Source organism: Oryctolagus cuniculus, chromosome 1, assembly GCF_051225735.1.
Source record: "Oryctolagus cuniculus isolate XC-2025 breed Fujian yellow rabbit chromosome 1, ASM5122573v1, whole genome shotgun sequence".
NCBI classification, from domain to species: Eukaryota; Metazoa; Chordata; class Mammalia; order Lagomorpha; family Leporidae; genus Oryctolagus; species Oryctolagus cuniculus.
This window is the reverse complement of record NC_142867.1, coordinates 86,696,719-86,985,076: the sequence shown is the minus strand read 5'-3', so window position 1 is coordinate 86,985,076 and position 288,358 is coordinate 86,696,719. Positions and strand designations below refer to the sequence as shown.

The 288,358-nt window shown below is 40.9% G+C and overlaps 1 protein-coding gene and 2 long non-coding RNA genes across 13 annotated transcripts; 2 read left to right on the top strand and 1 right to left on the bottom strand.

Annotated features, from left to right (window-relative positions):
* Positions 1-73,501: 73,501 nt before the first annotated feature.
* On the bottom strand, positions 73,502-182,652 carry LOC103349689 (uncharacterized). Of its 5 annotated transcripts, XR_016233908.1 has the most exons (6): positions 181,965-182,648; positions 99,057-99,171; positions 91,367-91,811; positions 83,904-84,005; positions 78,444-78,572; positions 73,513-74,906 (listed from the first exon to the last, which is right to left on the bottom strand). It is a non-coding gene; the product is annotated as an uncharacterized LOC103349689 (long non-coding RNA). The 5 variants fall into 5 exon arrangements; XR_016233909.1 differs by lacking the exon at positions 78,444-78,572 and having other exon boundaries at positions 73,502-74,906; positions 181,965-182,631; XR_016233905.1 differs by having other exon boundaries at positions 83,904-91,811; positions 181,965-182,652.
* On the top strand, positions 80,271-165,292 carry LOC103349685 (uncharacterized). Of its 5 annotated transcripts, none has more exons than XR_016233904.1 (4): positions 80,271-80,398; positions 80,495-80,640; positions 125,876-126,011; positions 165,041-165,292. It is a non-coding gene; the product is annotated as an uncharacterized LOC103349685 (long non-coding RNA). The 5 variants fall into 5 exon arrangements; XR_517841.5 differs by lacking the exons at positions 80,271-80,398; positions 80,495-80,640 and adding exons at positions 115,531-115,664; positions 146,931-146,986; XR_016233900.1 differs by lacking the exons at positions 80,271-80,398; positions 80,495-80,640; positions 165,041-165,292 and adding exons at positions 115,531-115,664; positions 146,931-146,986; positions 148,903-149,114.
* Positions 182,653-182,905: 253 nt separating the features above from the next.
* SESN3 (sestrin 3) lies at positions 182,906-273,346 on the top strand. Of its 3 annotated transcripts, XM_008262422.5 has the most exons (11): positions 183,006-183,345; positions 186,290-186,348; positions 231,755-231,820; positions 245,658-245,855; positions 247,272-247,454; positions 252,400-252,636; positions 253,645-253,819; positions 259,878-259,996; positions 260,603-260,793; positions 263,449-263,593; positions 265,503-273,346. In XM_008262422.5, the coding sequence occupies exons 2-11, from the start codon at positions 186,331-186,333 to the stop codon at positions 265,587-265,589; spliced, it is 1,419 nt and encodes a 472-aa protein (XP_008260644.1). In that variant the 5' UTR covers positions 183,006-183,345; positions 186,290-186,330; the 3' UTR covers positions 265,590-273,346. The 3 variants fall into 3 exon arrangements, with proteins under 3 accessions (XP_002708667.1, XP_008260644.1, XP_051705963.1); XM_002708621.6 differs by lacking the exon at positions 186,290-186,348 and having other exon boundaries at positions 182,906-183,345; XM_051850003.3 differs by lacking the exons at positions 183,006-183,345; positions 186,290-186,348 and adding an exon at positions 188,303-188,325.
* The last annotated feature ends 15,012 nt before the right edge of the window (positions 273,347-288,358 follow it).

Genomic DNA, 288,358 nt, shown 5'->3' with positions numbered 1-288,358 from the left:
TCCTGCTTTTTAAACAAGTCCTTTAACCAACAGTTCCTCTACTTGTTACTATTAAGTACCTACCTCTGGGTATTTCTTTTTTCTATGATGACTTTAGCACTAGACTGCCTTCTATTCTACTACTCTACTCTCATCATCTTCTTAGACATTTCACTGTCCAAGTGTCTATGTGAATGATCCCTTCATCACTCTGGCCATGGTTTTCCTCAACTGTTTCCCTTCCAATGATCTATCCCATCGTCCTACCTCATTTATCTAACCCAGGAACCATGATTTAATCTCCAAAATCTACAAAAATTTCAACTGTTCGATGTCCCTCAGATTTAACACTTTTAGCTCATTTCTTAGAAATATTATTCCTTTAAAAAAAGTCCTTAATGCCATCAAATCATCAATCTATTGGTTCTACTGCCTGTAAACCCACTTATGCCCTTTCCTCCTTACTCATTGAAAAGGTTGTGGACCACTCTAATCATTGATTTATAAATATTCTTATAAATCACCAGCCCCCTTCCTTTTGTTGAACCTATCAGGCTAAACTCAAACCTACTTAAATGCTATCACCACTAGTTCTGGAATTGCAATTCACACAGCACAGTTGAATGTTCTACCTCTCTCTCTCTCTCTCTCTCTTTCTCTCTCTCTCTCTCTCTCTCACACACACACACACACACACAATGATCCTAAATCTCAAAAAGGCACTAAAGCAGGCGATGTACAATTTTTCACTCTTCAAGCTATTTCTTACTTTTTTATCCTCTCTCCTTGAAATTCACACATTGGTTCCCTTCCACTCTTGACTTTGTCTTATATTTCATTAAGAAAGTAGAAGCAAACCCTAAACAAAGAACTTTCTCTTCTTCCAGTTTCCTAGCTCCCAACCTACATGCTCTTGAGATGCGGTTTCCTCTCGTGTTATTTAAGATAAAATGTCCCTGATCCTGGCAAATACGGTACCTCTTCTTTTGCCCTGGATCCAACTCTCACTATCTCCTAGAATCTACTGTAATTATCCTTTCTCTCTTCTTCATTATGCATCTTTTCACCTCCATTCAGCACACAAGTATGTTCTGGTATCTCTCTAGCTTAAAACAACAACAAAAAGTTCAATCCCCATTCCTTCAAATTCCTGCCTTTTTCCTATATTTTCTGCATAGTAAACTTCTTGAAATAGTTAATTCTGGTCACTACTTCTGTTCCTCCCCTTACATTGTCTCTCCCATCCATTGCAATAGCTTCAATTCTTGCCACATTACTAAAACTGTTCTTACTATGATAAACAATGTCATCCTTGTAGTTTAACCCAAGGATTATTTATCAGTGCTCATCTGGCTTCTTGTATCAGAAATATTGGCATAGCTGGCCACTATCTTCTTGAAACATTCTCCTCTCTTCGTCCTTGACTCTACCATCCATGGATACCCCTTACCTGTATTCTCTTACTGTGCTTGATTTCTAAATATTGTGCATTAGTGCACTTCTTGGGTTATAGGTTCTTTTACATCTTTGCAGTTTCCTCTGGGTAACCATTATCTGTATGTGGCTATTGGGTACCTGAAATGTAGTTACTCCAGATTGAAGTGTGCTGTATTCACATGTATAGATTTCAAAGCCTTAGTTTAATAAAAAGTAAAGTAGCTCATAATGATTTTGTGTGGATTATATGTTGAAAGAATAATACTGTGAGTATGTAAGTGAAATATATTATATTATTAAAATTAACTTCTTTTTACTTTCTTAATGAAACTGTTGGAAAATTTGAAATTGATAAGAGGTTCACATGTGTGGCTTGCATTACATTTCTGTCGGACAGCATTGATTTACACAACCACCCTCTGTGACCCACCAGTTTCACAGCTGTACATATCCTAAATATAATCTATAGGCAGATAGATGTTCCTTGACTCTTGCTATATTTCCTTAGAATTCCACATTGCTATATCCAATTATGTATTAGATAGCTCCAGATAGATGTCTAAAGGCATCTTAAAATACTGAGGCCAAAACAAACTCTTTGCCTATCCCATTAAACTGCTTTTCCTCTGATTTTCCTTATCTAAGTAAATAGCACTATTGGTAGTTCGAGGTGAAAGTCTAGTTACTATCTTTGAATTCTTTCCACCTCTTTTAGTCCTTCCTCAAAGCCATCAGCAAATCCTATTGATTCTGCTTCCAAAACACAACCTGAAGCCATACATTTTCTCCTTCTGGAATACTATTAATATATACCACTCTTCATCTCGTCCTGGTAAGCCTGGAGTTCAGTACCTACTTCCACTTTTAAACCTTTCCATTCTGCACCCAATAGCTGTAGTGGTATTTTGTAAACATAAATCATATCATGTGTTTCCCTATGTAAAACTCATCAGCAGTTTTCTACTACACTCAGAAACTGACACCACGCTGCTCGTTCCGGCTTCCAGAACCCTGGGTGATCTGGACCCTGCCTTCCTCTGATTTCATCTCATTTCTTTTTTCCCCTCACTCACTAAGTTTCAGCCGCCTGATATTTCATTTTCTCTATCTGGCCAGGTTTGCTCCTGCCTCAAGACCTCTGCGCCAGCTGGTTCCTTTTCTAGGACTTGCCTCCTCTACTCCAACTCACGCTTATATGACTTGTTCTTCTTATCCCCAGGTAAAATGTCAATTCCTTAGACAAGTCTTCCTTGACCATTCAAACTAAAAGCTTCTGGCATTATCACTCTCCTTTTATAAATAGCACTTATTACTCTCTGATATTTTCCTTGTAAATTTCTTTATTTCTATATTGCTTGTTGCTTCCTTTTAGACTACTCCTGTAAGCATGAGAAGAGCTTATTTTGTATGTTCACTTCTGTATGACCTCCACCTAGAACTATGCTTAGCACTTAATAGGTACTCTTTGCCCTCATGAAGATTGTAATGTAAAGGGAATATAGACAAAATAATATAAAGGCCATAACAGAAAAAAAACAGGGTAGAAATTGTATTGTTTTGGGGCCAGTGCTGTGGCACAGTGGGTTAAAGCCCTGGCCTGAAGCACTGGCATCCCATATGGACATCATTTCAAGACCCGGCTTCCCATCTGGCTCTCTGCAATGGCCTGGGAAAGCAGTAGAAGATGGCCCAAGTCCTTGGGTCCCTGCACCCACCTGGGAGACCCGGAAGAAGCTCCTGGCTCTTAGCTTCAGATCAGCTCAGCTCTGGCCATTGCGGTCATTTGGGGAGAGAACCAACGGATGGAAGACCTCTCTCTCTCTCTTTCTCTCTCTGTCTCTACCTCGCTCTGTAACTCTGTCTTTCAAATAAATAAAATAAATCTTTAAAAAAATTGTATTGTTTTATTAAATGTTTTTCATTATTGAAACACACTCTTGTGAGAAGAAAAGAAAAAGGAAATATTTCCAATTCTTGCCTTGCAGATAGAATTTAGAACCCCAGATAGGAATGTAAGAAGTGAGAGCTGGCACCCTAATAATATAGAGGACTTTTAAAAAAATCAGAAGTAAAAATTAAAACAGGAAAAACAAAACAAAACACCTCAGTCTTAAGTTACTTTTAGCAAATAGTCCTATAATTGCTAGCTTCCCAGGGCAATATCAGATTGGTAGACAGTACCATATCTAAGGTCTATAATGAAGTCCTTGAGACATCTCAATAGAGTAAAATATAATCTGGATTCTGTTTGAAAAAAAAGGAGGTAATATACTTTAGAAAGACATTAATCTAAAAATTTATGAATTTTTAAAAATTGCTTTATGTGTTCTAAGAAATCCATAACTATCCCAGAGTAACAAAGACATTTTCATAGACATTTTATAGTTTTTCTTTAAGTCCATGGTATGCCTCAAATCCTTTCCTTGTGAAGGAAGTAAGGTAGGAGTTAAGCTTCATTTCAACTATCTATTTAGATGCCCAGTTGTTGCAAACTACATGCTTAAAAAAGATTTTCCCTTTTCCCCATTGCATTGTCTTGCCACTATATTGCCACATAATATTGCCATTAATATTTAATCTTGAAGGACCACAAAGTGGAGGTGAAGTTCTCCGTGTTTTGGCATGCCTTTTGAACTATAGGTTTCACTGTAGAGTGATTGGAAGCAATTCACATTTTTGTCTTTTCTTTTTGCAAAGATTATTTGAGAGAGGGAGCAGGGGAGGGGGAGGGATTGATATTTCTATTTGTTGACTCAATCCCCCAATTGGCTACAACAGCCAAGGCCAGGTCAGGCTGAAACCAGGAGCAAGGACTCCACCTGAGTTTTTCACATGGGTATCAGGGACTCAAATATTTGAATCATCATCCACAGCTTCCCAGGCACATTAGCAGGGAGCTATACTGTAAGTAGAGCAGGCAGGACTTGAACCAGCACTCCAATATGAGATGAAACCATCCCAAAAGAGGCTTATACTGCTGTACCACAACAGTGCCTCCAAGTCAGCTTTTTCATTAGTGTTTATCTTCTAATTGTCAAATCTATAGGTCTTAATTCTGAGGGCTTCTAGCTTCTCCAAAGAAAAATGAAGCATTCTCTTGCCTAATAGATTAAGCTGGTTTCTGGCATGCTGGGGTTAAGTGGAAGAAAGGATGGTGAGAATCTCACCACTCAATAGGAACTGTCTTTTCCTCTTTGATGACTCAAATCTATTTTAATTACACCAAAGACTAAGTGTCCCATCTCTCTTGAAATTGGAAGAAAGATTGGCAGCAAACTGTGAGTCAGGAAGTACTGCTCTAACTCTTCATGGACAGATTTCTAATCAATACTCTTGTTTTTAGTATATTTTATTATTCCAACATAATCTTTCATCATTTCCAGGAATTTGAAGGATCATAGGATTTGCTTATTTGGTTGTTCCATTTATAGACATGTCTTCTACTTCTACTAATATTTTAAATTATCAATCCTTGTTATCTTTGTTATTTTTGCATGATTGGAAAATGATCTTTAGTCCATCCCCAAAACACAGAAATCATTGCTTTACATGTACAGAGGTAGCTGAGCTTGGAGGGTAATGAAAAGGAAGATCCCACTGGGACTCAGATGTCTTCAGACACACCTGAACATGATGATGATTTATATAAGATGTCCAGTTTGCTTTAAGTGTGCTTTTTTTTCATGTAAAACGTCACACCGGTGACTGTCTGGGTCAATCCTGCGGATTGCCTGTGTGTGTGTCTTAAACTTTAGCCTTTCCCATCCCTTAGGTATTCTTCCCCCAACTTTTCTTTCAATCAGTATTGTGTGAACACTTTCGTATTAGTCACTGTAGTAAAAGATGAAATGTAATGATGAACATGGTAGACATGCTTCCAGCACTTAATGGCTTAGAGTCTAGTAATGAACAGAACTAGTAATCAGGCAATTACCATATGCAGAGGTAAATGCTGTAATAAAGGAGCAACAGAGCTTTATGGGAGCATCTGGGAGGCACATTTCATTCTAGATTTGAGGGCTTCAGTTTCAATGAAATCACTCTGAGAAACTGGATGAGCAACAGTTAGCCAGGTTGGGGAGCAAGGGGAGGTAGAGGACTTGTTGGAGGAAGAATGATTCAGCCTAGGACAAACTCCTGGGCAATAATCCAAAGATGGGAACAGGCTTGGCCCATAAAATCTATGGAGAGCAAAGCTGTGTGCTTCAGAGCTTCATGCCACAAATGTTCTCAATGGTCAGCTTATGACACAACGAAAGTTTATTTCCCACACATGTGAAGACCGCTAAGGTTTCAGGAGACTGGAGAGGAGCTGACTCTACATGTGGGTTCAGAATTCCAGGCTACTTTGATCTTTAGTTTCATGATTTTTTAACCTGAAGATTCCTTCAAGATCAATACAATAGAGAGAAAATGAGATACAGTCTTACACTGATAGCCAGAGGAGTCAAATAAGCTTACCCAGCAATGGGGATAGGCTGGTGTGTGGAAAAAGAAAGATATCTACCATGGCCTGGAGGTTAGAAAGACAAAATGAAAAAACATTAGGAATCTCTACTACAGAGACTTAACTGCAATGAAAACTATTTCTGGAGAGAGATTGATGTGATGGGAGGCAATGATTTTTGCTAAGATAAAAGTAAAAATATACAGAATCTATTTTTAATAATAGTTTAAAATTAATAGAATAAAAATTACAGATTTTTATTAATATCTCTCCATCTCCCCTCGATCTACTGTCTTTCTCCTTTTTTCTTTGTCACTTCATTTTTTTCTCTTTCTGGGTAATATTTCTTGATTTTTATTTTTATTGTATTTATGCAGTTGTGTTATAAAGTAACATGAATCATAAAAAGGCTTTCATAGTGCATATCCAAGATAATAATGTGCAACAGTCATTTGTCTAACAACTTATCACAAGATGCTTCTCATTACTATGTTAGGATAATGCCCAAATTCCTTGATGGGATTTACAACATCCTTCTCTCTAGCTCAGCCTATCATCTATCCTTTATTATGTTCTTGGCTATTAATAGTTCTGTTCTGGTTATGACCTTATTCCCTATAATCCCAGCTAAAATTTCATGGCACTAAATGGGAGTGAGGAGATGCTCAATTTCCGTTTATCCAATATTTCCTAATTATTTCCCAGACTTCCCCAACACATCAACACCATGCCAAGATGAGCCACTTAATTTCAGGGAATGGCTACTTAATTGTTTCAGTGTCATTTGAAAAAGAAGTATGAAGTATAAAATTGTTAGGTGATATCAAATATTAAACGTGTTTAGAAGAGAGGAAATGGAGGTGTAAATACAGACATATACAACCTGAAGTCTTAGGTGAACAGTGGCATCGTTACTGAGTCAGCTACACTGTGTTGAAGTCATCCAAAATCCCAATGCCTTTTCATTAGGATGGTGAATCCCAAATTTCACTCTGCATGAAAATTTACATTCCCAGATCCTATCCCCAGAGGATCCACTCAGTATATCTGGTGTGGGGGTAGGAATTTACATTTTAGTAAGTGGGCTCAGATGATTTTAAAGCATAGGTCTACAGAAATGTTCTCTACAAAATGTGAAGCACATAAGCATAAATATTTGCTCCTAAAGTGATTTTATGCAGCAAACCCAAATAGGCTGAATGCTTTCACAGATGTTAACTCTTAATGATCTGCAAAGCTCAGCTAAACAAAATGGCTCAGTGCTTGAGGGCTCCAGAAAGTCAGTGTCTAAGTGGAAAATGTGGTCTCAATCTTGTGTGCTACTGACATTCAGAAAAAGGAGATTAAAGCCTAGTACTGAGACTAATCTCTGAAAAATTTACCATCAAGACTCTAGGATATGAAATATCTGTGAAAACTTAGAAAAGGAAGGGGGTTTTCATCAAGAAGTGTCAAAGAATTGAGTAGCCAGAGATTTCATTTGGAAAAGCCAGTGATTTGAGCTGGCACAAGGAAAGTAATCAAAAGAAAAATGTAAAATGGCAACTACTAATGAAAAGTAATAAGTATCTGTTTCCTAATTAATTTCCTCTTCTGTACTCACAAGCTATTTCTCTGCCATCAGTGCTTTAGGTAAGGAGTGGGCTATAAACCAGGCTAATGACTTGCCAGAATATTCTAAATAAAAGGACCTTAGTCCATTGTGACTCCGTATAGATCCAGAATCAGTAGACAGAAGAGAAGGTGCTTCACTCGGAGACTGGTGGAAAAAGAATGCAAAGTGTCAGCTCATACCAGAAATTCTCTAGCATTCTGGGAGACTCAGCCTAGGAGGTACACACTCCAGGACCTTACTGGCATGCCCATTTGCTTAAAGAAACAAGGAATCAGTGGTTGCTGGTGAAGTCACTACAACAATGATCTTTGGGGTAGGGACAAAGCCCTTCTAGAAATTCTCATGTCTAAATTAGATGTTTCACTGATTATTTGACATTCTTAAACTTTTAATGGAACTTTCTCAAAACAGTACTTGTTTAGTGTGCCGGAAAAGCCAAGTACTGATTAGATTATTTCATGTCTGCAACATTAACATTGGTAAAGAATATCTTCCTTAAACATCAATTTATGGGACTGGCATTGTGGTACAGCTGGCAGCAACCCATGCAGAACTGCTAGTTTAAGTCCTGGCTGTTCCACTTCTGATCCAGTTGCCCGAAAATGCACATGGGAAAGCAGCAGAGGATGGCCCAAGTACTTGGACCCCTACCTCCCACGTGGGAGACCAAGATGGAGTTCTTGGCTCCTAGCTTAGGCCTGGTCCAGGCCCAGCCTTTGCAGCCATTCAGGAGTGAACCAGCAGATAGAAACTCTGCCTTTCAAATGAATAAAAATTTCTTAAATATAAGAAATCAACTATTAAATAAGTATTACATGTATGTGTAGATACAAAAATACACATGCATACTTTTACATATATATATAAAAGAAAAGAAAACATATTATTATAGAAGTATTAACAATAATTACAATCAATAATTAAGTTCCTTAGAGGCATTTCAACACAAAATATAAATTTAATATGACTAACTTTTTTGGACACTTCAAATCCCACAGGAGCAAAATAAAATACACAAAAATACAATTATCTTGGAATATATACCACTAATATTTAGTCTTATTCTAAAGAATTGACAGCAAAAGCTTCATTAGTGTCTTAATTATTTATATATTTATTGTTCTTATTTAGGTTGTAGTTCTATATATTTAAATGTTTTTCTACCATTTCAATCACATATTTTGATGCCTTCCCAGAGTTAAGGTAATCTTTCCAGATACAAAGTCAAAAAATCAAAACTAAAAAATCCCTTCTCAAAGTATCCAGGCTTATAAGTTCTGCCTTACCTCTTGTTTTTATTGTTTCCCTAGACATGATTCAAATCCAACTTACTGTTTGTCAGGTTGAGCTTCCTTTTTTTCTAGTTAAATTTAAGTCATTACATTAATAAGAAATTTCAAGTGCACACTTTACATCAGTTCTTATTATTTTGTAACTTATGTCTCATCATGAAATGATATGATGATATATTATTTAAATGTTGCTTGGCTAGTGTTACGAAATCTATTGTTCTATCATTGCAATATGTAGTCTTTGCTAGCATTATAAAACGTTTATACCCTTTATTAACATTTTATTATAATGTAATAGAATTCATCAAGCATTCTTATCACTAACGAGAAGAGAGATAAAGTCTGTATAACTTTTCTCCTTAGGAGATTTGGTTAATTGATCTGTTTTTTATTTGGCTATGATATGTGGCCACTGGTACTATTTACTTGTTCAATCTCCTTTCTACTGTATTAGTTAGAGGGAACACCAAAACTTATCAGTCCCTCCTGTTCTTAATACAGTTCTTACCTTTACTTGGTATAGTAACAAATAACCCTTTCTTGTTTACACAAATACAAATAGTTGTTTACCTGTACTTTAAAAAGAGCCATACATTCAGTTGGAAATTAAAGAATTATACAGTAATCATAATATATAATAAATATATTGAAAATCGCCCATGTTACCATTTCAGTACCAATACTTTAAAAAATATTCTTACATAAAATTTAGTCAATATAGATTATAACTGGGATCCAGAGAACTTGTGATGCAACTTGCTAATTGAATGTGATCTTTATAATACTTAAATATAAAAGTAGAGCTTCCCAATTAAGGTATTGTAAGAAAGAGAAGTAAACTATCCTAAGTCTGGAAGCATAAAATCAAAGAATAATGTAGAAGATAATGCCCAAGATTAAATTATTGTATTATCATCATTATTATTTTGCCTTATATCCCAAGAACTTCACCTACAGACTAGCATTCAGTTCCTACATTGGTGAATGGCCAACATGAAAATCCTTCAAAGATAGTGCACCTAAAGGTTATGTTTCCAATAAATGGAACTTAAGGTGTTCTTAGGAAGCAAAGGCTTGGGGCTGGTGCTGTGGCGCAGCGGGTTAATGCCCTGGCCTGAAGTGCTGGCATCCCACATGGGCGCCTGTTCTAATCCTGGCTGCTCCTCTTCCGATCCAGCTCTCTGCTATGGCCTGAGATAGCAGTAAAAGATGGTTCAAGTCCTTGGGCCCCTGCACCCACGTGGGAGACCCAGAGGAAGTTCCTGACTCCTGGCTTCGGATCGGCACAGCTCCGGCTGTTGTGGCCATCTGGGGAATGAACCAGTGGATATAAGATTCTCTCTCTCTCTCTCTCTCTCTACCTCTTTCTGCAACTCCGTCTTTCAAATAAATAAAAATAAATCTTAAAAAAGAAGAAGCAGCAGCAAAGGCTGTCTCTGCTTTTGGCCCCTGGACCTAGGCTGTTCTACCTGAGAGAGCTCCCTAGCCTTTCATTTCTGTTTTCTTGAGTGGAGCTCCAGAACCTATTACAATACAAGTCATCTCCAGAAAGACCATCAACAGACTTTTCCAGAGAATTGCAACACAGGGCTCAGGATCTTCCAATGCCTTCCTGTTTCATTTAGAGTAAAAGCTAGTATCTTTCTGACAGGCTGCATTGCCTGCCATGCTCTGGGTCCCCCTGTATTATTCCATTTTGCATTACTGCATAATTTTAGTAAGAAAAAAGGTTTACTTAGCTCAAAGTTTTGGAAGTTCTAGGGTCCGCATCCGGAATAGCCTTCTTGGTGGCAGAGCCCTGAGTGGCACAGGGTAACACATTACAAGATACAGGGGTGTGTGTCTCTTTGTCTCCCCTGGTCTGTCTCTTCTTAGGAAGCCATCAGTACTCAGTCCACCATGATGACTTCATCTGATCTCTATCACCTCACAAAGGTCCTATCTTTAAACACCATATTTGGACTAATTTCCTCCCTCCTAATATCTCACAATGGTGATCAAATTTCAACACATGAACTCTTGGAGGACACACCCAAACCACTTTCAGAATCACAGTGCCCAGTAGCCCTTCTGACCTCAGGTATCACTTGTCTCCATGATCACTGGTCTCTCGTCACTCTGGCCTCTTTGCTCTTCCTTCAGTGCTCCAGGCACACCCCCAGTGTAGGTCTTGGCCCTGCTCTTTGCTCTTCTTGTAATGCTCTGCTTCAGATTTTTACAGGCTTCAAGTCTTTGTATAAATATCACCTTGACTGCTCTGTTTAATAAACTATAAAAATCCCCCCACCTCTCTGCACACCGAAACCCCTTTACCCTACAGGAACAGATGCTGTGGACATCCTGCCCATAACCCCTAAGTCATCTTCAGGTCTCACCTGGGTTGTGGTGGACAGCCCTCACTGGGCACCTCACTTTTCTGTCTGTTTTCTTGAGAGTTTTCTCCACCACTGAAGCTTGTTGAGCCTGCTGGGAATAGCCCTGAAGAGTGGAGGATTTAATGCCCTCAGGGGTGTCTCTCAACTAATGAGGGAGGAAGTTGGTAGATAAATAACTCAGGTTTCCTGGTCCTCAGGAGAGCAATACTGAGACGCTCAGTGGTTCTCCAGCAGGGTTGAGTTCCCTGCTCAATACAGAAAACTGCTCATAAACCAGCAGTTAGTTGGCATTTCTCTCTTCTCTATTTCCTTCTCCCTCACTTAAGCTTTCTGGAATCATGTCCTAGTAAGCTGATACTATCAAAGCCCCTGTCTCAGGGTCTTCTTTTGGGTGTGCCCAAACATAAATATCACTCTACATTTTAATTTTTCATAAAACTTATCTTCCTCTAATATAATACGTAGTTTCCTAGTTTATCAATCTCTCTCTTCCCATGAAAAAGCAAATCCCATTGTGATTTTGTGACATAAAAAAAAAATAAATATAATTTGGGGTGGAAATATCCAAGATGGCTGAATAGAGAGGGCCTACACTCATCTCTGTCACGGAGAACCAGAGCAGCAAAGGAGGGACCATGGCTGCAGGACTTTGACTAAAGGAGAACTTCAGTAAGGAAGTGGGGGGAACTCCACACAGCTCAGAGGCTTAGAAAGCCAGCATCAAGACAAGAAAAAAGCACACAGAAACTCCTACCCTGGCTCCCCAGTGCGGGTGGGAGGACTCCATTAGGCCAGGAAAAGGTAAGCTGAAAATTCCACAACCCACACCATTACTGCAGATGGCAGTGCTAACTATAGGAGGATTCCACAGTCCTCACTGGACTTACATCCCATCTAAAAAGTGAGGGAGGTCCAAGCAACTGCTTTGCTTTTGAAAAGGAAACCACATTGCCTCCCACCCAAAGCACTAGACACAAGGTGCTGCAATACAATGACTGCTAAACTGCATTCTCCCTTAGGGTACAATAAGCAGCCCCATAACACCAAAGGCTCCCAAGCCAGAGCCATGGCACATCTGCATCTTACCAGCTGTGGGTTTGCTAAGCAAAAGTTCCAGAGTCGAGTTTACTTGCTCTGCATGATTCAGGGACATACCCCTTTGCTTCTGGGGGTTCAGGGCCAGCAGCTGCTTATACACAAACCCAAAAAATCCGACCTAAGGAAGCCCCCTTCTGTACCTATTAAGACAGGCTGTTGGTCGGGCAGGGCACGAGCCCCATCATTACCCTTCCATGCCCTGTGGGAACTGGGGTCAGTCCCTTCTTTGTCCTGCAGCTCTGGGACTATAGATGTTGATGCTACAATCCCTGGAATAACTCAAGCTGTTTGGTGGAACACGGAAGGCCCTGTCTGCATTTCTCTGCTTCAGGATGCCTGCTGTCAGTCCACAATCTCCAGAATAATCTGCTCTCACTCTGTGAGATCTGCATAAGGAACCCACAGCATATGGCAACTCTCAGATATGACTATTGGTTGTGTAAGTCCCAGAGTCACCAGCACTCCCCCGTGGGCCCTGAGGAAGGTCCTATCTGCATTTCTCTACTCCAGGCCTCTACCCGCTGATGCATAATCCTGAGTATAACCTGTGATCACTGTTGGAACTACCCTGAGGGACCTGGGTAAGGACCCCAAGGTATCCTGCAACTCTGAGTCTGTTACTGTTTGCTCTGTTATATTTATGGACAGCATGCTTGCCTGTGGGATCTGGGTCAGGCCTTAGCTGTATTCTACTGATATAAGCTTACATCTGTAGTGCACAGCCCTCAGCATAACCTTTGAAAAACCATCAGATGTGGGTAAGTTACCTCTGAGTTCTGCAGCTCTGAGACAAACTATTGGAGCTATATTCCACAGTCACCTGGATTGATCCTACGGGATCTGGACAGAACCCTATCTACATTCCATTGCTCCAAATCTGTGCCTGCCAGTGCGCAATCCCCAGCATAACCTACCTGTAAAATGTGAGACCTGGATATGGTCACCATTGCATCTTGCAGCTGTGGGACTGTGACTATTGGCTCCGTAAGTCCCAAGAACACCAGCACTTGCCCTGTGGGACTTGGGAAAGGCTCTTTCTCCATTCCACTGTCTCATTCCTATGGCTGCCAACGCACAATCCCCAGTATAACCTGTGCTTTTACCATGGGACAAGGGCAAGTTACCCTTCCCTCCCTGCACCCAGGGACTTTCACTGTTAGTACTATATCCCTCAGAGTCACTTGAACCCAGCCTTCAAAACCGGGGAAACACCTTACCTGCATTCCACTGCTCCAGGCCCACACCTGTCAAGGCAGAATCTTTAGCATAACTTGTATTCACTACATGAGACCTGGGCAAGGTCCCTTTTACTTCCACATGATTGGGACTCAGTACCACCAGTGCCTACTGACTAGGAACTGGGAAAGGTATGATTGATATCACACAGTTGCCAGGACAACAGTTGTTGGTGTCCCCAAGCCCCCGTATCACTCAGGCTTACCTGGTGGAATAAGAGGACAGCTTCCTTTGTGCTGTGCCCCACAGCACTACAAACATGGCTACTGCCATGAGAAACTCCAGTGTGATTGACACCTAACTCTCTGGGGCCTGAAGACACACAGCTTTGCAAGCCCAAAGTAACATATGTGCCTCCATATACTGTTGCAGACTAGACAACTGTGACACTCATAGACACAGCTGAATACAGCCAAAGAAATCACTCCAAGGTTACACTGCTGAAATTACCTACAACCAAAGCAAAAAGCAACTATCCAGCTGACACTCTGCATTCTATATAAACCATAGCAGCAAAAATGTCCTTTCCAATGAAAGCTCAGAAAGGAGAAAGGTGGACAAGGGATTGTGGGTAGTCAACCAATTATGCTTGCTAATGTCTCCCAAGTCATAGTGAACACATCTTCTCTATAGAAACTTGGAGAAAGAAGATAAAGTAGTTCCTTGATCATTAAATTAGTTACGTTAACTCATGACAAAGGAGAAAATGTGTCTTCTCTGGCCAAGTATAAAGTTAGTATCAGCTCTAAGTCAAAAAATAAGGACAGAGGCAGGTGTTTAGCCTAGTGGTTAACATGCCAGATAGGAATCCACATCCCACATTGGAGTCCTTGGATCTAGTTCCCATCTCTGGCTCCTGACTCTACAGTGGTGATGGCCCAAGGGCTTGGGTTCTTGCCATCCATGTGGGACATGTGAATTTAGTTCTTGGCTTTCAGTTTGGTGGCTGTGGGCTTTTAGCAACTGAACAGGAAGATAGGAAGTCTCCCATCTGTCTTCCGCTGTCCTTCTGCTTCTCAAATAGTTTTTTTTTTTTTTTTAACACGAGCACATAAAAAGTAGAATATGTCATCAGAAAATTGAATGGACAGCAGTGAGACGTAAAGGGAACTCTGAGTCCAGGTATGCCTGGAGAGGGTCTCTAAATCTGTTCTGCAGAAGCCCAGGCTTCCTATTCACAGGAATGCTCTCAAAACTGCCCGCCTCACTGTCTTTTTATTCCCATTCACCACAAAATATTCAGGTTCTTGACTCAGTTCGTGGAGTACCTCACTACTGCTATGTGCCCCTGGCATTCTGGCCACTGGAGAGTTATACAAATGAATCCCGTGTCTTACTCAGCAGTCTCTTGTGAGATCTGTAATTCTTGTCTTCACTAACAGTCATCCCTGAGTATATCAATTGCTCCAATTTTGGGTTCTGCAAGGAGAAGTGATATTGCATAGTAATTAAACGTACCAACTTTAGAGTACTTCAAAGATATTTCTGAATCCTACCTCTACCAGGCATCATCTATGAATCTTGAAGCAAATACCTGACGTTCTGAATCTCAAGTAAGGTAGAGTTACAATACCCACGTTGCAGGCTTGCTGTGTGATTTAAATAGAATTGTATGAAATTGCTTGGCCCCTCTACCATGGAGTAGGAGATGCTGAATGAGTTGTTTTTCTGTTCAAGGCTGAGACCTAGAACCTTGGTCCATTATAAAGTCACTATTTTGCTAAGCCATGGTAGTCAGACAGCCAATCAGTCTTCCCCTGGCTGTTCCTCTACCCCATCAGATGGCATTCTTTTAACTAACCTCTGCCTCCTGATGAAATAGAGTCTATTTAGGGATTATTGGCAATGGAGTATGTTATTACTCCAATACTACCTTTGTCTTGATGAAAAACTACGTATCACAGCAGCAGTTTCCATGCCTGCTTCCTTCATTTATCATGTCCACACACATGCACACTCATCCATCCACTAACACAGTGTTCCATTGTCTACACAGATAATCCCTACAGTTCCCTGCTGCACAAAGATCTACTTAGCATCAGTGTAAGGAATGGACCTTTGATAACAAACAAAAAGAATCAACTTCATTTACTTGGCTGACTCTAGCACCCTGCTGACTATGCTGATTGTAAATAAAGGGATAGTTAAGGAGCACATAGGCTGGTTCTCTCTGGCATCTGAAGAAAAAAGTATCAATTCTATAGTATACTATTAAATGATACTGACAAATGACAGTTTCCTTGAGAATTTTAGACAATGCATTGATTAAGTCTTCCACAGTCCCCACGCGTGACCACAGGTAGTACAGGAGGGAAAGGAGCAGAAGGGAATAGAAAATTCAGAGGATTTCACCCCACTGTGTTTCTTTGAGCGTAAGCTCGAGTGCCTGCTGTCCTCACCAGTTTGGAGTTGGCAAACTCACTGTTTCTGTAATGTTACAACCAAGAGATTTCATCCAAAAATCACATTTGGTGAGTTTTCTGGGTAAATAGGAAATATGATAGTACTCTCAGGGAGCAGTAAGTGTGTTCTTCCTCCTGTCTTATCACTCAGATAGTCTGAATCCTCCTCTTTTCTCTTTTCAGTTTTTCTTACATTGTGTTCTGTACCCTGAGCTCCTAAATTTATAGAATTATCTTTATCTTGAGAAGAATTATATGTTTCCTATTTGCATTTGAACATGGGATTCAGAAAACCCTAGAATCTTTGATTGGAAAGACCACCATTCTAACTGGATCCTCTGGCCTCAGCAGCTGACAGAAGACCTATAGGATGTGCCTATAGGGACAGTTGATGGAAAACAGGGTGCCAGGGTCCAGGGAAGCATGTGGTGGAGACATAGCTCAAAAGACTGTGAGGGAGTCCAGAAGCCTTGTTGAGAGGAGCCAAGTCACAGCCACAAACATTCAGGGACCAAATTTGAAGATTGAGATGAGACTAAAAAGTGAGAGAATAGCAAGTAACAAGGAGAACCAGAATAAGCAGACGCGAACAGAATCAGGAGTGGATGTAGATTAACAGAGAACTGAACCCCATTTGTGGGGTGCATTTGGCAAGAAGGCCAGGGCAGGAGCCAGGTTAAGACCGAATCATCTCTGCTAAACTTCTTGTTCAACACTGCTAGATAAAATTTATGTTTTAATAATATTTTCCTGTGTCCTCCTCCCTAGGGTAGTTAGGGCCAGTTAGCCCAGAAGAAGTGTCCCACACTGTGGGACTGTTAAAGAAGGTGTCTCCCTGAAGCTGGGGAGAGGTGGGATAAATGCCCCCTCCAAATCCTAGAGGATTTGCAAATCCTAGAAGCAAGAAGATTCTGGGCCTCATATACCCAAAAAAATGGAGTCTGGGGAGACCCCAAATCAAAGAACTAGAAGCAAATATGAGAAGCATGAGAGCAATGATCCCACAAAGGAGAAAGAGCAGAGTGTGGAACATTAATTTCATGAGCAGGTAGAAGGTAGGGTCTCCAGGAGCTGTAATATGTCTGGTGGTCTCAAAGTGCAGAAGGATCGATGGTATCAGAAGGGTCAGGGTGTAGATCATATCTCCTGGGCCTCCACAGCCTGTTTCAGAGATAAGGAACAAGGCTTAAAGAGGTTAAATCATCTCCAGGTTAGTAGGGTTGTGAGAAAAGCCAGATGATCTTTAACCAGCAGCTGCAACTTAAGGACTTCTACTGATAGAGCAAGGACTGCCACTAAAACTAATGAAATCCCTTTCTTATGCTTGAGTCTATTTGAAAAAAAAAATAGTAACCATGAAAAGTGATAATATGGGGCCTGAAGCTTTAGGAGGTAGTGTCATTCAGGTAGAAAACCTTGCTATGAGTAGTTTCCACAGAGGAGTATGGGGTGTGGAATTGGCTGTGTTTCTCTTTCCACAGCTCTGAGCACTCAGCTTTGTTATTTGAGATTACTGAGAGGAACAATTGTGCTGATTATCACTAACAAAGAGCAGCAATATCAAGTGCTGAAAACACTGGGCCTGCTCACAGCCCGCAGTGAGTTCTCTAAGCAAATCATCCTTTCATCAACAAGCATTTACTAAGAACATATTATGTCCTGGAGAGGGATTGAATACTGATGTAAAATTCTCTGCAGTCACGGTGTTGACACACACACACATAGGTGAAACAATGAGCAGACCCCAATTCTACCCTTGGGAATGAAGGAATGACTAGAAATGCAATAGTTTAAAGAGGCAGAGGTAGAGTGAGCTCGTTCCCTTCCCTTCCCTTCCCTTCCCTCCCCTCCCCTCCCCTCTCCTCCCCTCTCCTCCTCCCCCTCCTTCTTTCCATACTATCTTTGGAGATCCCATGCCAGGTGCTAGAATATTCAATAATATGAATATTCTAAAGATGACATGGTGTTCTGCCCTCTGGAGCTTACAGTCTAGTCTAGAAAGTTTGTAGTCTTTGAAAGCAGGTAGCATTTAGAATTTCTAGAGGGAGGAATATGACAGGGTCAACTACAAGAAAAACAGGAGACCAGGGATGGAGAAAGATAAGGGAGTAGTTGCCACATTGCTTGACAGTAACATTGTAGAACATAGGAACTCTTTTATAAGCCAGGTGAGTCAGAGGAACAATTTACTTGTCCACTTATCTGTATTCCCCCTCATTTCTACCTTCCTCAAGAGAATGGTTTCTTACAGATTCAGATTTCCACCTTGGTTTTTACCTTCCTTACTCTATCTGCTTTATGTTAATTGTGTACGGTAAACCATGGTAGCTCAGGATGCAGTCAGTCATGGTGGAAAGTACTGTTTGACCCAGATAGATGTCAGTGAGTGTGGGAATATGGAAATTCAGGGAAGGTGAGTAGCCCAGGCATTATAATTCAAACCAGATGGTTCAGCAGCCACCTACCTCTTCATTCACAGACAACAAAGGCCATGATGACTCAGCCCCACCAAGGTGCATTAATTAACCTGCCCAATTTACCAAATGCATTGCTGGATAGGTTAGGAGGAAATGGCTAAGTCAGATCCCAGTCTCCATCTTTGCACACCATGAACACCATCAAGGAGACAATTGGAATAACAGTATTCTAGAATCTGAAGTTTCTTAGTGGACAGAGAAAGGGAAAGCTGATAATTGTATTCAACATAAAGAAGTTAGGATATAGGCCAGGCTGGTATCTGCACTAAACTGCTGCTATTCTTTGAACAAAATGTGCCTTGAAGCAGCACTTAAAATATATCACCTACTAGGTATAGCTGATATGCTTCCATGCAGGTTGCCTTGCCTGTATAACCCAAATATTAGTTGATGGCATCTATGCACATAAGACCTAGGGGAAATCAGTTGCAATTACTATCTATGTGTTATGGAAATTCAAACCCTTCTATTACAAAAAAGTTTTGGCTGATTTTTGGAGAGAGTATGTGACTTGCAATGTGCATTCTTTATTTAAGATTAGAATAATCTATTGGGGCTGATATTGTGACACATTGGGTTCTGCTGCCACCTGTGATGTTGGCATCCCATATGAATCCCAGTTCAAGTCTTTGCTGCTCCTCTTCTGATCCAGTTCCCTGCTGATTTGCCTGGAAAGCAGTGGAGAATGGCCCAAATGCTTGGGCCCCTGCACCCACATGGAAGACCTGGATGCAGTTTCTGGCTCCTGGTTTCAGCTTGACCCAGCCCCAGCCATTGCAGTCATTGGAGAGTGAACCAGTGGATAGAAGATTTTCTCTCTCTCTCTCTCTCTCTCTAACTGCCTTTCAAGTAAATAAATAAAGCTTTAAAAATGATTAGAATAAACAGATATAAGCCTCATACCATTCCTTTATTTAGAAAACAAAAAAATAACTCCTTTAAAAATCAAAATGCTTTTGAACATAATAATTATGATTCTAATATCCCAACTAAAGAACCAGCATAAACAAATTTCGAACTAAAGAACCAACAAAAACAAATCTAAGCAGAACATTAGTCATCTTCCCTTTAAAGTTGTTCTTCAGCCTTCCAACTCGGAGGAATTTTCACTGGCCATTTACCCATGGTGTTCCCCATAATCCCTGTCTCTCTCTCTCTCTTTCTCTCTCCCCCTCCCGTCTCCCCTCCTCTTTCTCTTGGTTTTTTTTTCCCTCCTCTCTCTTTTTCTTCTAGTTCATTTGCCTCACCTCCACATCTTTTGATTCCCCAAGGAATTCCAAATCCTTCTTCTTCCTCTCTTCCTCCTTGTCCTCCCTCTGTTCTTTTTCTCCTTCACCCTTTACCTCTCTGTCTCCCTCTCATTCCTCTCACTTTCTCTTCTCTTTTTTTTTCGTCATTCAGAGAAGTTCAACATTGAAAACCTTAGCTATCCATAGGTAGATTATAAAAGGGGATCCTAGGCTCAGGCTGAGTTTAGCTCATAAATAACTTCCAAAATGTTGACTTCTAATTGCTGTAATCTGGCCTTTGGTGCATTTACCAGGCTTAGAAGAGAGATTTTAAATAAAGAGGTTATCATTGAACATTTATTCAAGGAACCTCCATGCTTTACCTCTGTCCTCTAAATCAAAATTCCTTCATCCTGTACCCTCTGCTCTCTTTTCCTTGATGAGCAAATAGACTTGCAAGTCACACATATGATTAATCATGGAACATAAAGCAGGAAGAAGGCAGGAGGAGCAAAGATTAACTGACCCTCATCATGTATCTACTGTGTGCCAGGAGGTACTTCATTAAGTAATCCATAAACTATATTATATACGCTCATCCAAGCCCCAGGTGTTATAGTTGGGAAAATGAAGAGAGTTGTCCAACATTTTGTTGCAGTTAGTTGGTGTCAAAGCCAACAGCAGTTACATTTTCTTGACTCATTGTAGAGTTCTAAATGGGCTTCATCCTAAAGAAAATATCTAAAGAAGACAATCAAGATATGCCTTGCAGACAGTGTGGTGGGTACATTGGACAATTTAGTGAAGAAAGATGATTTTCTTTTTAACTTTTGAAGTAATGCTATGGAGATAACTGCCCACTCCAGATACCTATGGGGCCACCCATGGTAGCATGAAAGTGGTGAATGTCCATGGACAAAGATTTGGAGTAGTGAGAAAAAGGGCAGCTAAGACCTAGCCCAGACTTGTAAAAGTACTCTAGAAGTTTACTTGCTGATGATTCAGCGGCTTGTGCAGGAGCATGAGGAGTTTGACTTTTTACGTTTCTCTCCTATCCAGTGGTTTGGTTTTGTTTTGTTTTGTTTTGCTTTTGACAGGCAGAGTTAGACAGTGGAAGAGAGAGACAGAGAGAAAGGTCTTCCTTTTCCATTGGTTCACCCCCTCAATGGCCGCTATGGCCGGCATGCTCCGCCGATCCGAAGCCAGGAGCCAGGTGCTTCTCCTGGTCTCCCATGCGGGTGCAGGGCCCAAGCACTTGGGCCATCCTCCACTGCACTCCCTGGCCACAGCAGAGAGCTGGACTGGAAGAGGGGCAACCGGGACAGAATCTGGCACCCCGACTGAGACTAGAACCCAGGGTGCTGGCACTGCAGGCGGAGGAGTAGCCTATTGAGCCGCGGCGCCAGCCACCTATCCAGTGTTAATACTGATACATTTGACTTTTGAGTAAAGGGAATTATAGCTTGAGTGAGCTGTTAATGAATGTAGACCTCTCCAAAATCTTTGTGTAAGGTATCTGGATGCACTAATTAAGTATGGAACCTTCTCCAGAGTAGTGTCTTCATATAACAAAATATCCTTAGAGCAAATGGCCTCAGTTAAACTTGGAGCAGTGAGGTTTTATGTAACCTGCAAAAGCCAAGTTCTTCTCCATGAGCCTCAGCTCTTTTAGAGTATATAGTCCATCAGGCAGAATTGGCTCAGTGAGATTATCATTGTTTTTGCCCTTCCAGCAACAACAAAAGGAAAAACACTTGACTGGCTTCTGGCCATTTAGAGATCCACCATCCCTGTGGCTAGAGGAATTGGTTCAAGGATAGGCTCTATCTCCAAGTATAGATAATATTTGACTAAGCTGCTTCGAACTGGTTCTTGTCACTTTCAGTAAGAAATGTCTTAGCTTAAAATGTAGGTAATGGCCAAAGGTCAGCTAAGTTTTATTTCCACTTGGCCTGATCCAAATTCCTTTGCTGTCCCCATATATGCTGGGCCCAGAGGTGGTAAAGACAAATCCGTTGAAAGTTGTAGAATTCTCCCTTTTGTTGTTGATAAAGTTTTGCCACTTAGAGAAAAAACAACAACAGTGTACCAACCTTACTTCAAATAATTGGAAAAGCAAATTCAAGTTTAGGTTTAAGTGGCAAAATGTCCCATGTCACCTTCACTCAGATCTGGCATTCTTGTTTACAGCTGTTAGTAGGATCTAGTGAATATGATATATTCTTTAAAGGTGGGGATGATGGAGGCCAGTGCTGTGGCACAGCGGATTAAGGCCCTGGCCTCTCTCTGGCTCTACCTCTCTCTCTGTAACTCTGTCTTTCAAAAAAATAAAATAAATCTTTAAAAAAAGGTAGAGATTATGTCTTGCTCATTTTTGTAGTCTTCATAATGCCTAGGATAACAAGATCATCATTCATGGGTGCCTACTAAGCACTAAATTTAACAATTTCTGAATATGAATTTTACTGTTCTCTTTTCTCAGATAAGCAAGATCAGAAATAAAGGTCTGGGTCTTTCTTAAAATCATGGAATTTGTAAATAGCAGGGTCAGAATTCAAAACCAAATCTTCCTAATTCTAAGTTTATGCTTATAAAATATTACTATACTGAACAGTACTTAACATAGAATGGGTAAATAATAAAGGCTTGTTAAATTGAGTTGAAAATAAGGACAGTTTTGTGACCAGGTAAAAAACTGAAATCATAAAGCCAAATACATCCAAAACAGTGTATAAATTGTTCTAGTTACTTCTGGTGTGTTAATCTTGTTTCCTTAACTAAAGGGAAATACCAGGATACTGAATTCCTGATTTATTTCATTATTTTCAAAAGACTGTTGCAAACATAGTAGATGCTCTGGAAATTCTTATTTAGTTGAAGAGCTCTGAATGCAGTCGAACCCCCAGTGGTTAGTGATAACCATGCTGTTACGATGGCTATCCAGCAGTCACATGCTGTAATACCATCAATAGTTAAATTCAGCAAAATATAATACAAAGTATTCCCTCCGTCACTAATGAATGAGGAAGCTGCCAACTTTCTTCAAGCCATGCAAGTAATAGGGTTTTCAACACATCCCTGGGCATATAATGAACCTGCTCTGTCACATGCCTGCCAAGACCTGTATTCTCACCTGGAGGCTATTGTTTCACTTGCTGCATTTGCCATAAACTCTGCTGACTTCATCAACTATTGAGAACCTGGCTCGGGTCTCAACAAGTAGGAGGGCTTTGAACTTGCCATCTGGGTTGTATTGCAGAATCTACAATTTTCAGGCACTTTGCCTTTCTGCTGCAGGGGCTTAATTATTAATTCAAATAGTAGAGGAAGGGGATACCTGGAAAAGGCAGAAGTTGGGAGGAGGAAGGGAAAGAGCTTACCAAACTGTTGAAATGTTGGGAAATTCCAGCTCTTCTGCAGGAATCAAGCTTATCATCTTGCCAGCAACCAATACAATCAATGTCTAACTTTCCAATACCTCTTAATGCTGCCCCATATATTGAGTACGTGTAATGGCAAGAGGGTAGAAGTGGGATGGATGGGGGGCGGGAACTAGTTTTAGGATGAACTGAGTGATGATATCTCTTTAAGAAGGCAGAAAAGCTTAATCTCTTTAATAAGGTAGAAAAGCTTAGAAAGAACCTTCATCCAAGTCAGGAGAAAAAGGGAGAGGAGGAAGTAGTGGAGGAGGAGGAAAAAGAAAATAAAGCAGAAATTCCTCTTCATATTTAACTTCTAGATCAGTGATCTCTTAGTGTGTTTGTCAGTACCAAAGATGTAATACCAAAAGCAGAGATCATGTGTTCTAGCTTCATGAGAAATTACAAAGAACCTGAAGACACAGACATTTCTTAGCCACCAAGTAACCAGGTTAGGTTGTCATTTGGCCTTAGTTTTCACCTACCACATCAGAGACTAGAACCAAACTAGCCCTTTGCAAATTTAGTTTTTTATGTTGCATGATTGTGTGTTGTGATGAATACAAATAAATTAAGTAAATAAAAATTGAACTACTTTTGCAGAAGTAGAGATAGAGAGTTGATGTTGCTCTGGGTTTGCCATCCTCATATAATCCCCCAACCAGTATTGCCCAGGGACTCTGATAGTGCTCCAAAGAGGAATTTGAAAACTTCTAGCTTAATTACTTTAGAACAGGCCTCCCAAGTTTAATGTTCTATAACCAGTGATCTCTGGGTTCTCACAACTCTGTGAGGGGTGTTGTCTGACAGTGGTATTCAGAAAAACCTGTACTCCCAGCCTTGACCCGGTGTAGAAACTACCCTGGCAGAGAGGTAGGTCGGGGAATGGACTAGAATGTATTTGTCACAGATATTGACATAGGCAGTTCCAGTCCTACTCTTTAGCCCCATCACACAGATTGTATTCTGAGCAGTTTGTTTCTCTCTGAAGATGTCTAACGGCATCATCCAGAGCCTGGCCTATTAACATCTTAAAATGAATGAGTTGCAGTGAATTGGCCCTAAAGGGCATCAGCATTTGCCGAATGGGCCAGCTCTTTGAAAGTAGTGAGGAGAAGCATCAGTATGTGCAGTGACTTGGCTGTGTACATGAATGTGGGTTTGTGAGTGTTTATGTGTAGACAGAGTCTCTAGGCATCACAAAAGCACTCTTTTCAATCACTTCTCCACTTAGCAATTCTCTCCAAATAAATTTTTTTTTGACAGGCAGAGTGGACAGTTAGAGAGAGAGACAGAGAGAAAGGTCTTCCTTTGCTGTTGGTTTACCCTCCAATGGCCGCTGCGCTGCGGCCAGTGCACCATGCTGATCCGATGGCAGGAGCCAGGTACTTATCCTGGTCTCCCATGGGGTGCAGGGCCCAAGCACTTTGGGCCATCCTCCACTGCACTCCCTGGCCACAGCAGAGAGCTGGCCTGGAAGAGGGGGTCTCAACATATCCAACAAATTCTCCAAAAGACATCCTTACAGAACATCTTGAGTCTCATGTCTCCTATGAAGCCTTCTTTAGCCATTCTTCACTCTCTTGTAAACCTAGCAGTCACCAATCATTCCATACCCAATCTCTCTCTCCAACAATGTAATCTTGCACTGTGCTTTAACTTCCCACCAGAGCTTGTCTCATTTCCCTAGCAAAATTAAACCACCATGGAATCACAGAGCTATTATGTTTTTTGAGCCCCCATAGTGCTATGCACAGAGTAGATACTGCAGTATAATGGACAGAGCAATTTTCTGAGCTAGACCTAGCTCTGATTTCTTCTAGCTGCATGACTTTGTCTTAGTTTAAATTATCCTGATCTGCCCCCATCTTTAAAATTGATATTTTCAAAAGATTTATTTTCATTTGAAAGGCAGAGTTACAGAGAAAGAGAGAGAGTGATCTTCCATCTGCTAGTTCACTCACCAAATGGCCACAATGGCCAGAGCTGGGCCAGTCTGAAGCCAGGAGCTTTATCCAGGTCTCCCACATGGATGCAGGGGCCCAACCACATGGACCCTTCTGCTTCTTTCCCAGGCACATAAGCAGGGAGCTGGATGAGAAGTGGAGCAGCCAAGACTTGAATTGGCACCCATATGGGATGTTAGCACCTTCACCCACTACACCACAGCACTGGTCCCCCCAAAATTGGTATTAATAACTACTGTATAGAGGCAAACATTTGGTTCAGCAGCTAAGATGTTTCTTGGGAAGCCTACATCCCATATCAGAGTGCCTGGTTTGAGTCCCAGCTCCATTTCAGATCCAGTTTCCTCCTAATGTATCCTGGGAAGCAGCAGGTGATGGCTCAAGTATTTGGGTTCCTGCCACCCATGTAGGAGACCTGGACTAGGTTCCAGGTTCCTAACTTTGGCCTGATCTAGCCCGAACTATTGTAGACATTGAACCAGCAGATGGAAGATTTCTCTCTCTTTCTCTCCCTCCCTCCTTCCCTTCCCTCCTTCCTTCCCTCCCTCCCTCCCTCCTTCCCTTCCTCTCCCCCCATGTCCCCTCTCCTTCTCCCTCTTCCTCTCTCCTTCTCCCTTTTGCCCACCTCTGTGCCTTTCAAGTGAAGTAAAAATAAGCAGATAAGATTTTAAAACCATTCTACACAAGAATGATGGGAAAGTAAAAGATAAGGCACACAAAGTAACTAAGGCAGTTCCTGACACAGAGCAGCTGTTATTGTTCTTCTTCAGTCAATGCATTTATAGTGATATTTAAGTAATGGCATGAGGACCCATAGGGGAAAAAACGCTGAACAGAATGTTGAACTTGTAGTGTTTTTCCCTGAAAAGAATCTTTACTTTCTTCTTTGTGAAAAGAAGGCTGCCAAGCATGACTATAACATATACTATGAACATAATATGGTTAGTCAGAGGTCCCTGGAAAGATGTATCTTAGACAGGATTGGACAACGGAGCCAGACTGAAGACTTGTCTAGAGAAAACAGGTTTTGTCTGGGAGATGCCTTGAGGAGAAAGGATAGCCTTGAGCTACTGAAGTATAAATTAGCAGTTCTTGACTCTGAAGAATTTGTTACAGGTCTGGAAGGTGATGAGGGAACTGTGGTTGCTGTGGTAGCTAGTGACATAGCAAGTTATCTAATGTTGAAGTTGGAAAGGATGTCAAGAGTCATGCAACCTTCCTTCCCTGGTTTCTGGACCTCAGAACCCCCTTCTAGCCTGGTGAGAGTAGCTCTAGCTTACAAGGCTAAGTAGATGCTGACTCTAGAAATTTCATACAGACTAAAGTTATACTGCCATGGATTCATGACTGATGAAATTCACAGTTCTTTCCTTCTAATCTCTTCAACTTCTGGGCCAGAAAAACCACCAAACTTCTAATGATTTGACATTACAGGACTTGGTACTCACTGTGCTCATCATTGCTATGACCTGTATTGACTCCGAAGGTTGGAGGCCTGCTTCATTACTGATTTTTAGACATGCAAGGGACCTATCTTCTAGGACAAGCACAGAAAAGATTTGCTTCCTTACGTCCACACAAAGTTGGTAATTCCAAGGACTTATTTCATGACTGTGATCCACAGATTACTTTAGAAGGGCAGTGTCACAGGTTCTGAGTAAGGACACAAATTTAAGTTCTAGGGATCCCAACAAATTAAAAAATCTAAGGCTATTTTATGCATGTGTTTGAGGGAGATGAACCATCAGAGAGTACACTGTAGATTGTTAAAAGGGAGTCCTGTGCCTCAGCATCATTTGTCCACAACATTATTTAGGTGGAAATAGGGAAACCAGCCAACAAACATGTGAAGAGCTGTTAAGCCTCACTCATAACTAAAAAATGCAAATTAAAACAACAATGAGATACCATTTTTTAAAACTTATCAGATTGACAAAAGTACCAAGGTTAATAATACCTGTTGCTGGCAAGGATGCAGGCCAAAAGTCATTTTCATACACTTACCATGAAGTATAAGTTGATGCAATTTTATGGAAAGTAATTCAGCAGTGTAAATCACAATTAGATAGGCACATACCCATTCAGCTAGTAACTTTCTTGCTAATGATTGCCATATTTGCAAGTCTGTCAGTTTTTTGAGATAGTCTTGGTTGCAGTTTATAAGAGAACAATAATAGAAGCAACCCAAACATATAACTAACTATAGGGAACTGCTTTGATAAATTATAGTATCTCCAAAATATTAGAAACTTGAGTTTGAGAGATGAAACTGAGAGTCTAGAGAGAGCCAAGGTATCTAGAGTTCACAACACAGAGTGCCGAAGAGGAGAGAGTTTGCAGAAAAAAATAACTTAAAATCAGCATTAATTTCCCCCAAGTATTTAGGGGAATATGGATCAACACATGTGAGTGCAGAGCCTACCTGAAGCTGGGAAAAAAAAACATACAAAAGGATAAGGGAAAATGCACGGCATTCACAAAGGGCTAGAAATAGTGCCTGTTCCCATCAACTAAAGTGAAAAATCTTACAACTCATTAAGTAGGGTGTTCAGAAGAGGCTTGTATTAATTAGCCCACTGCAGGGAGTATTTTATCCTAGATTGGAATCTAGCTCTGGTGCCACATAACAGTCTTTACAGAAATATACAAATGGATCATAGGAATGTACCTATGTACCAAAACAAACCAAAAAGTGCCTATAAAAATACAAAATATGCAGTACCCAATAAGGGAAATTTTACAATACCTGAGGTTTAATCAAAGATTATCAGGCATGCAAAGATGCAGGAAAATACATCTCACAAGAAGAAGAAAAATCAATCCATTGCAGCAGATCTAGAACTACACAGATGTGAGAATTCGCAGTTAAAACTCGAAAATATGAGAGGGAAAGATTACAAAGGGGCATGAAGAAATATTTGGGGTGTGAAAGGTATGTTCATTAACTTGATTACACTGATGGCTTCACCGATATATACATATGTGGAAACTTACCAACTACACTGAAAATGTGGGTAGTTTATCACATGCCAATTGCATCTCAATATAACTGTTAAAGATGAAAGAAGATAAGGCAATATGGACTTACATGGGAAGACCTCCAAAAATATTATTAATTAAAAAAACCAAAGCATTGTTTATGCAGGGTCCCTTTGGGCCACTTGACCCACTTCTAAAATATATAATGGTGAGGCCGGTGCTGTGGCGCAGCGGGTTAAAGCCCTGGCCTGAAGCGCCAACATCCCATATGGGCATCGGTTCTAGTCCCGGCTGCTCCACTTCCAATCCAGCTCTCTGCTGTGGCCTGGGAAAGCAGTAGAAGATGGCCCAGGTCCTTGGGACCCTGCACCTACATAGGAGACCGGGAAGAAGTTCCTGACTCCTGGCTTCAGCTGTTGCGGCCATCTGGGGAGGGAACCAGTGGATTGAAGACCTCTCTCTGTCTTTACCTCTCTCTATAACTCTGTCTTTCAAGTAAATAAAATAAATCTTTAAAAAAATAAAATATATAATGGTATATGAATACATTTTTGGGAAATTTAAACAATAAATTAACAATGGTTAACATGAATAGAAGAGTTTTTTAAAAGAATAACTTTTGACTTTTCAAACCATGTGCATTTTATTTAAAGTAATGGTTAGCTGAGTTTCACAAGCCGTAGAAAAGAGAAATTTGTTTTTCTATTAAAATATTTAAAGTCCACAAGTATTTTGAAAAAATAAAAGTACAGACTCTTTGAAAATTTGAGTTTCTTAAGAAGTTAAACATATACTTAGAATAAAAGCTACGAATTCCACTCCTATGAATATATGCAAGAAAAATTAAAGCCCATGTCCACATTAAAGCATGCACTGAGTGCTCATAGAAGCAGTACTTATAATCATAAGCAAAATCCATCAACTGATGAGTGAATAAATAGAAAACCATAGCATTTATACAATGCAGTGCTGTGTCACACTTAAAAGGATAGATTACAAATACATGTTACAACATGGATGAACCTGAAAAATGTGATGTTAAAGAACACTGAAAAAAAAAAAAACACTAGATACTGAGTGAATACACTTATATGAAACTCTATAAAAGGCCAACATTAACCAAAAGACAAACTAGAAAGGCAAACTAGAAAGAATGGAGACCAGTGGTTGCTTTAGAGATGGGTTTGAAAAGGGGAATAACTATGAACGGGCACAACAGAAGCTTTGGGAGATGGTGGAAATGTTCTAAGATTGGTTACAGTCACACAGCTCTATAAATCAACTAGTATCACTGAATTACAGATTTACAATGGCTAGATTTTATGACATGCAAATTATACCTGATGAAATTGTTAATAAGAGAGGGAAGAGATGTGCAATTCGGGACATGCTCAAGCTGACTTACCTCAAACGTTAGAGTTAGAAACATACCAGGGGATTCCAATTCAACCCCATCAAGGTGCCATGTACCAATGCCATCTCACTAGTCCCAGTGATCAATTTCTGTTCACAATTGATCATAATGATAGGACTAAGAGCCAAAGGGAGCACATAAACAAGACTAGTGTCTGCAAATACTAGCTGATAGAATAAAAAAGGGAGAGAACGATCCAACATGGGAAGTGAGATACACAGCAGACGCATAGAATGGCAGATGTCCTACACAGCACTCTGGCCTCAGAATCAGCCCTTAAGGCATGCGGATCCGGCTGAAAAGCCCATGAGAGTATTTCAGGCATGGAAAGCCAAGACACTCTGGGGGAAACAAAGAAACAAACAAACAAACAACCTAAATGAAAGATCTCCACGAGTGAGATCCCAGTGGAAAGAACAGGTCATCAAAGAAGGAGGTACCTTTCTCTGAAGGGAGGAGAGAACTTCCACTTTGACCATGGCCTTGTCTAAATATGATCAGAGTTGGCAAACTCAGGGGGCTTCCATAGCCCTGGCAGCTCATGACAAGAGCCTGTGGTGATTACTGATGCCATAAACAAGAGTGTCAATTTGTTAAGTCAACAACAGGAGTCACTGTGCACTTACTCCTCATGTAGGATCTCTGTCCTTAGTGTGCTGTACATTGAGAATTAATGCTATAACTAGTACTAAAACAGTATTTTTCACTTTATGTTTCTGTGTGGGAGCAAACTGTTGAAATCTTTACTTAATGTATGCTAAACTGATCTTCTGTATATAAAGAGAATCGAAAATGACTCTTGATGTGAATGGAAGGGGAGAAGGAGTGGGAAAGGGGAGGGTTGCGGGTGGAAGGGACGTTATGGGGGGGAAGCCATTGTAATCCATAAGCTGTACTTTGGAAATTTATATTCATTAAATAAAAGTTAAAAAAAAAAAAAAACAACATCCATGATGCCAGGGATAGAAGGCAGTAACTATAGATGTTTACTTTTCCTATTAAAGTAGATGGGATGATGTTTAAATATTAAGATGCATTAGGACTTTGCTTCTCTGGAGGCTGGAGTTAGTGGTCCCAGGATTGTAACATGAACAAAAGGCTGTTCCATCTGCGAGGTGGGTACAGACAGTTGGACATTGTCTTCTTTGGGTGGATTGTTCTTTCATTTTCATTTCAAAGTTTCAAAGAAATGACTGGCAGCACTCATTATAGACACAATAGCCCAGAGAGGTGGGATAGAGCAGTTGAGAAGGTAGACTCTGGAGACAGACAGATCTGCCTGTAACGCATATCTACCTCATAAGTTTCTTATGAGGCTAAAGTGAAATGATACATGTGATGTGCATGACACATGGCAAGATCATACAGTAGGATCTTTCATTTATATGTTCTTAGAGCAGTGGGGATTGGCTTGTCCTGACTCATCCACACTCTTTTTCTGGGGTCCACTCTTTCCAGATCATTCCCAAATTGACAGGAAACAAGGAACTGAGGCAGCAAACAGATCTTCCCTGATTCAAAGCAGGTCTCTTTCCCCAAGACCTCCTCACTGCTTTTTATATGTGTTAGATCAAGTGTTCTAGCACTTCTAGTTTTTGTGAATTAATAAATGGTTAAGATCATCTGGAAGAATATTATAATTGTCAACATTTTATTTTTAATTTAAATTTTTAGTATGAGACAATTGTAGATTTGCATGCAATTATAAAAATAGAGAAATTTTCCCTAATTATAACACTCCCTGAAACTATTGTACATTTTACTTAAAATTTGTGATTCATTTTCAGTAAATTTTTGCAGAAGCTGTTAAGTTTAGTTTAAGGTTCATTTTCTCTCCTACTCATGCCCAATTGCTGTAGCATCTTTCCACCAACGCTGTACTATTGATTAAGGTAGCTACATATAAATCAGCCTTAATACTAGGTAGTGAGATTACAATCCCACTGAATTCTGGGGTGTGTACCTTTCCATATAAATTTTATAATGCTTGTCCCTATTTAAAACAACATTGGGTTTTATTTTTTTTATTTTTATTTTTTTAAGGAATTGCACCTCTACCCTGTCTAGGGAGAATGGACATCTTTAATACAATGAGCCCTGCAACCCATGAACATCCTGTCTGTCCATTTTCTTAATTTATCAGAATTTTATAATTTTTAGCATACAAGTACTATACATTTTACTATTACATTTTATATAAAATATGTCATTTTCTTAGAAAAAATAGTTTTATTTCTAATTTTATTCTCTCTATGTTCATTGTCAGTATATACAAATGTGATTTCTATATGCTACATGTTCCATTGTATTTGAAGTATATTTTTTATAGAAAGCACATTCATTTTTATTTATTTATTTATTGACAGGCAGAGTGGACAGTGAGAGAGAGAGACAGAGAGAAAGGTCTTCCTTTGCCGTTGGTTTACCCTCCAATGGCCGCCGCTGCCGGGCGCGCTGCGGCCGGCGCACCGCGCTGATCTGATGGCAGGAGCCAGGAGCCAGGTGCTTTTCCTGGTCTCCCATGGGGTGCAGGGCCCAAGCACTTGGGCCATCCTCCACTGCACTCCCTGGCCACAGCAGAGAGCTGGCCTGGAAGAGGGGCAACCGGGACAGAATCGGTGCCCCAACCGGGACTAGAACCCGGTGTGCCGGCGCCGCTAGGCGGAGGATTAGCCTAGTGAGCCGCGGCGCCGGCCAGAAAGCACATTCTTGAGTGACCTTTTGTTTCCTATGCCAAAATCTGTCTCTAGTTGGTATTCAGACCATTTACACTTACAGTAATTATTAAATTTTTGATAAACTAGGGCTTAAGTATGCTGTTTTATTATTTGTTTGCTTGCTTTTCCACAGTTTCCCTCTTAATCTCTTCCCTTTTTCTTGCCTCCCTTTGTCTTATGTGGACATTTATTAGAATTCCACAGCATTTTCTTTATGTTAATGTTGAGTATATTGCTTTGATCATTTCCTAGCAATTACCACTGACATTGCTATGTACAAAAGCAACTTACCACGACTTATTAGTATCTATATTTTACCACTTCCATTAAAATATTCAAAGTTTATTTCCATTTAAATCTTTTTACTCTCTCTACATTTTAAATATGATTTTCTCAATTGCTTCCTGAATATAAATTAAGCACCACAACAAATATAATTATTACTTGCTTCAACCATCAAGTATGATTTTTAAAATTTATGAGGATAGTCTATTGCATTTATCCCAATTTTGACCCTTTCTATTGTCCTTTTTAACTTTCTGAACTCCCAATTCTTCTACTGTTGTTATTTCTCTCCTGTTATAAGAAATTATTTTAGCCATTCTTTAAGTTGTAGAGCTGCTAGTGACAACTTCTCTTAGTTTTCCTTTGAGAATGTGTTTATTTCTCTTTTATGGGTGAAATTTCACTAGATACAGAGTTTGCAGTTGGCAGAGGTGTTTTTTTTTTTTCAGTGATTGAAAAATGTGTTTCTTTTTCTGCTTAAGAAATCAAAATTCAGGCTGATATTTCTGTATAGACATGCAACATTCTCTTAGCTGCTTAAAAAATTGTATTTTCTTAGTCCTTGGTTTTCAAATGTTTTATAATGTGTTCTGGCATGCATTTCTTTGGACTTATTTGGGGTTTCCTTAGCTTCTTTAATTTGAAGATTTATGTCTTTTGCCAAATTTGGGAAGTTTTCAGTCATTATTTCTTTGAATACTTTTTTGGTTCCATATTATTTCTCTTTCATTCTGGGACTCTGATGATCTGAATGTGAGACATTTTGTTGTCTCACAGGACGCTTAGCCTCTGCTAAAATTTTTTGGAATCCTTTTTTTCTGTTTTTCAGACAGAGTGAATTCTACTTATCTCTTCAAATTAACTGAACCTGTCATCTTTATTCTTCTGTTGATTCCTTTTAGTGCATTTTTTATTTTGGCTATCGCAATTTTTTAATAGTTCTATAATTTCTACTTAATTTATTCATAGACTTCCTACTTTTTTCATTTTTGCAAGAGAATTTGTAATTACTTGTTGAAATACTTCTGTGGTGGCCGCTTTAAATCTTTGGCAGATAGTTGCAACATCTGATTCATCTTGGTATTGACATTAGCTGATTATCTTCTCTCATTCCTATTGTGATATACCTAGTTCTCATATTACCAATGAGTTTCAGTTGCATTTTGGACATTATAAATATAGTAGTTGGATATTCTTTGTCCTATTTGTCTTTTTAAAGTTTTTATTTACTTTCATCTTATTTGAAAAGGAGAGAGAGAGATCCATCTTTCATCCATTGGTTCATTCCCCAAATAGCTACAACAGGAGAACTCGACCAGAATGAAGCCAGAAGCCAGGTACTCAATCCAGTTCTCCCATATGGATGGCAAAGACTCAAGTACTTGTGTCATTATTTGCCACCTCCCAGGGTGCACATTAACAGGAAGCTGGAATTGAAAGTGGAGATAATTCTAAAACCAGACACTTGATCTGGGATGTGAATGTCCCAAGCAGCGTTTTTGTTGCTACACCAAATGTCTGCCCCTACTGATCCTGTTAAACTTTCAATTCTAGTTAGCAGCCAGTCTATTTAGGTTTAGTGTGCAAGCTGGGATCTACTGCAGGCAATAATACCAATAACCATTTAGTCAGCTGAGCCCTTGTAGTACTATCCTGGACTGTTTGTTCTTCTGGCTGTGACACAGCTTCCACTGCATCCCTGTTGGTGTCACCTGGGGGTCCAGACGGTGCTCCCTTGGGACACTTGATAGCCTCAGGTAAAGGATAGGGGATACCAGATCCATGAGGTGAGGTATTTTCCCTGGCCTGCTTTGCAGTCACGTAGTGTTGGTGCACTGCTAGTGCTGCCAGGGTGGAAGGATTTTATCTCAATCTTCTCCAGTCGCTTGCTGGTGGACCAGGTGCCACCAGTTCTGGATGACTCTCTGTTGCTAACTGATGACTGAGAGACATGATTCATGGTAGTGCAGGCAGAGGAACTTTGTGTGGATCACAAGCTACCTCTCCCCATCCCCTGGCACTGCCACTGCTACTGGGTATGGATCTGTTTGCTGACTACCTACTGTAGTTTTCCTTTCCTAGTCCTTTGTCCCAAAAGAGTAAGTTGTTATTGATTTGTTTTGTTTTGATTTATATTTTTTTGGTCTAAGCCTATTGACTCTTTCAAGTTCAGGTTTCTCTGGTATCCAGTCTGAGTTATGTGATAAAGATAAACAGAAAACCCAGACAACTCGCCGTAGTGCCTTTCATCAAGTTCTGAGATCCCTAGAAGGTACACTTTATTTATACCTTTCAGAATTCTTTAGTGGTGTTCTATGTTGAGCTATTCCCAAGATATTTAGTTATCTTTAGAAAAGAGGAATATGGTGTTGAGCATTGGATGCCACTTGGGACACCTGCATCATGGAGTGCATGGTTTGAGTCTCGGTTACGCTGCTTCTGATCCAGCTTCCTGCTAGTGCACATCCTGGAATGTAGCAGGTACTGTTTCAAACACTCAAGTCTATGCCACCCACGTGGGACACCCAGATGGATATCTTGGATTCTGGCTTCAGCCTCGTCCAGCTCTGACTGTTGAGGGCATTTGTGGGAAGATCTCTTTCTTTCCGGCTGTCTATCTCTCTCTGCCCTTAAAGTAAAGTGAAAATAAATTAAAAATTTTTAAATTTAATATAAGAAAGAGATCAGGGAAAATTGAGCCTATGACATTGTATCTTAACATTTTATTGTTGAAAAATGAATGTGGTTTTTGAATAGGACCAAAAATCTCCTTATATTATTGTAATTTTTGTAGAAGATACATTTTTAACTCATAGAACATTAAAAGGTCATGATCTCAGAATGAAGGTGAATCTTTTAAGTGGAATAAATTTAATTTTATGGAAAGCTCACCATACTGTTTTATTTTTCTCATTTCTCCTTGAGCTTGTGAAAATTGCATTAGCTCTCTCAGCAGTCATCAGCACAGTGTATGGGAATTAATGTCACAGTTTGCAGTCTGACTTGGAAGCAGCAGTGCAGTGGAGAAGAATAAGCATAAGTGTAGAATCCAATGCCATGGGGGTCAAACTCTGAGTCCTCTACTACCAGATGGGTGACCTTGGCATAAGTTATTAGTAGCTTAGATGTCTGCAAACCTTAGTAGAAACCCCAACTCTGTCGCTTAATAACTGTGTAACTTCAAATGAATTATTAGACTTCTCTGTGACTCTTATCAGTAACATGACGCAGTATGAAAGCTAATGAAGACTGGGTGGGACAGAGTACATAAAACATTCTGTACAGTGTTTCACATGGCACATAAACACTTAAGGGTTGGGAACTCTCCCTCCATGGCTGCAGACACACATATAGGTACTAATCTTTACTTCTTTGGGTGAAAATTAGAGGTGTAAAGTGAGATGATGTATAAAAGCATTTTGCAATGGCTGGCATTCAATGAGCATCCAAATAACAGGCTCTCTTTTCTCACACCTTACCTCAGTTTACAAATCTGTAAACTCGATGCAGTAAGGAATTGACACAAGGTTGGATGTAACAATGTACATGAAAGTGTTTTGTAGTCCAAATGGCAGTTACGCTTACAGTCATGGGCCCTTTCTCAGTCTCTCAGAGTGCCTGATGTGTTATTATAATGACAAATAGTCACCTCATGGAGTAAATTAGTCCAGGACTAGGATTAAGGCTGAAAGCAGAAGCAAGTAAGTCAAAAACAAAATGAATAAATATTTAAATGCAACCCACAGAAGCTGGCCTACATCCTCTCTGCCCTAGATCTTCATGCATGGTCTCATCGTGGGAAATGCTTGTGGGAAGCCACAGATCTGTGCAGACTGATAGAGTTAAAAGAGAAACAGCATATACAAAATCAACACTCAGCAGCACTCTGCTGTCACTTGTGAGTCTCCTGTAAAATAGGCACGCCTCACCCAGAAATGTTGGGGGTTGGCCCACATGCTTCGGGCACTACGCTAACTTTTTGGAATGTGTTAGGATAGTTGTCCTGATTAAAAGGACCTGGAATGTGACTTCCCAAACACCTGATCTTGCCCTTCCCTAAAGAGCCTTTCAGAAGGCAGGCGGCAGAAGCAAGAGTGACTGCATCAAAGCTGAAAGATACTCAGTAGTGTTGGACTAGCTTGGTGGGAAGACCCTGGAGGGAGAAAGACCACCTGAATAGTTTTTGCAGCACTTCAGGAAGATACTTGTGGCTTCAAGACACAGAACTATAATATTCCATTGCCCCTGGCTTCTAACAATAGCTAGTGAGATGTTATAGCCACAATGTCTTCAAAGGTATTTCTTTTTGGTTTTAAGTAACTAACTCATTTTGATCAAGCATCTACAGTATAACTGGTTTCATGGTTGCTACACATTGGAAAAAAGGAGTTATATAGAAATTCAAGTCCCCACCTTCAAAAACTTACCGTGTCCCTGAGGAAGTAGCTTTACCTAAGACAAGACAACTAAATTTCCCTATGGCTTTTGCTCAGTGCAGATGTATAAATTCAGAGGGGCTTCCAAACAAGGTAAGAACTCTCATAATTGGTGACTAGGGGTGACTTTTGATAGGAGAGGGTGGCAGAATCCAAGGCCAGGATTCAGGAAGGCTTCGTTCTCCAAGCTCCATGAAGAAGTTACAATGTCATCGAGGATAGGTTGGATACAAGGGGAATGCAGTGGAAGAAGAAATACTGGGAGCTGCTACCCCAAGGAGAATAAGAATAATAGATTTCAGAACTGGAGGACCCAGTAGTAGCACCAAGGTGATGGCACAGAAGCGGTAACATCAATTGAGTGGATGAGGAAAAAAAACATGTGTAGGGGATTTGCAGCTCAATACTAAACCTGCCTCTTTCTAAATGTGAGATCAGGGGCAAGGTATTTATTTATTCTTCCTGGATCTCTGTTTGCTGTTACATAAAACAAAGGTCAGAATACACACCTCAAAGGGGAGTTGTGAGGATTAAGCGAGAGAATAAACACAGACTACCTGGAACAGAGTTTGGTTCATCGGAAAGCCTGATGAATAGGAGTTCCCTTTGCCCTATTTTCTCACCCAGTCCCAGGAAGGACAGGCCCATCTCCTCATCTTCTGTAATACCTCCCCACTCCTCTTAGGGCTATAGGTGGCGGAAGAGGGCGTGGTAGTTATGAATACTTGAACTTTACAGAATGAGAAGACGAAGGAAAATGTCAGTTGATCATTTCAGGTCAGAGTCTAAGTGAAATGATATTTTGTTCATCTGCCTCTTGTTATAAAATCGTCCTTGACTGAAAAAGTCAGCACGTAGATATTTTATCAGTGGAATTTAAGCCCACTGGGGGCCACAAACCAGCTTAATGGATCCCTGAGCCCTCTACTATTAGAAGCCAACAGAAAGACAATTATTCCAAAATCATTAATAAATTTATAATCATAATAAAAATGTGGCAAAATTCTAGACTTCAGGTTTTTGGGGAAGACAGGCAAATCTGGACTTGAAATCCAAAGCATTCAAAGGAGTCGTCAGGCAGTAAGGGCAAGACAAGTTTCGAACAGAGGAGAGGAAGAAAGAAGACTGGGAGGGCCACAGGCATGCAGGCCACAAGTACAGGTGAGGGTCACCTGAGCCTCACTTCCTGAGGAGAGGCTGAGCGGGTCAGTGGGAGACTGGCTGGGGTTAGGCTAGGGCAGCTTTGACATGGCTCTCAGCTTTTAACAGAGGACTGTGTGCTATGTTTGCCTGGACATCCCCTCTGTGGAAGGGACATGGTACAGCAGAGAGGCAGGACCAGTCTGGTTAGGGGGGAAAGTAGGTGGACACCTTCTGCAGCTTCCCAGTTCCAGAGTTAGGTGGAATATGTCTGTGAAATCTCTGAGGTTGTGGAGAGAAACTCTGTTGGGGAATGGAGGCTATCGAGAATTCCTAGGAAGAACAGGGGTCCCAGCATGAGGATCAGAACAGCTGTTATATCTGCAGCCCCAGCTGGGAACAGGTTGGAAGCATCATCCCTGCAATATTAAAATGGCACTGGAGGACGGGTTTCCCATGGGCATGCATTGCTGTCCTCTGACTCCTGGAAAATGAGCAGAGCTTAGCTCAACAGATCAGGTACTTCATGAATTGGTCAGTCCATGTCTCCAGCCTCAGAGCTGGCCTTCAACTCTGTAACAAGCTATGTGCTTGGGAAAGGTCTATCATCTGCTTTGCTAAGTGTCCTGGAGGGGTATTGTGGAATTTTATCACCACAAACCCACTATGAGGTACATAGAGTGTTCTCCCCACTACGTGAATTAGGAAACTGAGGAAAACAGAGGTTCTAAGCTTGCCCAAGTACACAGATCCAGAAAGTAGAGAGGTTTGGATTCAGATCCAGGCAGAGTCTTGTCTCTTTACCAACACCCTACATGGTCCCTCAGAAGTCTCTCCCTCCTGCTGCCCTCCACTGGCTAGAATCCCTGCCTCTGTGCTTCATGGAACTCATGATGGCTTACCTGTTCCCACAAGACTATATACTCCCTGAGCCAGAGACTGTGTCTCCCTTGCTCACTCCTCTACCCCCAGTGCTTACAACAGAGTTGTGATGACCACGAAAAAATGCTCCATGTACTTCTCTCCTGTGGGAGTATAATTGACAGATACCGCTGGACCCCCTACCAATTACACCACCACTATGCACACACCGTGGCCCTGCTTCTCATAGCTTAGCCTTCCACCCATGAGAGTAACAGAGATGTGAAAAGCGACCATCCCTGAAAGATAAAGGGCTTTCCTAGACCTTGACAACATTTTTTAGAACTGTACTACAGTCTAACTGCTTCCTTCCTATCCTTCCTTCTTCACACGTATCAGATCTGCGTCACAGTCTGATGGCTCTCCTAGTCTCCTCAAGATAGATCCATGTTCCTTCACAGATATGTCTTGCAACACACATCTTTAATATCTAGCCCTGCCTTGGTGTCTCCTTCTAGGTACAAGGAGTGGGAGACTTTCCTTCGGGATGTATTAAGTCATAAATTTCTGTCTAATGCTGTGTCCCCAGGAGAACGAAACCTGAGTCTGAGAGCCCAGAGATGAAAACAAGAGTGACCTTTATTATTACTCTTAGTAATTCACTTGGGGTTTTACCCTTCCTATACTTACAACTTTGGGTTCTGCATAATTGGAAGGGGTACACTCTTTCCCAGAAAAACAATAAAAGTCCCTTTGAACTATAAGCTTCAACTGCCACTGGATACTTTTGGACTTCATATATCCCTGGACCAGCAGGGAAGGGATTCCCATAATGGCAGTATTGATTGACCGTGATCCTTTGGAGGAAAGAGACTGACTTACATGACAGAGAAAGCAAGGAGTACGTGTGTGGTCCATGTCATCCTCTTGTGGCCAAAGGGATAAAGGTGGGCAGAGAGTGTGAAAAAAGAAACGGGGATGGATGGGCCATCTGTCATTCTTTTCTATCACAAGGCCAGCACCACTAACTGGATAGGATGACTGTGTGCTGGGATCAGCGATTCCTTAAGGTTGCAGTCAATCTGCTCTTGAAAGATAGTGTGTCTACACGTGGTATCTAACATACATAGGCGATTAGTACATAGTGATTGAAGGAATGGATGAATAAATGAATGCTCCTCTACTGACAATCATTTTGTGATTCATCCAACAAGACAAATTTCTTTTTCCATAGACGGTAAAGAAAAATCTTCATTTTTCCAAGCCTTATACCTCTGCACTGAATGACACTGGGTGGAGTTTTTTTGGGTATATTGTTTTTTTGTTTTTTGGGTTTGATTTATTTGTTTGCTGCTTCAAGGAAGAATGGTAGTCTTTTCTTTATAAAAGCTGCCTAACGTGTGCAGAACCAGCTGAGTTTCACAAAAGAAGAGCTGTATTGTTTGTCAACAACCAACCATCGGAGATTTGTCACTCCCTGAAAGGATAGGTTTGAGCTGATTATTGCGAGGTCCTGCAATCCCTCACTTACACTGGGAAGGAGGGGGAGCCTGGGGTGGTCAGAGGAAGTGCATCCCAGGATTCGCCTTATCATGATGCAGGTAACAGCAAGTTTTCTGTCAAAAGCGATGATAAACATCCTAGAACCTGATTTGAAGATGTGAATTGAAATCCCAGCGCCTCCAATTCCTGCTTATGTGAATCTCAAAAAGTCACTTTAACAGTATGAGCCTTGAGGGGCCGGCACTGTGGCACAGCAGGTTAATGTCCTGGCCTGAAGCGCCGGCATCCCATACAGGCACCAGTTTGAGACCCAGCTGCTCCACTTCCGATCCAGCTCTCTGCCATGGCTTGGGAAAGCAGTAGAAGCACCCGCATGGGAGACCCAGAAGAAGCTCCTGGCTCTTGGCTTCAGATTGGTGCAGCTCCTGCCATTGCAGCCATCTGGGGAGTGAACCAGTGGATGGAAGACCTCTGCCTCTCCTCTCTCTCTGTGTAACTCAGACTTTCAAATAAATAAATCTTAAAAAAAAAAGTATGAGCCTCCATATTATCATTTGTAAGATGGCAATGTTAATAATCACATCTTAGAAGATTACTATATAAATAAAACAGCATTTGTAGAGTGCTTATACTGTTCTGCACACTATTCTAAGTATTTTAAATAACTAATTTAATTCTCACAACAATTATATGAATTCAGAATTAATATAGTCCCTATTTTATGAATGAGGAAATTGAGGGTAGGTGCTATAGTGCTCCGGTTTAAGCCATTACTTGGAACACGTGCAATCCATATTAGAATGCCTAGGTTCAAAAGTTGCCTCCACTTTTATTCCAGCTTTCCGCAAATGTCCACCCTGGGAGGCAGCAGATGATGGCTCAAGTATTTGATGTGGGAGACCTGGGGGGAGTTCCTGACTGCCAACTTCAGTCTAGCTGTTGTAAACATTTAGGGAGTGAATGAGAAATTTAAAGATCTTCTCTTCTCTTCTCTTCTCTTCTCTTCTCTTCTCTTCTCTCTCTCTCTCTCTCTCTCTTTCTCTGCCTTTCAAATAAAAATAAATTTTAAAACTTAAGAAATTATGAAATTGAGGATATATAAAGTTATTTATCCAAGATCACACAGTTAATAAATAACAAAGATGGGATTCCAACCCAGGGCCTATTGTCTTAGCTAATCATCTTTGCAACCTCTCAATAAAAGTTATAAATTCAAAGTATTGGAAAAAATGGCATAAATATTTAATGTAAAACTATATACATATTAGAATCAACAAAAAGATATTCAATGGAGCATGAATTAAAAACAAATTCCAATGTAATCTTACCTAATTCCAACTGCTATTTATATTGCACCATATCACAGCCCCAAGCAGAATTCTCTGACTCTCTTCTTGGAGTTAGAAATCTGGTGAACTATTTATCATAGGCTGGGTTCGTGGGTCTTCAAAAGAATGTCCTGGCTCCAAGGAATAACTCAATGTTTCATTACAAACTATATCTTGAGCATTTTTTGTTATCTAAAGCTTTTAGTTGATTGCAATGAATGTTTTTAATAATGTTCTTGGCTTACTAGGTGTGAGGCCCCTCTCTAGGTGAAGAACAGAACCCCATCAGTTCAGGCAAATTTCTCACACACTTACGAAGACATTAGAAAATTTTTGTTGAAAGCCTGGGCAGACAACCTGATTTGGAAGGCTCACATGGACAGAAGGAAGACTCATGGCTTCCCATTTTCTGGTTCGTTTCTCTCTAGGGCCCTGCTACCCGGCTGCTCTTGGGTTCCATGTGGTATCCCTGGATGCTAAGAATTAGGAGGGTTAGACTTTTGGCAGGTGGGAATGGAGGCAAGGAACCATCCAGTAAGGACAACTGCATTAACGAAGACATAGGGATACGTAAGAAAAGATCATGCTGAGCAAATAGTGTAAATCACATGTTTTAAACAAATGGAAAATGAAAGAGTTCAGCCAAAAAAAAAAAAAAATACAGTTAAAAGCCCAGCAATAGTCTTTGTTCCCAGGCTAGAGACTTTAAACCTGCCTTCTGTAGACATTGGGAGACCAAAAATATTTCTGAGCAGTGGAGTACTGGAGTCAGATGGGCACTCTAGAAAGCTCTCTCTGAAGCAGAGGGGATGGTGGAGCAGAGGTAGGCAGAGAAGCTGCTTTTTTGCAAAAATCCAGAGAGAAAGAACATCCAACTTCAGATAGGGCAAGGAAATGGAAAGTGAAACAGTTCAAGAGATACTCATCAAGACAATACAGCAGCCTGTAGCCTGAGGTGCTGATGTCCTTGACTAAGGTATGGACCAAATGAGATATCCTGTGATACCGCTTGGTTAAATCTTCAAGTAATAGGCATGTAATAAGGTATTGTCACTTTTATCATGTGATCCTGTACTTGAGATCTTCCCAAAAACTTTCTGTAAAAGGTCGAATGGTTTCTACTCAAGATCTTTTCAGTACATTGAATAAAAAAAGTTTGAGAGAACCATCCAACTCTTTATATCAAAGAATCCATAAAAAAAAAAAAAAAAAAAAAAAAAAAAAAAAAAAAAAAAAAAAAAAAAAGCTGGAGCTGGTGCCGTGGCTCACTTGGTTAATCCTCTGCCTGCAGCGCCGGCAAACCATATGGGTGCCGAGTTCTAGTCCTGGTTGCTCCTCTTCCAGTCCAGCTCTCTGCTGTGGCCCAGGAAGGCAGTGGAGGATGGCCCAGGTCCTTGGGCCCCTGTACCCACATGGGAGACCAGCAGGAAGCACCTGACTCCTGGCTTCTGATTGGTGCAGCTCGGCCATGGCGGCCATTTGAGGGATGAACCAATGGAAGGAAGACCTTTCTCTCTGTCTCTCACTGTCTAACTCTATCTAAGAAAAAAAAAAAAAGAAAGAAATGCTGCTACCACACACTTCAAATAATTTACGTACATTTCTTTTTTTGTTAGTCTGTTTTTTCTTATTCTTTCTTTCTTTTTTTTTTTTTTTTTTTTTTGGACAGGCAGAGTTAGACAGTGAGAGAGATAGACAGAGAGAAAGGTCTTCCTTCTGTTGGTTCACCCCACAAATGGCTGTTACAGTCAGCGCTGCACCGAACCTAAGCCAGGAGCCAGGTGCTTCCTCCTGGTCTCCCATATGGGTGAAGGGACCCAAGGACTTGGGCCATCCTACACTGCCCTCTTGGGCCACAGCAGAGAGCTGGACTGGAAGAGGAGCAGCCAGGACAGAATCCAGTGCCCCAACCGGCACTAGAACCCAGGGTGCCGGCGCCACAGGAGGAGGATTAGCCAAGTGAGCCACGGCGCCGGCCACGTACATTTCTTTAAATTTTTCTATTCCTGTTCAACTTATTTTATTGGGTTAAATGAGTTATGATTGCTCCTTCTTGTTTGATATTTAGTGTGTATCTACTTTCCCCCCCACTAGCCTCTAAGACCTGAATGGAAGTTGTATTACTTAGCCTTCCCTGTACTCACTTCTCTGTCTACTACACTGCTGGCTTATGGGATAAGCTAAATAAATATCCAATTAGTTGATAATTTGACTCTGCCAAAAATCCCTGGCAGAGGCATGTTTACTCTGGTGTCCTTTTGATATTTGGAAAAATTCATCTAAACATTAGTGCTCTAAACATATAAATTGGCACTGGGTCAATAATCTCCTAGGGATATGCAAGGTGAGAAGAAAACAATAGGTAATAAATAGATTGACCTGTTCTAATGTGAGAAGGACATGTGAATGAGATTATAAAAAAGAGGAAAATTTAAAAGAGGGGGGCAATGAGTTGGAGCCATGGAATCCTTTCTCTGGAGGAGTGGGGGCAGGCAATAACTCATGGAACCATAGGACCAGGGAATATTCCAGCTGGAAGGAGCTGTGGAGATCATCTCATCCAACATCTCATTTTACAGGTACAAACTCCTGCAGTGGCACCCTAGAAAGTCTGGATCTGAGAACCAGCAAGGATAGAGGAAATAACTCAGATATCATAAAACTAAAGAAAAACCAAGTTCAAACTGATTGGGATGGAAGGAAGTGATTTTACCTATGAATACCATTCCTTTTGTCTTCACACCTAGACCTGGACTCTTCTCTTGATATTTCTCTTCCTGGCAAACTCTTCCTCCTCCTTTCAGGTTCATCTCAAATATCAGCTCTTCTGTGAAGCCCTATCTATTGCCTAGCCTTGGTCACTGTTCTTCTGGACTCCACACAGTTACACAATCCATTAGACCCTTACCATATATTATTATAATTATAGATAATGTGAGAGCACTCCTATGAGAACCTTATAGGCAGATATGGTATGATATTGATTATTTTATATATCCCCCATGTCTGACACAGTGCCTGCTGGCTTCTCATAGTGTTGAATTAATGAATGAAAGGGTGGTACATTTAAATTTGCTCTCTGGTCATGAATTTCAAGATATGAGAATAGAATAAACTCATCTCAAGGGGTCAGCCCTGTGGCATACCAGGTTAAGTCTCTGCCTGCGACACTGGCATCCCATATGGGTGCCGGTTCGAGTTCTGGATGCTCCTCTTCCAATCTAACACTCTGCTGATGTCCTGGGAAGACAGTGAATGATGGCCCATGCACCCACTTGGGAGACCTGGAAGAAGCTCCTGGGTTCGAATTGGCGTGGCTCTGGCCATTACAGCCAATTGGGGAGTGAACCAGAAGATGGAAGATTCTCTTTCTTTCTTTCTTTCTTTCTTTCTTTCTTTCTTTCTTTCTTTCTTTCTTTCTTTCTTTCTTTCTTTCTTTCTTCCTTCCTTCCTTCCTTCCTTCCTTCCTTCCTTCCTTCCTTCCTTCCTTCCTTCCTTTCTTTCTTTCTCTTTCTTTCTTTCTTTCTTTCTTTCTTTCTTTCTTTCTTTCTTTCTTTCTTTCTTTCTTTCTTTCTTTCTTTCTCGCTCCCTCTCACTCCCTCTCTCTCCTCTCCCTCTCCCTCTCCGCCTCTACTTCTCTGTAACTCTGCCTTTCAAATAATAAATAAATATTTTTTAAAAAGAGAGAAGATGCCATGGAAAACTTTGCTGAATGAATGACTGAATCCTTTGACTGGTAGAGGGATCTATCAGCCAAATCTTCCTCCAGACGCCTCCACCCCAAAATATTCTCCCTCAGTTTTTCTCTACTACTCCAGACTTTTGTAATCAGTACCACAAAGGTTATGCATAATAACCCAATATCTATACTTTTTTTTAACTTATTTGATAGGTAGAGTTAGAGAGTGAGAGAGAGAGACAGAGAGAAAGGTCTTCCTACATTGGTTCACCCCCCAAATGGCCACTACAGCTGGCGCTATTCTGATCTGAAGCCAGGAGCCAGGTGCTTCCTCCTGTTCTCCCACGCGGGTACAGGTACCCAATCAACTGAGCCACAGCAGAGAGCTGGACTGGAAGAGGAGCAACTGGGACTAGAATCCGGTGCCCATATGGGATGCTGGCGCCGCAGGTGGAGGATTAGCCAAGTGAGCCATGGCGACGGCCCCCATATACTGTTTTAATTTAAACAAATTACCTACTAAGTTCCTGGAACACTGGGAATCATCATATTGTCTTAGTTCTGTCCCTCATAGCAGTGGAATGTGGTTGGCATTAAGGTAGAAATGCAATAAGCTGCTTTATTTGCCTATACTAGTTCCAACCAGAAAACATAAACAGAATCAAAGGAAATTAAACTGGTCTAATCTAGCCATGCGGAAAAACCTGTCAGGCACCCTGGTTCTGGACCTACCACTTGGGGACTGGCAATCATTTCATGTCTGTGACCATATCTGTCAAAGCTATGAAAGGGTTGACTCCCAGCCATGGAGAACCCATAGTCTCCTCGCTAGATCTAATATGAAATATGTTCTTCTCATACTGGCAGCATCTATTGAAATACAGGTTTCTTATTTTGTTAAAATTCAGTAAGAAAGCTTTTAAATAGGGCATAGGCCTCAATTGTGCATGAAATAAATGAAGCACTGAGCATAACATTGATGTTTACAACAAAATTCATTACAATTAATAGAAATATTCATTATTTGCCTCTGAACTGGGCAATTAAATTTTGCCAGCCACCAGAAACAAGCAGTTAATAAACCTTGATTGAAGCACATGCTCAATGCAAAACTCGGGGGAGGGGCTGGGAAGAATGCCACCCAGCTGAATCAGGTGTATTTTAAAGTCTAGCTGCTTCTCGAGATACTACATTTCCAGCAGCAACCTGTTTATGCATAAGCAACCCACACGCCTCTGTGACAAGATGAACAGCTAGCTATCTTGTCACTCACTGTGTAATCATGCCACTTGGCCATTGCTTACTCATTTCTCATAATATTTTTGGATAACCTCTGGGCTTCAGATTTTTACGTTATGTGGACTGGTGTTTAAATGTTCTAACTCTTGGCAAACAGTCCAGCTTGCTAAAATCTCTGGTTAGCCTTCACTGATAATAATAATAATTGTTGTTACCATCTACCAAACACTTATTCTGTGCCAGGGATCACGTAAGGACCTTGATGTGATTGCATTCAATCCTCACTTAGTTTTTGTTTTGTTTTGTTTTTCAGATTTATTTTATTTATTTGAAAGACAGAGTTACAGAGAGAGGTAGAGTCAGAGAGAGAGAGAGGCCTTCCATCCACTGGTTCACTCCTCAAATGGCTGCAATGACCAGAGCTGAGCTGATCTGCAGCCAGGAGCCAGGAGCTTTCTCTGGGTCCCCCACATGGGTGCAAGGGCCCAAGAACTTGGGCCATCTTCCACTGCCATCCCAGGCCATAGCAGAGAGCTGGATCAGAAATGAAGCAGCCAGGACTCCATCTGGCACCCAAATGGGATGCCGGCACTGCAGGCCCAGGCTTTAACCTGCTGTATCACAGCACCAGCCCCCTCTCACTTAGTTTTGAGATCTGATTCTACTGCTTATTGGCTATATCATCATGGGCAATTTATTAAACTTTGAATCTCAACTTTCTCAACTTTAAAATGTGTGTAAAGATGCTACCTCATAATGTTGCCTTGAGAATGTAAAGAAATAATGATTGAAAGTTGTCAGTTCGGGACATGTTGTGAATTTCTTTATCCATTAACTATCAGATAAAACAGAGGGACTTGGGTTGGATTTTCCTGGACACAGAGTATAAGGCAGAGATTTGCAAGTCAGAGCTTGGGGGTCACCTTGGAGGGAGTGCGCCTGGAATGGGTAGAGGGAGAAGCTGAACTGCAGTTCAGTTGCAACAAAAGCAAGCTTCAGCTCTAACTATAGGGTGCCCCAAAGCAGAGGGTTTCTGTGAACTGAGTGCAGCAGGCAGTCCTGTGCCCCCATATCAACTGGCCACTGAAAGCAGGCTGCCCACAAGGAGGACGCGTGTGCATTCCACTAAGGGACAAGCAGGCAGCAGGCAGCACGCCTAACAGCTGAGGGAACAATGCCATCTCCAAGGAGGTATGTGGTTAAAACACACCATAGCAGCTAGACATTAGAGTTTTGTAGAAACCTGATTTGGAAAGAATATTGAATTTTAGGGCCGACGCCGTGGCTCACTAGGCTAATCCTCCGCTTTATGGCACCGGCACACCAGGTTCTAGTCCCGGTCGGGGCACCGGATTCTGTCCCGGTTGCCCCTCTTCCAGGCCAGCTCTCTGCTGTGGCCAGGGAGTGCAGTGGAGGATGGCCCAAGTACTTGGGCCCTGCACCCCATGGGAGACCAGGATAAGCACCTGGCTCCTGCCTTCGGATAGGCGTGGTGCGCCGGCCTCAGTGCACCGGCTGCGGCGGCCATTGGAGGGTGAACCAATGGCAAAGGAAGACCTTTCTCTCTGTCTCTCTCTCTCACTGTCCACTCTGCCTGTCAAAAAAAAAAAAAAAAAAAGAATATTGAATTTTATACATTAAAAAACATACATGATAAATGCTTATTAGTTATGTTTTTAAAATCTTTCTTGTAAGAGTTAAGCTCTTTATTGAATATGTCAGAATCATTTATTTTTTTTTACTATTGTTTCACGTTTTTCTAAATAAAATTCTTTTAAAGATTTATTTATTCACTTGAAAGTCAGAGTTACACAGAGAGAAGGAGAGGCAGAGAGAGAGAGAGAGAGGTCTTCCATCTGCTGGTTCACTCCCCAATTGGCAGCAACAGCCAGAGCTGTGCTGATCTGAAGCCAGGAGCCAGGAGCTTCTAGCTCTCCCATGTGGGTACAGGGGCCCAAGGATTTGGGCCATCTTCCACTACTTTTCCAGGCCATAGCAGAGAGCTGGATCGGAAGTGGAGGTGGTGGACATGAATCGGCACCTATATGGGATACCAGCACTGCAGGCAGTGCCTTTACCCACTATACCGCAGCACTGGCCCATAAATCACATTTTTCACATAAGGTCCTTGCAGGCTGGAGGGAGCTGAGCTCCCTCTTTGGACTATTCTACTTGTCCTGCTTTCTCTGAGTCTATTGCTTGGTGTCCCAGAAATTCTTCCTTGGGAAGCATTCATCCCTTTCTTCATGAACTGCCAAGCTAGGTGCCCTCCCTAATTTTAGAAATGGATGTGTGTAAGAATTTCAGAAGGCTGGACTTCAAACAGGAAGTGTACCTTGGCCCCAGTTTGAGCCCTACCACACAGTACACAGTGAATCACATTCCTGATTGGAGTAGTGACATTTAGGGGATTTTCCATTTGACACATCAAGGTAGCTGTGAAATTACCAGCTTATTCGGAGAGCAGATTTTGCAACAAGAGCTTCTTTTTCTAAATAGGACTTCAAGTGTGATTTGAGAAATAAGAGTGTAGGGGCCTTTAGCTGTACTGAAAACAGTAACTGCTTTCCACTAGCTCCAGAACTTGAATAGAGCGTGTCAGATGCCTCAAGGGAAATACAAATAGTTTGTTGACATAAAGGGAGAAATTAGTCTTCACATGTGTTGGAGGCTTAGGAAAACATTTTTAGAAATGGTAAGATTTTAAAAGGGTCTTAAAAAAGAGAGAGAATTTTATCAGGCATAGATGGAAGAGGAAAGTAATTTATCCATAATTGCATGCATGTGCACACGCGTGCTTACACACACACACACACACACACTTGTATCCTTTCATATATCTGACACAAGGAATTATTCAAATCCTGATTCTATGACATACAACCAAAGGCATAAACAGATAATAAACAAAAAAAATAGCAGTGGCAGAAGAAAAAGCAGGAGGTTGGGGAAGAAGAAAAATTGGTGATGTGTGGGTTATGACAACAAACAGGATGTAATAAGCAAAAAACTACATGGTTTTTCTCCTACTCTTTCATAGCTTTGCCTGCAGTGATAGATGACATCTCACACAGTGCAGCACCTTTGGGATACTAAGCATATCAATAATAATAATAAAACAATAATACACATTTTGAGCATCTTTTGTGTGTCAGGAACTCTAAGCACTCTTCACCCATTGTCTTACCCTGCAGATGACTCTACATGGTAAGAACTGGTGGTTTCCCAATTGTGTAAATAAGGAAACAGTGCTGCAGAAAGCTCAAGCTAGGCTTACACAGCTAACAGGCAGAACTGTTGCTCTTCTTCAGTCTTTCACTTTCTGGAACCCAAAAGCTTATCAACATTGCTGTATTACATTGCAAAAAAAGAAAGAAAAGTGGGTGGATGGATGGATGGATGGATGGGAGGAAGAAAAGAAGGCTGGCAGGCAAGCAGGCCAGAAGGGAGGGAGGGATGAAGGGAGGAGAGGAGAGAAGAGGGAGAGAAAGACTGCTTTGTTCCTGTGTAAGCACAAGAATTTGCTGATTAGGATGGAAGTCATCTGACCACCTCATTCTCCAAGCCAAGAACAAATGTCTGGGATCCTACAGAACCTCCAGGTGCCAAATTTCTGGGAAAGACCCTGGGTACCACTGATCTAGCTCATGAAGGAAAAAATTCTAGGACAAATGGTAAATTGTGGCCTGTGGGCCTCCATGTTTTTATGGGGATATTGTAGCTATCCAGTCTCTAGAGAACTTAGCCCAGGATAAGTTGGACCAAATGTCTATGGTTAATAATTTACATAATTCACTGCAGAAGCAGCAAAGAACATGGTTTTAGTGGATTGTAGTTTATTTTCATTTAAGAAAGGAAAATAACAGCACTTCTTTCTGGCCAAATAAGTCCATAAACTCTTCTTCCTTTTTAAACCAAGACACTAGAGTGGTAGGCAATCCCTAAGAGAGTCCCCAGATAGTCCTACCTTCTGATATTTGGGCCCTTGTATGATCGCCTCCCCCATGAATGTACTAATTCTGTTCTAATAAAACGACTACAGCAAGAGTAGTGAAATTATGGTAGAACAGTGACTTCCAAGACTAGTTTGTACAAATATCGTGCCTCCTGCCTTGGGAGTTACTACTCTGTCTCTCACTTTTATCATATTGCTCACTCTGAGAGAACCAGCTGCCATGTTGTAAAACAGCTCTATGGAGAGGACCATGTAAGTGAACTTGGAGCATATCTGAGGCCTGCCAACAACCAGATCAACGATCTTGGAAGCAGATGCTTCCCCAGTTGAGAATGTAGCCTAGACAACAGCGTGATGAAAAACTCATGAGAGATCTTGAGCCTCAAACACCCAGCTAAGCCACAACTGGGTTCCTATCCCACAGAAACTTAGAGACCACAATTTTTGTTGTTTTAAGCTGCTAAATTTGGGAGGTAAATTTTTTTGTCCAGCATTGATGACTAATGTGGTGCTCAACGTGGGAGAAATTTTGGGTTAAAAATGAAAACTAGGGCTGGCATTGTGGCATAGTGGGTTAAGCCACTGCCTGAAATTCTGGCATCCCATATTGGCACCAGTTCAAGTCCCAGCTGCTGCACTTCTGATGCAGTTCCCTGCTAATGAGCCTGGGAAAGCAGTGGAGGATGGCCCATGTGCTTGGGTCTCTGCATCCAAGTGGGAGACCTGGAAAAACCCTGACTCCTAGCTTTGGCTTGGCCCAGCTCTGGCCATTGCAACCAATCTGGCCATTGAACCAGCAGATGGAAGACTTTCTCTCTCTCTCTCTCTCTCTCTCTCTCTCTCTCCCTCCCTCCCTCCCTCCCTCCTTCTCTCCATTTCCCTCTCCCTCTCCCTCCCTCCCACTCTCTCTCTGTAACTCTTTCAAATAAATAAATATTTTTAAAAGGAATGAAAACTGATATTACAGTAGGTTTGCTGGTCAATAAAATTGCCCTTGCTAAGTACTTCTAAGAATTCTTGACAATAGGTTGTACATTATTAGTCATATCCTAGAAGTTGACTAGTCTCCAGAAATAGTCCTACCTCTGTGGCCAAATATTACTTCAATGAAACTTCAAATAAAATACCTAAAGTAGGCACAGATTCCTATCTCTTTGTATTCTTTTAATTAACTAGGACTCAGTCAAATGAAATAAATCACTAAGATCACAACTAATTAGCAACAATCAGTTACTAGTCAAAAGTCTCTGTTGAGAACCTATCATTTTTGTAATTTTTGGGTCTCATAATCTTTCCCATTGTTCCATATTCCTTCCAAATAAGTTGTCAATTCATCTGATCTATCTTTAGAAACCCAATTGTCCTCCATTTCAGTGACTCGTACCACCATCCCCTTAAACATGCACCCAGGAGTCATCCTTAGCTCTATCTTTAATTAATCTCCAAGGCTTACTAATTTGCTTCAAAAATATTTCTCAATCAAATACACCCACTTCTCCCTATCTTCATCAACTACCACCTATATAATCAAAAAAGGCTAGTCTATGCTTTGGTAACAAATATGTCTCCAAATTTCGGGGTCTTCACATAATCAAGGTTTGTTACTTACATCACAACTCAATTCATATCAAGCATCCCTCCTTCAACTTGAAGCTCTGTCATGTGGTACTCAGGTTTTCCAAGGTCACCAAAGAGGAGAGAGAGAGAGAGAAAGCAACTCAGCAACTCACTGTTGCTTCTGTCCACAAGTGACATACTTTAATTCTGCTCCTATGCCAGTGGCTAGAACTGGTCATATGAACAAACTGAGCTGCAATGTGCACTAGAAAGTACATTTGAATAATTGGGTATTTATCTGTATCCAAAAACCCTAAACAGAGCTACCATCCTCTCTGGTTTAGACCACTATCAGAACTTCTTTACCAGTTTCTTAGCTTCCACTCTTATCCATCCCTTCTCTTTCCTTTCTAGAGAAATCTTTTTGACAGAGATCTAAAAGGTCATTGTGGGTTCCCCATTGTTCTTAACACAATTAACAAGAACAATTCCACAACACAGCATACAAAGCCTATTTGGCGGGTATCTGCGTCTCTCTGGATTGCTCTTGTTTCACGCTCCCTCTCACACTCCATTGCTTTCCAAGTTGAAACCACATTGGCCTTCCAGTCCCTCCAAAAATTGTGCTTTCTACTGTGCCAGGCTGGTCAATAGAGGCAGGTCTGGGTTTAAAGGCTGAAATAAAGTGATAAATCAGTATTTGAGTTTTTTGTTGGCATTGGTTTAAGGTCAGTTCACTACTGGTTCAGCAAACAAGCAGAGTAAAATAACACAAGATAAAGCTAGAAGAGAATGGATGTTGCTAACCCTCTTGTCTCCCCAGTGCCACATAGGAGGCATGGAAGTTGTTTTGTCAATTTGACCACTGAAAAATACATCAGGTGAGAGGAGCTCAGAGCGAGGCTTACTACGTATTATACCATTTGTCTGGGGAAGGATCACATTAGCCCATACTCTTTTCTCTATTATTATGTAATGGTGTTTTTCATGCATACCAATGTTATACATTCCTATTCCATTTATTTCTAGGTTGTGTGGCCTCCTACATCTTTCACCATAGGAGCGCCACAATTTTTTTTTGTTCCTTTCAAGAATATCCTTCCTTCCTCTCTTCAGTCTGTTAGATTGTCACGCTCATTTCGGATCTTTCCATCCCTAGTGACATATTCTTATAGCACCAGTTACCTCCTTTCATAGCATTGTCACATTTGCAGTTTTGTAATTAACTGTGTGTTGTTTGATTATTGACAGTCTTTCCCACCAATCTATAAACCTGAAAAAAATCAATTCTGGTTTTGCTCACATTGGAGGTCTAGCTGCTATGAATGTGTCAAAACATGGCAGCTGTCAAACAAGTGGTGGGGAATACTTAGCCCAAGGGCTATATAAGGCCCTCAAAATCATTTGGTGTGGACTTGACAAGCCGACTGCAGATGGAATTCAAAATTAGGTAAACCTATAGCAGGCTAATTTTTAAGTTGATAATTTTGTGTGGCCCACAAATGATGTTAGAAATATCCAGATGGCCCTTGGAAGAAAAAAGTTTCCCCACCCTAATAGAGGATAGAGTTTTCCTTGTAACTTCTCCTTCTACAAAAAGACAATATATTTAACTTTCAAATCTTATCATGCCACTTATTTTCTGAAAGGCTGTCAATGATTCCCCATCACTGGATGAAGAAATCTTAAGTTGTGAGTCAAGGCCTATAAATAGAGTGGCCGTATGTCCAGGTTCATCTATTTGCATCTGTGGTTCTGGTGTAAAGTGTCCTCCTTTCACTCCCCAAAGTATCCAGTTTGGATGATAATTCTGTGGTAACCCTGTGTAAGTGACTCCCTTTTAAAGTCTCCTTGCCTCACAGTTGATGCACAAACATCACCAAACTGCTTATAATTTTCTGCCAACCACTGTGCTGTTTCTCACCTCTGGGCTTTGTTGGCACAGTTCCCTCCAGCCAGAATTCCCTCCACCCCTCTCACTCATGCTGTGAGATTCAGCTCATATTCCAATCCCTCAAGAAAGTCTTCTTTGACTCCCAAACCCTAAGGCCAGGACAGGAACATCTTTCTTTCAATGGTCTCAGTCCTCTAAGCCTCTAAACATTATCACATTGTTGCATTTTCACATTGAATTATAAATGCCAGCATATGTCTGTCATCAGCCTCCACCCCCATAACACCCCTGTCCTTGATCACAGGGACTGTGTGTTACTCATGTTTGCGCACCCACTGCCTGGCACAGTAATTGCCGGTGGAACAAATCAATGTTTTTGAAGATTCAATTTATCCAACAAATGAAATCTAGTGAACAGTCCATTTATTTTTCCAACTTTATTAACACAACTCATTTCTAACTTTTTATCTAAATCTCTAATCAGCATGAGTGATACCCCCACTGAGTTAATATAATTACAGCCCGAACAAAGAAGGCTGATGTTTAAGTTGTCTCTTGTTAGACTCTCATCCTTGCAGTATTATGAACTTGATCTAGTTCTCCCCCCCACCCCATTCTCTTCCTGTTCCCTGTGGAGAATACCTGGGCTGTAATCCTAACCCTTCCTTGATCCTCGCCTCTTATCTGCTTTCCCCACCCTGATATTTCCTGCATGTCTTCTACAAAACACCTGGGGAACAACATGACTCAAATGATTTCATAAATTCTTTAGCCGTTACATTAAATGTAATTCAGAGGCTACCTGTCTTACCAGGCTTGATGAATAGGTTTCTGAAATTATTTATTTAACCACTTAAGTTTAAACATCATCATCTTAAAATGAGACAAGTAACATATAATAAGTAACCCTTTCTACTAAAACTGTGAAGTCCCATTGCTAAAAGGGAGAAGTTTCTGGGAAAAAGCCCAAGAACTTGACCCAGATCCTGATTGCCTCTGACCTTGTCACTTCCTAGATCTCCTCAAATGGGCTGTCCGTACACCTGCTCATGCCTGTGTTTCTTAGTCTATCATCTGGGATGAGAATACACTTTGCAGAGGGGACCCAATGGGAAGCTGTGTATCAGTATTTCTCTCAGTAAGATACTTACAAGGAAAAATATTTTCATGGAGGTCCCAATGTTGATACAAATTGTTTTTTTTTTTTTTAAGATTTATTTATTTGAAAGTCATAGTTACAGAGAGAGAGAGGGAGAGACAGTGAGATATTGCGTCTGCCAGTTCATTCCCCAGATGGCCACAAGAGCCGGGGGTGGGCCAGATTGATACCGGGAGCTAGAAGCTTCTTCCATGTCTCCCACATGGGTAGCAGGGCCCCAGGCATTTGGGCCAACTTCTGCTGTTTTCCCCAGGCCATTAACAGGCAGCTGGATCAGAAGTCGAGCAGCTGAGATACAAACCGGTGCCTATATAGGATACTCGCATTGCAGGTGGAGGTTCTACCTGCTACACCACAGTGCTGGCCTCACAAATTGTCTTTATCATAGTATTACTTAAATAATAATAAAATGAATGCCAGCTTTAAGATCCTTAAGCTTACAGCTGTTATAAAGCTAGAAATAAAAATAAATTTATAAATTAAATACAAAGCAGAGAAATTCAATAGACAAACTTACAAAGTAATTGCAAGTCAAACTACAAACTAAAACCAGTGAAATGATGGGCCCCAATTTAACCTGGCAGCCGATGCTACTGACCGACTCCAAATCGTCACTCCTAGTGTGTAGATATTATAATCTGTACCTCTACCTTCCTCTTTAGGTATGTTTTCCTGTATTTTTAAACTGTAAAATAGAGACAATTAGAAAGCATAATAAAGGATCTGATTTTTAAAATACAATGTAACAGATTCAGCAGTCAGTTGAGTCATCGGATAAAAATGGGAACTGGAAGGCAAACATGTTTCACCACAGGAATGGTTCAGGTCCTCTGGTTCAGGACTCCATGGGGAAGTGGGTGGACTGGGCACTCAGATTAACTTCCTGTACCAGAATTCCACACATCAGCCCACAAAGATATATGAAGACTGAAGGGTTGAAACTATGGAGTAAGGCATGCATTTGGATTCCCTCACTGTCACTTACTATTAGCTGTACAACTTGCTTAGCCTTTATCATGTTCAATTTCTTTCTTCTACTTTTTTTTTAAAGATTGATTTATTTACTTCAAAGTCAGAGTTACACAGAGAGAGAAGGAGAGGCAGAGAGAGAGAGATCTGCATCTGCTGGTTCACTCCCATATTGGCCACAATGGTTGGAGCTGTGCCGATCCGAAACCAAGAGCCAGGAGCTTCTTCCAGGTTTCCCACGTGGATGCAGGGGCCCAAGGACTTGGACCATCTTATACTGCTTTTCCAGGCCATAACAGAGAGCTGGATCAGAAGTAGATCAGCTGGGTCTCGAACCAGCGCCCATATGGGATGCCAGCACTGCAGGTGGCAGCTTTATCTGCTACACCACAGCGCCAGCCCCTCTTCTACTTTCTTATATAGTACATTGTTGTGAACTACAGTAACACCACTGTATTGATGAGCACTAGAACTTACTCCTTCTATTTGGCCATTGTCCAATCTCCCTCTATCCCTCCTCCCTTGCATTCTGTTTTTTCTTCAGTAAAATGGGGAGAAATAAATCCTATTTTATAGAATTGTTCTGAGGACTGTGCTATGGCTTGTACAGGATTTGCCTCTCCAACTCATGCAGATGTTTTGTATCTAAGCCATGGATTGATGGTGCTGACAGGATGGAGGCTTGGTCTAGTTGTGTTGTATGAAGCAGAGCCTTTGGGAGGTGATTGTGTTGGGTTGGATTGCTGAGGTGAAGCCCCATGGAACCCCATAGAGTCATGAAGGCTTTCTAAGGAAGAGACCACATGCATGAGAGAGCTCCTGTTTATCTCCTGATTCATCACGTGATCATTCATCTGCACCTCTTCCACCATCAGATGCCATGTCAGTGGGCTGCCTAATCTGGAACTTAGATGAATCTTCAAAACCATGGATTGAAATAAGCTTTCTTTCCCAAGTATTTTAGTTATAGTGATGAAAAATGAATACAGACTAAATCAGATACTGTATATAAGATCTCCAATAAATTGCATGATCATCATGTGTAGTAGGAAAGGTTTTGTGGCCCCTGAACAGATAGGGAAGGTGAATGAATCTAGCCTCTACCACCTAGTTGCTATAGTTTTTGACATAAGCTGGGGAGAAACTTCCTCCTGGCAGAGACTGCTAAAAAGAGTGAAATTATACAGATCCCTGGATTTGAGCTCTTGAGAAAATTTGGATCTATGAATTCTGAAACCTTGACGGCAATGGCAGAAATAGGGGAAGAGTGCACTTTTAAAGATTCAGTTTCCATTGTTGTAATAAGTGAAACTAAACATCTCTGGGATAGTTTTCTTTCTGATGTGGGAAACCCAACCAGATATAACTTTTAGTTTTTGTATAAAGAAGCAGAAATGACTTTTCTGCTGTAGGGAGACTCTTAGAGGTCTTAATGCCCTCAAGAGTCAAAAACACAGATGTGGACAGGAAAAGTACTATAGAGAAACTATGTTACTTTAGGAAAAAATGAAGTTGAGCTTGAGTGAAGAGGAAGGAGGCAGCTGCTCTGGCTTCTACGCCTCTGTAGCCAGAAGTTTACAGAGGCCCGGGAAGAAGGACAAGGCCTAGAAGCTGAGTGGACTATGCAAGCACAGCTTTGGGGGAAGAGAGTTAAGTTGGGAAGGCAACTTGACAAACAACCTACTTGCACTATCCATAAAATCTAAACCATCCACAAATCAATTTAACAAGAGAGATACAGGGTCAATAATGAGGAAAATCATGAAGTCTTACTAAAGGATGCGGAACAAATTCTGAAAAAATGAAAACATAAACCATGTTCTTAATAGAAAAATGTATTTGTATTGAATATAGCAATCCTTCTAAAATTAATGCAAATTCAAGCAGGGTCCTGATTTTTGGCTATTGCAAAAAGTAAGTTTAAATTTCTAATAGGAGAACAAATGTATAAGACTAGCCAAAAAAAGAAGGAAAAGAAAAGAAAAGAGGATTATGGGGTAGACTTGCCTTACCAGATATTAGATATTTCATAAAGCTGTTACAATAAAAATATTATGCCTTTGGCTCAGACTAGTGAAATACAATCAAGGATTCAGAAAATAAATCCAAGTACATGTGGGAACATAATATATGACAAAGTGGACATGTTAACTCAATGGGAAAAAGAGTGCTTATTTAATTGATGCTGCTGGCATAGTTGGCCATATATTCAGGAAAATCAGAGAGTCTTAACTCTTACCATACGCAGAAAATGATGCCAAATGATTAAGGAGTTAGTGGAAAAGTTATATATTGGGAGAAAACTTATGAGAATATATATGTAATGTTAAAATATGAAAGATTCTCTATTAAGATAGAAGATACAGGGCCAGTCACTGTGGCTAAGAGGGTTAAGTCACCACTTGGAAGGCCCACATCTCATATTGGAGTGCCTGGTTTGAGCCCCACCTATTCTGTGCTTCCAGTCCAGCTTTCTGTTAGTGTTCCTGGGAGGCAACCGATATGGCCCAAGTACTTGGGTCCCTGCCACATACAAGAGAGCTCCTGGTTCCAATCTGCCTACCTCCAGTTCTTGGAAACAGTTGAGAAATAAACCAGTGAATGGAAGATTGATTGATATCTCTCTCTCTTTCTGCCTCACTCTCTATCATTTTTCCTTTCAAATAAATAAATAAATCTTTAAAAGAAAGATAAGACATCCAAAATCTATAAAGGAAAATACTACTGTGTTTGACATTTTAGAAGTGTCTATTTATTTTTACTCATTTGAAAGGCAGAGCAAGAGAGAGAGAGAGAGAGAGACAGAGACAGAGACAGAGAGGCAGGGGCTGTGGAGGGAGGGAGAGCTTTTACCCATTGATTCACTCACCAATACTCAACAACAGAGCTAGGCCAGGTTGAAACCAGGAGCCATTAGCTCTCTGCTAATGTGTACCTTGGAATGCAGCAAATGATGGCTCAAGTACCTGAGTCCTTGCCCACCCGCATGGGAGACTTGAATTGATTTCCAGACTCCTGGATTCAGCCTTGCCTAGCCCTAGCTGTTGTGACCATTTGAGGTATGAACCAACTGATAAAGATCTCTCTTCTCTCTGTCTCTGTATTTCTCTGCCTTTTAAACAAAATGAAAATTCATAAAAGTTTTTTTAAAAAGAAAAGAAAGCTGCAGAGCGATAGTATAATATGGCTCCATTTTTATAAAAATGATAACAAATATCCCCCCTCATATATGTGTATGTTATTAGCATAAACCAAGAAACATGGAAAGTATAATGTAGGGGGAAAGAAAGTGATGGAGGCAGAAATCATTAATTCCCATTGTATATTTTTAGTTAATTTAGTGGGTAGGAGGTTCATGTAGTTGTTGTTTAAAAATGAGTAATAAAGAATTTATTGTTTTCAAAGAAAAAGTGATCTCATGGGCTGATGGGCTTGTGAGTTGGGTCTTATTAAGCTGATTGGGGCAAAGTGGAGGGGAAAGAAGGGACAGAAGTGAGGGGATCACTTCTCACATGTGATAGACAAGTATAGTCCTGCATCGCTTAAAGACCAGGATGCATTCTGAGAAAGGTTTGGTGAAGCGAGGTTGTCTTGGTGGGAACATCATAGTATATGTTTACACAAACTAAGATGGCGGGGATGTCAGTAAGCAATTTAGTCTTATGTCATCGCCTTATACATGTGGCCTGCCATTGACCAAAGCTTCATTATAAAGTACATGGCTGTGCTTGCACTTCTTCCTCCCAGAAACTCTTCTAGGGGTGCTGGGCTCCATGCTGGTGGGCCAGGTTTTGCCTTTCATTATCCAATTCTTTTCTTATAATTTCTAAGTCTCACATACCGCCTACATAGGTGGTCTAATTCAGGCCATGTGTACACTCTTTGAGGATGTGTCTGTTGCTGGTATATGACATTTTCACGTTTAGATCCCTCAATAGTCTTCATTCGAATCATAGTTCATACAGATGAAAAAGCAACTATGTTTGCATTGATGTCTTTCAGCCAAACTTTACCACCCAGGAGCTTTTCAGTATCTAGGGAACTTGGCCAGGCTGGGCTCTGACAATAAGACAGCCATCTATCCTAGGCTGTAGCCAAACCTTCCCAGCCCTGAGGTAAACTTACATAGAATAAAGTTTAAATGTGGAAAACAGCATGGGGGTGATGCTTTAAATTATTTACATTTGTGCATCTCCAACAGCCAAACAAAGCCTCAGGGATGCAGCTCAAGAAGCAGTATCTTCCCACTGAAATACAAAAGAAACATCTTGATTTTATTAGTGTTCCAAAATATTCCAGAAGCCTAGCTGGGGCATTAGAGACAGTGCAGAACTATATTTTCCTTTAAAGATTGAGTTGTGTTAATTTGGTTGCTGTTGGGGTATAGATCTCTTCAGCTTTTAGGAAGGCAGGGTGGGGTGACAGGAGTCAGAAAGCCTGATCAAGAAGAAATCTGGCTTCCTCCCTCTCAAGATCTATGAAAGCAGAGAGCAGCTGGTACGGCAGTGACGATGTTGCTTGGGTCACCTACATCCCACATCAGAGTGCCTGGGTTCAAGTCTGAGTTCTAATTCTGCTTCTAGTTTCCTGCTAATGTACACCCTCAGAGGCAACAGGGGATGGCTCAAATACCTGGGTTCCTGCCACTCACTTGGAAGACATACATTGAGTTCTGGGCTCCTGGCTTCAGTGTGGCCCAGCCCTGACTGTTGGTGGCATTTGGGAAGCGATCTACCAGAGGGGAGCTCTGTCTGTCTATATCTGCCTTTCAATTACATAGCATTTTTAAAATATATATATATATTAAAGAAAGCACTTCCTTCTCAGAGTCAAGTTTCTTAGCCTCACTGACTACCTGGCCAGAGGGTTGTGTATCTCTAGGGAGTAAACTATCCCTACTCCAATTTAAGTCTGTCTCCTCCACTCTGGCAATGGGAGGTGAGGGGATTTGACTGGCCTTCTTGTGTTTGTTTCATCTCATACTTGAGCTGAGTAAGGAATCCTTGACTGTTAATGAATCTGTAGAAGTCTTTTCACAGAGAAGCGCATTTGGGAATTGAAGAAGAGAGGATCATTTTTAAAATGCAGGACTCAGGTTGCTGAGACTTGCCCCGAGGCAACAGCCAATCAATGACAAAATCAGACCCAGAATCCCCAGCCTCCTGACTTAGTCTCTGCTTCTTGCTCCTTAGAATCCTCTTACCTGACCTTGGCGGGTAAATGGGGAAGAGCATTCTGAGCAGAAAGTACATTGTTCATGTAGAAATAAGGCCTGAAGCAGCAGGAATGTCTGGGGAGCTTTTGAAATTTAATACAGCATAACAAGAACACAAGAGTGTGAGGGAGCAATTGGACAGTAGGCTGAAAATCAGCCCTGTAAGTAGGCTGTAGAGTTTGGATTTGGTATTCCTGGAGCCACTTTCAAGGTCACCAAACCCAAGACCAGACTAAGTTAAGCAATAGTAGTAATAACAACAACAATAATAATTCACGCTGAGCACCTGTTTCTCAGTGTTCTGAGTTATCTGTGCATTAGTGCATTTAAAATTAATTATAACCCTATGAGGTAGGTATTATTGTATTCATTTTAGAGATGAGAAAACTGTTATATAGAAAGGTTAAATAACTTGTCCAAAGTAACATGGACAATAAGTGGCAGCTACAGATTCTAACATGGAAAATACATTGTTGAATGGAGTGGCCTTTTGGTTCAGCAAGTTAAGTTGACCTCCCATATTGGAGTGCTGCTCCTCTTCTGATCTGGCTTCCTGCTAATGTGCCTAGGAAAGGCACTGGATGATAGCTCAAGTGAATGGGCCCCTTCACCCATGTGATAGATCCAGCTGGACTCCCTGGTTCCTGGTCCACCCTGGCCATTTGGGAAGTTCGCAAATGGATAGAAGATCTCTCTCTCTCTCTCTCTCTCTCTCTCTCTGTGTGTGTGTGTGTGTGTGTTCTGAAACATTGTCTTTGAAATAAATAAATAAACCTTTTTTTAAAAAAGAAAGAAAATACATTGACTTTTAATGAGTAAAGTCCATAAAGAGTTCAAACAATTTCCTGAGGTTCTGTCTTGGCTCCATTTCCTTGTATGCACTGCCTTCATCTTTAGAGAGATTCTCTTTATGAGGAGGGAAAGTGATAATTCAGATCCCAGACCAAGAATAAGACTATTTCCTTCTGAGGACCTATACATGTATGGAATTTCTGCTTGTCCTTAGCTTGCCCATTCTGGAAATAATTAGTGTGACCAGGATGTAGAGTGCATAGGAAAGGAGTTAGGTCAGGGTTAGCCACATGGAATGGGCCCCATGAAAAGAAGACCCATTACCCTACGAGGTGCAGCATTGCCAGCAGAGGATGGAAGGAGGGGAGAGGCACAATCAAGCGTTTGTAAAAATTAGTGTAGAAAATACATTGAAGGAATGTACAATTGAAGATAGGTTTTCCAGGTGAGAAATGAACCTAAGGCTGTGGTGATAGTAAGAAACCCACTTAAGAGCTATGTAAGAGATAGACTTGGTTATGGGAGTTGAGGAAGAAGAGGGAGCTGATGGCAATTTTGAAGATGTAGTATTAACTGAAGCAGAAAATAGGAAGCTGAGTAAGTCTGATACTGTATCAGCTCATCTGGGGCTGTTTTGTACTTGATCTGCCTTCCCAGCTAAATAGCAGTCTCTATGAGGCAGGGTTCCCATCTGCCCTGGTCAACATAATCTCTACATTAACCATGTAGTGCCCACCACATTGTAGGCACTCACTTGTGAACAAGAGGAAAGATTCCATGTGCAAACACTGATTAGAGCCTTAGAAAATCAGAAGAGAGCTCTGGCCCTGTGGTGTGAATTTGGGGGATAACCAGGAACATATACAACAGAGAGTAACAGGAGAATGGAAGTGTGGACTGAGAGAGTAAGCACAAATGCACAAGGGGCTGGCAGAGGAAGTTGAACACGGGGAGCATCTGGAAACTGAATGATCAAAGAGGAAGTAAAAGAAGCACTGCAGTGGCAGCAGGGAAACCCAGCATGAAAAGGTGGAGAGCTGGTGAAGATCTCACTCTTCCACATAGTAGCTGTATGGTCTTGGGCAAGTTATTCCATAGTTTCTCTGTTTCTAAAATGAGAATAGTAAGCCTACCTATCTTAGAGTTGTTATGAAAATAACATAAATAAACGTACACAAAGGAGTTAGCATACTACTTATCTCAGTATTTACCTAAGTACTAAGTAATGTCTATTACTGATTACCACAAAGAGGCCAAGCAAGACAAGGACTAAAATGCCTCCTCTAGATCTGACAAATTGGAGAGGGTCAGGCTCATACATACAGGCACTTTGCAAAGGCAGAAATGAAAACAACAGTGGATAAATCAAGAATGGTGGGAGAAGAAATACAAATATTGTCCAGTTTTTTTTCCTCTGTGGCAAGTAGCAATAGCACATCTATTTTGCTTGCCTTATTTGCTGTCTCCTCAACTAGAGTGTAAGCTTTCTGGGAGCAGTGGCTGAGTTTGCCCTGTGTAGAGTGTGGGGTTCCACAGTTGGCGCTCAGTGTGGATGTGTTGCATGACAGTACAGATGGGCATGGTGGCAGGGGTGGGCCAGAAGCTGGGATCTTTCACAGCATCTCCTTCCCTCCTCCAACAGGTTATCATCTCTAGGGCTGCATATTGAAGTTGCCTCCAAAGTGGCTTTCTGTTCTTAAGGAAGGTTTCCCAGACCTCTCTCCCCACTCACTCACTGAATAGCCATCTCTAGTTGGTGGTGGGAGGTGAGGTCCACAAGGCATTTTTTTAAAGTGCCCCTAGATATTGTGATACATACCCTTGCCTCACAACTAGTGACCTATCCCATAGTCCAATGCTTAACTTAATATAAAAATAAAAAGGGAAATATTATTCAAGACTCAGTCATCGTTTCTCCCCCTCAGGATCTGAATCAAATTAATATTTATCTCAAATGTGCTCACATTTGACAGCTGAAAAATTTAATAAAAAATTCCAAGGAAATTCCCTAACAAGGAAGTCTGGGCAGAAAGAATGGATTGGGCCTGAGAAAGAAAAGAAAAGAAAACGCTCAGCCAGCAGGTTTTCCCTGTTGCCATGTGAACCAGCCATCAATCACGGCTCACACCTGCCCTTCCACTCAGCACACAGGGACCCATTGAGAGGTGCCTGTGCCCTCCACAGAAGTCACGGGGGCTGGACAATGCAAGTCCAGAAAGGCAGGAAGACAGACAGTCGTGACAGCATTACACTAGATCGTCTCAGCAGCTGACAGGGACTTCTCCGGAACATTGCGCTAGTGTCTGTTTCTAACAAAACACCAAACCGCATAGTCAGAGAACAGATAAAGTTGAGATTTCTTAGTGAAACAAAAGAAAACATCTTTGGCCAGAGAAAATCAAGGACTCTGTCACTAAGATAGAACTTTTGGAAGGAAACAAGGATCCACTTCATCAGGAACTCCTGTCTCTGGGGACAGGGTGTGGCTAACTGATATACCTCTCCAGCCCATCCCCCGCCACGTGCCCCCATCTCAGAAATGCTCTCTCTGTACTCACAGACCTCCCCCCACACCCCTAAAAAGGCAGCACAGGCTACTGCGTGTGTCTGTGCTTGAAAGAGTTTGCCTTTTCTCCATCCATCCAAAGCTAACTCATCTTTCCAGATCATCCTCTGAAGTAGACTCCACCGGGAGGCCTTCCCTGGTTGCTCAGGCAGAGAGAGTTAATTCATAACTTTTTTCTGGGCTTCTGCTCCATGATATCAAAATCATGACCAAGTTTTGTTGTAATTATTTGTGTATATGTCCTTCCTCTGTTGGGGTATGGCTTTTCGAGAAAAGGGATTGTGTTAAGAGAAGCAAGCAACCCACTGGGCACTGCCTCTGTGCTAACCAATAATACTTATATTATTTCTGTTCCATTCAACAATCCTACAAAGTACAGAATCTCCATCTTGCAAAGGAAACTGATTCTCTGAGTGTCCAAATCAATTCTCTGTAGCTGGTGAGCCATAAGCTATATGACTCCAAACTAAACTTTTTTTTTTTAAGATTTATTTATTTATTTGAAAGTCAGAGTTACACAGAGAGAGGAGAGGCAAAGAGAGAGAGAGAGAGGTCTTCCATCCACTGGTTCACTCCCCAGATGGCCGCAACAGTCGGAGCTGTGCCAACCCAAAGCCAGGAGCCAGGAGCTTCTTCCAGGTCTCCCACGTGGATGCAGGGGCCCAAGGATTTGGGCCATCTTCTTTTTCTTTTCCTTTTCTTTCCTTTTTTTTTTTTTTTTTGACAGGCAGAGTGGACAGTGAGAGAGACAGAGAGAAAGGTCTTCCTTTTCCATTGGTTCACCCCCCAGGTGCTTATCCTGGTCTCCCATGCGGGTGCAGGGCTCAAGCACTTGGGCCATCCTCCACTGCACTCCTGGGCCACAGCAGAGAGCTGGCCTGGAAGAGGGGCAACCAGGACAGAATCTGGTGCCTTATTTCTACTGTAGAAGACAGACACGAGTGATACCAATGGGTGGGTAAACCTCCATCATCATAGATCATCCTAAGAAAGATCCAAGGTGCTCTGAAACCCTACAACAAGGGTCTATCCATTTCTGAAGGGAAACAAAGGCTTCTCTGGTAGAACAGGAACTGGAAGGATAACTAAGGTTAACCGGATGAAGGTAAAGGGACTGCTGGGAGTATGGTTCCAGGCAGACACAGAGGCCCATGCTGAGTGAAAGGGCAGTGACTCTGACTTCAGGCCTGAGGTGTTGCTCTCAGTCAGTGTGATACACACAGCCTTCTCTTGAGGTTGTTGACAGAATAACAGTCTTTGATTGGTGTCTTTTAAAACTAAAGCTAGAGTAGTTTAATCCTGGAAAAAATTTTGTATGTTACTTTTTTTTTTCTGCTTTGACCTGACAGTGAGAGCTGTGTCATCAACATGTGCACCTTTTGATTTAACCACAAATAAAGTCAGGGTTTAGTTTAGTGACTAACGGCAAGAATTAGGTCATCTCAGGTGCCACGGAACGTCTATTCCTTTACTCATTTTATAAGGTTCTATTTTTATCCCTTATTTCCTTATTTTATTTTGAAGTGTTAAAGGGCCTTTAAATCCTTTTGGAAGTTAGCAGGATATAAGTGCCTAAATATATAAAGTGAAATATATTGATTATGAACAGCTTGACTGGTTAAGTGCCTGGTGTGGAGCCAGAGTTTGGCTGAAGGCACCCTGGGCCTCCACAGGGAGGAAGAAACCTGAAGAGGATTGCTCAGGACCTTTCACTGGAAAGGGTTCTCTCGTGTGAAATTGCCAGTGTCAGGCCTCAGGGGGATGAGAAGGTATCCAGCATAAGTTGTCTGCCTCACCTTTCCTTGCTTAAGTATTGCCAGGTTTCAATGTAACCAGTCTATTAGCACTTTAGAGAATCTGGGAAAAAAAGCACTGCGTGCACTCCTGCATCTGTGGGGGGTTTTCAGTTGTTTCTAGGGTTGCTTTTTCAAATAGCTGATGTGTTTGTCCTGTTTGTCTGCAAGACAAAGAAATGAAAACAACAGTGAGTTTTGTTTGTGGGCCTGTGAGCCTGGCCTCATCTGTTACAGCTTCCAGAGAAGTCTGGCATTCACCTGTCTGAAAGCAGGGAAAACAGTTAAATTCTTTGGCCACAATTCTTGCTTTTCTCCAAGTCTGGCTGTTCTCCCTACCACCAATTCCCTACAATCATTCATTCAACAAGGATTTACAAAACACCTCTTGAATGCCAAGTTCCTCACTAATGGCCAGGGATAGCATGAAATCAAACCCACTCCTTGCTTCATCTCTCCCTTGCTTTCTTTCCACATCCCTCAAAATGAGCCCTTAAAAGCAGGCATGTTCCTCTAGCACTTCAGGCAACAGGGAAACAGTAACAGACTTGCCCTGCTTCAGGAGAGGACTGTGCGAGTGGTCCCACATGAAAAAAGATCCCACGTGCATTATTGCAAGGAAGTAGGGAGGAGTGAATAAGTATATGCATATCGCTCACTTTTCTTTCTTCCATAATCTTCTGCAACTAGTAAAAGAGAAACTAGAGACCTTGTCTGGAACTGGAAAAGTGTTAATTTGAGAGTCGGGATTGGGAAATAATGAGAATGATGTTGGGAATGAAAACATCTGTATGATAATTTAACATTCACAGAGAGCTTATATATGCGTAATCTCAGTGACTTATCAAAGCAGTCCTGGAAAGGGTGTTTGTTAAGCTGGCCTTTTCCTAGACAAGGAATCGGGGGCTCAGGAAGACTTGGTCCCAGTGCTAGAATTTTTTTTAAAGATTTATTTTTTTTTATTTGAAAGACAGAGTTAGAGAGAGAGAGAGAGAGAGAGAGAGAGAGAGAGAAAGAGAAACCTTCTACTCACTTGGTTCACTCCACAAATGGCCACTGCACCCAGGGCTAAGCTAGGCTGTACCAGGAGCTCTTTCTAGGTCTCCCACATGGGTGCTGGGGCACAAGGACTTGGACCATCTTCTGCTGTTTTCCCAGGCACATTAGCAGGGAGCTGGATCAGAAGTGGAGCAGCCAGGACTCAAATTAGCACCCTTATGGAATGCTGGTGCTGTAGGCAGTAGCTCTACCCGCTACACCACAATACTGGCCCCATGCAAGTGGAGATTTTAATGCAGATCTTTATTTCTCCCTCTCAAACATGGAGCTAAGAACAAGCACATCACTGCCACAGTTGAGGAGAGGCTACCTCATGCAAGCTTGCAAATAATATATTAACTTGGCCATCTTTTTTTCAAAACAACACAGGCAGCATTCATCTTTATTTAAGGGAGGCAGCAACCCTGTGGAGAGGAGTCATGATTCTCATCAGCAGAGGAGGAAGTGGAAGTTGGGAAAAATTAGGCAAGTTAGATCAGGTCACGTGGCTAGCAGTGGAGCTGGAATTTGATCTCCAGTTGATGGGATGCCAAAGTGCAGAAGCAGGAACAGCCCTGCTGCCTTAGCAGCGAGGGTAGGACAAAGCCTCTACCTGCACCATGCAAGGAACAAAAATAATGCATGTAAGCCACGAGCCCTGGGTTGGGAATTCAGCTATGCTACACCTTAACTTTGTGACCTTGGCCAAATCATGTAACCTCTCTTATTGATGATCCGCAAAATGAAGATAATATTAGATTAAATATAATGTATATAAATATATACTATAAAGAATATATTTATAAATATAAATAAAACTTTACATGGGGCACAGAGCGTCCTGGGATACAATCAGTTACTGCTCAGAGGAGAGAAAATACAGCAAAAGGTATAGAAACCTGTAGACAGTTGCCCTTTGGAAAAAAAAGCAGATGTTTACTGAAATGAACCCTGATGCTTCCAATTTAGGTTTCCCCAAACTACCACAAGCGTGGAAGTTTTCATGCACTAAAAGTAGCTGCTGATCCTCAGACAGTGATTCCTAAAACAGGTGCTAAGTAAGGGAGCAGCCTGCCTTCTTCCCCTGGGAACACAGGATGGCTGCATTCCCCAACAGCTGCTTAGGCTTCCCAAGTGCTGACATTTTACCCAGTCCCTTGTAACACCCTTGTATAACTTCCCTGATTCCCATATCCACTCATTTTCCCTACAAACAAACCTAGAGATTCTGACCCCTTTAAAATTATCTAGTGCATCAAGAATCAGTTCTTACCCTCAACAAAATATCTATCAAGCACCTACTATGTGACTGAGAAATTTAGAAAAGGTCTGGCACATGACACAACTTTAAAAACCACCGAGGACTTACATTTCATAACATAACCGAACACAAAGCTCCATGCTGCCCTGGGCTCTTCTGGGTCATCTGCAAAAGCATAAACAATTCTTCCCTGTGCTTGCATATTTTACATCTGGGATTGACTTGATTATTTTTCCTGGCCTTTTTCTGGTCATTAACATTCTCAACTTTCCTAAAGTCTAAATTAAATCCTTTTCAAAGACAGCATTATTGTTCTACTTCATTTTAGAGAAGAAAACATTAGACAGCTCTCAAATTATGGTTTTGCTTTTTGCCCAAAATATGATTATAGGTAATACCTTCATAGTAGCAGGATAAATAGATACAATTAAACCACACTGATCAAAATAACTTAGAGTACATTCTGTCATGCAGGTAACTTTGTTCTTGCAGCCTTCCACTTCTTTGGACAAGTTCAAAAAAAGCAAACTCCAAATTCAATTATGGTTTTTGTCAAGAAAAGGCCTTGTAAATACTCTCAAAGTTCATACTGTACAGGATGCAGCTTTGAGGAGCATAGTGCTGTGTTTTTAACAGCAGCAAGACTTGTGCCCTTGAGAATACATCTTGTATCATGTACACCGAGGTTGCTAAGGAAAGCAAGAACAAGGAATTTTTTAAAATTCACAAAATACTCCATTGCAGAGCAAGGTAAACGTGGACATTCCAGAAGAGCCAAGTATCCTCAGCCTTCCCAGAGGGACTGTGAACAAGAATCGAGCTCCAGCATGTCCTGAGCGTGAACAAGTGGCCACCCCACAGGTGCAGCTCAGATCAATCTTTACAGCCAGCCAGGCTGCCATTCACTTCAATGAACGTGCCAAGTCTTACTGTTTTTGTCCTCAGAGTCATTGAAGATATTTGAATCTTCTTTCTCAAAAGTTGTTCTAATCAAATACCTGCAAGATCCAACTCATTCAGTATGATCCTAACAAGCTTTGCTTCCCTCCCATTCCCTTCCTTATTGTTATCCAATATTTTGTCCAGCTAATGCATTCACTGTCTTTGACCATGGCCCAGAGTCCACTGACACTTCTCCTTCTATCTGGAAATCCTTTCTCCACATCTTTGGCCATCGAGCCTATAATATCCTATCCATCTTTCAGTGGCCATCTCAGTGCTAAATTCTGTACAATATCATTTGGAATTTTCTCAAACTGATGAGCACCCCTGGCCCCACACAGGCCATAACACTTTGCCTTCTTATGTGACATTTCTCTTTCCACCCATGACATTGTGCAGAAGCCATATCTTGTCCAAATTGTAGCCCTTTAATATATGATCATCATGATGGCCTGAAACCAGGAGCCAGGTGCTTCTTCCCAGTATCCCATGGGGTGCAGGGCCCAAGCACTTGGGCCATCCTCCACTGCCCTCCCAGGCCACAGCAGAGAGCTGGACTGGAAGAGGAGCAACCGGGACTAGAACCCGTTGCCTATGTGGGATGCCGGCACCACAGGCGGAGGATTAACCAAGTGAGCCACGGCGCCAGCATACCTTTCTAACTATACTATATGCAAATATGTTCTCCTTTTTCTGATCCTATGGAGAGAAGAGAGACTTGGGTAAGAGACAGAGGAGCTAAGTAGGTAACCCAGGAAAAGTGAGATTCAAGAACTGAGGATGTGGGGAAGCTGGTACTGCCTCAGAATAAACTGTAGACCTTGCAGATTTGCCTGCATTTATAGAGAGACAAGTTAGTGAAGCACAGGGCCCTGCTTGTACTCACTTAAAGACGGCCACGTCCTGATCTTGGCCATGCTGGTGTTTTGAGTCATTGCAGTTCTGAGACATTCTGATCAGCAACAGGATTGTTGGAAGTTCTTATATGGCATGTTTTGTTGCAAAATGTTACCAAAAGTATTGGAGACACTGAAACATTCATTATCTTAAAACCCAGGCCAGGAAAACAGCCTGGACTGTTCAGAAGAAGGAGGGAGATGGCTCTGCCTCATTCCGCTGGGATATTGCACTTCTCTTTCCAACGTCTCCAAACTCCCACACATACTTAGATGCAGAGGACAGTCGTATGAACTGGGCTAGGGAAGACCGGGTTTCAAGCTTAGGTCCTTACATTATTAGGCAAATCACATTACCTCTCTGAGTCCCACTTTCTCAGCTCTAAATTCTAGCAACCATAGATCCAACTTGTAAATGCTGCAATTCATCTCAGTTCTACTATTAAACCGCTTGGGGCTTGGTGTAGTCTCTTCTCAGCTACAGATTCTTAAAGTATCTTCTTCCTGGGTTCCTTTCTTTCATTTAATACCAGAGTTGCCTCTTGCCCCACTAAATTTTGTTTCAGTTACAGTGCCACTGGGAACCCTCATCCCTCTGGGACTCTTCAGATCAACACTTAATATGATCAAGCCACTTCTTGTGTTTCCAGGGAACAGGAGGAGGGATTCTTTACGTTGAAGGCTCTTATACACATAGGAAAGTGTAGTTTTCTCTATACAAAATACAAGAAATCCAGTCCTGGAAAGATGCTGAATCTTCACAGGCATTTGTCACAAGAGTCAAAATCCATGTTATTAAATGATAAGCTGCACTTACACCTAAAGTATCATTCTGAGGTGAAACACATTTCTACAATCTTGGCTTGCCTGTATCTTTGGTGTGTTGCATTATGGGAATGTATTGAACTTTTAAATACTAGAAATAAAAACTAACTAGAAAAATAGAAACTAGAAGAAAAAGAAAAAAGAAGCATATGGATTTAGGATACACACAAGTGAAATTTTTATTTTTTAAGAAGCAACTGTTTTATTCTGACTCAAGCTGTAAAAGTAAAGGATGAATGCTCACATATATTGAATGTCTAGTTATGTGTCTTGTGACAATTGCTCTCAGTATGTTGTGGTATTTCATAACCACAAGACCCATATTTTCAATCTCATTTTAAATTTTGGGAAACTAGAACAAACTTCCAGATCCATGGATATGTGACTTCGGGATGTCAGTTGTTTTTCAAACACTGTGTGATAATCCAGAATGTAGATCTTAGATTTCAACCAGCCCTCCTTCTTTCGTGTTCACCCCTGCTTCAGGTGTGACTATTTTTATATCGCCATTGAGCTAGGTCTGTCTTGTTCTCAGAATCCTATATGGGAGACTTCCCATTATATTTTCTATAACCTACTTCAAGAGCTAAAAGGCTTTACAATGAACAGGCATCTTTTTTTATACTGCTAGATGTGACTTATTTATTTGTACATTCATAGCAGACACAGATACACTTACCAGCCTGTGTCTTACTTCACTCTTCTAGGGATGTTTTAATTAATAAGATTTGTTTAAAAGTAACAAGATAAATTCAAACTAACTTAAGTGGAAAAAGAAAATTGCTCTAAGCACATATCACATGGAATATCCTTGGACTCAAATGGCAAGAGTCAGGCAATTTTTTTTTTTTTTTTTTTTTTTTTTTGGACAGGCAGAGTGGACAGTGAGAGAGAGCGACAGAGAGAAAGGTCTTCCTTTACTGTTGGTTCACCCTCCAGTGGCCGCCGCGGCCGGCGCACTGTGGCCAGCACATCGCGCTGATCCGAAGCCGGGAGCCAGGTGCTTCTTCTGGTCTCCCGTGTGGGTGCAGGGACCAAGAACTTGGGCCATCCTCCACTGCACTCCCCGGGCCATAGCAGAGAGCTGGCCTGGAAGAGGGGCAACTGGGACAGAATCCGGCGCCCAGAATGAGACTAGAACCCGGTGTGCCAGCGCTGCAGGAGAAAGATTAGCCTATTGAGCTGCGGCGCCGGCCTAGAGTCAGGCAATCTTATACTCCAACTTTGTCCTTCTTTCTTCCTGTGATCACTGGCAAAACACACCAGTGACCAAACCAAACTGGAAGCAGAGAGGAAAGTTAGCATGTTGATGAAGTCCATGCAGGGCAGCCTTCTAAGGCGGATGGAGAAGGGTGCAGATTGGATATGGAAGGGCAGACTAACCCTCCTCCCACTTCTTAATCTAAAGACTTGCTGGCTAGGCACAGTCATGTAGCTGCTACAGCCCCATTCACCAGGGCCACAGAAGAAAGATTAATACATTTCATTCCAGGATTGGACTCACAAAGATTATAGAAATTTAAATTCCATACTGAACCAGATTGACTATTATTTTCTTATTTGGAATTTTGTGTTAAAACAACAAAAGACCAAGGGCAACAGAAATGCCCATTGCTATCTATTTATAGTAACACAAGCAATATTCATGTCAAATATGAGCCTCAAGGCAAATTGAGCCTTTACATAAATATGAGACTTGGGGTACACAGAGGATCACAAAACCTGGGTTCAAGTCCTGCCTCTGACACTTACTTCCTTTGAGGTGATTCTGGACAGATCCTTCCATGTGCCTAGGGCTCAGTTTCCTTTATCCGTGAAACTACCTTGCCTCTTCCAACTTCATCATCCTGTATGTTTAATTTCCTTTGTTTAAAGGGAAGACCAGATTTCTGCATGTGGGTGGAGATGGAATAAGACAGCCTCCTCCTAGGTTCTTCATTGCTCTCTGAGCAAAAGAATGTGTGTTACCAAAAAAAAAAAAAAAAAAAAAAAAAGCTTTAAAGGCCAAGAATTATGTTTCTTCCCATCACTTTGCCACTCACTCAAATACAATGGTTTGCATATTTCCAAGATTCAATTTCTTCATTTAATTTTTTAATTCTTTATTTTTATTCTTTCAAAGAAAATCTCAGAATAAGCCCCAAAGAAGAGAACAAACAGGACCAAGTAAACAAAAAGTAATTGTTTCACAATATGTGTCAGTTTTTTATGTGTGTTGTCACTTTTAATCCCCACAGAAACCTTTTGAGATGGATTAAGACCCATTTGACCAACAAGGAAACAGACCCAGAGAAGATAAATTGCTCAAAGCCACTGTGAGACCAGGACGGAAACCCTGCCCTGGCCAAGTCTAAAGCTTGTACCATTTTCCTTTCACTGTTTTGCTGTGATACTCCATGCAAATGAAGTCCTTGACTTCGGTCTTACCTGCCCAGATTTCCATTAATCCTCGTGAAACCTGTTGCCTTCTCTTATCCCCAGTGGAGCCTCCCACCTTCCCTGCCATCCAGCCCTGACCAACCTATGTTCACAATCTACACAACAGAAAGATGGTATGTATTCCTGGACCTGTGCACAGATTTCTACATCTCCACATAGCCTTTTCAATGGCACTGCTGCACCAACCCTCCTCTGTTTTGTGAATTTCCACGTGCATGACAGTGGCACCCACTCCATTGGCTCCTTATTTCTGAGAATCTCCAATAGGCAGCCTAACCTGTCTGCCTCGGTATCCACAGTTCTCTTCACTTCTTCTTCTTCAGGCTACTCTCCACAAAGCCCCCAAGAGAAGCTTACCCCACCACAAAGGAGAGCATCTTGACAGTGCCTGCTAAGCCATTCAGCCGGGAAACTCCCAAAGTCTCTAGTCTTCCAGGCACCATACTGAGTGTCCTCACTAACATTATGCTGTGCATTGTCACCCTAACCCCTGAGAAGGTCTGCTCAGAGTCTCATAAAGTCTACCTTAAATTAAATCTGTTGGCTTTTAGGTTCACCTGCAAACCACAGTACCAAGGCTCAGTCCATTGGACCCTACTGGAAAATACAATGAGCTGCTGTAAACTTTGCAAAAAGAGGACATTTCTTCAGCTCCATGTTAAATATTTATCTAACAAAAGTTCATTTAATAATAACTATGTTTCAGTTCTTTGCCAGGAATATAAAGTTAGAAAAATGTATTTTGGCCAGAGCCACAGCTCACTAGGCTAATCCTCCGCCTGTGGCGCCGGCACACCAGGTTCTAGTCCCGGTCGGGGCGCCGGATTCTGTCCCGGTTGCTCCTCTTCCTGTCCAGTTCTCTGCTGTGGCCCGGGAGTGCAGTGGAGGATGGCCCAATTCCTTGGGCCCTGTACCCACATGGGAGACCAGGAAAAGCACCTGGCTCCTGGCTTCAGATCAGTGTGGTGCGCCGGCCGCAGCAGCCATTGCGGGGTGAACCAACGGTAAAGGAAGACCTTTCTCTCTGTCTCTCTCTCACTGTCCACTCTGCCTGTCAAAAAAAAGAAAAAAGAAAAATGTATTTCAATTTTCTTTCCATTCCAATGCATCTAACTCCTCCATACAGTATTAGTTTACTGTGGGTATAGTGATTCTCAGTGGAGAAATGGACTCTGCAAGAGAGAGGAGAAAGTGTATTCTAATTTGAAGATGCCACCAGACATAAATGAGAAGGATGCCAACAACCTCCTCCTGCCCTTATAATATCAAGAATATTGTTTCCCCAAATATAAAGACCATTTTCAATGAAAAGCGTTAAGCTCTCCATTCATAAGTGGAAAATAATGCAACACTGATAATAAGTGTGCCATGGGCAACAGAACACAGATTAACACACAATTTCTTCATTAAAATGTTTAAGAAGACTCAGCCCTCTTTCAGATAAAGCAAGAAATTCTAGAAGCGTTTGTGAGCACCTCAGCTCAGCCTTCTGCTGCACATGGTAGCACACCCAGATTCTTGCTAAGAGGTACGATGGAGAAGATGCACATGTGGTGTCACAGATGGCTCCCTTGCCCACAAAGATATCATTTTAGATAACTCTCAAAGCTTTAGAGGTGCCAGCTATAGTCATTGTTTTCTTGTACTCTGAGATGCTCCAATAGAATTTTTGAGAAGTTGGAATGGTTCACCTGGGATAGCATTCCCCCTTGCCATACTGCCATGTAAAATGCATGTGAAGCAATCAGAAATGAGGGTGACTGCACTGTCATCATCATGAAGAGTGAGCCTAGCCTGAGGAATTATACAGAAAGTCATACCATAGAGAAAGGAAAAATATAATCTTCATCTCTGATTAGTTTTTAGTGTCTGACCTCATTCACTGTGACATCATAAAACAAGTCTTATAAAGCCTTACCTCCCAAAGCTACACCACTTCTACAGTGCATTGCAGATTGCCTTTGCTACTATACTGATAATATGCTCATGGAAAGTCAATTAAAGAGAAAAGTAGGGTGAAAAAAAATTCTATCAGCCCATTCAAAATATTAAAAACATGTCAGGGAAAAAAGAGTAGGCTTTGGAGATAGGAATATGTCCATTCAAATCCTAACTGGGCTGCTCTGTAGCTTATTATCTTCAACAATTTGTTTAACTTCTCTATGGCTGCCTTATCAATGTCTACATTACAACTGTTGTAGAAGCTAATAGAAATAGCATATAAGCAGTTGTCAAGCACAGTGAATGACACAAAACAAGGGCTCAGGAGGAGTAGGAGAAGAAATATTACGGAACCAACAATAGCAGCTTATAAAGGTCATGGCAGTTACTATTATTATTAGAGATTTTATTTATCCATTTGAGAGGTAGAGTTACAGAGAGAGGCAGACATAGAGGTCTTCCATCAGCTGATTTACTTCCCAAATGATTGCAATGGTCAGAGCTAAGCTAATCCAAAGGCCGGAACCAAGGGCTTCTTCTGGGTCTGCCATGTGGGTGCAGGGGCCCAAGCACTTGGGCCATCTTCCACTGCTCTCCCAGGCCACAAGCAGAGAGCTGGATCAGAAGAGGAGCAGCTGGGACATGAACTGGCACCCACATGAGATGCTGGCACTTCAGGCAGAGGCCCAGCCCAGCCCACCACGCCACAGCACCAGCCCCAGTTATTGTTGTCATTAATCTTAGAGGAAAAACAATGTCTAGGAAGAGCTGAAGTTCAGATAGAAATAAAGGTCAAATTCACCCTTAAATTTCCCATGCCACATGTTGAACCAGGAGGGAAATAATTCACCCAAGATTATATAGCCAGAGAATCAGAGTAGAAATCTGAATTCAACACTGCCACTCTTTGGAGCAAATATAGAACTTTCTAAGAAGGTATAGAAGTAAAGGGATAGTATAAAAAGACAGTGTAATGCAGGCATTACACTAGCCATGGAGTCAGACAAGCTTGAGTTTAAATCCTAACTCTGCCATTTGCTGTTTGATAACCTTGGAAAAGTACCCAGTGTCTCTGAGATTCAGTGTCTTCATTCCTAAAACTCTGTTTACTGACACATACCTCAAAGAATGTTTAATATAATTGAGGAAGAATATACAAAATGTTTTTCACCGTGCTCCACACATAGAAAGTTCTCAATACATGGCATCTATTATCATGATCATTTCATGAGAAATAAAATACCCAAAGGTACCCAAAGGGATGATGATACCATTGGGCATAGCAGAGCCAATGTGGAGTGGTGACAAAAGGACAAGCACTATAATGACCAAGAACATCAAAGACAGCCTATTGAAGTAGGTGTGAGGGAGAGGATGACCCAACGCCATTACCCACTGCAAGGATAAATCAGCCAGTACTGGATGGACGCAACTAGCAGCTGTGGTTTGGAGAAGAAACCAAAGGTCAAAACTGAGGCCTTTGGGAAAACAGGACAAGGAGACAGATGGGGGGAAGATGAGGAATGAACTGAGGAGCAGCATCTGAGGCAGATGAGGGTGAGTGGTAAAACTATCCAACCCAGAGGCTGCTCCCATGTGGGTGTGCCAGGGCTCCATTTCCATGCATGCCAGCTGCTCGGTGTGGGAAAGGGCTGACAGCTTAAAGGCAGCAAGCAGGACAGGGCAGGGAAAGACCCGCTCAGCAATAGTGCCAATGGGAGCAGTGGTGTCAGCATGTCAAAGGCAACAATTCCCAGCCCACACCATCAGGAATGAGCTGTGGACGCCAGAAAGCATAGGCAATGGGCTCAGCACCAACTGCTTAGACAGGAAAACTGGACATTCAAGGATACATAGCACAAGGCATGACAGGCTCCAGCCAGGGAAGCAGATGAAGAGAAAGAGGGATGTGGGAGAAGCTGAGTTTTTAGTTTTTGACCTGCTTCCTATAGATTGCTCCCTCCAGGCTTCTGTGAGCAGGCGAAGGAAGATTTATTCACATAGCCATTTAATAAATCCTTATTGAATGATTATTCTAGGCTGGACATTGTTCCAAGCCCTGGGAGATACCACAATAAAAAGACATATAAAGTCCTGCTCCTCAAATAGTTTTTTAAAAAGTATGGACAATAATAAACAAGCAAATAGATAAAATCATTTCAGATGGGAAAAGCACTGTAAAGGCAATTAAGTAGGATAATGTGAGAATGACAGGAGTAAGTGGTAGGAGAGCTTTTTAGAAAAGATTTATTTATTTATGTGAAAGGCAGAGATATAGAGAAGTGGGGGGGAGAGAGAGAAAAATATCTTTCATCCACCGATTCACTCCCCAAAATGGCCACAACGATCGGGACTGGGCCAGGCCAGGCTGAAGCCAGGAACCAGGAGCTTCTTCCAGGTCTCCCACATGTGTGCAGGGGCCCAAGGAATTGGGTCATCCTCTGCTGCTTTCCCAGGAGCATTTGCAGGGAGCTAGATGGGAAGTGGAACAGCCAGAACTCAAACCAGCACCCACATGGCATGCCAGCACTGCAAGTGGCATCCGTCCCCAAGAAGGCCTCTTGAGAGAGGATGGGCAGGAAAGAGTATCTGAGAAGTTGGTAGCTGAATCGTAACCTACATGATAAAGACACAGTTACAGGCAGACCTGGAGGAGGCTCATTCCAGCATATAGCAGTGGCTCCTTGCCCTCCAACTCTCTAAAGCCCATGCCAGAAGATGAAGCAGAAAGGAGTATCTCTGTGGCACTTCTTCCCGCCTTCGACTTCTTCCTAACCTGAAAATGAATCATCAAACGATTAGCCCGTTTCTCTCTGTATTCATTCAACACTCATTGAGTGTCTATCATGTGTCAGGTACTGTGCTCAGCCCAGGGAATGGGACACAATATAGACATGGTCACCAAACCCCAGAATAAAGACAAGCCAGTGAATTAATCCAAACTTTAGACCAAAAATAGTATTTAAAATGTATTGTTAATTCAGTTTAGATCAAAATTAAATGAGGGAGGTAGGAGTGTGGGGCAGCAGGGACAACAGCATCCCTTTTTGGAGAGTTGGTTTAGCTACCAGATGCTCTGCTTCTGATCTAGTTCCTTGTTATTGTGCCTGGAAAGGCAGCAGAAGATGGCCTAAGCTTGGGCCCCTGCCTCCCATGTGGGAGATCAGGACAGAGCTCCTGGTTCCTGGCCTTGGCAGGGCGGAAACCTCGCTGTTGCAGCTATTTGGGGAGTGAGCCAGCAGACAGAAGATCTCTTTCTCTTTCTCTCTCTTTTCCTCTCTCTTTCACTCTGCTTTTCAAATAAATAAAATAAATCTTTAAAAATTAAACCAGAGGTTTTTTTACAATAGCCATAATATGGACATAAACCAAACATCCACAAACAAATGTATACAGATGATATACGTACATATAATATTTTTCTACTGCACAATGTAGTACATATAATTAATACAGTTCTGTGAACTCGAAAATTTGCTGAGAGGGTAGATCTCATTCTGTTAAGTGTTTTTAACCACCAAAAAAAAAAGGGACACAAACGTTAGGAGATGTTGGATATATTTATTACCTTTATTTTGGTGATGGTATCACAGGTGTTTGCATATTTCCACATTCACCACATTGTACACATTAAATAGGTGCCATTCTTTGTTTATCAATTATACTTAAATAAAGCTGTTTCTAAAGTATGAAACTTGAAGGAAATGTGTATGTGTGCACACACCCATATGCCACATTAATGTTCATCCAGATAAATGTGTGCCTGGCGACACATGAACTCACAAATACAAAAAAACAAGGTCTTAACATTTGTTCATCTGAAGCAGGCATAAAAGCGAATCTTGCTGCACAGCTAAAGCTACTTGCTAAACTCTAAAAAACAAAGACTAGATCTGAGGTAGTCATCCTGCTGCAAGTTTCATAATGAGCTAAAAATACAGACGAGAAAAACAATGATCTCAGCAAGGTAATTGCCAATCGGTGAACAAGTGAAGCAGACAGAATATGAACAGCAATTTGGCAGTGTGGCACCAGCCACAGTTACAGTCCAGCGCGACTGACTGAGACTGCTTGTCCCACTACTCCTGACACTCGGCCTAAGGCATTCTTGGGGGTGGGGGAGAAGACAGGAGAAGGGTGATGAGCTGAGCCGACAGGGATGGGTACCTTTTCCCGCAAAGCTTCAAATATCCCCTGTTGATCTTTCTTCACTAACATTTTTTCCTATGTGGATTTCATGCACCAGTGGCAATCAATGTCCAAGAAGGCATGAAAATTCATTTCTGTCTGGGCTCGGCCAGGATCTCTGGGCTGCCTGCATGTTGTTTTATTTTAAGAAAGCACTTGCGTTTTAGCTGGGAAGCGTATTTTGAGCACCATCTTCCAGAACGGCTTAGTGCAGGCTGGAGGCAAGGAGGTAGCGGGATGAAATGAAAGCCCTGGAGGTGTCTTTCCTCAGCTCTGCTGCTGAGAAAATCATTTGGGGATCAAGTCCCTTCAGCAGAGTTTGCTCTTCCTCTGCACAGTGAGGGTGCTAATAGCTGCTGCCTCCATGACTCGCAGGGATTGCGAATGGACCAGGCTACAAGGAAAACCACGCAGGTACAGGGCCCTGGGTTGCAAAGGTTTGCTCCTACAGAAAGGTTTTGGCTGAAGCCAGGAAAGAACACTACCACATTTTTTCTTGGCTTTTTATAGGGTGTTGATCCAAGGATCTGTTTTTACATTTGAATGCAGCAGTCAACTGTAGCATAATAGATTGCAGACCTTTGTGAAAACTCACTGTGAAGGCTTCGGCAAAGAACTGGGGGCCGGCTGGCTGCACAGAACTGCACCGTCAGCAGGTTAGGAACTGGGCACTTGTCCATGTTTTCCTTTTTTTTTTTTTTTTTAAAGGAGTCATTGACCTTCCACAGGCCTGTATCAAAATGGGGGGAAGAAAAATGCTGCCAGACACTGTGGGGTTGGAAGAGACCTCTTTCAGAAGGCTGGAAAGGGCTTCATTTGGTCTATTTACTGTCATGGAAATTCTGAGTGTGACTTAGAGGCCTTCCTGGCTCTGAGCCAGGGGGAAAGGTTTGGAAAAAAGAAAGAGAGAGAGAGAGATTTCAACTGGGGGAGGGAGTAGGGTGGGAAAGCAGCTGCCCTGGCACAGCCCCCAGAGGGCTGCAAAGGGCCCCAGTGCCTACTATACAAAGGCAGATTTGGGAGTCCCTGCAAGTGTGGATGAGAGTGACAGCCAATGTCACTGTTCCAGGGTGGCCAGGCTTGATAAACACGCTGGGAACTTAGAAGTTGTTCTCCATGTGGTAGACCTCAGTCAATTTTCCATTCATTCATTCACTCTGCAGGTAGCCCTTAAGGGCCTACTGTGCTTGTGACACACCATGCTGGGCATTGAGTGTACAGATATACCCAGTACAGTCCCTGCCTTCGTGTGATAGGAAGAGCTCTGGTACAAATGGCAGCTAAGCTGCAATGGTCAGGCGGACAGGAGCTGCCCCAGGAGGGTGAGAAGACCAGTCTCAGGTCTTCCCTGCATGTGCCCTCTCCAGGGCACCTCAATTCATTTCAGCTGTCATGGCTGGAATTCCTGGCAACTGTGCAAAGAGCATGGTCCCTTCAGACTCCCAGTGAGTTGGTGCCCTCCCAGGTTCAGACACTGACTCCTCAAGTGCCAAGGATGTAGGAGCAAAACATTGTCCCCTCTCCCAGGGGTCTGCATGTAGGGAGGATTCTCAGCTCTGCTCCAGGCAAGATTCCCCTGGTGGAGGCAGGAAGGGTAGGAAGTGTTGGAGGGGCAGAAGACTGCCTTCCTAGAAACACAGATGTCACTCTGGGCGGGCAGCTTGCCTGCCCTGGGCTTTAGGCTGTTCTGGAACTGAAAGGGGGTTGGAAACCATCTGGCAGAGTAGGAAACAGAAAGCCCATGGCGAGCAGCCACCGTAGCCTTGCTTTCCCGGTTGGCCTTCCTAAGCTCCCCACAAGCAGGGACTTGTTTTCTGCTAAGCTCTCCAGGAGGCTACAGAGGGGGCTGAGGTGAACTTGTGCGTGCGTTTTCACAGCCTAAGGAGAAATGGCACATGTTGGGGGGTGGGGGAGTCGGGGAGATAAAGAGGTCAGAGAAAAGATGCAAAGCAAACACAGTGAGAACGCTGCGCTGAGAACGAGAAACGCTCGCTCTGGCAGGCCTCCAGGGCTGCCACTATTATTTTTTTTTCTGGTTGAAAATCACAGGGTTGAAGATGAAGAATACCTTCAGAGATGGGGGAGGGGCGGGGCCTGGCTCCTTGGAAGGCTTATTAACACCAGGCAAACAGGATGGTAATTAATCATCGGGGTGAACTCCAGCCACAGGGATTAACACACAGCTGTATTAATGCTCCCGCCTGGTATCTTTATTTCAGGAACGTCTGAAACTTTGAGGATGTTTTTCTAAACATGATTCCCCCCCCCACCCCCGCCCCCCACACACACTGCCCTCCATAGCTTAAATGAGGCTCCCAAAGTGAAGCCTAGCAACCATATTGTGATGTTTTTAAATTCACAATTTTATTCCAGGGACTCGTCCATCTCATTAACTCTGACTTAACTCCACTCTGGTTGGAGACAAATTGAAATAATTCAAAACATCAGGCAACTTAACATGAGGTTTTATGTACACCAGTATAAATATATATGTTTGTGTGTGTGTGTGTGTGTGTGTGTATTTCTCCCAGCTCCTAGACCTTTTTTTTATTGAGCTGCAGTTAATAGAAACAATTCTCATGACAGGAAATCTATTATGTTAAAATATATGCTAAGTCTGGCATTGTCTGGAGTGGTTAGCTTCATGTTGTCTGACAAGAAAAGGTCGACTAAGTAAATGAGGGCAACAATCAAAATCCCAGCCCAAGTTTGTCTAGCTTATGTAGAGAAATACATATTTTTATTACTTTAAAAATTGTTTATTTTTTATTTATTTGAAAGACATGGAAGGAGAAAAAGAGAGAGGGAGGGAGAGGGAGAAGGGGAGAGGGAGAGAGAGAAATTTTCCATTTGCTGGTTCACTTCCCCAAATCCCCACAACATCCTGGGCCGGGCCAGCTGGAATCCAAGAACTGAGAAGTCAGTTTGGATCTCTGATGTGGGTGGCAGGGACCCAGCTACTTTGAGCCAGCCATCATCTGGTGCCTCCCAGGATGGACTAGAAGGAAGCTGGATGGGAAATAGAGGAAGCAGGACTCAAATTGGCACTCCTTTATGGGATGTGGGCATCCCAAGCAGTGACTTGACAAGTTTGCCCCCCAAAAAATATTTTAAAAACCTTAGCAGCATGGTCTGGGAAAACAGTGGAAGATGGCCCAAGTGCTTGGGCCCCTGCACCCATGTGGGAGACCTGGAAGAAGCTCCTGGCTCCTGGTTTCAAATCAGCTCAGCTCTGGCCATTGCAACCATTTGGGGAGTGAATCAGTGGATGGAAGACCTCTCTCTGTCTCTCCCTCTGTCTGTAACTCCACCTCTCAAATAAATAAATAAAATCTTAAAAAAAAACCCATGGTAGCATGCATTTACATCTAAACATTTATATGCTACTTACAAACTATTTTTAATGTTTCTTAAATGCTGATCTGGTTGGCAACACTTTTTAGTCTCACTCTCATAATCCTGCATATTTAAAATTCATAAAAATGCTTTTCTTTGCAACTATTCTCCTGAAGTTAATTTAAACTAATGATGTCAATGTAAGAATTTGGTTATAGTTGGTGCTGCTAAATGGATGGACGGGTAGAAGGATATATGAATCTAGAATAAGGTCTACCAGATTTATATCCTCTTCCCCTCAGATGCACGCCTCTGGGTCTCAGGAGATTCCCTGGGACCTAGACAGGATGTCTGCTCTCTCAAGAACTCTTCAGTATCCAAGATACTTCCACCCAGAACTCCCTCCCTCCAGGCCTCCCCTGGGTCCCTGCATACAACTTGTGCCTATCTTGGCTTTTTGGCCATGGAACACATTTGGATTTGACTCTGCTTTGGGCTCTCCTCCTCAAGATTTGAAATGAACAAATCGGCCAACAGACAGATTTGTTATTTAAACTTTGCTTTGAGTATTAACAAGCCTCACCTGTTCTTTATCCACATCTTTTGGCAAGTAGCTCTCCACCGTTGGCTTCCTCAACTCGGCCCTGTTCCGTCTGCACATCCTCCCCTTCCCAAGTCCAGATTCCTGGGGAGGGAGCAAGGTTACACAGTCTTTTCACATGCTTTTTCTGGAACATCTCATCTCTGATGTGGGCAAACTCCCGCTAGCTGCTGGAATCCAGAGAGTTTGGGATGCAGCATAGCTCTTCTTCCAAAAGATGTAATTAATGTTAGTTACGGAGACGGTACTCCAGCACTTGGTTGTGAAACCTTCCGCTTCAAAGTCAATGACTGGTAAGTTCCACTCTAAATCTTCTCTTCCCTTTGAAATAGCATTTCTTCTATTTAGCCAAAAAACTCTTCATTTCTCCTCTCAACTTTTCAACACACTCAGACATGCTCCATTAATCTAATTCTGTCTTAAATATCTCCCCTAAATTTTCCACAAAAGTTCTTAAAAATATTTTTATAATTTTATTTTCAATATCAGAACATTTTAAAAATCCATAATGATTCCACTTTTAAAATTTTTTTTTCATTTTATTAGAAAGGGAGAGAGACAGATCTTCTACCTTTTGGTTCATTCCCCAAATGCCTACAATTGCTGAGGTTGATCCAGGCCAAAGACAAGAGTCTGGAACTAGATCTGGGTCTCCCATGTGGGTGGCAGGGACCCAAGCACTTGTGCTGGGTCCTAGGGTGCTCACAGATAGGAAGCTCGATTAGACACAGAGGATCTAGGACTCACACCAGGCACTTCAACATGGGATACAGGCCTTCCAAGCAGTTTCCTAACTTCTGTGACAAACATCTGCCCACTATTACTTTTTTGCATATAAAATATGAAGTAACTATGACATAAATTACATTTTGTATAAAATATGAACAAAAGCCCCTGCCCTTACCATAGCTTCAGCTGTACTGCCAGACACAAACCCGGATAAAGATTTAGTGCCTTTCTTTCCAGACTGTTTCTATGCTTACACAAAAATGTGTCAATATCTTCAAGCCAAATATCAAGTTTCTTTGAGTCGTCTTTGCCTCTTGCCACATGTTATAGGATGAATTTGCTACATGTGAGCCATCAGTAAATTCTGACAACTCATCCTCCAACACTACCCTAAATCCATTCCAGTCACTTCTTCCTACCTGCACTGCCATACTCAATCCAAGCCACCATCATTTCTGTGAAAGCTCCCTATGTAATTGCTTTGCTCTTGATTGTAAGCAAATAGATAACAATAGTAGTGCAGTTAAGCAGAAAGTGGATTAGTGGAAATCTATTTGAAATCACAGAATTGATGAGAAGGTGATAGAAGTAGCCTCAGATATAGGTGGGTAGGAACCTAGGAAGGAGCCAATCTCAGTAAAAGCACCGAAGAAAGTAAGGTTGGCCAGGATGTCATCACTACCTTGCTGGACCTAGATATTTCACTGGCACTGGCCTCCGGCTGGCAGTAGACTCTGGATTCCACTGGGCCCTCGTGCTGCCAGCTCTGCCCGCAGTGCAGTAAATCTGTCTTGTCTTAGGTCTTTGTCGCAGCAGAGCAAGATCTGGAGTCCCAGGTCAAGGATCAGGGCCCATTTTTTAGCTATCAGAGGGGTTTAAGGAGTCTTTGGCCTGAGCAGTTTCTGGAGTAGGGGGATAGTGTCCTGCCAAGATCGCTTTGGGCAGGACAGAGGATTTCTCAAACACAGATGGGGCTCAAATGTTTGTCAGCTGAAAAGAACAACAGCGTTTACAAATGTCTACATTTCATTTTTTTATACAGTAGCCTGGGAAATGTTATACAAGGTAAATCAGAACAAATTACCCTTCTGTTTTAAACCCTCCAGTGGTTTCCCACTACCCTTAGAATCCTGTCCTAACCACATGCCCTGGAATACCAGATCTCCTCTGACAGATCTCCAGAGCTGGGAATCAACACAGAAGGCAGGCCCTTGCACCTGCTGGCATCGATGCCAGCAGAGCCCAAGAACAGAATTGCCCTTTGCACGTGCCTCTCCATGTGCGCAGAGGGTCAGATGTCTGCATTTGGGCCCTGCTGTTTCTGAATGGCTTAGGTAAAAGCATTTTAAAACTCCAATCTAATTAGCTAATTTAAATCCTGTTCAGTTTATCGCCTCTGTACAATGTACTCCACACAGGTAGGTCCAGGATCTAATGACCATCTTCAACATAATCACTAACATTTGCATAATGGCTCGCCATTTAAGTGCTCTCACCTACTTTAAACCATCAGATTCTTAAAATACTCTTGTGAATAGGTAGTATAGGCACTGTGACTTTAACAGGTGAGGAGACTCATAGTCAAACACCCTTCTGAAGCAAACGAGGATTGGGGGTGGGGATGAGGGGTGCCTACATTAAAATCTGCCTCTGTTAAAGTCTAAAAGTGTCTTATAATCACCTAATTCACCAGGCAGTCTAAGTAATCAAAGTTTTATTAGTGGGTATGACGAGGTGAATCAACAAAGGTCATAGGATCTTAATTCAGAGACAGGTAGTGGTAAAATGAAGGCAGTAGGGTTTAGTGTGGACTTGGGAATATCCAGCTTCTGCCTGCCCAGGGCAAACTAGGCACTGGGCAGCCACTTGCCAATCCACCATATACACCACTGATTATTGTAGATGGAATGAGTTACAATGACCAGCTGGAACCACCCCAACCAAGAAAATCAAGAGGAAGGGAGGCTAACCTATGAGCTGGGTAGGAAGCACTGGCAACTGGTTAAGGGCTGAGGTTTTATGAGACTTTTACATGCCAGGATGGATCCTCACATAAGCATCTTCTCCAGCCTCTGCCTAAAGACAGTCACTTCAGTGGGAGTGGAGAAGAGGAGGAGAAACCAGGAGGAGCAAGGCAGAGCTGGGGCTAGTCCCCTGACTACCCAGACTCCAGGGGGAGCTGCACTAGGTCCAATCCTGCTGCTTTGAAAACTTTTCTTGCAAATCCGAAAGAACAAAAGTCACAGTTCGCCATGCCCTTTGGTCTATTGGACAGTAAATCTCCTGGCTGCCATAGCCTCTCTTGACTGTTGAGTTTCTCCCCAGGTGACAGCTACAAGCCCTTACTCCTGGCATCTCTGTCTCCTCTCCCGTCCCTGCCCTTCATTCTCTCACCACATCTGCCAGTACTGGCCTCCAAAAAGCAATCCAAGTGGCTCACAACCAAATGCAAATAACCAAGCACAGTATCTCTTTATAGTTTGTTCACACCTTTCATCCCAGAGTTTCAAAGCACAGTGCAAATGTTAACTTGTCCTCAGACACCCCAGGAGAAGCAGGTAGGTGGCAGATGCTATTATCATCTCCTGTTTTATAGAAGCAAACCAGGCTCCGAGCCATGAACTGTCTTGCTTGAGGCCTCACAGTGAATAATTGTATGTCCCGGGGACCTACATCTAGTCATTAACCGTATAATGTTACTGCTGAAATACTGCAAATATCAGCCCTCTAATTGATAACCATTTTCTTCTCTTACTTTCTTCTTTATTCTTTCCTTAGGAGCATGAGATCCCTTGTAGCAATTGGTTTCACTAATTGCCACCACCACCAACTACCTTTCCCATCTCTTAAAGAATCTAGAGATGAATTAAATCAGACACCTTGCTACATGTTAGGCATACTTGATCCCTTGCCTGGGGGAAATAATGTTGGCTAGGTCGATGTGTCTTGTAGAGTAGATGATCAGTCAGAGTGTTTATCTCCCCACTGCCCTCACCCAAGGAAGTTGCTCTCTGGCTAAAAAGAGCAGACTGTAGCTGTGGCTGGAGCAAGGTGGTCATCTCTTGTCCCACATGACTCCCTGTGGTCTGTTCAAGCTGCAAATGAGTGCACAGGGACCCCAGTGTAACTAGTCCAGATACTGGTCTGTGATTTATAAGGGATCTGATTAGAAGGTGTTAACCAATGAGGGAATTTGGTGGGAGACCAAAAAGAAAAAGATGAGTTTCAATGAGATGGTACAAGAGAAGTGGGCAAACTGAAGAGTGGTAAAGCACGTGAATGGCAGAGAAATGCCGAGTCTGCACTCCTGCCCCGGTGAGAGCAAGAGTTGAAACAAAGGGGTCCTTGGGATGCTGCGGATTCTGAGTGACCTTACAGCTCTAGTCTCTGGGAGTCTTGGCCATACTCTCATCACATTTGTGCATACCCACATCCTTTCTTACTAATTTTTATCACACACCTCCATTTTTTAGCCTGAGATCAGAAATACGCAACTAAGATTTCACTTGGGTTCCATGACTTAAAAGCCTGAGTCACTATAATGTTGAGTAAGCCACTTGGTCTTTATACATCAAAGGTTTCATCAGCACAGCAGGACTAATAATTTCTCAGACTGCGTCCACAAGATTGACTGAACTTCACGAAGAGTTGGTATAAAGTAGGGTTTTCCTAGCCATTGTGATGTCCAGCCACCAGGGAATCACTGACTGTCCTGATTTGATTGTTTAGAAATTTGAAGTAATGACTAGCCTTTTGTAAAGCCCTGTCACTCTGTTCTCGTAAGAACAGGATAATGTTGCCTTTCCAAGTAAAGGTCTGACCCATCCCTAGGCGGCAGGTAAGTGAATGTACTGATCCTTTTGGCTTCATTGTCTCAGGCCTATTGGGATTCCAGGATGCGAGTTCTGAGATAGATTATGGAAGACATCAGTTATTCTGCACGAATGGCATAAATAAATCTCATGTAAGAGAGAGAGAAATTCAAATAGACGCTATGTACTTAGGGGGAAAATCCAAACACATAAAACATTTTTGAGAAATGAAATAGTTGACATTTGGATCAATCAACTTTAGCTATTAAATACCACCATCCCTGCCAAGTTCATTACCTGCAGATGAAGAACTAGCCCTGCCCAGGAGCAGTTCTGCAGATATTCAGGTCTGCATTCCCATTAAGGAAGGGAAAACCCAGATGCCAGGGAAAAGCAAGGCAAGGTCTATGGAGACACAGATTGTTCAGTGTGCCAGTATTTCCCTAAAGGATGATTCCAACCCATCCCTGCAGTTCCGGCATCAGAGGTGCATGAGAGAATGCTGCAGGCAGCGGAAGTGCCCAGTCAGTGAGGGTCACCCCACTTGCTGCACAGCCTGCATCAGCTCATCCCTCAGAAACCAGTGACAAGGCAGCAGCTCTTCCACCTCACTCTGGTGGGCATCTGTCCTGGACTCTGATTGCATGCTGTGTCAGGAGTATCTGCCCAGAGATCCACAACTTCTGCTAAGACTCCGAAGCTGCCATTCATGGCAAGGAGCAGGGAGGTGCATTCCTAGTATGTGGGACAAGAGACAAAACTGCTGACGTGTGTGTGAGGTTTGGTAGCTGAGGCCTGGTACTTAGGCAGGATGCTCTGAACACAAGCCCAAGTGAGTCCTGTTTTCCAGAATGAAGGAGAAGAGACATTTTTATCCCATTTGAGCTACAAGGACAGTCGCAGCATTTTCCTTAGGAGTAGGGCAGACCAAGTTTTGAAAAGATTGGATTTTATATTTTATGAGGAAGGGTGCCTCTTTTAAAAAAGTATACAAAATTAAGTGCAGAGCCTTGAGGAGTTGATGAGGGAAACCCTGAAAACTTAAGCTTCATTTCCCTTGTGGATAATTTAAATTTGCCTCTACTTCAAAATAGGTTTACTTTCTGTGACCCAGTCTCTCTCATTTTATTCATCCCTCCCTGTCTCTCTTGCCCCGATTTTGGGTTCATTTGCCCTGGAAGGGCCTGGAGCAGGGCAGGTGATATGATTATTCAGCTGTGTCTTCTAGAGCTTTGTTACCAACTCTCCCGCTGAGTCTCTCATAACACATAAAAGTCTCACTGGCTCTGGGAGGTGAACTCAAGGCAGAAAGATGGACTTCATTGAAGATTGTTCCAGGGAGGGCATTGTGGAGCAGCAGGTTAAGTCAAGGCTTGGAACACCTGAATTCCAATCAGAGTACCAGTTCAAGTCCTGACTGCTCCGCTTCTAATCCAGCTTCCTGCTAATCTGCCTTGGAATCAGTAGGTAATGACTCAGGTACTTGAGTTCCTCCACACACCTGAGACACCTGGATGGAGTTCCTGGCTCCTGGCTTTAGCCTTGCCCGTTCCCAGCTGTTGTGAGCATTTGAGGGGGTGAACCAATGGATGGAAGATCTGTCTTTTTCTCTCTGCCTTTCATATCAATCAATCAATTAAAAATAAAATCCGCTTCTGTTGTTCCTATGAAGCTGGCTTTTGGACTCTGAGCTCTGAACTCAATTCAGCTAGCAATTCACAGAGGTCACAGTTAGGCTTAATATTATCCCCCTCAATTCATATGTTGGCATTCTAACCCACAGTACTTAAGAATATGACTTTATTTGGAGATAGGTTCTTTACAAAGGTAATGGAGTTAAAATCAGGTCATGAAGTAGACCTTGAACTTGATATGCCTCATGTCCCTAAAAAAGGTAGAAAATTGGAGACAGACCCACACACACAAGGTGGACACCATGGGAACATAGGGAAGGCAAATACCAGGGTGCTAGTGTTTCTAGACAAACCAAGGAATGCCAAAGATTACCAGCCCCACCAGAAGCTGGGGAGAGGCATAGCATAGATCTTCCCACTGCCCTCAGCAAGGACCAGCCTTGACCTGAGACTTCTAGGACCCAAAACTGTGAAATGATATGTTTCTGTTGGTTTTCTTTTTTTTAAGATTCATTTACTTATTTATTTGAAAGGCACAGTAGCAGAGAGAGAGAGAAGAAGAGACACAGAGACACAGAGAAAGAGAGGTCTTCTATTCCCTGGTTCACTCTCCACTGGTCGAAATGGCTGGGGCAGGGCCAAGCCAAAGCTAGGAGCCCAGAGCTCCATCCAGGTCTCCTACATGGATGGCAGGTTCTCAAGCACTTGGGGACATCATTCACTGCATTCCCAGGTGCAGTGTATGCTGGATCAGAAGCAGAACAGGCAGGATTCAAAACTGCATTCCATGGGGCCGGCGTTGTGGCATAGTGGGTAGAGCCACCACCTGCAGTGCCGGCATCCCATATGAGCCGGTTCAAGACCCGGCTGTTCCACTAACAATCCAGCTCTCTGTTATGGCCTGGGGAAGCAGTAGAAGATGGCCCAAGTCCTTGGGCCCCTGCACCCACGAGGGAGACCTGGAAGAAGCTCCTGGCTCCTGACTTCAGATCAGCTTAGCTCCGGCCGTTGTGGCCAATTGGGGAGTGAACCAGGGGATGGAAGACTCCTCTCTCTCTCTGCCTCTCCTCTCTCTGTGTAACTCTGACTTTCAAATAAAATAAATAAGTCTTTAAAATAAAAAAGAAAAAGAAACTGCATTCCTATATGGAATGCCAGCATCGCAAACAGAAGCTTAACCCACTGCACCACGTCAGCCCCAATTTCTGTTTCTTAAGCTATGCATTTTGTGATATTTTGCCCAGTAGTCCCAGCAAGTGAATACAATCACCTTAGGAACATCTCTCTTCCACATTACTTGCCATAAAATGAAAATCAGAAATAACGGCTCTCATCATCCAAGCTGCAAGGGAACAGCCCAAACAGACATGTGAAAGTGCTTTCCTCAGTATCATCCATGAGGGCGACCTCGTAGCCACAGAGGCTCCCTGGGCACTTCTGCTCAAAGGCCCTCTTTCTTGCCTGACAGTGCTACTGCTGATTTCATTCACATCATCAGTCATCACGTGACAGCAACTTCCAAAAGAAATTGTCAAGAAATTTTTCTTGAATGTGCTCAGCTATTCTTCTTGTTTCAGTCCATCATCCCAAGAGAGGACAGCATCATTCACAAAGCTTCAGCATTTGCTGGATACTTCTTATTGTGCAGACACCGGGGTCAGGGGCTGGGAGACAGAACTTCTCAGGACAAAGCCAGGTTTCCAAGGAACTGTGGTCTGGTGCGAAAACAACAAAAGACATAATACAGCTTGAAAATTGCCGCGATCTATTGGTAAAGTGCTACAGAAGCTCAGACGAGGGAGAGTCCATGCAGGACAGTGTCAGAAGAGATAATATTTGAGTTGGGCTTTGAAGGATGAATAAGAGTTTATCAAAGAAAAAGAGGAGTAGAGAGGAAAACATGGCCAGTTTTCATGACGGTGATACGGTGGTTATATTAGAGAGGAATAACATAGAAAGGGCAGACCCAGGGCTTATGGTAGGATGACTGAGTAGAAAGGGGACAAGAAGTGAGGACAGAAATTCTAAGGTCAGGACAGGCGCACCGGGTTAAACTGCCACTCATGATGCCACATCCTGTATCAGAGTGCTGTGTTGAGTCTCAGCTGTTCTGCTTCCTATCCAGTTTCCTGCTAACGCACCTGGGAAGCAGCAGATGATGGCACAAGTACATGGGTTCCTGCCACCCACGTGGGGCTCTGGGTGGAATTCCTGGCTTCTGGCTTCAGCTTGGCTCATCCTTGGCTGTTGCAAGCATTTGGGAAGTAAACCAGCAGATGAAAGGGCTTGCGCTCGAGCTCTCTCTCTGTCTGTCTCTCTCCCCTTCTCTATCTGTTACTCTGCCTCTCAAATAAATAAATAAATCTTTTTTTTAAAAAACAGAAGTTTTAATGTACAAATCTGTCTTCTGAGTCTCTCCTGTGTTCTGGTGTTGACGCACATCACTAGGAATTGTGACTCGGGTATCAGTCAGATCCCAGCAAAGGGCCTTCACAGAGTTCTGCTTTCTTCAATTGGGACCAACCTACAATTGTGGGGAGCAACCCGGACTGGACTGAGTTACTGGAATTAAGACTTATTCTATGCATCTGCTCTCCCACAATATGGCACTGGGAGAGGAGAAAACAGCTTCTACACAGCTGCCTCCAGTTCAGCCAATAAACGATAGGACCTGCTCCTGATTGGAGGAGAGCAGTGTACTCGGCGTGTGGGCAGCCGAGCACGGATTGGCGGAGGAGGACTATAAAGGAGGAGAGAGACGGCATGCACCAGGGAACATCTAAGGGGAACACCTGTGCAGCCCCCAGAGAGCCGGCCGGCGGTGTGCCGCTCCCCCGCGGAAGTGGGGAATGTGGCAGGGGGAACCGCCCTTCCACGGAGGTGGAAGGGTCGGTAGCCAACCCGGGAAGAACCAGCAGCAAACCCGGGGAGGGCCGAGCAGACGAAAGAACAGCGCAGGGTCCTGTGTCGTTCCTCCACAAAGACGGGGAGGACAACAATAAAGATGCTTAAGCAGAGAGCTGGGAGAAGAGGAAGGAGTCGGACATGGAACTTTGGAGTTCTCTTCCCTGCTGAGAGCTGAGTGTTTGATTTTCACTTTGTAACTTGTTCAGGATGTTTCAATCCACTCAGCCTCAGATTCTCTGATAATCAGAGACCTTGGCATAAGGTACCTGTAGGGATCTTCCAGCTTTAGCCATTTCAAGTCATCAAAAATTTTGTTGAAGATTTAGTTTATTTATTTGAAAGGCAGATTTACTGAGAGAGAGAGAGAGAGAGAGAGAGAGAGAGAGAGAGAAGATCTTCCAACTGCTGGTGCACTCCCCAAACGGTCACAACAGCCAGAGCTGGGCCAGGCTGAAGCCAGGAGCCAGGAGCCAGGAGCTTTATCTGAGTCTCCCATGTGGATACAGGGGCCCAAGCACTTGGGCCATCTTCCTTTGCTTTCCCCCAGCACATTAACAAGGAGCTGGATCAGAATTGGAGCAGCCTAGACTCGAACCGGAACCCACATGGGATGCTGGCATTGCAGATGTTGGTTTAACCCATTATGCCACAGTGCCAGCCCCCAACTATTATTTTTTAAATTTATTTATTTGAAAGGGAGAGTGACAGAGCTTCCATCTGCTGGTTCATTCTTCTTATAACTGCAAATTCCAGATCTGGGCCACACCAAAGCCCAGAGCCAGAAACCCCATTTTTGGTCTCCCACATAGGTGGCAGGGCCCAAACACTTGAGCAATCCTCTGCTGCCTTCCCAGGCTCATTAGCAGGAAGCTTGATCACGAGCTGAGCAGCCAGGACTAGAAGCCAGCACTCTAATATGGGACGATAATGTCACAAGCAGCGACTTCTCCCACTGTGCCACAGTGCCAGCCCTAGAGCCTTGTAAACTCCTGCAATCATTTATTCAGCAACCCCCTCAAGGACTGTGCTGGGCCCCTGATGCACAGCCAGAGCACCCAGAAGTACATGTCACCTTTTCCTCCCAAAGCTGGGTGGGGGGCTTATCCCAGTAGGTGAGGAACACAGAACTGGCAGCTAAAGGCTGATTTTGAGACCTGGCGGTGCAATTTTAAGCTGTGTGACCTTAGGCATGTCACTTGGCATTTCTGATCTTGGATTTCCTCAAGTTTAAAATTCGGTTTGTGAAATTCTCCTGTTAAGAGAGTAGAGTGGAATAAGGGGGTGTGGAAATGCTTTCTCATCTGAGAAACCCTTGCACATCATTTGTTCTTGTGACCAGACCGGTTGGGTGAGGAGGATCCTGTTTGTATTCATCAGAACTCTCTCTGTGGCAAGGGACAGGAAGCCAAGCCTAGCTGGCCAAGGCAACAAAGGAGTTTATTGACTCTTTTACCTGGGAAGATCCCCCAGAAGCTCAGAGTCAAAGGAAAGTGATGGGATCTAAAGCCCCTGGGAGCCTGGGGTCTGGGGCGCTCTTAATTGCCTCTGGTTTCTCCTTGCACAGTGGCCAAGACCTCCTTTTTCTTTGCAGAAAGATGGTCGGGTAGTGGCAGCTCAAGCCTGATGAGCCTCTGGGGAGAGTGGGTCGGGGAGGCGAGTAGGAGAGGGGAAAGCCTGGGGGTAGACAGCAGAGACGCTGCTGCCCACTACCTTCTGCGATGTAACAGCTCTCATTCAGACAATGTGGGAGCACTCAGTGTGCGCTGGACCCCGTTCTGGGCCCTGCTCCACTCGCGGTGGCATGTCCCAACCTTTCCGTGGATAAGCACCGCACCAGGAGAGTGCTAAGGGATTTATGGCAATGAGTGGGACAGACAGAGACAAGGCTCATTCTCTTCTTTCATGGTGGGGAACAGATAAACAAGTGATTAAAAAAAGAAGAAGCAATCCAAATGATAATCAACTAGTGAAAAGGTACATAGATGTGGTGTGTCCACACATAGATGTGGTAGTCCACACATAGATGTGGTATATCCATACAATGGGGCAATATGTGCCAACAGAAAGGAATGAAGTGCAGATTCAAGTTACAGCATGGACAACCTCAAAACTGTAACACTAAGTGCCCGCTGGTCCACATACTGTATAAATGTATGCATGCAGAAAGCCCAGAACAGGGCAGTCTCTGGAGGTGAGAAGTAGATTAGTGGTTTCCAGAGGCTGGAAAGTAAAGCAGTGGGGTGGGGGATGGAGCACCAGCCTATTGCTCATGCCTATAAGGTTTCTTTTCAGATAATAAAAGCATTCTAAATTCCATGGCTTTGATGGCTGCCCAACTTTCTAAATATCCTGAAATTCACTGAATTGGGTAGTTTCAACAGATGAATTTTATGGTATATAGAGTATATCTCATAAAGAAAAAAAATCAGAAGTACTATGTATAAAACATAAATGGGAGATGAAATGGGGAGTGACTTAAGTGGTCACTCTAGAATAGATGGAGAAGTCACAAAGACCTCTCTGCAGAGGTGGTATCAAAGCTGGGGTCTGAGGAAAGGGCCCATCTGGCAGGGCATGATGATCATTCCAGGCAGATGAGACAGCTGGACAAGGCCCAACAGCAGAAACAAGCTCAGTAGGTTCCAGGACTCTAGGTGTGTCAGTGAGGCTGCTGGGGGCAGATCAGTGGACTTTGTCAACAGCCCGTGGCAGAGGGATTTTATTCCAAGTACGGAAGGAAGTCACTGGAGGATTAAATGGGGCAGCAGGATCATTTCTGTTATATTTCTGAAAGATCATTCTGGCTGCTGTGGGGAGAATGGATGGTAGGGATTTAGTACCAAATTTTCTTTGATTAATTAAAGGTGAAGTATTTAAAAAGAGGAAAATAAATAGGATTGAATGTGTGCCTTAAAGGAGCTGCCAGTACAGTGGAAGAAATGATTCCTATGAGCCCAAATAAATCTCAAAAGAAACAGAATGTGGTAAGCACCCAGGGAGAGGTGGAGGAAGAGGGATACACGATGTTACCTGGTTGAGGAAGAAGCTCTTAGGTAAAGAAGTTGATTAACTGGAGCGTGGGAGATGAGCAGAAAAAGAAAAGAGGTTGGAGTCCTGGTGTGGTCACAGAGGTGAGAAAGCACAGCAAGTATTAAGAAGGAGTATGCCATTCAGCTGAGCTGCAGACTAGAAGACAAAATTAGAAGTGATAACAGATAATACTAGTAACACTTAACTATTTCTAAGGCCTTACTATATGCTTAGCACTGTTCTAACAGAAAATGTAGATTAAGACATTTAATTCCCAAAAGCTATTGTTATCTGTTCGCTCTGTATCAGTCAAGGCCGCAGCAGGAAAGAATGATACACTCAATTTAGGAAAATTCAAGGAGCATTTATTGTGAAAGGACTATTTACAATGTGTGGGCAGGGAATAAAGGAACTAGAGAGAGTACAGGCACCTATGACGAGCAGAGACAGAGCACTCAATAAATCAAGGCCTGAAAGGATGAGGGAAGGGAGAGGTTGCAAAAATCAGGAAGGACATAGAGTCATTTAGAGGCCACCTCAAGATAAGCAATGACCTTTGGCCAAGGGATACAGCCACCCTAAAAGTGACCTTAAAGGGAGGGAACCAGGGTTAAATACTCTGACTTTACCTTCTCCCTCCATCTGGTCTCCTGCCAGAGCTCCCAACTGGCTAAACACAACCAGAAACCAAAGCACAGAGGAGCCCTGGTGACCTGATCAATATAGGTTGACCTCCATGGTGGAAAAACCAAGAATGGACAGGTAGGTGCCCAGATACCTTGCCACAGATGGTCTGACATTTCAGGTGCAGTGTGCAGTATTAATCCAGCATGGAAAGAACAACTTCTGAAGATCTCTGATGGATGGAAGGAGAAAATTACACAGAAGCAGGAAGACTGGTAAGGAGGCCCTAAGGCGCAAATTCAAAACTATTTTTTTCAAGAGCAATTTGGAAGACCAGAACTGTGGGACATGTTAGGTAAGGAGATATGATGGAAAATCATGTTATGGTAAGAGAAGTGCCAAGGATAATATGAGAGTCTCTGACCTGGATGAGAAGAAAAGTGTTCTTTCAATTTCAGGAAATCTGAATGCAATGAAAAAGACCTGAGTTTGGGGGTTTTTGCATCCAGAATCCTTTATTTGAAGCCCACTAAAGCTGGCTAAAGTGGAAAGGGAAAATTTGTTTTAAGAATAGAGGATGATCTCCCAAAACTTAAGGGCAGAAAGTACAGCTGAGGTTCACAAGAGGCCAGAATCAGGAGTTGGCAAGAAATCAGAGTCCATGTTGATCCTTGGCAATGCTGACTTCTCCAACATCTTCACAGTCTCCCATCCCTGCCTCTCTTTGCTCCATTCGTGAGTCTTCTCACCCCTGAAAAAGGTTGTTCACAATGGCAGGTTCACTTGGGATTTCACGTCACTCCCAAGGTCAGCAAAAGCAGACTAGTGTCTGCCATAATTCCATGTCCTTGGGAGACTGATTCCAACCAGCCATGGCCAAGGGTGCAGGATCATGTAGTTCCACACTCATTCTCTGGTGAAGGAAGTTCACAAAGGAGGCCCATGTGTGCTGGGAGGAAATGCCTAAGAGGTGAGGAAAAGATGACCTCAGTTTTGTACATTTTGAGTAGGAGGTGTCTGTGAAATACCTTATTTGGACTACCTAGTGCGTTATAATTATTTCAACCCAAATGAGAAAGCAAATTGGCAGAATGAGAGTACGGTTAATGGAAAGGGAGTGACAACTGAAGGTGAATGCTGAAAGAGGGTGTATGTAGAGAGAAAAGGGCCAGTGCTGAACCTTGTGGAATGCTTCCATCAACAAGACAGGATGAGGCATCAGTAAGGTGTGCCAGTAAAGGATAAAGAAAAGGATATGTTGAAGGTTGTGATACAAGAATAAGGAGAATACAGGGTCAGGACATCGGGAAGAGAGAGAAGGAACTGGTGCATAAGGCCACCTGCTGCAGAGACTATGAGTTTTGGGGGTACAGGGATTGAGTTTGTCTCTCCAGGAGGGGGCCCAATGCCCAGTGAGGAGCATGGTGAAGAAAGAAAAGAGGTATAAGATCTAGCAAGAATGAGGTTCTTAGTGACTTTTAAGAAAGCAATCACACTGATGTGTAAAGACAAAATTCAGGATAAAAGGAAGGAGTGGGGTGGACCAAGCAATTGTGCATTTTAGTAATAGAAGGGAAAAAAATGCAATGAGAAGGAAGTAGAGTTAAAGAAATGGCTTACTAGGGTTATTATTATCACTTGTGCACTTTATTTTTAGGATGGGACACACTTGTACATGTTTGGAAAAAGAGGATATATTCATTTAACATAAACTCAAAAGATAAGCAATTAAAGGAATAGTCTTAAAGGATAAAGGAAGAGGTGAAAGAACCTTCAGAAATAAGACAGAACTCTTGTTTGAGGCCAAAAAGAGAAAAGGGAGGCTAAAGATACAAGGAAAATTTAGACAAAGGAAAGCAAAGTTGAAGAGATGTCCTCATTTGAAGTGTACCTTCAATTTCCCCATGAAGGAGAAATTCTCTTGTTGACCTGCCTGGGGCAAAGTTAGAGACTGAAAATAATGGAGAAGTTTTGGAATTATGACTGAACAATAAATAGGCCAAGGTATTGCCCAAAAGTAAGAGCCCTGCTAAATTTAGTGTGTATTCGCTAATGGCCTCAGTTCATATAATGGTGAAGCTTAGCAGTTTGGGAAAGGAAGCATAGTACAATGCAGATCCCTGTGAGTGGAGGGGTGGCAAGCGCACTGTGAAAAGAGCTTTGCCTAGCATCAGACTGCATAGGCTGGTGACTGGTAGGTCTGGATTATCAGAGGGGTGGCAGTACAGATGGAGGGAAAATGGGAAGCTGTCTTAGAGGAGGAGGTATCTGCTCTGAGACTGTAAGAGCATAGCCATGGTAAAGGTCAAGGCACCAATATTCCAATAGGAGCTCCAGCTTGGAAAAAGCAGTTCAGCTTCACTAATGAATGAAGAAGCATTTAGCAAGCTCGTGCTTACCACCGAGGGGAGGCCCCAGGCTTCCCAAACGGCTGTTGCTACATAGGCTTCTAATCTTCAGGGCCGCTGGTTCCCACAACTCCCAATGGTAGGAATGTAGACATTAAGGTTCGTCCTAGCAGGAAATGAAAAGTGAAAAGTAAATAGAAAACGAATCATGTATACAGTGTGATTACAACTCTCAAGGAAATGCTTCACAGAAAGAAGAAAAAAAAATGTAGGAACGGGGAAAAGCACCAAATGCTAATACTTCTGATACCAAGAGGATGCAACTATGGATGATTTACACTTTTCTTTCTTTCACTTTCTTTTTCCCCTTCTTTCTATGTTTCTGTGGGAAGGGTATTGGAGTTAGGTGGCACAGTTAAGACCACTAGCAGTTATGGACCACCCACCAAGAGCAAGACATTGCACTTGGTGCTTTCCATATAGTATTGCTAGTCTTTACAACAGGCCTTGTTTCAGATGTGAAAAGTGAGACGCAGATGCGAACTTTGCCCAGTCCCAAGCCCCTCTGGGTTCTGTCCACTTTCTGCTGACAGCTATCCCGACTCTGTCCGTGACTCTTTCTTACTGGATGTTGAACCTTGAACAAAATTCTTAACCTCTCTGAGGCTTAGTGTCTTCATTTGTGAACTGGGCTTTTTAAGAAAAAAAAAAATAGAAATAAAAATAAGTAAACAAACTTCAGGGAAATGGATTTGCTGTCAGCCCCAAATCTGTATTACAATTGCCAAGAAGGTAAAAGGGAATTGACTCAACTCCTGGGAGTGGATAGCAGAGAAATCAGTGTCTCAGAGTTCTAGAAAAGGACACTTGTTCCATGGGCATGGTTGTGCTGTTTGGCTCAAAAACCAAGAAAGCTCAGTGTTTATAAACGTTGTTTTTACTAGAAATACAAAGGTTAGTCTAGGTTTTCCTGATGTTGTAAGCCCAAGTACAAAAGGGCAACGATGAGGCAGGGTTTGATCGTTTGACAGAACACCTTACCTGTGCAGGGAGTGACACTGAGGGGCGCAGGAAAAGCCCATCAAGATGGGCTGTGCCTGATCTTCTCTGCAGTGTTGGCTCTGGGGGGGCAGGAGAGGCCACTTTCCTATCCTTTGTAAGTCAGTCAGTGTGCATGGTAGAGGTGTATACCATAGTGGCACTGGGGAAGAGATGTCCTCTCACCAATCTATAACTTTCCTGAAGTATGAGAGCACCAAGTAGAATCTGTCGAAAATGGAATTGAAAGTTGAGGTACCAGTTTTTACACTAGTAGATAAGATGCTGGCGTCCTATTGTGGAGTTCCTGGGACAAATTCCCAGCTTTAGCTCCTGATTCCAGCTTCCTGCTAATGCAGACCTTAGGAGGCACCAGATGATAGCTCAAGTAATTTGATTCCTCTCTCCCACATGGGAGACCTGGGTTGTGTTCCCAGCTCCCAGCTTTGGCCTGACCCAGCCCCAACTGTTGTGCACATATGAGGAGACAGGGGGTGGAAGCTCGCTCTCTTTCTCTGTCTACTATTCTCTTTCTGTTTCCCTGCCTCTGAAACAAACTAATAAAATTTAAGTTTAAAAAAAAATAGGTAATATCATATGTTCTTAGAATTGTATCTACGAATCACATTGAGTCTGTTAAAAAAACTAATTAAAATTTAAAATTTAGAAAAATAAAGTAGGAATAATTTTTTAAAAAGGTAAGTTTAATTAGGTGCAAAAATTTTTGAAATCCTATGTTGTTTTCTGATAATATGCATTTTCCATGAACATTTTGAAGATATCTCACATTACAAATGCCAGCTTCAAAGAGTTGTGATGAATATGAAGAATAATTTGAAAGTGACTGGTGGAGTGCCAAGCAGAAAATAGGATCTAATTAAATACTAGCTTTAATTGTTTTTCAAGTTTTTTTTTTTTATCCTGAGCTTGTGTCACATTTTATGGGTAAGAAGATAAATTATTTTGAAAGGTTTATTTATTTATTTTGAAAGTCAAAGTTGCAGAGAGAGAGAGAGGGTGTGACACTATGCATATACTTATTTAAAAGTGACACCCTGGGGCAGGCACTGTGGCATAGTAGGTTAAGCCTCCACCAGTGGTGCCAGCATCCCATGTGGGTGCCAATTCATGTCCCGGCTGCTCCTCCTCCAATCCAGCTCCCTTCTCTTGGCCTGGGAAAGCAGTGGAAGATGGTCCAAGTGCTTGGGCCTCTGTACCCATGTGGGAGACCCAGAAGATGCTCCCAGCTCCTGGCTTTGGATTGGCCCAGCTCCAGCCACTGGGGTCATTTGGGGAGTGAACCAGCCAATGGAAGACCTCTTTCTCTATCTCTCCCTTTCTGTAACTCCACCATTCAAATAAATAAATAAATATATTTTTAAAGTGACATTAGATGGCTGCGACAGCGATCACTGGGCCAGGCGGAAGCCCAGAACTAGGAGCTTCTTCCAGGTCTCCCACATGGGTGACTGGGACTCAGGTACTTGGGCCATCATCCGCTGCTTTCCCAGGCCATTAGCAGGGAGCTAGATCAGAAGTGGAGCAACCAGAACACAAACTGGAGCCCACATGGAATGCTAGCATAGCAGGCAGCAACTTTACCTGCTAGGCCACAACAATGGCCCGAGAAAATGAATTTTTAAATGCGCTTACATTTCAGAAGGGGTCATAGCTACAGTGTTGAGAAGGAGTGGTTACCCTGAAGGGAAGATATGCACCTTTTACTTTTTACATTTCTATTTAGCTATACATAGTACCTATATTGTGTTTTCTTTTTTCACAAAATAAAGTTTTTCATCAAAAAACTAATTAGCAGGGTCATCCTTAGGAGGATGAGGTACTCTCAGGCATTGCCTCTTGTGAGCTGCAATAGAGAAATTTGCTTAAAATGAAATATATGCCACAGAATTAGAAGCCCAAACATCAGTCACATAAGTAGTGTAAATATGATGCTAAGGCACCACAGCTAAGTGGTGGAAGGAACTCAGATGTCCACTGAAGGAAGGATACACACAAGGGAACATTAGTCTTAAAAGGAAGGACATCTTGTGCCATGCTACACTGAGGATGCTATGCTAAGTGAAATAAAGATAAAATTTGAGGACATTATTTGAGGACATTCACTCACATTTGAGGACAGTCAGTCACAAAAAGACAAGTAGTGTATAATTCCATTTGCATAAGGTCCTAGAAGTAGTCAAATTCGTAGAAACAGTAAGTAGAACGGCAATTACTAGGATCAGGGGGTGTGGATGGGGTTGGGGGTGTGTAATGGGTGGGGTTTCAATTTTGCAAGATGTATTAGAGTTCTCCAGAAAAACAGAACCAATGGCATGCATAGCACTGGACCTGGGGAAGTCAGATGGTGGAAATGGAATTGTAATGTGGAATTGGCCCGAGTGATTATGGAGGCCGAGAACGAGCTGGAGACCCTGAAAGCCGGTGGTTTCAGGTTAGTCTGAATCAGAAGGTTTGAAACGAGGAAGTCGATGTGTAAATTGCAGTTCAAGGGCTGGAGGAAACTAATAGAGCAGCTCAAACAAGCAGGCAGTAAGCAGAGGGGTCCTCCCTGCTCCATTTTTGTTCTATTTCAGCCATCCATGGATTAGATGGTGCTGGCTCACACTGGCAAGGGCAAACCACTTTATTAAATTGACAGATTCAAATGTTAACCTCATCTGGAAGCACCCTCTCACTCACAGAAATAACGTTTAACCTGGGTAGTGCAGACCCCCTCCTGGCCCAAGCAAGCGGACACATCAAATGAGCCATCACACATGTGAACAAGCTCTGGAGATGTGTTTCACAGCACTAGCAATATACTTATTTAAAAGGGTACTGCTGAACTGCACTTTTGAATAGGGTTCAGATGGTTTTCTAAAAAATCACTGGACACAATTGCCAATAAACCATGTCAACCTATCTTTACATGGGAAAACACTGACAGTTCATTGAATATGTCTGAAAATAAAGTTGAGCCATTTTTTTTAATGGGAAAGAAGGCACTAAATGCTAAAAGGTAAAAGGAAGGAAACTGGAAGAAGGGACTGTGGTTCTGCCCATAGCAGCCCAATGGCTGTAGAAGGAGGTTGTGCAGGGGCCAGTGCATGCCACACAAGTATAACAGTTCAAACCCTTTTTGGAGCAGCTGGCAGAGTGATATCCTTCTACTCCTGTGTGCTGACTCCTGAATCCCAACTGACCAGAGGGGTTTTCAGGAGGTCCATCTCCAGCCCTTCAAGCATACCCATTAACTAGCCATCTAGAATGTCAACCCACAACCATCCCCACTGGCCCAAAGTAGATGAGTCTTGGTCTTGCTTTTGTGTATCTGAGTATCACTAATGTACCACCTGCTGCCTCAAGATACCGGAGCCCCGGACAACCCTACCTCTACTCGGAGAGTCCAAATCTTGAGCCTTGACCAATGAGAAATGTCCTCAGCCAGGACACTTCTAACTGCAAATCATATAAAGGCCTAGCTGAAATTAGTTTAAAAATAAGGAAATATGTTATCATGTAGCAAGAAAACAAAGTTAAGTCACAAAATGGGATAGATCCAGGTGTGGTTACCAGAAGCTCAGCATTACCTTCAAAACTCAGGCTGCTTCAGTCTCTGCCTTGTCATCAAGGTGTTGACTTTACCCTCAGGCCATTGGCAAAATGGCTCTACAGTTCCAGCCATCGAATCCAGAGAAAAGAAGAACAGATATCTCTTCTGGGTTCTCTTTCCTAGTGCAGGAAATCTTCCCCTAAGCCCTTACCATACTTGCAAACCACCAGCCAGAAAATGGGGCCATGCATCCACTGTGAACCCATTTTTGCTGCAATTGGCTGACTTTAATTATTTGGGGAGAATGTAAATAGGCTCACAGAATAAACACAGCTGTTATATCAAGTGAGCCCCAGTAATTCTTAGAGCAGAACTCTGAGGCTTCCTGTGACCCGCTGTCAGCCCTGCCCTCCGACTCAACTCAATTGCAGTGCTGTAAGTTCTCAGCGTTAAATTCACAACTGGGAGAGGCAGAGGGAAAGGATTTTGTGGTCAAATATGATTGGGAAATACACACTCCACATCGCTTTTACCACTAGTCCATTTATTAAAAGTCCAACAGATTGCTTACTCTACCATTTTCTACACTATCTTCTCCAAAAAAATGATTTAAATTAGCATCCTGCAGAATGAATGCTCCTAAAACATTGAGAGGCCTCAGTTAAGACACACTCTTTCTTGGAAACAGACAGCATTTTACTCCTCCTTGTCCCTTAAATCTCAGCTTAAACTGCAGTTCTTCCTGGAAGCCCTGCACCCAACAGAAAGGAAACAAAACACTTATCCCACCGTCCTGTAATCGCCTGCTCTTTGAGTTTTCTCCCCTGCAATCTGTGAGCTCTTTGAGGTTAGGAACTTCATCTCATTCATGGCTGTGTGCCTACACAGCCCAGCATAGTGACCCGCGTGGAGAAGGCACTGAATGTGAATCAAATGGCCTCAATATGTGTTTGCCCGAAGACAAGAGAATAAAGTAGAATGAGCCACGATAGACAAATACTGATTTCACTCTTTGTAATCCGCTCTTGCCTCTGTGTAATCACCGAGCACCTCTCCAAGACTGCTGGAGAGCTAACTTTTTCCAGAAATTCCAGTCAGCACAAAGGAAGCCTTTGTTAACAGACCACACCTCTGCACCAAGAGCCTTCCTTATGGATGGAGCCTCGGCCCTTCCAGCCTGTCACTCCTATTGGAGAACCTGGAGGAGGAGGTGCTCTCCCTCCAGATTGGGCTTTGGGGCTGCCACATGACCCTCACACCACCTCCATAAATGGATGATAATAATCCTCTGGGCAGAGGTCACCAAGTTTGTAAAAGTGCCTGGAGCTGGTTGGAAGAAAGGCCTTTCCTAAGAACAAAGTAAGATTATAACTAGTGTTAAAAAAAAAAAAAGCCTCCAGCTGGCACAATCCAAACCCATCAGATGTGGGGCCCCAGGGTAGGGCTGAGCAAGCGAAGGAACAAGGGTGATTTGCTTCCCCTCTCGGGCAGCACACATAGCACAGAACCTGGGTGAGTCAGGTGGCAGGCTCTTGAGTATACATTCTTAATTGCCTAGCCAAGATCCATTGCCTGCCACCCCTCTTCCTCCTTCCAAATAGAAATGAGGTTTTGTTCTGGTATCCACCATCCTTCACACAGCTAATGCCTCGGGGGAAGCTGATGCCAACCCCAGCTTCAGCAGGTGACTCTAATTCATCTATAAGCCAATCATGGTAGTCCCATTCTCCTTGGCAGGCCTTTGTTTAGCAATGGGCAAATGACCTAATGCTGACCAAGTCAATGTTACAGTGAAATCTGCGAAGAAGCTTCTGGGAAAATTTTCTTGTTTCTGAAAAAGAAGAAAGCCTCTCTTCTTCCTCTGGCCATTACTGGCATGCGCATGCTAGCTGGTACTTCCATAGCCATTTTGTCACCATTCTGAGGATGAAGCCACTGTCAAGGTAATAGATTGGAGAAAAGGAAGCAGCCTAGGCCTTTGAAGATGCCGTTAAACCCTGGCCACACTATAATTTTAGCCCATTCCAGACTCTTTCTTCTGTTTGCAAACATTTGTATCATTGTTTCATTTGTGGTTTTATATCTACTGGCCAAAAGCTTTCTCGTTAATTTAAATGTGCAGGGCCCCAAGGCTGTGTCTTGTGCCTTCTGGGTCCATCAGCTTAGCTTGTCCTCCCCAGTTTTGAGCAGTGGATACCACTGACCAGTGTGAACTTCCATGACTTTGTGGTAAGCTGATTGTAATATTTTATGGCATAGATGAAACCCTCAAACCACGGGTACTTGAAGCTTGCATGGTGCAAAGTTGTTATTCCTCCTGCCAAGAGGAGAATGAGATAAAAAGCTCACCTATCTCTGTTCCTCTAGAGGAAAAAAAAAAAAAAAAAAAAAACAGAAAGAAAAACAAAGCTTCCATATAAATGCATAAAATAGCAGCTCTGCCCTCCTCAGGTGATTTCGGAGAGGGATGTGGGTATCAGTGATAGTCATACAGGTACTGTCGTTGGCCCATGTGTTAGTACTGGAAAGCTTAGATAGGTTAGACCAGAGAGCAGAGTCTGGGCTGGAGTCAAGGAGGCCCATGTGTTAGTACTGGAAAGCTTAGATAGGTTAGACCAGAGAGCAGAGTCTGGGCTGGAGTCAAGGAAAGGCAAGAGTGAGGCATTTACATTTGGTATTGTTTTGGTTCCCTCTCAAGTTCGCTAAAAAGTAGTGTAAAATATATAAACTAGGTAAGGTTAAATATGGATGGACATAGCTCTTCACTGACCACCATAAGTTTAATGGACTCTTGGCTGAAATTTGGGGTCTTGGCAATTAACCAGAAATGAGACAGCTGGGTAATGAGAGCCGCATGGAGCTAACATCGCTGGCATGTCTCTCTGGCCATGGAAAACACCCAGAAACTCCAGGTAATTCGGTCGTTCTGTTAGTTAGGAAGCCAGACCACCTGTCCTTGTATCCAGGCTCTGGATTTTAGAATTCTTACATGCCAGCACTGGGCAGTCTTTCCCCTTTTGTGTCTGCCTTTGCAGAGAAGTTTGCCACTTGTGTCTCCTTGAGAATTCTCATGGCCCCACCACAGCCTGCCACAGCAGGCAGGTTGTCAGCAGCATCCCCAGCACGCACTAGCTCTCTGAACACGTAGGTCACTGCATCTCCTAAGTCCTCGTTTCTTCATTTTTATTTCCCCACTGAAACCTAAGTTCCAATGACAGGGTTTTTTTTTTCCCCTTGGCTTTATTCACTAATATATCGTGGTTGTGTAAAACAGTGCCTGACACATAGTAGATAGACACCTAATAAACATATTATAAGCGCAATCATTTCTAAGGTAGAGATAAAGCAGTATCTACCTCCTAGGATTGTTTGGATATTGAAGCAGATAGTGTGGCTCAGTACCAAGTAGGTGCTAAATAAACAGTACTTTTATTACAGTTATTATACCATCCTTTGTCTGCTGAACAGGTGACTTGTTCCAACTGGTCCATACTGGCCATTCAAGTTCCATAAAAAGGATTTATTGAGTGACTTCTCTGTGCCTTCATGGAGCCACACACAGAAGCAGAGTTTAAGGACCCACTTTTTAAAAACATTGCATTAAAATACAGTATACATACAAGAAATGCACATAAGTGCACAGATCAGTGAGCTTTTTTGTCATTTGATCACACCCATAATCAATACCCAAATTAAGAACAAAGTGTTACTAGCACCCCAAGTCCTCACTATCACCCAGCTCCATTTCTTTTTAATATGTGAAATAAAGTGTATTACCATTCATATGATATGATTCAATGGAGCCATATTTCTAACTATGTACCAAATGATCTGACAGCCACACAGTTTTTTCCTCTATATATTAACTATTAACTACCACAAATCAGAGAAAGCATGTGATATTTTTCTTTATGAGTTTGGCTTATTTCACTTGGCATAATGATCTCTAGTTCTATTTATTTTGCTGCTAATGTCAGGATTTCATTCTTTTTTGTGGCTGAGTAATATCCCATCCTGTATATATACCATATTGCTCCTCCTTCACTTCAGATCTCCTTATCTAAGCCAAGGGTATCACCACCTTCCTTGTAAACACCCATCTGATTCCTATCTTGTCCTCAGCCACTGCATTCTGGTTGTTGCCAAACTCCGAGTCTCCTTGAGTAAGATCTCGTACTCCCAGCCTCTCCATCCTCGCTGAGTTCAGATCTCTTGGCCTCTCACCAGGACAGGTGCAGCCTCTGATCTTCTGCCTTCCCCTCCAACTCTCTCATGCCAATCTTTGTCCTCTGTTCCTCCTATCACTCTCCTCTTCCCAAACTTCAAGCTTTCCCAGTTACTTACAAAATCAAGAACAACTTTTCAGCAAGCTGTTCAACAAAGCCCCACACTCCTTTTCTTCTCTCTTCTCGCCCCGTTTCTCACTCCTTCCTTCACCCTGTGGCCACCATTCCCCAATATGCCCAGGCAGAGTCATGCTGACCCTATTGCACCTTTGTTTAAAGGCATCCTTTTGCATGAAGTACACTTTCCCCTCATCTCCGGCTATGCTGGTTGTTCTCAGCTGAGCAATCTTGCTCTCAAAGGGTGGTTGGCAGTGTCTGGAGACATTTTTGCTTGTTGCATTTGGGGCTGAGCATCCTACTGGCATCTGCTAGGGAAAGGCCAAGGATGTTTCTGCACGTCCTACAATGAGCAGCAGAGCACCCCGCCACACACGCACAATCAACCAGACCCAGACATCAACAGTGTCTAGGTGTGAATTCCAGTCACGCTTCAGGACCTTCCTGAATGCCGTGAGGACTCCGCAGAAGATGTAAGAATGGGAGCAGAGGGCCTGCTCCTCTAATTTTGTTCAGCTTTGACAACCCCATCAGTCCTCTCTGGCTTTCCAAAACTACAGGCCCATTCACTATATTTCAGTATCTCTCTTCTTGCAGAAAAGAAAGATCTAGAATTCACTCACATGAAACCACAAGCGGGGAGCAGGTGCTTGTTGCAGTGGTGAAGATGCCTCTTGCGATGCCTGCAGAGCACCTGGGTCTCGGTCCTGATCCAGCTTCTGATTCCAGCTTCCCACAGAGTCACACCCTGTGAGGCAGCAAGTGATGGCTCAAGTGCTGGGATACCCATCACCCACAAGGGAGACCAAGACTGAGTTCTGGGGTCCTGGTTTCTGGCTGGTCTATTCCCTGCTGTTTCAGACATTGGAGAGAGGGAACCAGTGGACAGAAGCTCCTTCTCTGCATCTCTCTCTCTCTCTCTCTCTCTCTCTCTGTGTGTGTGTCTTTCTAGCCGTCTTATTTTGATTAGTTTTTTATAAAAATTAAATATCATAATCAGATAAGGCAGTGTCTGATCACCATGTGTCTGAATTAATTGCAACTTGTTTTAGTCCACATCCTAATTAATTCCCTTTTATTTGAGTTGGGGGGTGGTTTCTGCTAGAAGCTCACAAGTTTCTTCCCATACAAAGAAGGAACTACCCATCTCTCCCCCCATGCACTAAGCATAGTACTCCACAAAAGTGGAGAGTTTGATCAGTATTTAGTGAGTATTAAATGTCATTGAACAAAACTTCATTGTGCAGTCTCATCCCAGATTCTGCAGAAAAGGTTCTGATTGGATAACTGTATTCATTGTTTCTTTGCCTCAATCAACTCAGTTATAGCTCCAGAACATAGCATGGGGTTGGATGAATAATTTATTGGGTTCCCTTTTTTATTTTCAAAAGAGAACATAGGGCCGGCGTCACGGCTCAATAGGCTAATCCTCCGCCTGCAGCGCCGGCACCCCGGGTTCTAGTCCCGGTCGGGGCACCGGATTCTGTCCCGGTTGCCCCTCTTCCAGGCCAGCTCTTTGCTGTGGCCCAGAGTGCAGTGGAGGATGGCCCAGGTGCTTGGGCCCTGCACCCACATGGGAGACCATGAGAAGCACTTGGCTCCTGGCTTCGGATCAGCGTGGTGCGCTGGCCACAGCGGCCATTGGAGGGTGAATCAACGGTAAAAGGAAGACCTTTCTCTCTCTCTCTCTCTCTTTCTCTCTCTCACTGTCCACTCTGCCTGTCCAAAAAAAAAAAAAAAAAAAGAGAGAGAGAGAGAGAGAGAGAACATAGAATGATCCAGCTGGCTCCTCTCCTATTTCAGGTTAATCCTACTCCATCATTGACACACACACTTCCCTGAATCTCTGCCTTTGCTATGTCAGATGAGAAAGATGCCATTCTAAGAAACACCCCAAATTTCAAAAACCAGAGTGATTCTAAAAGAACCGCTTGTACCCAATATGAAGCCATTACTTCTAATTTGCTGTGAAGTACAGTTGAAGTTAAAACCTGATACCCCAGTCATTTCCCCTGTATGACACTGAATGGGACCACTCTCACCAAGGCACCTTTGGACTATGAGGACAAAAATCACCTGTTGTGCCACTGGCCTTCGCTCCCCTCCTGACTGCAGGAACAATCTGCTCCTCTCTTTGGAGGCGTTGTGTTGGTGTGATGGCTTGGTGCCCTCCCCTCCTTGTTCCTCATTCTACTGCAACTTGATGGACAGAATGCTCTCAGGAATCCATGAACAGAAACCTACTTGACTATACCATGGATGATTTCAGAGTACAGGCTGTTTACTGATAAGTAAATTATAAATATTGTCTCAGGTTAATCATTGGTTCCTACCTGGCATGGGATCACTCAGTCCAGGCTGGACAACTACTTCTTAGGTATAACATGCTTTGGCTTAGCATGGCTTTGGGGATTCAAGTTCCTTCTGACTGAGTTCCAAGAGCAAATTTCCCTTCCAGGTCCAAACTACAGACCCCATAGCAGGTCCTTGCTTTCCTGGATTTCATTCCATCTACCTGCAAACAAGCTCCAGATCCTGATGTCTTACTGAAGGCTGAGTTTATGAAATGACTCCGAGTCCTCTTTGTTTTCCTTCTAGGCCAAGGGTGCATATCCCAGATTTCAGGTTGGAAAAAAAAAAAATGGTGGTGTGTGCACATAAAATTATCTACAGGGAATTCTTGGTTTTTTTGTTTGTTTTGTTTTTTGTTTTTAGATTCTCAAAACTTTGCTTTGGGGCTTACCTTCTAGAGACTATCAACTGCTCTACTTTTTACATGCAATATGTCTTCAACCCTTGCTTTTGTTGATAAGCCTTTCTTCTCTCTAAACCTTTTATAAAATTAATGTATTTATTTTAATTTTATTTGAAAGAGAGAGATACAGAGATTTTTCATTTGCTCCTTCACTCCTCAAATGCTTACAGTAGCCAGGACTAGGCCAGGCTGAAGCCAGGAGTCTGGAACCCCATCCCAGTCTCCCAAGTGAGTGGAAGGACTTAAGTACTTGGGCCATCATCTGTTGCCTCTCAGGATGTGCATTAGCAGGAAGTGAGGATAGAAGCAGAGGATCAGGCACTTTGATACAGAAAGTGGGTGCGCCAAGTGGCAACTCAGCTCTGCACCAAACGCCTATCCCCAAAGCTTTTATTTATTTTTTTTACCATATCATATTCTGGGTCCACTGCACCCCTCCCCACCTTGCCCTTACCCTGCCCTGTCCTGGTCCACTTATTGTCTGACCCTGACAACCCACGTCCAGTTCATTGCAGAACCATCATCCCCCAACTACATTTACATATCACATCCATAAAGTAGCCTTTGTTTTCAGTAGGAAGGAACACAATTACACTGCACATAATTAAAGAGACCATTCATCACAATCTCTGTAAAAAAGCAGACTTGACTTTTCATCTGTTTCTTGTTGTTTACCACTAATCTAGATAATTCAAGATGACCATAAGACTTTTTTCCCTTATTTCTAGATTGATTTTCTGATAGCTAGCAAAGTGACACAGAAAGAGCCCTGGACTTAGGATCAGAGACTTATTTTCAAATCCCAGCTCTGGCACCTGTTAGCTGTGTGACATTGGGAAGGAGGTATCAACACTCCAAAGTTCAGTTTACCTATCTGTGAAATGGGAATAACACCATCTCCTTCAATCCACCACGGTGAGATTTGGATGACATTCATTACCTGCAAGTACCCAGCTCTCTGCCTCGTCAGTGATGAGTTTAACCTTAGCCTTGTTGGTCTCCATGAGCAGACTAGAGAAGATGAGCATTGGAGATTCCCCTTTGCCAATTGCTAGCCGTATATCAGGGGCAACCAGTTACTTTAATCTCTCTGAGATTCTGTGTCTCCATCTATAAAATTAGGTAATATCCCTTACCTTATATAGGACATTTTAATCTGAATTTACCTCACAAAAGGAATATAGCACAAGGTGTTGTGACGGAGCATCTCCCTCCCAGGAGAGACAGAGCCAGGAAATTTAAGCAGGCTCCCTGCCAACCCTGTCCCCATTCCCCCATTCCCTCACCACCTCACCCACCTTCCTCTGGTTAAAGTATTTCCCAGGAGGAGACCAATCAAGGAGATCTGTGCTGGGGAAGGAGGGCAGATTCTAGTGGCCTGGGGGGAGCTGGGCATGAAATTAAACCCTGAGGCAATCCCAGGACTTGAAAATGCTAAATCATCTACCTTCAATGCTTGGTCTAAGTGACAACTAAGCTCCCGAAAGCCTCCTGGAGAAATGCAGTCTATAACAGTACAAAGATGGTTCACCCTATCTTTAAAAAAAAAATTTATTTATTTATTTGAAAGGCAGAGCTAGAGAGAGGGAGAGGAGAGGCAGCGAGAGAGAGAGAGAGAGAGAGAGAGAGGTCTTCCATCTGCTGGTTCACTCCCTAGATGGCTGCAACTGCCAGAGCTATACTGATTTGAAGCCAGGAGCCAGGAGCTTTTTCCAGGTCTCCCATGTGGGTGCAGGGGCCCAAGGATTTGGGCCATCTTCCACTGCTTTCCCAGGCCACAGCAGACAGCTGGCTTGGAAGTAGAGTAGCCAGGACTCAAACTGGCGCCCATATGGGATGCCAGTGCTATAGGCGGTGGCTTTACCTGCTACGCCACAGCACCAGCCCCACAGTTTTTATTCAATGGTGTGTTTAACCTCAGTCCATCCATGGAAGTGTTTTCCATTAGTTGGCTGCATAATCTTGATCTATCACACCTTTTTTAGACCCTAGAACTGCTAAGCAACCATGTTGCACCCAAAAACCTGAGGATAAACTCAATATCAGTCCTGTCCCCAGGAGAGGAACAGTGAGGGCAAAATCAGAAGGCAGGAAACTGCCTTCAGCAATGTTTTCTTCACAGAAGGAAAACAAACCAAAAGAATCTGTGTCTCTCCAGGACCCCTCATAGGCCCTAGATTCTGACTCGCTTAAATGTCCAGTTCTTAAAGGTTCTGGAACAGTCTGTGGGCACGTCCTCAGAGGGAAACAGCCCTCTTCAGTGTCACTGGAAGTGCAGGAAGGAGTGGGAGGAAAAAGAGATCGCGTTTTTGTTTCCTGATAACCGTGAATTTTCATTGTTTTATCTGGCTTTCAGCTTTCATCAAAACAAGTTGTTTACCAAGATTAATGCCTGGTAAAATAAAGGCCCCAGATAGTTCTACCTGTGGGTCCTGAGACTCAATAATGCCAGGCTCAGATTACACCCTCTGCTTCTGTGGGGCAGCTTCAGTATGTTATTGTGAGCTGCTTTCTGTTGATTTAAAGTGAGATGACATGGAAACAGATTAGCGAAAACCGCAGACATTATAAATTGCAATTTGGCCTCAAAAGATGAATGAAGAAGAAATGCTTTGATCTGTGATTCAGAGCTGAGCTGCAGTATTTACAGAAAAAAAAAAATCTGCGGGTGGGGGTGGGGGCGCGGAGAGGGGGAGAGAGGCATAGCAGAGCCTTTCTGGATTGAAAGGAATAGTTTCTCAAATTACAGATGCCCTAAATGAATATGAAGGCTCAACAAGAGAGTGCAGGGGTTCTCTTGCAATTTCATGAGGCCTGTAAGGGTTGATAGCGAGGTGGTTTGACACCACAGGACATCTGGTCTAGCACCTAACTCATTTCCCCCTGGCAGTCCTGTGACAGTTGGCCCCCTGGATGTCCTCCTGAAGTACCTCCTTCCCTTACCGGGTCCCCCCATGTCTCTGTCACGGCCGCTGAGTGACCAGAGCAGACGCCCTCTGGGACAGTCGTCCCTCTGCCCTTCTCCTCATACAGGATAAACAGGCATCCTGGGGACTCTGAGATAGATAGAAGGCCACACCCTGGCAGCTCTCTGACCTCACACAAAACCAGGAGTCCCCGATCAGCTGAACTGGCCCTCACCTCATTCTCCAGCGCCCCGCTCTTGCCACGCTGCCTGCCACTCAGCCCTTGACTGATTCAGACTTAGTGGCATCATGGGATGTTACAGTCTGGAGGGCTATTAGAGATCAGAGAACCAATCCTTTCAAAGTCACTGATGGTAAACTGAGGCTCAAAGGAGGCGTGTCACAGCTGGCTGCTCTGCTCTTTGCTGGAGAACAAATAGAATGAACATAGGAAATCCCTCATGGGGAAAAATGTCGAGGAACTAATTCTCTCCCCTCTAACTTCCTGCATCGCCACCTACGGGGTCCTCAGAGGCCTTTTTTTGTGTCCTTCTGCCTTGGGGTGAGAGGGAACAAACAGAAAAATATAGGAACAGCCAGAAAAATGTCAACTTGAGCATTACTGATAGCTATTATAACTGATAAGTATAGAGCATATACCTGTATGCAAGGCATTGCTTATCCATATTAACTCACAATCCCATTAAGAAGTGGGTACAGTTCGATTCCCATTTTACATGGAAGGAAAGTGAGATTTGAAGATGTGAAGCAGCTTCCCTAAGGTCTTGTTAACAAATGGCAAAGGCAAGCCTTTCTCCTGTCGGTTCCCTGTGTGTCTGGAGTGCCAGTTCCTCAACCACTGACTGTAGGAGACCTCAGTGTGTCTGTGAGCCACCTGGTCAGCTTGTAAGCAATGCCGCCGACTGGGCCTCACCCCAGGATTTCCATCAACACCTCCCAGTTTTCTCCCCATCTTTCTGTCAGCCTTGAAGCATCTCCTTATCATTTGTAAGCTTATCAGTCAGCCCACACTGCCCCTTTGGGCTGCTCTAGATCTCTTTTCATCCCAGTCTTCACCGGCTTCTGAACTCCCACACCTGGACCTCCCAGGCTTCCACACCCCTCTCACCTGCCTCCTCCCTCCACCTCTCCCCATTCCCACAAATCTCACTTCCACCTTAGATCTGGGGTGCATTTCTTGCCCTCCCCATATTTTTGCTAATAAAAACAGTGTTGTAGGGCCGGCATTGTGGCACAGCAGCTAAAGCCTCCACCTGTGACACCAGCATTCCATTTGGCTGCCGGTTCAAGTTCCAGCTGCTCCACTTCCAACCCCGCTCCCTGCTAACAGCTAGGGAAAGCAGCGGAAGATGGCCCAATGCTCTGGGCCCTTGGCACCCACATAGGAGACCCAAAAGAAGCTCCTGGCATCGGCCTGCCCAGCACTGGTTGTTGCAGCTATCTGGGGGAGTGAACCAGGAGCTGGAAGATTGATCTCTCCATCTCTGTCTCTGTAACTCTGACTTTGAAAATAGATAAATAAATCTTCAACAACAACAACAACAACAAAAAAACAGTATTCTGTAAGCATTAGCTCACACTGCCACTTGTCCTGGAAATATTCTCACTGTTTATTTGGGGGTGGAGAGCTGGGATGAGGGAAATTTCTCAAAGGCTATCTCCTTTTGATTGTTTCCTATTCACCTAGCCAAGTATTCATGAAGCAGTTCCCATCTGCGGAGCACCATTCAACTGAGTAAGACACAGCCTCTGGCCTCCAGATCTCACCATCTAGCTCTTCTATCCGAAAAAGAAGGACAATACCTCTTTGCCTTCTTCACAGGGCCACCCCTCACTTATTTATTCACTTAGTAGACATGTCTTAGGCACAAAAAAGTTGCCAGGCAACTTTTAGGAGCTAAGAATAGGGGCTTTGTTCTCTCCGGGATCTTACAGGGAGAGAGACTCAGCAGAGGATTGCGCTGCAGTGCAGCTGTGGGAGCTGGAGGCAGCCTCGCCACCTGCCTAAATGAGGACTGAAATCTGGAGGGACTAAATGGCCAGGTGAGGAAAAGAGATGGGCGGGACATGTAGATAATAGCAAGAGGGAGGCAAGAGACGTCAAAGGCGGGATGCATTCAAAACATGCGTGTTGACTTCTGTGAGCAGAAGGGCAGCGTAGGAATAAAAGTAGGAGAGTTGTCTGAGGCCCTCTCTTTCTGCTCAGCTTCACAGCGCCACTTCTTGGCCTTCCTTCACCACCCTTGGGTGCTACGCAGCTATTTGCACGCTTACGGGGGTCTGGGACTCTCTCCCCACTCCCCACTTGCCCAGCCCTTTGACCACATCCCTGGCTAGCACTCAATCATCCTTTTATTTAGAAAATGACCTTGGCACAACCTTGTCCCAGGACCTCTGCATGAGTCGTCAGCCCCCCAAATAGACAGCCAACCATTTTGAGGTCAAAGCTAGTTTATTACAGCAGGAAGAAATCTCAGGGCCCAAATATTATACAAGAATTTAATTACGGGTGCACAGTTTAATTACTTAGTTCAGCTTTATATGACTTAATTTATAAATATAATTTACAGTTCCCTTGTTTCTTTCTCAAGACATTTAGCTCATTAATAGTGCTGACTCTAAGAGCTCTTCAGCCCTTTCTTGCTGGGCTCTAGGCCAGTGGTGTACCAAGGTGTGTGTGGGGGCGGGGGGTACAAGAGAAGTATGCTCCTGAAAGCAGCATTCTATCATTGGAATTGTTAACAATTTCCAGTGCATAGTGGTAATTAAAAGGCCAACTTTGTGGCTTTATTATTGTTTTTAAATCCTGTGAAGACAATGGGCAACCCTACCTCCCCCCACCACACTATCTGCACCCAGATAGACCACTTGTCCCTCTGCTATCCCCAGGCACAGCCTTCAGTTTCCCACCGAGGCCAGTTCCCTGCAGCTGTCTGCTGGGGTTTTCCCTTAGCCCTCACCACATTGCCCCCACCCCACCCACCCAGGTAGCAGTGTTTGATTCAACCAGTACCTACCTACTGTGTGCAAGACATTGTTGGCAATGAAGTGCAAAGCCAGGGAGAATGTGAGACAATAATTTACAGTTATTGCACACTCACAATGCGCCAGGCACTGAGCCAAGCTTTTGTAAACATTGCTTTTAATTTTCACCACAGCCCTGGAAACAAGGCTCAGATTGTTTAAAGCAGTGACTCTCAACCTTGGCTGTGTATGGGAGTCACCTGGGGACCTTTCAACTGGCGCCCACCCTCTAGAGATTCCACTTCAACTGATCTGGGTTATGGCTTGGTCATCATTACGTTAAAGAACAAAACCAAATTGAGAAACAACACAGAAAACCTCTTCAGGCAAATCTAATGTGCAGCCACACTTGAGAACTACTGATTTAATTTTCTTAAGATTCCACAAATGGAGCAGGGAGAGCAGGTAGGCTGGCCACTGGAACCCCACTGTGTGCCTGCCTCAATCCGCAGTCTTTCACTAGAAGACAGGGAACAAGTGGCAGGCACCATAAGAAAAGACAAAATGCATTTAAAATTCAAAGGCAATGAACTCAGGGAATTCTTCATGAAAGGGATAACTTCTGGGCTATTCTTTGAAGGAATTTGCATACTATGCAGAAGTGGTCCAAGCAGTAGGGTAAGATTCGCACATACGAGTAAGATGCAGAAGTTGAAACATGCAGCGAAGGTAAAAGGAACAGCAGACAGACGCGAGGGACTCTGGTATAACTGAGGGACACTGGGACAGGTTGTAAAAGACAGTGATACCCAACTGCTTCAGATCGAGCTACATGTAGACTAATGGTCATACCTGGGGTGAACAGAAGAAAAAATGGACAAGACTGGTTACAAGCGTGTATAGCACACCCACTAGCAAACTTTGGTATAAAGGCTAGAATGTGATCCAAGACGTTTGAACTTTAGTCCATGGGCAATAGGGACTGATGAAGATTTTATACTGGAGTGAGCAAATTGTGATAGGATCAGAGTTGGATTTTTTAATACAAATCCAGGCACTGTTGACATGGCTTCCTAAAAAAAGATTGACTCAGGGAATCTTCTGCCAAGCAATACTAACAGAATACTTTCATAATGTGTTATCACTAGTTATGGAGGTGGTATGTGTCGTGCTAGACACTGAGCTCTTCATATGCTTTTTGGCTTCTGATTCTAGTGTGTAGCCCAGGGGTTGGCACACAAGAGACACACAACTAGGAATGGCCTTTGAACTACTCATTAAATTCCATTCAGTAGGTAGCCTTCTATTCCAGAGTCAAAGGCAAAATTGATGCAAATGCAAGTGCATTAGAAAGAGAATGGGCGTTGGAGTCACAAGTCACAGGTTATAGCATGCAGCAGGTACAACGTGGAGGCCCTGAGCAGACAGACCTGGCTTCCAGGGACAGTGGTCTTCTCCGAGCCTCTGCTCCTCTTCGAGAGTAAGGACAGTGAAACCCACCCAACAGGAATGTTGTGAAATAGCACATAAGAAGGGCATGCAAAAGTCCTGGCACACAGCTGGCCCTCAGAGATGTCCGTTTGCCCCAATCCTCTTGACCATACGTTACTTTCAAATGCTTCAAATCAAATAAGGACAATCTTATGGATGGTTCTAATTTGTAGGAGTCACATTTTCCTATGTAAATGTTTGCTCTGCTATTCATGTGTGTGGCAGACCTTCCGGCATGAATAAGTCTGAAGTTTTCTTTGTTGTCTTTTATTAGCCTTCTGCACAATCATCCTATCTACTGTTGACTGAAAATATACTATGCCGTAGGTCCAATGTAAAGAATTTTCTATATGTTATCTCAGTTAATCTTCTAATCCTAAACAGGGGCTACCAGATTTGACTGTAGCCTGGTTTTGTACGGCCCTCAAACAAAGAATAGTTTGTACACTTTAAGGTTTGTTAAAAAAAAATGAAAAGGAATATGCAATAAAGATTGTATGTGCCACAAAGCCTAAAATATTTACTCTCTGTTTCTTTTCAGAAAAAGTTGGCGATCCCTGATCTGTAAGATAGGGACTAAAACTGCACCCCTTAACAGAGAAGAAAACCGTTTTAGAAAGACGAGATAATTAGCCAAGCCACACAGAGAGCAAGGAGCAAGTCTTGGCTCCAAGTCTAATTCCATACTCATGGTCTTAAACACCAGCTCTATTACCTTAAATTGCATTAAAATTTTCCTTTCCCTTTCATATAAACTGAAAGGGGACACATCCACGGCTTGTTCCTAAAGGGTTTGTTACTATCTTCTCTGCTGCCCACATCCCTGCAGATGCTCCACCTCCCCTCTTAGGCTAGGAAAAAAATAGGGCTTGCGCTCTGCTCTGAATGGGTTTCCTCTCCCACACTCCCCGCAGAGTTTTCAAAGTTGCAGAGGGTCAAGGGCTCCAAGGAGAGTTAAAATCCACAGGAGAGCCTGCTGAGAAGGAAACAGAATCCATTGTCTGCAGGGAGTCTGGATTCCAGCTGCAGGGGAAGGGGGGGAGCTGGCGGTTTCCTTCCACAGGGAAGCATGGCCACGGGCTCCCACATGGGCCCCAAAACCCACACATCTGAGCCTCCTTGTCGCTCTGTGTGGGTTTGGAGTTGGGGGTGGAGGAGGGACACCTGAAATCCACACTGGCTCAAGCTCCGGCAGCGCACCAGCTAAGAGCAGCTGCTGTCGTTTTATCTGTTCCATAATTCAGCAGGGGGATTAGCTTAAGGTTCTGACCCCAAGAGAATGATGCCCACAGTAACTGCTCTGTTATCCTGGCCAGCTGGGGAGTGAGGTGCCCTGCTTCATCAAAGCAGTGGTTCATGGAGAGTTGCCACCTATGCCATCAGTGGGCAGCCATTGCTCCAGGACTCAGAGTGCCTGGGTGTTACTTTGCACCAAAACCATCCAGAACAGAATTCCATCTTTTTTTAGGTTTTTTCCACAAATATGGTGCCACAGGGACACTGTCCTAGAGGAAGGGGGAGGGGCTGCCTAAAATGGAATTCATATTTATGGCGTTCTGTGCTACTCACGTAAAGCTGGATGACTTAAATAAATTAGCAAGTTAACACTCACAATCCTCAATGTTATTTCCACTTTACAGAAGGAAAAACTGAGGCTCCAGAGGGTTCATTCACTTAAATACATAATATTTATCAAGTGCCTCCTATGGACCTCATTACAATACTGAAGTGCACATTAAAGATTTCATGCTCATCCTTGCAGAACTTCTATTCTTGTAGAGTGGTGTCAATTAAACAACTACCCATAACACCAATTAATTATGGCAGGGATAAGTGCCACAAAAGGCAAGTGAGAACATGTAACAGAGAGAGGTGGCCCTGTCTCAGAATCCAAAATGGCTTCCCCAAGGAAGTGAGGTGGATGCTGAGGCCTGAGGAGTCCCTTAAGAGAGGGGCAGGTGAGCATTTGCCAACACTATTGTAGGAGGAGGTATGGTTCTCCCATACAATGCTAGAGCAGAGGGCAAGAGGTGGGCACTAGCACAAAGTGATGGTTAGCACAGCCTATAGCCACCAGGGCCAACCTCACTTGCAGACCAAGCAAGGAGGCCAGACTTTAGTCCATGAAGTTGCTGACAAGTCATGCTATGGAGAGACACAGCAGTCCTCAGAAGCCAGAACTCTTACAAGTAGGAAGTGATCAAATGGGAGTCAAAAGTCCCTGCATTTTTCACTGTAAGCAGCACATTTCTTTGATTTAAAAAGAGAAAAAAAAGTAGCAGCTTCTAGGTGTGATCAAATAATAGGATCTTCCAGCTGACAGAAAGGGTAACTGGTGCAGAAGGAAAGTTCTGTAGATTTAGAGTCAGAAGCGTTGGGTTCTACTTCTGCCTCTGCCCATTCGCAGTCTTGCAGCTTGGCTGTGTCTTTGAACCCCTGCAGACCTGTTTCCACACCCCCAAGAGGGAGTGTTGGACTACATGCTCAGGGAGTTATCTCAAGTAAAACACTATAGCTTGTTGCAAATACTCAGTAAATCTTAGCTATTCCTTTTGTCATCTTCTTTGAGCTCCAGTAATCTATGACTCTGGTATAAATTCTCTGGGTCCTCCCTTCCCATGCATAGTAATCAATCTTAGTTATTTCTAACGTAAGATTGTAAAACTATACTGTTTTCATAATCCTAGAATTCTCCAGTGCCACTTAGGAACTCTTGTCTCCAGAAGAAGCCCTGGATTTTATAGCTCACTTAAATGTTCACATAATTGATTTGCCCCTCTTACAAGATTTACCCACATAACCCACAAGTAGAGATTTAATTACAGTTCTGAAGGCCCTTACTGTTATAATACTGGCAGTGCTTTCATAGGTTAAGTGATAATTAAATTTTAAATTCCATGGGGGTCAGGCAGTTTTTGAATTTGGTCCTTGCCTTCCCCCACCTCATTTCACCACAAAGGTTAATTTGGTTTTTAAAATACAGGATGATCCTAAACAAAGAATTATTTTGTATGCCGTATAAAAATTGTGCCTGTTTTTATTTGCTTCCTTGATTTAGCAATAATACATTTTCACATGAGTGTGCTTATGTATGTGCCTGCAGCATACATATGGCGGATTGGGAGGGCAAGTCTTAATTATTGTTAATGCATACTTAGTGCTAGGCTACTTTCTTACAGCTACTCCTACCAACCTCATCATTCAACAAGCTTTGGGGCCTTCTCCTTTCCTTGCCCAGCTGGTATGTGCTCTCTTTGTGAATGCAAACTCGTTTTAATATTAGCTTAAGCAAGGCGTAATTAGGAGCACAAATCTGCTACAAGAAAACAACACAATTCATTCGAAAGCCAAGATTCAATGACTTCTGGATTATCTGTTGTTAGACTTTTTTATATCCTCATTGCACTCCATTCCAGTAATTGAAAGCTGTCTGCATATTTAAGTATGCAGCTGTAACCAGCCTGCTAATAAACTCTCTCAGGCAAGCCCTGTTGTTTTGCAAGAAGAAATTGGATAGCTCGTCTCCCTTTTGCAGTAGAGGAGTATGAGATCCTTTCTAGAGTCCTCCTGTGATGGCTACAAGAATAGAACTCACTATACACTGGAGCTGAGTCACACAACAAGGGTGCTTTTTATATGGAGTGCTAGTTCTTATTTTCCATAACAATCTTTTCCTGAGCTTTGTCTTCATTCTTAACCATCTGCCATCTCCTTCAACAGGTTCATTTTGTTGTGAGACCTGGTTGATTTACCCACTTGTCAACACTGATTGGCTGAAATAAAAGTAACCACCCATTCTAAATTGTCTATAATCAACACACAAGCCGTTATATGAAATACTCTTTTATAGAACTGTGTGTGTCTTTGGTGGGTACGTGTACATGTGCATACAGTATTAGCAAACCTCAAAGTAAAATGTGTTTATAGTACATCACAGAGTCACACCATGAGTGGACATTATGCAGGCAGAGCACCTTCAGGCAGCTCTTCTCTTACATAACATCATCAGGGGTAACAAAATTCTAAAATCTATCATGCAGCTTCTAGTTTTCCAGCCTAATCTCATGGCACCCCTCCCAACCCTCTTCACCCCCATTGCCCTCCTCACACACATCCACTGCCTTCTCTGTATGCCTGCCACACTGGCAGAATCAAGTCCTTGAAATCTATGCCCCTGGCCACCTGCAGGTCTGCTTGGAATCCTGTTCCGCCCCATTGCAAGCTCTTTCTTCCTTATGCTTCAGGTCTCAAGTGATCTCTTCCTGTGAAACTTGGCTGTGGATCTGAATCCACATACACTTGCATAGGTTTTCAACTACAGCAAACAGATTTAAAGTCCTTCTTCTAGCTGGGCACCAGGGGTAAAGGGAGAACAGGAAAATTGTGTCAGAGGATCATCCACAGACCTCCAATAGCCTCATCGAGAGCACCTCCAAAGAAACTGACCCTGAAGACTTTCTCTAAACCACTAATGTCCTGGTGCCATCATCTAGTTTGCTGACTCTTTATGCCATTTGTACAAGTCTCTAATCATTTCAAGTTCTAAATTCCTTACAAACAAGATATACCTTACTATGAAACTGTTTACAAAGCCAACCACTGGGGTGAATACAATAGAAATACACAACCAATATCACTGTCAAATTGTCCATTGACATGCCTTTGGGTTGACTTCCATATGAGTCATAGAATGACATGATGAAATGCCTAAGAGAGTGTAAACTGCATAAATACAGGGACCTTTCTATCATGCTGAGCATTTTCCCAAGCCCTGGCATACTGTAGGCACTCAGTAAGTTTTATCAACAGAGTAAATGGGTGAATGAATAAATGAATGGATGATATAAAGGCAATACTGAACACAAGTCCTGCCCTAAGGGAACTTTTAGACATTGGAGATTTCTCATGTGCCTAGTGAATGTTATTTGTATTTTCTCATTTCTCCTTTTTGATATTTTGGAATGGAGTTTACATTCTTAGGTAGCCCTTGAAAGGCCTATAAACATATAAATGAGAACCTTTACCTGAGCAACTTAAAAAAAAAAAAAAAAAACACTGGAGGGTTGGTGTTGTTGCAGAGCAGGTTAAGCCACCACCTGCAAAGCTGGCATCCCATATAGGGGCTATATGAGAAAGCACATCGCAGCCATATCTACTACATATTTACCAAAGTTCTTGAACAAATGTTGATCACTGAAATATCCATATACATGGTCAAAAATACATGATGTCAAGCCTGTTTTTAAAATTTTGTATCTTGATTTTGAATTAGTTTTTAACATATTCAATGTGGTTTGTAGATACAGTTCTAACATAATGATCCCTTCCTCCCTCTCTTCATGATGTCAAGATTTAATGCTCACATCTGTCTTCCACTGAAGTGTTCCACTGAAACTAAGAGAGGGCCAACAGTGTGGTGCAGTGAGCAAAGTGATGATTTGAGTCTCAGCTGCTCCACTTATGATCCAGCTTGGGAAGGCAGCAGAAAATGGCCCAAGTACTCGGGCCCCTGCCACCCATGTGAGAGACCCAGTTGGAGCACCTGGTTCTGACCTGGATTAGCCCCACTGTTTTGGCCAACCAGGGAGAGAACTAGCAAATGGGAAGATCTCTGCTTTTAAAAAGAAAGAAAAGAAACTAAGATGGAGGACGGTTGTCTGAGAATAATATACAATCTTCTTAGAAAATCCTCCTTGTAAGACTATCAAAAAAGAAGACGAGCTTTTGCTAGTTCTTGAACCCCACAGACTTGCAATGGTGTTTTGGTTTGGGCACGGGCAGGGGTCAAGTTGAGAACTTGCGAAGGAAAGGTAACTGTGTCAGTCGGTGTAATACTGTCTTCCTAAGTTCTCTATCACCAAAGTGAGGCCATCTTGCTTTGCAAGTGTAGTGATCCCCAAGCTGCCTTCTGGAGAACAACCTACTTCCAAAGAGCCCATGGGCGGCCCTTAAACCAAGGATACTTACAGGTGCAGTAAAGGCATATCCAACGACTGACCCCTCAAGCACACATATAAAGTGGGAATTATCAAGAGATATTGGAAGAAAACCACCTGCACATGAAGAAAATGACCAAAATATGAATCAGTTGATCACAGAGGAAACAGATAATCCAGAGGATAAGCGCCTTGAATTTTTTAATTAGAATCCCCCAAAATTGAGGATTTGTGTCTGTTACACAACGGATGTTATATTAAAAAGGCACAACCAGCCAAAAACAAGAAATAGTTCTTGTAAATTAAAAATTCCAAGAAAGAACATTCAATAAAACAGCTCAATAATAAAAGAAACACAGCAGATGACCAAATTAAAAACCCAAGAAATGAAGTCAAGATAAGTTCCTGCAATGAAGATTTTAAAAGCTAAAGAAATTACTAAATAAGAAAGAAAAATAGGAGACAAAGAGAGTAGTAGGAGGGACACTGATATAATTTGGAATTATTGGCCTTGCATAACAAAGAGTCAACAGTGCTCTCCACCTGATGATAAGAAATAGAATTGTGAGTGTATCCTTTAAGGTGGTATGGCTACTGAAAGCAACTAAAAGCACAGCATGTGAATGGCACCTGCCTGTAGGACATAAAACTGGAAAACTGCCTCTGGGATAACAGCTCCTTCTGTGCCCCTGCTTTTTTTTTTTTTTTTTTTTTAAAAAAGCATTGGAATATATCTTTTCTAATATTTTTCATAAGGATACTCTTAAAAATTATAATCCATTAACAGAATTGAGACACCATTCCCATCTCTTCTAAATCCTCACCACCCAAGGAATTAAGGAAAGTGAAGACTGAAATACTTTACACCAAAGTGAGGGTCTCTTGTAACAAAAAGAAGCCAGAGAAAGATCTTATCCTGCTATGTGTCCGGGGCTGTCCAGGGGCTCTGGATAAAGAAACTACTCTTGCAGAATTTGCATTCTTCCCTTAGCACTATAATGACAGAGTTATTACTTTGTAGTTAACAGACTTGGTGCTATTTTAACTGAGGAATGTGTTGCACAGGTGAGGATAGGCCATATTATCTCCAGAAGAAAAAAAGTAAATATTTCACAAGGAAGAGGTGTGTTGACTGTTAGGTAACATCATGTGCAATTCACCATTCTCCACTTCACTCCACACGAAGAGATCTTCTCAGGAGAGGGTGGGGCGGGCAGCCAGGTGTGAAGGATTTAAAACTTCAAGTAGAGGAGAAGATAAAGGAGATCTCGGCAGAGAATGAGGGCGCTGCCATGAGAGACTAGACTGGGTGGCACCTTTATATGGTGCATGGGAACAAGTTAGCCAGCAATCAACTCTCCAGTCATTAGAGTTTGCTGTCTGGGGTTGCTTAATAACATCCTCAGGTAGATATAATGCGGTCCCCTGCCTCAGAGTTTGCTAAAACTTGGTCCTGCAGCTGTTTGACATAGAATGCTCAGGAGCAGGTCTGCTGATCAGAGGACACCTTGTAGGTTCACGGAAAGAATAACACCCGAGCTTCAGAACATGCCAGTGGCTGGCCAACTACCTTCTCTTTTCTTTAGCAGATCTTCCAGACCCTCCGCTGTCTCCCAACATGACCAAAAAAGGAAGAGCACCTCCAACGTGAGCTAGAATATATGTCTGCTACCAGCAGATCAGAGATGGGGAGTGCTCATAAAAGAATCTAGATTACATCTAAACAAAACCAAGAAATTCCATTGTCTCTGCATATACAAGGACAAGTGGGAGTTAACTTTTGTGAACCTATGGCATATGTTTAATATTACTTATTGAGGCTGCATATTTCATGGTGCACTGATCTTTTGAATTATTCCTCAGGATCCTGCGGTACCAAGTTGGAGCTGGTGTGAAAGACACTCATTTGGAGGAGATGAGAAATGAGGCCAGAGAGATTTTTGAAAACTGCCTCTTGAGTCATCCCAGAACATCAGAGGGGGTCAAGGAGTGTACAAAGGTAAGAGATGTGCACAGAAGAAAGGGCTGAGGAGGAGAAGGCTTTAAGGAAAGGAGTGAAATAATCAGGTCTGAGTTTCAGCAAGATGCTCCTGGCAGTATTTGAATAGTGCATTTGAAGGGAGACTCAGAGACAGGGAGCTCAGTTGGCGGCTTCTGTAATTACTCAAGTAACAGATGTAGTGACCATGGCTGAAAGTTACCCATTGGGCACTACTTCAAATCCTCTCTGCCCCATTCTTCACTCCCATCACTGCAGTGGTCCCCATTTCTGCACAGACTTCAAGTGGCTCTGGACAGATGTAGACTGAGAGTATATTCCTGAGCAAGAAGTCAAGTACTCCTGCTTCTTGAGCAGTCTTCTCTGATGTTGCTGTATGGAACTCCCCCAGAAGAACCTACTCTGTAGTCTCATGTGTGCAATGCACAAGTATCAAGGTGCTAGTGCCCATAGTGCCACACTTGAATGATAGTGCATAGGAATCCCCTGCATGGTCTGATGCATTTCATGAGGCTCCAAAAGAGCCTTCAGGATCAAGGATTTGTGGCAGTGGCCCACTCATAACATAACCTTAATTCAGCTCTTGCACCTTCCCTGTTCATCCCACAATCCCTCCTGCTCCCTGAGGCCACTCTCAAATCAACCACTATTCACAGGACTTGTCTTGGGCTTTGTTTTTGTGGAACCCAGGCTAAGGCAGATAGTCACAGAAGCTGATAACTCACATGATACTGGGGTCAAGGAAAAGAGGAATGGAGCTTCCATTATGAGTGATGGAACTGCCAGGGGCTGGGGCTGTTGTGACTATGTCCCTCTCCAACACACACACATATGCACACACATGCACACATCCATATACCTCTCTTCTCATCTCTATATGGCTACCAGTGTTATTCTTCTACATGGTAACCATGTGAGCATATGACTGTTGGAGTTGTGGCTGCAGCCACTGCCCATTGTCAGCAGAGTTTGGTATTCCATATCACCAATCCAGGAAAATATAAAAATTAAAAATGTGAATGCATTTCTATCAAATATGCATCAATTTCACACCATTGCAAAGTCAAAACTCCTAAGTAGAATCAGAGTAAGTCAGGAACTAAATGTACCTCCTCTGTGTAATTAGATACATTATTGTAAAATCTAAAGCATTTTGATCCTGCAAACAACACATTTCTTTATAACTCATACACTAGAAGTTGGAGTAAGACAAATGAACACAGAGGCCAGCATTCTCCACACATAAGTCTCCAAATGGTAGAAAGTCTACAAATGGTAGAAAATTTCAACTCTGCTTCATTTCAGCCCTCCACCCATTTATTTTCTCTTGTCCAGGTTACAGAGATGTGATTCCCTTTTTGTAATCTACAGAGTTCATACCAGAAAAAATTGCTATGTTAAGAATCATGTTTTTGCTTCATTCCTATTTTTGCAGCAAGCTCTCATTTTTCATTTCTTTCTACACTAGATACCACCTCTGAGATCTTCAGGAGGTGACTTCCTTGTCCAAATGTTGTGAATCCCTTACTGTCGGCCCACTTTTGCCCAGAAATATCTCTGTAACCAGAGAGGGTATGAAAGCATTCATAGCCTTTAAGAATTCTATGTTCTGCGTTCAAGGTCAGTTTCCCAAAGAGAGAGTGGGGGCTACTGGGGCAAGCTGCCAATGGAGCTGGGTAGAAAGTAGCTGGATGAGATGCCATTTTTCCACATGCAAACAGTGGCAAAGAGATTTGTTTATGCCTTGTCATGACTAGACAACCCAAATACCACCAAGCCTGCATCAGCAGTTGGGTCTGGGTTTTGTCATTGTCAGTCCCCCTGGTATTCAGAAGAGCTGCTGGCTCAGGAGGGCCAGCAGAGTTTAATTTCCAAATGCATCTGAAATCCTTTAAGCCCTTTGTTGGAGCCATTGCAAAATCATAGTGGGTATAAGCCTTTTTTCCCTTCAGTGGTTGCATCACAGTCACCAAGACAAGCACAACTGGCTCTTTCTCCAGAGAAACACTGGCATCCATGGTCCAAAGGTAAAGCACGCTGGGCCCTGGCTTGTTAAATTGCATTTCATTAGAGAGCCCAAGTGAGCATAGGCTGAGAGCAGCAGCCCCTCTGGGGAGTGGGAAGCAAGTGCCCTCTCTTTCTCCAGGGAAGGCAACAGCATATGGTATTCTGCCTGTGACACAAATGGTTAATTTCCACCAGCTTTTCTGTTGTTTCAGCAACTCTGGGATTAGAAAGGACAGGTTCTTTACAATTCCCTCCAATATCTCACAAAGTTACTTTCCAAGTCTGCTTTTGTTCTGCTGATGCTCTTTCAGCAGCTTTGTTTTGCTAGGGCAGTAAACACTTGGCTTGGGATGGAATGGGATTTCACTGCTTTGATTTTCCTGTGCCTTTACCCAGGGTCTCCAGAACAATTAGTTTGAATCTTGAACTAGCTAGTGGTAAATGTTTCTCCTTTACATGCACACACAAAAAACTTGCTTGCAGCTCTCTCTCTCCACTCCTTTCTGCCCTTCCATGTAGAGTTATTGTGGAATCATATTCGTGCATATGGAATATGAATCAACTAAAGCAAAGGCAAGATATTTGACAGTCGGTGGCAGTGGAAAGTTGTGTGTGTGTGTGTATACATGAGAGAGAGAGAATATTCTCCCTAAATTCTACAGGCCCAGTTGTTAATACTATTCCCATTTTATAGAAATTGAGGCGTAACTTGCTTGACTCATGACTATGTTACAAAATTATGCTTGATATGATTTCCTAATGCCTATAAGTAAAATGCTCCCATCTTTTTCTCAGCATTATCTGTGTAATCATGTCAGTGTGATTTCACTGTACCAAGTCCTAAGGCTGATAAATAATAATAGCTACAATTATTAAAATTTTTAATGTATTAGATGCTGTGCTTGGAGCTTTACGTACATATCCCACACAAAATTGCATGGCTGAAAATAATATTATTATTCACCATTTACAGACACCAAAACAGAAGGTAGGTACAGGTGTTGTTGTATGGTGGGTTAAACCTGAATCCCCTATGGGAGTGCCAGTTTGAGTCCTGGCTACCTCACTTCCAATTTACCTTCCTGCTAATGCATCCTTGGAAATACTAGATGATGGCTCAAGTGCTTGAGTCCCTGCCACCCCTGTGAGAGACCAAGATGGAGTCCCAGGCTCCTAGCTTTGGCCTGGCATAGCAAAGCATAATGGATGCTAAGGGCAATTGGGATTTGAGAAGTGAACCAGTAGATTGAAGATAATTCTCTCTTTCTTTCTCTCTCTCTCTCTCTCTCTCTCTCTGCCTTTCAGGTTGGTGAAAATAAACTTTTTTTAACAAAAGAAAACAGAATGTAATATTGTTAAATAAGTAATTCACTCCAGATCAGTGGGGATTTATAATTGTAACCCAAAGCTTCTGATTATAGTCTAAAACCTTCTCAGAGCCTGGTCCATTTGGTCTTCTGATTTTCTTAGGAAAAGCCCAAGAAGAGAATAGTTGTTTGATTATTTTCCAGTTTTTCAGAGTGTGAGTGCCAGTACTTCATTTCTAATGTACATACAGATGTATCTATTCAACATAGGGGAAAAGTGAGTTAGAGATAAATACTTCAGGGAAGCTGAAACAAAAACTTACTGAGGTTGTTATATGCTGGGTACTACGTTGGGTACAAAGATAAGATTCCCTGCTTTCAGGGTATCCACAGTCTCCAAAGGATAGAAACTCTTGGACACATATTTGGAACAGAATGCAGTGAGTCTGGTGAGGGGCCGTTGCATACATTGCCACACAATGTAATTGAGCCTCTGGGAGATCCCAGTGCTGACTACTCATCGTTTCCAGATACTGAAATTTGCACAGCTAATATAATTTCCGAAGGCAACAGTGTCACCAGCAGTTCATGAAAATGGGAAACAAACAACTGTAGCAAAAAAAAAAAAAAAAATGGGGGGTGGGTATAAAGGAACTAGAACTTCCTAGTCAAAACGTTTCTGAGGCTCCCACCCCTTGCTGAAGAGCAGAGCTACTCAGCCAAGTTATCCACATTACAAGTCCACAAATGGGCTGGCCAGACAGGATCCCCTTCCAAGGACACCCAGCACAGAGTATGCTGAGAAGGCAGAAAGTTGGGGAAGCCTCCCTCACAGCCCCAGGGGACTTGACTCAGGTGGACACCAAGTCCCGAGGGAACCAGTGAGAGCCTCTTCTGCAAAATTTGCACCACAAGACCTGCAGATGATGGCCTTTGCTTATAACTGAGACTCAAGAATGGCTATACTGGCCGGGCCATGAGAAGAGCAACTGAATATAGGACACTTGGGAGGAAAAGTGAAGGGAGAAACAAATAAAAAGGAGTACAGACAAGAGAGCTTACAGTCCCTGGAAAATGGAAAGAGAGCCCTTGAAATCTTTCTACTTCACTTGGGTTTCAGTGAGGTCTAATTGTACTTTCCTTTTTGAGTTCTGCATCATTTTCCTGTCTTGTTTTTACTAAATTCTTTTACAGTTGCTAATTTTTGTAGGTTTATGTTTCTTTCTACCAAAAGGTCCTTGACTAGAACACCTTCAACTCTTCTCGATGGAGTCATAAATTGACCTTTTTAATCTACCATTTCACTTTAGGATTCAGACTCAACCAAAGCTACTTATTTAGGCCTTTGCTGCTTCTATTTCTTGGTTATAAGTTCTCTCTGCTCTAAAAGCCCATCGCCTACATGTTCAAGTGTCCACCTGACAGCCAGCCTTTGAGATCCAGGGAGAAACTCCCCCCAGGGGCTTCTTTGAACCCTCCAGGCTACAACCAATCTCCTTTCCTCCATCAGGCTTTTCATGTAGGTATCCCAGCTCTGGTGTTTTCTTCCTTCTATAGAGCTCTCAGTAGAGCTACCTTATCTCTTGTAATACAGATGCTTCTCAACTTACCATAAGGTCACATTCCAATATAAACCCATCGTGGGTTGAAAACACCACAAGTCAAAAATGAACCTAATACACCTAACCTACCAAACATCCTTGCTTAGCAACACGGTTATTAATAGATACAGGGTCATTTATTTACCCTTGTGATCCGGTGGCTGGCTGAGAGCTGCAGCTCACTGCCACTGCCCAGCACCATGACAGACCATTGCAGAGCACATTGCTAGCCCAAGAAAAGATCAAAGTGTAAAAAATAATTTCTACTGAACGCACATCCCTTTCACACCATTGTAAAGTTGACAAATTGCAAATTGAACCATCCTAAGTTGGTGACTGCTTGTATGTTAAAAGTTCTCGGAGCCAGACTTTTGTTTGTTTCCAGACTTTATTAATATTTAGCATTTAATAGACACTCAAATAAATTTATAATTTTATAAAATTAGTGGATAAATTCAAATTACCAGAAAGCACAATTAACTGAAAAATGTCAATCCAATTTTGGAGGGAAAAATAGAAAAATTAGGTCATGTCAAATAGTAGCCAAAATACAAATGAAGTATACCCAGAGATCACTGCCGATGAAATCAAATCTTGACCTTAATCTCTAAGGTTTCTCCCACTACCAAAAAAATAATAATAATAATAATTCAATGCCTAGATAGTTCTATACTATATACAAGAAAGCCTCAAACAAGTGTAAAATGTAGTTAAAAGGCAATACACATTTTCCATGAATGTTTTGAAATCTCCTTGTCCATCTGCAATATTCCACAGAAGACCTGTTTTTAGGAGCAAGTATTGAGATACTGCACATTTTTGGTAACAGAGACAGTCTTATTATCCACTCACCAAAATACTTATCATCAAAAACACATTGTATAATTATTTATTACATCCGTTTGCTTATCTTTCTTCTACTGGAATGTGAGAGAATGGCTTCTCATTTCCTTTTATTCACTGATGCATAGCATGTGTCTAGAAGAGTGCTTGGTGTGGAAAGTACAAACAATAAATAGAGGAATCAATGGTTGAATGATGAGTGAACAGGAAATATAAAAACACATAAGGTATAACCTCTGCCCTCAATGAGCATCCAGTTATGCTTAGTATGAAGTACACTTTCCAAGCTCTGCCCAGGTCCTCTACCAGGCCAATGCCTCTTGCCCCAGTTGCTATAAACATTTGTTGCTAAGAGCTGGAAGTTGCCACCTACTTAGGAGAATTTCCCCCAGTAGATGGGAAATGTCCCCCTTGGAATGGCCTGGGAGGTTGTACATCATCTCTAGAAGAGAACATTAGCTCAAATGGAGCCTTCTTGCCCCTGGAGTGGGCAGGACTTGCAATGTCACTCACCATCCAGAGTTCCCCAAGGGGTCATGGGTGAATGCACATCTTTGTCTGGTTCTGTCTCATTCTAGGCTTTTCCCACTCAGTACCTGACAAGTTTGACCTGATAGTACTCTCTCAGAAAACTGTGGCATAAAACTCACCCTTTCTCAGGCTCTGCATCTCAAGAATCCAACCTCAAACATTTGGGATTATTTATCTAGTATGTGCCATGCAGTAGTTTTGAGACATTTTATCCCTCTGGAAGTTTAATCTTAACTTCACAATTCAGTTTGCAAGACAGTTATCACCCCGATATACCCAAACTCATATAGACTAAATCATATACTTAATAAAAAAGCAGTTGGTCAAGGTGGGATCTGAACACTGATCTACCCACCAACTCAAGAATTTCTACCTCATATTATTGTACATTAGTGAAAGAGTTCATTCATACATTCAGGAGCATTTTAAAAAATGTTTATTTATTTGTTTTTATTATTTGAAAAGCAGAGAGAGAGAGAGAAAATGAAAATGAGTGAATCTTCTATATACAAGATTCAGTAGGCTGAAGCCAGGAACCAAGTGCTCCATCTGGATCTCCCAAGCAGGTGGCAGGGACTCAAGGACTTGAGCTATATTCTATGCTGCCCATGTGTTCTGATATGGGATGTGGCAATTCAAGTAGCAGCATAACCCAATGTGGCACAATGACGGATCCCACAGGAACATTTTTAATAACAAAAAGAAAACTGAACTTGGTTTCATGGCTGGCCCTCAGTTAACCAGAATATGTGACTGGTCACAACCTCCTAATCCCTAAAATCAAGCCCAGCTGGCTCTCCCTTCACAGTCTGATGAGAAAGCCTTGACTTAGCAGTTCACACATTCCAGAATCTTTCAATACTTTTCACTGCCATCAGACCTTTAAGTAAATTCTCAGCACAATGGGGAAGCAGCTATCTGCTGACCTATTCTGTTGATTGATGAAGATATCAAAATGTTAAGTGATATTCCTCATGCCACATCACATCTCTTCATCAGACCCCAGCATTTTTGATTCTTTACTCGTGCCTCAGACTTTTAAATTGCTATCTTGTACCCACAGCTTTCACTAGTACTGAGAATGATGTTAGGAACATGTTTTGACCCTTATCTCTCATTAGCTGTGCCTGATTCCCCTGGTCAACAATGTGGTGAAAACATTAATTTGTGAAGAGTGATCATCTTTTTAAGACAGTATCTGCATTCTCATACAACAGATTAAATTGGAATTTGGGATGAATAATATGTAGAACTAAAATCTATGACATATTTAAATCTTACTGAAATGGGTAACTTATACATCCAATTCCTACTTGAGATACTTCTACTACTTTGCTTCCATAGCCCATCTGTCTCTTTTGAGATGTATTATATTGTCACAAAGGAGATTTTGAACTTCTAAACACCTTTTAAAATTTTCTCCTGGTTTGAGCAAGCAAGAGGTTTTGAGCAAGCAAGAGGTAAGTAGTAGGTGGGTGGATTTCAGGCCAAAATGGGGCACAGAATGATAAAATAACAAAATGCCACTGGAATTGGAAATTGTGGTTTATTGATTCTTCAGTTCTTTCAATGAAATTAACAGGAAGAGATACAAGTTAATTATGAATCACTGTATTCTATCACTGATATTTTTGATCCTGTCAAAGCAATGCTCTAGATTTTCAGATCCTATCTATATTTGATTTTTGCTTGGGAACATTAGACTTTGTATAAAGGAAGAAAATTCAAAAAGGAGCTTTCATATAACTCTTTGGTATAAAAAAAGAAAATTGTTATGTGTTCCCTCTTATATATTAAAAGCAAAATTTATAACTACAACCCACAAATGGGTATGCTTTTTTTATTTTGAACAACTCTACACTCTAAAGATGTATTTACCAAAATTAAGATTCTCAAACCTCTACATTCACTATAATAATAAACACTGGAAAGTCAACATCTCAACTGCTGATGAAAATGTGAAACCCAATGATCATGTTGCAGACTGGGAGGGCAGAGCCCTGTGCTTGCAGGTCTGAATTCAGCACAGTGTAAGCTAACTTTGTGATCTTGGACATTAGTTTACTCATTCTCCCTTGGCTTTGATTTCCTCAATATTGTATATTAAGAGAATAGTACTAGATAATATCTAGACAATCACATATATTTATGTGAATTCACATTTCATTAAATTCGTTTAAGTCCTTTGGAGAAATATCTCAGGACCTCCATAATATTTTCCCCAAATTATATGAATTTGGTTTCTCAGAGCATTTCTTTATAGGATATGGTGATATAAGAAAACATAACTTTCTCCCAAGAAACATTTGTCAAGTTAATACTGGCTTGTGTGAAATATATTGGTTCTATTAAAAGCATGTTGAGGCCAAGGAAAAATATGATGGGCACTGTGAATTGAAAGTACACTAGAGAAAAATCTGAGTGGTGACTCTGCAGAACTATTCAAGACTAAAAAGGTTGGACAGAAGACATAAATCTAGATAAGACAGAAGTCAAGTCTAAACAAATCAGCCAGTGCAGGAAGGGTGGAGGAAGCACTGTAGGTCACAGCAGACAGAGTCCAGAGTCTGGGGTCAGAGAATGGATAATAATAGCACTGAAGAACAGAAACCATCAAGCAGAGACCAGATTTTAGGACATAGCTCGTTCCCTCTCTATGCTGTTTACATTTCTCTCGGTATAGGTAGCTGTGCCCACGGATTCTCATTGTAGTAAGAATAATGTAAGATGTAACAATGACAGAGGAAAGATTTTGACTTAAGCAAGATATTGGCAAATATTTTGGAGGATTGGAAAATCAGAAGATTCAGATGGTTCAGAGATACCAGAGGCAGAAGATCAGATAAGAAATGAGAAAGCAGTCTGTCCTAGTCTTTCTCAGACACTTACTTTGTATGGAGGGAAAACAAGCCACTCCCTGCTTCCTTTGTAGTCTCACACCAAGTTGAACCAGTATGGCTAGCAACAGAGAACACACTCTAGGTAATGCAGGCATGGACACAATCCTCACCCTTATGGAGGATGCCATACAATAGCTGGCACAGCTTCATCTCTCTCACAGCAACTTCCCTTGAGCTCTACACAAAAGAACAATGCAGGAGCCTGCTCTGCATAAGAACTCCCTCTTACATATCTCCTTCTGGTTCTGTGTGAAGATGCTCTGACCCATTTCTCACACACACACACACACAAAAGGTTTAAGACAGCATTTATTACAGAAATCCATGGCAACATTGAAGGTGCTGTGGACATAGTAGAAGTTCCTTTCCCAAAGGAGACTTCTATATCAATTGACTGACTAGAGAGAGATATTCTGTTGTATATTTTCAATAAACTTTCTAGTTGCCCTACAGAGAATGTACTTCTGCCAGGCAACAGCTAGGATGCTTTTTAGGAATCCAGGTAAGAGATGGTAGTGACTTGAAATTCTAACATTCTCCTATGTCTGTTTTGCTTACTTTCTAGGAACATCGAAAAATTATACATCTCTGTCCCGTTTGCATTAAGGTTGTGGCATGGGACTAGTTCCAATCAATGGGTTGGGGGCAGAAATAGTGTGTATCTCTTCCAGACCAGAGCATCTGATTGCTGGGTGAGACCTTCCTGTGCTGTCTTCCTCCTGCAACTGTGGCTGGTGGCATTCCAGATTATGGAGCCTTTTTCTTGGGAGGTCTGGAGTGAGAAAGAAGTGGAGAGTTCCCTGTTGATATGCAATGGATATGCAGCCTGAGTGAGAAGTAAACACTGGCTGTTTAAACCACAGAGATGTGGGGGTTATTTGTTCCTGTGGGAGAACCAGAATGTAATGTACCCTAACAAATGTATCAACTAACTATAGAAATGCTGAAAAGTAACCAGATTTGAGATGCAGTTCAGAGACTTAATTGGCAGTGCTTTTTGACAGAATGGAGATAAATGGCTAAAGAAAAATCATGACAGTGATCCCAACAGTTAGCCGCGACTGACATTGCTAATCAATTATAACTCTTGTTCCTGCTAAACTCAATTTCATAATCTTTGTTAATACAGTGCTATAAAAATATAATAGATCAAAGCCGGCGCCGTGGCTCAATAGGCTAATCCTCCACCTTGCGGCGCCGGCACACCGGGTTCTAGTCCCGGTTGGGGCGCCGGATTCTGTCCCGGTTGCCCCTCTTCCAGGCCAGCTCTCTGCTATGGCCAGGGAGTGCAGTGGAGGATGGCCCAGGTGCTTGGGCCCTGCACCCCATGGGAGACCAGGAAAAGCACCTGGCTCCTGGCTCCTGCCAGGATCAGCGCGGTGCGCCGGCTGCAGCGGCGGCCATTGGAGGGTGAACCAACGGCAAAAGGAAGACCTTTCTCTCTGTGTCTCTCTCTCACTGTCCACTCTGCCTGTCAAAAAAAAAAAAAAATATATATATATATAATAGATCAAGGAGAAGTGAAAATTATGACTTTCCAAACCTGGAGCTGTATAATCTCTTGCATCTTCTAGCTCTAAACAGCTTTAACTCTACAAAGAAGCATAGAGACATATGGTTGGAATTTTATTTTGTAATCATTGAAGTAGTTGGGATGAAGCTAACCAACCAAATTCTTTTCAATCTCCCCAAAAGGTACAATGGAGGACATTTCTATGACATTACTAACTGCAGAAAAAGTCAAATTGTAACAGAAGCACTAGAAGAAAGTTACTTCAGTAAATATTTTATGATAACCAGAAAATAACTATTCAGGCATAATAGCTGTTGGTAGATTTAGATATTCAAAATACCTTACTCTAAAACTAATATTTGATTGGACTAAATTTAAAAGGGAATTTGAAAAGTTCTTTGTTTTTGAAAGTCTTGCTTTCAAAGAGTATGGCTCTATTTATTGCTCCGCCACCTTGGACAAGTCACTCTAATGTCTCTGAGTCTTAGTCATTTGTAAATCAGGAGTAATTATGAAATTTGTTTTGAGAATTAAATGAAGTAATATGTATAAAATGCTTGGTAACCTACACAATACTGATCTAATATGCAGAATTATTATTCTTAAGAGTGAACTACAGAGATTTCTCTTTTATTTTTGAGTCCACATATAATACTGATGAGGCTATGTAGGAAACATGAGAAGTCCAACTCACTATAAATTTGAATCATGACACAATGGCATTTTCAATAATCACTGGGCTGCTGATCCTATGTATCAACTCATGTGGGAGAAAAATGAAATCACTATTCACTGTAAACATTATTAGAACTAATGAAATCAGCAGAGCGTGCTCTCATTAATTCAAGTATTTGTTAAGCAGTTGATGGTGGTAATCTTAGTGACATTCTCCCCACCCCCAAACGAACACTACCTTGAAGATGGTGATAGAAAAATGTATCTGAGCCTAGCTCCCAACTCACTCCAACACGTTTCTCAGTTCTTTAGATATTTAGCAGTGATATTAGAGTGTGACAGCTGAGCACCAAAGATAAACAGGTACTGAAGGAAGTAGGAGAGATGAGTGAAAAGAATCTCTAAGTGACCTTTCAGTTTAATGCCACAGCTAGAACACAATAGCATTTTAATCATCAGGTGAAGTAGATATGTTATAATTCTATTACAGGCCTGCCATGAAAAATAAAATAAAATAATCTGGGCAACAATTTAGGAGCATGATTAAATCCAGTAATGGGTGTGATACAATTTTAAAGAGTTTCTGTAATTAGGTTCTGAATAAATTCTATCATATCTTGATTTTTTTACCCTTTGGGAAATTCAGTAACTTAGATAAGATACGTAATGTCTGTTCTCTAAGACATTAGTTTTAGTTAACAGCTAATTAAGTCCTAATTTTTGATATCAAATTTCCTCTTTGCATTTATATCCAGGTCTACACAGCACGAAGCAATTAAAAAGTAGAACAATTATACAGTAAGTCTGGGAAACTACCCCACAGGGCACACTGGACTCTCAATCTGCCTGGAGTAGATGGTTGAGTTCAAAATAATCTGAGGGCCTGTTTGTGAACTATGAATGTATCTGTAAGTTTCAGATTTTCCACTAACTCACTGAGCAACTTACAATATGCCAGCTATTTATGTTAGGCAGTAGGAGTATAAAAATTATTTAAACCTCTCTTCCCTTAATGTGCTTAGAGCCTAGTGAAGAAAGTCACACAAACCACACTGAAACAACATGGCAAATCTTGAGAGAGCCACAGCTCACACTGGATTTCAGCACACCTCAAAGAGCTGATAACTAGCTGGATTTTGAAGACATGCTGGGTGGACATTGTGAATCAGCTCCTGGACCTCTTGGGATGCCTGCATCCCATATCAAAGGGCCTGGGACGGAGTTCTACCTCTCTCTTCCAATACCAGCTTCCTGATAATGCACACACCCTGAGAGGCAGCAGATAATGTCTCAAATGTTTGGATCTTTCTCTCTCTCTCTCTCATTCTGCATTTAAAGTAAATATAAATAAATAAAACCATTTTTAAAAGACACATGACAGTTACTCAAGTAAATAAAGACAAAAAAGGTCATTTCAGATGCAGGGAACAGTTTGATCAAAGACATCCAGGAGCTGCATATTTGGGAGCACTGATGAGCTCAGCTTGGAGTGTGTTGTGGGAAAACAAAATAATCCTAGCAATATCTTAATATAAAAAAAGTCAAAGGTCAAGTAAGAGTTAAGGGCTGGGAATATACATAGATTTCAGACTCTTCAGCTAATTAAGAGGGGAAGAAATCAGAGAAATAGATCAGAAAATGCCACTGGGACGCTGCAGAACACCCAGGCTAAGACAAAGAAATCATGAAAGGGCAGTAGGTAACTGATCAGAATGGTAGAATACGACCCACGGAAGGAATCAAGAATGGTGAAAGTTTCAAGCAGATGACCAACAACGTCAAGTAAAGAATAAATACAACTTAAGAAGAGCCTAAAATAATACACATTGTATTGAGCAGTATGAAGAGCATTTGCAACCTCTTAGAAAGTAGTTCAATGGTGTGGTGGTCAGGGGAGTAAGGAGGAAGAGATAGATCTTGGACAGTGCTTCTTAACTAAGAATGGGAGTGAGATGAAGAAAATCTAGGTCAAAAGAGGATCGTTTTAAGCTGAAAGAAATTGAAGGCATTAGAGATTGACGGGAAAGAATGACTAGAAAGCAAGAGATTAGATACATAGGGAAGATAAAAGAATGTCACAACAGATTTCTGCAGAAATCTGATAAGAATATCCTTGAGTGTGGTGGTGCTTTTAATAACTTTTGGTCATACCCCACTGTACAAAATACATCTCAATCAAGATCCAGTATACACACAAAGAAGTACACACCACCACAGGTGTAAAACAAATAACTTGTCATTAGACAGTTCTTCCCTTCCTACACGTTAGCTATCTGAAATTAACCATTATGGTTTTCTTTGGAGACCTTGAGCTAAGAGAATTGTGCAACTGTCAAGTTGAGAGCACTAAGCGTAACACTTGGCACCCTACAGGTGCAAGGTGCTTATTGATTGGAATGTAGTTTGTGATATAGTGTAGAAGTGTGCTGTGTAACCAGCCTTTGTGTTTATACTGTTTATCCAACAGATCAATAGTGTGTGATGAAACTTTGACTGTTTCAGACAATCTGGCTCCATGTGCTCATTTAACAAATATTTATTGAGCACTGACTATGTGCCAGGCACTATTGTAGGTGTAGGGATACAGTGTGACCCAGAATGACGTGGTCCCTGCGCTCAAGTTGCTCGTGTTTTCTGTTGGAGAGGAAGAGAGATGACTCTGTGTGTGTGTGTGTGTGTGCTGGTGAGATGAGAAAGGGGGGAGACAATAAGCATGCAGGAAGAGAGGACAGCATGTGTGAGCTTCAGGCTGGGGACAACATGGAGCATAGTGCTGGCATGTTTGAGGAACTGAGGCAAGGCCAACGTGGCTGCAGCCCAGTGATGGGGAGGAAAGGGCCCAGATTGTACTAGGCCTTGCAGGCATGGTGAAAATATGGGAAGCCATTTCAGACGGGGAATGATGAACAGATTGTCATTCCTGGATGTACCTCAGCGTCCAAACACTTAGCCCATTGTTTATCTTACTGAGGCCTCTCTCAGCTGGCAGATTAGTCTAAGCTCTGGTTTCCATTTGGCTTTGTTTGCTCTTGCTCCAAATGTAAGTATTGCTGAGCAGGGTCTACATTTGAGCCACTTCCCTTTTACCCTCACAATTTATTTTAATTGTCTTGGGCCCCTTCTGCTTCTACCCAATCCAGCTTTCAGCTCAAATGGAAATAGGAATCTTCTGGAGAAATTTATAAAGATCCTGGGGTTTACAAAACAGATACTACCAAGTGCTCAAAACCGTTCTAGAAGAAAGCCTAAATTTTAATATTAAAACATAAAACAGTACAGAAATATTGTTCGCTTTTTAGAGTGGAGGATTTTGTCTTCATTCTAGTGATTTAATTCCAAACTGGAAATCTTGAAACTGCTAACTCCATTTTCCTTCTCAGTGTCCTTCTGTACTTCCTGTTGCCTGGGAGGCTCAGAAGCTCCAGGGTCACCTCCTTTTCCTTCCCTCAGCTGCAGATCTGGTCTAGTGGAAGAGGCTGACTGCATGAAATGCACCAGGCCGGGTGTGGCAAGGGAAATGTGAGCTCCTTATGTCATGCGTCTGGAACTTGGCTGGTGTCTGGTAGGAGCAAATCCCCAGGCTTAATGATTAACCAGAACGACAACAGAAGCCTGCCCAAGGTGGGCGCCCAGGAATTAAGCACGGCTGCATCTTAGGGCAGCCTTGCCCTCAAAGCCATGGCCATAGAGCTGATGCACTTTTGTGCGGATTTTATTTAAAATACCTGCCCTCTGCCAGGTAGACCATGAAGCCACCCCACAGCAGCCACTTGCACCTGGATAGGAAGGCTGGTGTTACTTTAGGGGAGAAAACAGGAACTGTTAGCTGTGTAATTATCTCCACTCCATTTGCTAACCTTCAGCTTCTGCCTCTTATGCTTTCTGAGACTCCCCCTCCAACCCCATTAAATCAGCTCCAATTCTAGGAAGTTTTGTGCTTTCTCTCAGTTCTTTGTAGCTATCAGATAGAATCTTCTTAAAGTTTCTTTCCTATGGATGCAGTGAAATAACTAACTCACCAAATAAATAGGGTTTTGAGTCCAAGCTCTGTTGTACTGCTTAAGCAATCTAACCTCATGGAACCTCATTTTCTCAAATATGTAATAGTTCCTGCTATAGCAGAAGCTGCCTCATTGGGTTATTGTGAAGATTAAATCAAATAAGATAATGTAGGCTGGCACCGCGGCTCACTAGGCTAATCCTCCGCCTTGTGGCGCCGGCACACCGGCTTCTAGTCCCGGTCGGGGCGCCGGATTCTGTCCCGGTTGCCCCTCTTCCAGGCCAGCTCTCTGCTGTGGTCAGGGAGTGCAGTGGAGGATGGCCCAAGTGCTTGGGCCCTGCACCCCATGGGAGACCAGGAGAAGTACCTGGCTTCTGCCATCGGATCAGCTCGGTGCACCGGCCGTAGTGCACTGGTCGCAGCGGCCATTGGAGGGTGAACCAACGGCAAAAGGAAGACCTTTCTCTCTGTGTCTCTCTCTCTCTCACTGTCCACTCTGCCTGTCAAAAAAAAAAAAAATAAGATAATGTATAATGTCTGGCACATAGTATGTGCTCAACAAAAGTTGACCATTAATATTGTCTCTTACTAACCTGGGCTGGAATGAATTAACCAGGGATTGATCTTGTCATATAGAAATTTTAGAAACTTGAAGAAAATCCAAAGTCTGTCCACTGCAGCTCAATTCTGGATATTCTTTAGTGGTGCAGAATTTAGACAATATTTGGCTCCGTCAGCTTGAGCCACCAAGGTTAGGTGGGTTGGATAGGGCTGAATGCCACCTGCTAAACACAGTTTGTGCAATGCAGATGTTCTTCAAAACAGAATGCTCTTCCCAACAAATGGATTCATGCGATGGAAATACTAAATGTTTTTAAATTTAGAATCAAAATGCAGAGACAGACTAGTCCCAAGTTAATAAACTCAGGATTCCAAAGTCCTAATTTCCTAGAATTTGGTGAAGTTCTCCCAGACACTGCTCGTGGGTGAGTTTAGAAACAGCATGATAATCAATTCCATGCTTCCTCATTTGTCTGTAGCTATCCCCACACCCGAGTTCTCTGCTTTCTTGTGGCTAAACAGTCTTCTCACTGGGCCTTCCGGACACTCATTTCAATAACCCTCCATTGCAATAACTCACAGCAGATTTAATGAACCTTGGATGGAGTTGTGGGCTCTGTAGAAAGTGTTCCAGAAATACGATCCTTCTCCTTAATGTCTCTTCAAGTCTTCCATTTGTTAGCAAAATCGTACTTATTATTTCAAAAAAAGACTTATTTATTTATTTTAAAGAGTTACAGACATAGAGAGGGAGAGACTGAGAGAGAGGTCATTCATCCTCTGGTTTACTCCCCAGTTGGCTTCAATGGCCAGGGCTGGGCCAGGCCAAAGCCAGGAGCCAGGAGCTTCATCTGGGTTTCCCACAGGGGTGGCAAAGGCCTAAACACTTGGGCCATCTTCTGCTGCTTTTGCCAAGCAGTTAGCAGGGAGCTGGATCATAAGTGGAGCATCCAGGAAAGGAGCCTGTGCCACATGGAATGCCAGCATCACAGGCAGTAGCTTTATCTACTGTGCCACAGCTGCAGCCCCTTTTTCTTGTTCTGAAACATGCCTACTTCTAGACCTTTGCTTATTATGTCCACTTCCAAAAATTCTGTTCCCATTACCTACTGGCCTTCCTCCCTCTCCAGTCCCCTCCCCATTATCTCTAGTTGTCAATATTTTCCCTAGCTATTTAAGCTCAACTCGCATATAACTCCACTTTGCAGCTTTTCTCTTGCCTTTACATATCCCTCTTCCTCTTCCTCTAAGCCTCAGCTTAGAGTTCTTACCTTATTCAAAGTATTACTTGGAGTATCATTTTCTATCTATAAATTTCTTTTTCCTATCTCAGTACAATATTACTAGAAAGAGAAACCTGTGTAATTCACTTTTGTCTCCCACAACACTTACAGAACCCTACAGCAGATACTTAAGGTTCAGTGACTGATCCAGTACATTCATTCATTCAACAAACACTTATTAACTACCCACTACAGACCAGGCACTGTTCTAGGTGCAAGGGATACATGGATGATTCAACAAAATCCCTGTCCTTGACAAGCTCACTTTCTGTGTGAATAAATCCTAGTATTGCTTATAAATCATAGATTCAGGATGTTAAAAAAAAACCCTGATGCTACCACAGACAAGAAAGTATTGAAAGTATTTAACTTCTTTGTTATTTCTACACTGATTTTGCCCTTTAATTAATATTTAATTAAAATTCCTCCCATTTACTGTGTATTATTTGCTGGGAGCTATGCTCATACTTTAATAAAAATCATTTTTGTTTGACTTTCACAACAATGCTAACAAGTAGGAATTAGTATTATGTTTGAGAAAACAATGGTTCATGAAGGCTGAATAACCTACTGAAGCACATGAAAATAAGTAAATGAAAGGGTTGGGGTTTGGACCCTGACTCCAAAGACATACAGCCTATCCACTACTGTGTTTTACCACTGTGGACTTTGAGACAAGAGTCTCCATGCCAACAGAATAACCCCTGGATATATACACTGTGCACTTGCTGGTCCGCTCCCTTGGCATAGTTTCCCTGAAACCCATCTTCGTTGCCAAAACTTTGCACATTCCTTTTGATATACATTACTAACTGAAGACATGCTCTCCATAAATGTTGATAAGTTTAATTTCTGCATTTATAAAATACATGTTGCCAACAGTTTCTTTGTCCAGAGAACATATGTTAAGAGAGCATTGTTTAACTGAGGTTCACCATATCACATGCAGGGACAGCCCAACCTCTTGGCAGGATTGTTATCCCCTACATACCTAATAAGTCCAACTTCTCACAAAGTTTCATATTCCACACACTGAAGCAATGATGAATGTGAAAACTGCCTGCTAATTTGCCAATTACAACTTCAATTTAAGATGACCCTAATGAGATTTTATGTGATTTTATCCAAGATCATTTCTGGGACAGCCAAATCCAAATAAAACCTTAGTGGTAGAGTTGCAAAGTCTTTTAAATAAGAAACTCCAAAGAGAGCTCCCAAGGGAAAAACTTTTTGAACTTGGTATCTCCACACTGTCTGAAACACATTCCTCATTCAGTGAATGTTTGTTCATTAAAATCAGTGAGTAAATGACTTATTTTTAAAAGAGGGAAAGAAAGAAACGAAAAGGGAAGAAAAGAGTTGATCCCCGATTTCTGCCTCCACTATCCGGGATCAGTATGTGGTATGAGCCAAGTAAGTGAATTGCTTTGATTCTGCTTCTCGTGGAGAGTGAGGATAATGTTATTTGACTTGATTGCTGTGAAGACTCAAAATCATGTTAGTCCATGGGAGGTCCTCACAGGTGTTTCTCTACTCCAAAAAAGACAATCTACTTGGTTAAACTGCATTTTACTGCAACACATACATCTGAAAAGTTAGATTAAGTATAGGATGCATTCTTAGTATCCTGATTTAAAAGTTCTTGCTTTCTGGGGACAAGGGTTTTCTTTGCTTGTAAACAGTTATCGAGTGGCCAGCGGCAAGTCTTGAGTTACTTTACTTGTCAGGAATTTGGCTGTGGCACAGTATCTCACATGGGCCAGGTTATTGTGCTGCTTGAAATGTCTGCTGCAGGACTCACAGGAAGGCTATGAATAACTCCATTTAGCACTTAAGCAGTGAGAATGTCATAACAGAGCAACTTTCAAAGAACCAGAAATTCCAACTCTCCTAAATAGGGGATTATTCCTCTAATTTCCCAGAGGTTTTCATTCCAATGATCTGATCTGCTGTGTCCTGACAGCTTGGCTATTGACGTGTGAATGAAGGGAAGTAAAGTGAGCAAGAACCCAAGAAGACACTCAAGAGCACTTGAGGCATAACACCCAGATAGAGTTCTTGGCTCCTGATTTTGGCCTGGCCCAGCCCTTGGCTATTGCCTGAAGTTATGGGAGTGAACCAGCAGGCGGGAGATCTCTCAGTTTCTGTCTTTCAAATAAATAAATAAATAAATAATTTTTTATAAGTCTTTTTTTTTTATTTGACAGGTAGAGTTACAGCGAGAGAGACAGAGAGAAAGGTCTTCCTTCGTTGGTTCACTCCCCAAATGGCTGCTACTGCCAGCGCTGCGCCGATCCGAAGCCAGGAGCCAGGCGCCCACCCCACCCCACCCCGCCTCCCATGTGGGCGCAGGGACCCAAGCACTTGGGCCATCCTCCCCCACTCTCCCGGGCCACAGCAGAAAGCTGCACTGGAAGAGGGGCAACAGGGACTAGAACCGGGTGCCCATATGGGATGCCTGTGCCACAGGTGGAGGATTAACCAAGTGAGCCACGGCGCCGGCCCCAAATAAATAAAATTTTAAAGAGAGCACTTGAGGTAGGAGAAGGTAATGTCAGTTCATCTGTTCATTTGTTCTGCAGTCATTTCCATTTGCCACCACCAGTATATGGGTAAAGCCTCTTGTACATACAGCAGACTATCAACAAATGTTAACTTCCTCTCCTGGAAGAGATCCTCTTAACACAGCCACAGTATTCAGGCAAAATTTCAAAGGTGATCAAAGAAAAACAAAGAAAGTGTTGGGCAGCAGCTTTAGCAGCAACTAAGCTATGTGGCCTTGAGCAAAGTTTTCCAGTAACCCTGTTGAATGACAACCATTTATAAGTTAATCATCTTTCTACTTGCTTATCAGTTCTATTAGATAGGTGTTACTATCCTCACTGTTACAGATAAAGACAGTTATTCTCAAAAATGTTAGAAAGTTTCCTAATAACACACAGCTTATTAAGGAATTTAAATCCAAGATCTATTTGCAAATTACAGTTTCACCATACCCTGAGGATTTCAGCTTTGAGATGTCACCTTTAAGTTCTAAATATCTACATCATTTATTATCCAATTCATTCAGGAATCTTGAAGTACTGCTACTCAGGTTCCCTTATGCTAGATGAAGTTGAGTGAAATAAGAAAGAATGAAATATGAAATGTAAGATCTATATTGACAGGGGCTAATGCTGTGGTGTACCAGGTAAAGCCACTGCCTGCAACACTGGCATCCTTGTGGGTGACAGTTTGAGACCTGACTACTCCACTTGCAATCCAACTGCCTGCTAATGTGCCTTGGAAAACAGTGGAAGGTGGCCCAAGTGCTTGAGCCCCTGCACCCATGTGGGATCCAGAAGAAGCTCCTGGCTCCTGGCTTGGGCCTGGCCCAGCCCTGGCAGTTTGAGACCACTTGGTGAACCAGTGAATGGAAGATTGATTTCTCTCTCTCTCTCTCTCTCTCTCTCTGTCTCTTCCTCTCTCTGTGTAATTCTGACTTTCAAATAAATGAATCTTTTTAAAAAAATCTATATTGTCACACACACAATTATCATAATACTAGACAGAAGTAGGAACAGTCCTTGGGGTGGGGGGGTGGGAGGTTTTAGAAAAATGACTCAGAGACTTCAGAAGAGAGAAGAACTGAGTCGTGAAGAACCTTGCTTTTATCTCATGGGCACAAAACTGCTGTGCTTTCTCTGTCCTCTACTTAGGTTGAGAGAACCCATCTGTGAACTGAGAGCTTTATATTATTTTGAACAATTTTAAGGTAAGAGAACCCAAGTGCCCATAATAAAATCCATTTCAAAGTGCTTGCTTTATGTCAGCTAAGGGTTGGTTCATCTAAATCCTTTCATCATCTTTACCAGCTCTTTTATAAATCATGCACACACAGACATCCAAATAATTCAGAAGTCTTACTGTCAAGCCTCTCCTCTCGGTTCAAGGAGAGAACGGAGAGGGTTTGAATTTCAAGTCTGTGACTAAATGGAGCTATACTTTGTTGGAAATAATAGTACAGCTAGAGCAAACAAAGGTAGTACTCACCATGTGTCAAGTGTGGCTATAAATATTTCACATCTGCTATTTATTACATGCAATCATTCTATGAGATGGATGCTGTTAATAGTCCCATTTTGCATATTAAGAATCTGTGACACCAAAAGTTTAAATAATTGGTCAGAGGTGACCCAGCTAAGATCAGAGCCCAGGTATAAATTAACAAAGCTGAATTCTCAAGAATTCTCCCCTCACCACCATTGAACATGGTCTCCTTCTGTGCTTACACGAATTGATTTAATAGCATGATTCTAGTATTTAGGGAAAATCAAAAGTGTTTTTTCTTACTGTAAACTTTTTGTTTTATATATATTAATAGTTTTCATGATCTAAATTATGTGGTCTTACATTTGAAAAATTATTTTTAAAATGTTTATAGTGCTACTATATTATATAACAGTATGCTATTTTTCTAACAATAATTATAAATCAAGATCACAATAGGAAATTTTAAAAATACAACATTTTATAAAGACAGCAAAGATCACTATGAGAAAACTACTATTTACATTCTGGAGTATTTCCTTTTAAATTATTTTCTTTGTACATAGCTATGCATTTATTCTCTTAACATACACACTGGGGAACATGTGTACCCCATTTAGTATCTTGATCTTTGTCCCTGTTTTCTTATTAAAAATCTTTTGAAAGTCCCATTTTAAGGGCAGAAAAATGAACACTCTCTTATTTAACCAAAGCTCTGTCTTAAGAATTTGTGTTGTTTTCCTTTTCCATATTAAAATAAATGCTTCAGTAAACATCAGTATGCATTTTTATAACTGGTATTACCTTCTGAAACTTTGTTAGGAACATATTGGCCTTAGTCAATTCATTTCGTAAATACTTATGAATTCTATGATGTGCTGCCTATAGTAGAGGGGCTGTGCTGTCACAGGGACATAAAGGATGAATGTGGTTCAATATCTCTGTACGTGGGACTACTGCTGCACTTGAGCGGCTGTTCCAGTGGTTCACCCCACGTGAGATGGCTAAGAGTGCATGTCACCGAATCAGATACACATGAAGAATCACATTTTCCAGTTTCAAAGGTGAAAAATCATCTCATCATTTTCGTTGCATTTTTTTATTTCTAGTGAGGTTAGACCTTTTTGATATTTATTATTCATAAATGTTTAATTTTTAAACTCTTGTTCAAGGCCTGGCCTAATTGAAGGAATTTCTCCTTTTATATTTCTTTACAACTTGAGAAAATGTATATCAAAAATATTCCCTGGAAGCCTTAATGTCGTCTTTTAGTACCCATGAATGTCAAGGTCAGACTTTTAAATACTTCGGATCTCAGAAATCTGGGTTATTAGAGAACAACGAAATGGAGTCAATGTCTGCCAGAAGAGTTTAGAATGGCCTGGGCAGGGACATTAAGCAAAATTGAGCAGAAGATATAAAATCTGTGGATATCCTGGCTTCAGGAAGTTAAACACATGTGTCAGTAGTCAAAGAAGTTCTTTCTACAGGTTAAAGCCCCTGTAAGGCAAACTATTTCTTAATGTAAATTAATATAGCAGGAGGCCAGCGCCGTAGCATAGTGGGCTAAGCTTCCGCCTGCAGTGCCAACATCACATATGGGCTCCGGTTCAAGTCCTGGATGCTCTATTTCCACTCCAGTTCTGTGCTATGGTCTGGGAAAGCAGTGGAAGATGGCCCAAGGCCCTGGACCCCTGCACCGGCATGGGAGACCTGGAAGAGACTCCTGGCTCCTGCCTCCTGGCTTCAGATCAGCCTAGCTCCAGCAGTTACTGCCATTTAGGGAGTAAACCAGCAAATGGAAGACTTCATGGAAGACTTTCTCTCTCTCTCTTTACCTCTGCCTCTCTGTAGCTCTGCCTTTCAAATAAATAAATCTTTTAAAAATAATATAGCAATGTTATTTAATGTAATATGAGTTATCTCCCTGAAATATATATGTATGAAGTGTTTCAAAATACTTTACTGAGTAACTTTGTAACCTGTTCTCAAAGATGGTATTCAATCATCTTTGTCATATTCTGGTTAAAGAATATGAGTCGCTAGATCCAGTTCTCATTCAAGTGATTATAAAAGGGCATGAATATCATAAGGCAGAGATTATTGTGGACCTTCTCAAAAGCTATCCATATTTTCTTTCCATATTTTATTCTCATCATAGCACTTATCATTAGCAATTTATTTGCTTATATTTTTATGTCCATCTTTTCTTTATAAAACATAAACTCCATGAGGGCAGAGACCATCTGTCTCATTTGCCATATTATCCTTAGATCATCAACCATATCTGGCATATTGTACGAGTTAAATAAATATTGTTTAGTTAACTAATCAATTTATCAATCTAATAGAATGTAATGGGTAGGGAAAGCACCATGTTTAGTGGTTTAAACATGGTCAAACAGATATGAGTTAAATTCTTGCCTTTGCTACTCACCAGCTGTGTGATTTTGCACACATCACCTAACAATTTGCAATCTCAATTCCCATATTGCAGAGTTAGTTGAATTCACTTAGAGAGAGAGAACTTATAACAAATACATGACCATTATCATTTTAATTCAAAACATGAGTCTCCTGACTTGTGTATAAGACTGAGCCTGGCAGCTAATGCTTTACACTAGCACCCATTTAATAATAAGTGTCTGCATCGGTTCCCACAAGGTGTCACTTCCTCCCCATCCACCCAGGGCCTTGTTTGGCCAAACTGAGCTGTAGAGAAAGCGAAAGCAGAGGCATATCAAAGCGGGAGAGCCACAGAGTGAGGAGCCCATATCTAGTGACTTCTCAACTGCTGGCCCCTGGGCTCTGTGTCCTTACCCTTACCTTGTACTGTTTCATTCTCTCCCCTCTTAAAACTGAAGGGGACGCCCTGTCCTGTGTGGCTTCCCAGTCCTATCCCACCTGCGGTTGAGGAGCCAGCTGTGACTGACCTTAAATAAGAACAGGACTCTACAGGAAACCACAACTCTGCAGGCACTCTGGCCAGCAGAGTGATTAACGATCTGATTAAAAGAAAAAGGTCAATCAAGCAAAATTAAATTCTTCCCTTTTTTGCAGATGAGTTGAAGATTTTCACACCAAAGATATAATACACACATTTGTGATAGTTATACTTTGTCCAATGTTTATTCTTCCATCTATTCCACAAACATTTATCTAGTACTTTCATGTAAATCTCCATGCATGGATCTGGGGAAATTCACAGATGGAAGAACTAATATAAGGAAATAGTGTGAGTCCAGTAGAATCTGGGAGGCGACACCTGATTCAGGAAAAAACAATCCTGAAGTGGGTTTTGAGGCATAAGAGTCCTTTCTTCAATGCATACTTATCATGCTTATACTATATGCTAAGGAAAGTGCTCGGTGACAGAGAAAAATAAAAACAGTGAGAAAGAATACCTGCCCTCAAATTACTTATCATCTTATGGGGAACAAAAAGGTAGGTAGGAAGTCTCGAGGGAGGGGGTTGGGCGCAGGATTTTAGAAAATCTAAGCTCATGACTTGTTTAGGAAACGATACTTTAGTGTGGCTGGAATACATGAAACATGGGGATGAGTGGGACTCAGAGTTGAGATGGCAGGAGACAAGACTGAAGGCAGCCGTTTGGTCCAGATATGAAGATCCCAGTGCCAAGCTAAAGAGTTCCCCTAGAATACTGTAGGCAACATCAGGCTGTAGAAAGTGCATGAAGGGAAAGGCAATCTAAGAGCTGCATTCACAAGAATTCTGTAGGCACTTGTTACACAGTTGTATAGGTTGGAACAGTTTTGCAGTTTTCCAGAAAAGAAATAACTGAACTAAGACAGTGGCAAGTACATATAAAGAGATGGTGAAGGATTTAAGAGCTAGAGCCTGGGAAGAAAAGCTATAGAGGGGCCGGCACTGTGGCGCAGTGGGTTAAAGCCCCCGGCTTGCAGCACCAGCATCCAATATGGGTGCCAGTTTGAGTCCCAGCTGCTCCACTTCTGATCCAGCTCCCTGCTAATGTGCCTGGGAAAGCAGCAGGGGATGGCCCAAGTCCTTGGGCCCCTGCACCATGTGGGAGACCTGGAAGAAGCTCCTGGCTCCTGGCCTTGGATCGGCTCAGCTCTGGCCATTTTGGCCATCTGGGGAGTGAATCAGCGGATGGAAGACCTCTCTCTCTCTCTGTCTCTACCTCTCCCTGTAACTTTAGATTTCAAGTAAATAAAATGTATTTTTTAAAAAAGAAAAGCTATAAAATACTGAGAGGCAACTGTGTGCTTGTGAAAGATTTTAGACTCCTTTGAGTAAATGACTCTACTTTTATCTTGAGGTCCACACAGCTGGCAGCTTTTACTAGTCTGGAGAGACACCAGTGATATTGGCAGTTGCCATATGTCTTAGTCTACTAGGGCCGCTGTAACAAAGTACCACAAACTGGGTGGCTTTGAAAAACAGACATTTATTGGGTCACACTTCTGGAAGATAAAAGTCCAAAATCAAGGTACCAGCCAGGTCACCACTGGAACCTAGAGGAAGTCTTCCTTCCCTCTTCCTAGCTTCTGGTAGTTTGCCACCAATCTTTGGCATTCCTTGGTTGGCATATGCGTCAATCCAATCCTTTGTGTTCACATGGAGTTCTGAGAGCCTTGAGATTAACGAAATGGCCTTCTAGTCATTCTGTGATGCCCAGGTACTCTTTACAAGAAATCTATAAAATGAGAAGTATCTGAATTGATGCTGCTAGGAGTCTGCCTTCACACTGCCTTCCCCTTCTTATGAGGACATCAACCATGTTGAGAAGGAGCCCACCCTACTCCAGTATGACCTCACCTTAACTAACTCTATCTGTAATGAATCTATTCCCAAATAATGTGACCTTTCCAAATAAGGATATCTTTTAATCCATGATACCATATCAAGTTGTTCTGATCCCAAATGGCCCTCTCGCTTAAATATACATAAAGATCAGTTAGAGCTTTTACACAGTGGTGCATTTATTTAAAAATTGGCAGCTCTTGACTCCCAGTAAAGCTGTGGTTGCAATTTTTACTTTCTTCTCCCTTTTCCACATGGACTTGAAGTGACTGGAACAACAGAGAGACTGTCAAGAGATCTCACTTTCTGTTCTGCTGTTTTCCCAGCTCAGCACCTCTATTCTGCTATCCCAAAGTGACCTTTCACAAATCCTGGAGCAAGCTATCAGTTCATCTTTCTGTATAGAGAGAGGAGGATTCTTGGCAGGCAGCAAGCTAAGCCTTGAGTGGACAATCTACAACATTATGACCTTAGTCAGCACATGCATCTTTCAGGAGAAAGGGCCAGTGGAAATAATACAGTTTTGCCTTTTCTGTGGTCTTCTTGACTACTGAGTAATGAGGAACCAGAGTCCAAAATAGCTGATTTGGCCTCACCCAGGAAGTGCATCCCCCACTCAACTTCCTTCTGACTTCTCCGGGTACCACAGCTGCTGTAACTTCTAACCTTCCCTGTGGTTTTCACCCCGGCACAGACTCCTAGTCTGTCCTGTTCTATTGAAAGCCTTTCTGAACTCCTCTGAGTCCCAGAAACATGGCCCCAAGGGAGATGTTTAGATGAAGAAGGGGTGTTAATGGCAGTGGGTCAGATACTTCACATTTTCCATCTTTCTTGCTAAGAGTGCCAGGGTATTACAGAATCACTAGAAGGCCCATTGCATCAATCTCAAGTGAAAAGTGAAATTTAGATCATACTGAAACCACTTTTATTTGGAGTTTGGGTGGACAAATAGGGCCTAAACTGAAATTTAAGTTTACCCTAGCATTGGGGTTTTGCTACACAAATTGATGCTAGAATGTAAACAAGGCTTCCAAGAGCTACCTAAGAGTCTATAAAGGACAACAGGTTTTCAAGGCTTGAAAGCAATCCTTTTACATGCTAATGCCAAATCCTACAGTATTTGTGCAAGTGGGTTCCTCTGGGATTTCTATTTGCCAATGAGTTGTTTTATTTCTAGTGTAAAGAGGGTAGGTGGAGGATCTATGAATTATTGAGTAGCTACTTTGTGTTTTGCTTGTGCTCTGTGAGAGATTGTTTATCTTTACAGCCACCTTTGGCGCTAAGCATTGCTCCAGTTTGCACCTGTGGAATGAGGGTTTGGCCCCGAGTGCAGAGCTGCTAAGTGACAGAGCTGGGACTCAAGCCCAGGTGAACCTAAACTCTGTTGCCCTCCTCCATCAAGTTATCAACCTTACATCTGCATATATTCCCAAATTCAGTCTTGCCAATATTTCAGAATGGCGTGTCAATAATTAGCGCAAATTACCTTGCTTTTATAGACCTTTTTTTTTTTTCAATTCAATAACGAGAAAAATGAGGTATTCAGCCAAGAGGCAAATTGTGGGAAGAGAGAAGAGGCTGTGGCAGGTGTAGGCAAATAATTCACAGTCCACAGTGCTTCCTGAGACCTACCAAAGACTCTGAAAGAAGACAAGATGGAAAATCACTTCCTCTTTGTTAGACAGGTCTTTCTTTTGGAAACCTGTGTTATCACCACTCACAGGAGACACTGCCTGCTGGTCTTGGCTACCAGAGATTCTCTTCACATGGTATGGGTGAGGAAACTTTCTGAGAGGTGTGATGGATCATGATGCTGGGTAAGTGGGTTTAACCCATTGATTGTATTTCTTTCTAGTGCCTGCTGTCACTGTCTCCCAAGACCAGAAGATCTCCAGAAATGTTTGGAGATCACGTCACATTTCCTGAAATACCACAAAGCCTCCCCCGATCCATAAGCTGATAGCTACAAATCACATCAGAACCTTCCTATTTAGACTTATTTTTAAAACGTACATAAAATACATTTTAATGGAATTAGCAAGTTAGGGGTTTTGACCCAGAAATGAAACAGCTGTTAATTTGCAGTCCACTTGCCATTAGAGAGAAGACTTGAAACATCACAGGCAAGTTCAAACTCTGTACGCACAAAACCTGACACAGAGCTCGTGTGCCATTAGCTCATTAGCTACCCACCAGCACATAATGCACGAGACAAAACAGGGTTCATAGGCATTACATAGGAATCAAGTCTTTACAACACTTATTAACAATGAACTTTTTACTTGCAGAACAGCATACACGGGGCTCTTATTCCCCCACAGAACTGGCTGTTTGGAAGCAAACAGTCTTAACCGATTGCATATCCACGGGTACACTTTCAGTTACTGAGCCCTTCAGTGTCAGCTTCAAGTGCAGAGGAAGTGCAAATAGTCCCTGCACTTCAGAGCTGAGCTTGCTTTGCTAGGAGACAGTTGAGCAAAATCCCAGCACGCTCTGATTCATGCTGCCCGCTGATTGGTTGTTCCCAGGCCGCTGACATCACCCTGTTGCTGGGTGGAAAACTTCTGCAGCACAGCCCTCGACACCGACTTCAGATTCTTCTGAAGGGGATATTGTACTCAACGGCGAGATCAGGTTATAGCTCAGATGGAATTAGAAGGCCTCCTTTTTTGTCTGATCACTTCAGCCATCTTAAGACTCTCAAATTGTAGTGTCCACACCCCCCGCCCACCGAGCAACTGCCTTTTTTTTTTTTTTTTTGGCACTTTCTCCTTTTAGGCGCCCAACCCCCAACACCCTCTAGAATACAAGAGAATAAGGAAAGAACCTTACTGTTGTTCTTTGTAGATGGAAGGTGTTTTACACTTCTCCCAGATGCGGCTGACTTTCTGCTTAGTTTCTGTTTGTCTTTACCAACAGAATTGAAATGAAAGTATGCCCTCATGAGCTACAATGAATTGTGAACCAGTGCTTAGGACTATCTGTAATAAATGACTTCCTAGCTCTCATTTATTTTCCCAGCATTCTGTGAGGCCCAGATAAACTAGAGAAGTGATGTCAGAAGCCCGTTTGCCCACGGCTTTTTAGAGTTAGCAAAACATTTTGTATTTACATTATCATCCATGTCCCTCACAACAGCCCTATGAATTAGGCACTGCACTTTCCCCACTTTATAGATAAGACAACAAGCTCCTAAGTAGTAAATTCTCCGCCAGCAACATAGCTCCTAAATGACAAGGATGGGAGCCAGGTCCGGGCTTCCTGCCCCTCGTTCTGAACTCTTTCCACTCTGACCATAGCATCTTTCAGCTCTGAGAGACTGATTGGCAAGGGCTGGTGCAAAGTCAGAGGCTAAACCAGCACCAGGATCCAGCAGTTCCTGTCCTACAGAGCCCTCCCTTCTAAACTTCTTGGTAGCTCTCATGACAGCGCTGTTCTTCTGGCTTTCTTTAAAGACACTGTCTGATACATATTTATTTTAGAAATCTCATGCTTTCACAAGCTTTTACTTCAGCGCATGGTTGAGGAAAAAAAATAAAAGCCTAATAACTCAGATTCACAGTTGCGTATATTACATAAGGCTTCTGTAATGGTAAGATTATCCAGTGGCAGACTTATTTTGATGGAAGGACTTTGAGAGAGCAGAAATAGCAGGCTTAGCAACCAGCTCAGTAACTTGGATGTCAGAGACACTTCCGCAGTGGACAGCAGGCTCCTCGGCACCTCTGTGGAGACTCAGGCCTGCCCTTGTTTATTCCTGGCTCAGATGGTTAACCTTCGCCTTCTGCATGGCTTTCATCTTCCCTGGCCCAGCTTTCTCTCATCTCATTCAGAGCTCCTTCTTCCCTCCAGCTTAAAATCCCCATTTGAAATAGCTTAGCTTCCCTAAGTTATTTTTACATAAGCAGAGGAGACTGCCACATCTGGCTTGTTCAGGTGAAAAAAAAAACTCCCCACCCATCCTTATTTGAAAATGAGACAGAGAATCTGTCAACAATGGCTTAGGAGACCAAATATTGGAGGCAAAGGATGGGGGAGGGGGTGGGGCACAGTCACTCCGGTATGGAGGTGCAAGATTCATTTCCCATCGTGAAGTCCGTGATGGCAGCCCCAGAACACAGCACAGTGACTTACATTTCATAATGTACACAGTTGATTTCATGCACTCTGCATCTTCTGTTGTGTCCCCAACAGTTTTATTTTTCCTTTTGGGGGACATTGCAAGGCCACAGTTGTGTCCCCCTAATACACAGGTTTCCTGCTTCTCATGTTTTATCCTGAATTTCAGCAAAATGCTCCCTAGAAACTAGCTCCATTTAGCAGCACTCCGATCTTCACATTTTTACTTCCTGCGGAAATACAGACACACTTACTGATTTTTGTCTTCTTGTGTTACTTGAAGGTAGAAAACAATTTGTGGTATTGAAAAATAAGATCTCTGTCTCATCAACACTCTGTAGTCATCTGGGCAGTTCCTGTAACAAGCTCTCTCCTCGACTCAGCAGACACAGCACACATGTGCTCTTGCTGACCCTTGTGCCCAAAATGCATGTCTTTAAAAATGGCATGGGATTAGTTGGGAATACAGTAAACTCTCAGTCCTTATTGCAAAATTAAATGTAATATTTTAGGTAGTGTGACACAGGTGTTCACAGTGAGTAGCTGAAAATAGGCCATTTATCTCTGGCTACAGGATAGGAAAAAGTAGCATATGATACCCTTCTGTGTCCTGACAAACAATCACCTGCAAAGGAGTCTCTATTGCTGCCATGATAGGGGATTAAGGGGCCTCTGGGACCTGTCATCAGTTTTTTTAAAGTAAGATCTAAATTAACATACACTAAAACGGATGTTCATTGGCTCCACACGCAGCAAAAAGTTGAAATGGAGAACTAGTAATTTGATTACTTAAGTGAGATGCAAAAAGATATAGTGGGCCAGGAGGATGGACTAAAACCAAGAAAAATGTAAAAATTTGTATTTTAAAAAAATCAAATGCTATGTAGAGGAGTAGGGGATGGGAAAATTTTGTTTTGAAGTAGTCCATGTGAGAAGACACAGGTTAATTAGCGGGAAATTCTTCCCTGTTTGATTACATATAAGTGTCTTTAATGAATTAAAATGTCATAACTAACCTGTAACATTCTCTTTTTTTTGTTTTTAAGAAATTTATTAATACATTAGATTCTTAGGGTCACAGCAAATGCATGATAATTACTACAACACATTTATCATCAATTCTAATGTTAATATTATATTAATACAAAGAGGACAGATTCAATATGGTTCATAGATATAATTCTAAGAATATAATACTTCCCCCCTTCTTTACTCCCTTCCTTTCTTCCTCTTTTTTTCTTTTTCTTTCTCAGATTTTGAGATATCGTATTTTTATTTTACATTATAGTTAAAGGCTTAATCCTTCACTAAATAGTTCAACAAGTACAAAGACCTGAGTTCAGTGGGAATATAGGCAAGAGCTACAAAGCAATAATCAAATGAAAAAAATTACTATTTCACTCATATACAGTAAATTTTAAAATAATTACAGATCACTAAAACTATAGTCATATATCATTCTTTCTTTTTTAGTAGTATATCATTCTTAACCATTGGTTTAACAAAGATATAAAACAAAGTTTGTCAAAACTATAGTTGCAGCAATGTTAATACATATAGGCATTTCTTTGTTTTTGTTTTGTGATTTTTTTTCTTTTCAATTTTAGCTTGCACATATAAGGGAGAACATGAGTTTTTTGTCTTTCTGTGTCTGGCTTATTTCACTCAACATGTCCTCCAGTTGCATTCATTTTGATGCAAATAAATAGTAGAATTTCATTCCTTTTTTATAGATGAGTAATATTCCATTGTGTTTATATTCTGTGTTTTCTTTACCTATTCATGTGATGATGGACACCTTGGTTGATTCCATATTTTGGGTATTGTGAACAGTGCTGCTATAAATGTGGGGGCGGATATAGGTGGTACAGGTTTCTCTTTGATACAATGCATTCATGTCAATCCATAGAGGGATTGTTGGATCATATGGTAAGTCTATTTCTAATCTCCATACTATTTTCCACAGTGGTTGCTCTAATTTACATTCCCACCAACCCTCTCTAATATTTGTTACTCTCTGTCTCTTGGATAATAGCCATTCTGACAAAGGTGAGGAGATACCTCACTGTGGTTTTGATTTGCATTTCCCTGATGGCTAGTGATGATCAGCATTTTTTTCATTTATTTGTTGGGCATTTATATTTCTTCTTTTTGAGAACTCTCTATTGAGGTCCTTTGCCCATTTCTTAATGAGACTGCTTGCTTTGCTGAGTTTAAGTTGCTAATATATTTGGATATTAATCCTTTGTCAGATAGGCAGCTTGCAAATATTTTTTCCCACTGTGTTGGATGTCTCTTCACTCTATTGATTGTTCCTTTGCTGTGCAGAAGCTTCTGGGTTTGACATAATCCCATATGGCTAATTTTGCTTTTGTTGCCTGTACTTTGGGGGTCTTATCCAAGAAGTCATCACCTGTATCAATGTCTTGAAGTCTTTCCCCTGCATGTTCTTACAACAAATTCATAGTCTCAGGTCTCGAATTTATGTCTTTGATCATCTTGAACTTATTGGTGTACATAGTAAGAGGTATGAATATGATTTCATTCTTCCACATATATACATCCAGTTTTGCCAGCAACACTTATTGAAGAGATTACCCTTTCTCAAATGTACAATTAGTTGGCTGCATGTACATGGATTAATTTCATGGTTCTCTATTCTATTCCATTGATCTATGTGTTGGTTTTATGCCAACACCATATTGTTTTAATTACTATAACTTTATAATATGCTTTGAAGTCAGGTATTGTGATGCCTCCAGTTCGATTTTTTTGTTTTTAGCTCAGGATCACTTTGCTATTCTGGTTCTTTTGTGATTCCATATGATTTTAGAAATTTTTTCTAATTCTGTAAGCAATATCATTGGTATTTTGATAGGGATTGCATTAGATCTGTAGATTGTTTCAGGTAAGATAGACATTTTAATGATATTAATTCTTCCAATCCATGAGCAAGTAATATCTTTCCAATTTTTATGTGTCCTTGATTATTTCTTTATTAATGTTCTATAATTTTCATTGTAGAGACCTTTCACTTGTTTGGTTAAATTTTTTCCTAAATATTTGATTTTTTTTGTTGCTGTTGTGAATGGGACTTGTTTCTTGATTTCTCTTTTGATGAGTTCATCAGCAGTATATTTAAAAAGCTACTATTTTTTCTGTTTGTTTAATAAAGATTTATTTGGAAGTCTGAGTTACACAGAGAGAGAAGAGGAGGCAGAGAGAGAGAGAGAGAGAGAGAGAGGTCTTCCACCCACTGGTTCACTCTCCAAACGGCTGCAGTGGCTGGAGCTGTGTTGATCCAAAGCCAGGAGCCAGGAGCCTCCTCTGGGTCTTCCCATGAGGGGGCAGGGGCCCAAGGACTTGGCCATCTTCCACTGCCTTCCCAGGCCATAGCACAGAGCTGTATCGTAAGTGGAGCAGCTGGGTCTCAAACCAGTGCCCATATGGGATGCCAACACTGCAGGCGGCAGCTTTACCCACTACACCACAGCGCTGGCCCCTGTTTTTTGTTTTTTTGTTTTGTTTTGTTTTTAAAGACTTATGTATTTAAAAGGCAGTTACAGAGGGAGCAGGAGAAACAGAGATGGTGACAGATCTTCCACGAGCTGGTTCATTCCCGAAGTGGCTGCGACAGCAGAGCCGAGCCCGATCTAAGTAGGAGACAGGAGTTTCATACGGGTCTCCCACATGGGTGCAGGGGTCCAGGTACTTGGGCAATCCTCCACTGCTTTCCCAGGTGCATTAGAAGGGAGCTGAATCAGAAGAAGAGCTGCCAGGACTTGAACTCATGTGGGATGCTGGCATTGCAGGCAGCAGCTTAACTTGCTAGGCCACAACATGCCCCCTGTATGTTTATTTTGTGTCCAGAAACTTTACTGAACTGGTTTATCAGTTCTAACAGCTTTTTGGTGGAGTGTTTAGGTTTTTTCATTTACAACATTGTATCATCTGCAAACACCTATATTTTGACTTCCTCCTTTCCAATTTTGATGCCCTTCCCTAATGGCGCTTGCTAATATCCCCAGTACTATATTGAACAGGGGTGGTGAAAGTGAACATCCTTGTCTTATTCCAAATGCTTTCAGCTTTTCCCATTTACTATGATATTGACTGTTGGTTTGTCCTGTATAGTCTTTATAATTTTGAGGTATGTTCCCACTATTCCTAATTTATGGAGAATATTTATCATAAAGGGATGTTGAATCTTAGCAAGTGCATCTTTAATGAAGTAAAATGTCATTACTAACCTGTAACATTCTTAAGGTTAGGGACCACCTCTCAAATACTTTCATATCCCTCTCTTATCTAGCACAAGGCTCTTCAGAGTATGTGCTCAACATATCTTTCTTAAATAGAGTCAAAACTGAAAACACCTAAAGCAAAAGTTTGCACTAACAAACTGGCTGTGGTCAGAACTATCCCAGAAGGCTGTGTCAGGTCTCCTCTTGTGTTCAGTCTTCCTGATACCGCTCTAAGTTTCCACCTCCCATATCCTTCTGAAGATAAAAATCAAGATCATCTGCATGATTGAGAAGGCTGGCCTGATCCCCCACCTGAACTCACAGCCTACTTCGCCTTCTCACTTCCATACCCCCACAACTGCTCTAGCTCTCTTTCAATTGCTCCAGGGCCCTGGTGCCCCTTCCAGTCTGAACAAGTGCTGGTACTTTTGCTTGGAAGACTCCTTGTCAGCACACACACACTCACGCAATTTTCCACCTGTGTCACCTAGCCTGTTCACTGCTGCTACTTGCCTCAACATACTCAAGGGGAATCCCACACCCCAGTGCCTCACTCTCCACCACAGCCATAGCCCAGGTCAGGTGCCTCCATTGTGTGCTTTCCTAGTTCTCCTGTGTCCCTCTACTAGTACTAACCACAGTCAGTATTCAGTGTTATCCATGAAATTTTTGTCTCAAGCATGCCTTCCTGCTGGAACGTGAACTCTACTTGGGTAGGAACCCTAGCTATTTTGTGTCTTCACCCCATATGCCATGTACATAGATCGATCTGTGTTTCTCCGGTTTTAATATGCCTCTGACTCATACGAAAGGTCTTGTCAACCTGAAGACTGTGACTCAGCAGGTCTGGGGTGAGCTCCTCCATTTCTCACAAGCTTCCAGGACTGCTACTGCTGGCCCTCAGACCCACTTTGAGTAGCCACAGCCTGCAGCACAGCAAACCACTTGCCCTCATTGCCTTTAAACCGCCTTCTTCTTTCCACCTTCACGGCTGTAGCCTGAATGGGTTCCTCCTGCACCTCCCACCAGCCAGTTATCCTGCCTCTGTTTCATTGGTCTCTTGGGCCATATACCTTCAAAGTATCTATCTGAAATGTAAACTGATCATGTTGTCCCCTTTCTTTAGAAACGTAGAGACTCTCTATCGCCTTGTAGGAAGGAATCAGACTCCTTAGAATGGCATTCGCATGTGTCATGAGCTTATCTCTAATGACTTTTCTGGTGCTACTTCATCCGTATTCCACTCGCACCCTGCACTCCTGCAGTGTCAAAGCCTTAGCAGTGCCTTAAAGTCCCCAGGCTTCTTACCCTTGCTCAGGTCCCTGACTCTCTCAGCTCCACCCACCTGTGAAAGGCCCCCACTGGGCTCCAGACACCAGGTTTTAAAGGAGATTATTTGACACAGTGGAGTCCTTCTAAGGAAGGAGCAGTGGTATTGGTCCAGAATCCCAGTGATAGGAGAAACAGTTCTGAGAATGGTCTAAATATATAGCCTGGAGAAAATATGTGCCTGCACAAGGTAGGTGTGCCACACGTATTGAATGAAAGGATGAATAAGTGAGTCATAATTGCTCTCTTCATGTGGAGCTGTCAGATTGAAGTGACAGTGTATATATTTGAGTTATCTGTAGCTCCAGAAGCTAGAACAGTGTATCTAAGACAGCAGATTTCAGTCCAATAAAATAATGAATTTCCAAACAAGACCAAAACCTACTAAGCTTTACTTTCTCTAGGAGCCATCTAACTGATTTATTTCTCTTAGAATCACCAAACTAAGTAATGCAACATAGTCTCTGCTCTAGTTTTGTTTCAAATGGCAGAAAAAAAGAAGTTGAAGTTGTGGGTGATTTGTTGTCTCTAATGGTGTCATCTCAGGATTCCCCTGCCACCCCACCCCCAGCCTCTCTCTTTCTCTCTCCCCTACTTTTCCCTGTATGGCTTCAATGTAGAGGCCCCACGGGTCAGCTCATTTCTCCCCAAAGCAAAGAAAGGACCACCTCCCTCCAGCTGCAGCATTCCTCAGACAAGAGCAGCTGGGACCAAGCTGAACCAAAAACTCCACGAGCCAGGACAGGCAGAGGAACAGAGAATCATATACCAATGCCAGGCCCACTGCACCTAGGGAGAGAGACCCCTATAATAGGACATGGATGAGCTGAGAGTAAAGGACAGGGCAATTTCCCACACCAGAATTGGCTGAGTTACCCAAGGGAAGAATGAAAGCTGGCAGACAAAGCAGCCTGAAAACTTGCTCCCATTCCAAAACTTACAGCTATATCCAACATTACATTTACACATCATACAAACTCAGTAACAACCACTGGCAGTTAAAACTCCCGAGCAATTGAACCCACATTTTACTCAGCTGATAGGAATTCACTATTCCTAGGACATAAACGAGAAGACGTTTCTGCCTTGACTTTCTTTATTCATGTCTTTCAAAAACCCGATTCTATGGCGGATATAGTGATGAGGCAGACTGTCCCCATGCAGTCTATGATCTTACGGAGAGGGAAGCCAAGTAATAAAAAAACAATTACAAGACAGATGACAAGCACTGAAAGAAAATAACCTGTATCCATAGTGTTATATCAAGATATACAAAGATAAAGCCAAACATTTGAATCAAACACCTTTGTGGCTGTATATCAGTTTTCCTTGTAAACTTGACCAGCTGCCTCTCAAGAATAGGACACAGACTGGCAGAAGGGCAACTTTTGCTGAAGTAACCTCAGTTTCCCCCTGGCATCCCAGAAGAAAAGGCATCCACTTACTTAGAGTGCTTGGTGTCAAACCCAGCAAACGTTACATCTCAGATGCTGAAATCAGAAAACCCAGCAGATTACTTCAGGCCAAATGAGGGGCTTCTCTCAGTGGCTAGGGCTCTAAAGAATGAAAATAGAGAAGGTGGCCAGCGCCATGGCTCACTTGGCTAATCCTCCACCTGCGGCGCCGGCACCCCAGGTTCTAGTCCCAGTTGGGGCACTGGGTACTAGTCCCTGTTGTTCCTCTTCCAGTCCAGCTCTCTGTTGTGGCCCATGAGGGCAGTGGAGGATGGCCCAAGTGCTTGGGTCCCTGCACCCAATGGGAGACTGGGAGGAAGCACCCGGCTCCTGGCTTTGGATCGGCGCAGAACCAGCCATGGCGGCCATTAGGGGAGTGAACCAACGGAAGGAAGACCTTTCTCTATGTCTCTCTCTCACTGTCTATAACTCTCCCTCCCTCTCTCTCTCTCTCTCTCACTAACTCTGCTGTCAAAAAAAGAAAATAAAGAAGGTAAGGAAACTGGTGATGTCTGGATTCCCACATCACTCAATCTCTGTTTCACCCACAGTTCTGACTTTGGTCCTCAGTTTCACTTACTTTTCTTGGGTCAATGCTTTGAACCTTTGATAGAATCCTGCAGAGTGAATGACCTCGCAGGTGCCACTTTTACCATGGGCATTCACTTTTCCATCTGCCGTGGCCCAGCAAAACGCTCATTCTTCAGCATCTGGAGGAAATGGGGAGAGGTCTGGGTAATCTTTACTCTTGGCTTGGGCAGAGAATAATGCTGAGTCTCCAGCCACCACGTATCTACCTCAAGGTCCGTGATTCCTGAATAATGGCACAGGTAGCTGAATCACAACACTGGTGAATTCTGATGAGTTTTTAACTGTATTTCCGATCTCTACTTTTGCTTACTGAAATCTTGGTTACTGTTGATAAGCGGTGTGTACTGTTTACAGAGTTAAGGAATAGCCAGGAAACTGCTCTGGGTTACTCTGTGACCCCGTTTGCAGGAAGCATCCATGTGCACCCCACCAAGTGACCCATTGTAATTGCTGGCCCACATCGTGGACCCAGCTGGACTGACATTTTAATTTTTACCTCTTTTGTGGCTTCCATTATCCTGGGGGCCAAGGTATAAACGTGTCTGGAATCACAATTTGTGGAAGGTTAGTAAAATCTTGAAACAGAGCCAGGGCCATTCAGTGCTTGGGATGGATTTCTTGGAGGCTCTCCAAATGCATGGGTTGTCCATTTGTGCCATGTGGCCAGACCTGAGCCTAGCATGGACGCATAAGACAAAATTACGCTTACTATAGCCTATTTGTACAATGGAAAAAAACTGAGCTGAGCTGTCTGGAGAGGGTTATTTCTATGTTTTAGAGGCTGGCTCCAGGGTGGAAAGCTGCTTGAGTGTGGTGAGGATTTAGGGAAATTTGGAAGCAATTCCTAAAGAAAGCATGGTTTAAAGGGAAAATGATGGCTAAGAAAGAAAAGGCTCTGGTTCTTGGCAAATTATCTGTCTACCCCAAAAAGGAAATTAGTTCTCTGTAATGAATGAAAGCAGGATATTTTAGTTCAGCCTGGATTGGTATTCCGGTTTCACCATTTATCAGCTGTATGACTTCGAGAAAGTTAATTTACTCTTCAGAAAAGCAGTGGTCTCATGAAGTTAGGGTTCAATGAATTAAAGTATAGAAATATTTAGCCTTATACCAGACACATAGAAGTGTTTCACTACTTGTTATAAAGAGATAGTCTGGGGGCCAGCATTGTGGTACAGTGGGCTAAGCCACCTCTTGTGAAGCCAACCCCGTACTGTGGTGTTGATTTGAGTCTTGTCTGCTTTGTATTCCATCCAGTTTCCTGCCAATGTGCCTGGGAAGGCAGAAGAAGATGGCCTGAGTGTGGCGCCTGCCACCCTTACGGAAGACAAGGATGATGTTCCTGGTTCCTGCTTTGCTTTGGCCCAGATCTGTCAATTGGGGCCATTTGGGGAAGCAAATGGAAGATGGCGGATCTCTCTCTCTCTCTCTTTTTGTTAGCCTTTCAAATAAACAAATAAATAGATCATTTCAGAAAAAGAGATAATTAAAATATTATATCCTAATGAATAATGTTTCTGTGGTCTCAATCTACCTTGGAAATTTGATGAAAACTATAAATTCTTATTCCTCAGAGTAGGAATGCACACATACAAAACTTTTGCACACAGACTCAGAAAATATAAAGATATAAGAAAGTACAACCAAAGACTTGAAGTTAAGATTCTTTGTTCAAGATGTACTCCCCAAAGAGGGAATAAAGTTCTCAGTTTTATTTATGTTTTATAACTTTTGATCATTCAGAATCATAATTCATAACTTTTAAATTTGGAAGGGACTTTATAGTCTAAATCCTTGTTTTTAACATTTTTTTAGAAATAGTACTATGTTCTGAGAAAATACTTGGTATTTCAGCTACACAGTGGACTCTATCAATTTCACATTTCTATAATTAGGGAAAATAGAGTTGGGCATTGTTGTGCAGTGGGCTAAGTCATTGCTTGGAATGCCTGTGTACCATATCAGAGCACCATTTCAAGTCCCAGTTACTCTACATTTAACCCAGCATCCTGCTAATGCATTGTTGGAGGCAGTAGATAGCTCAATGACTGAGTCCTGCCACCCACATGGGAGACCTCAGATTGAGTTCTGGTCTCCTGGATTCTGTCTGGCCCAGCCATGGCTGTATTGGCATTTGGGGAATGAGCTAGTAGACGGAAGAACTCTCTCTGTGTCTCTCTCCCTCTTCCTCTCTCTCTCTCTCTGTGAGAATCTACCTTTCAAATAGATAAAAAAAATAAGAATTTTATTTATATATATATATACATATTTTTCTCTTTATTGACTACCCTTCATGTTTGAGGTATTCATTAATTTTACTGTATTTTATTTGGTTCCTAATCCTATTCTCTGGGATGTGTTTACTGCCCTCAGAAACTCATATTCATGCAAACCATGTACCATGATGGATACAATCATCTTCTTTTCTGTGTATCATAATTATTTTATTAAAATCTACTCTGCCATACTCATTTGATTCTATGCTATTTAATGGAAAAGCGCCTTATGCAATGCTATAGGAAAAACTTCATCAGGCAGGAATTCACATTAATAAAGACTTCTTGAACACCCACAATAGAAAAGATACCAGTCTGTGGTTCTTGGAATACCTAAATGAACAAAGCCAGACACATGTGTGCCCTCATGGAGCTTACAGTCTAACAATAAAATGGGCTTTTCTTTCTGGAGAGTATGGCTGGGGTTGACATTCTGTTCATGGACAGGAACAGAGGTAACCTGCAAGTTTTCAGTCACATGGATGCCACCAAAGTCTTCATGGCCACTCTGTGAAGACAGTTGCCTTTATTTGCTTAAGCAATAGCTGAGTCAGCATGAGCAGTACTAACCACAGAAGGGCCCAACTGTGTCTGGGCAAAATCTCACTCATAACTTCCCCCTGGAAGGAGCATGAACTACACGTAGCAAGCAAGCCATGTTCAGTCAAGTCAGCACTAGACATTCACTGCAATGAATGAATGAATGAATCAACCAACCAATCAATCAGCTTTCTACTCTCCTATCCAGATAAGTTGAGGGACTTTTGAGAAGGTGAACAACAGAGCAAAGACACTGGGGTCCAGTAGTTTGTTGTTAGAGGTTGTAGGAAGTAGGGCAAATGGTGTGGAAAGAAGCAGATTACTAAAAGACATAGGAGACTTGAATATGAAAAACTGGGAGCAGATCAGACAAGTAATAGGACAAAAGGTAAGAAACATTAGAAGGCTTTGAAATCACGTGTTGTTGCAAACTGCTTATGGAAACCCAGAAGCAGTGGCAACACAAAGTCAGCCTATCACTGGAATCTGTAAGCTCTGCGCACCTGAACTCACTCCAGAATAGGAGTGAGTTGAAGCTCTGAAGACGTAGAGCAAAGAGAACAAATGCTGAGCTGGCTCAGGAGCTGGTAGTATGGCGCTGTAGCCTCTATTCACCCCAAGATGTTTCCTTATCTGGAGAGAAAAACTGTCAATTTACTGTGATACTGCTTTGGGCAGCACCAGGCCTGCAGAGACCATGAGACCAACACCTTAAGACCTCTGCCTTCCCAGTTGTATTTTTCCTATCCAGAAAAATCTCATCCCTCTTTGTTACCCTCCCCATCTAAAGCCCATACCTTGTTTGGCTGAACACACTTCTTCATTTATGCAAAAGAGGACAAATTTTCCAGGAGGCTTGGCTGCAGCTCCTTGTTACCTGGGATGCCACTCTACAATTTGCTAAGAACAATAGATGAAAAGTAGGAATTACATTCAAGACATCAAAGGAAGGTGAAACCAACCTAGATGAATTGCATCATTAGCTCGAACAAAATCATTTACTGATAACCTGGTAATGCAATGAGTGACTTTTTTCATGTGCGTTCATAATTCACAGGCCTCAATATTCTTTGGCAGAGGAATTGCTTATCTCTTCTCCCAGTGAAGGCTTTGATAGACAATAGTATAAATATCCTGTAGCCTGGGTCCTTCGTTTGGTAAATAATCAGGAAACAAATAAGTCTGATGATGGGGCAGACTCACAAATAGGCTTCTATAAACAGCAGGCAAGCATAAAGGCAGAGAAGACAGAGACCCTGTGGAGCTTTATTCTCCCCTACACCACCCAAAGGAAGGACCTTCTCAGACTAGCCCTGCCCTTATAAAATCCAGACCTATTTATAACATGGTCAAGTTCTTGCTTAGGTCAAATAGAAAACATAGAGAATATTTGGTTTTGTGAATTTGTTCATATCACAAAATGATGTTGCCTCATGCAGGGTAAAACTAGGCCTCCTTAGCTGTGGCTGGTACTAGTAGACAAAGCTCTTGAAGTATTCTAAAGTGCTCTACTCAGAGTTCCAGCCCTTACATGGGAACAATATATCCTTTTCATTAGCAATTTTCAAGTAAAAGCTTAAAGAATGACCTGTCTTTAGTTTAGGAAAAAGAGAATTTGTTGAGAGCAGAACACATACATCTGTCTGTGTACACAATACACTCACCTGTGTACACAGGTAAGCCCAATTTCTACAGAAGATCATATTTCTTCATTTGGAGAAAGATTAGAACGAGAGGCACATTCTTGTCACTTAATTTATCCATGTCCTAAACTTCTTCATTATCAAACAGTATCTCTGACACTGAATTCTCTATCTCAGGATGTGACTGGGTAGACTAACAGACGACAAAAATGTACTTTGCAAACACAAATGCAATAAAGATGTTTAATAATAAACCATGCATGTTATCAGGCAGTTGAGACTCTTTGAAATCAAAACAAACTGACTTGGCAAATAGTATCAGGGAACCCAAGACATTAAAATCCAACTAATTTTCAATGTCTGTTGAAAAATAAATTGCTGTTGCATGAAAGCTTTTTAAAATAATAAAAAGAGTCAACATTCATCAAGTGCTCATAATAGGAAGGACACTGTTCTGAGCTCTTTATGTGTATCTTTTTATTTAATCCTCATAAGAAACCACAAAGTAAGTGCTAAAAAATGAAATTTGAAGAAGTTCTGAAGAGTGACCAGATTATACAATATTGAGGTAGAAAACTAATGAGAAAATTTCAACTTCACCTTTATAGGAGTTGTAGGAAATACATTTTAGGTCACAGTTAAAATTACACTTGTAGAATATGAGAATGTTTCCATTTTAGTTCCCTGAAGACATGTGAATTTCTAGATGTTCATGTCTTCACTGGGAAATAGAAAATGCAAAGTGACAGGTCTTGTACATATAAAAAAACAATAGGGCTATTTCATCAACAGCAATTTCAACAGAACAACAACCCTTCTAGTATTGCCCAGGGAGACTGTTGCCTCTTCTTCACCATACCTGCAAAGGTGACCCCCACAAGCTAAGTGAAGTACCTCCTTTATTTTCTAAGGGCTTAGCAAATCCTAAGAATTATTTGGCTATGAGATAGAAAACTAGGTTCAAGGGTTGCTGATTCTAGAATAAGCCCAGTATAAACAGAGAGAAAGAGAGAGAGAGAGAGGGAGAGAGATTGAGAAAGGACAGGAAGGGGTCCTGGCTCCTGCAGAGATGAGGAATATGAAGCACAGGAATGGAAACCAAACAAATTCCACATCTATTGTGAGCAGCTGAAATGAACTCCTCTAAAGCTACTGCTTGGCTGTACAAAAATAGATCAGTTAGTTGTTCAGGCACATTCCACATCTGGCAAGTTGAGTCTATTTAAGCATTTATACATGTGTTTAGACAGTATTTCCCAAATAAAATGATATCCTCCTAGGATTTACCTGGACCCCTTTATTAACCATGGAGACCACCACAGTGATCTTTAACTTGACACAAAGATATCCTCAATCACTTTTTCTTTTTCTTGACTGTTTAGTTCTTAGAAACTTTTTGGGAAGCTTAACTTTGATTTTTGTTTGTTTTTCCTTTTTTTTAATCTATTGGTTCATAAACTCTGGAAAATCATTAAACTGGACCTGCAGGCATTAAGTCTGAACAAAGGATAATGGGTAGAAAGGGAGAAAAGCCTCTGTTTCTCAACGTTTTCTTTATAGGGAGTTGACAGCATAGACATATTAGAACCACTTTAACATTAAACCTGCAGAAGACAAGTGGTCTGGGTAATAAATTACTGCAACTAGGAACAACAAAAAAAGTTTCTAAGAAGTCTGAGGTTTTTTGCTGAGCATGCTTTCTTAATGAAACATACGCTGTAAAAATTTTTATGTGCAAAAACTAAAACGGGGTTTTCTCACCCAGTGAGTTCTAGTTCTTTGTTTTGGAATGTCTGGACTTTCACATCCATTTACTAATGAGAACTTAGGGTAATATTCATACTTAACCAGTGCTTGACATGGAAATGAGGGATGATTTCCTCTTTTGGTTGAAAGAAACAGAGACACTTAAGTTATTTTACAAAATTAGCAGTGGAGATTAGACTGGTTGAAGGGAATTATGACAAAGACACACAGGGACTGGAAGTGGAAATGCACCAGGATTTAAGGCAGCTGTAAATGTCAGTCCTGATTGCTTTGCTTTCTTTCTGCATATTGACTACCCTTCTTCCCCAACCAGCTTCCTCACCCTCTACTCTCTGTCTCTTCTATTCCTTCATAGTTTCAGTTTGCATATGGTTCATGACAACCTCTGAGAATCTGACATTGCTGCCAACTGCATGCGTATTCTAGTTTTCCAATGCCAATTTTCGAAAGGAATCTGATTGGGCGAGACTGTCAATTTAAGCTAGTGCATATAGCTGACTGGCCAGGTTAAAGAATGGCTGTCTTCAAGTTAAGTGTCTATCCCAGCCACCTGAGACAAAGGACAACCACATGGTATAGAATATGGCTATTTAGAATATGGCCACCAGCAGGAAGATTGCCTTAGAAGATGATATGGATGGGACAAGATTGATATGAGCATCTCAAAATATGGCAGATTATGTGGAGACTAGTTTATTCATTTTCAAGAAGCTAATCTCAGCTAATTTCAATAGGCCCAGACCTCCCTGGTACAGCATGTAAAAATGGCAATAGTACTTGTTTCCTCTATCCTTTCCCTCAACTTTATCAACTTTTTTTCCTAAAATGTTTATTTTTAACTATTTGAAAGACAGAGAAGGCAGGAAGGAGAGATAGAGATCTTCCTTTCACTTGATCACTCCTCAAATGCTCGCAACAACCAAGCCAAGCCAGGAGACAGGAACTCCATCCGGGTCCCCCACATTGGTGTCAAGAAGTCAAGCACTGGAGCCATCATCTGCTGCTTCCCAGGGTTTGCATTAGCAGGAAGCTACATCAAAGTGCTGTATCATAACACCTGCTGCAAATTTAATCAACTGCATCTCCATCATGCCCATCATTTTATTTCCATGACTACCCTAATGCCTAGGAATCTTTAGTCTTACATCTGAAAAATGGATTTTTTAATTTAAGTTATACAAGTTTCATGTATTTCATACATGCAGATTTAGGAACATAGTGACACTCCTTCCCCACACCCTCCCTCCCGCCCACATTCGAACCCTTCCTCCTCCTCCCTCTCACATTCCCACTCTTAATTCCTATAAAGTTCTATTTTCAGTTTACTTAATGATTGTACAGTTAGCCCTACACTAAGTAAAAGAGTTCAACAAATAGTACGAAGAGAAAAAAAAAAAACTGTTCCTCAATGAAAGAGACAAGGACTGTAAACAATCATCAAATCTCAAAATGTCTACTTCACTCCAATACATTACATTTCAGATACTCTACTAGTTATCTCAGATCAGGAAAACATATGATATCTGTCCTTTTGGGACTGGCTTACTTCACTAAGTATAATGGTTTCTAGTTGCGTCCACATTGTTGCAAAAGACAGGATTTCATTTTTTTTTAATAGCTGAGTGTTACTCCAAAGTGTATATATACTATAATTTCTTTATCCAGTCAACAATTAATGGACATCTGGGTTGATTCCATGTCTTAGCTATTGTGAACTGTGCTGCAATGAACATGGGGATACAAATAACTCTTTCGTATGCTGATTTCTTTTGGTTTGAGTAAATTCCAAGGAATGGGATGGCAGACCTACTATTTGATCCAGCTATCCCACTCCAATGAATGTACCCAAACATTTGGAATTTTAATTTGACTTTTTTAAAGATTTATTTATTTATTTGAGAGGTGTAGTTACAGAGAGAGAGAGAGAGACAGAGTGAAAGGTCTTCCATCCACTGATTCTGTCCCCAAATGGCTGCAACGGCTGGAGCTGGGCCAATCCAAAGCCAGGAGCCAGGAGCTTCCTCGGCTTTCCCATGTGAGTGCAGGAGCCCAAGCACTTGGGCCATTTTCTATTGCTTTTCCAGGCCATACCAAATATCTGGATCAGAAGAGGAGCAGCTGGGACACAAACCGGCACCCATATAGGTTGCCAGCATCGCAGGTGGAGGCTTAGCCTATTATGCCACAGCACTGGTCCCAACTTGATTTTCTAACAAAAGGGCTTTTTTTATGCCAAGATAACTCAATTGCCTTATTTTAGAGTAACATGCCAGTGGCCAATAAAATATTAGAATAGGGAATAATGGACACTTCTTTTCCTACTCTTGGATATCCAATTAACAGAGTATCCAAACTATAGTTTGTGAATGTATGGGAAATCTAAGTCTGAAGGCTTCACAGTTTAATAACCTTACACAGAGGATTAGTTAAGAAAATATTTACAATAATATCTAACTGAATAATGCCAAGGCAGAATTACATAACATTATAAATGCTGGTGCCACCAAGAAAATCTGGGTTCATATCACATCTCCTTCTTATGAGACTGTGACTAAATTTTTAATTCCTATAAATCATATGTAAAAGAGTTCATAGTAATCAGTTCATAGGGATTTTAAAACTACCAGGCAAGATAATGTTATGTAGGCTATTGCATAATGATTAGCATATAGTAAGTACTCATCAAATGGTAGTGGTTGCTTCTGTTAGTGTATCTATGATGATTATCACCACTATGGATGTCATAGGATTAGAGAATAGAGATTAGAGATATAAGGATTACCTTCAAGTAATTAACTGTCTTGAAAAAGATAATATGAGGATGAGCATATTAGAAATGGTAAACACATATAACTTGCACATACACAAATGGAACTCAACAGAATAGCAGGCTAAGCACAAATCACCCAACATGAGACAATAAAGTTACATGGTATTCTCTAATCCAGAAAAAGGGTAAAAAATTATGACCATTTTTTCCTAAATTTTTTTTTGCTTTTAATTGAAATATAAAAATTCGACTTATTTATGGGGTATGAGAACACTGGGCCTGAACTCCCAGGCCTGATGAAACTGGGTGCAGCATGTAGAGAATGTAAAGGCTGGTAGAATGTTTATTGCTCTGGAAAGCCCTGCACCTGGAGACACTGTTAAGACAATGCATTGAAAGAGCTTTTCTGCACGTGGGCCACCCACCTTATCAGGGTCCACACAGCCTTCTGCACCTCCCCCAACAAGCAGCCTAAAAAGGGACTCTGCCTGCTGCTCAAAGGGAATGAAACCTAATTTCAAACCCCCAGGCCTCTGTCTGAGCTGTCTCAACCCTCACACTTTCTTTACTCTCCCTATTCTGTTGTGGCTAAAATAAAGTCTTTACATTAATTAGCTGCCTCCTCTCCTTCTTTGAACCCTAAAATCCCAAAACCTAACATGGAGTACCATATGATGTTTCTATACATGTATACTATGTGTAAAGTTCAAATCTAGGTAAACACATCCATCTTCTCAAACATTTGTCATTTCTTTATGGCGAGGACATTCAAAATGATCTCTTTTATGGTTTTTCAAAAAAAATAATGCAGGACTTTAGCATTCTCTATAGTAATTTTGCTGTGCAATAGAATGCCAGAGATTCTGGTGAGTTTTTAATAGGGATAAAGCTTCTCAGAAAAAAAAAAAAAAAAAAAAAAAAAAGAAAGAAAGAAAAGAAAGATTGTAGCCAGCACGAAAATTTGTTGCATTGTAAAAAGCCAGGATCCATAGGAGTTTTTGTGATTGGAGGAAGAACTACATAAAATGATGGACTTTGGCTCCTATCTTTGGCCTGGCCTACCCCTGGCTGTTGCAGGCATTTGGGGAATGAAGCAGCATATGTAAGATCCCTCTCTCTCTCCCTCCCTCTCTCTCTCTGTCCTTTTCAAATAAAAATAAAATACATAAAGTTTAGAAAAAGAGAGAGTGAGTGAGAATAAAAACATTAAGATGAGAGTTGCAAATGCAAAGAACCTCCTGAATGAAGCATCTGGGAGTCACATCAAAAACTAGGGGACAGACCACTACTTGAGTTTATGTTTTCTTCCTCCGGAGGCCTAGACAAGGTTAGATAACCTTCCTGTGCCTTCTCTACTCAACCACTCATTACATATTAGCATTATGTGTTGTACATCCATCTTCTCTCCTAGGTTATTAATTCTGATGCTCATGTTCATCACTCTATCTTCCTGACCAACCAAGCACCTGGCACATGGTAAGCACTCCATGAACACGTGCTGAGTAAGTGAACTTACGAATGCAAACATGAATTAAGTACTGAATATGGAACTGGGTGACAATTTCATCCTATACTATTCTGTATTGTTCTCCAATATTTATAGGGGTTAATCCTACCTCTGATCAACAGTGTAAATTGCATTGAAAGGCAGGAAGAATTCTATTTCTAATCTCTCCAACACTACCACTGAGAGGCTTCCAGTTATAGATATAAATGTCCAAAAGATCTTTCTGAGCTCTCTGCTAATAATCCCTTTTCTTTTCCTATACTATTCTCCGTTTTCCATTTCTCTTCTGTATCAAGGCAGAGATAATGGTTCAACTTCATTGTTAGATTATAAGCTTGTCTTTTGTTATTTTTATCACCAGTACTTATTATTTAGCAAGAATTCAGCAAATAAATGGTTGAATCAAGGAATATCTGAACAGTATAAATTTCTAAGCATACTCTTCCAAACTTTCAGCCTTCCAGAATCTCACAAGTTACTATTTTGATTCCAAGCTTGCAGGTCATGTAGGAATGCCTCCCCACCAGCCAAAATTTTATCTTTGAAGTTGCTGTCTTTGTTCTCATCATTATTTGTTACAAAGATTATCTTCTTACTAACAAGACCAATTTTACCTTTGCATGAAAATGTGTTTATAATTTTAAGACAATTTGGGATTTTTTTTGATAAAAATAATTATGTTCACTTGATTTCTAGTTAACAAACTGCAAAACATACAATCTTCATCCAGACAGCATTTTTTGAGGACCTTCTTAGATTCCAAGTACTGCAAATACTCAGATGAATAAAACTGACTCTGAAGATGCTCAAAGTCTGGATTTCAGAGGACCTGAAAACTGAAGTGGAGACTGTTACCTTCTAAGGTCCCCTTCCATCCTGCCTTGGTCCTGTGTGTTGATTCTCTGCAAATCCCTCACATTAGAATGCTAGTGAATTTAAGACCAAGTCAACAAATCATGACCCCACTGTGCTCCCATTAATTAGATTCTACTCCCAAACTGCCTTACTCTCATGGATTTTTCTTTTTTGCTCATCCATTCTCCTCTTTAATACCCTAACAGTCAGTGTATTTCACAGTGATCTTTCTTTAACGTGTAGAAAATAATTCTCAGTTTCCTCATCTCTGAAAGAAAGATGTTGAGAATTTGAGATGATGAATTGGAATATCAAGGAGGTGAACAGGTTCACAGGAAAAATAACAGCACAACTCTAGGGGTTTCTGGGAGTAGAGTTGCTTTCACTTTCTCACTGACGAATTGAAGACATTCTCCTACTTATGCTCCACTCTGTTTACACCAGATTCTCACAGGACTATTAGGACTGAACAAATTCTCAGAATTAAAGAATCCAAATGAATCTTCCCAATTTTCTGTTCAGACATGGATTAATCACGAATTAATGAAGTTTCAACTTCAGGGCCCATCGCTAACACTGGTCCCTGGGGAGATGTCCAGGCAATATACTTCCATGGTCATAGCTTTAATTAAATTCCAAAAGTAAGCTCTTTCAGCCACCAGTGGTAAAGGCCATACCTTGCCCCTTCACTCTCACTCATGCTAGAGGCATTGGAGAAGCTGTGGTTATCTTTCTTGATCTGGCTAAACTGAAGTTGAAATTGGGGATAGCTTTAGCTCGGGTTTAGTGTGCTCTATTTATGAGGATCACAGTCATTTCAGTATATATATCTCAAAAGCAGACACATTCCAATAATACTCCCACTGCTGACCAGGCAAATTTACCAAGTATCCACAAAGGCAGAGGGTCAGAGGTAGTGAACAGGGGCTTTCAGCATTGAGAATGTATGGGAAGGAAAAGATCATATTATCTCTTCATTCTCTCTATAGCAGATAATATTGCAAAACTCACAGTCATATGAAGAAGAAATCAGAACACACAGCCTCAGAGATGTACAGAAAAAATAACAAAAGATTGTATCAGGCAGTTAATAAAAAATTTTTTTCACCTATCTGGATTTTGTGATTTTTATGGTATTTTTCAGCTTTTAAAAACACACTGTGACTGTGTTGCTGATTTTAAATAAGTTTTGTTTCATAACTAAATATGCACACATTTTATATTCTTTGCTCAAAGAGCATCCCCTTATTAAACAAGATTTAGTCCACACAGAACCTGGATCTAGCCCTGATCCAATTTATCTACCCCTCCACATTTAACAGATGAAGAATCTGGGGCCCAATGTCATGTAGCTCACAGCAGTACTGAACTAAACCCCTGGGGTTCTTGACTTCCTATCCATTGTTATTTCTACTACTCCTACAATATCTTACTTTTGTAAAAAACTATCTCAAAAATCAAAGATTTTCACTGAAAAAAAAAAAAGGAGGTCAGTAAGAAAATCTCCAGACCATGGTATTTAATAATAGGGTTTATGTAGCATTTCTTATAAGCTTTACATTGTTTGGAAGTTATTGACATAGAACTCAGTTAATCAGTACAACTCTATGACTAAGCTAATCCTAATATCCTCATTTTTTCAGATGGCAGAAATTGAAACACAGAAAAGTTAAGTACCTAGATCAAGGTCACACAGAATGTGGCAAACAGAACAGGCTTCTGCAGTGCTTACAGCTAACACTTATTAAGAGCTTCCACTGTTCCTGTCGCTTTGCTGAGCACTGTAATGCATTATCTCATTCCATCATTGTAATTATCCTTTGCGATAGGTGGAGTTGTTATCTAATCTTACAGATGAGGAAATTGAAATTTGAAGATATTTAGTAACTTGCCCAAGGTCATATACGAGAGTGCTTCAAAAAGTTTGTGAAAAAATGGAACAAAAAGATGAATTTATTTTGCACAAAGATATTTGAAATCCATACAGCAGATTTTTTCCCCCTTCATTAACATGCATTTCCCATGAACTTCTGAAGACTCTTTGTAGCTAGTAAGGGGCAAAGTCGGTATTCAAATTCATGTTTGACTCTGGAGGCAGGGCTTTTAGCCTCCATGTGATATTGCCCATCAAAGAAAATGCTCTCAGTACATCTGGCATGGCTTCCTTGCTTTTCTATTATTGTCCTATCCCTTAAGGCCCCTTTATCCTAAAACCACAGTTAAAATGTGTATATGGGCAGAGTTAGGATCAGGAGCACAGTTAGCTGCATAAGGCACACATGCACACACACATATATAAAAATATATGTGTATATATATATCTCCCACTATGTACATGCATATTAGTTGATATCATCATATATCATACATATTCTTTGTAATTGGTCCCTGCCCTCAGGTTTTGCTATAGTTAAGAGACAACAAATTCATTTTTAATTCATATTCAAAGATAAAGAGACAATTAGATCAATCAGTAACTTAGAGACTGGAGAGTCTGTACTTCCAGAAGTAGCAAACTAATCCCTACAAAGGTCAAGAATATAATGTAAGCAAAATGGCAAAACTGGAACACACAGGAGAGGGCAGATGTTCACCCTAACAGTAAGTGCGTTCTAGCACCTGGCTTCTACCCTGGTCCAGCCCCAGACTCTGTCAGCATTCGGGGATTGAACCAGTAAAAGAGATTTCTCTCTCTCTCCTTTTCAAAAAGATAAATAGATAGATGGACAGATGGATAGATAGATAAAATATTTTTTTACAAAAGGTAACAGCTAGGAGTGTCAGAGTCCTTAGCAAACTACCTGGTGTATGTCCAAGCACTGAGCTCAGCGGATGACTATAAGCCCACTGTGACCACATTTGATAAATTTTCAAAAGACACTGAAAATCTAGATTTTCGCTGTTAAGAAGTCTCCTAGATTATAAATATTTGAAAATAATACTGTTATCTTTTAAATCACTGCATAGGCTAACATTTTGCAGGCCAAACCAACCAACTAGCTCCACACCTGCAGGCCTTTCATCTATATTCTGCTTTAGGATGGGGTGAACTGCAGAAAACTCCAAGGCAGGGGGTCAGAAGAGAAGATTGACAGGGATTTGAATCTTGGTGGAATGCTGGTTTTTGAAAAATGATTGTTGGTAAGGATAATTTTCTTGATGGGGGTAAGTGATGAGAGAGCAGGGGGTGGTAATCAGGAATGAAAACAAAATCAGTAGCTTTTTTGGATCAGATTCTCTTATTTCTCCTTTGGAGTAGTACTGGTCTTGGGCCACAGGCAAAAATAGCAGGAATCTAATTAACAGCTCCAAGAGAGCAATCAATTTACAATTGTGTGAAGTGCAAATTCCTTTGTGCAAGAAGCAAATTACAGCATTTGCAAATTTGTAAATAATGTAGCTCTCTCCCAGCAATCCGAATACATCGGGTGTCCCGAGAAAAAGAAAAAAAAAGTCTAAAAAGGCAAAATGCTAGAAAATGATCTATTGTCTCAAGCAATGGAATTTTTAAAATATCTTTAGTAATTGATTTTTTTCAATTGGATTTTTATTTAGGAACTATAGAGGGGCCCAGCTCGTATGTCAATTGAACGAGAGTATCTAGAGAAGTAAATCATATCAAGTCCAAAAGTTACAGCACGTCATTGACAGGGTTCCTTCTTTCAAAAGTGCTGAGCATAAAACTGTTTTGCTTTCTCAACCTTCTCCACACCCCTGGTTTATGGCAAGATTGTTCATAAGAAAGAGAGAGAAAGAGAGAAAGAGAGAGAAAAAAAAACAAGCAAGTCCCAAACTGTAATAATTAGTATATGCAATGTCAGAAAAGGAACAGATGGCAGATAAGGACATGAACCCAATCTTACTGCTCTGAAGCATTAGTGTTTATGAACAATTCAATCAAAAATATTTATTGAAGTCCTTTTATAAGATCCTGTAGCTGTTAATAGACATTCAAAAGAGATACCCTAGAAGAATGCATGAAATATTTAGGAAAGTATGAGTGAAAACTCATTACTTTCTCTTTTTTAAATACTTCGAGTGGGCTGAGCCAGGAGCCGAGGATAAAAAATAAGTGTAATTCCATCCCTGTCCTTAAGGGTTTCAAATTTTGATGAAAAAAATTTAAATCATTTAGTAGTAAGCTTGATGGTGAGAAGAAGTATAAAAGGGCACCATGGGCACTTGGACAAATGTTTGTATCAGGAAATCTTTCAACAGAAGAAGATCAATCACTAAGGTAGAGGAGGGGGAGGGCCTGGGGAGCAGAGCTAAGTGGACTGCTGATAGGCCTTCCACAGGAAAATGGCAGATGAGACTGAATGCTTTCAAATCATTGCTCTCACCTGTCTTCCTACTCAAACTTTCCTACCAAATATTTTTGCAGGGGCCAGCATTGTGGATCAGTGTGCTAAGCTGCCACCTGCAGTGCTGGCACCCAGAACCCAGGCTACTCTACTTCTGATCCAGCTTCCAGTGCACGTGCTGGGGGAAGCAGCAGAAAATCTCCCAACTACCTGGGCCCCCACCACAGCGTGTAGGAGATCCAGATGGAGCTCCAGGCTCAAAGATGAGGAAGCTCATCACTACATTATTTACAACAATGAAAAACCAGAAACAACCTAGAGATTCAGCAACAGAGTAATGCTTAAATAAATTATGGAATGTTTAAGTCTATGATTTTATGTACTCTGTGTTTAAAAAATGCACATTTAAAAAGAATATTTCAAAACAAGCAAAAATTATTATGACATGAGAGTTTAAAAAATGGCATAAAATGTTTTATGACATATGCTCATTCTGTAACATAACATTAAAAAGTAGTTCTCCATGTTGGTTGTGATTTTTCACCCACATCCCAATTTTCTGAAGTTCTCCCTTGGTTTAGACACACACAACAACAAAAGGGGTGAAATTTCTCCTTGTTTTATGTAAGAATCAGAAGAGTTGGCTTTTGTTTCTTTCCCTCTGGATTATCAGTGTGATCCTGGATTGACAAGTCACCTGCTCTTTAAGTCACACTCCACGCTATCCAGGCTGGCTAGTAATGATGGTGGGCAAAGAGGTGCCTGGAAGCTGGCCAGGCATCACTAGGAGACAGAGGAGTGTGTTGGGAGTGAGAGGTGTGAGGAAAGTGTGTTTGTTGCTATTGAGAATGAGTTCCTGGCATTGAGCAGTTCAGGGATGAAACATAAATACATAAAGAATGGTTTAATGTAAGAATTGTCACAATGTAGTATGTGATTCACTGCCAAATAAACAGCATCATGTAGACAATGAATAGCAAAACGTTTGGTGGTGGATTGATAGAGAGAGCCATTATGTATCTGACCACGTATCACTGAAGACCTTCATCCTCTAGAAGTTTCCTTCAGCAGTCTTTGGTAAAGGATGTCACAGGGCAGGGCTAGACTCTCTTGGCTAGTCTTTTCTGTCAGGTTTAGTTATTGAATGTAATGGGACTCATTGTGAAAAGATGATAGCTTTTAAAGGAAAAAAAAAAAAAGCAAAGACTGTTACTCAAAAATTGGAAGTTCATGTACTGCTTGAGAAAATCCAGTATCTGCTCAAAAATCTACTTTATCCGTCAGCATCTCCTTTCCTTTTAAAACATACTCACATAAAATCTGCTTTAAAAGACAGAACCTGCCAAGAATATAGCCTAAGAAATCCACCACGAAATGAGGACACATATGTTTCAGTTCTTAGAAAAACCTGCCTTGCTGCCCTTTCCCCTGCAGTTTCTTGGTTCTCTGCACTGAAGGGCATGTGGTCATTTCTCCTTTTGATGAATTTTCTTGCTTTTTACCTTTTTTCCCTTTCTACCTAAATGTTAAGAACATTTCCTCCATACTACTGCTATTCTAGATTATGAGAGGACTTCCTAAATATTTGTGGAAAATGGAATTAAGTGGTAAGCTTATTTTAGTGCAAAAAATTGTTGAAGTTCATGAATAATTTTTTCAGAATATGCATTTCCACGAACTTTTTGAAGACGCTGCGTGTATGTCTGTCACTAGCTAAATGGATCAACACATTTTTCCAGCCAGATAACTTGGGTCCTTTTGGGGTTCTCCAGGTCATGTGAATCTATTTAAACGTGACACACGCAGATCTGTACATCTTTTGTTCCTTGCGTAGACTTGGTTTATACGTGTTGGCCGCTGAAAGGCCAGAGAAGAGACAGCTGTTGGACATTTAGACTGGCAGCTTTAGCAGCACAATTTGCTCTAATAGCTTTGATATGCTAAACTTGCTAGCTCCTCCAAGTGTACCTTCTTGATTTTGCATCACAACACTGAATCCCTAAGGAACCGGGGTAGAAATTTTAGATGCAAAAGAAAAGAAACGCAAAACCGGTGGAACCCTTCTTTTAAAATCATCTCCACAGATTCATTTTGCGAAGTGCAAGGGCTTCACCATCCTGGCACGCTAGAGACCTTTTCCACAAGGAGAAGCCAGGAATACTGATCAGGTTCTACGGAGCGAAAACAGGTGATGTCATAGCACAGCGCTGTGCGGGCACCGCCAAGGCCGGCTGCGGAGCTGCGGCTCCAGGGAGCGCGGCGATGCAAGGTGTCCGAGGGCCGCGAGGACACCGGCGAGGACGCGGCACCAATCAGCTTCTTGCTCTGCGCCAGCCTTTGTTCTCGCTGGGGAGCGGGTTCCCGCGGCCCTCGTCGCCCACCCGCGACCGACCCACACGCGCGCCGCCCACCGCTGCGGAGACCGCCCGCGCGGGTCGGCCCGGCACACCCGGTCCGCAGAGCTTTCCGCAGTGACTGCCCGCTGGCCCCGCGACGCGGACGCCGAGCCCCTGACTCACCATTTTTTTGAGCTCTGGGAGAGGCAGGTCCAGAGCAATAGTTTTAAATGGCAGTTTGCTCTCTGAGGCTGCCTTCCCGGGCAGGGCTCTGAGCTCTCTCCGCACGAATCGGACGGGCTGCCTCAGAGCCGGCCTATGGGGGTGACGAGACTGACCTCGCTCTCGCTAGCCCTTTCGTGACGGACAAGCCGAGGAACTTCCACGGCTGGGAGGGGGGCGAGAGGGAAATGCTCCAACACAAACGCTCGACTGATTGCTGAAATATACCTCAGATTTCTTTACCCACATCCCTTACCCCACTCCCATCTCTGGGCTTTCTCACAGAGCTCGCAATCTCAGTGATGCATAAAGTTCTTCGAGATCCTAAAGGCAAAGCGCTACCCCATTGCCTTCTTTACAGCCAAGCTTGGATTTTGGCTGACAGGAAGCCTAGTCCCTACCCGGGTGGAAAATAACGTTTTAGCTCCCCCTTCCCTCCTCAAGAGATCACGAAATGTTTAGCTCAGTCTTGGTCCCTCTAGCGAGCTCTAGCTCCCAGCAATTTATCTCACTCTGCTTTCCACAGCGCCAGGGACCCAGACGAGGAGGAGTGGCTTACCGCGGGGGCGGCGCTAGTCTTCCAGGTTCGTTTGCATACGACACACCCCCTTCCTCTTATTGGTGGAATAGCGCACACTGTATTCCCTCCCACCCCGCTACCCAACTAACCCGCCATCTCCCTTCGGTTCCGAGTCTCGGAGATAAACTTAACTTGCCCGGAGATTCAAGGCGTCCTCGGCCTTTACGATTGGTCGGCGCGGCGCCCAACCGGGATCTAAAAGCTCATTGGCTGTGTGCTAGCGACCCGGGGGCGTGGCCGGAGCTGTCCGATTGGCGGGAGGGGGCGGTCCCGAAGCGTGGAGGTGGTGAAGGTGGTGGGGCGGCGGGGGCGGGGCCGCACTGAGGAGCTGCGGCGGCGGCGGCGGCGGCAGCAGCGGCAGCGGTGGCGGCTGCTCGTCCTAGCCTGGCGGGGGCGGGGGTCTGGAGGATGGGGGCGGGTGGAACAACGGGCCGGTGAGGAGCAGCCGCCGCCGTGTCAGCCGTCGCTCGGGCAGCCGCCGCAGTGGTCGCCTCGGGCAGCGCCGCTCTCTCGCTGGCCGTCGCCTTCCATCCCGACATCCCGCCGGGAGGAGGCTGAGGCGGCGAGGCACGGCCGGCGACGGCGGCGAGCCGGTCCGGCCCCGCAGCGGCGCGGCTGACGGCAGTGACAGTGCACCCGACCCGCCGCCCACCCTCGCCCTAGCCTTCGACGCCGGCGGCCACGATGAACCGGAGCGGCGGCAGCCCGTCGGCCGCCGCCAACTACCTGCTCTGTACCAACTGCCGGAAAGTGCTGCGGAAGGTACGGCCCGGGCCTGGGGTCCTGCCCCGGAGGGGCTCTTCCTGCCGGCCGGAGCTCGCGCCGCGGGGCCCCGGGGGCGCGCGGGGGCCGAGGCTCCGGGGTCTCCCCTGGCACTGCCCCTTACCCGGAGACGAAAAAGGGGGCGTGGGTTTCGGGCCGCTGCTGTTTTTCATCTCTGTTGGGACAGACGCCAGTCTCGAGGGCTGTTTTTTTTTTTTTTTCTTATTTCTTTTCTCTTTATCTTTTTTCATTCTTCTGTGTGTGTGTGTGTGTGTGTGTGTGTGTGTGTGTGTCCGCGCGCACGCGCGCGCCTACCTTCGGTCTGTTTTCCAGCCCGCCTCCCTACCTTGCTTCCCCGGACACTGGGAGGGAGGCACTCGTCGATCCTCCTCCCTGGGCCGTTTGGCTGTCGATGGAGGTCCGGGTGAAATCAGAGCAGCCTGGGCTGGGCTGGAGGAACCCGGCTCCGTCGTGGCTGTGGCTAACTCTCGGGGTGTTGTTTGTTCGGTTGCTTTGCCTTGCCCAGCAGCCCCCTTTCCGTGTTCTTCCGATGGTCCTCCTGTGTCTGTAGTTCACTCTTGAAAAGAACCAGTAAAGCATCTTGAACTTAATGCCCCGTGGGAGATGCTTTTCGACCTTACCGGTTCCTCGGCTGGGGGAGGAGGAGGGGTGGATGTGGTTATCCCTGCCTAGCACCCCCTCCCCAGGCTCCATCCGGACGCACCGCCAGCTTATTGCTTCCCAGATTGAGGGATAGAAAGTTTAGTATTGTTTAGCTTACTTGGCTTGCTCTCTCGGGGATGGGGGGGGGGGGTGCGTGGGGGCGGGGGTGTGTGAAAAAATGTCTCTTTAGATCGAGAAGAGTTTTTAATCAGATTTTAACAGCCGCCCCTGTAATGCTGTCAGATTATTCTTCTCCGAGCTCTTATTTTTGCATTTCATTGAGTGGAAACATCAGGTGAGGTGCTTCTGTTTGTCCAGTTCAAATGAATTAAAATTGCTGAGCTGTGCAAATGCATGGGGACTGAGAGACTGAGATGAATGCGGTACCAGTTTTAGTCGATTTCCCTAAACACAGTTCACTTCAGGATTGTTCTTTACATGTTAAAAAGGAAAAGAAAGAAAGCTCGTAAGTAAGCAAGCTTAAATATTTGCGCTCTTTGTCCAAAAACTGTTTTTCTTCCTCTGTGGGTCAGGCCAAGTGCCAATCAAAGTTGTTTTTCAAGCCTCTTTTCCCTGCAGTAGAGCTGCTGCATTTTTTTCCCCTATTTTATTTGTGAGCATGAGGAAAGCGGAGGGATTGCAGATTTGAAGTTAATCAAACAGCTAAAAATGCCTTAAATTGTGTTTATTGGATATGTTTCTCTTGAAACAGATTTTTATTAAATGTGCATGTTGAATATGTGCAGTTATTTTTTTCCATAAACTCCGGGATCAAATTACAGTTGATACTTGCTCCGCTCATTGTAGGGCAGGCAGCTTGTGAGAAATGTAATGGATCAGAAGTGCAGATCAGCTTAGTTGAATGTTAACTCTTTCACTGCAGGGCCAGATGTCATCTGAATTTATCTTTTTAAAAAATTATTATTTCCTAACAGGGGTATGTTATGTCTTTGATATGAAAAAAATGTGGTGTTTGAGATATGTTTGATTGAACTCAAGCCTGGCTAAAAGGGCAGCAAGTTATGTTTTTTAATTGAATAAGAATAAAGAATATTATACTGACTGATAAATTTTTAAATGATTCTGGAAATTTGTTAGGCTAATAAAGTGGAGATGATATTAGGTCAGACTGTTTCATTTTTCTTTTGAGAGTGCTATGGCTGTGGATTCATGATACTTTGTTAGCATTTGAAACATCTTTTTATCTTTCTCTTAGCTTTTAAGAAACTATTTCCGTTTACCCAAGAAGAAAGATAATGTTTCTCTTGAAACATTTCTAGCCAGTATTCAAAGATTTGGAAAATGAGTATTCACATTTTCATATTTTATAATTACTTTGCACATCTCTGCCAGTATTCCAGTTTTAAGTAACTCCAAGGTATTTAATATTGATTCATGCAGTAGCATGAAATAACTTTAGATGAAAATAGGATTGTTTGAGCCAGTTATGACATGACTTGGCAACATTTGAAGCTTTTTAAGAGTACCATTCTCAAATGCTCTTTAAAGAAATTAGTGTCTAGCATTTTGAATTCCTCATCATTCTAGAAATAGCATCTAAGATTTTATTTCTAATACAGACATGTTTTTCTTTTTGATAGAAATAATATAACACTAAGTGAAAGTCATCTACCTCCAAGTGTTGTTCTTTGAATTTATCCTATATTTTCTATTTAATCAAGAGCCCATTTAATAAGCAAGTTAGTCATACATAGCATTTTGAATTTTAGTCCAGTGTAGTTCATAATGGAAGAGTGAAGTGCACTGCATTCAGTGTGAATTACTGTTTACTGCTATAACCCTTGCTAGTGATCGTGAAGGGTCACCTTTGCATGTGGCAGAAAGCCTTTTTCTTTCTGTGCCTAAACTTACTGCAAGATGTTGGATGTTGGAGAAACTTTAAAAGGAACCAAATTCACCTTCACATGGAATAATTTGGTTTAGGCCAGGTTCTGAATGTGAAATTGTATATTGTATGAAAATCGCATTTATTCTGAGTGCTTCACAGTTTTAATCCAGTGTCTTCCAAAAGGAAGAGACTGCTTAAAATATCAAATGTACCTAATTTGGTAACTGTAGGCCAGTGAAAAGAATAGAGAGGCAAACACTATACAGAAACAAATGGATACACCAAACTATCCTGAAATTCATAGCTCCTTAGTCTAACTTGCTCTGTTGTAAATTAGGTAGTTAAAGTTCTTATTAAAAAAATAAAATGTTTCTATTTGCTTTGTAAAATTCATGATTTTTGAAGTGTAATATATTTTACTTGAAATCCTAGTGACAACTAGATGAACATGATCCTTTAATTTCAAAAGTGACATGGCAGACTTAAGGGAGGTAGGTAATTGTCAGCCATTCATCTTCTTGTAAATATAAGTGGTGTATTACATGTACTTTGTGTATTGAGCAATTGTGGAGCTAACATTTAAAAGTCATACTATGTTTAGGTAATTCTATGATACATCTTTGTATATTTGTTGCATTTTTTTCTTTTCTTATATAGTCACACATTTTGAGGACTTTTTAAAGGGTTTGTAAGTAACAATAACTTAAAGTGGAAAACATTAAACTACATGAGCCTCATTTTTAATAGTCAAAATTGTCAGATAATAGCAATTTTATATGGTTCAACCCATATATTTACTTTGTGGATTAGAAGCTATTTGCTACCTTTATCAGGTTTCTTTGTTACATATTTTTGATTGTCAAAGGCAATATTTATTTTATTTTTCTTGTATATGACCTAAACAGAGCTCAAAGTGAATTTATGGACAATAAACCTTTAAGCAAAGGATTTCAACTGCTTTCTGTGGAACCCTAATATGCTTCAAGATTTGAAAATGCTTGAGTTGGATTAAGTTTTTAAGTATGTTTTAAATTATTTTTAAAATTGAGATTTAGGGACCTGGCGTTGTGGCACAGCGGGTTAAACCACCCTGACATCCTATGTGAGTGCCAGTTGGAGTTCCAGCTGCCCTGTTTCCAATCTAGCTCCCCGCTAATGCACTTGGGAAAGGTGCTTAGGTCCTGCAACCCATGTGGGAGACCCAGATGGAGTTCCAGCCTTCTGGCTTTGTCTGGCCCAACCTCAGCACTGCAGCCCTTTGCGGGGTGAACCAGTTGATGGAAGAATTCTCTCTCTCTCTCTTTCTCTGTCTCTGTAATTCTGACTTTTAAATAAATAAATAAATCTTTTTAAAAATACAATTAATCTAAAAACATGTTATACATAATCTTAACACATTGGATCTTAGAGGTTACCACAGTTATCTTTTGCTAAAAAATATTCTTTTTTTTAAGTTTCTTTTTTTTTTTTAATTTTTATTTTTTGCCAGGCAGAGTTAGACAGTGAGAGACAGAAAGGTCTTCCTTCCATTGGTTCACCCCCCAAGTGGCCGCCGCGGCTGGGACTCAGCACCAATCTGAAGCCAGGAACCAGGCGCTTCCTCCTGGTCTCCAAAACGGTGCAGGGCCCAAGCACCTGGGCCATCCTCCACTGCCTTCCCCGGGCCACAGCAGAGAGCTGGACTGGAAGACGAGCAACCGGGACAGAATCCGGCGCCCCTACCGGAACTAGAACGCGGGGTGCCGGCACCACACGTGGAGGATTAGCCTAGTGAGCTGCGGCGCCGGCCTACAAAATTATTCTTTCCAGGTCTTGAATTACAAGTTATTCTGCTATCTTTGTATACTTGTAGTTTTTTGTTTATATGTCATTGATGAGCGTATCCTTGATTATGAAAGCACTGGGCTTTTAAAAATTCTTTTCTGTACATATCTGCTTATGTTACACTTTTACTTGCAAGAACGCAGACTTATTTATTTGAAAGGCAGAATAACAGAGAATGAGAGAGAAAGAGATCGATCTTCCATCCACTGGCTGATTCCCCAAATGCCTCAACAGCCAGAACTACCCCAGGCCAAAGTCTGCCCTAGGCCAAATGGCCTGATCTTGCCCACATGGGTGGCAAGAACCCAAGCATGTAGCTAAGCTGTCATTTGCTGCCTCTCAGGCATATGAGCGGGAAGCTGGATCAGAAGCATAGAGATGTGCCTGTCCCAAGTGGTGGCTTAACTCACTGCCCTACAACAAACTCATTGTTATCAGTAATAGTTACTTGATAGTTAAAATATGTACTAAAAATGTTCCTTGTATATTTATATATCTCATATTTTAGATTCAGTGTACGATTTAATTTGTAAAGGGAATTCTGCTGCTTTCCCTGACTCCCCACCACTGAATAAGTAGAGAGGCTGGTGGTACTCACACAGTGATACTGGAAACTACAAGATATGCTTACAGTTAGGTCTTTGGTAAGTCTTTTAATCTGGGGCAAATTACTTGACTTCCTTTAAGCATAGTTTTCTCTGTGAAATGTAAATCGTTTTCACCTGCCTTACTCGTTGCTGCATAGCACGAGAAATAACCTGCGTTAAAGTATTTTGTAAGCCATGAAGTCTGGCCATAAATGAGAGAAAAAGTCAAGCCTGTATATTTTCCTATTTTCTAGAGTACCTTAGTTCTTTGTTAAGGGAATATATTTCAATACATACTGAATATTTTGCTTAATATTCAATTTTCTGTCCTGTTTAATGATTGACTGTAAAATAGAGAAATGAAAGCTAAAGAGTATACGCTTTTATGTTAGAATGATATTTTTGCATATTTTTATTTCCATATTCTTTTTGTATTCTTTCCCCTTTCCATGACCTTCTCACTTGTGCTAATACAGTGCATTGCTTCTGGATCTTCAAATAATGAAAGAAACTTGCCCCTGTAACATTTCAGCAGATAAGATAAATATGGTATTTGGCTTAAAAAGGTTAAAAGTTAAAGATGATTGCACTTAATAAAGTGGGAGTAAATCTAGGCTAAAACAAAGGATTTTTAACTTTTAGTTCAGGAAAATAGTTATGGGAGTAAAAGTCTTTTAATCTTTTCTCCCTATCTTTTCATCTTTTTCATTTTCTCCACTAAGGGATTGGGTTTTAGTAACTTAAGTTTGTATTAACATCCATTTTTTTTTTTAAAAAAAAGATTTATTTATTTATTTGACAGGTAGAGTTACAGAGGGAGAGACAGAGAGAAAGGTCTTCCATCTACCAATTCACTCCCCAAATGGCCTCCATGGCCAGAGCTGAGCCAATCCGAAGTCAGGAGCCAGGAGCTTTTTCCAGGTCTCCCACGCCAGTACAAGGGCCCAAGTACCTGGGCCACTTTCCACTGCTTTCCCAGGCCATAAGCAGAGAGCTGGATTGGAAGAGGAGCAGCCAGGACTTGAACTAGTGCCTATATGGGATGCCGGCGCCACAGGCGGAAGCTTAGTCTTCTATGCCATAGCACTGGCCCCCTCCATAATTTTTAGAGTACTTTTATATTAGCCCAGTTATTATCACAAACAGAAGATTTAAGTGACATGGTTTCTGTCATACGGCTAGTAAAAGGTTCATTTAATTCTTAATACTGCCTCTATAATAAACTGTACTCTAATTGTTCCCCCACAGTATTGAGGCTGCTGCCAGGGAATGTCTATCTAGCTTAACATCCGTGGAATGCTCTTGTGTACCTAAATTTCTCTAGGTACTGTTGATTGGAAGTATGAAAATTAGCTACTTTTTGAGACATTATTACATATTGACTGGACAGATTGACTGAGGAGGAGAGGAATAACATGGCTACTTCTATTATCTAATGATTGATCAATTCCTTAATAAGATAAAGCAGTGGTTGGGGCTGGTGCTGTGGCACAGCAGGTTAATGCCCCGGCCAGCGGCACCAGCATCCCATATGGGCGCCAATTTGAGACCCGGCTGCTCCACTTCCAATCCAGCTCTCTGCTAGAGAGAGTACTGACTGGGAAAGCAGTAGAAGATAAATAAATCTTAAAAAAAAAAAAAAAAAAAGGCAGTAGTTCTCAGAGTATGTTCCTTAGCCCCTTGTGAATGTCCAAGATCCTTTCAGAGGTTGCAAGATATCAAAACTATGTTCATAATTATACCAAGAGTTTATTTGGCTTTTTCTTTTCTTTTTTCTTTTTTTTTTTTTTTTGAAGAATTTATTTATTTGAAAGGCAGAGTTACAGAGAGTGGGTCAGATAGAGAGAGAGAGATCTTCCATCTACTAGTTCACTCCCAAATGGCCTCAACAGCCACAAGTGGGCCAGGCAGAAACCAGAAGTCAGGAACTTCATCCGGATCTTCCCCATGGGGGCAGGGATCCAAGGACTTGGACCATCTTTTACTGCATTCCTAGGCACATTATCAGGGAGCTGCATTGGAAGCAGAGCAGCCAGGGCTCTAACTGGTACCAATATGGGTTGCCGGCATTGCAGGTGGAAGCTGGACCTACTATGCCAAAATGCCAGTCCACTTTTCCTTTTTCATGGCAAGCAAAAGCACTGGGGGGTGGGGGCTGAAACTGCGCTGGGCTCCTAGTATAAATTGAGGCGTTGCACCAGAAAGTATGACTATATGCCTCACCACTGAACTCTCAGTACTGGGGCAAGGGGCAGAGATATGCCAATTTTATTTAAGACTGTCTTGAAGAAACAGTAAAACTCTAAATTTTGTTAACCCTTGACCCTCCAGTACCCATTTTTTTTAACCTGTATGACAAAAAGGGGAATGTATAAAGCACTTCTGCGCAGCAGATGGTTGTCTCAAGGGGAGCGTTTATGTAGTATCTTTACTTGTGAGTGGAGTTAACCCCTTTCATGTAATCCCATTTTACTTGAAACACCTTTTAGGTAAACTTTGGGTAGTCAGACTTGTGTATTTGATAATTATTTTCTTTAAAATAAATAATGTGACCATGAAAATTCAAGGAAAATAACTGACATATCTGTTGCCAGTGATAAAATTCAATCTTTCAAGGAAAAATTTGACCTTTGGAAAATGCAGAAGCTTCCCAATTCTTAAAGGCTCTCCCAGGACTGGTATAGTGGCACAGCAGGTAAAATCTTGGCTGCTTTGCTTCTGATCCAGCTCCTTAGTGATATGTTTGAGAAAGCAGTAGAAGATGGCTCAAGTGCTTAAGGTCCTGGCAAACCATGTAGGAGACCAGGATGTCAGGATGGTATTCCTAGCTCCTGGCTTCAGTCTGGCTCAACCCTAGCTATTGTGGCCATCAGGGAAATGAACCAGAGGATGGAAGATCTCTCTCTGTCTTGTCTTCTCTCTGTGACACTCTGACTTAGAAACAAATAAACAAAAATTCTTAAAAGCTCTTCCATTGAGATCAGAGGGATGGATGTGATTTTTTTTTATATTGTATAGCAAAGTATATCATCATTTAGAAGATCTGCATTATCTGTTGACCAATATTTTCCAAATGTCCAATGCATAAAGATGTTAGCCCTCAGGGCCTTTCTTTCCTTTTCGGCTGAGAACCAGACAATTAGAATACAATGAAGATAATTTTTTAATTAGGTCATTGTTACTATTATTGACAATGAATATTATGAATTTTCCTTGAGTTTTCAGTATCACTTTACTAATTTTTGAGATGTATTTATTAAAATCATATATGGCTAAAAGATCCATTCAAAATTTAAGGTAGACTAATAGATTTTCATAAAATATAGCAAGTTAAGTTCAATGATGTGGTTTCAGATTCCATGTTGGAAATAGCCTTTAAGAAACTGTATTTGAAACAGTATTTGAAACTGACATTGTGGCATAGCGTGTAAAGCTGCCTCCAGGGCCGGCATCTCATATGGGTGCCAGTTCGAGTCCCAACTGCTCCACTTCTGATCCAGCTCTACTGCTATGGCAGTAGAAGATGGCCCAAGTCCTTGAGCCTCCGCACATGCATTGGAGGCCCGGAAGAAACTCTTAGCTCCTGGCTTTGGATTGGCTCAGCTCCAGCCATTGCGGCCAACTGGAGAGTGAACCAGCAGATGGAAGACCTCTCTCTCTCTGCCTCTCCTTGTCCTTTTGTGTAACTCTCACTTTCAAATAAATACATAAATCTCAAAACACACACCTACACACATACACAAAAGAAACTATATTTTTTGGAGTTTGGTTGTTGTATCAAAGAATGATATTCACAATTATCTCATTTTCCAATCACAAGTCTGTCTTAATCTGGATTTTCCTCACATATTTCAGTCAAAACGTATCACAGCAGATCAAATGTAGTAAATTTCTAGCTATTTTGTATTATGTAGACATTAAAGAGCTTTGCAAAAATGTCAGTGTCGCTCTTCTCCCTTCTTTTGCTTTGGAAAATAAAGTTATTCTCATCAAAAATGTGATTTATATTTATGTGTAGATTTCAAATGAATTAAACGTTTAGAATTTTCTCACTTTTAATTTTTAATAATATAGTACATATTGACACACAAGAAAAAGCTCTTTGGGGCTCTCAATGTTTTTTGAGTCTGAATGAATTCCAAGATGAAAACATTTAAGAATTCCTAAGCCGTAGTAGCTGGCATCAGTGTATGGTGCATGTAAATATAATTCTGTGGGGAAACTAAGCTAATGCGATGGACAGGAAGTGCAGATGTCAACCCAGTCACCTTTGTCCTGTGTTGGATCACTTGCAGACACTGCCTAGCACTCTTGCAGTGACATCCTAGAAGCTTGTCTATTGCCACAGTGAGATGAACCTTCTCCAAGTTTTGAGGGCAACCTTTACCTTGTAGAAACAAGGGAGGGGGAAAACCCTTTTGCTTTAAAGAAATACTCTCCTTGGTACTATGCTATAGCTCAAGAGTGATCAGATTCAAACATTGTATCCATTATTGTTTACTTGATTATGATTCTTGATTGAAAGAAAGATGGTGAGTAGCAAGATTGCCTTTTTTGAAAGCTGAGAAGTGTGGGAGAAGCAGCAGCAGAAGAGACAAGAATCAAAAGAAAGACAAGCATCCATGTAGAATGCTGATAATAAGCATTGCTAGAACAGAGGAAAGCAAAACTATGACTATAGATAGGAGATAGGGTAGCTGTGATAGTATTTAGGGAATTCCTAAGTACTGCAATCCTCAAAGGTACAGGTGAATTTCCATTTTGCAGGGTGAAGATAGTATAACACACTGACCACAAAAGCTTTGGCAGCCAAAAACTTTGTGCAATTCAGTGTGGTCTTGAAGGCACAAATATAAAATTAATTCACTCTTAGCTCTGGTGAGACCTAAAGATGACAACCAATATCTGACCTATTCCCTAGTTATCACTGTGCTGACAATGGGGATGGGAGAGGAAGTGGAATTCCCTATGTATATTAGTTTTTCATTACTACAGCAAAATACCTGAGGCAGGCTACTTGTAAAGAAAAGAGATGTTTCTTAAGCCTACAGTTTTGAGGGCATAATAGCATGGAAATGGCATCAGCACAGTTCTCACGAGGGCCCTCTCAGGTCCATCACGATGTGGGAGCATGTGTGGAGCAAGTGCAGTGCAGGAAGCCGGAGACTGGGTGGGACCAAGCTGAGGCTTTTATAACTGTTCTTACGGGAACCACCTCAATCTTTTCCATGGGCAGAGCCCTCAGTGACCCAAAGGTTTCCCAGTAGCTCCCACCTCTTAAAGGTCCATATCATGTCACAATGCCATCTCCCTGGGAACCAAGTATCCAACACATAAACCCGTATTCAAACCACAGACATTACCAAGCCAAAATGTTTGATTATGTATCCCTTTATGCATATATTTTAATTACTTTCAACCTATAAGTATTTGCAATACAGTCTAATCTGTCAGAGTCTAAATATACAATTAATATATCAAATTCCTACTTGTATTTCAAAGGTGTTCCTCAAAGCCTTTCCATAAAGCCTTTCCTAGTCTTTCAACTCTTTTCCTTCTCCCTCTATGTTTTGAACCTCTGTGCTATCCAATTATATTGAATATATTGCACTTAACATACTGAATTATTATTAGCAAGTTACATATGAAAAGTATTTAAAAATTTTTTAGAAAATGCTATTAAAAGATTGCTTAGGTGCAAAAAATGAAATCAATGCAAAGAATTTTTTATTACACATTTCTATAAGCTTTTTGAAGATCCTCTATGGATTTCAAAATTTTGTTACACAAAAAATTCTTTTTTTTTAAATTTTTTTATTTAGTAAATATAAATTTCCAAAGTACAATTTATGGGTTACATTACATAGTTTCCCTCCCACTCACACCCCTCCCATCTCCCGCTCCCTCTCCCATTCCATTCACATCAAGATTCATTTTCATTTATCTTTATATACAGAAGATCAATTCAGTATATATTAAGTAAAGATTTCATCAGTTTGCACCCACACAGAAACACAAAGTGTAAAAATACTGTTTCAGTACTAGTCATAGCATTACTTCACATTGGACAACACATTAAGGACAGACCCCACATGAGAAGTAAGTACACAGTGACTCCTGTTGTTGACTTAACAATTTGACACACTTGTTTATGGCGTCATTAATCTCCCTAGGCTCTAGTCATGAGTTGCCAAGGCTATGGAAGCCTTTTGGGTTCGCTGACTTCAATCTTATCCCAACAGGGTCATAGTCAAAGTGGAAGTTCTCTCCTCCCTTCAGAGAAAGGTACCTCCTTCTTTGATGGCCCCGTTCTTTCCACTGGGATCTCACTCGCAGAGATCTTTCATTTAGGTCTTCTTTTTTTTTCTTTTTTCCCAGAGTGTCTTGGCTTTCCATGCCTGAAATACTCTCATGGGCTCTTCAGCCAGATCCGAATGCCTTAAGGGCTGATTCTGAGGCCAGAGTGCTGTTTAGGACATCTGCCATTCTATGAGTCTGCTGTGTATCCTGCTTCCCATGTTGGATCGTTCTCCCTTTTTGATTCTATCAGTTAGTATTTGCAGACACTAGTCTTGTTTGTGTGATCCCTTTGACTCTTAGACCTATCAGTGAATTCAATTGTGAACTGAAGTTGATCACTTGGACTAGTGAGATGGCATTGGTACATGCCACCTTGATGGGATTGTATTGGAATCCCCTGGCACGTTTCTAACTCCACCATTTGGGGCAAGTCTGATTTTAATTCAATTTCAGGAATTTTTGAAGTATCCTGATATGTCTTTCTCTTACTGAGTTGCCTCTTATTTTGGATCTGGTTCATGGAGACTTTATTTTTAGCAAAATGGAATTTTGATTTGAAGACATTTGCTTATAAATATTGGGTGTATCTTATATTGGATGTAATGTAATATAGCTAATACAATGGGAACTTTTTTCATTTCCTGAAATTTTTCTGGCACATCTGTTTTACACAAGCCTTTTTTGATTGGCTTTATAAGGAACTCTTTCAGAAGTACAGTAGCAAAGATTATTTGAAAGAGAAAAAAGTGCACTGGCACTTGGGTGTTTTTGTATGTTTTGGTTTCATTTTAAAACATTTTATCATCTTTGTTGCCATGAGAATGTTTCAGTTAGATAGTATACCAGTTTTTGAGGGCAGCTCTGATAAGCAACATAAATATCTACCAAAAGAGAATCAGTCTTAGCTGCTGTTCCTTCTCCAAAATGTGATGTGACTATTGCTTTTTTTTTTCTTTTGACAGGCAGAGTTAAACAGTGAGAGAGAGAGACAGAGAGAAAGGTCTTCCTTCCATTGGTTCACCGCCAAATTGGCTGCCATGGCTGGCGCGCTGCGATGATCCAATGCCAGGAGCCAGGTGCTTCCTCCTGGTCTCCCATGCAGGTGCAGGGCCCAAGCACTTGGGCCATCCTCCACTGCTTTCCCAGGCCACAGCAGAGAGCTGGACTGGAAGAGGAGCAACCGGGACAAACCGGCGCCCCAACTGGGACTAGAACCTGGGGTGCCAGCGCTGCAGGCGGAGGATTAGCCAAGTGAGCTGTGGCGCCAGCCATGACTATTGCTTTAATATGGACACATGCCCCACCTCTTGGAATCTGCTTCTTACTATTGTAATGCATTTAAGGGCATACCTTCAAACTTCCAAGATTCTCTGCAAGGCTATCTCCTAAGATTTCATTTTGACTTTAGAGTTCTGGCCATGCCTATCTCCTCTACTTCCCCATATGCCCTTTATTTTGGATGTCTCCCAAGCCAGCTGAGACACCCCTGGCCAGCAGACATTCCCTTGGTGACTATAAAACAAAATCAACATAGACATAGAATTAATCTCTACCCACTAAGTAGCCTCTACTTTTTAGATACACCCAGAAGGAACTCATCTGGATATTGCCCAGGGTATTGACAAACTCCAAAGGGACACCATCAATATTATGGATATGGATATTATGGGATATTTTAATCCTACCAAATGCAGTGATAGGTTGAAATGCTTTGTATTTTCTATTCAATACTCTGATAAGCTATGAAAGCATTTATCTTTTGTATCCTTGAGAATATGTTGAAATTATTATGTGAGACAAAATACTACATGTTAACAACATGTAAGCACCATAGTGAAACTACAAAATTATTAAATTTTTGAATGAAGAAAATAGGGCTCAGAGGACTTGAGTAACTTGCTAAAAGGTTATAGTACCAATAATTGGTAGACTGAAAATTTGAAACCAGTTTGAATTCCAAAGTGTGGCTGAGGTATAAACACTGCTTTGCCTTATATTGCACATATTTTTCGTTTTTTAAGATTTATTTATTTATTTGAAAGTCAGAGTTACACAGAGAGAGAAGGAGAGGCAGAGAGGGAGAGAGGTCTTCATCTGCTGTTCACTCCCCAATTGGCTGCAATGGCCATAACTGTGTTAATCCAAAGCCAGGAGCCAGGAGCCTCTTCCAGGTCTCCCATGTGGGTGCAGGGGCCCAAAGACTTGGACCATCTTCTACTGCTTTCCCAGGCCACAGCGTAGAGCTGGATGAGAAGTGGAGCAGCTGGGACTCGAACCAGCGCCCATATGGGATGCTGGCACTGCAGGCAGCGGCTTTACCCTGCTACATCACAGCTCCGCCCACACATATTTTTGTTTATGCAAAGGAAGACTCTTGTGAGATGTAAAATTGATGAAGTTTAATAGCATTTGGTGATTCAGGAGATCAATAGAAATGATTTTAAATTCAGGTGTGTTTTAATTTTTCACTAGAAATGCAAAATGCATCATAAGATTAAATCAATTGAGAAACAAGTTTGTTTTTGAACAGTTTTAACCTGTCTGGTATATTCTTTTTTCTTTGTAAATCCCCAGCTATGTGACCAGTCTTTCCTAATCTCAGGATATCTTTTTCCTAACTTCATCCACACACTTTTCCCTCTTTGTCCTGCCAACCAGACTCAGTTAAATGACACTGAATCATTCAATGCTGCTGTAGTGTCTTTGACAAAAGACAATGTCTAGAAACATTTTGACTTAAAGTATTCTGTCTCTTGAATATAGCCTCTAAGAAGTGTTCTCACTTTTTGTTAACTTTTTTATAACAATTTTTTTATGAGAAGAATTCACGTGACTGCTCATTTCTACTATTTATGAACAACTTTTGACATTATTTTGACTTTGTGTGTTAAGGCAAAAATATAGTTCAATGAAGCAATGAAACCTTAGGACTGGTATCCTTCCCCTGGCCTTTCTCTGCCTATATCCCCTATAATACTATATCTGCACAAGTTTCCAATGTTACAAGGCTTTGTGTCTTAGAGATTTATGGGAAGATGTGGGTCTGCTACCTGTAAATTAGAACTCTGTGAGTTTGCCGTCAAAGTACAGTAAAATGTGGTTAAGTTCTGGAGTACTATTAATATTACAGGGAAATACAATAGGCATTTGCTGATTAGTCTTGAAACCCACCCATGAGGTATAACATTATTTCCAGAGGAAAAATATATCCCAAGAATCTAAGTAACTGCTTTATTGGAGACTGTCTTTCCTAAGTTACTTACTGAACATAAAAAAGAGTAATGGTTCTGGCAAAAAAAAAAAAAAAAAAGTGAAAACTTTTATTTTATTAAAACTTGTTTGTATATAACTTCAAATTAGTGAATTATCAGTTGTCATGTATAACACCTATTTGTGTTGTAGTTTTATTGCTTTAATGGAATATGACCTATATAGTTAATTATCTGATGTAGTTAATTTTTATATTTTGTGGCTGTTGAAAGTAAGGTTCTAATATTTTTTAGGTAAAGTACATTCTTGAACACCCACAATTAACATGAACTGTAAATATTTGACTATAAAAGGGACCCATTTAGTATCTGGTGTCCTTACAAATGAGAGAAAATATATGTTCAGGTAAATAGAAATGTGAAAACCATCTTTGTTTTTGGTAAAACTCTATGGATTCTTATTTTAGTATTGGCAGGGTTTGATGTCCAATACTATTGCCTTTTACTGGCATTCACATTTTTTGGCAAGAAATGTTAGATTATTAATATTTTAAGTGACTCAATACTATATGAATATCTTCCATTTATTTATTTATTCAACAAACATTAAGTACTCCTACCTGTTAGGCATAAACAAAAAATCAAATAAGAACATCAGGGATTTTAACCTAAGCAATATTATGATTTGCAAGCATGCTCTGGGTCTCACAAACGTCTTCAAGATTTTGCTCCCTACTTGACAGGCAGAGTTTTGTAAGCTTTCTGTAATGGATTAATCATTATTTTAGGCTTACAAATCATACATAACAAACATAATAGTTTTTATGGTAAATAATTATAGTATTGAACTAATTGTCTTATTCTGTTAAAATTTCAATTCCATACCTACATTCTTCAACTGTCATTAACATAATGGGGGTCAAGAAATCTGTCAAATAATAAATGAACCATACACATACTCCAGAGCTGATGAGAGTAGTATCTGATGGAAGGGTAAATATTAGTGTTGTGTGAGGAAGATAATTCAGCAGAAACAAAACCCTTCTTCTAGTGAGAGGACATGTTCACTGTCAGTAATTTAAACATGGAAAATCAAGTTATTCATGATACTTTTATGGGGATGATTTTTAAATGCACACTGAATGTGGATATCAATATGACACCATTTATCTGGGTTGTATATTCATAAAGGCATCAGTATATGGTGTGCTTTGTGACTGAACTCTAATGCTAACCCAGATCAGTTACCTAGCCAGTACTATGTGGAGGATTCAAGCTCCACACAGTGAGAATTTCCATTACAGTAAGGATTGACAGCTATTGCATTTTAGTAATGTATGTTTCAAATTAGTTCTCATAGGGAGTCTTTTGACCAACTCTCCTTGTGATGATGTATTGCATATTGTTATGATTATGTATAGGTACATTAAATGCACATAACCTATATGTTGATATGGAAGATCTTGTTTTCTTTTATGTTGTGAAAGAATCACTAATGTATTTGGTTTTAAGAAATAAATTCCCATCTTGTGTAAGCAGTCATTAATGGAAAATATTTTACTTTTAATTGGTGTTAAAAGTAAGTACACCCCATCTATGTGTTTTTATCTTTTTTCCTTTACTAATTATGTCTAAAACTATTGCAGTGTCACAATGAAAAATGGAAAGAGTTGATAATTAATGAGTACCTCCATGTTCACTTCATTTAATTTTAGATATTTATAGAAACAACTGAATTTTTAAAAATAAAATACTGGAAAGTAATGAGGATCAGTGTGTGTTCTGGGTACTGGGTGTTCTATCTTTTCTTTTAGAGTGCTATTAAATTTGAAATAATTGTGGCAGTGTACATTTAGAAATCTCATAAACCACTGTGTTACCAGTCATAAAAAGTAGTGATGTCATAAAAATGAAATGACTTTTCCTCTAGAACTCCTAACTTGTCCATCACTTTTTCAGTGACAAATGTGTGTTTCACAATCATAAAGGAGAGGAGTGTATTGTTATTATTTAGACACTTCCTTCTGTTCTACCTTAATAGTCATTTTAATGCATTTTAGTGTTTATGGATAACTATTTGACAAAAGCAATAGAGCACTTGAAAACTAAAAATGTGCAGTGCTGATTATTATAGATTAATCAGTTCAAGGTAAAAGATTTTAAAAGGAAGCTATAAGTCAGTGGAAAAGCTGGATTGAATTCACAGAAACTTGGTACATACATGATGCATTCTTGGTTTATAGTTGTTTCTAAGAAAAATTTACATTCAAATATGAAGTTCCTCTTCTCTATTTTATAGTAGGTATTTGTTTTTCAAGGCCATTTGGATTCACAGGAGCAGAAGCTACTTACAACTCATCAGGAGTTTATTTTTCTGAATGTCATTATAACTCAGAGCAGCTATCCAACCACTAGATAGCAATTTTTATGAATTACTTTGGTCTTGATCGAATTAATATCCTTTCCAAGTCACTATTATTGACTACACCCAAGTCACTCCAGATTGAAGCCTTTTTTTTTTTTTTTTAATTTACAATCATTCATTTTGGGGAAGTTTGAAGTATTGAATAATAATTCTGTAGGCTAATAAGTGTGTTTAGTGTCTGGGACAATGATTCTGAAGTGTGGTTCTGGAACCAGCAACATCAGCATCACCTGGGTGTTTATGAGATTCTTGGGCTGCAACCCAAGGTTGCTGAATCAGGAGTTCAGGAGGTGGACACAGCCATCAGTATTTTAACAAGTTTTCCAGGTGATTCTGATGCACTCTAGAATTGAGACACAGTGATTTAAGGTTATTAGCCAAATGCTTTTACAAATGGAAATTGCTTCCATCCATTTCATTTTTAAAATACTTGAAAACATTGGTAAAGAGAGGAAATATTTTTCAAATTTATCAATATTCAAACCCTGTTCTTTATAGATGATAGTGACAATGTCAGCTCTAGAACCAGGAAGACGACTTTCATCAATTTTAAAAATATATATTTGAGACCTGCAGATACAATGTGCTCTTACTTTAAGAAAAATGTCTTACTTTATTGTTGCTAGCTTAGGGAAAATAAAGAGTTGGGTTTGGGGAAACTGACTAAAATGACTGAAAATATCTCTTGGAATTGCTTGCCTACATAAGGATAAGCGTTTTATAGTGCTAACATTGGTAGACTCTGGTGGGTCTTTCCATTACTTAGATTATTTCAATTTCAAGAAAAATTGATATTTTAACCTTTCATGGAGAAAAAGACATCAAAAGAGGGATGGCAACATTTATCCTAGAGACTGATTTAGAACTGATGCATTTTTTAGTTTTTTTCTATGATGTTTAAACATGTATATAAATTATGGATGTTCTTTTTCACCTGTATTAGCTTAGTCTTCAGTTATATATTTTTGCAGTGTCAATAAGTCGCATAAGGAAGCTTGCAAATTAAACAAACCTAAAATAAACCCCTCAAACCTAAAACAATGTATTTAACCTGTACTGATCTTACTCTACAAAAACAATGGACTGTATTAAATCGTGCCCCACCCCTTTCCGAATTCCTTTATGTATTGGTTGCCTCAGAAGCATCTGTGGTTATTTAATTCCTAACCATGGAGAGTGATGCTTTTCTATTGACCATTTTCTATCCTTCTGTGAGGAAAGGACTAATATAGTACCTTAAATAGAACTGTTTCCATGGCAATGGACAGTCAGCTTTTGACTTTGAGTCTCATAAAAAAGGAAATTTAAAAAAGCATTTTCATGGTCTAAAATAGAAGTATGGCAAGAGTAAGGTATGAGAATACTTCCTGTCAGTTGTTGCATGACTGATTAAGCTAGCAGAATATATCTCTTTGTACATAGCACTTTTTCTCTGAGTATTTCAAAATACTATATAACTCATCCTGATTAATGAGTGATAATTATTATCTTCAGATTGATAGAAAACTTGAGAAGCTCACATATAAGCATATAATTCTGTGTTTAAATAGAATTGTCTCTGGAACACTGGAAGCAATGACAGGTTTAAAAGTAGCTTTATTAGGGCCAGCGCCTCAGCTCACTAGGCTAATCCTCCGCCTGCAATGCTGGCACCCCAGGTTCTAGTCCCAGTCGGGGCACCGGTTCTGTCCCAGTTGCTTCTCTTCCAGTCCAGCTCTCTGCTGTGGCCCAAGTGCTTGGGCCCTGCACCCGCATGGGAGAACAGGAGGAAGCACCTGGCTCCTGGCTTTGGCCGGCCGTAGCGGCCATTTGTGGGGTGAACCAACGGAAGGAAGACCTTTCTCTCTGTCTCTCTCACTGTCTAACTCTGCCTGTCAAAAAAAAAAAAAAAAAAAAAAAAAAAAAAAAAAAAAAAGCTTTATGTGCTTTGCCCTTTATTGATTCCTGCAATATGGAGTCTCCAGATTGCTTAGTTCTATATAAGAATTCCAGTGGCAACCTCCTCCCACTGTTCCCTCTTGAATCTACATCCACTTAGGAAAAAGAGTCTTTTAATCTAGCTACTGGGCCAGTAAGCGTTGTTGAGGGTGCTTGTATTAGAAACTAAAGAATAAGACCACATTATCATCTGTGATATTCATTTGTCCTTCTTTAGTTGTTTCCTTCTTTCCTTGCTATCTCAGTATAGGGTGTTTTCCCTTTTGAATCAGCTCTCATCTGTAAAGTATCATCAGTAAATGTGCACTACTCAGAGGTTACTTGTTAATGAGAAAATTGGTTGAACAAATTATGCAACATAAATACAGTAAAATACTGGACAATTCTTAGGATATAGATGTGTGTATAGAAGCACACAGATGTTTATAATGGATTATTGAGTGTAAAAGACTTAGATAAAAAAGGAATAAAATATTTATTTATTTGAAAGGCAGAGTTACAGAGAGAGACAAGGAGAGAGGAAGATCTTCCATCTGCTGGTTCACTCTCCAAATGGCCACGACAACTGGCTGGACCAAGTCAAAGTCAGGAGCTTCTTCCAGGTCTCCCATGTGAGTGCAGGGACCCAAGTCCTTGGGCTATATTCTGTTGCTTTCCCCAGCACATTAGCAGGGAGCTGGATTGGAAGTGGAGCAGCCAGGACTCAAACCAGTATCCATAAGGGATGCCAGCACTGCAGGCCAGGGCAGAACATGTATTTTTTTTTTTAATAAAGCCACTTAAGTTTACAGTTATTCAGTTAATATGTAAATTCTAGGATTTTTTTAAGATGAAAAAGATATATAGGTTATGATCTGGGTATTAGAGTACTCACTATGTGGTTGGAGACAAAGGAGGTTTTGTTTGTTAAAGATTTATTTATTTATTTGAAAGGCAGAATTATGGGAGGGCAAGGAGTAGGGAGAGGTATCTTTCATCCCCTGGTTCAATCCTCAAGTGGCTGCCATGACCAGGACGGGACCGTTGTGAAGCCAGGAGCCAGGAGCCAGGAGCTTTATCCAAGTCTCCAGACGTGTAGCTGGGAACTGGTGGGAAAGTGGAGCAAATGGCTGTGCTCATTTGGGATGTCAGCATCGCAGGCAGCAGGGTAACCCACTGCACCACAATGCTGGCCCCTAGAAATGAGTTTCTAAAAAAACTGTAAAGAGGTTACAATGGAAGCCATATACTATTTTGGCTTTTTATAACCAATTTTTCATAGGCTATTATTTTTCTTCAACAATTATGAAGACATAGATACAACTTTAATCACCCAAATACTTTACTACGTGGAAAATAAAGGTGTTTAAATATTAAATACTTGTTCTTATTTTCAAGGGCAAAGGAATATAGTTTGGGTGATTTTTTAAAATCTAAATTTTAATTATTAAAAATTAAATATGTAATGTTATAAATAGCATTATAGATTGTAGTTATTTTATAAAAGTGTTTCATAAATGGTATTTATTTTCCACTTTTAATGGTTTAGCTATCTGCTAAACAAGATATTGAATTAAGGGTCTTTTGGGACCTAATTAAGTTTTCTAAAACCAGTCTATTCTGTAAGTCTTTTTAAAAACCTATTAGTGTTTAAATATTTTGACTAGTTACATTGTACTTTATGAACTCAATTATTATACAGTTTTAATCTTAGCAAAAATGTAGTAGATGAAATCACAATTTTTTTAAAGATTTATTTATTTGAAAGAGTTTCAGAGAGAGAGAGAGAGAGAGAGAGAGGTCTAAAGATTAATTTTATTATTTATTTGAAAGAGTTTCAGAGGGAGAGAGAGAGGTCTTTCATCTGCTGGTTCATTCCCCAAATGCCTGCAATGGCTGGAGCTGAGCAGATCCGAAGCCAGGAGTCAGGAGCTTCTTCTGGGTCTCCTGCATGGGTGCAGGGGCCCAACGACTTGGGCCATCCTCCACTGCCTTCCCAGCTGCATTAGCAGGGAGCTGGATCAGAAGTAGAGCAGCTAGGGCCGGCGCCGCGGCTCACTAGGCTAATCCTCCGCCTAGCGGCGCCGGCACACCGGGTTCTAGTCCCGGTTGGGGCGCCGGATTCTGTCCCGGTTGCCCCTCTTCCAGGCCAGCCCTCTGCTGTGGCCAGGGAGTGCAGTGGAGAATGGCCCAGGTGCTTGGGCCCTGCACCCCATGGGAGACCAGGAAAAGCACCTGGCTCCTGGCTCCTGCCATCGGATCAGCGCGGTGCGCCGGCCGCAGCGCGCCGGCCGCGGCGGCCATTGGAGGGTGAACCAACGGCAAAAGGAAGACCTTTCTCTCTGTCTCTCTCTCACTGTCCACTCTGCCTGTCAAAAAAAAAAAAAAAAAAAAAAGAAGTAGAGCAGCTAGGACATGAACCAGCGCCTATGTGAGATGCTAGTGCTGCAGGCCAGGGCTTTAACCCACTGCACCACAGTGCCAGCCCCAATATCACACAATTTTAAAAGCCTCACAGGTATTTTCTCATTAAACATTCTTTTTTTAAAAAAGAAAAAAGTTTTATTTATCTATTTGAAAGGCAGAGTTACAGAGCAAGAGAAGGAGAGACTGAGAGAGCTTCAGTCTACTGGTTTACCCCTCAAATGGTCGCAACCACTGGGGCTGGGCCAGGCGGAACCCTGGAGCCCAGAACTTCTTCCAGGTCTCCCACGTGGATACAGGGGCCTAAGAACTTGGGCTGTCTTCCACTGCTTTTCCAGGCACATAAGCAGGAGCTGGATTAGAAGTGGAGCAGCCAGGACTTGAACTGGCACCTAGATGGGATGCTGGCACTGCAGGCCATGGCTTAATTCACTGTGCCACAGCACCAGCCCTGGCCCCTTATGTACCAGTCTTAATGCCAGTTTTGATAAGCTCCTATTCAGTCCTTTGGTGAGGAAAGAATTCCCAACCTTGGGTAATGGGAGTGGCTGAACATTCAACACCAAACATTGGACAGATTAATAGCAGTTTATTAGCGACACATAGAGTACAAGGGAAGAAGATGCTGCATACCAGACCTGGCCATGTGGAAACCGCACTCAGGAACAGAGTGAGCAAAGGGACAGTGGAAGTCAGGCTTTGTAGAAGCATGAAGGTGTGGTGATACTTGATTTCTACAGAAAGCTACCATCAGTTTGTTTGAATAATTGTGTGTGCTGGCAGTGAAAGCCTGCTACTTAGGAATAAGCAGGAACTCACCTGGTCCATTTGACAGAGAAGGTTATTTGGTCAGGCACCTTATCCACATGAGCAGAGTCAGGAAGAGAGCTTGTAGTTAGACATTGTGAGGTCTTTCTTTTTTTTTTTATTTTTTATTTTTTATTTTTTTTTTATTTTTTTGACAGGCAGAGTGGACAGTGAGAGAGAGAGACAGAGAGAAAGGTCTTCCTTTGCCGTTGGTTCACCCTCCAATGGCCGCCGTGGCCGGTGCGCTGCGACCGGCGCACCGCGCTGATCCGATGGCAGGAGCCAGGAGCCAGGTGCTTTTCCTGGTCTCCCATGGGGTGCAGGGCCCAAGCACCTGGGCCATCCTCCACTGCACTCCTTGGCCACAGCAGAGGGCTGGCCTGGAAGAGGGGCAACCGGGACAGAATCCGGCGCCCCGACCGGGACTAGAACCCGGTGTGCCGGCGCCGCTAGGCGGAGGATTAGCCTAGTGAGCCGCGGCGCCGGCCCTGTGAGGTCTTTCTGATTCTAGCAAAGCTCAAAGCAGCACATAATGTTGAGCCTTACTTTTAGGGTCTCTACCGTGTTATTCAGTGTGGTATGTAGTATTATCATCCCCATTTTATAAACGAGGATATCAGATACACAAGCTAGCTTATTTAAAACTGTAACAGATGGAGTGAGCATTTGGCACAGTAGTGAAGATGCCATGTGAGTGCCTCCATGTAAAATTGAAGTGCCCAGTTTGAGTTCTGGTTCTACTTCAGATGCGCTTCCTGCTAATTCACACCCTAGGAGGCAGTGGTGATGGTCCAGGTACTAGGGTCCCTGCAACCATGTGGGAGACCTGGATTGAGTTCCTAGCTCCAAGCTTTGCCTTGGCCCATCCTTGGCTGTTTTAGGCATGTTAAGAGTGAACCTCTGGATGGAAGAACTCTCTCTTTTCAAATAAAATGAAAATAAGCAAATTAAAAACAAAACTATGACAGCCACTCTCTCAGGTGTTTTCTTCTGTGTTTGCTTTCCCTCAACTCAGAAAGAAACTAGCTATACAGAAACAAAAAGGAAGCATATAGAGATTCAAGGTTTTATCCTCATTTCTATCTCAGAGAGAGAAATGGACTTAGATTTTTTTAATTGTCATTTGCCAGGGAGTTTTCATCAAAATGCCCTGATGATTTTATTTCATTTCATTGATAAGACTACAAACTCTAACATAGGTAAATATATTTGCGTTTTTTGACAGAGAGCTGCTAGACGTAGGTTTTTTTTTTTTTAGATTTACTTATTTATTTGAAAGAGTTACACAGAGAGAGAAAGAGAGGCAGAGAGAGAGAGGTCTTCCATCTGCTGGTTCATTCCCCAATTGGCCACAATGGCCAGAGCTATGCAGATCCAAAGCCAGGAGCCAGGAGTTTCTTCTGGGTCTCCCATACAAGGTGAAGGGGCCCAAGAACTTGGGCCATCATTCACTGCTTTCCTAGGCCATAGCAGAGAGCTGGATCTGAAGTGGAGCAGCCAGGACTTGAACCAGCGCCCATATGGGATGCCGGCACTGTAGTTGGTGGCTTTACCCGCTATGCCAGAGCACTTGCCTAGACATAGTTTTTTTTTTTTTTTTTTTTTTTTTTTTTTTTTTTTTTTTGACAGGCAGAGTGGACAGTGAGAGAGAGAGAGAGAAAGGTCTTCCTTTGCCGCTGGTTCACCCTCCAATGGCCGCCGCTGCAGCCGGCGCACCGCGCTGATCCTGGCAGGAGCCAGGAGCCAGGTGCTTTTCCTGGTCTCCCATGGGGTGCAGGGCCCAAGCACCTGGGCCATCCTCCACTGCACTCCCTGGCCATAGCAGAGAGCTGGCCTGGAAGAGGGGCAACCGGGACAGAATCCGGCGCCCCAACCGGGACTAGAACCCGGTGTGCCGGCGCCGCAAGGTGGAGGATTAGCCTATTGAGCCACGGCGCCGGCTTTAGACATAGTTTTATTATGAGTGGTGAAATTCACTTTTCCCCTTCTAAGAGCCTTTAATGGCAGAATAGATTTGAAGATAATTTAGATTTTATTTTAGTATGGAAAATCACTCTGATCTTCGTTTTTAAAGAACAAATGTTTTTTTCAGTAACAGCCATGTTTCTTAACTATATACAGTATCTTTTGGCTAATGGAAATTTTGCTGGTTTACTTGATTACAGTTTTGGAGTTGATAAACTTGATTTGTCATTCTCATATTAAAAGCATACTTCTCTATATCCTAGAAGTAATTAATGATTATCTAGTAATTGATGATATCTATATATTTTACTCTAATGATGTTAGAGCATGTAATTTCTTTAGATAAAATTAGATATCTTTTATTGTGTATTTAGTTTTTAGATAATGCAAATCTAATTATAAGCTACTTTAACTTTTTTTTTTTTTTTGCTTTTGCTTTTTTGGTATGGCCACTTTTTTTTTAGTTATGTATTTATTTGAAAGTCAGAGTTAGAGGTAGGGAGAGACAAGACAGAGAGATCTTCTATCTGCTAGCTCCACCCCCAACAGCTAGGGTTGGGGCAGGCAGAATCCAGGAAGCAGGAACTCCTTCTAGGTTTCACATGTGGGTGGCAGGGGCCCAGGGTCTTGGGCCACTTTCTGCTGCTTTTCCAGGTGTATTAGCAGGTAGCTGGATCGGAAGTGGAGCAGCAGGAACTCCTGGCAGTGTAGGCGGCAGCTTAACCCACTGCAGCACTGGCCCCTGGCCAAATTTTGATGTAAGAAAAATATTATTTATATTGAGCTATATGTCATAATTAAAAGCACATTTTCTGTTTTTTTTTTTCTCATTCCCTTCACCTTGCCTGTGAACTTTGTCAAATTAACATTTTTAAAATAAAAACAATTTAACCTCTGTTTGTCAAACTATAAAACTTATGCAGAGTTGATGCATTAGGGAATTATTTGAGCAGAACAGCAAATTTTGTGTTTGTTATGGCAAATTTGTGCATGAGATACATCAGGTGAAACCAGAAAACTTCACCCAGCTGATCTGAGCTTTGTAGGAAAACCCATGCGTGCGACTAAGGCCTCTGCCCTCTACCTTCATTCACCAGTATATTGTGAGTTCCTCCATCCACACTTGTGCTACAACTCTGATTTCCGACCTTCCTCCTCCGTTAGCTTCAGAACTCACAAACTGTAGCCCTTCCAACACCCACTTCTATAAGGAACCTTAGATTTTTTTCAAGGTAAAATGCCCTGTATATTGTAATATTTTTGTATTTTATAACAGTTTAGCCTGTGTCAAATTACGGTACCATTTTCATTAGGCTTCTTCTTTTTAATAACTGTATAAATGATGTAATTCTCTTAATGTTGTACCCTTCATTTTTACCGTAAGCCCTTAGAGTTTATTGCATGATTTTCCACAGCACAATGATTTTTATAGGAATACATATGTTGTGTTATAGCAGAATGACTATAATAGAAAAAATTAGCCTCATTTTTTAAAGTTAGCCTTGATTTTAGGTAATTTTTATACTAGGGTGATAAATTTAGTAGTGTACTAATTATAGATATGATAAAGTAGATATAGAAGTTCTGTAGTTTTCTTTTTTTAAAAAATAGATCATCAAAGAAATCTGTGCCCTGTGAGGTACTCTAGGGATCCGGCATGAACTTGTCACCTAAATTCATCATTAAGAGCACTTTTGATTTTTGTGGCGTTATTAAAATTTTTTTGGGGGGGACATTATAGAGAAAATGAGTATTATAAAATTACATAAAATTGTGATCTCTATTAGGTTATTATTTAAGCTTATGTGTGGTGTGTGGATATATATCTACATATACTTATACATATATATACATATACATATATATACTTAGAAAAACATTTTGGGAGGATAGAACTCACCATAAAATTTTTTATTTAGATGAGCTGTCTGAAATGCAGAAGTCTGTCAGTATATTAAAACTATTTTAAAACATTCGCCAACTAAATATCCTGATTAAACTATCATATATGTCTATCCACATAGTTATTAACAATAATTCATATTATGGATGAAAACAATGTAACTTTCTTTGGTAAGTTCTTTTCTGCTCTTGGTCTCAAAGTAAAAGCAACACTTGATTAATCTTTAAAAACTGCTAAAAACTATTAGACTACTATTGGACTAATTTCATTGATTTGGAAATGTACTTTGCCATGTGGAACTGAATTGTTAGATCTTGCTACCATTCATGAAACTGCTAGAAAAACTCAAAGTTGTTCCCACTGTAATATACTCACCTTAGAGAAATAATGGTTGATTGCAACTAGAAAAATTGAAACTCTAAGCTTTAGAAAGTAAAATTAGCTTTTGAAAGACTAACAATAAAAATTCATGAGGAGAATCTGCAGCTTCAGCCTTTGCCCATTTTGATGCTTCTTTTCAGAACCAAACTACCATCCTTGGAGGAAGAGTAGCAGTGTATATGCAAAGCACTCCAGCAAGCAGCCATTTGAGTGAGGCATCAAGACCTACCAGCCAACCCATATGCTCTGATAGTTATAAACACACGTGGCACACTGATGATCATACAGTTCTTTCAGAAGATAAAAAAAAAAAAATTGGGGAAGATTGCATTCTAGGGAAGGAATAGCTGTATTTGAAGGCCTATTATGTCAACTCCCTAAAAAAATTCTGGAACATTGAAGTTCATTTATATATATAGGCCCAGTAATCTCTAATGACATTTTATTTGTTTGAATGGCAGAATGACAGAGAGAGGGAGACACAGAGAAAGAAAGAGATCTTGCAACTACAGATTCACTCCCAAGTTGGCTGCAAAAGCCAGGGCTGGCTCAGGCTGGAGCCAGGAAACTGGAACTTCATCTTGGTCTTCAAAATGGATGGCAGGGGCTCTAGCACTTGTGTCATCTGCTGCTTTCCTGGTGCATTAGCAGGGAGCTGGATTGGAAGTAGAGCGCTGGGACTTGGACCAGCATTCTGATATGAGATGCCAGCATTGCTAGCAGGTGCTTAACCCACTGTGCCACAACGCTGTCCCCTTCAGTACACTTTTAACAGAAATACTGAGAACAATGAATTCACATAATCTGTTGTGAGGACTTTGAAAAATTATTTATAAATATAAAGATTAATTATCTTGGGGCTGGTGCTGTGGCATAGCAGGTAAAGCTGCCACCTGCAGTGCCGGCATCCCATAAGGCCACTCCACTTTGACCCAGCTTTCTGCTATGGCCTGGGAGAGTAGAAGAAGATGGCCCAAGTCCTTGGTCTCTGCACCTATGTAGAAGACCTGGATGAAGCTCCTGGCTCCTGGCTTCAGAGCGGCACAGCTCTGGAGAATGAACCAATGGAAGGAACACTTCTCTCTACCTCTGCCTCTGCCTCTCTGTAACTCTGTCTTTCGAATAAATCAATAGATATTTTTAAAAAAAGATTATTTATCTTACAATTATTTAAAAGACAACTCCAAGAAGGAAGATGATCATTAAGTACATAAATTCAATAGATTGATTACTTTAAAATTATACATTTAAAAAGATTTTTTTAAATGTGATATGTTTAAGGAGTTTAGATATATTTAAAGTGAAAATCATTCTGTTGGAAATTATGTAAATATATAAAATAAGTCTGCAATATAAGGGCTTTAAAAATAATACTGGTTGTATAATATTTTATCAGAACCTAACAGTTTATCAGCCAGATTAGTAAAATGATTATTTTTAAAATAATGAAAATATTTTAAAAATAAGTGTATTTTTAAACTAGAAAAATAATCAAAGTAATTTTAAAGAATTTTACCTATCTCATTTCTGAAAACCTTGTCCCAGCATTTAGAATTTCTCACAGCATTGTGTATAATCAGAGACTGTTTATGAGTTTTTTAAAATTTTATTTAAGTTAAACAAGCTTCATTTATTGCATATATACAGATTTAGGAATATAGTGATAATTCCCACCCTACCTTCTCTCCTGCCCACACTCCCACCCTTCTTCTTCCTCCCTCTCCCATTCTCATTCTTAATTTTTTCAAAGGTCTACTTTAAGTTTACTTAATGATTACAAAGTTAACCCTTCACCAAGTAAAAGAGTTCCACACTGTTTACGTTAAAAGGCCATTAGGGCTGGCAAATCTTGGTCTTCAAATAAGAAAACCATGCTCCCAATACTGATGAAGGTCCTCCAGTGCTCAAGAAAGGGGACGACGAACTCGAGTTTCTAGTACCCTTTTCATTGTATCACCATACCTCTAGCATTTGATTACATAGCATTCTGTTTATTATTGTTTAGGCATCTGTTTAATATCACCAACTAGTTTGTAAGTCCATTTAGACAGTTTTTATGCTTTGTTCTTAAAAGAGTTATTATATAAACATTTTAACAATGAAGAATTAAGTTAATACATACTAATTGGTTGTTTGAGTTCTTTAACTTGAGAATGTTTCTGACTCAGAATGCCTAATGCAATATCATGGACCTTAAAAGATGCCCTGCTAATGCTTAAAAGTTATTAATGCTTAGATCTAATGAATGATCTTAGTAGTTTTGAGTTAACTAAAAATCTGGGTTTAGGATACTAGTATTGAAACCTTAAGTAAGCTAAGGATAACGGAGGCTGTGGTTCTTAGTTAAATAAATTAATAAAAAATAAAATGATAGCTGAAATCCTTACGTAGTACAGAGTTGGTCTTCTGTATATAAAGTTAATTAAAAATGAATCATAAAGAAGGATGGGATGGAAGAGGGAATAGGAGGTGGGATGGGAGTGGGGGAGGGACAGTGAGTATGGGGGGAAAAAGCCACTATATTCCCAAAGTTGTACCTATGAAAATTGCATTTATTATGATAGGACTAAGAGTCAAAGGGATCACATAAACAAGACTAGTGTCTGCAAATACTAACCGATAGAATAATAAAGGGAGAGAACTATCCAACATGGGAAGCGAGATACACAGCAGCAGAATGGCAGATGTCCTAAACAGCACTCTGGCCTTAGAATTAGCCCTTAAGGTATGCGGATCCGGCTGAAAAGCCCATGAGAGTATTTCAGGCATGGAAAGCCAAGACACTCTGGGGGAAAAAAAAAACCTAAATGAAAGATCTCTGTGAGTGAGATCCCAGTGGAAAGAACAGGTCATCAAAGAAGGAGGTACCTTTCTCTGAAGGGAGGAGAGAACTTCCACTTTGACTACGACCTTGTCTAAATATGATCAGAGTTGGTGAACTCAAAAGGCTTCCATAGCCTTGGCAACTCCTGACAAGAGCCTGTGGTGATTACTGATGCCAAAACAAGAGTGTCAATTTGTTAAGTCAACAACAGGAGTCACTGTGCACTTACTCCTCATGTAGGATCTCTGTCCTTAATGTGCTGTACATTGTGATTTAATGCTATAACTAGTACTCAAACAGTATATTTCACTTTGTGTTTCTATGGGGGTGCAAACTGTTGAAATCTTTACTTAATATATGCTAAACTGATCTTCTGTATATAAAGAGGATTAAAAATGAATCTTGATATGAATGGAATGGGAGAGGGAGCAGGAAAGGGGAGGATTGCGGGTCGGAGGGAAGTTATGGGGGGGAAGACATTGTACTCCATAAGCTGTACTTTGGAAATTTATATTCATTAAATAAAAGTTAAAAAAAATAAAAAAAGTAAAATGATAAAGAGCAGAATAGTTTCTGAATAACACCTATATAGCAGCTAATCTGGCAAATGGGAAGAATATTGTGAGAATGAAAAATTAATGAAAAGTCCTTGTGCTTATTAGAAAATAATTACTTCCACAGATAATAATTGTAGCATAATTGCAGTTTTTTTTTTTTTCTATCAAAGACAGCACTCAGAATTTTGTTGCCAAGACAAGAATTCAAACTCTTTGGTGAAATAATTATATTAAGTTATAGTTGGTGTGTTTGTGCAAATGTATATATTTCAGGATAGGCATAAGTCCAGGATGCCAAGAAAATTCTTAATAGTGGTTATTGTCAAAAATAGATATTAATATAAAATGTGCAATAGGCTCAGTAATACATAGAAATAATGTGTTATCAACCAGACTATTTGTTGAGTTCCTGATTTGAATTAATCATTAAATAAGATAGAACACCTCTTTTATAATCACCCTTATAGATATTTATCTTATGTTACACAAAATGATACTAGGTGTTGTATAAATAAGAACCCAGACATAGGGAAAACTCACTCTCAGTTTGAAGGACTTAATTTAGAAAATATAGGAATTGGGGCTGGCCTTATGTAATGAGTTAGTAACAATGTAATAAATATGAAGAAGGAATGTGACATTCTATATAGAGGTTCAAGACCAAAGGTTGCTATCCTCCCCACCCATCACTGGGGATAAACTGATAAGCTAAACTGAGGTAGGGATGGTGAAAATGGAAATCATATTAGAGTCACTGAAAGAAACTTTGTGAACTGGTAGTAAGATAACATATTTTGAACTTGTTCTTAAGTGTTGGGTTGTCATTTAGAATGTTAGGCATAATAGAAAGCTTGGATCTTGAAATGCAAATTAAAATGTTGAAACATTTACCTCTTTCCAGAGCTTTCATCTACTTGAAACCCATATCTTTCTACATGCCTGCCTTCTACAAACATATCACTGGATTATTGAAATCAACCTATACCCAAGTTGCCTTGTCGTGTTGATTTCTTTCATAGCAGTTGAAGTCACCATTTTTCACCCCTCTAGTCATCTAATTTAGAATTCTGTGAGGCATCACAAACTTCTCTCACTACTTTACCATCATATATCTAATTAATCATTCAATTCTCCTTCTGTCTCCTAAGTAGCTTTCAACAGAATTCCTTTTCTTAATCCATACTGCTTACATAAGTCAAATTTTATCTTTCCTAGGTAATTATGGTGGCCTCTTTTTTTTTTTTTTTTTTTTGTTGATAAAATTTTAGAAATATATTCTATAAAAAGTTTAGTATTTGGGAATTAATTCATTATAACATGATTTCTACAGGTACAGTGTTCCCATCCTCACCCCCATTCTTATTAATTTTGAAATTTAAAAAATACAGAAAAGTACAAAAAATAAGACAAGATATCCATATACCACACTCCAGAAGTAGCCACTATTTTCATACTTACTTGCAAATCTTTAGGAGATGCTTCTATAAAAAGCCAAAGTCCCCTTTAACCACCCACCTCCCACATTCATGCCCTACCCTCTCCACTCTTCACAGACGACCAATGTCAGGTCTGTATCCTTCCAATTAATTTCAAAAACATTTACATACATATGTGTGTGCACGTGTGTGTATGTGTGTATATATACATATATATCTATTACCAATGTTAAGTACTGTTTTGTTAAGAGTTTTAATTCAAATTTACAAACTCATTGTACTATATGCATCACTCTGCAACTTGATTTTCCCCTCATTTTCTGGAATATTACTGTTAATGCATGTTAATCTCATTTGCTCCATTTTTACAAATATATGTACAGTATTCCATTCCAAGAATCTTCTTTTCTATTCCCAAAAAGCATTTAAGTTATTTCCAATTTTTGGCTGCGATAAATCAAGCCATAGTAAATATTCTGGCGCATATTTTCTTTTTTTTTTTTTATATATTTTTTTTAACTTTTATTTAATGAATATATGTTTCCAAAGTACGAATAATGGATTACTATGGCTTCCCCCCCATACCGTCCCTCCCACCCACAACCCTCCCCTTTCCCACTCCCTCTCCCCTTCCATTCACATCAAGATTCATTTTCGATTATCTTAATATACAGAAGATCAGCTTAGTATACATTAAGTAAGGATTTCAACAGTTTGCTACCACACAGAAACATAAAGTGAAAAATAATAGATGATTTTTTTTAATGATGATGAAATCAGATCAGACCTATTGTCATGTTTAATCCCAGTGAGAGTCAAGTTGGGAGTTGACAGTTTCTATTCTTTTTTTTTTTTTTTTTTTTTTTTTTTTTTTTTTTACAGAGGATCAGTTTAGTATGCATTAAGTAAAGATTTCAACAGTTTGCACCCCCATAGAAACACAAAGTGAAATATATTATTTGAGTACTCATTATAGCATTAAATCTCAATGCACAGCACATTAATGACAGAGATCCTACATGAGGAGTAAGTGCACAGTGACTCCTGTTGTTGACTTTACCAATTGACACTCCTGTCTATGGCATCAGTAATCTCCCTATGCTCCAGTCATGAGTTTCCAAGGCTATGGAAGCCCCTTGAGTTCTCCGACTCTTATCTTGTTTAGACAAGGTCATAGTCAAAGTGGAGGTTCTCTCCTCCCTTCAGAGAAAGGTACCTCCTTCTTTGAAGACCTGTTCTTTCCACTGGGATCTCACTCACAGAGATCTTTCATTTAGGTTTTTTTTTTTTTTTCCCCCAGAGTGTCTTGGCTTTCCATGCCTGAAATACTCTCATGGGCTTTTCAGCCAGATCGGAATGCCTTTAGGGCTGATTCTGAGGCCAGAGTGCTGTTTAGGACATCCGCCATTATATGAGTCTGCTGAGTATCTCACTTCCCATGTTGGATCACTCTCCCCTTTATTTATTTATTGGTTAGTATTAGCAGGTACTAGACTTGTTTATGTGCTCCCTTTGACTCTTAGTCCTTTCATTATGATCAATTGTGAACTGAAATTGATCACTTGGACTAGTGAGATGGCATTGGTACATGCCACCTTGATGGGATTAAATTGGAGTCCCCTGGTATGTTTCTAAGTCTACCATTTGGGGCAAGTCAGCTTGAGCATGTCCCAAATTGTACATCTCTTCCCTCTCTTATCCCCACTCTTATGTTTAACAGGGATCACATTTCAGTTAAATTTCAACACTTAAGAATAACTGTGTATTAATTACAGAATTAAACCAGTAGTATTAAGTAGAACAGACAAAAAAACTACTAAGAGGGATAATGTATTAAGTTGTTCATTAACAGTCAGGGCTATGCTGATCAAGTCACTGTTTCTCATAGTGTCGATTTCACTTCAACAGGTTTCCTTTTTGGTGTTCAGTCATTTGTCACCGATCAGGGCGAACATATGGTATTTGTCCTTTTGGGACTGGCTTATTTCACTCAGCATGATGTGTTCCAGATTCCTCCATTTTGTTGCAAATGACTGGATTTCATTGTTTCTTACTGCGGTATAGTATTCTAAAGAGTACATATCCCATAATTTCTTTATCCAGTCTACCGTTGATGGGCATTTAGGTTGGTTCCAGGTCTTGGCTATTGTGAATTGTGCTGCGATAAACATTAGGGTGCAGACCGCTTTTTTGTTTGCCGATTTAAATTCCTTTGGATAAATTCCAAGGAGTGGGATGGCTGGGTCGAATGGTAGGGTTATCTTCAGGTTTCTGAGGAATCTCCAGACTGACTTCCATAGTGGCTTGATCAGTTTGCATTCCCACCAACAGTGGGTTAGTGTCCCTTTTTCCCCACATCCTCGCCAGCATCTGTTGTTGGTAGATTTCTGTATGTGAGCCATTCTAACCGGGGTGAGGTGAAACCTCATTGTGGTTTTGATTTACATTTCCCTGATTTCTAGTGATCTTGAACATTTTTCCATGTGCCTGTTGGGCATTTGGATTTCCTCTTTTGAAAAATGTCTATTGAGGTCCTTGGCCCATCTCTTAAGTGGGTTGTTGGTTTTGTTTTTGTGGAGTTTCTTGATCTCTTTGTAGATTCTGGTTATTAACCCTTTATCTGTTGCATAGTTTGCAAATATTTTTTCCCATTCTGTCGGTTGTCTCTTCACTCTCCTGACTGTTTCTTTTGCAGTACAGAAACTTCTCAATTTGATGCAATCCCAATAGTTGATTTTGGCTTTGACTGCCTGTGCCTCCTGGGTCTTTTCCAGAAATTCTTTGCCTGTGCCAATATCTTGAAGGGTTTCTCCAATGTTCTCTAGTAACTTGATGGTGTCAGGTCGTAGATTTAGGTCTTTAATCCATGTTGAGTGGATTTTTGCGTAAGGTGTAAGGTAGGGGTCTTGTGTCATGCTTCTACACTTGGAAATCCAGTTTTCCCAGCACCATTTATTGAATAGACTGTCCTTGCTCCAGGAATTGGTTTTAGATCCTTGATCAAATATAAGTTGGCTGTAGATGTTTGGGTTGATTTCTGGTGTTTCAATATCTATCTTTTTTTTTAAAGATTTATTTATTTATTTGAAAGGCAGAGTTACACAGAGAGAGAAGGAGAGGCAGAGAGAGAGAGAGAGGAGAGGTCTTCCATCTGTTGGTTCACTCCCCAGATGGCTGCAATGGCCGGAGCTTTGCCAATATAAAGCCAGGAGCCAGGAGCTTCCTCCAGGTCTTCCACATGGGTGCAGGGGCCCAAGAACTTGGGCCTTCCTCTGCTGCTTTCCCAGGCCATAGCAGAGAGCTGGATTGGAAGTGAGCAGCCAGGACTCAAACCGGCGCCCTTATGAGATGCCAGCAATGCAGGCGGAAGCTTTAACTGCTACACCACAGCGCTGACCCCACTTTATCTATCTTTGTAATCTCTTTGTTTAGCCCAAGCATTCCAGGTAATGAGTTTTTTTCTTAGTCCATCCAGACTACTATTACAAAAACCAAAGATTATGTGACTTAAACAATAATTTGTTCTCACAGTTCTGTTGGCTGAGAAGGTCTAAATCAAGGCACTGGCACATTTGGCATTGAGTAAGATCTGCTTTGTGGTCCATAGACAGTTTCTTGCTGTTTCTTCAGCCCAGCAGAAGAGGGGCAGAGAGATCTGTGGGGTGTCCCTAATATAAGGGCATTAAAACCGTTCATGAGGGCTCTACTCTTATGATTTAATCACGTCCCAAAGTTACTACCTCCTAATATCATCATATTGATTGTTAAGATTTCAGGATATAAATTTGGTGTATCTGTATTTGAGAAAGGAAGATACAGATATTCAGTCTATAACAGCTTTAAAAATCTTTTGAATGAATATTCAATCTAAAAGTTTTAATTTCAATGTTAATAAATTTTAACTATTCTTATCACATTTAACTTCTGTGATTAATGACCTTTATTGTAATAGTTGCCATTTACTTAAATGCCTATTACACATTAACTTACTAATCACCTTTAAAAAAAAGTCTCGAAAAGTTCCATGCTACACAAAAAAAAGAAAAATGTAATGAATTTCCATAAACCCATCACCAAAATCAGTATTGGCATGATTTTGCCACTCTTCATCAATGCTGTGTTGTTTCTATTGTTGCTAGCGTAATTTAATTTCAAAACTCATATTTTTTACTCCTGTATAGCTTCTTATGTCTTTCTAAATGTTCTTTATTAACTACAAATGCCAGTACCACACCTAACAATTAGCAATAATTGCTAGATATTTTCTCATACCCCTCTTCTTTTCAGTTCCCCCATTGTTTAATGTGTTTTCAGCATTGTTTTTTTATTTTTTATTTTTCCCAGAGGTTGGTCCGCCATTACATTTGTAGTTATGTCTTTCATGTCTCTCTTAGAGTAGCCCTTTTATCCCTTCATGCCTTCAACTAGTTGAAAGAATTGGGTCTGTTATATAGACTGTTTCGTAATTTTTGTTTTCTCCATCATGTTGTTATTTAATTGTTCCTCTCAGCCTGGTATTCCCTGTTAATTTGAAGTGAAGCTAAAAGTTTAATTATATTCAAATTTAGGATATGTTTTTATGTATAGATATTTTCTGCATCCTTTTTAGTGGACATTTTTATTGCTGAAATAGAAGTGGAATTGCTGAGTCAAAGAACAAGCACTATGTACATTTGCTAGATATTTCCATGTTCTTATCCATGAGGTTTGATTTTGCATTCCTACATTTTTTGAGAATGCAATTCTCTATCTTGTCAATAAGTATACTGCCTAACTAGAATGTTTGCCAAATGTATAAAATACAGTATGTGTCTTTTTTTCTTTTACAAGGCATTTCTTCTGATAATTGCCTTTGTCCATTTTTAGATTGGGTTGCTGGTTTTTTCCCTTTTGATTTTTTAGGATCTCTTCATATTAGCCATTGTGTTAAGTTGCAGATACTTATCATCAGTTTTGCCTATGGTGTTCTTTTGATATTTAAAAGTTTTTGTGGATTTTTTTATGTAAGGGTACATATTTAATCACCTTTTTTGTCATTTCTGGAATGTTGAGTCATAATTAGGAAGGTTCTATTGCTTTGTGAATCTTTTCATGTGCCAACACAACTTGTAGTTATAGAAATTAGATGTTTTATTTTATGTTAGGGCTTACCCCTCCTGTTTTATTCTTTTTACAAATTTTTTGTTCTGTTTTATTTTGGCCATCTTGTTTACCTAATTAATTAATTGGAAGTTTACTTTACACATAAAAAATGAACTCTTCCATATAAGTTCTATTACTTTGGAGTAAAGAGAAAAGCAAAAAATATTTGTTGTTCTTAATGGTTTCTTTAATATTTTGTCTTAACATGAGTGTTAAATGTAACAATTTTTTGTGAGTCACTAAAGAATTTATATGGATACATATCGAAAAGATGAGAGGAGTGTGCTGGAAACATTTATTTCAATAAGTAGTTCTCAAAGTGTGTTCTGTGGACTTCTGAAACCTTATGATGATCTAAAGGAGTGACATCACATGTGATGGTAGTCATTGTTTTCTTCACCATCTTGTGCTCATAGTAAAATATGCCAGTTTCACCCAAGAATATTCTTCATGAAAACAATAAAAATTGCACATTTAATTAGGTTTTGACCACCAAATGCTAATCTTTTTAATAGTCTGTGTTTCAAAGTGAGAAATATACATAAAGTTCTTCTGCATACCAAAGTACTATGGTTGCCTCAAAGAAAAGCAGTCATGGGGTTGACTTATGAACCAGTCACTTTTGCATTTTTTATTAAACATTATTTTTATAAGTAAGAATGACTAATGACTATGATCATTCAGACTTGGGAATTTGGCAAACATTTTCACAAAAAAGAACATATTGAGCCTATCATGTCAAGAAAAGCTACTGATAGAATTTCTTGCCAACGAAAAGGTTTTAGAAGAAAATAATTTTGCAAAACTGATGTCTTCCTCCATGAGTTTTACCTCTTCCCAATACTTAAAGACTTTTCTGGTATAGATCAGTGGTGATATTAAAACATTTTATTTATCATATTAAATGTGTCAATGTGTCCTTTGCAGGAAAACCTTAAAAACTCAGTGGATCAGTATTTTCTAAATAACCAGTGATTAATGTTACAAAATTATGCACGATGTGTGACAACAAGCCATAGTTGTCCATCTCGACTTCTGCTTTTATTCCAGAGGGACATTTATCCCATGCTAATCCAGCTGTTACTGTTCTGGTCATAAAAGCCTAAGTGCCATCACTAGTCTTCCTGACAGAGCCAGGGAGGCAAGCATGATGTCTGAGGGGCTAGCTCCTAAAGCATATTTGAAGGAATGTTGTATAGCAAGCTCCTGCCTAATTTCCCTATTAGATTTATAAATGTATAGAATCTTTCCCCCTAGTTGCTCAAATAAACTCTTTCTATGCATTTGGAGCTTCCTTCTTTATTATTCAGTATCAGGATTCTTTCTCTGATTGGGGGCATTACATGCTTCATTGACCCTGAGACACATGGGTAAAAGAACCCATTCAAAATACAAGGTAAAGCAATTTAATAACATACTTTCAGATGTCACATTACAACAGACTTTCAGAAGCTATGACTCATCAAGTTTTAGAGTAGTATCAAAGAATGCATAAAATTATTTGAGATTACTAAAACTCATCTACATAGCTTTGTGAGGCCAAGTTTTCTTCAAGTACTTTAATCACTGCAGCAGATGGAATGCAGAAGTAGATACGAGAATCCAGTCCTCTTTAATTAAGCCAGATATTTACAAAAGCATAAGGCAGACTCTTACCACTTTTTTTTGTTGTTTTAGATCTTTCAAAAAATCATATATGTTGATGTGTAATGGGCATATTATTTTTATTCTTAAATGAATTAGTAATATTTTAAAATTTCTTTTAAAAATATTTATTTGGGGCCAGCGCCGCAGCTCACTAGGCTAATCCTCCACCTTGTGGCGCCGGCACACCGGCTTCTAGTCCCGGTTGGGGCGCCGGATTCTTTCCCGGTTGCCCCTCTTCCAGGCCAGCTCTCTGCTGTGGCCAGGAAGTGCAGTGGAGGATGGCCCAAGTACTTGGGCCCTGCACCCCATGGGAGACCAGGATAAGCACCTGGCTCCTGCCATCAGATCAGCGCAGTGCGCCGGCCGCAGCGCGCCGGCTGTGGCAGCCATTGGAGGGTGAGCCAACAGCAAAGGAAGACCTTTCTCTCTATCTCTCTCTCTCTCACTGTCCACTGTGTCTGTCAAAAAAATTTTTTTTATTTGAAAGCAATAGTGATAGAGAGAGAGAGAGACAGGGAAATTGGTATCTTCCATCCTTTGGTTCATTTCTCAAATGGCTGCAACAGCCTGGGCTGGATCAGGCTGAAGCCAGAAGACTGGAACTCCATCCACCTCTCATACATGAGTGACAAGAACTCAAGTACTTGGGCCATTATCCACTGCTTCCCAGTCATATTATCAAGAAGCTGGATCAGGAGTGGACTGGTTAGGACTCAGATCTGCATACCCATATGGGATGCTGGTGTCTCAAGCTGCATCTTAAACGGTGCACCATGGTCCTGACCCTTATGACATTTCTTTGATTTACTTTCTAATACCATAATTAATTAACATAAACCACATAAACCAGAGCTTTGGGGTCAATGATTTTTTAAAGATTTGTTTATTTGAAAGGCAGAGTGACAGAGAGTGGAAGAGACAGAGAGAGAAATAGATCTACCGTCTGCTGCTTCACTCCCCAAGTGGCTGCAACAGGCAGGGCTGAGTTACACTGAATCTAGGAACCAGAGTTTGATACAGATCTCCCACATCGGAGGCAGGAGTCTAACCACTTGGACCATCTGCTGCTTTTGCCAGGCCATTAGCAGGGAGCTGGATGGGAAGTGGACCAGCCAGTATTTGAACTGATGCCTACATGGGATGTTGGCATTGCAGGCGGCAGCTTTCCCTGCTATGCCATGATGCCACAATGCTGGCCCCAGGATATAATTTTAACAGGCAGATCTTCCTACAATTCAAGGTCAGGTTTTGCTACATAGTGCAGAAACTGTAAAAAGTATAGAAATAAAGCACTTCTAAATACTTTTCTGGGACCAGAGCTCATAATTAGTGATAGAAAGTATATTGTCTATCCGGCGCCGCAGCTCAATAGGCTAATCCTCCACCTAGCGGCGCCGGCACCCCAGGTTCTAGTCCCAGTTGGGGTGCTGGATTCTTTCCCGGTTGCCCCTCTTCCAGGCCAGCTCTCTGCTGTGGCCCGGGAAGGCAGTGGAGGATGGCCCAAGTGCTTGGGCCCTGCACCCCATGAGAGACCAGGAGAAGCACCTGGCTCCTGCCATTGGATCAGCGCAGTGCGCTGGCCGCAGCGTGCCAGCCGTGGCGGCCATTGGAGGGTGAACCAATGGCAAAAGGAAGACCTTTCTCTCTGTCTCTCTCTCACTGTCCACTCTGCCTGTCAAAAAAAAAAAAACAAACAAAAAAAAAACAACCAAATTAAAAAAAAGTATATTGTCTGTATGTTAATAGGAAAGCATTGATTTCGTGATTATTATGGATTTGCATTATCTCAGGTATGAAGATTTATAGTTCTTGGGCTTTATCCCAAAATCATAATAGCATACTCAGTAAGTATATTTTGTAACTTTACATCTCTAAAGAAAGTGCTCACTACATAAAAACTTGTATAGGAGTCTTTGTTGCCCAATATTAGTGTCACAGCATGGAATATTGTTAGTGATTTCTAAGGAAGTACAAAATTATGAAAAATTACAAGTACTATTTGTTTTACAACATAAGAAAATAAATGGGAATCCAGAGGGTACGTGACAGTAGTGGATTGATGTCCAGGACTGTGTTTATTAGTTTAACTTTTCGGTGTTTCTAATAAGGATACAGAGAACATTAACTTCCTTAAGTCTAGAGAATGCTCCTGTTCTGAGCAAGGAAGATAAAAGTGACAAAAGAGCTGTAGCCAGTCTCCTGTGTCATTCATTCAGCTTAACAGATACATGAACATCTATTACTTTCACCTTGCTATACTGTGATCCTACAGGTATTGTGCTAGAAATTGATCCTACCCTTTAAGGAGCTTATAGTCTTAAAGGAGTGTTAAGATAATGATATATGTTAATAGCTCTAAGAGAGAGAAAGAGAAACAATATAGTTGTGCATCTTAAGACTAGATTTAAATTCATGTTTTTAACTCTACCATTTGGGGCAAGTCCGATTGAGCATGTCCCAAATTGTACATCTCTTCCCTCTCTTATTCCCACTGTTATATTTAACAGGGATCAGTTTTCAGTTAAGTTTTAACACCTAAGAATAACTGTGTATTAATTATAGAATTCAACCAATATTATTAAGTAGAACAACCAAAAAAAAATACTAAAAGGGATAAAGTATTAAGTTGTTCATCAACAGGGCAAGGGCTGATCAAGTCACCGTTTCTCATAGTGTCCATTTCACTTTAACAAGTTTCCTTTTTGGTGCTCGGTTAGTTGTCACCGGTCAGGGAGAACATATGATATTAAATTCGTATAAGAGATTGGGAACTGGAAGAAGTGGAATGGGAGACCAAAGGAGATGGTATTTGAGATAGGGTCTTTAAGAAAGAATGGGTAGGATTTCAATAGAGAACAGAAAAAGAAGATGAATCCTTAGGAAATGTTGGCTTAAAATGTATCTAGGGGCTGGCACTGTGGCACAATGGAGAAAGCCTCTGCCTGCCATGCCGGCATCCCATATGGGCACTGGTTTGAGTTCCAGCTGCTCCACTTCTGATCCAGCTCTCTGCTATGGCCTGGGAAAGCAGTGGAGGATGGCCCAAGTCCTTGGACTCACGTGGGAGACCTGGAAGATGCTCCAGGCTTCTGGCTTCAGATCACTGCAGCTCCAGCCATTGCGGCCATCTGGGGAGAAAACCAGCAGATGGAAGATCTCTCTGTCTCTGTCTCTGCCTCTGCCTCTCTGTAACTCTGCCTTTCAAATAAATAAATAAATAAATAAATAAATAAATCTTCTTAAAAAATGAAATATATCTAAACGTCATAGGGCACAAAAAAAGACCATATTAAAACTACCAGTTACTTAGGTGAATCTCGCCTTATTGGTTTATGTTACTCTGTGGCATTGTATGGGAAGTGGAAAAAGAGATGTGCTCTTGCTACCTGCCTCTGGATGACACTGAACATGAATGCAATTTTAGATTTTCTTCCAGTTTAAAGATTAAATAGTGGTACAGTGCTAATGGTGTAAACACTATTCTAGCCAAGTATTTATTCTAAATATTTCCACTCTTGTAGGTTTGTATCACTCTGTGGTTATATAGAGTTCTAGTGCTACCTAACAGTAATCTGTTTTAGAAGCTTGCTACTCCATAGTCAATATACAGATTCCCTTTGACTTACAATGGAGTTATGTCCAGTAGAAGTTGAGCCAGAGTTCATCTTACATTGGATACCATCTGCGTAAAAATAAAAACTTTATTGCACTTTTAGCAGGTTCACTATGTGTTATAATGAATAACATTTAAGGAACTTTGTTGTTAGCCAGGGAAAAGCTCACTTAGAAACTTAGCTATACTGCAGTGCAAATTTAACTCATTAGTTACCTTTGCTCTGTGGATTTACATTCATAATTGTTTATACATTTTAATTATGTTAGAGCTAATTACTTCTACTACAATGAATACTACTACTAAAAGTATTCATGCTACAGTTTTTGGAGTACTCACTAGGTGAGCTTTAGGCACCCAGTTAGTAGAACAAGTAAGATTTATCTAATGGTTCCTATCAAATGGCACATCAAGTTTCTTTGTTTCAAAAAGGGTATTTAACTCAATTTCATCTCATTTTGAAACTCATTTTTAAATGAAATAGAAAAATACTGTTTTTCAAGTGATCACCTCATAAAATTTTCAAAAATGGACCAGAAGCTTACCTCACACTGAACATCATATAAAGGTTGAAGTACTGAAAGATGAACAAGGTACATCCCTCAGGGGGAAGTGCAGAGTAAAGCAATTTCTGTTAAGCAGTTGATAAATATAATGCTTTTGAGTGGAAACATTTTGAGATTTCAAGTTAAAAATTGAACTCTTTTGATTTCCAACTATTAGTAACAAGATGTTTGCAGCGTCACTTAAACAGTTCTACCCAGAGTTGGAGCTATTGCAGGAAGGTCTTGATTGCCTTCATTTTAATAGCTCAGTTAAAAGGAGTTCACTCCTGAAGACTTGGGCTATTATAATGAGGCAGGGTTCTCCACAATGAAAGGGAATACTGAGTGTTGTTAAGTGCCAGGAAATTTCTCATGCACCCTGCAGTGCCTGGCTGGGTTCCTGATACTCAGTGGTTTCTTGAAACACTCTAGATTCAAGTAAGAGGAGAAATGTTGGTGTGAATTGAAGGTTCTTGCCGTGGATGTTTTTGTTATTTTTGCTTCCAGATATTTTCTCATTAAATGACCTTGGATCTCAGTAGTTATTATAATATCATAAATGTCAAAACATTTTTTTCTATAGGGGAGGTCATCATTTTTTATAGAAGCCTTTTGGGTGTGAAGAGAATGTATTAGTGACTAATATTTTTTTTAAACTTTTATTTAATGAATATAAATTTCCAAAGTACAGCTTATGGATTACAATGGCTTCCCCCCCATAACGTTCCTCCCACCCGCAACCCTACCCTTTCCCACTCCCTCTCCCCTTCCATTCACATCAAGATTCATTTTCGATTCTCTTTATATACAGAAGATCAGTTTAGCATACATTAAGTAAAGATTTCAACAGTTTGCTCCCACACAGAAACATAAAGTGAAAAATACTGTTTGAGTACTAGTTATAGCATTAAATCTCAATGTACAGCACACTAAGGACAAAGATCCTACATGAGGAGTAAGTGCACAGTGACTCCTGTTGTTGACTTAACAAATTGACACTCTTGTTTATGGCATCAGTAATCACCCTAGGTTCTTGTCATGAGCTGCCAAGGCTATGGAAGCCCCCTGAGTTCACTGACTCTGATCATATTTAGACAAGGCCATGGTCAAAGTGGAAGTTCTCTCCTCCCTTCAGAGAAAGGTACCTCCTTCTTTGAGGACCCGTTCTTTCCACTGGGATCTCACTCGTGGAGATCTTTCATTTAGGTTTTTTTTTTTCCCCCAGAGTGTCTTGACTTTCCATGCCTGAAATACTCTCATGGGCTTTTCAGCCAGATCCGCATGCCTTAAGGGCTGATTCTGAGGCCAGAGTGCTGTTTAGGACATTTGCCATTCAATGGGTCTGCTGTGTATCTCACTTCCCATGTTGGATCGTTCTCTCCCTTTTTTATTCTATCAGCTAGTATTTGCAGACACTATTCTTGTTTATGTGATCCCTTTGGTTCTTAGTCCTATCATTATGATCAATTTAGTGACTAACATTTAAAAATTAGATGGCCTGTAAAATTACCAGTCCATTACAATGTATTTAATTTAAAACTTGCCATTTTCCCATCTAGGATTAGAAAGTTTTTATACCCATTTTCCTGTACTCCACTCCATTTGCCCTTCCTCTTTGGAATATATGATGTCATCGGTTTCAACAAACCAGTCATATTGTCTGCCCAGGAATAAAAAACATGGTATAAACATTATGTCGTAAGCATAGCAGCCAACTGAGTACTGGAGTCCTCACCAGAAAAGATGCTTCTTAATACAGAAGAAGCAGGAACTAGGTTGATCATTTCAAATGTGATGCCATTTTAAAAATATAATAACGAAAAACACTGGTATGTAAAGCATCAAAACTACATTGGTTTCCCCATCCATTCTGTGTACAAACAGATCTCTTAGGTTAGAACAGTTCATCTCTCTCCTGAACTATTAGCATAGTTTTTCTTTCTGAAGCCTAGGGGCTATATCACTCCCCAAATTGTATCATTAAAAATATATTTGATCCACATCTCTGCTAAAGGACTTTTTATTGAAAATAAGCATACAAGAAAAAATTTCATGCACATTTTTGATGCTGTTTTTCACTTTTGAAATTAGTGGGTTAAGTGAAAATTTTCTCAGCTGATGAAAATGAAATTGGTAAAATGTTTCTGTCAGTTTATTGGCAGCATACAACAAGCAGTTAACTATATAATACAAATCCTAGGAAATCCACTCCTAGGGATATTACTAAAGAAAGTATTTAAAATTCTACAAAATATGCCCCAAATCTCGAGGATAATATTCATTGTAGCATTATTTATAACAATGAAAACTGTTTGTAACTTAGATGTTCAACAGAAGGGGAATGACTAAGTAAATATAATCATTGCTAATGTGGTGGCTCCCAAGTCACTTTGTGTAGGTGCCTGTCACAAATAGTTGAATATATATCTGCCAGTCTAAACTTTGTGTCCTTGCTGTGGCTCGCATATTGTAAATGCTTTATATTTGCTGAATAAATGAAATAAATGTTGACACAATTGAAATTTCAGTTATTTCTCATCACTTGGTAAAAACTAAGAGACGTTACATTTGTTTAAGTGTAATAGTTTGAAGTTCCATTTATAATTAGCATCAATTTCAGATACAAGCTTTTCCTGCCCCAGAAAATATATTTGTTGGCAAAATAACAGTTTCAAATATTTAAAGGTAAATTCAGTGATGGCCGTTCAGCCTAGCAGTTAGACACCTGTGTCCCATATTAGAGTACCTGAGTTCTATACCCAGCTCACTTTTTCTCTGTCTCTCTCTCTTCTGTCCCTCACTGCCTCTATGGCCATCTGTGGAATGAACCAGCGGATGGAAGAGCTCTCTCTCTGTAACTCTTTCAAATAAATAAAATAAATCTTTTAAAAATGTAAATTCAGTTGTCAAATGTCATAATTTGTGATTTCAAAACATTATTTTTGGGGCCAGCACTGTGGCGCAGCGGGTTGATGCCCTGGCCTGAAGCGCCGGCATCCCATATGGGCACTGGTTCTAGTCTGGGCTGCTCCTCTTCCAATCCAGCTCTCTGCTGTGGCCTGGGAAAGCGGTGGAGGATGGCCCAAGTACTTGGACCCCTGCACCCATGGGGGAAACCCGGAGGAAGCTCCGGGCTCCTAGCTTCAGATTGGCACAGTTCCAGCTGTTGCGGCTGTCTGGGGAGTGAACCAGCGGATAGAGGACTTCTCTCTCTGTCTCTACCTCTCTGTGTAACTCTGTCTTTCAAATAAATAAAATAAATCTTAAAAAAATATATTATTTTCATTTTGTTGGAAAGACAGACACAAAGAGAGCTCTTCAATTCACTGGTTCTCTCCCCAGATACCCACACAGTTAAGGCTAGGCCAGGCTGAAACCAGGACACAGGAAGTCCATCAGGGTCACCCACATGGATGGTAGGAACCCAAGTACTTGAACCATCATCTACTGCCTTCCCAGGCCAATTAGTAGAAAGCCTGATCAGAAGTGAGGAGTAGCCAGGACTCAGTTTGAATCAGGCACTCTGGTATTGGATGTGAGCATTCCAAGTGGCAACTTAATCTGCACCATGATTCTAGCTTTTGCATGAATTTTATGTATTTTTATTACTCTAAAATGTCCATTTATCTACCTATTGACATATTTTTCTTCATAATCAATTTATCCAACTGCTTTTGCACCTTCGAGATGGTTGAGTTAGGCAGGAAACTGCTTTTCATGTAATAGTTATATTACATTAATATTATATAACATTAAGTTATAGAGAATTTTTTTTTTTATTTAACAGAAAGAGTTAGCGAGAAAGAGAGAGAAAGGTCTTCCTTCCGTTGGTTCGCTCCCCAAATGGCCGCTACGGCCGGCGCTGCACAGATCCGAAGCCAGGAGCCGGGCGCTTCCCCCTGGTCTCCCATGCAGGTGCAGGGGCCCAAGTACTTGGGCCATCCTCCATTGCCTTCCCGGACCACAGCAGAGAGCTGGACTGGAAGAGGAGCAACCAGGACTAGAACCAGCGCCCATATGGGATGCTGGCACTGCAGGCGGAGGTATAGCCAAATGAGGCATGGCACTGGCCCCAAGTTATAGAGAATATTTAAAATTATTTCACAGAGGCTGTAAAAGCAAAATAAAGAAATAACAAAAGGAAGAAATACATTTTAAAAAATTATCTTTGTTGAAATCTAGGTTGTGGCTGATACAGACAAGAAATGCTAATATTAGAAATTTTGAATTCTTTTTATTAAGCAGCTCTCTGGAGTACTTGAGTAGTAGTTTGAGGCCTATTTGTCATTGTTTTATCACTATAACCCTCTGTCTAGTTCTTTCTAAAACTTTGGCATTAATAAGCATATTAACATAAAGTAAGCATTATGTAATATATTTATTTCAAAAGAACCCTGATGAAGATTGTGTGCTAAATTCATGAGGACTGGGACCGTTTCTATTTTCATCACCCTGCACCCTCAAAGTTGGTATCATAGAACTTGATTAGGGTCTAAAAAAATCATTGTTAAAGATCTGAGTGCCACCTTTTACCATTTTGTTTTGTCATTGCTTCCTAATGAAGTAAGGAATTTAGATGAGTTAAATCACTGTTTTGTGCTGGGTAGGCTCTTGTATGGAAGAAAAAACAGACTCAGGTTACTTACTAAGGGGGAAGTAAGACGGTGAGGAAAGGGCAAGAGGGGAGGGAGTCATCTGATTAAACTGAAAATACATAGTTGTTAGGGCATTACGGTTACATTTGTGGTTTTTATGCTTATGGTGAGATCGCAAACATGTTGAGTATCATGCAGGTGATATTGTTTCACCTTGTTTGGGTGAAACATTTACATTAAAGCACTGTTGGGCTGCAGATCAGCTTCTGTTTGGGGTAGTTGGAATCCTGGTCTAGTCAGCTGTGGCCAGGAGATAGACATGTGGAATAGTTTTGTGCTTTTCTCAGATAAGGAACCACCTAAAATGATACTTCAGAAGTTTCTAGGAAATGGAATCAAGTTTATTTTGGTGCAAAAATTTTGAAATCCATGTACAGTTTTTTTCATAATGAACATTTCCTATGAACATATTGAAGACCTCTTTTAGAGTTCTTTCCTTAACTTTTTTTCTATGGTGAGCTTGATGGCATCTAAAGGTCAATATATTCTTTTCCATTAACCACATGATCCTATATTCTTCCTATATTCTTCAGTTTTCTCACTCAATCTTTATACTCTTTTTTAAAAAATTTATTTATTTAAAAGAGTAACACACACACACACACACACACACACACTTTCATCTGCTGATTCACTCCCAAAATGTCAGCAACAGCTGGTGCTGGACCAAGCTGAATCCAGGAACCAGGAACTCTATCCAGGTCTCCCACATTATTGGCAGGGACCCAAGTACTTGGGCCATCTTCCCCTGCCTTCACAGGTACATTAACAGGAAGCTGGATTGGAAATGGAGTAGCCATGACTTCAACCAGTACTCCATTTGTAATGTGGGCATTGAAAGTGATGATTTAACTCACTGTGCCACAACTCACACTTTATAACCTTTAATAAACCATGGAATAGTCAATGTTTTTATCTTATGAGTTGGGAAGCTTCTATTTCTGATCTTTAAAGTATTACCTTTTCATAGAAAATTAAGTGACCATTTCCTATAACTTGTCTCCTGGCCAAGAGGGAGTTTGAAACATGAGAGTTGCCCTTTGACTATTCTTGTCCTATAACCTAGGACAAGGAAGTTACCCCTTAACTGGAATTTTTGTGGCTGATTTGTAATCATACTTAAGTGAGTTCACCAAAAATATTTTTCAATTCTAAAATCATTAACCAAAAAAACCTTAATAGAAATATACACGAACTGTTTATCAATTTTCCAGTTGTTAATACTAATAGAGAAGCATGTAGAATAAAGAGTTTTGTATTCCCCATTTCTTAAATTAACCTCTACTTTCCTAAGTTTTGCTTTTTAGTGTATATTAATATACTTATTGCTATTTTATTGTTTAAAAGATAAAAGCCCAATAATTTTTTGGAGGATTTGCATGTAATCCTCTTTGAATTTAACCTTTCCTTTTGTTTTCTACTGCTACAGCATTGATACAGTATGATTAGAGTGGTTAGTGGTTTTCAGTCATATAACATACAGCTAAAAATCTATGGTGATGTAGAATCTGACTAAGGGAATACTAGTTGAGGAGCCTACCATGCACCCAGAACTGTGTGATTCCCATCATCTCATCAACCCTATGGGTTTTCTTTGATCTGAGACCCAAAACTTTGTTTTCATACAATACTATTCATTTATTCTGTTTATTTTAGTACCTTAGCAATAAATGTGTGCCACTTTAACTTTTATTAGAAAGTCATTATTAATATATAAAAATTTTCTTTTAAAACAGGATAAAAGAATCAGAGTATCTCAACCCTTGACAAGAGGACCAAGTGCCTTTATTCCAGAGAAGGAAGTAAGTTTACTTGTCTTAAAGTACACAAAGTGTGTTGAAAAAATTATTTAATTATATCAAAGAATATGAAATAAAATTTTTCCTCTCTAAAAATTGTCAACTTTTATTTTTTGTATTTTAAAAGTTTTTTTCTAAATTTTTGTAACAGATACATACAAATTGCATGCATTTTGGGATTCCATGTAATGTTTTGATACATGTGTACTATCCAACCAAGGTAAATATATCTATGTCCTCCAATATTTAACCTTTCTTTGTGGTGAAAACACTCATAATCCTCTCTTCTACTTTTTAAAGTAGAGAAATATATAGTGCATTAACATCATATATAGTCACCCTACTGTGAAATAGAGCCCCATAATTTCTTACTCCTATCTAACTGTACCTTAGTAGCCATTGATCAACTTTTTCCTATACTCCTCTCCCCCATTCCTCCTCAGCCTCTGTTAATCACCATTGTGCTTTTAAATTATGAAATCTCTTTTTTTAACACTCTACATTGAGTAAGATCATGTATGGTTGTCTTTCTGTGCCTAGCTAATTTTGCTTAACAAAATGACCTCTAGCCCATCTATTTTGTTGCAAATAACAAAATCTCAACATTCTCAACATTTTTTATGGCTGAGTGGTATTCTATTCCATAGTACTGCTTTCTTTGTCCATTCATCAGTGGATAGATCCTTTGATTGTTTCTGTCTTGACCACTGTGAATAGCACTACAATAAAAATGGAGTGCAAATGTCTGTTTAGCAGAATGATTTCATGTCCTTTGGATATATACCTTGTATTGTGATTGCTAGATCATGCAGTAGTTCCGTTTTTAGTTGTGAGGAACCTCCATACTATTTTCCACACTGGCTGTACTAATTGACATTCCCATTAACAATATTCAAGGGTTCCCTTTTTTCCACATCCTAGTCGGCACTTATTATCTTTTGTCTTTTGGATAGGCCATCCTAACAAGAAAGAGGTGATATCACATTGTCATTTTGATTTGCAGTTCCCTGATGGCCAGTGATACTAAACATTGTTTTGTACGTTTATTGACCATATGTATTTTCCTCCTGAGAAATGTCTGTTCAGGTCCTTTCTACATTTCTTTTTTCTTTTCCTTTTTTTTTTTTAAAGATTTATTTATTTACTTTGAAAGTCTGTGTTAAAGGGAAAGACAGAGAAAGAAAGATCTTTCATCTGCTGGTTCACTTCCCAGATGTCTGCAACCACCAGTGCTGGGCCAGGCCGAAGCCAGGAGCCAGGAGTTGTATCTGTGTCTCCCATGTGGGTGGCAGGGACCTAAACTCTTGGGCCATCTTCCACTGATTTTCCCAGACCACTAGGAGAGAGCTGGATCAGAAGTGGAGCAGCCAAGACTTGAATGGCACCCATATGGGATGCTGGCATCGTTGTAAGTGGCAGCTTTACCTGCTATGCCACAAGGCCAACCCTGTTTGTACATTTATTAAATTGTTGTTTTTATTGTTGTTAAGTTCCTAATATATACTGGATATTAATCTGATAAAAAAAAAATCCTCGCCATTCCAATGTCCTGAAACATTTCTCTTGTTTTCTTCTAGCAGTTTCAGAGTTTCATGTCTTACACTTAGGTCTTTAATCCATTTTGAGTTGACTTTTGAACATTGTGAGAATGGGGGGTGGGGTCAGGTTTCATTCTTTTGCATGTGGATATCCAGATTTTCCCAGCAGCATTTATTGAAAAGACTGTCCTTTTTCCAATGCACATTCTCAGAACCTTTGTCAAAGATCAGTTGACTGTAGATGCATTGGTTTAATTCTGGAATCTCTATTGTGTTCCATTTGTCTATGGATCTGTTTTTGTGCCAATACTATGCCATTTTAATTACTGTAGGTTTGTAACATATATTTGAAAATCAAATAGTGGAATATCTTCTGCTTTGTTCCTTTTGCACTGTTGTTTTGGCTATTTAGGATTTATTGTTGTTGTATACAAATTTTAGTAATGTTTTTTCTAGTTCTGTGAAAAAAATTGGTATTTTGACAGGGACTGCATTAAATCTATAAATCACTTTGGGTAGTATACACATTTTAATGATATTGATTCTTTTAATCCATGAACATGGGATGTCTTCCCGTTTGTTTCTATTCTCTCTAAGTTTTTACATTATAGAGATTTTTCACCTCACTGGTTAAATTTATACCTGACTTTTTGTTTCTTTGTAGCCACTGGAATTGGGATTGCTTTCTTGATTTCTTTGTCTGATAATTCACTGTTGGCGTATAATGGTTCTGCTTGTTTTTATGTATTGACTTTGTATCCTGGAATGTATGAATTTATTAATTGTTAAATTTATTAATTTATTAAAACCTTTTCAGGGTTTTCTGTGTCTGAGGTCATGACATCTACAAACAATTTGACTTCCTCTTTTCTAATGTGGATGCCCTTTATTTCTTTCTCTTTCCTAATTGCTCTGGCTAGAACTTCCACTACTAGGTTGAATTAAAATGGTGAGAGTGGGCATCCTTACTTGTTCCAGATGTCAGAGAGAAAGTCTTTAGCTGTTCCCCTTTGAGTATGTTAGTTGTTAGCTTGTTATATATGGCATTTGTTATATCATGGAACAATCCTTCTATAACCAATTTCTTCAGAGTTTTTAATCATAAAGGGATGTTGAATTTTATTAAATGCATTTTTTTTTCATTTATTGAGATGACCATATGATTTTTGTCCTTTATTCTGTTGATATGATGTATCATCTTTATTTATTTGCATATGTTGAACCATCCTTGCATTCCTGGAAAGAACCCTACTTGATCATGATAAATAATCTTTTAAATATATTACTGGATTTAGCTTGCTAGTATTTTGTTGAGGACTTTTATATCTATATTCATCAGGGATATTGAACAATAGCTTTCTTTTTCTGTTGTATCTTTGCCTGGTTTTGGTGTGTAGGTAATGCTGATGTCATAAAATTCATTTGGAAGAATTTTGTCCTCTTCTAGATTTTTTGAAGTAGCATAAAAAGCTTTGGTGTTAGTTTTTCTTTAAATATTAGCAGAGTTCATCAGTGAAGCTGTTTGGTCCTCTGCTTTTCTTTGATGGGAGACATTTCATTACTGATTCAATGTCACTACTCATTATTGTTCTGTTTAGGGGTTCTTTTATCATGACTCAATCTTTGTAAGGTATATGTGTACAGGAATTTGTCTGATTTTTATAAACTGTCAAATTTGTTGTGACTTAATTGTTCATGGTAATCTCTAATAATCCTTTGTAATTCTGTGGTGTCAGTTGTAAGGTCTCTCTTTTCATCTCTGATTTTATGTATTTGATGCTTCTTTTTTTCTTAGTCTATCTAAGAATTTGTTAATTTTCTTTATCTTCCCAAATAAATAGCTCTTTGTTTTTTTATATTTCTTTAAGTCTTTGTCATTTATTTGTGTACTGCGTTTATTATTTCTTTCCTTCCACTTTTGGTTTGATTTCTTGTTTTACTAGTTCCTTGAGATACAACAATAAGGTTTTTATTTCAGATTAGCTTTTTTGATATTGGCACTGACTATTGTAAACTTTCCTCTTAGTATTGTTATTTTTTTTTTTTTTTTGAGAATTAAAAGGTAAGTTGGGGCTGACACTGTGGCATAGCAGGTAAAGCCACCACCTACAACCCCACTTCCCATTTGGGCGCCAGTTCATTTCCTGGCTGCTCCACTTCTAATCAAGATCTCTTTGGATGGCCTGGAAAAAGCAGCAGAAGATAGGTTGGGTCCCTGCTACCCACATGGGAGACCTGGGAGAAGTTTCTGGCTCCTGGCTTCAGCCTGGTCCAACTCTAGCCATTGTGGCCATCTGGAAAATGAACCACTGGATTTAAGATCTTTCTTTCTCTCTCTCCCTCTCTCTATAACTCTGACCTTCAAATAAATAAATAAAATCTTTAAAAAAAGATAAGCTTATTTTGGTGCAAAAAAATTGAAATCCATGCATAGTTTCTTTCTTTCTTTCTTTTTATTTTTTTTGACAGGCAGAGTGGACAGTGAGAGAGACAGAGAGAAAGGTCTTCCTTTGCCGTTGGTTCACCCTCCAATGGCCGCCGCGGACAGCGTGCTGTGGCTGGCGCACCGCACTGATCCGAAGGCAGGAGCCAGGTGCTTCTCCTGATCTCCCATGGGGTGCAGGGCCCAAGCACTTGGGCCATCCTCCACTGCACTCCCTGGCCACAGCAGAGAGCTGGCCTGGAAGAGGGGCAACCGGGACAGAATCCGGTGCCCCGACCGGGACTAGAACCCGGGGTGCCGGCACCACAAGGCGGAGGATTAGCCTAGTGAGCCATGGCGCCGGCCAGTTTCTTTCATAATATACATTTTTCCAAAACTTTTTAAAGACTCCTCCTACAGACATAATGTAGAATGAGTATTACAGCACATGGATTTTAGCTACCACAGTTCTTGGATGTCATCAGCCTCCCTGCCCCTGGAAAGTTCTCACTAGTTATTTTACCTTAGGCCCATATATATCAGCACCCTGGAACCTGTCTCTTGTCTCCTCTTCAGTCCCAGGTCTCTCAATACTCCTGGCCCCTGTATCCTATTATGTTGTAATATATTGTATTTCCCTTTTCATTCAGTTCAAGAAATTTTTAAATTTCAGCCTGAATTTCTTCATTAATCTCTTAGTTGTTCAGGAGTAAATTGTTTAATTTTCATGTATTTATATTGTTATTGATTTCTAGATTTATTATATTATGGTTCAAAAATAGTTATTATGATCATTGCTTTTTAAAATTGTTGGGACTTGTTTTGTGACTTGCCATATGATCTATCCTGGAGAATGTCTCATATGCTGTTGGAAAAATGTGCATCCTGCAGTTGGTAGATAAAATGTTCTGTAGATATGTGTTAGGTCTGATTAATCTAGGGCACAATTTATCTTTGCTATTTCTCTGTTGATTTTCTGTCAGGATTATCTATCCATATCTGAAAATGAGGTGTTAAAGTCCCCTACTGTTATTGTATTGGAGTCTATCTCTTCCTTTCAGTCTATTAATATTTGCTTTATGCATTTCAGTGATTACATATAGTTATAATTGGTGTTTTGTTTGGTTAGAGTGAATCCTTTGTCATGATATAATGACCTTCCTTTTCTCTTTTTACTGCCTTTTATTTATAATTTTTTTTAGATTTTATTTATTTGAGAGGTAGAGTTAAAGACAGAGAGGAAGACCTTCCTCTGGATCTCCCACATAGGTGCAGGGGCCCAAGTACCCGGGCCATCCTCCACCGCCTTCCCAAGCCATTAGCAGAGAGCTGGATTGGAAATAGAGGCAGCTGGGACTTGGACCAGTGCTCATATGGAATGCCAGTACCCCAGGTAGAGGTTTAACCTACTACACCACAGCTCCAGCCCCATAATCTGTTTTATCTGATAGAAGTGTAGTTACTCCTGCTTTCTTTTAGGTTCCACTTACAAGGATTGTATCATTCTATCCTTTCGCTTTTTTTTTTTTTTTTTGACAGGCAGAGTTAGACAGTGAGAGAGAGAGAGAGAGAGAGAGAGAGAGAGAAAGGTCTTTCTTCTGTTGGTTCACCCCAATTGGCCTCTACAGCCGGCACGCTGCGCCGATCCGAAGCCAGCAGCCAGGTGCCAGGTGCTTCCTCCTGGTCTCCCATGCAGGTGCAGGGCCCAAGCAGTTGGGCCATCCTCCACTGCCTTCCCGGGCCACAGCAGAGAGCCAGATTGGAAAAGGAGCAACCTGGACAGAACCAGTGCCCTAACCGGGACTAGAACCCGGAGTACTGGCGCCACTTTGGGAGGATTAGTCTAGTGAGCAGCGGTGCCGGCCATCCTTTCACTTACAGTTATGTGTATCCTTAGAGATGGAATGAACTTCTTGTAAACATCATTTTGTTGGGTAATTTAAAAAAAGAGAATTTTGTTCATTAACATTTAAGGTAATTATTGATAGGTAAAGTCTTCCTACTGCCATTTTGATTCTTGTTTTCTAGTTTTATTATAATTTGTTTCTTTTACAATCTATGTGGTTATGTGATACTTGTCTTTTATAGTTTTATTGTAATTCCTCTCTTTTATAATCTTTTGTGGTTATATGATTTTCTGTAGTAATATATATATATATATATATTTTTTTTATCTTTTATTTAATGAATATAAATTTCCAAAGTACAACTCATGGGTTACAATGGCTTCCCCCCCATACCGTCCCTCCCACCCACAACCCTCCCCTTTCCCACTCCCTCTCCCCTTCCATTCACATCAAGATTCATTTTCTATTATATTAATATACAGAAGATCAGCTTAGTATACCTTAAGTAAGGATTTCAACAGTTTGCTCCCACACAGAAACATAAAGTGAAAAATAATAGATGATTTTTTAAATGATGATGAAATCAGATCAGACCTATTGTCATGTTTAATCCCAGTGAGAGTCAAGTTGGGAATTGATAATTTCTTTTTTTTTTTTTTTTTTTTTTTTTTTACAGAAGATCAGTTTAGTGTACATTAAGTAAAGATTTCAATCGTTTGCACCCCCATAGAAACACAAAGTGAAATATACTGTTTGAGTACTCGTTATAGCATTAAGCCTCAGTGTACAGCACATTAAGGACAGAGATCCTACATGAGGAGTAAGTGCACAGTGACTCCTGTTGTTGACTTTACAAATTGACACTCCTGTTTATGGCATCAGTAATCTCCCTATGCACCAGTCATGAGTTTCCAAGGCTATGGAAGCCCCTTGAGTTCTCCGACTCTTATCTTGTTTAGACACGGTCATAGTCAAAGTGGAGGTTCTCTCCTCCCTTCAGAGAAAGGCACCTCCCTCTTTGAAGACCTGTTCTTTCCACTGGGATCTCACTCACAGAGATCTTTTTGCCAGAGTGTCTTGGCTTTCCATGCCTGAAATACTCTCATGGGCTTTTCAGCCAGATCCGAGTGCCTTTAGGGCTGATTCTGAGGCCAGAGTGCTATTTAGGACATCCGCCATTCTATGAGTCTGCTGAGTATCTCACTTCCCATGTTGGATCACTCTCCCCTTTATTTATTCTATCGGTTAGTATTAGCAGATACTAGACTTGTTTATGTGCTCCCTTTGACTCTTAGTCCTTTCATTATGATCAATTGTGAACTGAAATTGATCACTTGGACTAGTGAGATGGCATTGGCACATGCCACCTTGATGGGATTGAATTGGAATCCCCTGGTATGTTTCTAAGTCTACCATTTGGGGCAAGTCAGCTTGAGCATGTCCCAAATTATACATCTCTTCCCTCTCTTATTCCCACTCTTATGTTTAACAGGGATCACATTTCAGTTAATTTTCAACACTTAAGAATAACTGTGTATTAATTACAGAATTAAACCAGTCATATTAAGTAGAACAGACAAAAAAAATACTATGAGGGATAATGTATTAAGTTGTCCATTAGCAGTCAGGGCTATGCTGATTGTAGTAATATATTTTGATACCTTGCTTAGAATTTTAGGTAAGCTGAAACATGCTGAAGCCAGGAGCCAGGAGCTTCCTCCAGGTCTCCCATATGGTTAGCAAATACTTGGGTCATCCTGTGCTACTTTTCCCAGATCATTAGCAGGGAGCTGGGTCAGAAGTGGAGCAGTGGGAACTCAAACTAGCACCCATATGGGATGCTAGCATTGTAATCTGCTACTTTTTATTTTTTTAACCAATAAGCCACAAAGCCAGTCCCCCTCCCTCTCTCCTTTCCTCCCTCCCTTCCTTCCTTTTTAAAAAGATTTATTTATTTACTTGAGGTAGAGTTGCAGACAGAGAGGGAGAGACAGAGAAAAAGGTCTTCCATCCACTGGATCACTCCCCAAATGGCTGCAATGGCCAGAGCTGTGCCGATCTGAAGCCAGGAGCCAGCATGTAGGCCATCTTCCAAGCACTTAGGCCATCTTCCAAGCACTTAAGCCATCTTTCACTGCTTTCCTAGGCCGTCAGCAGAGAGCTGGATCAGAAGTGGAGCAGCCAGGAGTCAAACCAGTGTCCATATGGGATGCTAGTCTAGCACTGCAGGGAGATGCTTAACCTACTCTGCCACAACGTCAGCACCCTCTTTCTTTCAATTTGAAGAACTTCCTTTATCATATGTAAAAATTTTGTTAGCTGTTTTTTTTATATTTATTTTATTTGAAAGGCAGAATAACAGACCTCAATGACAAGAGCTGGGCCAGGCCAGGGTCTCCCAAGTGAGAAGCAAGGGCCCAGGGATTTGAGCCATCTCCTGCTGCTTTGCTAGATAAATTAGTGGAGAGCTGGATTTGGAGTGTAGCAGCCTGGACTAGAACTGGTGCTTGGATATGGGATACTGGCATTGTAAGCAGTGACTTAGTCCCATGCACCACAACATGACCCCTAGTATTTCTTAACAAGTCTGGTGGTGATAAACTCTTGCAGTTGTTGTTGAGAATGTCTTTATCTCTCTTGTTTCTGAAGGATAGCTTTGCTGGGTACCTTATCTTTGGTCAAAGATTTTCAAGTTTCTCTGGAACCCAATAACTTAGATATTGGCTCTTTTCATGCTGTCCCTAATTTCCTGTTAATTTTCTTTATTCTTTTTTATTCTTTTATTTTCCTCTTCCAACTGTATTTTCAAAAGCTTGTCTTCAATCTCACTGATTCTTTCTTCTGTTTAATCTGTTCTGCTATTGATGCATTTACCATGTTTTTAATTTTTCATGTATTTTTCATCTGACAGATTTATTTTAATTACTTCCATCTCTCTATCAAGTCTTTTTGTCAGAGTATTAAACCATTTATATGCTTTTTAAGTTCACTGAGTTTCTATAAAATAACTGTCTTGAAATCTTTATCTAAACATTTGAAAATTTGAATTCCTAGAAGGCTGGTTTCTAATACCCTACTTTGTTAGGTAAAGTTATGATTCATTGGAAATTCTTGATGCTTGTTGGTGTACAACATTTTCTGCACGTTGAAGGATTTATTACAGTTGCCTGACTTTCTTTGTGGCTGTTCTCCCATGATTTTGAAGCAGTTTATTTTATGCATGCCTGTGGACCCTTCAGCTGTTCCACCACATGATGGTGCCCTAAGTTGAGGCTTACTACATGGCTACTGTTGGTGTGCATTCACTGTTTCAGTCCTTAAATATTCCCCAAGCTCAGATTTGTCCCTTATTCACAGTTGGTGTGTTGTTCAGAATGAACTGGGAAAGTGTCAAGAGAGGGTGAGTCCATCCTTACATGCCTCTTCCTGGGATTGGTATGGGTCCAGATGCCTATCCCTGTGGCTCCCAATGCCACAGTTATATCCAGAGCCCACCCCACTCCCCTATCCCCATGCTCAAGAGACTGGCACAGCCTGAGGTTAGGACTGAAGTCCACCCTGAAATAATCTGCTGCTGAAATAGACTCATAGCTGATGGCCACTCCCACTAGTCACTGGTGATGCTGGCTGAGATATAGAATTAATCCACTGGGCCACAGAACTCCACTTGGTACTGGAGCAAGACCAGAGACTCCATCTGTAGGCATTGCCCTGCCAGGGACCATTAGGATCTACTTAATATTGTGCTTCACCAGGCTGGCGCTAAGTCCCAGTGCAGTCCTGTGGTTTCTTGCTGTATGCCCAAGGTTGAAAGAAAGGTAATAGAGGCTGGCACAAGGTGGGTGACACCTGTCTCATGGTCACCAGCCCCTGTGTATCCCTTGGGGGTACATGGAAGGCCCACATGAAGCTTGCAATGATACACAACAAACGAAGTCCATTACACCAGGATGGAGGTCCCTGCCTTATACTGGGGCAACTCTAGAGATTACCCCCACCAACTGGACTTGGCTTAGGGACAAGGACAACTGGGATCTTTCCAGTGCTGGGCTTTACCAGCCTGACACTAAGTTCCAAGACACAATTCTTGATAACATGGCAAGCCCTGTTATCCTCCAGACTGACAGACTGTCACACCTAGATCTCATAGTCATTGGGCTCTATGAAGTCTCAGGAGTGTAAGCCAGACCCATTTGAGGTGGCAGTTATACATGCCAAAGGTTAGCATCCACCGGAGTGCAAGTCTCAGGCTGATGCTGGAGCAGGTCTCTAAGTTGCATCTGTGAACACTGAGTAGAGGCCTCTGGGCTTTATCAGTTACTGAATCTGACAGTGGCAAGCCTGGTTCAGAGTTCCAAAGCAAGGTCCTGTTTTGCAGCAGCTGGGGTCTTGGTATACTTTTTGTCAGAGGCTGAGGGAGGGATTGGGGTGGCTGCCTGCGTAGGATGATCTAAATACTTAGTCTGCAGGTACAGGCCTGGGGGCAGGGGCCATGGGCCCCTTACTGACTCTGAATGTTATCACAGCAGGCCTGGCACAGGGATTCAAGTTTAAGTACTAAATTCCATTTCTTTCCCCAAGCAGGAGACATCTCCTTGGAACTGGGGGAGTTGTGATGCAGTTAACTCTCTTTCCTCCTTTATTCTGTGCAACTTTTCTAATTTTTACACTAAAACCATGCACTGTTGTCTCCCCTCTAACTTCATAGCTCTTGTGAAGGTGACTTGGTGCATGAATAACTGTTCAAATGGGAGATTCTATGTGGTGGTAGTCACCAGAGTGTCTGACTCAGTCACCATCTTGTCCCGTCTCCCATAAAAATGTTTTGTTCTTGAATTTCTTTTTTTTAAATTTTTTTTTTTTATTTTTGACAGAGTGGACAGTGAGAGAGAGAGACAGAGAGAAAGGTCTTCCTTTTACCGTTGGTTCACCCTCCAGTGGCCGCTGCGGCCAGAGCACTGCGGCTGGCGCGTAGCGCTGATCCGAAGGCAGGAGCCAGGCGCTTCTCCTGGTCTCCCATGGGGTGCAGGGCCCAAGGACTTGGGCCATCCTCCTCTGCACTCCCTGGCCACAGCAGAGAACTGGCCTGGAAGAGGAGGAACCGGGACAGAATCCAGCACCCCGACCCGGACTAGAACCTGGGGTGCCGGCGCCACAAGGTGGAGGATTAGCCTATTGAGCCGCGGCGCCGGCCTGTTCTTGAATTTCTTATTCATATGTCAGAAAACCATGGATATATTTTCTTTTCAGTTTCATTTAGAAATCTCTGTCTCCTTTTCTTTTGTTAAACTTTTTTTTTTTTTTGAAAGACAGAGTTACACTGGCTTACACTCTCTTTATAGAGATGAAAAGATCCTCCATCCTCTGGTTCACTCCCCAAATGGCTGCAACAGCCAGAGCTGAACCCATCTGAAGCCAGGAGTTTATTCTGGGTCTCCCATATGGGTGCAGGGGCCCATGTACTTGGGTTATCTTCTATTGCTTTACCAGGTACATTAGCAGGGAGCTGGATAGGAAGTGAGGCAGCCAGGACTCGAACTGGCACCCATATAGGATGCCAGTGCTGCATTAGCAAGCTGAGCCACAGTGCCATCCTCTTGTCTCCTTTTCAACTTACATAGTAATGCAAAGTTAGAAACAACAAATTTAACAATATTTGACTTCAGAAATAACTTTTTTGAATAAAGCAGCTATGAGTAATAAAATTTAATATTAACCCAAATGTTCTAAATTTTAGAAAGGCAACCAATTCATGGTGATAGTAGGATATATTAATGCTTAAAAGAGATATTTTGAAATGAAATGAGTTTTCCAAATAAGCCTATAAAATAAAGTGATGTTCCATAAGTAGTAGTTGCTGTTTTCATTTGGCTCTAAGTCTTTGGTTGGATAGGATGTCTCAGACTCTCTAATACAATTCTGTACTTTTGACAAGGGTGGGGAGTTTAGGTGATATATGCAAGAGAGAGAGATTATCAAATACTACAAAATATATTATAATCAAGAACAAGGTTTTTGCTTGTTTTGTGGGTACACATCTGTATGAAAGATGACAGCAAAGTGGAGGACATTCTTAGATCTCTGGCTGCCTCTCAGAAACCTTTGGTTAAGAAAAGTCTAAGAACCATTAATTAGGAGTTTTCCTCTGCGTCAAGGAATTATCAACTCAACACCAAATGCAGTTATCGTACATACTGATTTACTTTTTACTACAAAGGTGTCGTTTATCTTAAATTATTATTTAAGGATTATTTCCACATTATTCTTAAATTTGTCAATGAATATTTACAGAGTGCCTGTTACATGCCAGGCATTGACTTAAGAGAAGAGACTAGTATAATTACAATAACTCTAGATCATGGCCAGCATCAGCACTTATTTCATATTCCTATCACTTTTTTAGTGACTTTCCCATTCAATGAAAACCCAAAGTTGCAGTAATCTTTTAGGAGCTCTGTGGCAACAGCTGATGTAGGTAGTGACCATGCCCTAGAGAAGCTCCTGAACTTATTATGCCAGTTTTCCTTGTATAGTTTGGGAATTGCCTAGAGTAGAGTGATTGCCTGATACATGTGAAGGCACTTGCTGAAGCAGAGAAATTTTCATAGTAGATATTTGAAGATAACCTGATTTTCAAAATCTGTTCCGTCAGTTGAATCTCTTGGGCATCAAGTTCAACACAAAAATCTTCCTCTGGAGAAAATAAAAACCAAACAACCAATATTCTATCCATAATTATATGTGATTCATCTGAATACTATTATAGTTTAACTATCATTTTGGTTCCTGTAGTTGGTAAAATGGGGGAAATTGGCAAGTGAAAGTATACTTGGCTCCATAATAAGCTGAAGTGAAATTGCCTTCTTTTTACACCATTGTAATTAACATTGCCTCCCAATTTTTACTTGTCAAACATTATATTTCCTTCCGGGTTAAATTTCCCTCAGTCAATAGTGCCTTTGTATACTTTGTATTTATTTTTCAGAAAAGACTAGGAAGCTAGCTCTGACAAGTTAAAAGTGTTTCCTAAAGGCCATGTAGATCTTTGGAAAGGCCATTATTTTTAGACTTTAGTTGCGGATTGCAGATCAGGCTGTGGTATTAACTAGGTGCATAGGCTTGAATTTGCTCTTGAATCTGTTTCCCTATCTCTAAAATAAGAGTCATGTTCTTCTTAAGTCTAGAACTGTAATTCTAAAATTCAGATATGTAAGAACCAATACCAGAATTGTGCATCGTGTGTCCTGCATCAATTCCCATAGAATTGGGTCCTTCTGTAACGTGTTAATAAATTCTTAAACAGCTTCAGAGCCAATTCTTTGTATGATGCTCAAGCTGTTGTTGTGTGTGAAGCTATACTTGTATGTAAAAAATCTGTTTTTGAGAAAGTTCTTTTGATCCCCTAGGATAGAGAGTGTCCACTCTAATAACTTACCTTGGTTTTAGTAATTATTATAATAGGCTTAAATAGGAATGACAGTCTTTTAGTGTCTTTATTAATTTTCCATTAACACTTTCCCACAAATTATATTTTCCTGTGTCCCTAGAAGGACTTCAAAAAGCTTTATTATGTTGCGTAACAAAAACAAGCAAAGGATGGGACTTAAAATATTTGTCTAAAAATAATGTGATTAATTATCTTCACAAGCTGATGAGATAAAGCTGTAAACGTATGTCATCAAATGCTGTTGCTTTTGCCTCACCACAAATTGGTGTGACAATGGCCAGCAAGTGGGCCCTGAAATTTATGCTTAATGTGCCTGATAAAACAGATGGAAGCTTCTTTTCTTCAATTTCAGGGCTGTGTATTTAATGTTTGATAATTTAACATTTGTTGTTTAATAAATTGTGATATGAAAGCCAAAAATGGGTGGTGCTTTCTTTTTTCTGTTGCTAGCATGAGCAACTGCATAATTTCAGTGTCTGTTAATATCAAATGAGTATTAATTTGCTTCAGTAATGGTAAAATTTTTGTAAACCACAGATGTGTTATGTCTCAATAGTTATTTTGTTTTGTACTTCTTGGCTACAAGGTTGTCCAAGCAAACACAGTGGACGAACGTACTAACTTTCTTGTGGAAGAATACTCCACATCTGGCCGTCTGGACAACATCACGCAGGTCATGAGTTTGCATACTCAGTACCTGGAGTCTTTCCTGCGGAGCCAGTTCTACATGTTGCGCATGGATGGCCCCCTTCCTCTACCATACAGGCACTACATCGCAATAATGGTGGGTGCTTCTGTTCCTACTTTTACATAACCTCTCCCCCACTTATCTTTTCTGACTTATTCTTGTATGCCAGGGTGTGTTTGTATGTGTGTAGAAATAAGTATAATTTTATGAACGTAAGAATAGAAGTGTGTGGCTTTTTGTGTATATTTGGAGTTCTTTAAGCCACTTTATACACTGGATGTTCCTCATTTAATTTTCAGTAAAATTATTTTCGTGTTTAACCTGTTAGGTTTGTAGAGTCCAGAAAAATCTTGCAAGTTTTATTTTTGCTGTTGATGTCCTGCTTTTATTACTAATAAAAACACATATGTTTGTGACCTTTTCGTTAGTCATTGTATACAGGAGAATTACCACTAATTTGGCCAAGTAAGAAGAAAGAATCAGCAATAATTGAGAATCTGGATAAGTGAAGAAATATTAAATGAACTTTAACACTTTTAAGTGCACCTGGTGTTACAAACTAGTTAACTAGCTAATGTTATTCACACAGTGAGTGCCGAGGAGAATTATAAACTGGGATGACAGGCATAAGGAATGAGAAAGGTAGAAACAGTGCTATAAGACTGTAACAGAGAAAAGAATGAGAACATGATGCAAGTGCTGTATATTCATGCGTGGAGAGGTTAGGGGAACAACTGAACAACTAGGCTGAGAGAGCTGGCAGAACTGGCCAGGAGTTAGTAGAGCAGTGTTTACCAAGATTGATTTTATTCTTTTTAACAACAAAAAGCAGCATTGTATGTTTTATTGGATAATGAATTGACTAAGACTATAATTGTAACTTAAGATTTTGATGACAGTAGGCCTGAAAGCAGACTTAGAATGCCTGCAAACTAAGAGAGAAACAAGATTTAGAAGACAGAATAAAATAATACTCTTTTATTAACAAGCATGGATTACTAAATTGTCAGGATGGAGGCTGATTCTGACTGTGCAAAAAAGAAGAATGTGTCAGTGCTTCGCATCATCTGAGCAGGATGATGTGCACAGGCCTGACTGACAGTTATCAAAAGAGAAGTAGCCAAATTAGCATAAAGCCTGAATTGTTGGAATATAAGTTACAAGATTTTATTATGTTTAAATCGAATACAGTAGATCTATTGACCAGAAAGAAATGGGCATGTTTCTCCTTCACATAGGAAGAAAGTGGATTCTAGGCTAATCCATATCGACTTCTTGATGAGGAAGTTGTTGGCTTCATGTGACCATTACTTGCATAAACAAGTACAAATCAGCTTTGGGTATTGATTCAAGAATTTACTGCAGCAGTAATAGGTGTTTTAGAGGAGGATTCTGTAAGAAAAATGCTGGCTATAAAAATGATTGACGTCATCTAAATTATTTGTTTAGAAATAGTGGAATGAAACTCTGCCATGTTTGTTTTATTAATGAATTCTTTTCTTTGTACTTTAGGCTGCAGCCAGACATCAGTGTTCTTACTTAATAAACATGCATGTGGATGAATTTTTAAAGACTGGAGGTATTGCTGAATGGTTGAATGGTTTGGAATATGTACCACAAAGACTGAGAAATCTTAATGAAATAAATAAGCTGCTAGCACACCGACCCTGGCTGATTACAAAAGAGCATATTCAGGTACTGAGTGTTTCTTTGAAACAAAATAATTCTGCATTAATTTCTTATTTCAATATTTTCTTAAGAATTAATTTTCAAGCATCTTTTATTTACTTTTTAAAATTTATATGAAAAGCAGAGAGACAGAGAAAGACACACAGACAGAGATCAACAGATAGGCAGACAGAGATCTCCCATTCATTGGTTCATTCCCCAAATATCTGCAACAGCTGGAGCTGGGCCAGGCCAAACCCAGGAGCCAGGAACTCAGTTTGGGTCTCTCATGTGAGTAGCAGGGACGCAACTACTTGAACCATTGGTTCCTCTCAAGGTATGCACTAGCAGGAAGCTAGAATCAGGAACAGAGGTAGGTCTTGAGCAGAGGCACTCTCATACAGGCATCTCAGTAGTGTCTTAACTACTGTACCAAATGCCTACCTCAAGACTTAATTTTGAACACTTTCATATTAGGAACTTGAAAAAATAAAAACAACAGAATTTTAATTTTATATTTGTCAGATTTTCATTACTTTAAAAGACCTGAGGGTAGTTTTTACAGAAGAATGCAGTTTATTCTAGCTTACAGTTTAAAGGTTCACAGTCTAAGATCAAGCAGTCCCATTGCTTCAGGCATCTGGTGAGAATGATGGAGGGAAGATCACATGGCAAGCCAGGAAACAGACTGAGAAAGAGGAAGTAGGACTGGCTTCGGTAACCAACCTTCTCACGAGAACTATCTTAAAAGGGCAAGTCTCCCTGACTGTGATCTTTAGAACTGCTACTGCCATAATTAAATCAAGTCTTTACCTTAATCTACTAATATTTTAAATCCATTAACTGGGTGTTTTTTTTTTTTTTTTTAAGAATTATTTATTTATTTATTTGAGAGTCAGAGTTGCACAGAGAAAAGAGAGGCAGAGAGAAAGAGAGGTCTTTCATCTGATGGTACACTCTCCAATTGGCTGCAGTGGCCGGAGCTGTGCCAATCCAAAGCCAGGAGCCAGGAGATTTCTCTGGGTCCCCCACATGGGTGGAGGGGCCCAAGGACTTGGGCCATCCTCCACTGCTCTCCTAGGCCACAGCAGAGAGCCGGATCAGAAGTGGAGCAGCCAGGTCTCGAACTGGCGCCCATATAGGATGCCTGAACGGCAGGTAAAGCACAGTGTTATTCTAAGGCTTATGCTCTGATTTAATAGCATATTAGTTAGATAAAGGAATTAATCATTATTTTATGTCACATATTAATTGCCTTGTGCTAATTAATTTCTTAGGTCTTTAAAGATAAAGACCCTGCCCTTGGATGTGCTTTAAGTCTTGGGAAAGAGAGGAGGGAGTAATGACAGTAATCACAGCACCATAGGATGTGAGAGTATGAATGAGGAGAATGGATCAGGAAGGTTTCTCAAAAGAGAAAACATTTGAGCAAGGTCTTGAAGAGTAAGGGAGTTTTCAGGTGGAAGAGAGCATTTCAGAGAAAGAATGATATATTCAATGTTTGATATGTTGGAAGAATACCTAATAGTTTCTCTTTTTTTAAGATTTATTTATTTGAAAGAGTTGCACAGAGAGAGAAGGAAAGGTAGAGAGAGAGAGAGAGAGAGAGAAGTATTCCATCAACTGGTTCACTCCCCAGTTGGTTGCAATGGCTGGAGTCGCGCCCATCCGAATCCAGGAACCAGGAGCTTCTTCCTGGATGGAGGGGCCCAAGGACTTGGGCCATCTTCTACTGCTATCCCAGGCCATAGCAGAGAGCTGGATCGGAAGTGGAGCAGCCGGGCCTTAACCAGCAGCCATATGTGATGCCAGCACTGCAGGTGGTGGCTTTACCCACCATACCACAGCGCCAGCCCCAATAGTTTCAAGTTATTGAAGTATAGGTGCATTTATGAAAGATGGAAAGTGGGAAGAATTAGGATCATATTGTGTGACCCAATGAATGCTATACAAGGGCAACAAAAAGTTCATGGAAAATATAACTAAAAGATAAATTTATGTGAGTGCAAAAATTTTGAAATCCGTGCATAGTTTTTTCATAATATGCATTTTTCTTTTTTCATTTTTTTGCATTTTATACTTTTTATTACAAGTTTTGGTAAGATTTACAAGTTATTTTTACAATGTATCAATAGAACTTCTTAATCATTGTGGTCCAAATACTTTCCATTATTCGTTATAGCAACTCTGATATCTACGGGTATATTTCTTTATGTACAGTAATAGAAATAATTCAAAGATAATAAGTTGGCCATCCCCCCAAAGCCTAGAGTGTGTTATAAAGAATGTATATAACAAGGCAAATTATTTTCCAGATATCTATGACAGGATGCTCATTAATCAATGATCATAAAACATTCTACACAATTACTTTCAACTAATGAATAATTCTGTTTATATTACTAATATTATTACTTCTAGCACATTTAAAAATTATTTTTATTTAAAAGGCAGAGTGACAAAGAGGGGAAAAGAGAGAGAGAAAGAGAATCCTCCATCGCTGGTTCATATCCCAAATACCTGAAACAGTTAGAGCTGGGCCAGGCCAAAGCCAGGAACCAGGAAACATATATGTATTTTTCATGAACTATTTGTAGACCCTTTGTGTATATGGATTTCAAAATCTGTTGCACCAAATTAACATCTTTTAATTTGATTTTCCATGAACTGTTTCAATTATTTTCATATTAAAGAATTTGTATTTTTTTCTCAGAAAGTTATTGTTTACCCAGTTAAGACACTTAGAGGGTGTATGAGTCAGTCCTTCAAAATATTTAAAATATGTGCATGTGTTTATATGTGTACATTCTTATCTCATTTTTAAAAATTTCTGTATTTGTCTATTTTATAATATTTGTATTAAAGTACGTGTATATAACTATTCTATATAAAATATCTCCTAAGTATGTTTTAATTTATGAATAAATATATGAGAGTTCTTCAGAAGCAAATAGAAAGTACATATTATGAAAAACCATGCCTGGATTTCAAAATTTCTTGCACCAAGATAAACTTACCTTTCAATTCCATTGTACGTGAGCTTTTTGAAGTACCCTTATGCTGCATAATATCAGGGATTGGGTCTCCAGTTGTTATTGTTGGAAGTATATATGTTCAAAAGATCTCAAAGATGACTCAATAATTGTGTGCTGACTAGTGATTTAAGCACATTTAGCAATGCAGAAGGTATATTACAGATGATACAGACTAGAAGCGGAGAGGCCAGTCATAGTACCACACTCTAGAGATGATTTTTAACAAGAGAAAGCCATGGTGAGATTAAGAGGAGGGATAAGAATGTAGTAATTATTCTGCATGAGATTAATCAGGACTTGGTGACTAGAAGGATTAATTCCCAAAATGAGCACTTATGGGCCTGAGAAAAGATTATGACATCCACAGGTATTGTCCAATTATTAAAAGAAATACAGATCTATAGTTCAATATAAAATATGGGTTAGAAGCAAAATTAATTATTTACAGATAAGCAAAGGTCAAATTGAAAGAATGAATTGTTCATCTAGGAAATACTGTACAAATAGATTGTGGGTAAAGAATAGGGCAAACGAACATTTTGGAGGCAAATAGAATTGAAGGGGGCTGGCTATGAGGAAATTAAAAAAGATCCATCTTAGAGTAGTTAAAGTATACCCTCAGACCCCCCAAAAATTGGTGAAGTGAAGGGACATTAATTTTAAGAAGGAAGGAAGTATACAACATAAATTCTTTTTTTAAAAAAGATTTATTTAATTATTTGAAAGAGTTACACAGAGAGAGAAGGAGAGGTAGAGAGAGAGAGAGAGGTTTTCCATCCGCTGGCCCACTCCCCAATTGGCCACAATGGCCAGAGTGCGCCAATCCGAAGCTAGGAACCCGGAGCTTCTTCTGGGTCTTCCTCATGGGTGCAGGGGCCCAAGGACTTGGACCGTCTTCTACTGTTTTCCCAGGCCACAGCAGAGAGCCGGATCGGAAGTGAAGCAGTTGGGACTCGAACTGGCGCCCATATGGGATGCCGACACTGCAGGCGGCAGCCTCACCCCATACACCACAGCGCCAGCCCCACACAGCATAATTTCTACAGAGACCAAATAAGTTCAAGGATTTGGACTAAAAGGAAGTAATCCAGTTCTGCCATTTTTAAGATATATAACCTTAGTGAATGTAGCTTCATGAGTTTGTGTGGAAAAAGAAACCAAATATTATTAATTTTAAAAGTAGAAATGAATATGAGATGAGAAATTGGAGATGAAGAGTGTTGGCTATCCTTTCAGTTTTAATGATAATATTTCAAAAATTGGCAAAGGCTTTGAAAATTCAATCAGTTCTAAAAGTCATAAGAATCCTGTCAGGAAATTTTCTAAAATTATAAACAAAGCTATATCCTGAAAATTCTGTTTATAGTGGCAAATAAGCAAAAACTAAAACAAAATTAGAAGCAATTTGACAATCTAACAGTACAAGAATGAGGAAGTAGAAGAGTGGAAGATCTTTCTCTCTCTGTGTGTGTGTGTGTGTGTGTGTGTGTGTGTGTCTTCTTTCTCTATAACTCTTCCTTTCAGATAAATAAATAAATCTTTTAAAAAATCTAAAGGATAACGTAAAGCTGATTTTTATATGCATTTATGAGACAAAGTTTCCAAAAAACCTCCAAAGCTTCAATATTCTTTGCTTTTCTGAAGTGTCTTATTAAAATAATGTACTATCTGAAAGTGCTTTGAAAGCAGAAGATCCATTGTATAATAAGAGATTCAGAAGAAACTGCAGTGTAATTATATTGTTAGGTTTGATAGTTTTAATGCAACATTGATTAACCACAGCCTTATCTTCAATGCATGAAACATTTTTCAGTGAAACTTTTATGTCATATTATGATAAATGTATATATGAAATTTGGTAGATTCTCCATCCTTTTAAAATAATTTGTAGCATTCTATGATTTTTATATTTACCCTGATTTGCTTTCTCATTTCAGAAACTTGTCAAAACTGGAGAAAATAACTGGTCTCTGCCTGAACTGGTACATGCTGTGGTCCTACTAGCACATTATCATGCTTTGGCAAGCTTTGTTTTTGGCAGTGGCATCAATCCAGAAAGAGATCCAGAAATCTCCAATGGATTCAGGCTAATATCAGTCAACAATTTCTGTGTTTGTGATCTTGCTAATGACAACAATATTGAAAATGCATCCCTTACAGGCAGCAATTTTGGGGTTAGTTTTCTTCACTTTTTTTTTAATTACAATTTTTGCTTTAAATGTCTTAATGCTAAAAATGCCTAGGAGAAATTATTTGAAAAGATATTATATAATTGAAATATTTTTACATAATTTTGTTACTATAAAAATATAACTGATACCTTAAGTTTTGATTTGTCTTAAAGAGGCTTTTAAGGCAAATAGGTATTATTATAAATCATAATAATGATGTATTTTTTTCATGTTAGACCCTTTGCCTAGTAGATCTCAGGGACAGTGTATTTGTTTTTATAAAGTGCTGGAATAGCCAGGGAAAAATATATCTCATGGGAACAGTAGTTTATTTTTCAATAAACTATAATGAACTTAATATACGTCAAATGCTACAAAAATTTTACATGTATGTGTGTATATAAAATCTGGATATACCCTTATAAGCATTTTGTACTTATAACTGAGACAAAAACATCATACTTCAGAAAATGTTTGAATCTATCGGATAATTCTCCTTGGAGTTAGTAAAAAGCCCACATAGGAACTTAAAAAAGAACTCTTATTATGATATAATTCATGTATCTTGTAGTTTGTTTAGTTAAAGTATACAATGCAGTAGTTCTTTGTATGATCACAGAATTATGCAACCATCACCACAATCTTAAAACCTTATCATCACTTAAGAAAGAAAATCCATAACTGTTGATGGCCATTTGCTCTCTCCCTCCGCCCACCCCTCTCCTTACCATCCCTGGCTCCCAGCACTTACCTAGTCTCTGTCTTTATATATTTTCTAGTTCTGAACATATTTTTGCAATATGCCTTCTTCCTATTTAATTGTATTATTATATACATAGATAGATGTTAGATAGATATAGATATGTAATCCTTTGACCAACATCTCTTCCTCCAATCTTAAAAACTGTGCCAGTGCCACTGTACCTAATAAGCTGACAACCAGGAGAAGGAGACTTTTACTGGAACAATTTGTGTATTAATATAACGCACCATTATCTTATCTGGTTCCAGATTGTGGATTCTCTAAGTGAACTAGAGGCCTTAATGGAAAGGATGAAAAGGCTTCAGGAAGAAAGGGAAGACGAAGAGGCATCCCAGGAAGAAATGACCACCCGTTTTGAGAAGGAGAAGAAAGAAAGCCTTTTTGTGGTCTCTGGAGATAATTTTCATTCATTTCCTCATTCAGGTGCATTTCCCCCACTATCTTTAACTATTTAATTGTTGTTAGAACCCTGCCTGAACAATCTTTTATGTGGATATGTAAAAGCAGTCCTACAATCATCTTCCTTTTACCTCCTGCTCCTCTGTCCTGGCATCACTGCTTTCCGTCTTTGGCTGGTTCATCTTGGAGTGTGTAGTTATGTATCCCTTAATGATGCGGATGTGTTATGAGAAATGTGTCCTTAGGCAGTTTTCACTGTTCAAGCATCATAGAGTACAGTTACACACAGATGGTACAGGTCAGTCACTCAGTGTGACCTGTTGACACAATCAAGAGACTCAGTAAATGTGAGAGCCAAAGGTGCATCAGTTATTGGAAAATGGAATTAAAATATAACTTTATTTTGGTCAAACATTTTTGAAATCCATGCACTGCTTTTTTAATCTTCACCTAGCTCCTTGTTAAAGAAAAACATGTATTTATTTGAGAGGAAAAGAGAGACAAGACAAATGGATACAGAGTTCCAGTCCACTGATTTATTCCCGTAAACTCCTGCAATGGCTGAATAGGCCAATCAAAGCTGGGAGGCCATAACCCGTCCAGATCTTCCACTGCAGACATCACCACTGCCTCCCAGAGTCTGCACTAGCAGAAAGCTGGAACTGGAAGCTGGAGCTGAGAATAGAACCCAGGCACTCCAATATGAGATGCAGGTGACTTAACCTGTAGGCCGAATACCTACCCGGCGTCCTTTTTGAGAATGATGTGTATATGAGGCTATTGCCTTCATAATGGGGCATAAACTTCTTTCATAAATAGGGGTACACTCTAAAACAATGATAAAAATATGGTAAATACATAAATCAGTCATTTATTATTATGTACTATATAATCTTTATAGTTGCATGTGCTGTACTGTTTCTGAGTGCACAGGGCAACACATGAGTAATGCATAATATAATATGTGACATTATATTAGATGATAGGAATCTTTCAGCTGCATTATTCTTATAGGACCACTATCTTATATGTGATCCATCATTGCCCAAAATATCATTATGCACTGCATAACTATGTCAGATCCAGTAAAAAGAAACTTTCAGCATTGAGCTCCATACTCTATCCTGGATACAATTTTATTTAAATAGACTAATTGCTTATCAAGTTAGATCTAGACATATGTAATTCATCCTACTTTTATAATTTTTGAAATGATAAGTGAAATCCTATTTCAATAGACATAATTTGAAAAAGAAATCTTTGCCTTTTTTGTAGATGAGATATGTGTGGGAGGATTATTCTCAAACTGCTGCTTTTCGAGATTAGTTCTAAAATTACATTGTACTTACATTTGCATTTCTTTGGAATTTTACAAAAACATATTACTTAGGTCATTTTCTTAGATTGAATTTGAAAGAATTCATTCTGTATTAAAAGCTCAGATTCTTTGCTCTAGTCTTAAAACAGCTTTTCTAATCCTCAAAGAGACTTTGAAAAAGGAAGGGAACTTATCAAGTATAACGATCTTGAACACAACATAGTAACGTATATTAAAATAGCATAGATTCAATACGAAGCTTAAGCCCTTCAAAAGTCATGAGTCTACATAACATTTCCTTTCAAAACAGAGTTCCTTTGGTTTAAAAGAGGGCTTTGTAATTGCTATCTCAAGGCTAGTCAGTCTTAAATTCTGAGAATGGTTCAGGCTATAATTTGTTAATGTTAAACATATAGCACTGATTAATAATTCTCAGAAGTTTTATCAGGAACAACAAGCACCTTTCTTAATCATTTCCCTTGGTGATCTTTTTGTGTGAAAGATTATTATCTACCCAACTGGGGAACCCATTTAATTCACTGAAGGCTACCATAATGACAAACTGGCAGGAAGTTCCAAATAAAGAGACTGGGTGCTTCAGTTACTGGTTTAATGTTCACTCTACACACATTTATTGAGTACCTTGTATAGTTTCGGGACTTTGATAGGCACTGAGGTTTTTACGCTAAATAAGACATGATTCCTGTGCTCAGGACACTCTCATGCTAGTGTAAATTATTATTTACAGCAGAATGTGAAAGAAAGATGCACCCAGTCTTGGTGAGGGAACAGCACAGAAGACAGAGGGGCCTAGAGGAAGAAGTCCTGTAGCCTTTGGCTCAAAGCTCAGTATTCCCAAGTTGAGTGGGAAGAAGCCAGGTGATGGCTGGGGCACATAGAAGGACACAGTAAACAGCACCCAGGCCTGAGCAGTTCACAGTGGTAAGGAAACAGGTTGTGTGAGAACAAGCACTTCTGTGTTGTTAGGACAGAAATCATGAGGCAGATAATGTGAAGAAGCTGCCTAGGTCAATGGAGGCCTTATCAGAACGACCTTTCTAACTGTATGAAACATGGAACCTACCGTATTGTGGACATTTTGAGTGGAGATGTATATAAAACATGTAGTCTGTTGATGTCCAACACAGAGCTTCTCAAACTTCAGTGTGCATGGGAGTCACTTGGGGGCTCTTGTTAGGATGCAGATGCTGTCACTCAAGCTGGTGTAGAGCCTGAGAGACCAGGTGTCTGTCAATCTGCAAGTGGCCTGCAAACCACACTTGGGGAAAGAAGCAAGGGTGTAGCAGATGGGAGATCAGGGGAGGGTTGCTAAGCTCAAGGTAAAATTTTGGAAGCTTTCACCATGTAGCAGGGCAATAAAATCCTAAAAATGGGTTATCAAATTCCAGGGAAAACAACTAGGAGCAAACAAAAGTAATGAGCCTATGGTTAACTTTCTAGGTAATTCAATATTTAAAAACATAGGCATTTTTATTAAAGTTAGTGGTATCTGTTGGCTTTCAGCTGGTAATTTTTAAGACTTTCTTTAAGATCCCTAACTTGAAAGATATGTTTTATTTCTTTTAGGTTTCTCAAAATATTGAAAATATATTTTGGATCCTTCTATCTATCTTCTTGAACCCTTAAGCAAGGACTAGTAGCCTTAGAAGGTGAATTTTGACTAGAAAGTTCTGGACTCTGCCCAAAAATTGTATTCTAATTTTAATAGCAGGCGCTATTTCATGTGTAAGACAGTCAAGGAAATAAATCATTTCATTATATATTTGTGTTTACTGTTAACTGTATCCAGTACTAAATTTACTGGCTGTACAAAGATAGTACAGAAAAAAAAAAAAACTGTAGGAAGACTAATTGAGTCATTTCTATAGACAATCTTGTAAGATAGAAATGGAAATTGATTTTTTTTACAAAAAAGTTTCTTTACTTGGCCAGTATGATAAAGTATTGCAGATACTATGTAAGAACTCTAAAAATAGTTTTTCAAGCTTTTTGAAGAAAATAAATGGTATAGGTGTAGTATTCTATAGATTGGTAACAGGGTTAACTAGCATTTATTGTTTTAGGGTTTTATTTGTTTATTATTTAAGTTAGAAATATATTCCATTACTGCAACAGAGATTTTCTGTGTTATGTTAGTAGCTGTTTCTTAGCACAGAAGAGTACAGATATTCTACAAATGCTGTTTCCTTTGAATCCAGACTTTGAAGTATTCATTTAAATACAATTAAAATTAAAGATTTGTTGATCATAGTATCCATTTTAACTTCTTAAAGTAAATGTATGAAATGAATATAAGTGAATTGAAGGACTTTTGTACTTTTCTTTCTGTGTATAGAATTGTCTGGAAGGCAGGTCTTGGTTGACTCTTAATTTAATCAGGTTAATGAATAGATTTTTCCTAGGATAAATTATGTTTACTTAGTTATTCATTTATTGTTCATTTTTAAATGTTTTAAAGTTATATGATGATTTGAAAAGGTATCTGAGCAAAACAGAAACTAGTATCAAAGGCAAAGGAACCAACTGTTTAATAGTCAATTCCAGTATCAATATTTGGCAAATGAAACCACCTGGTTATACAATGTCAGGGAAAAAATCACTCCTAGAGAGAGACTGTCAGAGTTTAGATATCACTCACTGTTCTCAGTTTGATTTTACTTTGCAACCCACAAAGCTCCTATTTTTTGTAGCAGTTTCAGTGGTTCCTGTATTATGTGTTATATTTTTTGCTTCATTTCTATTTAATTCACATATGATGGACTTAATTCAAAAAAGCATAACCTACTTCATACATGTTGAGATAATACATTGAAAAATGCCATTTTCAAATTATTTCTGTTTACCTCATTAGTGTAAACAAGGAGAAAACAGGGTAGTTATAGGATTGAGCACTTACAGGCTTCAGATCAATTAAGTTTTCCACATCATCTTATGGTAACCCCTATTGTATTTATTTCTGACACAGTACTGCCAATGATATTAGTAACTTACCATTTATTTATTTCTTAAGTGTTTATTTTCTTTGGTGTTAATGAAACAAAGGAAAAATGGATATTATGAGTATAGCATAATGCATGATATGTGGCAAGAACTTTGCAAGTGCTAGTCTTTTTATATATAACAAGGAAATTAGGTAAGAATTTTAACAAGAGGTATCTATAGTTGGGTAATCTTGGCACTTCTTGCTATTATCAAGCATGCCAGTTAGTCCATAGCAGTGACCTAAAGAGAGGTAAACATTTCTGAAAAAAGAATAAATATGGTTAGGCTTTTCATAAACTAGCCAGGATTAAAGATGGTGAGGTATTACTAGTCTTTCAGAAGAATTAATATTACTGTATTTGTTTTTGCTCAGTTAGGAATTGTAGCTTTTTATTACACCACTATATTGTTTTTTTAGCCTTATTTAATGTTTATTAAATTTGTTGTTAATTTTAAAATATTCATTATGAGAATTTTGTTTCTTATGTGAAAGGAGCTAATTTTTCTTCCATTTTGAAAAATACATTCATTTTCTAGAGTGGAAGGCAGTAAATAAAGCTTGTTAATTCCCTTTTGATGGTAGAAATCAGAAAAAAGTAGTTATGAATAGAGACTAATCTTAAAAAGATGAATGTAAAGAGAATTATCTTTAACCCAAACTAATATTCATTGGGCACTTAAAATGCTTCAGTAGCAAAAGGGTGGGTGTTTGGTACAGTGAGTAAAATACTTCACTTGGGATGCCTACATCCCATAACAGGAGCCTGGGTTCAAGCTGTGGCTCTGCTTCCAGTTTCAGCTTCCTGCTAATGGGCACTTTGGGAATACTTGAATCCCTGCCACTCATGTGGAAACCTGAATTCCTTGCTTTGGCTTGCCCCAGCCCCAGCTGTTGTAGGCATTTGGGTAGTAAACCAGCAGAGGGTGAATCTCTCTCTCTCTCAAAAAAAAAATTGATCGTGAGTTTTTAATACAATAAAGCATGCTGAAGTCAACTGTCTTCAGAGATTAGTATTACTTCTTACTTCCCTTCATGCCACTGACGTAATACTCTAATCACAGCCTCATTGTCCCACTGTTCATTTCATGCATTCTGTATCTTTCTGTTTTCATGTGTGTACTTACCTCAGGTGTAAAGCTCAGTGAATATTCACAAACTGAATCCTCCTGTTTAGCACCTGGATAAATTAAGAGAGAGTGATAGTGGCATTTGAAAGTCTGTTTTCTTCCCTGTGAAGCTTTCTTTCTGTCTAATTCTTCTCCCTATGTGCCTCTTTGTAAGCTAAAAATGAGCTATTGAACTAATTTTTACTATGAATGCATCTAGATGAAAAACCATCTAGCTATAACAAAGTCTGGGTTAAAATCAAACACAAAGTAGTCTTTTACTTTCATCTCTTTTGCCACATCCCACAGAGTAAAACCATATTTAAATGTTATAAACATAGACCTATGTAATCTTCTGTTTCCAAATGTGTAAAATTATTTTTTTTATCCTTTGCTACCACTATTGAGATATTTCAATTTAGGCAATTTTTTTCCTGGATAACTACATTTAAATGTTAAGATTTTCAGTACTTAGTAATAAAATTATACTTAAAACTTTAACAGTAGATATTCTATATGAATTTAAATCATATGGTCAAAATTTATCAGTTCAGAAATTCATGGGAAAGCTAAAAGGTAGAAGGAAATGAAGTTCAGTTTCAGTGTCTTAACTGTGTACAGTATCCTCAATGGACTGTTAATTACTGTCCTTAGATTTTGAGGATGACATGATTGTAACATCTGATGTCTCTCGATATATTGAAGACCCGGGTTTTGGGTATGAAGATTTTGCCAGACGAGGAGAAGAGCATCTGCCAACATTCCGAGCTCAGGTATGAAATGTCTTTAATTCAGAGAAACTGGTAAATGCTGAAATGTAAATCAACTGACTTTTAAAGAAATGAATAGTATTTTAATGGTAGTTTTATGATATTCATATCTTTTTTGGAAGAGAATAGAAAGTTATATGGCCACATTTGTACTAAAAAAGACATTTTATAGTATATATATAAGTAGTTATAAGCTTACAAGCTACCTGGGCCCTCCATAGCCACAATCGTAAAGTGACACCTAAAGAGGCTTCAAGTTTGAATTAAGCAGACCCCTGGTACTTATTTCATATAATCTGCTAACTGTCTATGTCACTGAGTAGGTTTGGGCACATAGGAAGTTCCCAAGATCTTTTGGGGTCCTTCCAAATAAGGGTGTAATGTGCATGGTACCTGATCAGAGTTTATCACCAACATGCCAAACCCTGGACCCTATGATGAAGCATCCTGGCATTCCAATCCCCAAACTGACTTCTGGGTTCTTCATAGAACCTTAAAGAATCTGTATTAGATATATTTTTACTTACTTGCTTTAGTAGTTACAATTAGTGAAAAAAAGTCTAAGTGGAGAATGCCCATTTTATAATTGGATACATTTTGTTCTTTTAGGATTATACTTGGGAAAATCATGGGTTCTCTCTGGTGAATAGACTTTATTCTGACATTGGACATCTTCTTGATGAAAAGTTTCGAATGGTCTACAATCTCACCTATAACACTATGGCCACCCATGAAGGTGTTGACACAACCATGCTGCGCAGAGCTTTGTTTAATTATGTTCACTGTATGTTTGGAATCAGGTATGTTCTCTGTGGAGACAGTGTCGTATGTTTCTAAGTGAAAATTCTGACATGGGTCTTACTTACATATGCTGTTTAGGAATATATGCTTCTGGGGAGAAGTTATTACATGTAGACTTCTGATTTTAAAAAATTAATTCCCTTTTACAGAGAAGCATGTTCTTTGTGTTGTATGTCATCTTGAGGCACACATCAATACACTAGTAAGAATTTACTAAGGAGGGAAAACAGCCTCGGTAATCTCTGGGCATGGGAGAGAAGCAGACCAGACTGACAATCCCTCCTGGAAGACTAAGCTAAAAACAACATGTGTTGTGGCCCTTTAATATCACTGTAATAAATTATGGTTTGCTTAGTTTTTAAAAATGTATCTTTGAAGGACGATAATTAGGGTATAAACAAGATTAGGTTCTTTCCTTATAAAACTTACATAAGGTAATTTAAGAAAACTGAAAGGGAGCATATCAATCAATATAAATTAATGGCTTTGAATTTAGAAAATTAACATTGAAAGTGAGTAAATGAGTGAATGAAATTGAATGGTCTAATCAAAAGAGCTATTTTTGTATAATGTGCCTTTTGACAAGGGTTTTAAAAACTTTTATGGAGACAGATTTGCAGAAAGAGAAAATATCTAGTTATGAATATATTCAGCTTGATTATACAATATTTCCTTTCTAATATAGTATCAGAAAGTCTTTATAGAATGGAATTAGAATTCAGCTTGTTAAGCAAAAGATTTTCTATTTAACATAAAAGAAACCCAAAATTTCCCAACAAATCAACTAAAAAAGTGACATTCTATGTAAAAGACACTGCTATTGTAGCATAATTATTATATACTATAATAACTCCCATTGACCACTGTAGAAAATAAGTTATGAGAGCTATCATATTTGAAAACACACACATACACTTTATAAATAAAAACCTTTATATAAAATGATTGAGATACTTTTTTTCAAAACTAAGCATTACATTTGGGTTAAATATTAACTGGGAGAGGCCAGCACCGTGGCTCACTAGACTAATCCTCCACCTGCGGCGCCAGCACACCGGGTTCTAGTCCTGGTCAGGGCACCGGATTCTGTCCTGGTTGCTCCTCTTCCAGTCCGGCTCTCTGCTGTGGCCAGGGAGTGCAGTGGAGGATGGCCCAAGTGCTTGGGCCCTGCACCCGCATGGGAGACCAGGAGGAAGCACCTGGCTCCTGGCTTTGGATCAGCGCGGTGTGCCGGCCGTAGCGGCCATTTGGAGGGTGAACCAACGGAAAAGGAAGACCTTTCTCTCTGTCTCTCTAACTCTGCCTGTCAAAAAAAAAAAAAAATTAGCTGGGAGAGAAATTCCACAAGCTCCCGATACCATGTTTGTCCACCTGGCTGCAACTGTGCCTTTTACTCTGCTGTATCTTCTGTTACTATGGATGGACTATCTGTGCTCCTGTGGACTTCTGCACGACCCATCTTCTCTCATCTTCTGAAGGTCTCTGTTCTAGCAGTGCTTCCTCTTTTCTCCTCCCGAATCAGCTTTATTTTCTGTATTGAGTCTTGCCTGTCGGTATGGAAATATGCTGTTATTTCTGCCACATTTAGAGAAAACTTTATCTTCATCCTCCTTTTCCCTCTACTACCTCATTTTTCTGCTCCCATGCCAAACAAATCTCTTTGAAAAGGTTTTGTGTATCCACTACTACCATTTTCTCTTCTTCCATTCTCTCTTGAACCTCTTACAATATAGTCTATTGCGTCGGTGCTGCGGCTTAATAGGCTAATCCTCCGCCTTGCAGCGCCGGCACACCGAGTTCTAGTCCCGGTCGGGGCACTGGATTCTGTCCCAGTTGCCCCTCTTCCAGGCCAGCTCTCTGCTGTGGCCAGGGAGTGCAGTAGAGGATGGCCCAAGTGCTTGGGCCCTGCACCCCATGGGAGACCAGGATAAGTACCTGGCTCCTGCCTTTGGATCGGCGCAGTGCGCCGGCCGTGGTGGCCATTGGAGGGTGAACCAACGGCAAAGGAAGACCTTTCTCTCTGTCTCTCTCTCACTGTCCACTCTGCCTGTCAAAAAAAAAAAAAAAAATATATATATATATATATATATAGTCTATTGCCCCTACCATGACAGCAGAGCTGCTCATAATGAGGGTACCAGTGGTCACCATATGTTTACTTGCAGTGCTGAGGTTTATTTTATTATTTCACCATTCAGACACATTTGACACATAATTACTCTTCTTCCCTGAAACGCCTGGCTCCCGCCTTAGGGCCTTGACACTTGCGCCTTCTTCACCTTCTGGTGTTTGCTCTTAGAGAAACCTTCCTGCCCACCTTGTTTAAAATCACGACTCCTCATCTCCAAGACCACAGTCCCGTTCCCTCTGCATAGCAGTTGTCGCCAGCTGACACACTTTATGTCTACCTCTTTATTTTTTCCCCAGTAGAATTTAAGCTTGATAAGCCCAGGGATTTTTGTCTATTTTGTTCACTAGTGTGTCCACAGTGCCTTGAAGGGTATGTGACACATAATAGGTACTCAGCTATTAGATGGATGAATTAATGAATTTTTGATATTCAATTACTAGACAATCAATGTTTCTTAGCACAACTTCAGAAATTAAAGCTTTCAATATTTGTCATTGAAAAGCTGTTGTCACATTTCTCATAGGTATGATGACTATGATTATGGAGAAGTTAACCAATTACTTGAACGAAGCCTGAAGGTTTACATTAAGACAGTGACCTGCTATCCTGAGAGAACCACAAAGCGCATGTATGATAGTTACTGGCGGCAATTCAAGCACTCAGAAAAGGTCAGTGTCTCATTACTAAGATGTCTGCCAATGTCCAGTGTAATAAATAATGATTATGAAAAATGATGCATGAAAGCATTATTAAATTAGGACCCCTGAAATGGAAGTGGCACCATGTAGCTAGCTATCTTTTTAAAATGATTTTTAATTTCAAGTTTATTAGCTACCAGTTATTAGTTATTGACTATATTGTTATTGACTGTTAACTAAATTTTGATTATAAGCTTTGTCCAACATAGTATAGAAAGTAAATTTTAGCTTTAGCCTTTAAAAGATTACATCTGAATATTGATATCTTCAAAATACATGTGAAAATTGTCTACTATTTTAACTATTACAAAAAGTATACCTTCTGAGATATTATTATAGGCACAGTTGTATCTTGATCCAGAGACATATCCAGAGATTATTTAATGCTACCCACTAAATTTAATCCTTTAGAACAATAGTTTCCTGTTCCAGTTTAGTAATGTAGTACTTTGACAATATAATACTGGATTCTTGAGACAAATATATTGTTATGTAAGAATATTTCTCTGGATGAAATATTTAGGAATCATTGTTTAAGTCAAAAACCTAATAAAAGTTAAGAATCTTTATCAACCTAATAGTATAAGTACAGAGCTTAAGTTCTAGATCTTTTAACCATGAAGTCCAAGAAATCATCTTTATAGCACAGTTTCCAAAGTTGAGAATAAGAAAATCCTTTCAGGGTCCTAAAATTCACTAATTAACTGTGTGACCTTGGCAGAGAATGTTATGACCCTACTTCCTAACAGATTCTTTTTTTTGAGGCCTAGAGCCAATCACACTCCTTTTGTCTACAGCATCTCTTCTTGATGGATCTTTATGTTGTATTTATATGTTTGCACTAGATTTAGCTACTTTTCCAGATTGTATCTGAAAGTTTTCTTTACTTATCAGAATATATCCAATAGTACATTCAGCCTGTAGAAAGATTTGGAAATAATCTAAATGTATCCTAACACATTTCTTTATAGTAAATTTTTGAAAACTTGTGTGTATTCATTGTAACCTGTCAGCTGAGAAGTATCCCTAAAAGAAGTACCCTTTCACAGTTTTGACTAAACGAGTCTGATTGAGCTCTACCTACCTAGTGAGTATCAGACACTAAGTAAGAACTGCTTTGAGCACCAGGTTTTCATTTAGAATTTTCCAAGTAGACTAGGAAGTTATGCCACTTATAATGCCCACATCCTATTATCAGGGTGCCTGGGTTCAAGACCCAGCTCCACTACCATTTCTAGCTTCTTGCATACGTACACCCTAGGTTAAATTGATGATGGCTCAGGTAATTGAGTCCCTGCCCTGAACTTAGGAGACTGGATTGATTTCCTGGCTTCTGATTTCAGCCTGGACCAGCCCCAGCTATTCTAGGCATTTGTGGAGTGAACCAGTGGATAATGGGAGCTCTCTCTCTCTGTCTCCCTCTTTCTCTCTTTCTGCCTTTCAAAGAAAGAGAGAAAGAGAGAGGGAAGGAGGGATGGAGGAAAGAAGGAAGAAAGGAAAAGAAAAAAATATAGGGCTAATTTCTAGCTATGTAAAAATTGACAACTTGAAGAAAGTGTAATTTGTAGGATAATTGTAATTCATAAATTAGTTTTATTTTATAGTCCAAAAGGTTGATTGACTTTACATAACATATAGTGTAACAAAATTATGGGAATGTTTTAGACATTATGAGTCATTTTTATTGCTTGCAGAGTCATTTTTTGCAAATGCAAGTGCGAATGTTACATCACATACGTACATAAACATGCCCAGGCATGTGTATTTGTATGTTGTCTATATACACATAAAAAACCTTTGTAAATGTCTGAATTAAAAAAAAATTAAAATCTGAAGTTTTTATAATGGTTACTAAACTGATAAACATTTGCATTTCTAGGTCCATGTAAATCTACTCTTAATGGAAGCCCGGATGCAAGCTGAACTTCTTTATGCTCTTCGTGCCATAACTCGGCATTTAACCTGAAGTATCAGCCAGGGAAATGTCATATGCGTGCAAAGACCTTTCACATAAGATGTACATCAGAAGCTGTTTGTGATATAGCATCAAAAATTATTCAGTTCTCTAGTGTCAAAGGTTTAGTCGTTTTGTTTTTTTCTTTTTTTGCGGCTGTAATGTGCAATGATGTGTTTTATTTTTCTTGATGCTTAACATTACTAACAATTGCAAAAATAATACTGAGGAGCACTACTTTGCATTGTTTATAGTTGGATTTTTGGATACTGATCATAAATCACGAACCTGGTTTGTTAATGCTTAACTTCAGCGCTTTTGGGTTTGTGTTTGTGTATTTTTTTTTCCTTTCCCTTTAAAAAAAAAATAAGGAAAAGCGCTTACAATCTGTTCAAGCAATTGTTTTTCACATATTGGAATTCAGCAAGGAATGGTCTTCTCTGGCCATTCTAAAATTTTCACGTTGTGTCCTAAATCTGGTGGAAGAAAGCATGCGCCGTTGAACCAAGCTGCTCACTGGACACATGTTTGTGTCCCCAGAAGATTATTTGTCAGGCACTGTTGTTTGTTTTGTTTGGTTTGGTTTTTTTCATTTGTTCAGTTTTTTTTTTTTTACTGCTATTGGCGATAACATGGAATGTGATACAGCCATTGTCCATAATTTAATGTGAAATTAATCATGATGATTCTATAGCATGCTACTGAAATGCCAAATTTCACCTATTTTCTTTCTTTCCTAAAACCGAAGTTTCAGTTTCCATATCAGATGTAAATATTAAAAATGGAATTATGTACAATCCTTTCTATCACTGACAGTTATCCTCAGTCATCTTAAATAATCAGTGCTCATAGTGCTGCTTACACTTCATCTAGTTGGCGCATATAAACCTGTTCCCATACAAAACTGACCAAAAATTTTCTTTGCACATTTTTCTTTTCTCAAAGTTCTTTCTATATTGCAGTAAGCAAAGGAAGGTTAATATGCCTATTTTTTTTTCCTGTTAGGCTTTTAGAAATGATTTCCCATGACTTTTCTTCATATAATAGGTTAAGCGGTTTTATTATTCAAAGTTAAAAATTGTGTTTCTATGCATTAATGTGATGGAACAACAACAAAAAGAGTGCAATATGTTCAAAAAAATAATCAACTAAACTTTGCCCCTGTCGTGTCACTGCAGAAGTGTCCTTTTAAACAGAGAGCCATAAAGAAATTTTGTTCAAATTTCTTTATTGCACAAGGCTTTTTTTCAGTTTTATCTTACTGGGGTTGAACAATGTTATTTTCATAATGCCAAAGCATTTCCTTCCCCAAGAAAAATCTCTTTGGACAACTGGTTAAAAAAATGATATCAAGTTGTAGGGGAGGAACAGGCAGCCAAAAAGTCACATTTTTGCATTGGTTTATGTTGCTTGATTAGACTGTCTTCAGAAAGCACAACATTATGTGTTTATAGCTTTAATTTGTATTACGTTAATGAACCAGTGAAGTGCCTAAAGAGATGCTTACAACTATCCAGTAGGACACAACTGCACTGCTTCTACACTTTTTGGTTAATTAAGGGTGACTTGAATTTTACAGATGTATGTTAATTTTTTGAAAAAATCAATTATTTCATAGTAAATAATATAGTTAAAATTTTCTGTTATAGTTCCCACAAATATTTCATTTTAGACTTACCATCCTGTTATATAGGACTTTCTTTTTTCTCTCATAAAGAATCTTGGACTAGTGTTTTGTTAGATCATTTCCCCTTTACATTTATCACCTTTTTCTGGTACAATACATTAGATTTCTTTCCTTTATATTTTGTTCCATATAAGGAAACAAAGATGACTGTAAACTTATTGACATAAGGTGGTTTTGCATTTTTTGGATTCCAGGATCTTGTTTGAAATCTTCCATGTGAGGGAAAAATTACTAATGTTTTTGAAGACAGGGTGGTTTATTTCAAAAGATTATTTGAAGAACTCATGCCAGATCTCTTCCGTTTTGTTTATTGCATATGCCATGTGTTGATTTTATTAAATATCACCTTATATAGATATGTATTAAATACAAAGAAAATATTTAGGAAAATGACAAAACACAGATGGCAACATAGGTATGTGTGGGAATTCCCTAACTTTAGAACTTTCAAGTTGAGGATGTCTTTTGTTCTTGCATTTTTAAAACTAGAATCCTTTCAGTTAATAGCCTTATATTTTTGTGCAGGTGAACTGTATTACAGGAGGAAAAGTGATTTTTATACATATTGAAAAGGAGGAGAAATTCTCATAGAACACCACATGAGCTTGAGACCAAAAGGAGAAACAAGGTTTAAGAAACTAAAATGGCCACTTAGTTTTTGATTTTTCTTTTCCCCAGAAATGTAAGTAGTTGGAGTTTGGGTTATGGAAATATTAGTGCCTTTAATAGATCTGTTTTCTACCAAATTTTCTTTTTAGCTCAGCATTAAATGTCTCATCAATCATCAGGAAAATAAGTTGACTTGGAACTAGTATCAAACACAAAACAATCTCTGTGAACCTCAGTGAACCAGCCTAGAGGGACTGATTTTTGAAGGTGCCAGAGCACCTCCGAGATGCAGCATGCCCAGCATCCGGGTGTGAATGCCGTTTCACAAGTTTGCTGTTAAGTCCTTATCTGATGCAGACTTGAAATTCTGATGCGGTTTTCCAGGGTGGTATTTTTTCAGAGTATTGAATTTACTATGTAGTAATTTATATTATAGCTTTTTATATTAAAATGTGATATTTTTAAAAAAAGAATTATCTGGCTCAATTGGTATACTGATATGATTATACAATATGGTAATTTACACCTTGGGCTCACATTGTGCCAAACTTAAATGTGCAAGTGTGCATGAAAAAAAAGCACATGTGAATGTGAATTCTTTAATTCCTTGCTTATTATGTTGAAATTAGTCTAACAATCCACTAGTGGATATGCTTGAATAATGTCTGTTTACTTTAGAATTTCAAGTTTTCCAGCTTCAGTGATAATTCTTAATTTCTCAAATCACCTTAAGAAATATGGAAATACCCTTCCATCTGAAAGTAAATCTGTCCTTTAGCCCACTTGACAGTGGGAGTGGCCAGGCTGGTGCCTCATTGGACTCTTCAGAGTAGACTTCCTTGGGTGAACTCGTGATAACTAGGGGAGATGAGGCTTTTGAGACTGGACTGGTTATTATCTTTACCTTTTTGAACTCAGTTCATTGTCTTAGCTTCAGGAAGATTTGTCCCATTGGGGTACTTTTTAAAAAGACGGCTAACATGGAATCTAGGGTATGGCCTTGGCCTTTAACTATGGTTTTTAATAGTGTCAGAGCAACACAGGGCTATTTTTGGAGACAGAAGACTCAATGTTAAATTTTATATCAAAATCATATAAAATTTGAACCAGAGCCCCTATTTTAGTTGTATTATTATGTCTCATGAAGATCTTAAATGCCTCTGAAAGCGAATTAATTTTATTCCAAAGCAACTTCTTCCTTTCTAGCTTATGAAGTTCTTTTGATCTAAAATCTTGAATTTTTATGCTGCAGCAAATTAAAATTTTCAATGAATAATTACAGATCTGTACTTAAAATAGTTCACTGTATTTAGTGAAAAGTACATGCACACATGAAGGTAAGATTATTTTAAACTATATGGACAATTTATCAGGGAAAGCAACAAATTTCAGTGCAAGTTATAAAAATGATTTGCGCTGTGATAGTAAAATAAGCTTTTCCGTTTGTTTTAATGTTGTTTTTTAAGACATTCTGAATTGTTTTTCTGGAAAGCAAGACCTTATTCACTTCTCTTTATCTCATAGGACATTTTTTTTTCCTTTTAAACAAAGAGTTGGTCTTGCACAGAGTATATAAATAGTATATGAAATTTTGTGAATACCATTTAATAGCAAACTGAAAGACTTGTGGCTCTTCTGTTCAGATCAAGTTTAAGTTACATAATTTGTGTTAAGCCAGAATCTATCCTTGGTGGCCGTGGTCATAAACTGTGTTTCCCTATTACATCCCTCTGGAGACTGAGCATCAAATTAGGAAGTCTTTCCTCAGAGCAGTACTGTAATATGAATATGTTTATCTCAGTCAACAGACTTAAATGCCCACCTGCGTGTGGAATCTATTTCACTGCGAATTCGGCTTAGTTAGCAATGTCTGCTCAGGTGAGACCTAGAACAAAAGGAGCTGGGGTAAAATGGATCATAGAGGTAGAGAGGTTTATGTCAAGGCAGAGCCCTGTGAGGAAGGAAAAGCTTTTACAGAACACATGGGACATCCAGCAGAGTCTGGCTGTCCTCAGCATGGTACCTTCTAACATGAAGGAAACATTTCCCGCAAGGGAGCTCCTACCTGCAACCAGCCCACCCTTTCCGGCCTGCTTTCTCTTCCTCGAAGTGCCTCAACCTCTACATATGCACTCTCCTCCCCTTCCTTCAGCCCGTCTGGGTCTGAACACCTTTCACAATCCAAATCAAATATCACCAGCCACCTGCTGAAAGTCACCAGCATTTTCTGAGTTACTTTTGCTCCATCCATTAAGAATATGGTTCTGTCCCATCTCCCTCTCCATCCCTTAACCAATGTAGCTGTACACATTGTGACTAACCTTTGCCCTAGACACCTTACTAGATGTGACATAGCATCAAGTGTAATCTTGTGCAGCCCATGTTGTTCTCCCCTTTCCCAGCTGCCAAAATGTCTTGCTCTCCTCTACCTCATCCCCAAAGAGCCTATAAATTCAGAGTATCCAACCTTTTCATGGATTCACTCTCCGTTGTTCAGTAATACTACTTCCATATTTTAAATAAATCATAAAAGACTTTTGCCTTCTATCAAAGTAGGAATCTTTATATTTATACATGATACAGAAATTGAACTATTTCTACCATGCAGAATTTAGCAGTTTGCAGGATTTTAAAGTGATTGAATTGCCATCTTAACTTGAATCTATATTAGGTTAACGAATACTGGTGTTAGTCCAAGTTATTTGAATGTAGAGTTAAAATTCTCTTGTGATCCAGGTTGACCTGTATCCTTGCAGTGGAACAGGAACTATCTGGCATACAAACCAAGTGGTGTTTCAGACATTTGTTTTGTTGGTATTGCTTGGGCCTTGAAACACATTTCTAATAGGACATTCAGATGGTCAGACTAGATCACAAAAGCCCATTTAATTTATAATAGAGATAAAATATCACAAAATTGAGAATATAAGGGTTTGACCAGACTTACCTGTGTTAGACCAAGCCTCTAACCCTCATTGCTGTCCTATTCACATGAGGGGAAATGTTCTATGGGATGAAAAGAAGGGAATGCATTGACTTTGTAGTCTTTGTTCCCCTAGCTGCACTTCAGGTGTGTCCAGAAAGTATCACTAAGGAAGCAGGAGGGTGCAGAGGGCAAAGGCACAGCCGCTCCTCTCCCACCCGTGTGCACATGGTGGTGGTCAAGATGTAAAAGAATGTCAGGTTTCTAACACGGGCCATCTGTATCTGTAGGCGGTTATCTGACTTGCATCTGAACCACCTTGTTTAAAAAAGTAGAGATTATTATGATATATGGTAGTATTCGGATGTTTTCCATTTCGTTCTTGAACAACCCAACATGACAGCAGTGTCCAACAAATGCCTTTAAGGGCCCAGGAGTAAATCGGTGGCCTAGTTAAGAAAGGAGACTTAATGGACACTGAAGGGATGGCTTTTTATTAAATTGTGTGTCATGAAGTGTTCATTATAGCTTTAACCTAATTATGACTGTACCCAGTAGAAGTACAGAATTGAAAAAGAAAATAATGTAGAGAGAAAAAGAGAATGAATACCTGATTCTTTTGAATGCTGTGGGAATCTATGAAATAATGCAGTATACACCATAAAATAGCCTTTAGAACAAATGTCCCATGTTACAGTTCTTAGGACAACATCAAACATTAGTATATCTAAATATGATAAGTATAATTTTTGGTATGTAAATTTTTGCTAAAACAGTCTATTTTCTTGCACCCCTCAAATTAACCTCTTTTAAAAAATGAATGTATAATTTCTACAGAAAGAATATCTAAGAGGGAAAGAGAATCTCTGGTCTTTAATGTTAAAATAGTGTTCATGAATCCTGATCAGTGACGTACAGACATTATGGTACAGAGTAAAGTTAATTATACTTCTTTCTTATATTAACCAGTTTTTGCAAAATTTTGAGTAGCTCTCCCAAGTCTGATAAAGAAGGATTAAAAAGTAAAAGAAAAATATCAGTTGGGTGGCCAAGAAATTTCCTTTGTAATGTAGTGAAATTTTTTTTTCCTTTCTGATTTCCTCGGGTTCTCTAAATTAAAAGTTAAAAGTTAAATGACACCCTGTTTGCCAAGGAAAGTGATTCTAAACTCTAGTGCAAATATTTCCTTTGCATTCACATCTTTTCTAAAGAGAAATTAAGATTTTCCCCTTCCTCTTTCTCACCACACTTAACTCTATTCAACCTGAAATAACATAAACATGGAAAGCAAACCACAAGCCAATTTGGCAAACTTCTCAATGCTAATAGACTAGGCACATGTGCATGCACAGTCTGATCAAGGTGAGAAGAACCCTGTCAGGTCAACTTGGAACATGTCCTTGCTACTCACATTAGCTCCTTTGAACCTGAAAATAACTTTCCTGGTCATGGAAGAACTGGATGTATCCTTTAACTTATGAAATAGGATTTGAACTTGAAAACTTGTTTGTTTGTTTTTTAATCCTGATTTTGCAGGCAGCTACATGATGAATGTATATATTAAGACTTTGTAGCTGAATTGCACATGAAATCAGATTGCCAACTTCTTGAATTTCACTTTTAGACATCATTTTACCCTTAAGTTGTGAGCGATATATGTAGCATGCTGTGAAATGTCTATTATAGTTCTTTAATTCATCAGTATTAATACAGAATTATCTTTTGCGTTCTTTGGTACTTTTTATTCAATGTAATCAGAAGCTGTGATGTTTTGCCTTTGTAGTCCTGTGCTTTGTTACTGTAACTGTTTTTACGAAGCACGTGACTTTGGACTAATGTAAGGCAGATGACGTGATCTTTAAGACTGCTATATATATCAGTCTCTTACTCTATAAGATTTTAAATTAGAATAAGCTTTTATCAAATAGATCATTGATGCAATTTAGGATTCACACAAGTTTCAGTGTCAAAATATGGGCTTATATTTATAGTTTCAATTCTGAAAATAGGAAACTTAATAAACAGCCACTTTAAACTTGTTCTGGCAAACCAGACCCTGCTGTAGCTATAGTCTGAAGTAGTTAACCATATAAGCCTCTTCAATTCTTGATGCCCTCCACATGAGTCAGCAGTTAAGGAGCTTACAGAACCCATGAAAGCTTTTTGTATGTATAACTAGGTTTTATTTTTCTTATGTTGCTGATTTTACAATTCTGACTAAAGCTGACCTGACTGGATCAGTTTATGTGTAATATTCTAGTGCTTTAATGCCTCTTTTTTTTTTTGGAGGGTTGGGTAATATTATTTGAACAGATGCAGAAGGAACTGTTAGTGAGTCAAGACAAACACATTTGAAATAAAGGAACTGTGTGTATTAACATGTTAACAACAATTCATAACTGCACTTTTTATGACATTTTGAAAATCTATTTATAGGTACAGAACAATGGGTTTTGTTAAACTGTATCACATTTATACTTGCAGAAATTTATTTCATTGTTCTTAGTAGGAATTTTATTGGTTCAATAAAATTGGCAAAACCGAGCCTCATCAATTGTTTGTGTGATTCATTTGTTTACACTGGTGTAGCATTCTTGCCTAGGTTAGTTTCTGCTTGATTATTGAGGCATGCTTTCAGAAGATATCGGAATTGTAAGAATCACTATTTTCCCTAATTTTTTCCTAACCCACATCTTTCTTTTGATATTTCTTATAATCGCTAACTATGTATTGTGGTAGTGTAAATTGAGTAAGATGTAGTAATTGTTACCTTTTTTAATAAAAAGATTTTATTTTTATAATAATGAACATAATAAATATAAAATATTAAATATTCTAAAATATCTAAATTATTAAAATTCTTATAATAATAAATATAAAATAAATATCATATCAAAATATTATAATCTCAATGTACAGCACACTAAGGACAAAGATCCTACATGAGGAGTAAGTGCACAGTGACTCCTGTTGTTGACTTAACAAATTGACACTCTTGTTTATGGCATCAGTAATCACCCTAGGCTCTTGTCATGAGCTGCCAAGGCTATGGAAGCCCCCTGAGTTCACTGACTCTGATAATTTTTAGACAAGGCCATGGTCAAAGTGGAAGTTCTCTCCTCCCTTCAGAGAAAGGTACCTCCTTCTTTGATGACCTGTTCTTTCCACTGGGATCTCACTTGCAGAGATCTTTCATTTAGGTTTTTTTTTTTTTCCCCCAGAGTGTCTTGGCTTTCCATGCCTGAAATACTCTCATGGGCTTTTCAGCCAGATCTGCATGCCTTAAGGGCTGATTCTGAGGCCAGAGTGCTGCTTAGGACATCTGCCATTCTATGAGCCTGCTGTGTATCCCACTTCACATGTTGGATCATTCTCTCCCTTTTTTATTCTATCAGCTAGTATTTGCAGACACTATTCTTGTTTATGTGATCCCTTTGGTTCTTAGTCCTATCATTATGATCAATTGTGAACAGAAATTGGTCACTGGAACTAGTGAGATGGCATTGGTACATGCCACCTTGATGGGATTGAATTGGAATCCCCTGGTATGTTTCTAACTCTACCGTTTGAGGTAAGTCAGCTTGAGCAGAGACAAATTATTTTTATCACCTTTTGTTGACCAATAGTAATTAGAATGGGGAAACGGGAATTAAGCATATGGTTAGGGACTATTTTCAAATGTCTCTCTTTTTCACTTCCTACTAGCTTTGTGATCTTAGAAGTAATCTAATCTCTCTGAGCCTTGATTTCTAAGCCACTGTCTGGGGAAGTAATACTTAATTGAAATGTTTGAAAATTAGGTGAATATACTAATGTATCTGAAATACACAATATGGTACTGAGTTTGGATAAAAGAGAAAGCCGAGAGAATAGTGTTGTTAATGGAAATAAAATAGAAAGGGGAAGATTATGCATTTGTAATGTGAAGTGATAGTAAGATTTCAAAGTAGAAATGTAAAATGGGCCTTGGGAAAACAGTAAGTGTTGTGTAAAGTCTGTTATGGAAGGTTTTCCAGCAGAAGTCCTAACTTCACATTTCTCTTAATTCACTTCATAAAAATTCAAACCTAAGAACTCTTTCCTTTGTACCCTGTGTTCAGCTATAATGGGAGATGAGGAAAAAAAAAAAGAAGAAAAAGACCCAACAACAACAATAACCGAGCTCCTGGCTGATTAGAGTTTCTTTCAACAGTATTCAGCCACTGAGGGGGCAGAGCGGGGAGATAAAGGACAGGACAAATCAGACTAAACTCAGCCAACAGCACAGACTTTCCACAGCTTCTCTCCCAATTCAAAATCCACCTTTCTTTTTTCTTTTTTTAAATTTATTTGACAGATAGACAGTGAGAGAGAGACAGAGAGAAAGGTCTTCCTTCCATTGGTTCACCCCCCAAATGGCTGTTATGGCCGGCGCTGCGCCGATCCAAATCCAGGAGCCAGGCACTTCCCCCTGGTCTCCCACATGGGTACAGGGGCCCAAACACTTGGGCCATCCTCCACTGCCCTCCCAGGCCACAGCAGAGAGCTGGACTGGAAGAGGAGCAACTAGGACTAGAACCCTGCACCCATATGGGATTTCAGCACCGCAGGCGGAGGATTAACCAAGTGAGCCACGGCGCCGGCCATCAAAATCCACCATTCTGATACCAGCTCTTTATCAATCTCTTAAAAACTTTGAACCATTTTTAAAGTAAAATAAAACTCCATGTTTAAGTGTGTGTGTGTTTTCCTTTCACATAAATGATTTCATTTAATACTCACAAATAGGGGCTGGCGCTATGGCACCATGGGTTAAAGCCCCAGCCTGCAGCACTGGCATCCCATATGGATGCCAGTTCGAGTCTCAGATGCCCCACTTCTGATCCAGTTGGGAAAGCAGTGGAGGAGGCCCCTGCACCTGTGTGGGAAACCCGGAAGCAGCTTCTGGTTCCTACCTTCTGATCTGCTCAGCTCTGGCCATTGCAGCCATTTGGGGAGTGAACCAGCGGATGAAAGACCTCTCTCTGTAACTGTCATTCAAATAAATAAATCTTTAAAAATTTCATAATAACATAAAATATTTGATATCTTCATTTCACAGACGAGGAAATGGAGTCTTAGAGAACTGGCACAGCGGAGATCTGAACTCCAGTCTTTTATCTTCTCTTACCTTAATTCAGCTTATGTCTTGCTTAGTAATATCAGTGACCACGCCATGTTTCACTAAACAGTAAAAGGGTAATCCACACTTCAGACAAGGGGTTAGATAAATTTCCTCTTTGGCCAACTTATAAGTTTTTTAATTTTAATAAATAGATTGAGCCTAATCCTAAAGTAGATTCAGTAAAGCTTAAAACTGTGTTGCATTTTTATTTTTAGGACCACTCTACCAGATGGTGAAAGTTATGAATTCAAGTCAGAATCTCCAATGTATGTCACTTTCTGCCATTGGCTTTCTTTTTTTTTTTTTTTTTAATCAGTTGAAAAGAAAATCAGTCTCCCATACGTGACATGTTTCAGAACAGTGATGAACCCAAACCTTTCCATCATCAAACCCTAAGAAAGAGAATTTGAGGCATGGATTTTTAATTCTTCTTCATGAATTGGCCACCTCCTAAATTAACATAAATAAATCCTTCATCTTTCAAAGCCCATTGAATTTTTCTTTTATTTGCCTAAAATCATGTAATGACCACCTCTTGTATGATGCGCCCTAAATCACCTTGATTCATCCCTACTGCACTGGTGTTTCGTGAACCAAGTTTCTGAATATCTTAAATCATTTCCTGAATACTTTCTCTCTCTTCTCCCTCTGCCTCTCCTTCCCGCTCTTTTTTTTTTTTTTTATTTTTTATTTATTTATTTTTTTTTGACAGGCAGAGTGGACAGTGAGAGAGAGAGACAGAGAGAAAGGTCTTCCTTTGCCGTTGGTTCACCCTCCAATGGCCGCCGCGGCCAGCGCGCTGCGGCCGGCGCACCGCGCTGATCCGATGGCAGGAGCCAGGAGCCAGGTGCTTTTCCTGGTCTCCCATGGGGTGCAGAGCCCAAGCACTTGGGCCATCCTCCACTGCACTCCCTGGCCACAGCAGAGGGCTGGCCTGGAAGAGGGGCAACCGGGACAGAATCCGGCGCCCCGACCGGGACTAGAACCCGGTGTGCCGGCGCCGCTAGGCGGAGGATTAGCCTAGTGAGCCGCGGCGCCGGCCATCCTTCCCGCTCTTAATGTCCATTATAGAATCAGGATCTTTAAAAAAAAAAAAAAACACAGAGAGTACCCCAAAATGCCTGAAATAGTGTGAGAAAGCAAGAGTTTACTCTGCCAGGCATTGCCAGTGGCCAACATCAAGGAAAATGTGCAAAAGTTTTCAGGAAGTTAACAGTGGATATTTGCCTAGCAGTTACAACACTCATGTCCCACATTGGAGTTCCAGGGTTCAATGCCCAGCTCCAGCTTCTGACTCCAGCTTCCTGCTAATGCAGACCTTGGGGACAGCAGGTGAAGGTTAGACTGAGCATTGTCTGTCCAGCCCAGCCAGTCGTCAGGTTCCTGTCACCCGTGTGAGAGGCCGGGATTGTGTTCTGGCTCCTGCCTTTGGTCCCCCAGCTATTTCAGGCATTTGTTTGGGCAACTTCTCTATCTCTGCCTTTCAGATAAATGGATGGATGGATAGATAGATAGATAGATAGATAGATAGATAGATAGATAGATAGATAGATAGATACAGTTTTTTAAAGGTCAGATCCTGATCCTATGGTCGATATTTAAAAAGGGAGAGAGAAAGAGAGAAAGAGAGAGAGAGAGAGTATTCAGAAAATCATTTGAGATACTCAGAAACTTGTCCAAAGCCCACAGAAGGCAGTGCAATCACCTTGAAGATCCTGTTTCTGTGCTGTGCAGAAATTCTAGTCAGGCTCCAGTTGTCAAGGAGATGCTGTTGTGTTGAAGTGGGACGCATCATTGTGCTAAAGACCCAGGAAAATGGCTCCACTATGAATCGGCCTCAACCTCGGTTTCACCTATTTTCCAAATGAATAAATACACATATTTTTGCTTATTACCGGTTAGGCCCTGCAGTCTGACCAACTTCATCTTCTAACCTGATGTTGCACATATGAGCCGTCCACAAAACCCACTGGCTGTTTGTCCCTCCATCCCTTCCACCTACATCATAATGTTCCTCAAACTAATTTCTGCAGGCTTTGGCCAGATTTCACAGGTACAGCTCATGTGACCCTGGACTGCTTACTTTTGGCCTCCTGCACTGGGACTTCCCTGAGAGCTTGTGATAGGAACCCAGCAGGAACTACCTTCCCACGAGGCACAAGCAACCAGAAATGCAAGGAGTTAACACTAATCAGTTGTGACCAGTGCTTCCTGTTTTTCATCCCACTCAGAGGACCTGATGGGATTGAGTACTGGTCCAAGTCAATTGGTTTTCACTGCTTTCCTGTATCACTCCCTTGTCTTCCACTCCTTCTCCCTTGATCTCAAATAAACTTGGGTCTTGTTTTATTTCTGAGTGCAGGATAAGACAGGGCAGTACAGATAAGTGGATTAGAAAGTGGATCCTAGAATAAATTCAAATCTTGACTCCACTATTGCAACTATCTGTTCTTAAACAAGTTATTTAATTTTGTGGAAATTAAGTTGCCTTAATTTCCTCAAGTGCAGAGGACAGTAATATATCCCATTGTCTTTAAGAAGGGGGATATGTATTAAAAAAAAAAAAAGGCATTGATTGGATATCACACAAAATAGAAAATAATAGGGTCATAAAATAGCCATCATTTTTAAGAAACTTCTAAATGTAAACAAATTTAAATCTTGCACACTATTTCATGATACTAATCATGCAGATAGATATCCTCATTTTAGAAAGTTAAGAAAAAGAGGCTTGGGCTGGTGTTATGGCATACTTGGTTAAACCACAGCCCAGAATGCCGGTATGGGCACTAGTTCAAATCCCAGCTGCCCTGCTTCTGATCCAGCTCCCTGCTAATGTGCCTGGGAAAGCAGCAGAGCATTGCCCAAGCTCTTGAGCCCCTGCCACCCACGTGGGAGACCCGGAAGATGCTACTGTCTCCTGGCTTTGGCCTGCCCCAGCCCCAGCTATTGCAGCCATTTGGAGGGTGAACCAGCAATTGGAAAATCTCTTTCTGTGTATCTCCCTCTCTCTCTGTAATTCTGTATTTCAAATAAATAAAATAAATCTTAAAAAAAAAAAAGAGACTTGGCAAGATTTAGCACTTTGTCCAAAGTCTAACTTTGTGTATAGTAGAACTGTTCTTGGATTTGTCTGATTTTAATTGCTATTCTTTTTCTTTTACACCACATAAAGAAGAATATAGTGCACTTTTGTTGGTTGCTGTCAGTGAAGGTTTCTAAAACAAGTAATATTTAAGCAAACACAGGATAGCTAAGATTTGGATTAACAGACTGAGGAACATTATGATGTAGGTGGAAGGGATGGAGGGACAAACAGCCAGTGGGTTTTGTGGACGGCTCATATGTGCAACATCAGGTTAGAAGATGAAGTTGGTCAGACTGCAGGGCCTAACCGGTAATAAGCAAAAATATGTGTATTTATTCATTTGGAAAATAGGTGAAACCGAGGTTGAGGCCGATTCATAGTGGAGCCATTTTCCTGGGTCTTTAGCACAATGATGCGTCCCACTTCAACACAACAGCATCTCCTTGACAACTGGAGCCTGACTAGAATTTCTGCACAGCACAGAAACAGGATCTTCAAGGTGATTGCACTGCCTTCTGTGGGCTTTGGACAAGTTTCTGAGTATCTCAAATGATTTTCTGAATACTCTCTCTCTCTCTCTTTCTCTCTTTCTCTCTCCCTTTTTAAATATCGACCATAGGATCAGGATCTGACCTTTAAAAAACTGTATCTATCTATCTATCTATCTATCTATCTATCTATCTATCCATCCATCCATCCATCCATCTATTTGAAAGGCAGAGATAGAGAAGTTGCCCAAACAAATGCCTGAAATAGCTGGGGGACCAAAGGCAGGAGCCAGAACACAATCCCGGCCTCTCACACGGGTGACAGGAACCTGACGACTGGCTGGGCTGGACAGACAATGCTCAGTCTAACCTTCACCTGCTGTCCCCAAGGTCTGCATTAGCAGGAAGCTGGAGTCAGAAGCTGGAGCTGGGCATTGAACCCTGGAACTCCAATGTGGGACATGAGTGTTGTAACTGCTAGGCAAATATCCACTGTTAACTTCCTGAAAACTTTTGCACATTTTCCTTGATGTTGGCCACTGGCCATGCCTGGCAGAGTAAACTCTTGACACACAAGGCCTTGCTTTCTGATGTATGCTCAGGACCAACACGATAGCCTTCAGAACTGTATATGTTCTAACACTATATTACTTTAACAGACGGAGTTTAGGTAGTGAATGCAGTTGATTGCTTGAATCAATAGTCCTAATTAATGTACTACATGCATCCAAACTCTTTGTAGTATGACTTTACAGTTTATCTCAACAAGAGGTAGAGTCCATTTTCTCCATTTCCTCGATTCAGGTCTTATCTTGTGACTTGGGTTGGCCAATATGGTGCAGAATTGGCATTATACAAGTTTCAGATCTAGGCTTTCAGAGACCTTGTATGTTTCTCTCTCTCTCTCTCTCTCTCTCTCTCTTCTCCTCCTCCTTCTTCTTCCTCTCCCTCTCCCTCTCCCTCTCCTTCTCCTTCTCCTTCTCCTTCTCCTTCTTCTTCTCTCTCTCAAAACCCCACCATGCTTGGGCCAGGCCCCTGGTGAATGAGTCACCTGGAGCAAACAGTTTGTTCTAGATGCTCTGGCCAAGTTCTCAGACAAATGAGAAAGCCCATCTAAGGCCAGTCGAGTCAACTAACCTACCTACAACTGACTGCAACCTCACGAAGGTGCCCTGTCAAGCCAAGTATTAAATGAGATCAACAGAATCACCCGGCCAGCCAGCCCACCAACTCATGTGCAAAACTCAGTATGTATTGTTGTGCACCACTGAGGTTTTCTGGCTATGTGTTACACAAAATCCTTGTAGCTGGCTAACTTGTAGATAACATTCTTGGAGATAACTGAAATCATGTAAATGCTAGAGGAGGCCAGCACTCTCATTTATAGAGAATGTGAATTGGGAAATTTCTTCCTGATATCACAGTCTTTAAAGAATACCCTTAAGTAGTTGTAGGGATGTTCACTTACATCTCTCAACCAGAGTCAATGTAGTTGACATAATAATGAACGTTTTGTTCATCTCAGTCCTCAGAAAGTCCATCTTTGTTGAGTGGAAATATACCATGTTCCTGTTAAGGTGTTCTTACATGTTTATCCTCAATATTCCTGTCCCACGCATGACTGTACCTATACCCATAACAGGTTTAGAGTAGGAAGTCTCAAATTTTAGAATAGAAGAATCACTGTGATGGTTGATTTTGGGGGTCAACATGACTGGATCAAAGGTCACCCAAATAGCTGACAAAGTATATTCATTACTCTCAAAGTGTCTGTGTACATAGCTGTCTCCCTTCTGCTGAAAGGGCTACCCAGGTGGCTCAGCACTGTATTGGAATGAGAGGCTGCCCCAGGTGTGTCTGTGAGGGCATTTCTGGGAGGAAGTTGACATTTGACTTAGTGGACTAAGTGGGTAAGATCCTCCCTTAATGCAGGCAGACACCTTTCAATCAGCTGTGAGCCTGGATAAAAGAAAACGATGGAGGAAGGGTGAATTCTTGCTTTCTTTTTGAGCGCTGAAACACCCTCCTTCTCTCGCCCCTGGACATCAGAACTCCAGCTTTCTCAGTCTTTGTGCTCTGGGACTTGCACCAGTGATCCTCCGGGTACTGGGGATTCAGCTTCGGACTGAGAATGACATCGTTGGCTTTGTTAGTTCTGAGGCCTTGGGTGTTGAGCTGAGTCATATTACTGGTTTCCTTGGTTCTCCAGCTTGCAGGGGGCCTATCATGGGACTTCTTAGCCTACATAATCAAGTGAGCCAATTCCCCTCATCAACCCCTTCTCTTCTATCTCTAGATCATATCATATCATTTCTCAGAGACCCCAAACTAAAACACCAAGGAACTTGGGGGCAGGGGTGTGAACAGGTTCTGATCTAGTAGATGTGGGCCAAGGAGGAGCCTCCATTTTTAAAAAGCATCTGTGGGTGGGGGGGGCAGTGCTGTGATATAGTGGTAAAGCCTCTGCGTGCAGTGCCGGCATCCTATATGGGTGCCCTGCTGTCCCACTTCCAATCTTAATGCACCTGGGAAAGCAGTGGAAGATGGCCCAAGTTCTTGGGCTCCTGCACCCATGTGGAAGACCCAGTTAAAACTCTTGGCTGCTGGCTTCAACCTGGCCCAGCCCCTGCCATTTGGGGAATGAACCATTGGATGGAAGTGCTCTCTCTCTCTCTCCTCTCTGCACCTCTCTCTCTCTCTCTCTCTCCTCTGTCTGTACCTCTATCTCTCTCTCCTCTCTCTCTGCCTTTCAAATAAATAAATAAACCTTTAAAAAAAACATCTGGAGTAACAAGGGAACATTTGGTCAGACTTTGAGGGAAAATAGATTATAAGAAGAGTTTCCTAGCTCTGAATGTTAATGAACTTCAACTCAGATACACACTACAGAAGAATAATGAAAAAATGAGAAAAGAAGAAGGAATCCAAAGGGCTGGCATTGTGGTGCAGTGGGTAAGCTACCACTTGCGATGCCAGCATCCCATATCAGGGCACCGGTTTGAATCCTGACTTCCAATCCAGCTTCCTACTAATACACCCGGGAAGACAGTGAAACACGGCCCAAGTTCTTGGGCTTCTACCACTGATGTGGGAAACCACTATGGAGTTCCTGGCTCCTAGCTTCTGCCTGATCCAGCCCTGGCTATTGTGAGGAATGAACAAGCAGGTGGAAGACCTCTCTCTCTCTCTGTATCTCTCTCTCTGTGTCTGTGTCTCTCTCTCTGTTTCAAATAAACAAATAAATAAATATTTTTAAAAAATTGCTGACACCAGAGAACCAGCTGCCCACCATGAGATTCTGATGTAATCAGTCTGAGGTTCATCTGGGATATTTGGTTTTGAAAACTTTTCCTAGTGATTCCCCTATGCAGTATAATTTCAGAACCATTGGGCAAACTTGTTTTATGCCAACTAGGTATCTTCCCAACAGTGGAATGAATTGCAGCTCTGATTTTCCAAACTGGCCTGCAGGCAGAATAGAAAGAAAACAGTTGCATTAGGCAGATATGAAAAGCATCCCAGCTGTTTCTAAGACCACAGCCTTCATGGTAAAGTCTCAGAAGTGCTGCGAAGATGAAAGAGAAGAAGCCTGCAGCCTTTCACATGACCGCCTAGCAGGAAAGGTCCAGTGCCCCTGCTTGCTAGTGAGTAGAACACTTTTGCATGCTGAACTCTTTCTAGATTCTGCTGTCTCTGTATGCAGTGTGCACTTGGAAGAATGTGACATGAGTTACATCATATGTTTTTGTAATGGCACTTCTCCCTATAACTTTGCCGTAAGAATGCAGGTCTAGTATTTCAGGTATTTCTGGACTGCGTGGTCCCCTTGTGACACACTATATTCCATGAAAATAAGATCTGGGGGAGTCTTTAAAAACTAAATTGACAATGGTAGATTATAGTCCAAACCGTGAACTTCAGATCCAATTTCTAAGCATCAAAACCTACAAGAAGACTTGTTAAAAATAGATATTCCTGGAAACCACCGTGACTTGCTGAATCAGAATGAGAGGTAAGGGGCTCACACAATTTCCCTTTTTATAAGCTTCCCACACAAGCTTATGTACTCAGCACCATACCAATCTTCTTTGGGAACCTATGCCTTTGGGGAACAACCTCTCTCAGACAACACTGTCACAGAATTACATGACCTTAAATTCACCTTGACGGCCTACACCCTCTCTCTGTGTTCCATATATAACTGGGAAACTGAAGAAGTTTCATGATGTTATTAAAGCAGCAAATCAAATGGAATTCAGAGCAGGTGACAAGAAAGATGGATTCCCCATGGTGAAAATGAACTCCCCATTACAAAGTGTGTTAGAATTGCTTCTGGGATGGAAAAAGCTGAAATGGAATTTCCCCATCAAAAAGCAAAAACACTCTTCACGCTCTGGATACACATTTCTGAATTGCCGTCTAGAAGTGTGCAATTTACATTTCTCCCAGCATTCATGAGGTGCCCTCTCTATGACCACAAGCACTTCGGACAAACAGCATCTCCTTCATGGATCTTTCCAATGCTAGTCTTGGTGTGATAAGATCAAAATATTCTGTGGTTGGAACGAGGGCTCACTGAGGGGGCAAGAGCCATGGGATTTCCAAGCAGAGGAGATGTGCAGCTGCCCAGCCTGGCCAGGGTGTGGCAGCACTGAGGCCCCTGCTGCTTCAGGGGAGTAGTCCCAAAGGATTTACGGAGTAGTCCCTTACAGAAGCCATCCCTCTAGGCTGGGGTTGAGCTGATGCCCCCTGAGAATGGTCCCCAGGTGGAGAACAGGAAATGACTGGGAAGGTAAGAGGCCAAAACTGTGGGACTGGTTCAAGGGCTGCAGAAGATGCTTAGTCTGACTTCAGGCGCCAAGTAGAACAGTGAAGGAGCCCAGGTGGTCTTTGTGCCCTCACAGCTTCCTGGTGCTGTCACGATGGCTCTTACCGCTCAGGGCTGAACCCACCTCACTACTCCAAAAGGAGCACTCCCCTTGTTGTCAGGAAATAGGGTGTTCTAACCAACTGAGCGTCTTCTATGTAAACAGAATCCTATAAATAGAACTCTTCCTATTCTGTTCTGGCTATAGCCCCAAAAGGTTTTAGGAGGCAGTCAAGTGTTCCCACATTCCAAAGTGAAATGATGGTTCATATATTCAGCACTTTTGAAACAATGAGCTCCCAAGTCTGTTTTATGGTCCTTACCTCAGTGCTACTTTTGGCTATATAAAGGTTGAGGTTGAAGAGCAAGAAGAAAGGATTTCTTTAGATAGTGCTATACTTTAGGTTGCACATTTTGAAAAATTTATACACACCTCGCGGAGGTTAGGGAACACCCTGGATAGGTATTCGGCTCCAATCTCAAAGAAAGTACGCAGGCCAAATGGGAGCTTCAGCTGCCCATCCTGACAGCCCAGCTCTAGAGGAAGGGCAGCAACAGCAGAGACTCCAGCCTTTGGCTTGGAGAGGGTATGTGAGCTTCCTGTGAGTCAAAGGAAGACCAGAAGTTAACCAGGATGCAGCAGTCTTGAAGGGACACTGTCCAAGAATTGGAAGAAAGGAAATAAGAGTGATGGGGGGAGGGACAAGAAGGGTTCTCTGCAGACCAGCCAATCTGCAATGGAAATTCAGTCGCCCTGGGGTAACATGCTGTGGGACCCCTAGGATTTCTTAAACTCCGGTATTGCAGATACCAGTGCACAATAATTGCGGGAAGTGTTTGGAGAAGCAGAATTCCCTGGTGCCTCCTGCCTGCTTCCCCAGGGGGTCCCACCCCTCCCTCCTCAGCTGTTTCCCAGGAGGTGCTGGGGAGCCACTAAGTATCCTTGACCAGTGAGTGTCTCTCAGAAGAAGGGAGAGCTGCAGAATAAAAGCGAAATGCCTGGCTAGCCATGAATGGGCTGGAGAGAGGGCCCTGGTCCAATTGGAAGATGTTTGGGCTGTTCTCCAAGGCCTGGCACACTACACAACCTGGTCGGTGACAGACGGCTAAGAGAGCAAAGCCCTTGATCAAAGCACAGCGCCCAGAGTGTCAGGTATCACTCAGCCTGGCCAAGCAGACTCCAGAGCAATGCTAACCAGGGTTGCCCTGGTGATTTTGTGGTAGGGACACCTGGGAAGGTGAGACGGCTGGCTGTGTTTCTAGGGCCTGAGCTTTAGGGATACTGTGCTGGAGTCCCCTACCCAAGGTTGTTTAGAATATGCCTCAGCTTAAAGGTGTATTTATTCACTCGTGGTCCATATCAGGCTTTATCATGTTCCTTTATTTTATTTCCTTAAGAATAAACAGCATAGCCGGCGCCGCGGGTCACTAGGCTAATCCTCCGCCTGTGGCGCCGGCACCCCGGGTTCTAGTCCCGGTTGGGGTGCCGGATTCTGTCCCGGTTGCTCCTCTTGCAGTCCGGTTCTCTGCTGTGGCCCAGGAAGGCAGTGGAGGATGGCCCAGGTCCTTGGGCCCTGCACCCACATGGGAGACCAAGAGCTCCTGGATTTGGATCGGCGCAGCGCGCCAGCCGTGGCGGCCATTTGGGGGGCGAACCAACGAAAGAAAGACCTTTCTCTCTGTCTCTCTCACTGTCTAACTCTGCCTGCCAAAAAAAAAAAAAAAAGAATAAAAAGATAAAAAGAATAATATAATTCACACGCAATCTCACTTAAGTGGGTGAGTGAAAATCCCTTTTTTCTACATCAGATTTCTTCAGCCTATTATTCCTCTCGTGAGAAATCCCCATGATCCCTGCAGATACAGTCACTGCAGAGTATTTGCCTGGTTCCGGCCAGCACCAACGCTGGCCCTCCCAGTCCCTCTGATTTTCTTCTTTTCCTTTTTCTTGAGCTCGTTTACTTCCTGAGCAGGCCACAGCTTGCAAATCCATGCGTGGGTTCATTTTTCTTTGCATATTTATTTATTTATTTATTTGAAAGTCAGAGTTACACAGAGAGAGAAGGAGAAGCAGAGAGAGAGGTCTTCCATCTGCTGGTTCACTCTCCAATTGGCCGCAACAGCTGGAGCTGTGCCAATCCAAAGCCAGAAGCCAGGAGTTTCTTATGAGTTTCCCATGTGGGTGCAGGGACCCAAGCACTTGGGCCATCTTCTACTGTTTTTCTAGGCCACAGCAGAGAACTGGATCAGAAGAGGAGTAGCTGGGACTTGAACCATCGTCCATCTGGACTGCCGGCACTGCAGGTGGAGGCTTTACCTGCTATGTCACAGCACCCAGGGCCCCTCTTTGCATAATTTAAATAAATCAAGCGAAGGCAGTTGTCTCATGACCACTAACCCAGTATAGGCTGTGAATCCAAATGTAAAGATGACATCTGGTGTTGTCCTGTACATTTTGGCTAGTGTTCTCCAGATTTCCATTTTAAGTACGGTTGCCTTCCCAGGGTGAACCACATCGAAGACCATTTGGTTAGCCTGACTTCCTGCCTAGCACAGTTGCTGTGCCGTGTCACAATGGCAGCTGATCCTCAGGCAGACAGGAAAGAAAAGAGCGGAACGCACTCTTTTAAGGCAGTAGCTTTGAGCATTGTGAGAAAGCACAAACTCCAGAGTAAGAGTTAGGCTCTGGAGTCAGACTCAGGTTCAAATTCCAGCACTGCCACCTACTAGCTCCGCCCCCTACTGGTTCAAAGACATTGAACACGTTGCATAACTTTTTTTTTTTTTTAATGTAGTCTTTTCTCGTCTTTATGGGGATAAAGGACCTACTTCCCAAGGATGTTGAGAGAATTCAGTGCGTTGAAACCTATAAAAGGGCTTGATAATAATAGTAATAATAACAACGCTACTCTTTATCGCGCACTTGGAGTACAGCAGGCACAGTGTAAGTGGTTTCTGTGAACAAATTGATGACCTAGTCCAGGGAGTTCAAGGCCTTTCCCAATTGAACCTGAACTCACCTTTCAAGACTGTGTTTTTGCTCCCCTTTCCAGCTGGATGCAAATGCTTGGCTACAGCCATGCTGGCCTCTCTGACATTGCTTACAGCTGTCGCCCACTCCCTGGCCCCTGACCACGCTCCCCACTGGGTGCCCAGGCACCACCCTTGTCTGCTGAACTCCTACTCATCTTTCAGCATGCAAATCAAATGTCACCTTCCCTTTGAAGCCTCCCCTGCCTCATCCCAGCAGTCAGTTGCACCTTCCTCCCTTCGCCCACACACTTCCTCCACACCTTCTTAATGATAGCGGTAAACACTGGCAAGTGCCAAGTACTGCGCTTCAGACTTAACCTGTGTGAACGCACGAATTCTTCACAGGAGCCCCTTAACGTGGCTTTTAGAATTAACTCCATTTTTGGACACATTACATAAAGCACAGAGCAGCTGAGTAACTTATCCAGTGTCACACAACCCAGAAATGGCTGAGCCAGTGCACTAACCAGGCCCCCTGACTCTAGAGCTCGTGCCCCTAACCACTAATGACCCTGGTTGTTCCTGGGCACAGGTGCACAAGGCCACCTCCTATATCGGGTGAGCACAAGCAGGGATTGTGTGTTCTTCATTTCTGCATCCCCAGCTCCTAGCATAGTACTTGGCACGTAAGTGTACGTACCATTCCTTCCTACCAGATACTAAAACTATTTAAGGAAAACCACTAATTCACTACAGTTTGCTCATGTGTCCTGGTCTCCTCTTCTTTCTGGTCATGATATCTGATTAGGAAATTGTTCTGTAATCCTGTCCAAAAGGCCTAGGATAGTCTCTTGGAAGTTCATGAATAACAAAGAACCTCTTCTAGTTCATTCAATTAAAAAAAAAGCCTATTCCCTCTCCCCTGCCTCCCTCCCACCCCCTCCACACCCACCCCCCAATCCCCAACCCTCCCACCCCAACCCTTGCCGGGGGCTGCCCACCG

Coding starts and splice junctions, on each gene's coding strand:
- SESN3 (XM_002708621.6), top strand. CDS start 183,268: ATGAACCGGAGCGGCGGCAGCCCGTCGGCCGCCGCCAACTACCTGCTC. Junction 231,821..245,657: donor CCTTTATTCCAGAGAAGGAA/GTAAGTTTACTT, acceptor CTTGGCTACAAG/GTTGTCCAAGCAAACACAGT. Junction 252,637..253,644: donor TTACAGGCAGCAATTTTGGG/GTTAGTTTTCTT, acceptor ATCTGGTTCCAG/ATTGTGGATTCTCTAAGTGA.